This window comes from Gorilla gorilla, chromosome 14, assembly GCF_029281585.2.
Source record: "Gorilla gorilla gorilla isolate KB3781 chromosome 14, NHGRI_mGorGor1-v2.1_pri, whole genome shotgun sequence".
In the NCBI taxonomy this organism is placed as follows: Eukaryota; Metazoa; Chordata; class Mammalia; order Primates; family Hominidae; genus Gorilla; species Gorilla gorilla.
Window position 1 is genome coordinate 56,322,334 of NC_073238.2, and position 288,358 is coordinate 56,610,691.

At 38.0% G+C, this 288,358-nt stretch overlaps 2 protein-coding genes, 1 long non-coding RNA gene and 2 pseudogenes across 20 annotated transcripts; 2 read left to right on the plus strand and 3 right to left on the minus strand.

The window, feature by feature from the left end:
* Positions 1-7,441: 7,441 nt before the first annotated feature.
* DGKH (diacylglycerol kinase eta) lies at positions 7,442-211,771 on the plus strand. 10 transcript variants are annotated; one of them, XM_055360050.2, is made up of 31 exons: positions 7,442-7,609; positions 15,439-15,642; positions 94,390-94,500; positions 96,495-96,575; positions 122,277-122,381; positions 122,653-122,785; positions 128,877-128,983; positions 129,622-129,747; positions 134,799-134,901; positions 135,981-136,140; positions 137,903-138,011; positions 138,142-138,281; positions 143,523-143,607; positions 147,598-147,683; positions 155,931-156,030; positions 157,917-158,190; positions 159,281-159,403; positions 163,765-163,896; positions 167,345-167,462; positions 168,429-168,539; positions 168,676-168,772; positions 174,911-175,018; positions 177,723-177,836; positions 178,095-178,229; positions 179,365-179,528; positions 183,287-183,392; positions 184,357-184,449; positions 188,022-188,141; positions 188,482-188,590; positions 190,061-190,191; positions 197,894-211,771. In XM_055360050.2, the coding sequence occupies exons 1-31, from the start codon at positions 7,550-7,552 to the stop codon at positions 197,981-197,983; spliced, it is 3,735 nt and encodes a 1,244-aa protein (XP_055216025.1). In that variant the 5' UTR covers positions 7,442-7,549; the 3' UTR covers positions 197,984-211,771. The 10 variants fall into 10 exon arrangements, with proteins under 10 accessions (XP_055216025.1, XP_055216026.1, XP_055216028.1 ...); XM_055360051.2 differs by having other exon boundaries at positions 188,025-188,141; XM_055360052.2 differs by lacking the exon at positions 7,442-7,609 and adding an exon at positions 7,627-14,776.
* On the minus strand, positions 35,897-38,836 carry LOC101131298 (mitogen-activated protein kinase 6-like; annotated as a pseudogene).
* On the minus strand, positions 68,377-72,222 carry LOC129526307 (uncharacterized). Of its 2 annotated transcripts, none has more exons than XR_008670950.2 (3): positions 72,038-72,222; positions 69,032-69,100; positions 68,377-68,508 (listed from the first exon to the last, which is right to left on the minus strand). It is a non-coding gene; the product is annotated as an uncharacterized lncRNA (long non-coding RNA). The 2 variants fall into 2 exon arrangements; XR_008670951.2 differs by having other exon boundaries at positions 69,032-69,111; positions 72,038-72,093.
* Positions 150,598-151,058, minus strand: LOC101130207 (coiled-coil-helix-coiled-coil-helix domain-containing protein 2-like; annotated as a pseudogene).
* Positions 211,772-240,003: 28,232 nt separating the features above from the next.
* Positions 240,004-287,898, plus strand: AKAP11 (A-kinase anchoring protein 11). 8 transcript variants are annotated; one of them, XM_063697288.1, is made up of 13 exons: positions 240,708-240,819; positions 253,835-254,366; positions 254,918-255,017; positions 257,043-257,159; positions 260,344-260,391; positions 261,697-261,831; positions 263,188-263,452; positions 264,018-268,518; positions 273,080-273,235; positions 277,686-277,769; positions 278,534-278,580; positions 282,164-282,324; positions 283,716-287,898. In XM_063697288.1, exons 3-13 carry the CDS (start codon positions 254,967-254,969, stop codon positions 283,854-283,856), a joined length of 5,706 nt encoding a protein of 1,901 aa, XP_063553358.1. In that variant the 5' UTR covers positions 240,708-240,819; positions 253,835-254,366; positions 254,918-254,966; the 3' UTR covers positions 283,857-287,898. The 8 variants fall into 8 exon arrangements, with proteins under 8 accessions (XP_018895391.4, XP_055216021.2, XP_055216024.2 ...); XM_019039845.4 differs by lacking the exon at positions 253,835-254,366 and adding an exon at positions 254,628-254,645 and having other exon boundaries at positions 240,738-240,819; XM_019039846.4 differs by lacking the exons at positions 240,708-240,819; positions 253,835-254,366 and adding an exon at positions 240,004-240,339.
* The last annotated feature ends 460 nt before the right edge of the window (positions 287,899-288,358 follow it).

The following is a 288,358-nucleotide window of genomic DNA, read 5'->3' on the forward strand; positions in this document are numbered from 1 at the left end:
TGTGCACGTGTACCCTAAAACTTAAAGTACAATTAAAAAAAAAAAAAAGAAACTGAGCTGCACAGCAGAAGGTGTTGGAGGGGTGCCTGTGCGAGCATTACCACCTGAGCTCCGCCTCCTGTCAGATCAGCCACAGCATTAGATTCTCATAGGAGCGCAAACCCTATTGTGAACTGTGCACGTGAGGGATCTAGTTGCATACTCCTTATGAGAACCTAAGACTTGATGATCTGAGATAGAAGAGTTTCATCCCAAAACCATCCCCCGCCCCATTGCCCGTGGAAAACTTGTGGAAAAACTGTCTTCCATGAAACTGGTCCCTGGTGCCAAAAAGATTGGGGACTGCTGCCCTAGTGGACAGAACCCTATGCCCCTGTTATTTTGCCTTCTCCTCTGCTCCATTGCTACCTCATTCTCAGGCCCCAAATACATTTTTTGCTGTATTTAGGGATTTATATTTTCATAATTGTGTTCTACATTGATTTTTTTCTTAACCTAATTATGAGCAATTATTAATAATTTTCTTCTCTCATAAGCAAAAAATGCTTATTGTGGGAAAACAAAGAATATAAAAAATCCTACCACATGTCAAACAAAAACAAGAAAGGAAAAAACGCATGAGGATTACGGAATCCTACTGTCCATCACTAATCACTAACCACTTTTCCAGGCTGCAGTGTAGTGGCGCCATCAGGGCTCACTGCAGCTTCAACCTGCTGGGCTTAAGTGATCCTCCTGCCTCAGCCTCCCAAGTAGCTGGGACTGAAGCCACCTGCCACCAAGCTTCACTAATTTTTAAACATTTTTAGTAGAGAGGAGGTTTCGCTACACTGCCCAGACTGGTGAACTCCTGGCCTCAAGCAATCCTCTCACCTTGGCCTCCCAAAATGCTGGGATTACAGGTGTGAGCCACTGCCCAGGTGGCCAATATATTTTAAATAATTTTTAAGTTTTTTTGTCTCTTTATATTGTATGGGATGAGGGCAGGAGAGAAAGATAAGATCATCTGTAGAATTTGCACACCGGAGTTGTGGTCTATAAGAAATCGAGAATATCACTGCACACTTGGCTACATGAAGAACCATGAAGGCCATTCTCACTAAAGACAGCAGGGATAATCTAGCCAATGAGACTAGAGAATAGTTTGGTTTGTTATGAATCCTCTTTTTGTGTGTTTCAGATTACTTTCATAAAGTAAAATGGGGGCTGAAATTTCCATCTCTTGCTTCAGGTTCATTATTACTACAATGCCATCTGCTTATGAACCTGCTTCAAGTGTAATCCTCAATAAGAAAGTCTTTATCAGATTATTTCTATGAGAAGGTTTGTTAGACTCCAATGTATGCTCCATAAAAGCTCTGGCTGGGCAGTGGCATGCTGCAGCACTTTGCTTTTCCAGTGTGAGGACTCTATGCCTGTATTTTGGTAGGTTACATTTCCCATTGAAGAGAATCCATGGTCTCCAGGTGTTGTGTCAGAGGGAAGGAATATCCTTCTATGCTTGCAGGCTGTGCTGATAATGGACCTCTGGGTCCCCAGGAGCATCAACACCAAAACCTACTGAGATACACCAATGCTGTATTGGATTATTCCAAAGATGACACCACAAGCATACATAGCTCATTCCACATGTACTTCTTACAATGTTCCTGACTTCTCCCCCTAATAGGTGAGGGTCTATGTTCTATACTCTTCAATCTGGACAAGGTCTTTTTCTTTCTTTTTTTTTTTTTTTACAGTTCCAACCAATTCATTTGGTGGAAGTGATGCTATGTGACTTCTGAGGTGACTTTATAAAAAGGATAGAGCTTTCACCTAGCTCTCACTCTTGACATACACCATAGGAATCCTGATCCTACATGTAAGAAGTCAGTTCAGCTACTTCAAAGCTATGATGCTGGAAGGAGTTGTGGGGAGGGCTCTTGGAGATAGGGAGAAATACCCAAGGATTCCCAGTTATGATAGCCCTCAGCTGTTTTGAGTCTTCCAGCATCAGCTGCCAGAATATGAGTGAGCCAAGTAAACCTATAGATTCCTGGCAGAGTCAAAAGTAAGACCCCTCTAGATAGGTGGCTCCATAAGGCATGCATTACTTCCATGGAGAACAAGTCCTGCTGAAGAGAAGCTCACAGAAAACATAAAGCTTGCAAGGAAACAAGGCACTGCAAATATGAGTCAGCAAAGGCAACAAATGCGAGAATTTACACACCAGCAACTCTAGATAATAGAACAACTTGAAACCCACTTCTAAATAAATGTGTTTAAAATGTTTAAAAAGACAAAGAAAGACTAGACTCTAAGAGAAAGTTAGATATTATGAAAAAAGAATGTAAATTTGAAAAATAATGAACATTCTAGAAATGTAAATAAAAAGTTAATGGACATATTATAGACTGAATATAATTGCAAAGAGAATTAGGGAATCAGATAATAAATTTGAGGAAATTACCCAAGACTAGCAAAGAGAAGTAAAAAGATGGAAAATCCTAAAGAAAAATTAAGACATGGAAGATAAAATGAGAAACTCCAGCCCATAGCTAATAGGAGCTCTAGAAGGATAAAACAGAGGAAAATGCATGGAGTAGGGGGTGGGGTAAGTAATATTTGAATACATAAGGGCTGAAAAATTTCCAGAATTGAAGGATTTGGGTCTTCAGGTTAAAATGCACACCAAGTCCCGAACAAGATATACAAAAACAAAACCCACCTTGAAACAGTGCAATAATGCAAATATCAAGTGATAAAAGAAAATGTTAACTAGAGAGAAAAAAAATCTGTAAGTGATAATGAGACTGACTGCAGACTTCTAATCAACAGCAGCAGATGACAAAAGATAATGGAATAGTCACTTTGAAATGTTAGTGTCAATAATGTCAATTTAGAATTCCCTAGCTGATAAAATTATTACTCAAAAGCATAAGGGAAATGGAGTGAGAGTGATATACAAAGTTGTAGAAAATTTTACCCACAGACCTTTGGTGAAAGAACTCCTAAATAATGTGCTTCCTCAAGACAGAAATTAAGCCCAAAAGGAAAGCATGAGATAAAAAAACAAGCAATAAGAGAAAACATTGGTAAAATATGTTGGTAAATTGAATTAGATAATAACTATAAAAGCAGTAACAATGATGACTAATCAGTAGAGAATTTAAAATAAGAGGGAATTTAAAAATACTAGACAGTAATACATAGTTTATAGGAGGGGAATTTGAGAGTTAAAATGTTTTCTTTTGTTTAAGATCTTGAAAAGAAGGGGGACATATTAACTAACCTTTGATATTCAGTATAAATGTTAACATTTTAAGGGTAATCACTAAGAATTGAAACAGGAGGTATACATTTTAAATCCGTAGAAGTGTTTAGAAAAGTGAGTAAACTAAAGAAAATTCAATCAATTCAATTAATAAAACAGAAGGCAAGAAAGGAGAAAAAAGAAGCAAAGAAAAAGAAAGTGAAATAAATACAAAATGAGAATGTGGTAATAAATCCAAAGATAGTCATCATAATTTAACAGAGAGTGCTAGTTTTCAGCAAAATCTGTTAAGTCTTCGGTAGTAATAGAATTGCGGTTGGGATACAGCTGTCCAGCTAGTGACCTCATTTTCCTGCTCCTTTGCTGCTAGCTACGGTCATGAAACTAAGTTCTGGCCATTGGGATATGAGCAGGTGAGAAGTGGGTCACTCACTTCTGGGTCTGGGCCTTAAGCAGTTGGGTTTGTGCTCCTTTATGCTCTCTTCTTCCTTCCTTAAACAGGGTCTCCCTAATCAGCTTTCACCCTGTAGATAAGGGCAATGCTCTAGAAATTGGAACGGCAATGTGGAACAAAGAAGCCACCCCCAACAACCTGACCACTAATCCTGGCACTGTTCCATGAGAGAAAGCAACACTGTATGTCTGGTGAGGCGGGGGAAGGATCTTTCTTATGACAACTTTTTATTCTAATTAATAGACATGATAAATGAAAACAGATGAAAATAGACTACTAAAAGGCAGACTCTCAGAACGGGTCAGTAATATAAAAATTCAAGTGTTATTTACAAGACACACTTAAAACATAATGACTCAGACTGGTTTAAAATAAAAAGATGGAGAGATATTCTTGGCAACCACTAACAAAAATCTACAAAATAGAATCATACTAAACAGAATTTAAGGGGAAAAACAATGGATAGCTGTCATAGTCTGTTTCGGCTGCTCTAACAACATACCATAGGCTGGGTGGCTAATAACAGAAATGTATTTCTTACACCTCTGGAGGCTGGGAAGTGCAAGATGCAGATGTGTTGTCTGGCGAGGGCCCGTTTCCTCATAGTTAGCCATCTGCTCACTTTAACCTCACATGGCAGAAGGAGTCAGAAGTCTCTTTCTGGACCTCTTTTATAAGGGCACTAATCCCATTTATGAGGGCTCAACCCTCATGACCAAATAGTCGTCCAGAATTCCTACTTCCTAATACCATCACCCTGGGAATGAGGATTTCAACATATGAATCTTGGGGAGACATAAACATTCAGACCATAGAAACAGGCAAACATATAATGAACTGAACTGGGCAAACTGAGTTCAAGTCGTGGCTCTGAAGTATATACAGTAGAACCTTGGGTAGATTGCTTTATTCCTTGGTAGCTTCAGTTTCCATTTCTATAAAAGGTGATAATGATATATCTTTTGCAGAACTGTCAAGAGTGAAATGAGATAACGCATGGGAAAACGATTTTCTATAAGCCACAAAAATATAACTCAAGGTACATCACATAATTAATTCATTCCACAAACACTGAGCACCTACTAATGTCAGGAACTGTACTGGGAACTAAGAAGACGAAAGTAAGTCTGTCATAATACTTGCCATCAGGAAGACTATAAATAAAAACTGAGTTTAATAAAGTCTTCTAAAGCATTATAATTGGGGGAGAGAGGCATTTAGTGTAGAGAAAGCGCAGTGAAATCAGTTCTAACCTGCAGCAGGGTCAGAAATGATTTCATAAGGAATGTGACTCTTAGGGTGAATCTTGAAAGAGCAGGTAAACTTAGGCTGTGTAAGAGAAAGGACACTCCATGTGAGGGCACAGCATAAAAGTAAGTGGCCCAACAGGGAATGGTCGTGCAAGAAACTCACTGTTTAAAGAGAGTGGAGACTTAGGCCCTGGCTAAGATATCGGGACTTTACCCTGCAGGCTATGGGGAGCCATTGGCAGGGCTGATGTGGGGAATGACTTGGTCAAAAATTTGTATTTTAGAAGGCTTACTTCGGTCACAACGTGACATGGCAAGGGTGGAGTTCCAACAAACTTAGAGACAGTGAGTAATGTAGTGTTTCAGGGTCTTGAAACAAGAGACCTGAAACTAGGCAAAAAGCAGTGGAATGGAGGGAAGGTGATAGACAGAAATGATAGGTGCATGGATGGGCAGACAGCAGATGAGAGAAGGAAAAGCCTGGGATAATTTCCAGATTTCTCTTTTGGGTGACTAAGTGGATTGTGGTGACATTTACTGAGAATGAGACTAGAGAGAAAAGCCAGCTGGCAGGAAAGTTGAGTTCTGTTTTAGTCAAGTTGAGTTTAAGGCCGATGGGACATCTGGGTAGAGATTTCTGGTAAAAAGTTCGTTTTATAGAACTGGAGATGTGGGACAGAAATGGAAATTTATGAGTTATCAGCACATGGTTGGTAATTGAAGCCATGTGCCTAGGCAGCATTAGAGACAGACTAAGGGCAAGACCATTTAGACGCTCCAACATGCAAGAGGTGGCTGAGCAAGAAAAGGTTAGGAAACACGGAGACCGAGGTGTCACAGAGCCAATGGAAGGGATGGTTTCAAGAATAAAAATCGGGGCCAGGCGCATTGGCTCACTCCTGTAATCCCAGCATTTTGGGAGGCCCAGACCAAAGGATCGCTTGAGGCCAGCTTGGGTAACATAGTGAGTCCCCCCCCTCGTCTCTACTAACAATAAAACAATTAGTTGGGCTTTGTGGTGCCCGCCTGTAGTCCCAGTACTGGAGAGGCTGAGGCGGGAGGATCGCTTGAGCCCAGGAGGTCGAGGATACAGGGAGCCATGATCGCGCCACTGCACTCCAGCTTGGGCAACAGAGCGAGATCCTGTCTGAAAATAAATAAATACCTGATCAACAGTGCAAACGCTGCAAATAGGTCAAGTAAGACGGGCATTGGAAAATATCCAATGGTTTAGGGGATTTTCAAAACCACGAAGTGACTTTCGTCAGTGCAGTCCCCGTGGAACAGCAGGCACAGAAGTCGGTTTGCAGGATCCTGAAGAATTAGAGGGCTGGGGACGGGCTAGATCAATTATGTATTTTTGACTTGACGATTTGTTTTTAAAATTTGTGAATGCATTTGACATGATGGCATGATTGAGGGCCCTGAAAAGATGCTGAAAGAACGAACCTGAAAGTCCAGTTGGGGGAATAACCTGTGTAAAGCCAGTCACACTTGGAATGGAACTAGATGAAAATCGCTTACAATGCCAAGATGATCCGAAACGCTTTTTCAAAGGGCAGGAGGAGACTTGCTGTTTACTGAGTGCTCACTGAGAGCCAGCCCATGTCCTAATTTGAGTCTAGGGATAAAACTGGAAGACAGATCGACTCCTTAGCCGGTTCTTTCCATGAAAACGTTGATAATGAATTTAAAAAGCACGCCCTCAAGTTTAACCTCTCCTGTAGTTGGTAACCCATCTGCATTCTTTTGAACGTCACAAGGAAGAAACCGTGCCCGGCGCAGCTTGCCCTGGAGCGTAGCTGGAGTGCGGCTGAGTTTTCGCTCCGCTGAAGCCGGTTACTGTCCAGTGGGATTTCGCTCAAGCCTCAGCACCCCCAGGAGGGGAGGCGCCTGCAGCGCGGGCCGCCAGCGTTTGGAGGGAGGCGGGCGCAGGCTGCACCGGGAGACGGCGAGAGCGAGAGACAGGGGCGCTGGGAGGCGTCTCCCGGGACCCGCGTCTGCTCCCGTCGCCAGCGCGGTGGCCAGCCTAGCCCAGCCCAGCCCGGGCTTTCCTCGCCGCTCTCCGCGCGCCCGGCCCCGGGGGAGGCCGCTCCTCTCCGCGCGGCCGCCCGGTGCCCGTGACCACCCGGCGGCCGCTTTCGGTTCCGCGCCTTATAAGGCCTGACAGGGGGGTCACGTGTGTCCCGGGCCACCCGCCGGGAGGAGGGGGCGGCGGGGGGGAGGGGCGGGTAGCGGGGAGGAAAAGGGGAGGGCGCCGGGGGCGGAGGAAGGAGCGAGGGGCGGATTCTGCGCCCGTGGGAGGCGGCGGCGGTGGCGGGGAGCGGACCGCTCGGAGCCGCGCAGGGGAGCGGGACCGTGGAGAAGGAGGAGGCGGCGGAGGAGGAAGGGACCGGCGCGGGGGCGGGAGAGCGCGGCGGAAGCCGGAGACGGCGGGTGGGCCGGTGGCTGGCCCCGGGCGGGGAGCCGGGGCGGCGGCGGCGGCCGAGAGGGACCGCGGCGAGGGAAGCGCATCCAGCAGCCCCGGCGCAGCGGCGGCGGCGGGGACCCGGGTCTGCGCGCCCGGGCGGCCGGCGGGCGCGGGCTGGCGCGATGGAGCCTCAGCACGTGCGCCCCGCGCCCGGCGCCCGCAGCCCAGCGTGGGAGGAACCGGTGGGTACCGCGCCCGCGCCCACCCCCTCCCGCTTCTCCTCTGCTCCCCCCGCCCGGGCCGGGTTCCGTTCAGGAAATGGCCCGGGATGAGGTCCCCAGCTGCTTCCCAGCCGGGGCAGCGCTTCCTCCGCCGCCCGGGCTCCTCCTCACGCGCCGCCTGGAGCGCCTTTGTCCGGCTGATCGAGGCTCTCCCCGAGGAACCGCTGGCAAACCGCTGGCGACGGCCCTGCGAGGACCGTTTCCCGGCTTCACCGACTCCGCAACTTTTCACTTGCTTTGAGACCGTGGAATGTAGGCGGGGGAGAGGAGAAGCCAGGCTGCGCGGTCAGCGTGGGGAGTCGGAGGAGCCCGGTTTTCCCTGTCGAGACCGCGCCCTGGTCGTCACCTGGGCGCGCAGGTTCCCGGGGACACGCGCTTGGAGAGGCTGAGCGCGGCGCGGAGCCCAGAACCACGCCTCCGACTCCTTCCAGCCGCTAAAGCTTGGGCGTCTGGAGAGTGCAACGGGTTTTGCCCGGGACGAAGCAGAAAGCTGACTTCGCTTTCGCCTGGGATTTCGCTGCACACGCAACGCGGAGGTTGAGTAATTTTAGGAACCAAGAGTAGTGTGTGTGCGTGTCTTAAGTGTGCGAGGATAAGGAGGAAGAGACCAGGGGGCTTTAGGATTTGTTCCCTCAAACTCCCTCAACTTCCTTCTCTCTTCCGATTCAAACAGAACCGTCTCACATCCCTCCAGGGATTCTACCCCGGAATCCCCCTCTCACTCAGAGCTCTGGAAGCCTGTGTGGGCTGCCTTTTCCCTGGCGTCGAATTTTGGCCCTCCACGCCCTGCCTCGATATTTGCTACTCCTTCTTGGTTGACATTGTGAGCCAGTCTGAAAAGCCCCGTCCGAAATTTCTGGCCTCACCCATGTTCCGGTCAACGTGTTGGGATGCTGTTTTCCCAGGGACTCTCCTGAGTCTGCTCAGGCCGGCCCTCTGCCTGTTGAGAGCCGCTAGGTCAGGTGCCAGGGTTGGCTGTCCTTTTTCTTTTCTAGTATATACGCTCTCAGCTCCTTTGCCCAGAGTACCTCCTTTGCCCAGAGTACCTCCTTTGCCCAGAGTACGTTTCTCGGCCTGATTCCTGACCTTTCAGAAGCGTCCTTCGACTCTGATCCCTCTGCATCTGCAGCTGTCTTTGCTTTCGTGAATTTGAACATGTCGTCAGGTTGCCCATCTGCTCTTGTTTCTTCCATTGTGGTTATCACGGGGGCTTAAGCTAGTCTCCAAATTAAAAATACAATCCAGTTTTGAAGTTTAAATCAAAGATCATTGAGAACTAAATTCAGTGACTTTACTTTTAAACTTTCCTGTAGGAACCTGGATACTTTAAGCCAACACCAATCACAATGGAAATATACGGGTGTATGTGTTTTGCTTTAGGCTGCTGATGTCAGAACTACTTAACATTTAGAAAATTAGAGAACTTTTTTTTTCTTCTCAAAAGTGACAAGTAAAATGCTCATTTATTTTCCACAGAAAATATTCAGTTTCCAGTCTTAGCACTGGAGCTTTTAAAACTAGAGCCCTAACATAAATGTGTGAATGGACTACAATACTTTATTCAGACTGCAGAGCCATCTTTTAAAAATTAGGTTTATTTTCTTTAAACACTGAAGGCCTTTTCATTTGCTCTGCACCTATTTTCATTCCGCACCTATTATGTTCCGGGACTGTTGGATAGCAGTTACCAACAACAGAGAAACAGATCCTTGACCTCAGAAAGCTAACGTTCTTAACTAAACAGAATGTCTTGTTTCATATATGTTAATGGTTTACAATCAGAAAGTCACAAAAAATACATTCAGAGGTCATGGGTATGTGGCATAAAATAATACTTTTTACAAGCGACTTTATTCTAAACCCTGTGGTCATACAGATATGACCAAGTCCATCGAAGAACTAATGAAGGGAATTTTTATTTAACTTCTTAAAAAAGACAATTTATCCAAATTACTAAAAAGTGGCATATAAAGATAAATGTGGGATACATTAGGGAAAAAAGTAGTGTTTAAATGTTAAACCTTTCAGGCATTTGGAGCAAGGGGAAAAGGGGGTGGAGAGACAGATTAAATATGTTTTGAAGGGACACAAAATCCATCAAAATTGGGGATTTGTGACCTTTTTTGGGGTCAGCAGTCCCTTTAAGAATCTGATCAAAGCTATGGACCCTTTTTCCCTCAAACATGCACTTATGTGACATATATGTTACATACATATGTTTTATATATGTATTGATGTGTGTGTATATATATATGTAAAACATTTTAATACAGTTTCAAGAGTACCACAGATTTCTTTAAGACCAGTCTGTGGATCCTCAAAGACCTCAGGTTAGGAATACCTGCTTTGACTTGGACTCCATTTCAAAGTTTTTTTAAAATTTAAAAACTTTTTTGTTTTGTTTTTTTTGAGACAGGGGCTTGCTGTGTTGCCCAGGCTGGAGTGCAGTGGTGTGATCGTAGCTCACTGCAGCCAGGAGGGATCCTCCCGTCTCAGCCTCCTGAGTAGCTAGGACTACAGGCACATGCCACCATGCTGGGCTCATTTTGGATTTTTTTTGTAGAGGTGGGATCTGCCCAGGCTGGTCTCAAACTTGTGGCCTTAAGAGATCCTCCTGACATGGCATCCCAAAGAGCTAGGATTACAGGTCAGAGTTATGTAAAATTTGCTTTTTAAATTCAAATATAGGCAACTTAATGCTTTACCATAAAAGTATGCTCATCTACATTTATGAAAAGGAATGTTCAATACTGAACAATATTGAATACGCTTAATATTCATTCTGTTCAATAATGAACAGATCCTGTTGCATTATCCCTTACGGGATAACATAAGGGCGTGTACATATAACAATAGCATGCATGTAACCATTTACTCTCCTCATTGTTTGAGGCAGTGTCTCACTGTGTCACCCAGGCTGGAGTGCAGGGGCCTGATTCTCAGCTCACTGCAACCTTTGCCTCCTGGGCTCAAGCAATTCTCCTACCTCAGCCTCCCGAGTAGCTGGGACTATAGGTGCTTGCCACCATGCCGGGCTAATTTTGGCATTTTCTTGTATAAATGGGCGTGGTGGTGCGCACCTATAGTTCTAGATATGTTGCCCAGACTGGTCTTGAACTCCTGGGCTCAAGCGATCTGCCCACCTCAGCCTCCTAACGTGCTGGGATTACTGGCATGAGCCACTGCACCTGGCCTCTCCTCATTCATTTTTGATGGAACCTAAAACATGATGGTGTGATTCTGCGTGGAACTATTCAGGCAGAAGAGTAAACACAGTATCAGGAATTGATGCTGACAAACAGTAAAGAGAACAGCACTTCTTTCTTTTTTTTCTTTTTCTTCTTCTTTTTTTTTTGAGACAGTCTCACTCTGTTGCCCAGGCTGGAGTGCAGTGGCGCCATCTTGGCTCACTGCAACCTCCGCCTCCTGGATTCTCCTGCCTCAGCCTCCCAAGTAGCTGGGATTACAGGCGTGTGCCACCATGCCTGGCTAATTTTTTGTATTTTTAGTAGACACGGGGTTTCACCTTGTTAGCCAGGATGGTCTCGATCTCCTGACCTCGTGATCCGCTCGCCTTGGCCTCCCAAAGTTTTGGGATTACAGGAGTGAGCCACTGCGCCCGGCCCAGCACTTCTTTCTTAAAACGCAGCCATGTTGAGCTGTTGCTGAACTTTACGACACGATTGGGAGATGAACTGAAGTTAGTTAGTTAAGCGAACCATTTAAATAAACGATCAGCCTTATCATTTTGGCTAAGTCATTGGGCCTAAAGAAGATAAATTTTAGCATTCTAAGTTTCTGTGTATTTTCTTTAATGCTAGCTTTGAAATGCAATTAAATTTCAGTGGAAATAGAGGCATAACCTAAATTTCTAATCAATTAAAAAATACTTTAGTGGTGGGCATGGATGGGTAGAAAGATATTTAGCCAAACAAGCCTTACTGGGGGGAAAATAGGTAGTTAGAATTCTAGCCAACACTTCAAAAATGTGGAAGTATTTACAAAGTAGTCCTTAGTTGGGGGATGCTAGAGTACACTTATTAAAATTTGCTTTTGGTGCTGTGGCTTATGCCTGTAATCCCAACACTTTGGGAGGCCGAAGTGGAAGGATCTCTTGAGGCCAGGAGTTTGAGACCATCCTGGGGAAGATGACCAGGGGAAGATGATGTCTAAATAACAACAACAACAACAAAACTAGCCAGGACTGGTGATGCATGTGTGTAGTCCCAGGTATCCTGTGACTACCCTGGGAGGCTGATGCCAGAGGAGCCTTTGAGCCCAGAGTTTAAGGACGCAGTGAGCTGTGATTGGCCATTGCACTCCAGCCTGGGCAAAAGAGCAAGACTTTGTCTCTAAAAAAAGAAAAAAAATTTGCTTTATTTTGAAATGGTTTTATACTAGTTAGCGCTGATAAAACTATCCAGGTCGAAAGGAAAATTAGGAAGGAAAGAGTTTCAAAGGATAGGGCCAAAATGTAAATGAGAGGTTATAAACATCTTTGCATTAGGTCTAGATGATGAAAGGTTTTTGCCTCGGATACAAGGATGACCATATGTATATGCAGTTAATATCACAGTTAATCCCCAAATCTTTTTCATTCAGGTAACAACTAAGGAAATGGTAATAGGTTAAAAGTTTTGAATGTTAAATTCTTAATATGTAGCAAATAGCGTGTTCTTAAGTTTTAATTAAGGCAGCTTCTCAATGCCTGTACTTGGTCAACCTGCAGTATTCTTTGATTGCATGATTCCTTATTGATTAGGAACACAAGTCCTAGAACACTTTGAACTCTTCAGGATATAAAATGTAACATTCTGCATATTTATGGTGTAATATTTAAGATAAAGCCATAGAATATGTGAGATTTGAAAGTTGCCAATGGGTATAAAACCCCTTTTGTTATGAGTAGTGATCAGTAAAAATATAATTCAAAATACCTCTGTAGAAAATAATACATGAATATTCATAAAGTTGACATGAAATTTGGCTGTGACTTACACATCTTCAGTCTAATAGGTGTTCTTTGTTTTAATGGGCCAGGATCTCTATTAAGTAAAAACCTAATTTAGGGGTAGCTACCACCTATTTCCATTTCACCCTAAATGCAGTGTCTACACAGCTTATGTTGAAGTCTTTAATAGTGTGTTTGTCACATGTTCTGAACAGAGATTTCAAAGTAACAATAAAAATGTAAGATGCATCTAAGCAATTATTGAAAAATCTGAAATCACTAAGTAAGGAAAAGATCAAGGAATTCTTATAAATCAAATAAATAATGTAAGATACCACATATTTGAAATTGTTTCAGTTGCTATTTTGAGCTACATGGTTGAAATGGTTGGAAAGATTGAGACCTTGACCTTGTAATACTTTTGAGGAAGGTGAAGTACATTGCAGGTACACAGTGCACAAATTAGATATTCATTCTAAAAACTTCTAATTTACAGATAAGACCGAGAAGAGGCTAGTAAGTCAGGTATCTTAAATAACGGATTCGTTGAAACTGGCTCTTCAGAAGAGGTGATTGCAGAAGTGCAAAGCTGGCTCTGAGGTTAAATCTTTATGAGAAAGGAATACCTTTACTTTGAGGTATTAATGGCTGAGCTCTGGGATATGAAACTTTTTAAGTATCTTTAAGCAATCAGTGTTAGAATCAAAGAGTGAGATGCGTAATCTGACCTGTTAAAATCACAAAATCAGGCTGGGCATTAGATAATGCCTTTCAGTTTAATCACTCGCTGCCTGGATTCTGGAAAATGTTGCTATATAAAACACATAATGTATGAATAGAAGTATATGGTAACTGACAGACTTTTGTTATACAGTGTGATAAAGTGAATAGAACATTAGAATACTAACCGCATGATTTTGACTTTGGTCCCAGTTTGTCAGTTGGGGCCTTAGTTTCTTTACATTAAAGGAGAGGACTAAACTAAGTTTATTCTTTCAAAAGACCCTTTACTAGGTGTCCTTGTCTACATTTCCAAAATATTGGACTTGTCCATGACCAAACAGGTGGGAATGAAGGCCATTATTTTGATTATTTTTCTCTTTTAAGAATTTCCAGAAATATGTTCTTTGTAGATAAAGAATTACATATTTGTAGAGCTCTAAGCGTTCTTAAAATTCATTTTGCCCAACTCCTTCCTTTCCTAAAGGAGACAACAGAAGCTGCAGAAATAGCCTCTCTGTTATTATTACATAGTGGCAGTCTCCTGTCTTTAAATATTTGAACTAAACACATTTTACATTTTAATGAATTTAATTTACAATGTGATGTCCAGTATTGGGATTGCATACTATTTCTTAAAACTTCTTAGAACTGTTAGCTCTAATAAATCAAATTTCTTGTTGGGAGTAAGACTGCAAGTTAAAAAAAAAATAGAACCTTAGTTTGGAGGAACCTTAAAGGTCATGTCAACTGAAAAAATACGAAAGGAATTGGTACTGAAAGGCATGAACATAACAGAGATTGAATGCTTTCTCCAGGTGGAGAGACTCCAGTCTGGCAGGGACTTTTTGTCCTATTTAAAAATATAGCTAACACCAGTTTGGTGTTCTCTTTGGATGACAAGAGGGATCTGTCGTTTTAATGTCTTCTCTCGCAGCTCCCTCACACCTGTGAGGCTTCTTTGACGTTGAGCGTGCACAACCCGCTGCCAGTCCGCGGTTCCCAAGTGCCCGCGCAGCCAGCTTGCAGGGGAGTTGTGCGCGGTGGCTACAGCCTGTTGATCCCATTTCCTCCTGCTCTAGTCCGGGCTAGGGAGTGGCTCTGCCAGGACTTCCAAGGCTTTTTGTCTCGGGTACTGGTGTTCGCATGGCTCGAGTGTATTGTTTTCTTCCAGGCAATCTCGGTTAGCGCTTCAGCTTGGACACTTCTTGTGCGTTCTGTCGTCTTGGGCTGCGTGTAGTCTCTTGTTTCTGCGCTTTCTCCAAGCCCTTCCCAGTTTCCTGTTAGCCGAAGGGGATCGCTCTTTCTGAACGAAAAGTTCTCAGAGCGGAGCTGAACCTCCCGGAAAATGCTCTTCTCTTCCGTGTGCGCCGGATGGGGGTGGGGGTGGGCCAGAAACTGAACGCCGCAGTCAGGAGAGCTGAGAGGACCCGACGGCCCTGGCGGAGGCGGGAGAGGTACGGTCCTCGGAGTGGGGCCGGGGGTCGGGAAACCGACGAGGGGCAGTCCCCGACTGTCTTGGTGGCAGAGGGGACTTTTATTCAGCTGGAACCGCGCGGCGAGGCCCAAGTGTCTCTGTAGAGATTCGGGGTTCAGGGGGTGGCGGGTGCACCCAAGGGTGCTGGGAGGAAGCTCCAGGTTCCCATTCTTCCCCAGGGATCGGCGTTGCCCCTGCTGTCCAGAAATGAGAGGGGGTGTGCGGGCATCGCCACTACTGGGTGGGCTGCAGAGGTTTCCTGCCTCCCCCACCCTCGTGTCCATCCTAGGGACCCCAGACCGTAGAGGGAGTGGAAGAGATGTTGCTCCAAACCCTGTCACCCCATCCTCTCTACCCGTGCTGGTCCTATCCGAGGCTGGGTGCGCAGGGGTCCCAGGCGGGCGGGGGTCCGTTACCCCTGCGCCCCACCGTGGCCGCCGCTCTGGCGGGAACCGAGTGGAGGAGCCGGGTGGACCCCTGCCTGGAGGGCGCCTGCCCCGGGCGACCCTTCCCCCGCGGGGGTAGCTAGGGAAACGGAAGATGGCGGCGGCGGCCGGGCATGGGGTTCCGGGCTCCGCTCGGGCAGAGCCCACCCGCTGACCAACGCCGCCGCCCCCGCCGGGCGGTGCTGTGTCCCCGCAGGAGTCGGAGAGGATGGCAGGAGCCGGAGGCCAGCACCACCCTCCGGGCGCCGCTGGAGGAGCGGCCGCCGCAGCCGGCGCCGCGGTCACCTCCGCCGCTGCCTCGGCGGGGCCGGGAGAGGATTCGTCTGACAGCGAAGCGGAGCAAGAGGGACCCCAGAAACTGATCCGCAAAGTGTCCACCTCGGGGCAGATCCGGACCAAGGTAGGGCGGAGGAGGCGGGCCTGAGGGCCGCTTGGAAAGCGGGAGGTGGAGAGGGCGCGGGGGCGCTGGAACGCGCCGGGCGATCCCGGGAAGGCGGGGAAGGCGGGGATGGTGAGACGGTGAGGCGGGGCGGGGCCTGGGGCGCGGGCGGGGCGGGGAGGGGAGGGGAGGGGAGGGGTGGGGCGGGGCCCGGGGGCGCTGGACCGCGGTGCTGCGGGACGGATTGCTGGCGGCCGCGCGGGAGGCTGCGAGCCTGAGCTCCCAGGGAGTTCGACTGGTAGAGGCGGGTGCAGGGAACCCGCGGCTCGGCGGGAGCGTGGGAAAAAGCTGACGCGCAGTCGCGAGTTCCTACTTAGGGAACTTAAAAGGAGAGTTTCAATTTTTCTTCCCTGCCGTTCGGGGGAGCGTGCGCATGTGCTGGCCAACCAGCCTGCGCTGCAGTGAGCCGTGCTGCTTTCCCACTTAGGCCCACTCAGAGGGTGGGTGGAAGGTGACACCGGTCAGCCTTTCCTGCCCCTCTGCCTCCTGCTGCGGTCTGGAAGGCAGAAGCCCCGAGGCAGGCAAGTGGGACATGGTGTTCGCGGCTTAACCGCACCCTGCATGGCTCCAAGGGCTGGCCAGGCTTTCGTGTCGCAGGTTCCCGCCAAGTGCAGGCAGGGTTCAGAACCATGCGTCCATGGTTCTTTTTAATAATGAGAAGTTACCTCTGTGCTGTGTGGACATTAGGATGGTGTGTTACTCTTGTTAATGAAGCTTGTGCTGTCGACCTGTGAGGTCTCAAAGTTAATTTTTAATTTGATCATGAACATACCGAAGCAAATGCTTATGGATATTAAAGGATTTTTATGTATTCTAATTTTCATTGTAGTTTAAAAATCTTCACAGAGAGAGTCTGTTATCAGTAGGGAGATTTAACGAGGAATTTGAAAACGGAACCAACAAAATCATTGGCTTGGGGTACCGTTTTTAAAAATAAATTTGCAAAAAATTCATTCTACACTTATTTTTATGAAAAATTTTCCTTAAGGTCAATGAACTCCTATTTGGAAACATAATTTTTATTCAGTGCCTGTGGAGGCCGGTAACGGTGGCTCATGCCTGTAATCCCAGCACTTTGGGAGGCCAAGGCAGGCAGATCACCGGAGGCCAGGAGTTCCAGACCAGCCTGGCCAACATGGTGAAACCCCATGTCTATTAAAAATAAAAAAATTAGCTGGGCTTTGAGGCGTGCACCTGAGATCCCAGCTCCTCGGGAGGCTGAGGCAGGAGAATCGTTTGAACCCGGGAGGCGGAGGTTGTGGCGAGCAGAGATTGTGCCACGGCACTCCAGCCTGAGCGACAAAAAAAAGCTAGTGGATTAATGTTTGTAGTAGCCTGCCTCCTTATTTTCTGAAATACATATGTGTAAGAACAACACACAAGAACAACTGTTGACAAGATGCACTTACTAAGGAGTTAGGGATTCAGTCACTTTAGTTAAGAGTACATCTTGTAACTCCTTTTAATAGTGACGTTTTTGAGTTTGTAGTAAATTAAGAATATGGCATTTAATGTGTTTTTTAAGATTAAGGCTTTTAAAAAGTTAGGGACTTTCCTAAAAGTGTTTTTAATATTTCAAATCTTAATTCTGAGAAAAGTTCATAAACTGTGTTAATGATGGGCAAAATGGCAGGTAAAAAAAAAAATTGTATAGAGGCCGGGCATGGTGGCTCACGCCTGTAATCCCTGCACTTTGGGAGAACAAGGTACCTGAGGATCACTTGAGCCCAGGAGTTCAAGGCTGCAGTGAACTGAGATCTTGCCATTGCACTCCAACCTGGGCAATGAAGCGAGACTCTGTCTCTTAAACAAACAAGCAAACAAACAAACGTGTATGTTACATATTTATATGAAATGGTGAAAATTCCATGCATACTTATATCAGGATTAACCAGTAGATTTATACTGTTCGAAAGAAAACTTAGAGATGGCTCTAAATTGAATTGAGTCATGTCAAACAACAAATTTGTTGGGAGTACCACTGTATTTTATAGGTTTCATGCGCTCGTTTTAATAGCTAAGATTATATGCTTATGGAGACTACAAGTAAATTTAAAAAGCACATTATTTGTGATTTTCTATCTGACTTTCTAATAAAAACATTTAGCACATACATTTTGCCATGAGCGATCATTTTTGACTATGAAATCAAATATTGCTTGAATTTCAAAAGTGTATTGAATGTCAGAAATTCAGCATTTTACACTTTCTCGTATGTTAGAGTGCATGTAAGTTCATCAGCATTTTCGTATATGAACACTTGAGATCAGGGTCTAAGATTTCTGAGACCAGTGAGCTTCAACCTCATACCCCACCTCCTGCAACTGGACTGTTCATGTATGTCACAGACTTCATCATTTACGTCTTTTATCACATATACTGATTCTTGGGGAAGAAAGTGAGAGCAATAGGGGGAATTTATAGAATGAGAACTACTAAATTTAACGTTGGTTCCCAGTCTTCAATTATGATTCAGATGAGAATTAAGGGAAGGATCTTTAGAAAAAGACAAATACTTTCTGTGTCTCCGCACAGGTGTGTAAGATGGGAGCACCTGGAGGAGAGGTAGGCCCTAAGATTAGCTCAAAGCCATCTTTTTTTTTTTTTTTTTTTTTTTTTTTTGAGATGGAGTTTCACTCTTGTTGCCCAGGCTGGAGTGCAATGGTGTGATCTCGGCTCACCGCAGCCTCCACCTCCCAGGTTCAAGCGATTCTCCTGCCCCTGCCTCAGCCTTCCGAGTAGCTGGGATTACAGGCATGCGCCACCACACCGAGCTAATTTTTTATTTTTAGTAAAGATGGGGTTTCTCCATGTTGGTCAGGCTGGTCTCGAACTCCTGACCTCAGGTGATCTGCCCGCCTTGGCCTCCCAAAGTGCTAGGATTACAGGGGTGAGCCACGGCCTCAGCCCCAGTCATTTTTAAGACAGCACAAGCAGTTCTTGCTCATCTATCCTGCTTTGTTAGTAGGTCAAAACTGGTCAAATATGGAAGGCTTCATATGGTTCAACCTAATATGTCATCATTTAACCAGTTTTTTGCAGAAGTAAATGTGAGTTGTTTTAGGACAATGCACTAATCTCAGCTTTTTCATAGTGGATTTGATGATTTTTAAGTAAAGAATGGAACTGGTATGCTTTTGAAATCAGTGTGGCTTAATAAAATCCTCGTGTATTTTAGCACCCTCATCATAACTCCATACAGTATACTTTTTGTTCCCCTTTTCATTTTCCATTTATTCCTGGTTTCTTTGTATGTCTATGCTGTCCTCTCTACTATTTTCCTCTTTCTCTGTTTTGAACTTTTTCCTTTCTCTGAATAACCTAAGTGGAATTTCAGGTGGTCTCATCTAGCCACTCAGGTGCTAAACACTAAATGATTTTATGGCTGCCTTTATTTCCCAAAGACAAAAAGTCACTTATGTACAAAAGTGAAAGTGGTGCTGATGTAGGAAAGCCAAAATGGAGTCCTAACACTTGTCATATCTCTTCCTCCTCTTTACCTTCTTGAGTTTTTGGATTTGCATTCAGACATACTGTTGTAGAGAATTTCACAGGTATTTACTGAGAATAAGATATTTTTGAAACAACGCTAATACAGATTCAGACAAATTGGGTTTTGAGGATGAATGTGAAAGAAGCTTTGTGTGTTTTTTGTTGGCCCATGAGTACTGCAACCTTTCATTTTATGGGAATGGCTGGAAGAAACTTGGTCAGGCTTACAGCCTTGGATTGTTCAGCAATCATAAACCAAACAGTATGAACAAATGGGAACCATCTCAATGACTTTTTCTGCCCTTGGGTCATCTCGGCTAAGGTTGTGAAGCTGCATGTGTCAAAAATACTCCTGACGAGGTTTATTGTGTTCTCATTTATTATTTTTTTTGACATTTATGTGTCTTCTTACAGCTAATGGCCACAAATGAGTCTCTAAATTTAGGTAAAACATACCTAAATACTAAAAAGATATTCAGAATTTTGCATCAACATTTTATCTAGGCTGAGGGCGGTGGCTCATGCCTATAATCCTACCACTTTGAGAGGCCAAGGTAGGACAATCAGTTGAACCCAAGAATTCAAGACTAGCTTGGGCAACAGTGAGACTCCATCTCAAAGCAAAAAACAAACCCAAAAGAAGACCAAAAAACACACCAGTATTCTACCTGGATTAAGATATATTTTTGGTGCAGCAAACCACCATGGCACATGTATACCTATGTAACAAACCTGCAGGTTCTGCACATGTAACCCAGAATTTAAAGTAAAATAAAAAAAAATAAATCTTACTACTACTACTAATTATATATATAACTATATATATAACTATATAACTATATATGTAACTGTATATATATAACTATATATGTAACTATATAGCTATATATAACTATATGTATAGAACTGTAACTATACATAACTATATATAACTATATGTGTATATATAACTATATATGTATATATATAACTATATATGTATATATAACTATATATGTATATATATAACTATATATGTATATATATAACTATATATGTATATATATAACTATATATGTATATATAACTATATATGTATATATATAACTATATATGTATATATAACTATATATGTATATATATAACTATATATGTATATATAACTATATATGTATATATATAACTATATATGTATATATAACTATATATGTATATATATAACTATATATGTATATATAACTATATATGTATATATATAACTATATATGTATATATAACTATATATGTATATATATAACTATATATGTGTATATACGTAACTATATATGTGTATATATATAACTATATATATGTGTATATATATATAACTATATATGTGTATATATATATAAAACTATATATATATATGTGTATATATATATATTTTTGAGACGGAGTCTTACTCTTTTGCCAGGCTGGAGTGCAGTGGCACGATCTTGGCTCACTGCAACCTCCGCCTCCTGGGTTCAAGCGATTCCCCTGTCTCAGCCTCCTGAGTCGCTGGGACTACAGGCGCATGCCAAGACGCCCAGCTAATTTTTTTTGAATTTTTAGTAGAGACAGGGGTTTCACCATGTTGGCCAGGGTGGTCTTGATCTCTTGACCTTGTGATCCACCTGCCTTGGCCTCCCAAAGTGCTGGGGTTACAGGCGTGAGCCACCACGCCTGGCCAAAAACGTGTATTTTTAAGCCCAGTAAGGATAATGATCACATTCTTCAATTGATATCTTGGTTTTAATTTAATATGAAGGATGTATAAGTAAACTCTTGTTCCTTTATGGTAAGGCAGTATATGAAAGTATTGATTTGCGTTTTTCACTGCCTTACAAAATACAATTTGTGCCATTAAAACATTATCCTTCATCAGAAACCCTAGGTGAAGTATGCTGGGGAAGACTTGCTCTGTGTTTTTGAAATTGTAGGTGGCAGCCCATTACTGGGTCATATGGTTCATGGCCAGCATTTAAAAGAGAAGCAGAATAAATTAGGAAATATTATTTAAAACTTTTAGCTAGAGTTCTGTGTGGAAACATGGGAATCATAATGATCCAAATAGATGGGAAACAGAAACATGGCCAGAAGAATATTAGGAAATGAGAGTAAAGTGATACTGACAGCCTTATTGCTCTGAAACTCAATATGAAATGAGAAGCAAGTAGGAACTTTTACATTTTGATAGGTGATGAGCAGAAAGATATCTCAAGCAATTAACACACATCCAGGTCAGAAGTTGGCTAACTTTTCCTATAAAGGGCCAGATAGTAAATAGTTTAAATTCTGTGGGCCATAAGGTGTCTGCTGAAATTATTTAACTCAGAGAATGGAGGTTACTAAGAAGGGGAGGGTGCTGGGGAGAACTGGAGAACTCCAGAATAATTCTGGAGAATAAGTTCTTATTCTGGAGAATAGAATAAATTCTTTTGTACAGCAAGGTGACTGTAGTAATAATAAAGCATTGTATACTTGAAAATTGCTAAGAGTAGATCTTAAATGTTCTCACCCACAAAAAATTAAGTATGTGAGGTGATGGATATATTAATTCGCTTGATTTAATCATTTCACAATGAATACATACATGAAAAATCACTCCAAGTACCAGAAATATGTACAATTTTTATTTGTCAATTATACCTTAGTAAAGAAAAAGAAAAAAAATTACTCTACTTTGTCATTGTAGCATAAAACAGCCATAGACAATACTTTAAGTGTTGCTGTGTTCCAACAAAACTTTATTTAAGGACACTGAAATTTGAATTTCATGTAATTTTCGTGTGCTAAGAAATATTATTATTCCTCTTTTTAAGAAATCAATTTGAACATGTGAAAACCTTCTTAGCTCGTCGACTATATGAAATCAGGCAGCCGGCAGGATATGGCCCATGGATATAATCTGTGGGCTGTAGTTTGCTGGCACCTATGTTAGAAAATGGAAGGTAGTATAGTTAGGTTTGCCAAGCATTGCGAAGTTAAGGTGCTGTTAAATATGATCCACATTTAAGGGACCAAATAAAGCTAGATTTCAGTCCATTTAAAAAATCTCATCTTTGTAGAACATTTTATTTTTAGCTTGGTTTGCGTCTTTGCTTCCATTTTAATGTGAACTAAATATAGACTGGAAATTCTGACTCTCAGTACAGTAATATATGGTATAACAGCTTTCTTTCCATTTTGATTACAAGTTAAACATGATATCCCATTATTAAAGATAAGAGACATAATAAATAATTTACTAAACCTTTACATATAACTTAAAGATGCCATATTTTAAAGTATCTAAATTTAGAACTCTTTCACTTAGTTTAAGTTTGCTTGTTTGCTGTTGTGGTAAAGAGGCAAAAGGTTATATGAAACTACCATTATAAAGGACGTGGGGCCCCGTTCTGTTTCCAGGGTACAGTGTTTTTCACTCATATTGGATTTGTTAGGCTTTACTTACTCAGGAAATGTGTTTATAAGCAAAGGTTTTAATTAAAGAGAGTTTGTTTTACATCTAAGAATAGACCTTTGAAAAAGGCCATAACATGTTAGTACATTACAGTTTCCCTTGGCAAATTTGTTTGGTTTTGTTGGATATTGAGTATTTTACTCTATGACTATTTAGTCACTGGAAACACATTTGTAGCTGGGCACCGTGGCTCATGCCTGTAATCCCAGCAATTTGGGAGGCTGAGCTGGTAAGGTTGCTTAATGCCAAGAGTCTGAGACAAACTTTAGCAAAACAAGGAGACCCCATCTCTATAAAAACATTAAAAAATAAGAAAGTTAGCTGGGCGTGGTGGCACCTGTGGTCCCAGCTACTTGGAACCACTGCTCTCCAGCCTGGGTGACAGAGCAAGACCTTGCCTCTAAAACAAAAGAAATAAAGAAACATTTGTATTTTTGAGTTGGTTAAATGATTTTAAAGTGGTCAACAGCTATTGGTGTTAGTATTAAATTAGGAGTTAATGTGCGTCATTCCTATTTTATATAGTTCCTTATTTTTTTTCTCAAATGATCATATATGGTAATAATTCTCTCCCTCCTGCTTTTTGTTATGAGGCTATTTGGGAGACTGTTAGGCTTCTGTTTTATATGAGGAAGTACAGTTAACTTTGTCATGTGTAGAGCTGGAATCTCTGACCTTCTCACTGTGTCATTTGAGTATCAGCACTTTTTCAGACCACCAGAATGTAATTTAGCATAATAGATCTTTTTAAATACAAGCTTGGTGCATTTAATTCAGAAATTTAGAAATGCTTTTCTATTCAGCATTTTATTGGTTACAGAGCAGTTTTCTATACATGATCTTATGGAAGAGTTGTGTACAGTTACCTAAATTTTATAAATGATTATACAAAAGTTTGAATATCTGCTGAGTAACGGACAAAGCTGGAACTCAAAAGCAGTTCCTTCTGATGATTGTACCCATATCCCTTTCACAGTGGATTAAAATGGGTGGGTTCCAGATGCCTTGCTTTCGGTAGCCCTGTAGCTTCTTGGGCAGTGAAACTTTAATCTACAGCATGCAAGCATGTGTGTGTGCAGGCAGGCAGGCTCCTTACTTCTCTTGGCCTCTCTCTCCTTCTCCTTCCCTTCGCTCTTTTCTCTCTCCCTTGAATTCCTCTTTTCCTCTCCCTTATTTCCCCCTTCTTCCTGCTCCTGCCTTTATTCATTTGTTTAATCCATGAGCATATCTCTCATCAATGTTTTAGGTTTCATCATGCCGTTTTGCATTTGGATCCTATGTTTTTAGGGACAGATATATGACTGCACATTTGAAAAGTAAATTTTGAAATAAAAAATTCCAGCTGAAATTTGTATTCATTTGAATTAAACTTAACAAAAATTATTGAGACTTTTTAACATACTTTTAAAAGGATTATTTTAGAAAAAAATGCTTCTAGGTACCTAACTCTTCAAATAGGTTTTCAAAGAAAACTGTTAGTTTCACTTCTATAAGGTAAGATGCCATTTTTGAAAGGTCATGGTATAGTGTTAAAAAGAATCATGTGAAGTAATTTTCCACATGGCCTATTAAAACATATTTGAGGAAAAAATATGAGTAAAATTTATTTTTACCTAGCTAGAGAATGAAAACGACAGGAATTTTTTGGCCTACTTTTCTCCATCTCACTATTTTATGTAGGTAAGAAAAAGTGCAAGAGTTTTATCTGAGCAAGCATGGTGATTTGAGTTGTATTGTTCCTCTACACTCTTGTAGTACTTTAAAATTATGTGATATTATAATATTTGATATTTATAAGAATATATAATATCTCTGTAGTTTGTGAAGCACAGTGGTAAAATGAACACCCATGAATCCAGCTTCAGAATGGGAACATTTTCAATATCATGCATCTTCCTGTGTGCTCCTTCTCAGTTTACTCCTTTGTTGCTCCTCAATTCATGCATTCAAAGAAATATCTATGGTGTTCCAAGTACTGTTGTAGGTACCAGGGATAGAGCAGTAAGCAAAAATATACAAAAACCTCTGCCCTCATGGAACTCACATTTTAATGCAAGGAGAATTTATGAACTTGTAAATACTTGAAACGCATAGTATATGAGAAGGTGATACGTGCTATAGAGAGAAATAGAGCATAGCTGTGAGTGGAGGTGGAGTGGGAAGGGATTTTTAGGCAATGAGCCATGTGGACCTCTGGGTGAAGAGCAGGCTAAGCAGAAGGAACAGCAGCTGCAAAGAGGGAGGTCAGTGGGGCTGAAGGGGGTTGGGGGGAACCAAGTAGAGAGTTGAAAGTGAGTTAACAGTGTCCAAAGTAAGGTACTATAGAGAAAAGTTCTTAGCCTGGGTTCATGCATCCCTGGTTTTGTTGGGTTTTAGAGGGCTCTCCACCAAAGTTTATGTCTATGTGTATGCCCCTCAGAAGGTTAAAACCATTGATTTGTGAAAGGGGACTGCAGGTCAGAAAATAGAGATAGGTGAAAAAAATACATATATATGTAGTAAGTCCTCACTTAACATCATTGATAGATTCATGGAAACTGACTTTTAAGTGAAATGACATATAACAAAACCAATTTTCTTTCTCATTGATGTTATAATGAAATGATGCATGAAAAAGTGTTATTCTAGGACCTACTGTACATCATTTCACTTAACATCACAGTTTCTGAGAACCTATTGATGTTGTTAAGTGAGGACTTACTGGTTACACAATATAATTCCACAGTAATATTGAACTCTTGAATATAAACCAGCTGTTGTCATTTTCATTTGGAGAAATGTTAAATTTGCTGGTGGGTTCAATGAAATGGAGTGAGCCAGCGGCATAGAATAGCAAGGTTCCTGGAGAAGTTAGATAGTGTTGGGTTTGATTCTCAGCTTGTCATGTACTATATTAGATGACCTCAGACATGTTACTTAAGGGGGCAGAGAATGCTGTGCCCACTGATAACTGTGTTTTTCTATTCTTCTTGGCCCACCATTAGACTTCCTTTTCCCCTTGCAGATAGATGGAGCTATGTAACTGACTTCTGGCCAGTGAAATACAGGTGAGAGTGATGTCTGTCACTTGGCCTCTCAAGCTGTGGGACTCTCCATGCCTTGTGTTTTCCCTCACTTGCCAGGTAGATACAGATTATCCAGTGTAAGCAGCCTGGATCCCTGAATGACTTCATGGAGCAGAGCCCTTTGTGCTCCTCCCTGAATCCCATTAGCCACATTGGATTGTGACATGAGGGGGAAATAGAGCTTTATTGTGTTAAGTCCCTGAGATTTGGGCATTGTTTGCTATAGCAGTTAGCATACCCTGAGCAATACACATCATCACTCTGAATTGAGGATTTCTCCATTTCCAAATTGGACGTAGTATTCCTACCTTGTAAGGTAGTAATGGTGATTAAATAAATATAAAATATGTTTTTGTATCTGTAATTATTATAATTATTTTTAAAAATTGGTATTAAAATTCTGATAATTACTCCTATGTGTGTCTTTTACATAATTTAATCTGTGGTGTGTATAGGCCACTGTTTTTGTTAATGATTTTTCAAGTGTCTTTTTTCTTTTTTTTTTTTTAAGACGGAGTCTCGCTCTGTTGCCCAGGCTGGAGTGCAGTGGCGTGATCTCAGCTCACTGCAGCCTCTGCCTCTGGGGTTTAAGCGATTCTCCTGCCTCAGCCTCCCAAGTAGCTGGGATTACAGGTGCGTGCCACTGTGTCCTGCTAATTATTGTATTTTTAGTAGAGACAGGGTTTCTGTATGTTGAGCAGGCTGTTCTTGAACTCCTAACTTCAAGTGATCTGCCCACGTTGGCCTCCCAAAGTGCTAGGATTACAGGCGTGATCCACTGCGCCTGGCCTTCAAGTGTCTTATGAAAAAATATTTTAATAAGAATGAATGACCACTTGGAGGTGGTAGTGGAAATAATTGGCCAGGTTGGCTTTTAGGTGCTTCTATGGCCTGTTCTATTTAATCTTGAAATATCTTTCTAAGAGCCTTCTTATCTGCCCTTCTTCAGCTTCTATTTACTCTTCATTCTACTGCAGCTATTTCACGAAACTTCTTTTGCAAAGGCCCTTAGTAATTTTAATTGCTAAAATCGAGTGGTGTCTAGTTTTCAGTCAACTGTTTCTTGCCAATTTGGGTGCTATTGACCACATCTTCTCACATCTTCTCTTCTTTTGCTTTCAAAGTTTAAGTTCTCTCTCTTTTTTCTTTTCTTTTTTTTTTTTTTATATATATAGAGTCTCACTCTGTCATTCAGGCTGGAGTACAGTGGCACAATCTTGGCTCACTGCAACCTCCGCCTACCAGGTTTAAGTGATTCTCCTGCTTCAGCATTATGAGCAGCTGGGATTACAGGTGCATGCCACCACGCCTGGCTAATTTTTGTATTTTTAGTAGAGATGGGGTTTCACCGTGTTGGCCAGGCTGGTCTTGAACTCCTGACCTCAGGTGATCCACCCGCCTCGGCCTCCCAAAGTGTTGGGATTACAGGCATGAGCCACTGGGCACAGCCAAGTTCTCTTATCTTTCTTACTGTCTTTTCACTGCCTCTTAGCCTCTATCCCTGATTCCTTTATCTATTGTCAAATGTTTTTGTTTCCTAGAAGTCTTAATTCTGTTTGCCCCTTCCTAAGTTAATTTGATCAATTAGATTAGGCTTTGACCACCACCTCTATCGGTCTTTTTCTAGCCTGTACTTCTGAGATCTGGGCCTCTAGTTCCTTTGCCTACCAGACATTTCCTGTAGGGGGTCCCCTAGCCATCTCAGTCTCCATATTCTCAAACTGAACATATTTGTGCAGTCTACTCACTCCCGGCCAAATTTTGCTCCATAGCTTTTATGTCCTGTAGAATAAATTGCCTTGTATAGAAGGGATTGACTTTTTGTCTTGCTAATCACTATCATTAATTCATTTGCTTTCATCAAATACCCATTTAGTGCCTGTTATGGCCAGGCATAGTGTTAGGTGCTGGTGATTTAGAAGTGTATGAAAGAGACACATCCCCACCCACAAGGACCTCACTCATAGTCGAGGTCACCAAATTTGTTCATTTCTGTATATCTTAGATCTTATTTAATCCTCATAGTAAAACTATGAGGTAGGTAAGTACAATTATTCTCTCCTTTTTAGAAATAAGAAAACCAAAGATTAGATAAGTAACATGCCCCAGGTCACACATGTCAAGTGACTTGTTTGATGCCTGATTTAACTGTTTTTGAAGTGGCTATGTTGTCTGGGGTATATACCCTGGGGTTCATTGTCACACTCCAGGAAAACTTAGGACATGGACACACAGGAGGAGTTTAGGAGCGGTGGTTTAATAGGTACAATAGAAGAGAAAGGGAAACAACTTCCTCCATAGAGGAAGGGGTCTCCGAGCAGAAAGGACTGGCTGATGGCAAATGCACCGAGTTTTATAGTCCAGTTTGAGAAGGCGGTGTCTGATTTACATAGGGCTCACAGATTGGTTCAATCAGGTATGATGTTTACATAGCACGTGTGGAAGGCTGGTTGCCCCACCCTAATCTTATGCAACTGGGCTTTCCCGTTGATCTGCGCCATCTTGTCTGCTCCTTACAATACACGTAGCTGGCAGAGAAGGGAAGATGGAACTGCCATCTTGAAAATGTCTAGTCCTTAGTTCCTGCAGGCATTCACCTATGCAAGCTCCCAGCTTGTAGGCTGCTCTTTGTTAGAAAATGATTTGGGGCTGCTTTTTATTAAAAAGAAAAGCCTTACCGAGGACTCCCATACTCTTGCTATCTGTCTAAGTAATTTCTTCTTAACTCCTATATCATTATGATATACTGTCCCTTTGCTGCATGAATCGCTCATGAATTCATTTCTCCCTTTCCATTTGCTGCTTACCCTAACTTCATTTAACCTTTATTATCTGTCATTTGGATTTTTGCCATATATCTCCTCTCTTCTCCATTCTCTACTCCAGTGCCAGAGTTATCTTTGTAAAAGAGAAATATGATACATAATACATTTTGCATAAGCTCTTAGACTTTGCCCATTACTGGTGGGATAAAGTCTAAATTAGTCTTTTCTAATTTGATACTAAACGACCTTTCTATTCATTCAACCAATTTTTATTGAGTTCTATTCTAGGTGCTGAGATGGTGAAAGAACATAAAAGCCCTGCTGTTATAGAGCTTATAGTCTATCAAGGGAGAAGTTAATTAACGTATACACAGACACAGTTCTATCATATAGCTGGTGTTCATAAGCATAATGAAGGAAGATAAAGCAGGGTAAAGGGAGAAAGATGGAGAGGGTGTGTGTGTGTGTGTGTGTGTGTGTGTGTGTAAAATATTTGGGTTCAATTGACCAGGATAGACTCTCTTTGATAAGGTAATATTTGAACAGAGATCTTAGTGAAGTGACAGAAGCTATGTATGCAGATATCTGGGCTCCAAGCACCCTAGGCAGAGCCAATGCCATGGTATTCCAGTTGTGTTTTCTGTCACTGTCATCCTCTGTACAGTCATGCAAACTCTTCTGTTTCCAAAGTAAGGCAGGCATTTTCATCCATCCAAGTGTTACAGGTATCTCCCTTTTCCTATTTCTCTGTTTGACTTTTTATTTATATACCATTATTTCCACACATTTTTCAAAATATTCAAAATGGTTTATATTCCACACTGTGTATTAAGCTTAGGTAAAATAGGGCTAGAGGACTATGAGATTAGGAGGAACGTTAGAAGGCTAATATATAGAGTGAGGTGTCTTGCACAGCTGGAGATGAGTTGTAAATTTGATCCCGGGTAGCCAGAGCAGCAAGACCAGTTATAAAGTTGTATTACCAGCGGGAAAAAAAGCCCTCTAGATTTTAAGGGGGAAAAGCTTTTCTAGCTTTCCTTGGGGGAACCAAAGAAATATGTTCTATCAGTCTTTGATGTGGGTGGGAGTGAGGTCTGCAATATGTTCCCCTCACCTACGTCCACTTGGGAGGTGTCCTTATGATGTCCTCCCTTGTGAGGTCCGGACATAATCCAGACTTCAACTTTGTGTGACAGTGGTTCTGTAGGAGATGTAATTAAGGCAGTTTTAGTTACGGCCAACTTCAGGCATAAAATCCAAATTATTTTTGAAGATTGAATAAACGGCATGTACTTTAAACAGTTCTCGGGTTAAACCAGGTGTCTGCTGAAATACTTTCAAAGTGTAGAATCTCAGGGTATCTGCGTTTTTATTTATCTATTCACGTGTAGTTGATACAAGGGGATGGAGTGATATGTTCTTAGCTATTATGGGAAGAAAAATCTGGTATTTCTTGGTGGCTCTCATAAAAACTGGTAAAATGGTTCTACATTCAGGTTTACAAAATGTTCTTTGGAGCTTTATGAGTGCATTGCAGAATATTAAAAGCTGTGTATATTTTAGGATTATTGTGAAAATAGTGTTGACTTCATGGACCTTTGAAAAAGGTCTTGGGAACACTTGAAAATCCTGCTAGGGCAATGTATCTGGACCTTTTTTTTTGAAGAGAGTGCCATGACAATATCTGGAGGAAGAGCAGAGCAAGCTGAAAGAACAGCAAATGCAAAGGTTTTGAGGAAGAGACACACCTGACACATTCCAGGGATGAGCATTCCCGAACAGCTGACACATTCCAGCTGGTGGGAAGGGAGTGAGGGGAAAGTGAGTAGCGGGAAAAAAAGGCAGACATCAGGGGAGCAGTAGAGAGGTTGCTGTGACAATTTCCTTGACAGTTTAGCACAGTGGTTAGCACATAATTAGCACTTAATAAATGCTAGTTACCATATTAATATTAAAAGAATACTATTGCCGATCCATTAGCAAGTTTGATCTTTAAAATCAGCATCTAAAACAAACCCTTTAAACGAGAGGAGGGAAAAAATGAAGCAGTGGCTGGAGAGGGATGTTGGGGTCAAGCTACAGCTTTTTTAAAAAAGTGAAATGACTTTTTTAGGAGAAAGACTGTGGGCTGGCCAGATGTGGTGGCTCACACCTGTAATCCCAGCACTTTGGGAAGCTGAGGTGGGTGGGTCACCTGAGGTCAGGAGTTCGAGACCAGCCTGATCAACATGGAGAAACCCCGTCTCTATTAAAAATACAAAATTAGCCGGGCTTGTTGGCACATGCATGTAATCCCAGCTAGTCGGGAGGCTGAGGCAAGAGAATCGCTCGAACCTGGAAGGCGGAGGTTGTGGTGAGCTGAGATCGCGCCATTGCACTCCAGCCTGGGCAACAAGAGCAAAACTCCGTCTGAAAAAAACAAACAAACAAACAAACAAAAAAATATATATATGTATATACTGTGGGCTGAGGAGAATAATCTAGCTGAGAGAAAAGATTAAATGATGCAAAAAAAGAGAGGAGAATTACTGGAGCAATGTCCTTATATATGCGAGACGGGGTGGGATGGCGTGAGGAGCTGGGCTTCCCTCAGAGCAGGTCAGTTTATCCATACAAGCCACTTTATCCATAAAATGCAGTAGGGGCAGAGGTTGGCACTTCTAGAAATTATTTTCTGATTATTTTGATTTTGCCAGTGGAATATGAAGTTAGGTCGTCAGCTGAGAATCAAGATGGAGAGGGTATGGAAGTCTGAGGCTAGAGGAAAGGTATGAAATGCTTGAACAGGGGCGTGGGAAAGGGAACAGACTAGAGAAATGCAGCAGTGTGAATATCAAGTTGCATTTAGGGCACACCTGAGCCGGGTGACCAGGACTCTAAGCGCTGTCAGCCTGGTGTGGGATCATGTTCAGCTGCTTGGGTGCAGTAAGTGAAGTGGAGGACAGGGTCAAACCACTGTTTCGGTTTGTCTGTGTGTGCCAGGAAAAGCGTGGGTGGATACAGTAACAAGCTCTGGAAATGATGTTGGATGAAGAGTGAGGGCTTGAGTCAGGTCCTAGGGAGTAACCATGGGACTGAGCAGCTGAGGTAGGAAGGAAGAGAAGACTGATGGCAGAGGTTAAGTCCAAGAATTAAACTTTAATCATTCAAATTTAAAAAAGGAAAGAAAGAAAAGAAAGAGTACTAAAAGAAACTGTATAATTTTAATGATTTTATATATGCATTAGAGATGCGTTAATAACAGGTTTTGCTGGGGAAAATCTCTAGCTCATGTATGCACAGCTGGGGGCCCTCTTTAGTAAAATACAAAGACCGTTTTACTTAGAACACAAAAAGAAAGTATCCTAAAGAAAGAAATAAATCTGATTTGGATTTTTTTTTTAAATTTACAAATGAAACCCTGAAATGCATTGAAGAACACGAGTCCCAGTTTGAGTTCCTATTAGACAAGTTACATAACCTCTTCAAACCTTACTTTTCCTCATATGTAAACGATCGTAAGGATATTCTGAGGATTAAGGAGATAAAGCCTTCAGCCTGGCATACAGTAAGTGCTAGTAAATGCCAACTACGTATTCAGGAATCTTGACGTGAAGGGCACTTTTTCCAATAGGGCACCTCCGAACGTCAGAAGGGTGTGAGTGAATGAGAAGCTAGTGAAATCTTCCAGTCACAGGGAAAGAATTCTCATGCTTGTTCTGCCTTGGACAAGCCAGAAACCAGAACTGTTTGTAAACCTTTTTGTAGATTTTGTAGATTGAGTATCATCTAAGTAGACAGAGCTTTTTATCATAGATCTAGTTAAGATTCCACAGTAGGAAGGGAAGAATGTTGAAGGAAATTCAACCTTCCCTTGGTAATAAACACTTCTACCTTATCATCATTCATGGATGTCACAAAAATTTTAAATTATTACCGTTTGAGTATTTGTGGTCTTACTCTTTCTCCTCTTAGAGGGGCAACACCCTAGCCTGTTGGATCAACTCCTTCATTGTCGTTTGCTATGGAACAAGGGAGTGGATATAATGAAGGGAGAGGAGAGAATCACTTTATGGCATTGCCTTAAGGCCCCAGGGTGTGTGGAGTAATTGAGGGTCTGGAGTGAACAGGTGAGTCACAGGAACTTTACTTTCCTGTACAATGGTGGACTGGGGGTAGTTGAAGGGAGAGGCGAATATGAGCATATGTGAGATATTCTCTAGGAAATATTTGGGTGAGGAAGGAGGCCAGGGTCCCATCGGAGTAAGTAAGGGAAATAGCCAGTAGTAAAATGTGGATTATTGTCATCATTGTAACCCCATGTTTGTCTGTAGGCTGATAAAGCTTGGGGAGCTTGATGTACTCTTTAATTAGCCACAAGCAACGTGATCATATGATATATAAAACATTAAAATTATTATTATTTTTTGAGACAGAGTCTCCTTCTGTGATCCAGGCTGGAGTGCGGTGGTGTGATCTTGGCTCACTGCAACCTCTGCCTCCTGGGTTCAAGCAATTCTCCTGCCTCAGCCTCCTGAGTAGCTGGGATTACAGGCATGTACCACAATGCCTGACTAATTTTCTTGTATTTTTATTGGAGACAGGGTTTCATCATGTTGGCCAGGCTGGTCACTTCTGAGCTCAAGTGATCCGCCCACCTGGGCCTCCCAAAGTGCTGGGATTACAGGTGTGAGCCACCGCGCCCGGCCGAAAACAATAAAATTGTGAAGCAGTTCTACACCATGTTCGTAGCAGTGTTATTCATAGGAGCCAAAAAGTGGAAGCAACCCAAATGTTCGCTGATGGATGAATGGATAAACAAAATGTGGCACACACATATAATAATGGGACATTATTCAGCCTTGAACTGGAGGGAAATTCTGACAGGTCACTGTGAGGTGAAAGGTCGCATTTTCAGGTGTCAGGGAATCTTTACTGCAATTTGCTGACATTATTGAACACCACCACATTTAGCATATTTTCACATAACAAAAAACACTACATGTATGTACTTAACATTTTATTGGGTCGATCTTCCTTATTCATGGTTTCAGTATTTGCTAATTTGCCTACTCACTAACATTTATTTGTGACTCCAAAATCAATACTTGTATGTAATTTTTCACATGTGAAAAATTGGAGTTGCCCAATGTGCACATTTGCAGCTAAGGTTGAACCTGGCTGTGCTCTGTCTTCTTGTTTTAGCTCTCATGCAATAAACAAGCACCCTTTCATGACATGGTTTTGCATTTTTGTGCTTTTTGTTGATGATCTCACTGTTTACAGCGGCCCCCTGTGCGGAAGTGCTGTCTGGTTTTCCTAAAAGTAAAATGTTATGATGTGCATTATTGAAAAAATATGTGTATTAGTCAGGCTTCCTTCAGGCATGAGCTATAGTGCTGTTGGCCGTGAGTTCAGTGTTAATGAATCAAGTATACTTACATTTTGTTTAAAGAATGTATGTATATGTTTTATTAAGAATATAACATATAACATGTGATGTTATATGTGTCATATATATTGTTAATATATATGTATATACACATATTCTTTAAACAGAAGCACACAGAAAATGAAATTATATGTTGATTAATTGACAAAGATGTTGTGACCAGAGGTTTGCAGGAACCTAAACCTAGTATTTCCCATAGGGTCAGTGGTTCAGTATCTGTTAATCTAGAGTTGTAGTGACTTTATTGAACATAACTACTGCAAATAATGAGAATCAAATGCGTGTTAAACTATTTTAAGGGAAAAATAGTATTAATTTCTGTGCTTTTCAAGGAAAACCAATATTTGAGTTGAAATCCATCAGTTTAGAACCTATCAAATGAGAATAGTATATCAAATCAGAATAGTATACCCAAAAATCTCTTCTGTAAAAATAGATACTAGTTTATGGTTTAATTTTCAACACACTTAAAAAAGAATTTGAAGATAGAACACAGAATTACTCATTTCATTTAAGAAGACCATTTTTCTCTCCTCACCAAGCACATATCTGGCTTTGAGATAATTGATTCATGTCATAGAAAAATGTCTTTTATTCTAGAAAGATCATAAAGGCTTGAAATGACAAATAGATACCATTGTTTGTGCTAACGCCAACATTTTATATTACCTCTTAATCTTTAGTTTTAATTATTAATTATTGCCACAACTGATCTAGCAATTAATAGTACATTTCTTGCTTTTATAGTTGATTTAATTAATTAATTAATTTTTTTTTTTGCTGGCCATATTTTATTTGTCCTTTTACTTCAAACAGGATAACCAAAGATATAGACAGTATTCAATAAAATAAAACAGATGAAACAAATTCTAAGAGACTGTGACGCCACATGCTACATTTAACCTAATTTTATTCATGCTTGCCTTGGGATGGGGAATAGATCATTCAGTAAAAACAAACTGTCTTATCATGTACAACTTTTAAACTATAATAATGATGTACCTTAATTACTTCCATGCACACAATTCTAACATTCATTTTTTTTAAAAAAATAAACACAATTAAGACTTCTAGAGCATTTTATAATAAAGTAATTCCTAATTAATTTTTCTTTGTAGCTAGATCAAGCACCTCCAAAATACAAATTCCTATACACAGTGAGCATGTTACTTAAAATGAGTATGTGGACAGCCTTAGGATAAACTGACATAGATTTGGCTAGGTAGGCAACAAACCGTAGTGCCAAATGGAAAAAGTGTATTTGCAAATAAATTTTAAAAACTAAGTTAATTTTTATAATTAAATACAGAAAATATACTGATTTGCTAAAATAAATAAGATGTGATGTATTAACACTTCACTATAAAGAATGAATACCAGAACATTTATAAACAGTGAATGAGTCTTATTAAGAATAGTTTACTACAATACACACTGGCTAAATAGAAGTGCGTTTTGTGACGCACTATGGGTGGTATATGTTTTGCCGCATATTTTTGTTACTTTGAGGTAGATAACACACATATACCAAATTCAGCATTCATTTTCAGTTGCTTCTGGTATCATGTGTTTTGCGAAATGTGTACAGTATGAAAAACTTGAAACTACTCATGAATGAAAAATGTCTTAGGATAAAAATAGATATTTTCATGCAATTATGTACAGTCTCACTGTAAATTTCAAGGCAAAATTTGTTTCCTGTAAAACAGATCATTGTTCTATGAGAGGATGTTCTTTACTTGTCTTAGTGCATTTCTTTTGTCTCCTCCTGCATTGCATTATTTTGCTCTATTCATTGTGCAAATGACATGTCAGGTAAAATGAAAACTGTCTCACAAGTAGAAAAAGAAAGTCTGGATTTTAAAAACCAAGTACTCATAAAATCCTTACTAAATGACACCATCTGATTCAAGTAAAAAATGACTTAAACTCTAGTAATAAAAAAGACAAAATACATTTCATAAGAATACAAAGATAAATGTCTGCTGAGTGTTTTAGTTCAGATGTTCAGAATGTCGCTGTATGTTCGATGAGGAATTTGAGGGGAAGATTTCATAGCAGAAGCTGTTAATGTGGCCTGTATTGACTTAAGTGGTGACCCAACTGGACTGTGAAACTGCGGGATGCCTGTGGGCTCGAGCTGCTTGTTAAAGAGGAACTCCCCACTGTTCAGAAATCCTTCCTCATTTCTCTCTCCCCAAGCTTCCCATCCTCTACTGGCTCAGTTTCTAGCATTTCAGGATCTTCTTTCCTGCTGAAGAACTTGTCTAAGTAACTAGTGTGTTTTCCTTCTTAACTTGTTCATCCTTTCTTACTTCACAAAACTGATTTATGAGAAAACAGTTCTCCCCATCACTCACAAACTGGCTGTCCCAAGAAGATGGGTACAAAGTTTCTAATTGAGCCAGATTTGCCATTCCTTTTTCCTGTTTTTCTTGGCTTACTGACTTTGATATCAAACTTTTCAATTCTAGTTGGGACACTGAGCTATTCAAGTCATTTAATTTATCAACAACATCAGTAGGCTCATGTTGGAAACGAAATTGAATAGTTCCTGCAATAAAGGAATGAAAATCAAATCCTTGATTCTTTTCCCTTTCTTTTCCAGCCAGTTGCCGTGATGCTTCCTCTAGCCCTATCTGGGCTTTAACCAATCCATTCCTTTCACATTTTGATTTGCTTTTCTTATCAGATTTTTCTTTGCTTTGTTCTTTCCAATTGGAAAGATCTGTAATAAGCTTGGGTTCATAGTAACAGTTAACTTCATTCTCTCTCCAAACTAAGTTATCTAAATATGATCATGACTTCGTTTTGTAATTACAAGTATGGCTACACTCCAGATCACAATATTTGTTTTCATGATGATCTGGGTACTGCCAACAAGGCTCAGCAGAGTAATTGGTATCAAAAGCAGGATCCCCCAGATACCTTTCCCGATCTCCATCCAAATAATTTCGGGGATCGACTTGTACTTCTTCATCAGTGACATCAGACAGAGCTCTTGGATTAAGCTGAACTTCATCAATATCAAAGTTGTTATGTATAGGCCAATCATGCTCTGAAAACTGACAGTCATAGTACCTTTCCCAGTTATAAATGTGACTGTGAGTTTCATCCATAAGCAAAATATTATGAGCTTCATCTTCAATATGAAAAGGATGGCTTGAAATTGGCTTATCCATTGGAAAAGAATATATGCTTATGTAAGGATGGGAGAGCGCTTCTTCTGCTATTAACCAATCCATGGGGCTAAATGTCAAAATTTGTTCCAGGAAATTCAGTGCTTCTCGACTAATTCCTGGAAGTAGCTGAGTTAAAGGTTTGTGTGGCTCAGTCATGTGATTCTTAATGTAAACTGGAATTACGCTGAGAAGCTCCTGACGATCTTCCTCATGTGCAACAGGAATAGATTCTAAAGTCAGCTGCATCTGTTCAAGTTCATGTGCACCTGCAAAAAGGGTTTTACAAAACAGTCAGCATTTCAGCAGAGATGCAGCTTGCAGCCCACATGTCAATGGCTTTAGTATAATTATTAGAAGAAAGTAAAAGACATGGAGATCTGTACCATTTAGTAACCAATCCTTCAAAAGATGACTCTTATGAGAATAATGAGGATCCATGATCCGTGCAAGACCAAAGTCGCCTATCTTCAGCACCAAGTCTTCAGTATTAATGAAAAGATTAGTTGGTTTGAGATCTCTGTGCAGTACATTTGCAGAGTGAATATACTTGAGCCCCCGTTAGCAGCTGATACGTGAAAAGCCTGGCATGCTCTTCCAGTAAAGGGCCCTGCTCCAGCACTTTAGACAAGTCTGTCTTCATGTACACCTGAACAATGTAAACACTGTTTACTTCCGTAAGAGAGCCCACATCATCTGTTAATTGGCTCCCACTGGGACTAGGAATTTCAAACACTTTCACAATGTTATCATGGTCAAGTCTTCTAATAATTTTGATTTCACATAGAGCATGTTTGACACTCTGGGGATTGGTAAGGACAGTTTTCTTGATGGCTACTCTTTTGTCACAATCATTGTCTACAGCAGAAAAAAACAAGTAATTGCCTCCACAACCCAGTGGTTTTAAGTCCATATACGTAGAATCCAGATCAAAACCGTGAATGTTCATGAGACTTTCAAATTTCTCTGCCACTTTGAAACCCTTATGATTGCCTTTTCCTTTGGAATTGTTGAACTTGTGTAAACAAGGAAGAAAACTGGCATCAAAAGGAAAGATCTTCAAAAAGGGATAAGAAAAATAATTATGCTTCCACAGCAAGATGGTTTCTTGATGTTCATTGCTTCTGCCAAACAGGCCTGTTGATTTCCCCGTAGGTTTAAAGCTCAAAAAGCTCTACTCATGTTGAGAATTTAAAAGATTGCAGTACTCATAGTTCAAGAAAGGGGCGACAACTCTGCAGACATTTAAAGAAGACACTCAAGAAACTCAAACAGAATGAAATGACATACTATGCACTCAGATTACTCTGCTAAACGATTTAACATTTAACAAAAATGTGAATAAATATGCACACAACAGGCTTCTATGAACATTCTCCTCACAGTGCAGATACATTCAGTGTTGGACTGGTCCTGAGCAGCATCGTTCTAAGGTGCTGGTAAGCACTATTTGCGTTTTGCTTCTTTTCTTCCTTTGTTGCTATATATTTCAACAGGAACCCCTGGCGGCTGTTGGATAACAGAAGATGTCCTTTGTTAATGATCAGGTGGCTCCAGCTCACCACAATTAAAATCAAAGCTACTATCCATCTTACTCTGATACAACGGGACTTCTCTGACTCATCAAGAGAGTGCAGGCCCCGCGGACAGCCCCCAGTGTCAGCTCAGGTCTCCGGCTGTGCTGGTGGCAGTGGTGTCTCTGAGGCCCTCACTTTGCCGCAGTCACTGCCATGTAACACCGACCCGTGAGAGAGGGCCATGTTGGTTTAATTTAAAAGGAACAACCCTGAGACTAGAGACATTCTTAGAGACAGAAGGATGTGGTTTACTTTTATCAGTACATTTTATTTCCTTTTCCCTATCGTAACGACCCCTGGCATCACTACTCAGTGTTTATGTAATAGATTCCCAAGATGGTCTTTAAAAATAGGAGCTGTATTTTGCTCCTATGAGTTCATATTGCTTAATGTTTGAATTAGAAGAAAAAACTTTTGTTAGGAGGTCACTTTCTTATTAAGTTTATATTTGAACAGTTAGTAAGCAGGCATATTGAAGTGCTGTATGACATAACCGCTCTTATCTTTGAGGCAATGCAGTGTTGTGGTTAAGATCATGGACTTTGTGTTTTGAGAAAGGCCTGGTCTTAAATCCCAGTTGTCCTATTTACCCTCTAAGTGACTTCGGGTAAGTTACTTAATCTCTGTAACCGAGCCTTATCTCTGAAATCTGGACAATCAATGTACCTACCTCACAGAGTTGTCGTGATGATTTGCATGAGATAATCTGAGTATTTAGAACTGTGGCTGGAACATATTGGTTCTTAAAAGAGATAAATTATTGTATTGATGTTAAAAGAATATAGATGATGTTCCACAGTAAGTAAATAAAATCAGCATCTAAAACAAACTTGAATTGTGATGATCAAGAAAAAAAATGTTTACCTTGCAAAGAAATACAGATCTGCCCACTGTCATGAGACAGTGGCTTCCCATTAGCTCTGTTTTAGATCATTTCTAAATTTACTAGACTGTGAAATCTCATTATGAAAGCCTAGACAGGGTGATGTATGTGGAGTTCTGTTTATAATTAACACCTTATAGAATGTAATGTTTTTAACCAATGAACTTTTAAACAAAAGAAAAAGGGATTTTCAACTAATAAAAGTCCCTCCCTCACCTCAGAGGTCACCTTCTCAGTGCGACCTGCCCTGGTGATGCTATCCAGCATTGCAGTCCCCACCCCCAACCTGGCATGCCCCAACTTCCTTTCCTTCTTAACTTCTCCCCTTAGCACTGATCACCACCGAATACACTAGATAGTACCATTTTCTCTAAATCCATCTTCTAATATTAGAATATAAACTCCATGGGGGCAGGGATATTTGTCTATTTTTTTCCCTGCCCTGTCTCCTGTGCCCAGAACACTGCCTGTTACATAGTCATTGCTTAAACGATATTTGTTGAATGAAAAAGGGAATGGTTCTAGTTTTGAGAAATTCTTTTATATATTTTAGCTGTTATGATAATGTTCATCCTTCTCTTTGCTATCTATTTGGTAAGAGGAATGAAATTTTAGAGCAGTGTCCTGCTCGATATACCCTCAAGATTTTAGAGCATGGTATGCAGTGTATTAATTCTTTGTTTTCTTTGCCATTTATTAAAATAGTGTGTATTTTGTGCAGGAGATCAACAATTAGTAGAATGCAGTCCTTTCTTACAGTGGGGGAGACAGCTATATGTACAGATATACAGATGGTCTTTGACTTTTGATGGTTTGACTTAAGATTTTTCAAATTTATGGTGGCAAAAGCAATACATATTTAGTGGAAATCATACTTTGAATGCCCATACAACTATTCTGTTTTTCACTTTCAGTACAGTACTCGATAAATTATATGAGATATCCAACACTGTATTATAAAATAGGCTTCATGTTAGATGATTTTGTCCAACTGTAGACAAAATGTGAGTGTTCTGAGCACATGTAAAGTAGGCAAAGCTAAGCCGTGATATTTGGCAGGTTAGGCGTATTAAATGCATTTTCAGCTTATGATATTTTTAGCTTTCTATGGGTTTAAGAGGATGTAATGCCATTGTAAGTTGAGGAGCATCTGTATATGGTATACAACCATGCATGCAAATATATATGGTAATGGATACATGCTGTCACAGAAACAAACATAGCGGGCACTCTTGAGCAGATATGGAAGGCTTCCAGAGAAGGTCACATTGAGCTGAGTCTTGAAATGTGGTTAATGACAGTCGTGCACCAGGAAAAGGATAGCATTCTAGCAGGACTGAACTGCACAATGGCTTTGGCATTTCCTCCTAGTACTCTGCTATGAAGCGTCCACTGAATTCATGGAACTTAGTTCTCATAGAAATTATCTTGATGTTTTTGTTAGACTGTCTACAACAGGAAAGATGAACTAGAAAATTTACTGAGTTGTTTATACTCTTATTATGATCAAATAAGTGTTTTTGAATTAAATATGTATAAAATTAGAGTCATTATTGTCTTAAGGTACATAGTGGAAAACTCAATAATAGTTGAAGGAAGCTGATTTGTTTGCATTGCTGTGTTTTGGACATAGAGAATTATTACTGGGGTAATGTGTGTTTTGTTTTAAAGAGTAATTTGGCTTAGGTATTGTTATTCTTCAGAATATGATTTTTGCCATTTTTAAACCCTATTATTCTTACAGCTTCATGTCTTCTGTCAGGTCTTCACATCATTTATCAAAATTGCCATCCCGAGGATGATAAAAGTTCAGGTATCTCATTCCAAATCGGTTGTGAAAATTACCTAGATTTCATCTTCCTGTTTTCCTTCAAATAAAGGAAATATTTGCAAGCTTTTTATTTATCAGTGACATAGTAAAATAACTATTAAGATATGATTTGAAAGAATCCACATGGAAGGGCAAGAAAGACACCTTTGCCCTACCTTGGCATACAGGCTATAACTTACCTGTTTATTTCCTAACCCAAATGATGTATCAAAACAGGCCACTGTCTGTATTGTATCTATCCGTCCATCCATCCATCCATCCATCCATGCATCCACTCATCCCCTAACAACTTGAATATAGATCCTATTTATGTGCTGGACTTACAAAGACTAATGAAACATGTCTACATTTTAGCTGTTCACTATCTAGTGTGGTTATCTAATGTTGAAGAAAAGCTAGAGACATGCTTCTAATAAATACATAATTTAATTTAGCAAAACAGTTTTTGGAAAAATAGAATTGGAATTTGAAAATGTGTGCCACTCATGAAATAAGGGTTACGTGGGGCTTTGTTTCACATGGAGCATGAGAGTGGCAATGTGTAGTAATGGAGATTAAGTTAGTACAGCAAACAGGCCTTTATGCCTTTTATACTTACTAATTGTGTGATAATAAAGGAGTTATGTAACATATTAAAACCTCAGTTTCCTAATTTTAAAGTTGAGATACATTCATGTGGTTGGATTGTTATACAGATTAAACGAGATAACTGCAAGTGAGCTTTGATTTACTTCTTGTTTTTACATACTTTTTCCTGCGTTAGTCGTGTTTCTGCAGTTTGTTAAATTCATGTGTAAATTTTCTAGTGGTGTTTGAAGGTGTAATAACCCTTCCAATTTGTTAATACATTTAGAATAGTGCTTTTGGGGCTAGAAGATTGGTGGTGACCATGCTGTCACATTGTTTCTCACTGTTCTAAAGTGAAAGAACTTTATAATTAAAATATTTATTTCATCATGAAAGTGTGTCTCTTGGGACCCAGGACATCAATGAATATGAGATCTAAGTGTAAAAGTGCACTAAGGACTTGGCACAACTTCCACTATCATTATTTTTGCACCATTGTTAATCTGTATATAAAATAACTTTTTCTTCCCTTAAATCTTTCAGAAGCCCCTTTGAAACTTAGCCCTTAACAGATTTGTCAACTCATGCCCGTTGCTGCTGCTAGCTTATTTAGTCTACTGAAAGGTTATTTATTAATGTCTACAGGTTGCTGGAGCCACTAACTGAAACTTAAGAAAGGTGCAGGTGGGGACTCTTTTAAGCCTCGTGCCATGATGGATGTTCATCCAGTCATCATGGTTACCATGGCAAGCACTGGCTGCTACCTGTTTCAGCAGCTTCCTCCTACTCTTTCCTATTTTCAGACTGCTATCTACATTTTACAAGCTCATTGTCACCTTGTTTCTGCCAGTGTTACCTAATTCCATCCTTGATTTCTATGCTTCTAATTGAACTTTCCTATTTTTATTTTTAAAGGCACCAAATCTCCATAACAGTCTTAAACAATGTTATAATACCATAAGCTTTAAGTATCATACAATAATAGCCTTTTCCTTTTTAATATAGCCCACTTTCAATGTGATTCTACTTTCCATTTGGGATTGTTGCATGTAATCCTCTTACAGCCTTTTTCTGGAAATTCCAGATGGTGTTTGTAAATATTGTGCAAGTGTATTTTGTAAATAAATTCCTCAAAATTTAGTCTATGATTTTTAAAAAAAAACCGAAGTCTGTAGGCACCAAGACACCAACTTAAGTTTTTAAAAATCACTTAACAAGTAAAATCATTTCTCATGTTGTTTGCAGCCTGTGTAACAGACTGCTGTGTTTGTTGGATAGGAGACAGCTCAATTCTTTATTGGCGTAAAGAATAAAAGAATTATTACATAGAGAGAAATTCCATGTATGCTATATTTGTATGTGCAGCTGATCTAAAGTAGTGATTCATTTTCTATTACCTGTCATATTCTTGTCATGCAAACTTTCTGTACTGGCCTTTTGGATAATGGCCAATTGAAGAGAGAAAAGAAAATCAACCCCCAACATAGAGCTGGAGGGAGAAAGATACGGTATTTATATCAGGAGAGTGTTGTGTAAGAAAACATCGTAACCCTCTTTTTTATTGCCGATTTTCCAGAAATCTTACTGCTATTCAAGTTTAGGTTAACCACTTTTTGTCTGCAGTTGGGTCTATTTTTACTTTGTTTCTATTTCTTGTGACCATAATGTTTTAACATATAATGTTGGGAATGTAATTATTTTATCACAAATAATTTATGGCTCTTTTCCAAGAATATATAAGCAACAGAATATTGGTTTAAAAAAAGTACTGTTTAGATTTTTTTCTTTCTACAGATGTGACAGTGTAATTCATCCAAGGGACGCTGCTTGAATCTGCTAATTAAAATGACTTGTTATAGCTCCAATTTCTGTAGGATGAGAAAGAAGTTATATAAGTTATTGGAAGTTATGGGTTCTTATTTCTTAAACATGCTGTAAAATGTGTCTGTGTGTAATTTTTTTCTTTCAGTAGTTCATAGCTGAGATTTTTATCCTGTTAAATGAAAGCCCTCAAAGATTTTCTTCATCACCTTTTATAGAATATACAATTATGCATCACTTTCTCTTCATAATGTTTACTTACTTTCTTTTGGCAGTTTGGTTTAGATATTCTTCTTGGTACTTTCAAATTGCTCATATTTGTAATAATTCTTCCACGAGACCATTAATAAATTCTGTAACATAGCCCCTGAGAGACTGGATAGTGTATAGAAAGACTAAAAGCTGCTTTATTATTCTGCCCATATTATGAATTTCACAACATTTGTAAAAATAACAGTATGTTTTCCTGATGTGGTTTAAATCTCCACTTTATTAATACGTAAAATACTTAATATATTAATACTTAGAATACTTAAACATGAGTTGCAAACTTCAGAGCAGAAAAACATCATTAGAGAAAGTCTGGTATCAGAACCTTGGAAAGCTTCATGAAGCTTTACTATTGATTATTACTGGTGACACTACCTTAATGTTTCAATAGCAAGAAAGAATAAAGTCATTTATCCAAGATATAAAAAAAGGATCAATAGTATGTTCATACAAGGAATGACAAATACAGTTTTCTGAATATTATCCATCTGAAGCAGAATAGAAATTGGAAAATAACTTTTACTATCCTTGGCCCTGGCCTTGAACTTTTTATCTGGTTAATGGAAAAGTTAGAGTGATTTAGGTCAGCCTATTTAGAAACATCTTAGACTGGTTTGTCTTTGGTTGAAGGCATTCATATTCTCTTCTGTCTAAAGAAAATAAAAGAGACAGCTGACCATCCAGATTTAAAGGCTGTCTACTTCCATTTCAACCAAATAGAATTAGGATAAAAATATCCAGCTATAATGTGAGCTGCAAGGGTAGTTTGGGGTTATTTCATCAGCAATCTAAGTGATTTTTCTGATTCCAGCCCTGCTTCCCCCTAGTTCTTTCTCTACAGTTAAAATGATCTGTTTATTTCTTTAAAAGAGAAATATTTTGGGGAAAATGAATGGAAAAGTAAAAAGAAGATAATAATCTTTCATAGTCCCACCATCCAGAATTAAATAGCATGAACATCTTGTTATATAGTTGCTCCTATTCTTGTTTTTATTTTCTGGAACTAAAATTACTCTGTTCTTTTTGCAAATATAAATATGATACATCAAAGAATCAAAAGAAGTGTAGTAAGTACTGCATCAGTGAGCTTTCAATGTTGGAAGCAAAATATTTTAGGTGTTTTAAGCAGAAAGGGATTTAATTCAGGGAATTGCCTTCTTAAAAAATTCCTGAGAGGTCGGTATGTGTGAAAATCAGAGGCTGCCACTGGACTGTAAGTGTTAAGTTGCCATCTAGAGGTCAGGAGGCTGCTCCTATTACTGGTAGCACTGCTGCCACTGCCATAGCTGTCTCATACCTACAGGGCTGGTGACTAGATGCCGGAATATGGATTCTGGTCACTGCAAACACATACTTCTGTTGGACCTTGTTTTCTGGCTACCTGTTAACAGCTAAAAGATGGCCTTTACTGCACTTTCACCTTCCAGATCTAGTGCATCTGATTGGCAGAACTCAAATCACATCCAGAACCTATGGGAGTCTGGGAAATGGAGTTTTTAGCTTTCCTGCCCATGTGCTCTGAGGGGTTGGGCGGGGGACATGGGGGATGCACATGGATGCCAGATGCCAACAGATAATACCAAACTGAAGCATAAAACTGAAAACTCTAAAAAAATCTTGAAATTCCACTTGCCAGAAATAACTCTAATTAACATTAGGGGTACTTCATTCCGGACATACTTTCTATGCATATAGACAGATAGACAAAAATACCTTAAGAAATAGATTCATACAATAGATATTTTAAAAGTAATTCATTTTACTTTAACATACTGACAGAATGACTGAATTTCAAATACATTACTTTCCTCTCTTAAAGAGGTATATTCTCTTTTTTTTTTTTTTTTTTTTGAGATGGAGTCTGTCTCTGTTGCCCAGAGTGCAGTGGCATGATCTTGGCTCACTGCAACCTCCGCCTTCTGCGTTCAAGCGATTCTCCTGCCTCAGCCTCCTGAGTAGCTGGGATTTACAGGCACCCACCATCACACCCAGCTAATTTTTTATATATTTTTTAGTAGAGACGGGGTTTTGCCATGTTGCCCAGGCTGGTCTTGAACTACTGACCTCAGGTGATCCACCTGCCTCGGTCTCCCAAAGTGCTGGGATTACAGGCGTGAGCCACCACGCCTGGCCCAAGAGGCATATTCTTTAAAAATATATGTACAAAGTTATGGAGTATATGCACAAATTTGTATATTTTTAAAAAATATATACAAAGTTATGGGTATATGTACAAAGTTATGGGGTATATGTGCAATTTCATTACATGCACAGATTGCATAGTGATCAACTCAGGGCTTTTAGGGTATCCATCACCCAGATAATATACAGTGTACCCACTAACCAATTTCTCATCATCCATTCCCCTCCTACCCTCTCGCCCCTCCAAGCCTCCGTTGTCTCATTTCACTAAAAGAGGGATATTCTTAAAGAAACCTCTAGGTTTAAGAAAAGAGTAAAAAAATGATTTCAGTTGCTTTGGTCAGTGGGTTTTTTTGCTCTTCACCCCCATTCCAGTTTAGGTGTGCTCCCTTGACCTACTAGGAAAGATGAACTATTCTCACTCACGGAGTTCATCCCTGTCCCCTCCCACCACCTCCTAACTTTGTATGATCATGTAGACCTTTTGTTTTGTAACCATAATGCTAACTTTAAAAACTATTTTTATTTGAATGCATTCAGCACTCACCATAAGTCATTTTACCACAGTTTGTGCACTTCTGAGTTCTTTATTTTTGACTCTGTTCTTAATTACTTGTATTTCATTGTTAAGTAGTACTTCCAAGAATGGTGCATGGGTGTTTTTTGAGTTCTTTGAGGTTTGAAAATGTCTGCTTGTTGTTTTTAATACACGAATAACTTGGCTAAATATGACACTCTTTGGTCCCATTTTCCTTCCACTTTCTTTTGACTTTTTTATTGTGGAAAAACCTGAGTTCAGCCTGATTTTCTCAAGTTGCTTTTTCGATCAGGATAACCTGAAAAATTCTTTCTTTATCCTTGAAGTTCAATAATTTAATGTCTTTGTTTCACTATACCCGAATACAAAATTAAATTGCTACTTAACATGGTAATTTAGATTTCTTCCTCATCTGTTGGTGCCCTTTTTATTGTATGCTTTTTGATGTGGTGCATTCTACAGAATAGTTAATGTTTGTCAGATCAAATGTAAGAGTGTTACAGAAGGCATTTAACTGCACGATTCCAGATTCACTCTACACTTTATGAGGTGCTGAGTTTCGTACCATATAGGTGGATGAGCACTTGCGATTATGAGATGGATTTCTGCCCCCTGGGAGAGAAGTTCCTTCCCAGCTCTGTTATTCCTTAGTGAGTATATTATGACTTCCAGTATAAGCTCATACCTAGGCAGTATTCTAGTGAAATTTTTTGAGTGGTCATTATGTTTGGTGTAATGAAATGAATGAACTGTTTCCGTTTCTTGGTCATAATCTCTTGAAAACTAACTTCTGAATTCATTTTACAGAAATCTTCCTCTAAGAGTTTTAGATTCGGAAAAGGCTACTAAATATGACAATTGTAAATGAAGGAAAAATCAAGTCTACAATATTATATTAGAGTATAACAAATAATCTTTGTGACTATTTATTTTCCTGTCCTACTTTTTTTTTTCTTGAAATCTGTAAGCTCCAGGTTTCCAGGCATTTTCTGATAAGTATACCAATTTTAACTGTTATTTAAGTTTTCCTCGGAAGATTTTTATCTCATTATTTATCTGAGTTTTGTATATTACAGCTTTTTATAAGATTTTATTTGAAAAAAGAGGCTTTATTGAATTTAATAGTTTAGAACTATGAATCTAAGTTTATATCACTTTACAGGTGAGGAAACTAAGAATCATAGAAGTAAGTGACCTAGCCCAGCCCAGCTAGTAAGTCACAGAGCCTGACTCCTAATTTTTATGCTTCTTTAGCCAAACAATACTGGGAAATGAAAGCTTGGATTATTCTTTGTTCAAAATTTACTATGCTATATACATATTTTTTAATACTAGAGATACATTTTATTTTGAAATAATTACTATCATGGTTGCCAAATGAATTTTCCAATTTTATCGTTCTTTATTTTCATCATTCTTTTCTCTATTTAGGGTGCCATGCTACTAAGAAAAATCTTTCTCTCCTATTTTTTTTTTTTCCTGGAGGTGGGTTCTCGCTCTGTTGCCCAGGCTGGAGTGCAGCGGCACGATGTTGGCTCACTGCAACTTCTACCTCCCGGGTTCAAGCAATTCTCCTACCTCAGCCTCCCAAGTAGCTGGGACTACAGGTGTGCACCACCACGCCTGGCTAACTTTTGTGTTTTTAACAGAGACAGGATTTCACCATGTAGGCCAAGCTGGTCCTGAACTCCTGACCTCAAGTGATCCACCTGCCTTGGTTTCCCAAAGTGCTGAGATTACAGGTGTGAGCTACTGCGCCTGCCTTTTTCTCCTATTTTTAAAATTATCTTTGTATATATCAGTTTGGACTTAAACAGCTCCATGTTTTATTCAATGTATATAAGCCATTAGAATTATTATTTCTTTGGATGCCTGAATTGTCTCAGATTATAACAGTAGGAGCCACCTCAGGCTATTTTCTCAATTCTTCTGATATGTCCCCAGCATTCTTAAGCACTTAATTTTCTGGCATAATGAGATATCCAGAGTTCATCTTGCTCTCTCTTTGACCCAGCTTTGAAATAGCTCTTTCTCCAAGGATTCCTGCTTCCTTTCCGTGAAGAATAGTATTTAGAAACCAAGATCTGAGCCTTAGGTGTGCTCATTGGTATTGAGGTGTCGCTGTTCCCAGGCCCTCTCAGTGGACAGAGTTACATCTTATTTATTTTTGTATCAATTAATATTGAAAACAATGAGTTCACATAGGAACCTTTGATTCCAGTCCACCCCACAAAGTTCATTCACATTTTTTTCCTTAGACAGTGAGAAACGTGGCTCTCATTATCCTCAATATATTTAACCTATCAGATCAATCCTCATTGCTATCCTCATTCCATGTAGTCTCTCACACCTCCTGTTGGGCTGCACACGTATCCTTCTTGCTCTGCTTGGACTCTGACACTGGCACTGGCCCATGAGGAGACCTGCATTACCCTTCTGGGCATTTGACACCCCACACTTGTCTACCTTGCTCAGTCTCACCTAATGGCTTTTGGGTTGAGTTATTAAAGAAGGAAAAACAGCTTACATGTTTATTGATAGCAATAATAGCAAAAGTAAAGCTATTTTAAAAGAATATTTTTCTGGACCTTACAATTGTATTTTTAATGACCTTCTTTATGTTCTTAGGATTTTCATATTCTTTACTTAGTGTTTATTCTCATGTTGTTTGCCTTATTATCCCAAATTATATTCAGCCATCAATTTCTATTATAGGATTTTTCCCTCCCCAGAGTTAATACATTTCCAAGACAAAGACCCATTTTCTTTTGAACTTTAGTTTATGGTACAGTGATTTTGCTTGAGGTCATGGATGATTGGATCTCACTGCTTGTCCTGCAGTAGAAATAATGTTTGTAAAATAATGCTAGGTTGCTCCAAGTAGTCAGTATTTTCAAGTCACCATTTTCACCAGGTTCTAGAATGCTGTCTAAATTTATTAAGAGAAAGGCACTCCATATTGACATTTCTTGTAGAAGGTTAGATGCCTCTTCTGTGGACATCAGTAATACTCTGTATTTCCCTTTCCTTTACATGTACAAATTGCATTGTCAATTTATATTTGTTTCCCCACTAAAGCCTCCAAACCTTGCTTGTTTTGTTTAAGTATCCCTGGGGCTCATCACAGGGCCTGTTGAAGTTCTTTTGAAATGAATTGAAGAATGTGAATAATAGTTCTAGTTCTTCGGGATAATGGAAAGCTAATAACGTTTATTCTAGAGGCTCTTACTGCTGGGACTCTCTTCCTGTTTTTGGTTTTTAGGAAAAAAGCTAGAAAATCCAACTTCAGCTAGAGTAACAGTAGTAACTGACTTGAAAGTATGTCAAAACAAAAACTGTTAAGGTCATGAGGATTTTAAAAGATTAGTGAATATAAATGAAGATGTTTAAAGATGACACTGTTAGTAAATATGCTGCCAGTGGTCAGCATTTTAAAATGTGTGTGAAGCAAAAAACAAAAACACAAACACAAAAAAAGAGGGAGAGAGATTTGCTTCGTGCTTCAAGGAACTTGCAACTTAAATGATGAGAAATCCAGAGGGGTGGTGATGCGATGGTGTGGTGATACTGTAAGTAGTGGTATGACATCGGAAGGTCATTGAAACTCTTTTTTCCGCTTGTAAAATGGTGACATGCTCTCCTCTCTTTCTGTTTTATTCAGCTGCGAGGCTCAAGTGGAGAACTTTTAAAAACCATAGTTATACAAATGCAAGTTTGGGTTATTTTACCGTTTGGTAATGCAGGAAGTTCTGGCGGGGTTCCTGGCACCATTTTATCTAGCGCTGCCGCTATAGGCAGGGAAGTACCTTCCCTGCCCTGGGGTATAGCGGAAGTTTGGATGCGGGCTGAACTGGGTGTCGGGTTGGACTGGGCTTCTGTGGCTTCCCTGAGCAACTCGTTGCTTCTTGAGGACCCATGTCTGGGTCACTAACCCACCCACTAATCTTTTCCCTTTAGGGAGCCCAAGCTACTAGGACAGACAACTTAACCTCTGTCTTTAAAAGCTTTTAAAGAAATATTGAAAAAATGAAACAGGCTAAATAAAAAGAGAGAGAAGAGAAAAAGTACTCCTGGAAACCAACGATATTTTCTCAAGTATTGTACTTTGTAAGAAATAAAAGTGGAATTAGTGTTAAACCCACTTCCAAGAAGCATGAACGACACGGGGATGCGCAGCATTCCTGCCCGTCTCTACCTGGAATGCAGGTAGAGACAGTGACCAAAAGTGACCTTTTACAGGTAGAGACAGCGACCAAAATATGAGAGCAAATTATGGTGAAGCCATAACTAGAAATTGATCACTAACCTTTAATCACAATCTAGACATAATTATTGATATAAAATAACTCCTGGTCATCCATATTCATGTAAATATATTCAATATTTAATATAAAAGACAATAGACATTTATACATATGTGTCTTGCACCATAGTTTGTATACGCTTACAGATGCTTGCTCCATAAAATTATTTTTAAAAATCACTTAAAAAATTTTTTTTTGCCATGTTTATTCACAGGTATCTCTTGGAAGTTCTTTGCTGTTCATTTTATTGCTGTCCAAATAGAAATAGTACAATCTGTTTTCTTTTTCTTTGATACTACATCTTAGGAAATGATCCCATCTGCTATTCAGTGTTGTATATAAGAGTGCTTGTGTGTTTTTAGTTTAGGTGTAAATATTTAAAACTACCAGATTTTTTTAAAGGAAGTTATTCACAATAGCCTCATTCATCTTAAAGAGTTTTATAATTAAAAATTTTAGGTAACTAGATCTATGTTTATATAGAGTTAACCTTAGTTCTATGTATTTCAATGTATTGCGTATTTTTAAACAAATGTTAAAATAACTTTGATGGCTATGTTTTATTTAACCTTTATATTTTTAGAATATAATTTTACAGTTAACAATATTCTTTATAGGTTGCTACAGCTAAGGATTAGACTTTTTTTTTTCCAGGCTAGTAGTATAAACGTGCTACTAGTTTATATACCCTTAATAATTTGGGTTGGTAGTGTCTGGCAAAATGACAAGGACTTTAATGCCACCTAGGTTCTAACCATAACTAAGATGTATAGCAATTTGGAAAACAGATGTTAGTGGTTAATTTAATCTTGCTTTATTAACCTAGTGAAAAGTTTCATAATGATTGTTCTTAGTAAAAAAAAAAAAATTAATCCTATAAATAGATATGTATGCATTCTGGATTTCTGTTTTTGCTCATGATACTTTACATTGCTATTTTTATTCCTACTTTTAAACATGAAGCAGTTGTCCATTTTGAGTTACCCATTTTATGAATTGGCATATGATATAACATAAGAAAAAAATTTAAATTTAGGTTATGTTAATGCAGATGATATAAAAACAGCTGAGACATGCTAGATCATTACCTGAATTAATAGCTGGGGGATACTGACCAACGCAGTCTTTATAGGGCATGCGAAACCTCTTAGAATATAACTGAATATGTAAATCGTAATTAATGTTACATTTCATGCTGGTGAAATGTAGGTGAGCAAAATAGTTTATGGATTCCCTTTCTCCCTTCCCCCTATGCTTCTCTCTCCCCAAAATGGCCATCCTGCCTGTGAACCTCTCTAGAAGCTGCCCAGAAATGCCATGGTTCCATGGAATACACTCTGAGATACATTGCTATAAAGGGAAAAGCACAGTGATTGTGATTTGGAGTTTGTGGCAATAGGTAATTTGAAGGTTCTGACCATTCTCAAAATATGAGCAATAAGGCTGCTATGATATGGCAGACCTACACTGTGAAATGTTTAAAGAAATGATTTAAGATGGTAGGTTTACAGCAGAGTAAGCCTATTATGTGGATGGAAAGGATTGTTTTTGGGGAAAAATGTAAAGTAGAAATAACATTTTCAAAGAGAACAAAAAAACGAGCCAGAGTTTGATTCTAAGACATAATCTTGTGCTTTTTACTTGAAGCTAATATAGCCAGAATATTTAAGTTGAAATAATTGTTTTTAAAAAAATTATTCAACTCTTGGAAAATCCAGGTATGTTTAAAGTCCATAGTCTGAGTGATCTCTTTCCTCTATGAATTTCTGTAACACTTAAGAAATATTTTTCCAAAGATATTTACTACATACTGATATTCGTGCATGATGTCTGTATTTTCATCTAACCTATTAAACTAAGTTTTTTTTTTTTTTTTGAGACACAGTCTTACTCTGTTGCCTAGGCTGGAGTGCAGTGGTACAGTCACGGCTCACTGCAGCCTCTGCCTCTGGGTTCAAGCGATTCTCGTGCCTCAGCCCTTGAGTAGATGGGATTACAGTCATGCACCACTACGCCCACTTAATTTTTGTATTTTTAGTAAAGATGGGGTTTCATCATGTTTTCCAGGCTGGGCTTGAACTCCTGACCTCAAGTAATCCGCCCACCTTTGTTTCCCAAAGTGTTGGGATTACAGATGTGAGCCCCCATGCCCAGCAAACCTTAAATTTCTTATAAGAGCAATAAAAACAGGGATCTTTCACTCATCTTTGTGTCAACCTTGTTGCCTAAAGTGTTGCTTTAGATATAATCAGATTCAGTAAGTGTTTATTATGAGGAAGTGAGCAAATTTCCTTGCCATTTCTCTTACTTTGCTGTCTCTACAATATTGATAAAAGGACAAGCCTGAAAGCTATGATAACTTTATTGTTACAAGGTCAACCTGAAAATTTTATATTTTTATGGTTTTGTATACTGAGGAAAAAATTACTCTAACATATATCTTCCAACTATAATTTTTCTCAAGCAAACAACAAAAATCAGTTATAATATGTTCTTTTAAAATTGATTTTATACAAATGGATTTTTAGAGAAAGGAAACAGTTTTAATTAATAACAAAATAATTTGTCTTTGGCAATGATAGACTAACAGGGACTTTCTGCCTTAAAGAACTATTCTAAACAATGGTCTGTTTTCAGACCACAGGCAGCACATGACAGTGATCACTTAGAGAAAGAGAGAAAAGCAGTGTAAGAAACAAACCTGGGTGTGAGCCCTCTGATTGTCCCAACTTGCTGCCTAGAGAGTTTTCAGACCACAATGCTGGAGGGGAAACCCAAAGAATGCCCTATGGTCTTGTTGAGTTGAAGCAGCAGAGTTCAGAGTTTGAGGAGGCTAGAATTTGTGGGGGAAAATATGAGAGAGTTGGGAACCACACAGAAAGAAAGCTCTAGAGATCTGCTGTGTCGGCCTGAGTCTGTGGCCAAGAACTATTCTGTGTGTTAATGGGAGAAGATTGTTGGAGGAAAGAAATGCCAGAAGGAAACACACACACACACACACACACACACACACACACACACACACACACCAGAACGGAGTAGGCACAACAATCCTTGGAGCTCATACAGAACTAGGAGTAGTTCATATTCCCACTGGACAGAGTGGAAAGGCCTCATAATACACAGAGATCCTGTGGAAGCCTCAGAAGGGCCTTGTCTCAGTAATGGGACAGGTTAGCCTTAGACTAAAGGCTGCTCTGGACATGCCATAACAGAGCTTAAAAAGTAAGCCTGAAATGAATTTAAGTGTATCCCACTACAAAGCCTGACAATATTTAAAGGAATACAACAAAATCCAGATCCCAACAGTGTAACATTAATAATGTTGAATATTCATTAGAGCATCATCACACATACAAAAGCTGGAAAATTCAACCCAGAAATAGGAGAAAATGTAACCAATAGAAAATGGGTTAGAAATGAAAGGGATGATAGAATTGGTTAACAAGTTCATTCAAACAACTACTATAAGTATACTTCGTTTGTTCAAGGAGGTAAAAAAAACAGGAACACAAGAAGAGGATTCATAAAGGACTCAGATTCAACTTCTAGTGATGAAAATGCAATATCTGAAATGAAAGTACTCTGAATGGGATTAACAGATACTACAGAAGTAAAGAAAAGTCAATTTGAAGACACAGAATTTAAAAATAGACAATATAAAACAATAAAAAGTTGATGCACTGCTCATTTTTTTTTGCAATGAGCTGTGGGACAGTATCATGCTTCTTACATATGCGTATTTGGAGTTCCAGTAGGAGAAGAGAGACAGAAAAAGCATTTGAGGAAGTAATGGCCACAATTTCCCTAAATTTGATGAAAATTATAAATTCACAAAATCCAAGAAGCTCCATCAGCTTCAATCAGAAGAATCATGAACAAAACAACCTGATAGCACATCAGAATCAACTTGCAGGAAACCAGGAGTAAGGAGAAAATCCTAAAAGCAGCCAGAGGAACAAAGACAGATTTTATATAGAACAAAGATTAAAAATTAATAGCAGATTTCTCAACAGAAACTATGACAGATAGAAGACAATAGAGCGACAGTTTTAAATGGCTGAAAGAAAAAACCATCAACCTAGAATTATATGCTCAGTGAAAAATATCTTTCAAAAGTGAAGGCAAAATAAAGAATTTTGGACAAACAAAAACTGTGAGAATTTATCATTAGGAGACCTTCACTGGAAGAAATTTTAAAGGAAGCTATCTAGGCCAAATAAAAATAGTACCAGATGAAAATTTGCAAGTTCAGAGAGGAATGAAGAGCACTAGAAATAATTAGAATATGGGTAAATACAAAAGACATTTTCTGATTATTTTCCAAATTAGAGGATAATCAACTTTTTAAAGTAAAACTAATAATGTTTTCTGGGGCTCATAAACTTGTGAAATAACAGTAGAACAAAGGAGGGGAGTTTGAGGAAATGGATGTTTACCATTGTAAGAGTCTCATACTGTAACCAAAGAGAAAATATTATTTGAGTGCACATTGTGATAAGTTAAAGATGGATATAGTAAACCTTAGAGAAACCACTTTAAAAAATAGAAACACTAAAAAAAAGCATGAGTAATAAGCCAAAAATGTTGATAAATTGAATCCCAGAAAATACTGAGTTAATCCAAAAGAAGGCAAGAAAAAAGATAGAAGAGATGAGACCAATATTAAACAGCAAAATTGTAGATTTAAACCTAATTATATTGATAATCACATTAATTGTAAGTTTTCTAAACACTTCCTTTTGAATGCCTTGTTGGGCTGGATAAATCAATACAATCCAATTATTTGCTCTACAAGAATCTCACTTTAAATACAAATATACAGATGTTTTAAAAGTAAAATGATGGGAAAAGATATACCATGCAAATGTAAATCAAAAGGAAAAACTAGAGTTGTTATATTAATATCAGACAAAATAGACTTCAGAACAAGAACAATTATTAGGGATAGTGAGGGATATTACATATGACAAAGGGGTAAATTCATCAAGAAGATCTAATATCCTAAATGTACATGCAGCCGATAACAGCTTTGAAATGCATGAAGCAAAGATTAATGGATCTGAAAGGAGAAATGGACAAATTCCCAATTATATTTGGAAATTTCAGCACCCTTTTTCAATAACTGATAGAACAAGTAGACAAAAATCAGTAAGGATATTGACTGGAACATCATTAACTAACTTGACCTAATTGATATTTGCAGAGCATTCAATCCAACAGCAGCAGACTATACATTCTTTTCAAATATATTTCCTAAGATAGGCCATATTCTAGATAATAAATTTATTGTTTTCATTTTTTATGGCTATGGTGACAAATGACCGCCAACTTATTGGCTTAATACAATACAAATTTATTATCTTACAGTTCTGGAGGTCTGAAGTCCAGAATGGGTCTCAGCTAAAATCAAGGTATTAGCAAAGCTGTGTTCTTTCTGGAGGCTCTGGGAAGAGAATCTATTTCTTTGCCTTCTCCAAGTGCTAGAGACCACTAACATTCTTGGCTTGCAGTTGCATTCCTCTATCTCCAACAGCAGCAATATCTAATTTTTCCTCACACCACCATCTCTGCTTCTCTGCCTTCTGCTGCCTTCTTCTACTTATAAGGATCCTTGTGATTTCATTGGGCCCTCTTGGGTAATCCAGAATAACCTCCATCTCTCAAGATCAGCTGATGAGCAAACTTAACTTCATCTGGAAACTTAATCCCCCTTTGCCACATAAAGTAAAGTATGCCCAGGTTCTGGGGATTAGGACATGGTCTCTTTGTGGAGGGACATTACTCTGCCTACTACATTTTAAATGGTTGAAATCATGTCAAATATATTCTCAGATTACAAAAAAATTAAATTAGAAAAAAAACAAACCCCAGAAAGGTATTTGGAAAATTCTCAAATATTTGGAAACCAAATAATGCACTTCCAAATAACCCATGGATCAAAGAATAAATCACAACCCTAATTATAATATATTTGGAAAAGTTGGGTGAAATCCCAGAGGAGCTGACTGGAAAAAAGGTGAAGATGTGGCTACTGGAGTGGGACACTCTGATTTTGTGGAGCAACAGTCCTGGCATCTGAGGAGGGAAAACTGCACTTAAAGTAGTATCAAAATGAAATATCTATGAATAAATTTTAAAAAACTGTATGCAAAATTGTGAACTAAATATTATAAAACATGCATAAAATAGATATCTTGGGTTTATATATTGGGAGGAATTAATATTGTTAAAATGTCAGTACTCTCCAAAGTGACCTACAGATTCAGTGTAATCCCTATGAAAGTGCCAGTGGCATTTTTTTCATAAACAGAAAAATACGTTCTAAATTTCATATAGAATCTCAAGGGACCCCAAATAGACAAAACAAATCTTGGAAAAGAACAAAGTTGGATGTCTCACACTGCCTGATTTCAAAACTTATAAACTACAGTAATGCAAAGAATGGTACTGGCATAAAGACAGACATATAGACGAGTGGAATAGAATAGAGAGCCTAGAAATCAACCCATACACATATGGTCTAATGATTTTCCATGACGATGCTAAGATCTTTCACTAGGGAAAGGACAATTTTTTAACACATTGTTTTGGGAGAACTAGCTATCTGTATTGCAAAAGCATGAAGTTAGACCCTTACTGCTATGATCTGAATGTTTTCGTCTCCTCCAAAATTCACGTTGAAACTAAATTGCCAGTGTGAAGGTATTAAGAGGTAGGGCTTTAAAGAGGTGATTGAGCCATGGGGACAGAGCCCCCATGGATGGCATTAGGGTGCTTATGATAGGGTTTGAGGGAATGGGTGTGCTTCTCTTCCGCTCTTCTGCTGGTGAGGAGACAGCGTTCCTCCTCTCTGGAGGATGCAGCACAAGGAGCCACCTTGGAAGCAGAGAGAGCAGCCCTCACCAACACTGAACCTGCAGGTGACTTGATCATGGACTTCCCAGCGTTCAGAACTGTGAGAAATACATTTCTGTTGTTTATAAATTACTAATTTCGTGGTATTTTGTTATAGCAGCACAAATAGACTAAGACATTTACGTTACATTATATGCAAAAATTATCTCAAAAGTGATCAAAGACCTAAACATAAGAGCTAAAACTAGAAGAACATAGATATGCTCGTAGAAGAAAACATAGAAGAAAAGCTTCATGAAGAGTTTAGCAATGACTTCTTGGATATGACACCAAAACACAGATAATAAAAGAAAAAATAAATAAATTGAAACACTTTAAAATTAAAAACTTCTGTGCGTCAAAGGACACTATCAAGGTTGAAAAGGTATCCTAAGAATGGGTGAAAATATCTGCAAATCATATATCTGATAAGCAGTTAATATCCAGAAAATGAAAAGAACTCCTACAATTCAACAAAAATACAAACAACCCAATTAAAAAAATGGGCAAAGGACTTGAATAGACATTTCTCCAAAGATATACAAATCATTTTGTGTAAGGCGCAAGCAACAAAAGCATAAATAGATAAATGGTATTACATCGAGCTACAAAGCTCTGCATAGCAAAGGAAACAATGAAGTGAAGAGACAACCTACAGAATGGGAGGAAATATTTGCAAACTGTTCATCTGACAAGGGATGAATAACCAGAATATGGAAGGAACTCAAACTCAATAACAACAACAAAAAATCCGATTTAAAAATGGGCAAAATACTTGAATAGACATTTCTTAAAAGAAGACATACAAATGGCCAACAGGTATATGAAAAAATGCTCAACATCACTAATCATCAGGGAAATGCAAATCAAAACCACAATGAGCTATCATTTTACACCTGTTAGAATGGCTATTATCAAAAAGGCAAAAAATAATAAATGCTGGGATTGTTGGATCATATGGTAGTTCTTTTTTAGTTTTTTGAGGAACCTGCACGCTGTTTTCTGTAATTGGCTGTACTACTTTATAGTCTTACCAGCACTGTATGAGTGTTCGTTTCACTTCAGTCAGAATGGCTATTATCAAAAGACAAAAGATAACAAGTTTTGGCAAGGATGTAAGGGGAACCCTTACACAATATTGGTAGGAATAGAAAGTAGTAAAGTAGTGCAGCCATTATGGAAAGTAGTAGAAGGTTCCTCTACAAACTAAAAATAGATCTACTATATGATCCAGCAATCCCACTGCTGGCTATATATCCAAAAGAAAGGTATCAGTATACTGAAGAAATATCTGTACTCCCATGTTTATTGCCCACTGTTCACAACAGTCAAGATATGGAATCAACCGAAGTATTCATCAATGGATGGGTGGATAAAAAATGTGGTATATATACAAAATAAAATATTATTCAGCCATGAAAAGAATGAAATTCTGTCATTTTCTGCAACATGGATGGAACTGGAGGTCATTATATGAAGGGAAATAAACCAAGCACAGAAAGACAAGTATTGCGTGTTTTCACTCATGTGAGAGCTTAAAAAAAGGTGAATCTTATTGAGATAGAGAGTGGAATGGTGGTTACTAGAGGCTGGGAAGGGAAACGGGGAGGGAGAGGATGAAAGAGGCTGGTTAATGGTACAAAAAATATAGTTAGATAGAAGGAGTAAGTTGTACTGTCTGATAGTATAAAATGGAAATTATAGTTAATAATTTATTGTTTATTTCAAGAAAGTTAGAAAAAAAGAATCGTAATGTTACAAGCACAAAGAAAAGGTAAATGTTTAAGGTGATGGATATCCCAATTAACCTGATTTTATCATTACACATTGTATACGAGTATCAAAAACAGCATGTGTACACCCAAAATGTTACAATTATGATACAACAATGGAAAAGTACAAAAAAATTTAAAAAGAAGGTATACAAATCATCAGCAAGCACACGAAAAGATGCTCAGCATTGGCCGGGCACAGTGGCTCACACCTAAAATCCCAGCACTTTTGGGAGGCCGAGGTGGGCAGATCGCTTGAGTCCAGGAGTTCAAGACCAGCCAGGGCAACATGGTGAAGCCTTATCTCTACTAAAAATGCAAAAATTAGCCAGGCATGGTGGCACGCACTTGTAGTCCCAGCTACTTGGGAGGCTGAGGTGGGAGGATTACCTGAGCCCGGAAGATGGAGGTTGCAGTGAACTGAGATCATGCTACTGCACTCCAGCCTGGGTGTCAGAGCAAGACTCTGTCTCCAAAAAAAAAAAAAAAAAAAAAAAGATGCTCAACATCAGTAATCATTTGGGAAATGCAATCAAAACTACAATGAGATACCACCTTACACCCACTAGGATGGCTGCTCTTAAAAAAAAAGATAAAGAAAAAGAAAATAGCAATGTTGGCAAGAATGTAGAGAAAGTGGGACCCTTCTGCATTGACGTATAATTGTGTAGCCATGGTGGAAAACAGTATGATGGCTCTTCAAAAAAATTAAAATAGAATTACTTTATGATCCAGCGATTTCACTTCTGGTAATATACTCAAAAGAATTGAAAGCAGGGTCTTAAAGTGATATTTATATATCTATGTTCATAGCAGTATTATTCCTAATAGCCAAAAGGTATAAACAACGCAAGTGCCAATAAACGGACGAATGGGTAAAGAAAATGTAGTGTATACATACAGTGGAGTATTTTTCAGCCTTAAACAGGAAGGAAATTCTGACATGTTCTACAGCATGGATGAACCTTGAGGGCATTATGCTAAGTGAAATAAGCCAGTCACAAAGGGATATTTCTGTATGATTCCACTTATATGAGGTACCTCGAGTAGTCGAACTTACAAAGGCAGAAAGTAGGATGGTAGTTGCCAGGGGCTGAGAAGCGGGGGAGTGGGGAGTTGTTCTACGGGTGTAGAGTTTTGGTTTTGCAAGGTGAAGAATTCTGGAGATTGGCTGCACAATACTGTGAATGTACTTAACAGCACTGAACTGTACACTTAAAAATGGTTAAGATGGTAAATTTTGTCATGTGTATCTTCCCTCAATAAAAAAACTTGCAGAAATTGTATAACAATGATGTCAAATTGAACAATGAGAACACATGGACACAGGAAGGGGAATATCACACACTGGGGCCTGTTGTGGGGTGGGGGGAGGGGGGAGGGATAGCATTAGGAGATATACCTAATGTTAAATGATGAGTTAATGGGTGCAGCACACCGACATGGCACATGTATACATGTGTAACAAACCTGCACGTTGTGCACCTGTCCCCTAAAACTTAAAGTATAATAATAAAAAAAAGATGTCAAAATAGTGTTTCTGATCTAACAATTGATCAACTCTGATGATACTTTTAAATTTTAAGCAACTTTAAAAGGCAAACTTTGACTCAAACTTGTTAGTACAGTTTTCATCTTTAAATATACATTTTTTTCAATCATAAATTAGAGTTGGGCTTGGGGGAAATATTAGAATTTAGTGTGAGTCTTTGAGAAGCATCACGAAGTTCAGAGAGGTCTGTCTTGGTATCTCTGTGGTAATGCTTTGTTTGAATGTTGATGTTTCACAAAGGGTTTACATTTTATCTTCCTATTTCTCACAGGCCTAGGTCTGTGTAGTGAATTGAGCGTCCTCAGTTGGATGGAGTTAAGAGCCAAACGTACAACATTGTACCATTTACAAGTTTTATTTCAAAAGGAGATTTAAATTTTTATACAGTCAAATTTCTGCCAAAAGAGAGATTCCAAATTAATTTTTGTTTATGCAAAGCCCATATGTTGTTTTCCACAGTCTCAAAAAGAGTGCAAATTGACAGATTCCTGCATCTGTATCTCACAGGATACATATGTATCATTGCTACCACTCACTTATTTCCTGCCAGATTTTTAGCAATTGTGTTTTAAAAGAAAACCTGTAGAAAGGTAGCAGAAAACAAATGGGTAGTGGGATATGTGTCAGCTAGTTCCCTAACTATAGAAACCCTTGAAATAAGGCAAAAAACTTGTGTTAACCTGTGAAGGAAAGGAAAAATTGGGCAGCAGGATATGAAGGGGCCATGGAAGGAGCAGTGGGCCCTCCTGAGATGCTTTCCTGCTTTATAATTTTTTCCATTTTGACTGTGGGAGATACTACTGTAATACTTTCCTAGATATAGCAGCCGCTCAATAAATGTTGACTCCTTTTTTTTTTTTTTTTTGAGAAAGAGTCTCCCTCTGTTGCCCAGGCTGGAGTGCAGCAGTGCGATCTTGGCTCACTGCAGCCTCTGCCTCCCAGGTTCAAGTGATTCTCCTGCCTCAGCCTCCTGAGTAACTGGGATTACAGGCACCTGCCACCATGCCTGGCTAATTTTTGTATTTTTTGTAGAGATGGGATTTCTCCATGTTGGCCAGGCTGGTCTTGAACACCTGAACTCAAGTGATTCCCCTGCCTCAGCCTCCCCAAGTGCTGGGATTATAGGCATGAGTCACTGCACCCAGCCAAATGTTGACTACTTTTAATGAGTGCTTAATACCTATTGGTAGAAGAAATTACATGTTGGAGTTAGGAGCTGTGTTTTTAGCCTTTTAACTTGAATTAGACACTGATGATTAGTAATTTTTTGTTCCTCCCAATTTTCTTCTATATTCCCTCTCCTTCAAAGAAAAGCAAAAGAAACTTGTTCTTCCTGTTTTTCTTAAAATGAATTAAAAATTTTACCATCTCTATATATCTATGTGAATATATATTTATATGCCCCACTTCTATAAAGCAGTATTTGATTTGGTACCTATGGATAACTATTAGCCTAATACTGCCATAATTACAATTCAATTAAGTTTATAACCTGACTTGTTCACTAGTTTGGAAGTAACTATGCATTTGTTGGCATTCTGGTTTAAAAACTTTACATTTGCTTGAACCAATCTGTCTAAATTTATAGAACAGAGTACTTACAAATGTCTAATTGTTTATTTTAAAGTTATACTGTTTCTATGTCATTGCTTGTTATTTTCTTAATAGAATTGAAAACTTTTTTGATTTTATGAATACTTATATTTTGATTTTTGTAAATTCAGTAGTTTTAGGTCACAACAAGTAATGTTTTGTCTTTCAAATTTAATTTGATTTTCATTTTATTTTAAACTTTTATGTTCAGGGGGGTCCATGTGCAGGTTTGTTACCTGGGTATATTGTGGGATGCTGAGGTTTGGAGTATGAGTGATCCTGTCACCCAGGTACTGAACACAGTACCCAACAGTTAATTTTTTAACCCCTCCCCACCTGGCCATCTAGTAGTCCTTAGTGTCTGTTGTTCCCATCTTTATGTTTATGAGTACCCAGTGTTTAGCTCCCACTTATAAATGAGAACAGGCAGTATTTGGTTTTCTGTTCCTGTGTTAATTTGCCTAGGACAATGGCCTCCAGCTGCATCCATGTTGCTGCAAAGGACATGATTTCATTCTTGTTTATGGCTGCATAGTATTCCGTGGTGTATATGTACCACATTTTCTTTATCTAATTCACCATTGATGGGCACCTGGGATGATTCCATGTTTTTGCCATATGACAAGTAATTTTTGAGAGACTTCAAATTTAATTCAGATCCCATTTATGTGGTAAGCTTTTCAGTCACTCCAGACTTGCCTGTTCTCTCCTGGCAATGAATTTCAATGACTTTTACCCAATAGTGTCATGGATTGCACATTCTGCAAGGTTTAGTGGAATTGGCAAAGATGAATAAAATTGCTACCCTACTGGAAGCTAATGTTCCTGTTACCTGACTGAGGACCCTTTCAAGATGGAGGTATCATCATTTGAGGTGGGGTTGAGGGAACCACATGAGAAAGGAAAATGTACAAAGATTATTCAGGGACCAATGAGTTTGATCATAGGGGAAGAAAAAGTCCTGCACACGTGGGTTTCCGTGTCTGAAGATGGTTCCATTTTTCTTTAACACAAGATTGGTGGTTCATCTGGGTTTAGAATTCTAGGTGAGAAGCCATTTATCTCTCAGACCATTGAAGGCATTGTTCCACTGCGTTCTAGCCTCCAGAACTGGGAAATCCTTTACAAGCTGGATCTTTGTATAATAGCTTTTCCCCAGCCTTTCCCTCCGGGGCTTTCAGGATCTTCTCTTTTCCTTAGGAATCTGAAACTTCACAGTGAAATTCGTGTGGGTTTATTTTCATCCATTGTGTGGGCTTTTTGTATTCCCTTTCAGTTTTCAGTTCTGGGAAATTGTCTTGAATTAGTTCTTCCTTCTGTTTTCTCTGGTCTTTTCTTTTTGGAATCACTATTATTTAGATGTTGGACGTCTTCCACTTATTGTGTAATTTTCCTATCTCCCTATCTCCCCCATTTTTCATCTTTTTGTCTTTTCATTCACACACACAAGAGAACACGAATACCCTTGAAGCCGACTGGAATCTCTGTGTTGGTTCAGTGGGCGGACTTGTCACCTGTGTCCGTCACTGTTTAATCAAACTAGTCATTTTGTTGGTAACCCCTGTTATCAGCATTTTTTAAGTCTTTTCTCCCAACTTTGTTAGATCCCCAAATAAGACTCATCCAGTGGAAAGTTGTAGCCCCAGATGCCGGCAACTGCGAGCCCAATAAACAGGAAATCCAGGGAACTCTCAATATTTAATATATAAAATTTGTGTAACCCTCCTGTTTTCAATAATATATTCTTGCCCTCAGTTATTTTTGGGTCTTCTATTCCAGACATTCTCTGCTGGACCCTCTCCAGAATAAACCTCCAGCCTTACTCCTGGGTGGGGGAGGCAGTTGCAGCTTTCCAGAGGTGAAGAAATAGGGAGTGAGGTGCAGGGGGTGTGTAAGGGGAGGAAGGAGCACTTAGTGATTCTAAAATACATTTTCACCCAATCCTTGTTAGCTTCATCTTATCCTGGCATCCAGAGGTACATGGTACTGCCAGTTTTTGAGACATTTGAGGATTGTTTGTTCAAGTGAGTTGATTTTCAACCCTATATCTGTCTTCTGGTTGTGCTAAGTCAATTCTCAGCCATCCATCTGCTTTATATCTTACAAAATCTTCCAGTTCTTGTCTTCTCTCCCATTTTGTTTTCGTTATAGTTTTACACATTTTTAGAAGTCTCTTTTTTATTGGGAATGAGTAGAGCTAAAAGCCTACACTCATTAAGGTGTTTTTAATTAGGAATTTGAGAAATTAAAACTTTACACAGGTGAAAAAATAATTGATATTATAAATTGAAAATTAGGCCAGGGCACGGTGCCTCATGCCTGTAATCCCAGTACTTTGGGAGGCCAAGGTGGGCAGATCACTGAAGGCCAGAAGTTCAAGACCAGCCTGGCCAACATGGCGAAACCCTGTCTCTACTAAAAATACAAAAATTAGCTGGGCATGGTGGCACATGCCTGTGGTCCCGGCTACTCGGGAGGCTGAGGCATGAGAATTGCTTGAACTCAGGATGCAGAGGTTCCAGCGAGCCAAGATCATGCCACTGCACTTCAGCCTGAGCAACAGAGCGAGACTCTGTCTCAAAAAAAAAAAAAAAATTAATACTTAAAAGTTTGTTAATGTGTAGTGGCATTTGTGTCATATTTTAGGAGCCATTCCTTTTGATGACACTTCCAAAATCAATCAGAAGATTCTTGAGTATATGATTCCTCAAGTTTTTATTTTCTTTACGTTCTTAATGTCATGCTGGTCTCTTTGTGATCTAAATGATGCAGTGATTATTTCATAAATACAAATAATTTAATCTTAAATTTGTTAGTGTGTATTTATAAAGTGAATTTTATTAAAAATCCACTAACAACTGTTTGAGTGCGTCTTTGTGCTAATGCTATGAGGTCATTATATTCTTAAGCTAAAGTCAGCACTTCCGAATTACTCTTAGTTGAGAAAAATAACTTTTAATATGAAAGGACACATTCCAGAAGTACACTGGAGTGCATAAGGAGTTACCAAAGAGTTTTCTTGTTGGAAAAATTACGAATTCATAGGAAACATGATTAAATGCCAAATTCTATATTAGACTTAATTGCAATAGAAGGTCAGAGAGAGACAAATCGGTGTGGGCCAGGATAGCAAGAGGATGCTTCATCCCTGCTTGTGTAGCCTTTTGTCAAAAATGCACCTTTAAAACTGGACTCCTCATCTTCTCGCCCACACTAATTCATAGAGTCAGGTTTGCGAGTAACCTTAAAGGTGCTCAGTTCACTGGCGCTTTCCGGCTGATTTCATCCTGTCCTGCTTGTGTTTCTTTGCCTTATTCCACATTATCAAGGCTTGTTGATTCTTCCTTTGTAACAGGTCTCAGTTTGTCCGTTCAATCTAGTGCCTCAACATGTTTATTTAAGCATCTACTGTGTGTCAGATGTTGTGCAGAGTGCGGGGCTGAATAAGGGCCCTGAAGGAGCCCGCATCCCTTCATGTGTGCAGTGGACACAGAAAATTTCAGGAAAAATGTGGGGTGTGCTAGGAAAGTGTTCACACTGGGTCTGTGGCAGCATGGAGGATTGATGCTGAAGCCACCTGGGGAGAAGACCTGAGAGAGCAGGGGGTATTTGGGCATAGTTCAGTTCAGTGTCTCTGAAGTGTGAATGGCGGGGCTGAGGCCATCTTCACTGCAGGTGAAGCAGCACTGGTAGTAAGCAAGGGTAAAGGCTTGAAAGGTGTGTTACCCATTCAGCAAATATTTATTGTGTGCCAAGTACGAGCTAGGCAACTATTTTGCAACCGAATGCAACAGTGAAGAAAACATGAAAAGCATAAGTATGATAAATAAGATGACTGAGTAGCGCGTGTGAAGATGAAATGTGTTGTTGAAAATGATAAAGCAAGATGATGGAGTTGGGGACTTTGGGCCCTAAGCTGGGGTTGAAGGATGTTTACAGTGTACTCCACAGAACTCTGGGGGCTGCAGAGGTGCTTCTGAGGTCTATAAGAATTGTTCTAAATTTTGTTTTAAAAAATATGCCTTAAAACATTTCAAAAACAGTAATGAAGAACAGCATGAGCAAACAGATACATTATTGTGAAAATTTACACATTAGATCAGGGGTCCCTATCCCCTGGGCCACCAGGCCACACAGTAGGAGGTGAGTGGGGGGCAAGTGAGTGAAGCTTCATCTGTATTTACAGTTGCTCCCCATTGCTGGCGTTACCACCTGAGCTCCACCTCCTGTCAGATCTGCAGCGGCATTAGATTCTCATAGGAGTGCAAACCCTGTTGGGAACAGTGCATGCCAGGGGTCTAGGTTGTGCGCTTCTTATGAGAATCTAACTAATGCCTGATGATCTGTCACTGTCTCCCATCAGCCCCAGATGGGACTGTCTAGTTGCAAGAAAACAAGCTTAGGGCTCCCACTGATTCTACATTATGGTGAGTTGAATTATTTTATTATATATTACAATGTAGTAATAATAAAAATAAAGTGCACAATAAATGTAATGTGCTTGAATCATCCTGAAACCACCCCCTCCACCCCCGATCCATGGAAAAACTGTCTTTCACGAAACCGGTTCCTGGTGCTAAAAAGGCTGGGGGCTGCTGCATTAGATACCACCAGCGCATTAACTGGTGCCACCATGGTAGCTCATGTTTGGAAAAATGCGTGGATTTTAAAACAATTTTTTTTATGAATTGACTTCATAATATATAATTTTGCCCATTTAAACCTAAAGTTGAATTTACATTAATAAAACATCTCATTTACACATTTTGTATAAAGAGAATCTACTGCTGAAATTATTGGACATTCACCTTACAGGAATTCAACCCACCTTACTCTTGGATTATCATAGTTGCCCTCAGCATCTTCAAATTCTCTCCCTTCTAATCTCTTTTGCATACCATTGCTAGAGTTAATTTTCTTAAATCACTAAATCTTTTAATTAAATGCTTGAAACTCAAACTCTGTGGTGGGGGCAAGTGGACTTACTAGTTACAGTTCTGCCACAAAATGCTCTGTGACCTTAAGCAAGTCTTTGTTTTCTCATCTGTAAGAATCTTTTTTGCTCTCAGATTTTACTCCCATAACTGTCCTCACTAGCTGTTGATGATCTTTGTGATCTGTCTCTAGCTTATCCATCCAGCACCCGCTCCCCCACTAATCTCTGCCTTTATCCTCTGCTCTAGCATGGCCATTCTCTTCATTCCTGTCTCTCTCCTTCTGCAGTGCACACACCACTAGCTGATTAATTATGCTCGCATATGTTGATGTTATTTCCCAAGCCCAGACTGGCCTCTTTAGTTCATTGACTTACATTCTGCGTATCCTTTAAAAATAGTCTTCTAGAACTTATGGTTAAAGAAAATTTATTGGAAGAACAATAACAGCACCAAATGATACAGCATTAAGGCAGATTGAGAACTAGGAATAAACCGTTTGATTTGTTGAAAGCTGTGCTGTCTAGTACAGTAGCCACTAGCTACATGTGGCTATTTAAATTAAAATCAATTAAAATTTCACACAATGAAAAACTCAGTTTCTCAGTCTTACCAGTCACAGTTCAATGGTTCCATTTGGCTAGTGGCTACGCTATCAGACAGTGCAGACAGGGAACATTTCCATCATTGCAGAAAGGTTTGTTGGACAGTGCTGGTCATGGGTGGCTTGAAAGTTTCATTTCAGGGACTTCTGGAGGAGAAATAATATATTTACAGATGGTCCAGAAGGAAATGTTTGATAAAGAAATGGAGGTGAGGAGTATTGATTCTAGAGGTCTGACAGTGGCAAGAAAGAGGAACGGGGAACAGGTAACGTCCAAGTTAAAAGAGGTATGTGTGTATGTGTGTGTGTGTGAGAGAGAGAGAGAGAGAGAGAAAGAGAGAGAGATAAGAACATTTTTAAAGGCAAAGAAAGTTGTGGCAATGGAAAGACTGGATCTGTTGTAGACATTGGAAGAAGAGTGTGTAGGAAGAGGTAGGCATATTGGATGTCAGGAAAACAAGTGAAACAGGATGTTGAGATAGGTTTCATTCTGTCTCAGTTTTGGCTGAGGCCCCAAAACATTACCAAGAAAACAATAAGTGGCAATGACATCACATTCCTTAGTGAAGGTTTCTAACCCTCAGCCCAGCATCTTGATGGTGTGATTGAAGTCCAAGAGATCAAGGCCGGGGCTGGGAAGGCAGGAAGGAAAGGGATGATTCCGTCTCACCTCAGGCTGAGTGAGGGAGTTGCAAGGAGACTGCTTGGCTCTGTTGACTTGCTCTGTGTCCTCTGGAGGCTGTGGAGACACTAAACCTACTAACCCTGAACTAGAGAAGTTTAGAGGTCAAACACCTGCTGGAGCTACACCTGCCTGGCTGGCTGCAGAGCAAAGAGGCAGCTGCACTGGGAGCCAGCTGTGCTTTTGCTAATAAAGCAGCAGGATCTGCTGTCCAGGGGCCAGGAGAAGCCTGGTGGCTTTTTAAAAAGTGGCCCCACCCAAGAGTCCTTCCTGCCAATGGACAATGTGGCCTTGGCAGTGGAGGCTGGAGGTGTGCCCAGCAGACGCAGATGTTGGAGTGTAGGCAGCATTCTAAGTGACCACCTGCTTGGACCCTGGGAGCTGCAGAAGGCTCCTTCCAGCAGGAAAACCTCTGCAGAATGAATGAAGAAGCCCCATTTGAGGAGCAGACACTCTGCCTAGTGAATTAAAGAAAGGAGCCAACTGATTCAGGAGAATCCTGCTGTGCCTGGAATAGCCCAGATGGGGGAGAGGAGAGACTTAACTTTGAGTAGAGTTTGGAATTGGGGCCTGGACGTTTTCCCTACTGAAATGTAACATGTTTTCGTGAGTAGAGGTGACCAGAGAACTTCGAATTTTTTATGAAAGACTAGGAAAGCCTTGGAACGGAGTTCATTCAGGACAAGAAATGAATAGGCTTCTGAATGACTTTAGGTGCCTGGAGAAAGCATGGCTTTTTGCTGCTTGCACTCTGTAGGGTCCTACTTACTTGGGACAATGACTATACCGATTTGGTGTTTGATGAGAGTACAGAATGTTTAGAAAAGCTCTGAGAGATGTGTTGAGAATTAAGAAGTAAGTGAATAATAACCTGCAAGAGGCCTGATTGAAGAGAAGCAGCAGGAATTAAGTGGACTGCTCAAATGAGATTTTTTGCCTCCCTTTCCAGAAGAAGTCTGCAGTCTGGGATCAGGAGATTGTTGTATATTTATTTGGGGTTATAGTGTGGGTAATTGGAAGCCTCGTGGTTTTGTGGAGTGTCATTTTGAAGGAAACATAAGGTAAATGGAGAATGCTACTTGAATGTAGCTGGGTTTTCTTCCGCATGTGGTGGTGCAGGAGCCCTTTGATGTTATTAGGGTGGCAGTAATTAAACACATTTCTTCCATATGAAATGATTGGGATAGGGAGTAGTATAATATTTCTGTTTCTAGCATGGTTTAATTATTATCTACATTATATGGGGACTCTTGTTGTATTTTATTTGTTAGGATGCTGCAGTTAACAAAAAACCCCACATCATGTTGGCGAAGCACCTGGAGACAGGGCCGGTTCTGACTCACTTCCCTCTGCGATTCCCGTCTCTGCTCTCCCGCATGAGTGCTATCCTTAGCAAAGTGCCTGAATCAATTCCAGGTGTCACGTCCAGGCAGCAGACAGAAAAAGGGTTCTCTCTTGCTGTGCACCAAATGTAGTCCCCCATGGCACCTCCACTTACCTCTAATTGGCTGGAACTGGGTCACATCTCACCTCTGAACTAATTATTAATGGCAAGAGGAAAGGAATCCTCATAAGCAATTTATTAAACTAATTAGTATGTACTTGCTAAAGCCAGGAATAGAGTCAGCATTCCCTAAGCACATGACTTGGAGAGAAGGAGTGGATACCTAAACCAAATCAGGGTTCGGTTAGGAAGGAGGAAAGGGGAAATGGATGTTGGGTAGTCTTGCACCTCTTCCTAGAATTATATAGAATGACTAATATAACTAATCAAAAATGAGTGATTACAGATTAGATGGTAGGAACATATTAATAGTATATATAGACTAACAAGCTGTGGCAAATGTCAGAAATGCAGTGGCTCAAATAACATCAAAGTTTATTTCTCTCTCATCAGTAACAGTTCAAAGGTATGTGGTCCTAAGCTGGTGGGGTGCCTCTAATATAGCTTAAATATTAGAGTTGTAAAGTTGTAATAACAAATAAGTCCCCCAAATTCAGGAACTTAGGGAACAAAGACATTTCTCTCTTATATCCCAGTCCAAGGAAAGCTGCTGAAGTGAGTATCTCTGTTGCATGGGACCATTCAAGGGCCCAGGTTCCTCCCATGTTGTTGCTCTGCCATTTCTCCCCCCAGGGAATTGTCTTTGCTTGGGCTAAAACTGGGTCACCACTTCCAGGTTCCAGCTAGAAAGTGGAAAAGGAGAACATGAAGGAGATAGACCAGTTTATAAAGGCCTAGGCCAAAGTGGCACCTGTGACTATTGCTCGCATTTCATTGGCAAGATCTTAGTGACATGGGGGCTTCAAACTTCAAATAGCCTGGGATATGTAGTCTCACAGGGCAGTTTTCAGTGTTGCTTGAGTCATCCCTATTTCTGGTCAGTAGAAAGAAATAGGACCAAGTGTCTTTAAGAGGATGAATCTTAAGTTGCATCCCTCATTTCCGCTCATGTCCTGTTGGCCTAAAGTTGTTCACATGGCCAGATGCAAGGGAGATCAGGAAATGGAGTTTGTAGCTGGGTAAGTACTGGGAGAAAGAATGGATTATGGTAGACCATTAGCTGTTTCTCTCACACAAAAATTTCTCTCTGCTCTGCATAGGATCTTTCTATCTGGAGACCTGACTTATTAAATGTTAAAGAAAATTTTACCTAATGCCTAAAGCTGGTAATTCATCATCATTGTTTGGCTGAATTTGGTAACTTGCCATTCTTCTACCATAGGAAAGACTGATATTAATAGTAAAGCAATATTACTTTTTTGTAATAGACATTACAAAAAAAAAGTTCCAAAATGCTTTTTATAAAATATATGAACTTGGCCTTCTAAAACAACTTCTATAGTTGTATCATGTGTTTATGTACATACATATGTATGTATGTATGTATGTGTAGTTTTAAACTTTTATGACTGTCTTAGTCTGTTTAGTGCTGCTGTAATAGAATACCTGAGATTGGATAATTTATAATGAACAGAAATTGACTGGCTCACAGTTCCAGAGGCTGGGAAGTCCAGTATCAAGGGGCTGGCATCTTGTAAGGACCTTCTTGCTGTGACATCCCATGGCTGAAGGCAGAAGGGCAAGAGAGGGCCAGAGAGAGAGAGAGAGAGAGAGAGAGAGGAAATGAGAGCAAGTGCACGAGGGGGTTAAACTCGTCCTTTTATAAGGAACCCCCTCTATGATAACAACACTAATCCATTCATGAGGGCAGAGCCCCTGTGACCCAGACACCTCTCATTAGGCCCCACCTCCCAACACCACCACACTGGGGATCAAGTTTTCAACACATGAACTGTGGGAGATACATTCAAACCATAGGAGTGACCTAAAATTGTATGTTTGATTTTTTTTAAAAGGCATCCTTTTGGAGATGAGTAGTGAATTATCTTCTCAAAGTCTGTTTAGACTTTGATTCTGCTACTTCTATGTGGACTTCTGCTTTCTCATCTGGAAAAGTATTGTCTGAGTTGTCATAGGATGTTGTCCTAAACTTTTGATGTTTATTCTTCCACGTGCTAGCTCAGGTTTTCTTTGGTCATGCCTACAAACTAGTAAGCTTTATAAGTAGATAAGGAGATTAAACAAACCTTTTATATGTAGGTAAATGAAATTAGGTGTCAGAAATGCTTTCTAGATCTTAAATATGGCCTTCGATATATGGTTAGCTCTCTGCAGGCAGGCATTTTTCTTTGTTTTGTTTACTGCTATATCTCCAGCACTCTCAGCACTTCCTGGCATGCAGTAGGCACTCAGTAACTATGTTTAATGAATGAATAGATCTGTGAAAACAATGTATTTCATATGTGAATAATTAAACCTGATTTTTACCTTGGAACTTAAGGAATGTGTTTTTTTTTTTTTAATTTTTTTTATTTTGAGACAGAGTCTTGCTCTGTCACCGAGGCTGGAGTGCAGCGGCACAATCTCGGCTCACTGCAACCTTTGCCTCCTTGGTTCAAGTGATGGTCCTGCCTCAGCCTCCTGAGTAGATGGAATTACAGGCGTGCACCACCATGCCTGGCTAGTTTTTGTATTTTTAGTAGAGATGGGGTTTCACAATGTTGGGCAGGCTGGTCTTCAACTCCTGACCTCAGGTGATCCACCCACCTTGGCCTCCCAAAGTGCTGGGATTACAGGCATGAGCCCCTGTGCCTGGCCTCAGGAATGTGTGTTTCTTAGGCATCTGGATGAAGTCATCTTTATTTGCCATGCCTTCCAAGTGAAAAGCGCAGCAAGCCTTCCAGTCCTGCCTGGCTCTGCATACCCTCAGCAGAGGACGACTGCATGCGTGCAGAGCAGCATAGACAATGAGAGTAACATGTGATATGGCCTCACATCCAGGACGTAGGAAAGGAAATGCTTCACTTCATCCCAACAATGAAAAAAGTCTACTCTTTTCAAGACAGCTATTCTCAAGTAGAGTGGCGTGTGGGTAGGATGAAGAAATAAAGTAATTTGGATGCTGGAATGACTTTTGGGGTTAGGGAGATAAAGTTAGACTATCTTCTAAAGATTGAGTGGATAAACTTGACCTGTTTTATGATTTACCTTCTCCTCATACTGTAATACAGATTTCAGAATTCATATACCACTGAAAATATTGAAAAAAGAGGCTGGGCGCGGTGGCTCACGCCTGTAATCTCAGCGCTTTGGAAGGCCGAGGCGGGTGGATCACAAGTCAGGAGTTCAAGACCAGCGTGGCTAAAATGGTGAAACCCCGTCTCTACTAAAAATACAAAAAAAGTAGCCAGGCACAGTGGCAGGTGCCTGTAATCACAGCTACTCGGAAGGTTGAGGCAGGAGAATCACTTGAACCTGGGCAGCAGAGGTTGCAGTGAGCTGAGATCGCACCACTGCACTCCAGCCTGGGTGACAGAGTGAGACTGTGTCTCAAAAAAAAAGAGAGAAAAGATAATTTTGTGCATCACACTCCTGTGTGAATCTATTGCAATTTACAAATATGGCTCTGTGAGGACTGACAACATAGAATTGCAAATGAGTGAGCTCTGCTTGAGTGACATTTGGAGGAGCGGTTATTTAAGTCCAGCATTTAAGGGTGAGTCACGAGAGGAAAGGTCCAGGGCGGGGGTGTGCATTCTGCACCTGCAGAAAGCCACCCATATGAAGAACCCAAGGTGGGAGGAAGATGAGTGTTTTGTTTGGCCAATGGCAGGTAGACCAGAATGCCAGGAGCAGACACTGCAGGGAGTGGGGAGTGGGGATAGAAGTGATGTTTCAAGAGGGTGAAGCTGTGAAGATGAAACCAGTGGGAGGCCTTCCATGCAGAATTAAAGGGCTTTGCCTTGTTCTGTAGTTGATGAACAACCAATAAAGATTTTGAGCAGGGAAGTGACCAGATGAGATCTGCCTTAAGGAAACAATTCTGGAGGGAGGGAGGATTAATTAGACTGGGGGCTAGTTCAGTGTAAGGAAATACATCTGTTTTTCCTGTTTCTGTCCTTGTGATTGTCTTGTGAACAGTGGGGGACTTTTGTGGGACTGTGGTGTTCAGTTGAGGCCTGCCTGGGTAAGGCAGCCCCGCTGTGAGTACAGGAACAAGAACTGCAAGGACAGATCGTAGACAGGCAAGCAGGAGGGCTCGGCTTCTTAGCTTTGGTGTGGAGACCTTGAGTGTGCTGTCTCTCTGAGCTTGTGCTCCTTGGCCTTTGGGGACCCCTGGTATGCCCCTGATGGGGGAGCTGAGACAGAAGGGTCCTCGAGTCTCTCTTCGGGCTCAGAGGCATGGAGGACAAAAAGGATTTTGTCCTATTGTCTAAAATGGTACTTTCTGTCTACTTCCCTTTTATTAGTGCCAACCTTTAGAAAAGTCTTGTTTGAGTGTTCTGTGTCACCTCTGCTTTATTACGAGTCCTTAAAAGAAGAGTCATTTTTCACACTCGGGCCAAACTTCAAGAGGAATCAAATGAAGAGTTAGTGTTGTGACAGGCAGGTGGTGGTTCTGGCCCTGCTCACCATCAGGAGGTTCTTTCTGATGTGCTGGTCTTGGAAGCATTTCTTCATAAGGGGTCGTTGTTATAGTCTAGGCAAGAATAATAAAATCACAAGCATTAGGTCACTGGGCGCAGGAGCAAAAAGGAAGACCAGTTTTCAGAAACCTTTTGATGGGCAGATTAGTTTAAGGGTGAGGGAAAATAAATTTAAGGATGAGGGAAAATAAAAGATAGGTTGGGAGTTCTGGGGTTGTGTGCTTAGGAAAATACACTGCTGCTAACAGGTGAGGTCATAGGAAGAGGAGCAGAATTGCCATGGGAAGGTGCTGAATTCATTTGGAATTCCGTATAGAGTGACTTTTACCCAGTGCCGTGTAGTTAGCTGCTGGCAATTTTGGAATTAGAATCTAGGTTTTCTGAAGCCAGGCCAGTGTCTTTTCTATTAAACTAAGACATGTGTTACGTGAAATAAAATGTACTTGAGTTTCAGGTGGTGACGGCATCTCTAAGTGGAGATGTCAGGCAGGCAGTTGTAAATGGAGCTGGAGTGAAAATGAGAATAAATACAGAAATTTATTTTAGGAGTTATGTATATATTTAGAGGAGATAATTGGAACTATGGGAAGAAGTTCATTCAGAGAGATTTGGCACATGGGCTGTAATTGGAAATAGCCAAGGGGTAGATTTCCTGAAAAGGAGGGAGTGGAAGCTATAATGCATGCAGTAAGGCTGAAGGAAAGGAAAGGACAGAGGCAGCGAGAGGATTCGAATTTTTTAAAGCTGTTTTGTCGTAATGGAGAGGAAGGCATAGCTTGGAAGCTGGGACATAATCAAGAGGTGGAAAAAGTTGTTATTTTTAAAAATAAGATATGCCAACGGGAAGGAACGGATGGAGAGAGAACGATTAGAGATGAAAGACAGAGGGACTAGTTCAATTTAGTTTAACAAACAAATTGTAAGTACCACTGAGGTGATAGGCATAGTGCTGGGTGCTAAGGAGACAAAGATGAAGTAAACACGAATCTGACTTGGGGACATTTACTGTCTAATAAAGGACAGGAGCGAGAGTAACACAAGACCAGCTGGTATTTACTGAGCACCGTGTGTCAGGAACCATTGCAGATACTTTACATGCATTGACTCACTGAGTCCTCACAACACCCCTATGGCTTAGTTATTGTTATTATCTATAAAGAAGCAGAAACTCAGTCACAGAAACGTTAAGTAATTTGCTCAAAGTCTTTAACAACTAGTCAGCCGTGGAGCCAAGGTTTGAACCCAGGCCGTACCTCTGCACCTCTGTGCATGATGGAGATGGACGATTACACCACAACGCAAAGGTGGAAATAAGAACAATAAACAGAAGTAGCCTAAGGGAGAGAGGGCTTAGATTTTTTTGGCAAATGATAGAGAAATATAGAAAGATCTCAAAGGAGGAATAAATGGAAGACGGGATGGATCCAGGTGAAGGGGCGCAAGAAAATGCTGTCAAGACCAAAGTAGAGAACCCATGTGCAGCTGTGTGTGTGTGCGTGCGTGCATGTGTGTGTGCGTGTGTGTGTGTGCGTGCATGCGTGTGCGTGCGAGTGTGTGCATGTGTGTGTGCGTGTCTGTTGCTGTTTTTTCTAGTAATTTGCACAGCCTTCATCTCTGACCATTTCTTGGTTCCATGCTAATCACAGAGGGCACTCACATTTGATTCTCTTCATTTTTGTGAACAGTTATTAATAATATATTTTTAAAAAATCTACTAGAACTGGGTTATCCTTTTTAGGGGTATCAGTCTGGTCCATCAAAATCATCATTGGAGTGGAGTTTATGATATTAAATATAACATATATATGTGTATCTATCTATATCTATCTATCTATCTATGTATCTAATCTGTCTATCCATCCAGAGAACTGACAGATTTCTAACTGATTTCTGATTTCCCATGTAGTTGGGACTCAGATATTCTTTGGGGAAAGAACTAGAGAATTTCAGAGGCAGATTATTGAAGATGCAGTTGAAATTCCAGAAAATAAGCAGATCTTTTGTGTGAAATGCTGAGTAGCTCTTTCTGAGATAACTGTATGTGGTAGATGTGAGATTCCTGATTGTCTGTGGCTCAGCAGTCAGATGCCTGCACTTCACCCTGTTTCCCATCCCACCCTTGACCTTACCACTGACCCCCAGCTCCTCCTGCAGCCACAAACTGCATTCCAGGATAGGGGACATTGTAAGCGCAGCAGTCCTGTGACACTCAGGTATGGTGTGAGGCTCTCTACTTTGCACATTAGTTATTAGTTAAAAAAACAAACGTGATGTCTAGTGGTTTATTTTAGACAACATCAGAATGTCCCCACATCAAAATAGTTGCATCATTGTGGCCATGGGGGAAAGTGGTTACATCAAAATGTCATGTGTGGGCAAAGGGATTATTCTTGGATGTGAGTAGGGGCATTTGATAAGGAAGAAGTAAATTCAGAATTTGAAGGATAATTATTCATTCATTCATTCATTCATTCATTCATTCATTCATTGTTTTACCCATTTACAACACAGTTACACATACGACATTCAGGCATTCACCAGTTACGGGAAGGATTTGTGCAACTGAAGAAAAGCCCATCTGTGTTCACATTTGAGAAAGAAAATCCTAATCATTAGCATAGCACCACTGCCACCTTGTGGTAATGCATGGTAGTTCATTATATTTTATGAAAAAACTGTATGTCTGGTATTTATACAGCATGTACATTTTGTACCTTCTGCATGCAACGGTACGTTATAAAGCCATATACTTTTACCTAATATTAATTTAAAAATACACTCAGTGGGGGGAGGAAGAGCGTTACGAAAAATAGGTAATACCTGCTGGGCTTAACACCTAGGTGATGGGTTGATAGGTGCAGCAAACCACTATGGCACATGTTTACCTACGTAACAAACCTGCACATCCTGCACATGCACCCCGGAACTTAAAATAAAAATTAAAAAAAGAAAAATACATTCAGAAACTGCTGTAAAGAAGGTACATATTAAAAAAGGAGAGACAGCTTAATTTTAGAAATTAATAAATAAATGTTCACAAAATACAGTCTCAAGGAGGTAATTTCATCATTATAGATATTCTCAAGAAAATTATAAGCCATTGCAAGGGACAAAGTACATTAGCAATCACTAGATGGTTTACTGATACAGAGGGTGATTAGAATATGTTGGATAGGCCAGGCACAGTGGCTCATGCCTGTAATCCCAGTACTTTGGGAGGCGAGGTGAGCAGATCTCTTGAGGTCAGGAGTTCGAGACCAGCCTCGGCAACATGGTGAAACCCCTTCTCTACTAAAAATACAAAAATTAGCCGGGCGTGGTGGCACGTGCCTGTAGTCCCAGCTACTTGGGAGATTAAGGTGCGAGAATCGCTTGAACCTGGGAGGCGGAGGTTGCAGTGAGCTGAGAGTGTGCCACTGCACTCCAGCCTGGGGAAGAGTGAGACTCCATCTCAAAAAAAAAATATGTTGGATAATCTTCATTATTTTTCTTTAGAATGCATAATTTCTATTTAAATGTAAATGTCCCAAATATTAGAGTTTATAGTATTTCAAACAAAATAATAAAGATATTTGAATATATCCAGAGGTGTTGGAATACTTCACTAGACAGGTGGAAGCTTGCTTCTGTGCATTTCTTGGGCATACATTCCCTCAATTAGGTCTCGAGGGGCAGACATAACCACTTCTCAGGTTTGCATAGGCTGCAGCATAACTGGCTTTTGACAGGTTGAATTTCTTCCTTTCCGGACAGGGAAAAGGGCACAGGAATTGTGGTGGAAAGCCATTTTTTTATCCCTGGGTTGAGCATGGCAGGATGGAATACTGCAGACAGACCCATTGAACAGCGAGCGCTTCACTGGGCTTCACCCTGGCATGCCTTGCACAGAGAGTGAATGTTGCCAGCACACACTACACTGTGGCCAGACTACAGCTTTCTGTCACATGGACGTCTCAGACAACCAGAATCAGAACGTGTGTGTGTTTTATATGTAAAAGTAAACAATTACTTCTAGTAAAATTAAAAACAAAAACAAAAGTCGTATATGGTTTTTGTGAATAAAAACAGACTATTGTACAAAGCTCTAGAATATTAAATGTCAAGGTTTTATGTAATGTTAAATGTCATTATAGTCAATGCATACCATCTAGCCTTGTGGCTTCTTTTTTTTTTTTTTTGACTTAGTCTTGTTCTGTTGCCCAGGCTGGAGTGCAGTGGTGCAATCATAGCTCACTGCAGCCTTGACATCCTGGGCTCAAGTGATCCTCTGGCCTTGGCCTCCTGAGTAGGTGGGACTACAAGAGTGAGCCACGATGCCTGGCCCCATGTGGCTTTGAAACTCTGTTTCACAGAGCCATAGAATTCCTCAGAGGCATCCCGGAACGGGGAGGCTGTGCTGCTTAGGTTCTGGATGGCCTGTTCAAAGTGCCTGGTCACATGTATTTGGGAAAAGCTCAGATGATCCTGATACACCAAACTGCTTGAGGACAACTGCTCCTGGTGGCAGTTTATAAAAAGGGAAATGTTTTGTGATATTGTAAATGACAAATCACCCTCATCATCTGATTGCATTATCATTAAATGTTGATCCCAGAAACATCCCTCACCACCATTCTCCTGTAAGCGGGGATATCATTCTCCGAAGCTCCCCTTGTTCCCGCTGTAGTTCTTCCACCAGCATTTGCTTTCCTGGCGAGGTCAGCGTGACAGTGCGGGGATGGACATATCACAAAAGGGGGCATACAGCAGCTGGAGCCATTCTTCTCTGCCTGTGTCCAGAAATTTCCCGGCACACAGGGTTGAGTCCAGTACCCATGCAGCTCTTATTCCCTCGTTGGAGGTCATATTCCAGTCTTCATCTGCAGTTGGATCTGGCTTTTGTTCGGATCATAGTTGAGTGTAGCTTGGTTTCTTGTGGGTGGCTAGCCCTGAAGAGCTACAGTGAGCATGCTCAGTCATTAAACCTAAATTAGCTTCTGCTCCTACTCCTGGGTGGGGGCAGAGCTTCCTAAAAATGTGTTTTAGGAAGACTTTGACACCAGATTTTTAAAATGCACAGAGCCAGGTAAAAGTAAGTGGTTACACTTGATGATATTAGTTAAAGGTGCATGGGAAAAGGAACAAAAGTGCTGAATTATACCTTTTTAAAGGGTTTATGCAAATTATTATATGTACAATAGTCTTTTAAGCCTGATAATTCCAATCACCAAAAGAGATTTTAGTATGTGTAGGTTCCTATGCCCTACTCTAAACCAATTGAATCAAAGTGCATTAATGTTTATAAAGGTCTCCAAGTAATGATCAGCCAGACTTTAGAGCAACTGGCTTATTTAATAGAGCTTAGTGTCATGTGTGTATCCTTATTTAAATACAGAGTCTTACATTTACTTTTAAGAAAGTAGGAAATTCATGGTGGGACAAAATTCACAAGGGGAAAGGAGGATACCAGCACAAAGCCAAGAGTCTGGAGTCAAAAGGAGCTGATGGGAAAGTTTGGAGGCTGATAGGAAAGCCAGGCTTGAAGCCAGTTTCACAGGTGGCCGATGAAGGAGGTTGACAGACGGAATCAGAACAAGATCAAATGACTTCCCTTCCAGACCCATGAGAGGAGGAGCAGTCATTGCTGAGATTCGAGTTCCGGCATGGCTGTGGGGAAAAATAGTTCTTATATGATAATCACATAAAAATATTTAGAAGGGCAAATAAAAGGAAAAAGCAATGTTATGATAGGAGACACAATATATTGAATATATTGAATATATTGTGGTGAAGATAGGCTTTAGGATGGGGTAAAACATGGGTCTGTGTGGTTTGTATTTGGCCACCTTTGAAGCTAAATTATGCTAAGTTTAACTGTTGGATAAAATATGGAAGGATAGAAAATCTACTGTCTTTTAATTTCACTCTCTACAAATAGTAGTTCATTTACACATTTTGTAGGTATATCTCTTCTGTATACCCGTCCTCTCCACGAAGATAATATTAATGTGGACAAGATAGATAGCGTCCCCTAATAACAATGAAATGGTAGTGGATAAAAGCAGAATGGCTTTTAATTTGGGGGAAAAAAGTCCAGAATAGACAACAGCTAATTGCTTATATTTGCCACAGGGACATTTGCAAGTGAGGAGATGACCCGCCACAAAATAGGCACCTCTGGCTAGAGTTCTTACAGTGCTGCTGGGTTCCTGCCAAGGGTCTGCCTGAAGAGCTCCTAAAGATAGGCTTCTGTGCAAGTTTCCCCCAAAAGCCATCTCAGCTACTTTATCGGAATGTCAGTGTTCATTCATTCATTTGTTCAGTATATCATTACTAAGAGCTATTATCTGTGCCAGGAACTCTGGTAAGTGCCAGGGCTCCAGTGGTGACTGAGGTGGACGTGGCCTCTGCTCTCACTGAGCATGCAGGCTACTCGGGGAGACAGACATATTAGTTTGGGGCTTATTGAATTTTGAAGAGCCAGTGGCATCCAAGTGGAGTTATCCAGCAGCAATTCTAATCATTTCCTAATTTTCACTGGTAAACAAGATAAGATCAGTGTTCTAAGAAGTAAAATAATATTACATAGCTTGTTATAAACCATGCTCCATTATTATATTAAATAAGATTTCATGATTGATTTTTGCTTTTATGCTTAAGATTTAGAAAACTTTAGACATTTTATTTATGTGGTTAAATTAGGGTTTTGTGCAATAATTTATCAAAATAGAAGCATTAGGCCCTTGTCCAGGATTGTCTGTTTATGTACTTTGTATCAGTCCCACTAAAAACACCTTTTTCCCCAAGGTGTGACCTACTCAAATAGTACCTTACTTCTGATACTTCATAGCATTTCGGAGTTTACAGGAGATATTTGCTTATCATTTTGTTTCTTCCTGACAAGTCTGAGGAATACAGGGCAGGTGATGTTTATTTATTTACAGATGGGGAAACTTAGGTTCATAGATATGATTACTTATGTGAAGTCACAGAGCTAGTAAATGGTGGGGGCAGAAGTGGAACCCAGCCTGGGGCTCTTTTACAGGAGTCAGGTCTATTTTTGTTTTATGCTTCCTGCCAGTATAGTGACTTGCTGGAAAGAAAAATTGAATTGTCTTTTTCCACTGAATTCCTCCAGTTGTTATCAAAGAAAAAAAGTTTTAATCATTTAATTTCTTACTTTTTGTTTCCTGATTCTTCAACAAATTAGTGAACATGTATTAATTATTTTCTTCATATCAAATACTTGGCTATATGTGGGATAGAAAAATAAATGAGGTACAGTTTTTGTCACTGAGAAACTCAGTCCTATAGGAGAGACCCAGGCATTAAAAAAAATCCCTGTGCAGCATGATTAATGCTATAAATAATGCATGAGCATAGAGCTGTGGGTATACCAAGGATGTGATAGTGGCCAGAGCTTTGAAGGAGGATGGGATGGGGTGGGAGGTTTAGAAGAGGCAGTGGAGGACGATATTGAGTAGAAGGGAGAGCTGGTGAAAAAGCTTGGACACAGGGAAGCATGGTGTATTTGGGGATTACCAAGTACTTCTCTTTTACTTTACTATTAGGGGAACTTAGGAGGATTGCTGAAGATGGGGCTGTTAAGGAAGGTGGGGCACTTGTGGACAAAAGAGTCTTGTATGACCAGCTAAGAGGTCTGGAATTATGCGGGTGATGGGCACACCTTGAACATATTGAACCAGAGTTTGGCAGTTTTTCAGAGATAATTTTGTCCACAGTGGAAGGAATGGACTAGTGGTGGGAAAAATTGATAGCATGGAGAGCACCTAGTAAACTATTGAGTCCAAGAGAATTAGAGGAGCCCAAACTAAGGCAACAGCAAGAGGGGTGGAAAGGGATGGATTTAAGGAACAAAAACTTTTCCATAATAAATAATGCTTAGGATGAGGACTGTTATGATGATAATATGTTGACATGCCATGTTTTTAAAGAATTATATATTATTTTGAATCCATTGCCTCACATATCATCATAGCACATAGTGATATGCAGGCATTATTTCCATTTCAGAGGTGAAAGTCTGTTAACTATAGAGGCTTAGTTTGACCATTAAAGATAGTCAGATAGATTCATGATGTTACAGGTTTTGTACAGACACCCAAGAAAGCCTAACACAGCTTTCCTGGCATTTATATGACAAATGAATAAGGAAATATATAGGCCAAAGAAAAATTGTTTGAGAGGACACAATAGATAGTAGTTAGAAGAGACAGGAAAGAAGTGACACAAATAAAATGTAGAGTATTGAAATCTCCCCTGATCCATCTCTCCCATGATGCCAAATTCCATTCCTTAGATGAGAAGTGGAGGTCATGCTGGGACATGACTGGTAGAAGCTAGAGGTTCTTCTGGAATTCTTGAAGGCATCTGTAAAAGACATGCATCCTCACTGACCTTTGCACTTTGCACACCTGTTTAACACTCCTCTAAAAGCCAGCATCGCATATGAAAGTGTATACCTACTGGATAAATCAGGCAGTGCCTGATTTTTCAAGGATTCTTAGCTTTACAAAAGGCTCATCGAAGGGCTGTTTTTAAAGTTGCATTCTCCTTGGGGCATTAAAGTGGTTTTCCATCTAAGGAGCTTCCACTTGTGACACAGAGGCGTTTCTGAAAATTTAGGTGACATCCTGGAGCATCCATGTGTGTATATAATTTAAAAGAGAAATTACTTTTATTTTCTTTAAGCAAAGAGCATGAAATGAGCAATTCTGCAGCTTTAAGACATTGGACTAAAAACAGTTTCAGAAAGCCAGCTATATAAGAATTTATTCAGCTTGTAATGCTTTTATTTTTGGAAAATGATTTTTCAAAGTCAGGTTCATTGATCTTTTTGCTTTTAATTTTTTTAAACTAGGTTATTTGATTCCAGTTGGAGTCTATATGGCTTTACTGATTTTCCATGAGGGTCAGGTAGTACTAAACCATTAACTGCCAGATTATATGACTAAATGGCAGTTAATACAAATGTTTCTAAGCCCTTTTTGGGAGGAGGGGGGAGTTAATGCCTCATCCTAGAATTTGTGAACGAAGTAAAACTAAAACATACTTGCTTTTAACAGATTCTTAACCATAACTCTGATTATAACTATTTCTTATATTTGTTACTAACTTTGTTATTTTGGTTGAACATTAATATCGAATATAATAGCATGATTTTTAAAAAATGAATCTTTGTTTCTTCACTTGGTATACTCATTATTTTGAAATATTTGGAGCCACTTGCTTTTTTTTTAACCACACTTTGATTATATGATTATATTTGCTAGAGCTGTTACAAATTAATCACTTTTTGCTTATGCTTGTTCTTTTATAAGAAGCGTTTGTTTAGCCGTACATAAACAGAAGTTTATTTTGAGGATTAACTTTCATGTGAATAACTGCCTCCCAGCTAAATCTTTTTAATCACGTCTTTTAGAGGAAGGCAAGAATGTTTTTTCCTTTTCTTTTTTTTCTTCAAGAATTTAAAATTAGCTGTTTGTATATTGTAACATAGAGGGGTTTGTAGCTTCATGAAGACAAGGACTATATTTTATACATCTTTATATATACACCACAGCCTCACACATCACAGGAGATTAATCCATGCTTATGTAAGATTTGAAGAATGTAATAATTCTACAGAAAAAACATAAATTATTTGCTTTGAAAATGACTCTATAAGGAACATCTCTAAATGCACAATATTCTCATAAAAATCAGGATAGACATTTTCTGCCCCTCCAGAGGTATACCTTTGAGCATTGTGTCCATTTTCATACACGTGAAAAGAAACAGCCTCAAATCTGCTGAACCTTGGAAACCATAAAAGCATTTCCGGCCGGGCGCGGTGGCTCACCCCTGTAATCCCAGCACTTTGGGAGGCCGAGGCAGGTGGATCACGAGGTCAGGAGATGGAGACCATCTTGGCTAACATGGTGAAACCCCGTCTCTACTAAAAAGACAAAAAATTAGCCGGGCGTGTTGGCGGGCGCCTGTAGTCCCAGCTACTCGGGAGGCTGAGGCAGGAGAATGGCATGAACCCGGGAGGCGGAGCTTGCAGTGAGCCGAGGTTGCACCACTGCACTCCAGCCTGGGCGAGAGAGAGAGACTCCGTCTCAAAAAAAAAAAGCATTTCCAGCCCGTGTTTCTTGTTTACTCTTTGATACCATTTCCCCTCAATAAGGGGCCCAGGGCTTTCCCGTTTTCTAATTTTTTGTCTTTGTTTTAAAATACACAGTTACCTTACATACCATTGTATACTGTTGGTAAAAGTTGTTTAGGTCAACTCAACCAACATTTATTTATGGAGGCTCTATGATGTGTTACCTAATGCCATGGATGGTGATGTTACAAAAATGGGTAGGTTGCTGTCTTTGCCCTCTTAAAGGCCGCGACCTGGTGGGACCATAAATATGTGGATGGACACTGTTCAGTGTCATAGGTGCTGTTACACAGACAGGATAAGGATGTATTAGATACCCGAAGGTGGGAGTGGTGGCTTCTTCCTACCCCTACGGGGTCAAGGACGCCTTCCCAGGGCTAATGGTGCTAGATGAATGTTGAGATGAATAGATTTCAAGACAGACAAATGGAGCAGAGGATATTTAGGGCAGAGGAAGGAGCTTAGGAGGGGTAGGCCACGCATTTGGAGGGCTGTGTAGGGGCCTTCTATGATACATGTAGGAGCTTGGACTTTATGTGGCAGGCAGAAGAGAACTAATGAAGGGCTTGAAGCGGTGGCGTAATTTAACTAGATTTTCATTTTAGAAAATTACCCGCAAAACCATGGGAGAATGAAGTAGGTTATTTACATTTCCTTAAAACAGTACTTTTAGAACATAAATAGACCAAACATTAACTTTTCTTCCCCATTGCCTTAAACAGAACTTTACAAAAATCCGAATACACCCACTTCTGTCATTTGAATTTCCAAATGATTTATTCTTTGGCCAAGATGTATTTTTATAGCACTTTAATGTTCTGTGTTTGGGTTTAGGAATTATGGGCTGCCTACCTTGGGTGACACCAGATGCTACAGTGATGCAGCTCACCATATAACTCTCCCGAATCCCCCTTGGCGGTGGCTGCAGGCTTCCCGTATTTCTCCTCAAAGCATCTTGAAATAGGACTGTATTGAATGGGCATGACTGGACTGCATATTTTAGGCATTTTCAGGAAAAGAAATAAAGAATTTGTATGTGAATGAATCTGAGCAAGCATCTGAAAGAAGAGGAATGGATTTAGAGTAACAAAAGACTAGCAGGATGTCACATGACAAAGTTCAGAGACGCTCCTCTTAGCCGAGGTGGCTTCCCATGGTGTTACTGGTCATCTGCACTCTGGTCCAAAAAGCAGTCCTGTGGTCAGTGCTAGGCCATAAGTCTTCAGTTCTGAACACGGTGAGATGGCTCTTCCATGACATTCAGTGTAGTTTCTTTCTCCTTCTCTCACTAACTTTGTTAGACTAGAAGCTATATTATCCTCTTAAAAGTTTTTAGCTCTTATCCCAAGGACTTTCTGGGATATTTAAGAGTGTTGTAATCTCTTCTTTTTAAAAAAATTATTTACATTATGGTAAAAATTTTATAACATAAAAATTTTATAACATAAAATTTACCATCTTAATCATTTCTAAATGTGCATTTCAGTAGCTTTAAGTATATTCACATTGTTGTGCCATGTAATCTGTATGTTTTTAAATGAATACTTCGTATTCCTTTCTCATCAAGTTAGTGATTATTTTACATACTATCAAGTCTTGATTTTTATACCTCTTATTTTTTGCACATTCTCTTTTTAATCATAAATGCTGAACCAATGTTATTTTTTTGAAGAATAACTCTCTAAAATACTGATAGTACAAACTTTGATACTTCCTTTCTACTGTGGTTATATTTTCCCCATATTATCTTTTGACCTCTCTCTATGGTAGTGTCCTTTTATGAGTCACAAGTGCACACTTTATGCAGCAGTGAACCATGAAACTGGATAGGACATTAAAGACTCTGAACCGTTGTTTGGTTATTTCAGGTTATTGAGGTATGGGTGCTAATTGAGCTTTCCTAGTCTAAAGTGAAAATAATATGTTACCCAGAGGTTCCACATCTCCAATCTTGGTTTGAAAATAAACTAGGACTGAAAACATGGAATGAAAATATATTCTTTTGTGTTTTGAAGGAATGAATATTTGAATTCAAATTAATTTTTCTTAGGGTAAGCTTTTCATTTTTATAAAATAATGTTTAATCATTTTGGGAAGAACAACTATGTAGTATATCTTCAAAAATAAAATTTTCAAATTGAATAAATAAGTATATTTCAAACTTTCGAATTAGGAAATGCCTGTATATTTTAGGATTTGTTTGGTTATATAATTATTAATTACTGCTGAAAATGCAACAGAAAATTGGAACTCAAAATTTTTCAGTTATTGCTCTCTAACCTCAAGTAATATCAAATTACGCTGTTTCAAATGGTATAGGAGACCATTAAGCTAACTGAAGACAAAGTTTAAAAGAATTAATATTTGTTACCCATAACCATATTAAGGATATGATTTATTTAAAAAACAACAACCAAAAAACTAATCCAATTATTTAAAAAACAACCACCAAAACACTAATCCAATTTACTGTTCTATGGAGGCTGTAATTTTTAGTTATGGTAGATCTCGAAAGTTCATGAACCCTCTAAAATTGCATGTAATTTTTAGTGCGTGTATTGTGTGTGTATGTGCGCACATGCACGCATGTTTCTGGAGAGATAGTATTCACAACTTTCAACAGATTCTGAAAAGGCATCTTGATCCAACCAAAGTTATGAACCACTGTCACAGAGGTTACTTTGCCCATTTTCCTTTTTACTTACAGACCCCAACTCACAACTAGATTTTGTTCCAGAAGTAGTTTGTTTATGAACTGGTTGTTTGGAACTTAGACCACATTTTTCTATGAAAGTAATAATATATATTATACACACACACACACACACACACACGACACGCACACACGCACACACGCACACAAGACATTCCCTGACTTACAGTGGTTCAACTTAATAATTTTCCAATTTTCTGATATGAAAGCAGTATGAATTCAGTACAAAACGTACTTTGAGTTCTCATGCAACCATTCTGTTTTCACTTTCAGTGTGGTATTCAATTACATGAGATATTCAATACTTTATTAGAAAATAGGCTTTGTATTAGATGATTTTGCCCACCTGTAGGCTAACGTAAGTGTTCTGAGCACGTTTAAGGTAGATTAGGCTAAGCTGTGATGTTCAGTAGGCTAGGTATATGAAATGCATTTTTGACTTACAATATTTTCAACTTATGATGAGTTTATTAGTATGTTCATTGTAACTTGAGGAGCATCTGTACTTACATAAATTATAGAACCTTCACAATGGTGATACAAAGACAAATGAGATAGACCTCCCAGACTCCAAGTAGTTTATAATCCAGGCCAGGGCAAAAGGCAAGTAAAACCTATCCTCAGTTGAGATTGACCTCCTAATTTGCCTGTGACCTTCCTGTTCATTTTTCTGCAGCTGTGTCAGGACTCATTCCTTCTCACCACTACACCCATAGAAGTATTAGGCAACTGGTATCCTTGGGATTCAGACACATGAGAGAATAGCATGGGGACTTAAGCGTTAAGGCAGATTTATGACATGGTTTCTATGGAAAGATGTACTCCTAGTTCTAACTTGGAACCCAGGTTCCTGGGACACAGAGAGTCCTTCACTTGGAGCCTCATTAGTGGATACTGTCTGTGTGATGAATGAAGAGTACACCTCACCTCCGCCATGGAGTCTCTCCCTCAAGAGTTCTTTACACAGTTAGCCAGAATAAATACCTCATTACTAATGACCATTTGTGTTTGAAATATTCATAAGTCAGACTTTTCTTTCTGAGGTGCGGCATGAAAAATTTTCCCCACTACCCCAATTAGGTTCTTGATGAGGGACATGATAGTTCTTTGTAGCTAGACTACATAATTCTGGTAGAACTTTTATAATATATGTTAGTTGTTGACCAAAGGGAGAAGCTAAAGGGCGAAAGAGGGCAGAAAGAGAAAGTGGAATGAGAGGGCATGAGTGCTTCATGATGTCATCACAGGATTTAGCTTCTCATTATGCCACATAAAGAGTGGCAGTTTCTTAGTTCATTTTTCTTGCTTAGAACACCTAAGGCTGGGTGATTTATAAGGAAAATAAATTTATTTGTTACAGTTCTGGAGGCTGGGAAGTCCAAGGGCATAGCTGGGCATCTGGTGAGAGCCTTCTTCTGGCAGGGACTCTCTGCAGAGTCCCAAGGTTACACAGAGTATCACATGGCAAGGAGGCTGAGCATGCTAATGTGCTAGCTCAGATCTTTCTTTCTTCTCTTGTAAAGCCATCAGTTCCACTCTCATGTTAGCCCATTCATCCATTAACCATTAATCTATGTATGGATTAATCCATTCATTCAGGCAGAGCCCTCATGACCCAATAGCTTCTTGAAGGCTCTAGGTCTCAACACTGCCATATTGAGGATTGTATTTCATCGTTAAGTTTCAGAGGGGACATCAAATTATAATAGACAGTGTCAGTCTTTCTTTATAATTCTTCATGTTTTCTACAGGTCCTGGGAAAGCTTTTTAGATTAGACTGTTAGCGTATCATGTCATTGCATATGATGTGTGCACATATTTTGAAACATGGATCAAGAAGACATGCTCCACCTATATAGATGAATAGGAGGAAATTTTGTCTTCAGAGAATACAGCAAAGAGTGGGCATGTTTTGGAGTTAAACATGAATTTACACTAAGAATTATAATTACTTTAGCCAAATAATTTTGCAAGATGTTCTTTGATTTGACTAAAAAATCTGTATGATCCAAGACCACAATAATTTTTAGCGTTATAAAAAGATGTGACTAACTTTAGAAAAGTCAGATTGGATTAGCTTGTACATTCACCATTTGCTACCAAAAAGCCAACGTAGAGGACTGTGGTCTATTTCTTAGTTACATATTAGCTACATTAAGTCGCTAATTCCTCAAATATGGAGGTGCCTCTTTATGGATATGCAAAATGTATATTATAAATTTCAAAAGTTATACATTTTATGATGTTCCTCTAATAGTCTATCTACAGGGTAATTGCTACAAACCAGTATTTTAGATAATTATACCTGTTCATATTTTCTAAAAAAAAAAAAAAGCAATGTAGACAGGAAATTAGTAACAGAGCAACTGAAAATTGGAATGACTAGATTCTATGTTGAGATTAATAGTCATGCATGTGCAAATAATGTTTTCCCATAGAAGATAATCTTTGTGACTTTGGGTTAGACAAAGCTGTTTTAGATTTGACGTGATTCATAAAAGAAAAAAATTGATAAATAGGACTTCATCAAATTCAAGATCCTCTGCTCTTCAAAAGATGCCATTAATACAGTGGAAAAAAACAAGTCACAGACTGGGAAGAAATATTTGCAAATCACATGTTAGATAAATATCTTGCATCCAGAATATGTAAAGGGCATTTAAGATGCAAAAATAGGAAAACAGTTCAATTTTAAAAATGGACTAAAGATTCAAACAGACATTTCACCAGTGAAGATGTGCACATGAAAAATAAGCAAAGGAAAATGCTCAGAATCAGTAGTCATTAGGGAAACGCACATTAAAACCACAATGAGATACTATGTACCTATTAGAATGCCTAAAATTAAAGTGACTGACTGAATGTTGGTGAGGATGTGAAGCAACTGTTGGCAGCAGACCAGTGGTTGCCCGGGGACAGGTAGTGATTATAAAGGGATGCAAGGAAAGTTTTGAGTGTGGCAAATATGTTCAGTATCTTGACTATGGTAGTGGTTTCATGGCCATATTTGTATGTCAAAACATATCAAATTGTATACTTTATGTGCAGTTTCTAATATGATCATGATATCTCAATAAAGTTGTAAATTTTTTTCCTGTAATGTTGCTTCCTTTGGTTTGTATTTCTGACTTAATTGGTGATAACATAGATTTTATTTCAGGGGTAAATTCTCAAGATATATAACATTTAAAATATACAAAATAGTTAGATGATTAATATGGATTTTTAGTCTTTCTGGTATAAATGTCACATAATAGATTTGAATATTTTTGATAACTTTGACATGTAGCTAATACTGATATGCACTTACTATAACACTCTCAGCCTCAATAGATTTAAATTATATTAATTTGACTTATTTAGAAATTTATATCATTTATGTTTTTCCCGTTTTTAAAAATACCTTTGTTATGCATGTGTTTTAATTTTTATTGTTACAAGCAAAACTTTAGTGTGATTTATGGAATAAAAAGGTAGTTATAGAATATAACTGTGAATTGCTGGTACATGTTATTTCCTTTCTGTATTGGGATTCCATGTTATGAAATATTGCTAAAAATAAGTAGGCTTTGGGGTGAGACTTGGGGACCTTTTAATTCCTGCTACAGTCAGTGGTGGTAACGGTGTATTTGGTGACGGGATTTGCCCTGTGTTTACATGGGTCCTGAGCTCTGGTGATGGGAGAGATGATAGAAGATAACTTATTCCCATCCCTGTATATTAAGCTGGTACCATGTGGTAGGACATTGAAATGGTGGTTTACACCATAAAAAATGAGTTGCAATTATAAAAACAAAGGCGGAGGAGGGAGGCCTTAGAATGCTGGCATTAAATCTTATTTTTCTTAAGAGTCTGTGCAAAATGGGGCCTGGAGTTTCACTCCAGGAGCACTTATAGCTGCTGCCACATGAAGCTTATTAAGGGCAAGATTTTCTCCTGACACCTGGCCTTTCTCACTGCTTCCTCTCAGGAGGCCTCTCTTACCATTGCTTCTGTGTGGACTCCGACAGCTATAATTGTTTTAGATGTGCAGCTAGACCCTCCCCTAGTCTAAGGCAGTGGTTTTCCACCATGGCTGCCGTTTGAATCGCCACCTCCTTTCTCACCCGTTTCCCCATTGTCGCTTTCCTGCCTTAAACATTTCCCTAGCTTTTTGCACTTAGAAGAAAAAGCACACTCCCTGTTATGTCCAGCATATTCTGACTCTTGTCTCCTATAACCTCCTCTCTTGATAGAGTCCTACTCCAGCTGTTATTTGTCCTGACAGTGGCTGCAAACACTTATTTACTTCTTACAAGAAGCTCTTATAATTTGATGCCTGGCAAACACTCCCTGGACTTAATAGCATAATGATATCATAATAATAACACTTTCTGCCATCTATTGAATGTTTTCTCTAACCCAGACAGTGTGCTAAGTGCTCTACAGGCATTATCTTATAATTAAGTTAGATGCAACAAGCTTGTGAAGTTGGTATTGTTATTTCCGATTTTTAGGAGAGAAAACTGAGGCATAGAGTTGGAGTAATTTGTCCAGGTTCATACTGTTATTGTATGCTGGAGCCTGGCTTGAAATCTGTCTGTCTGACTCTAAATTGGCTCTTTGGTACTGACTTTCAAAAGTGTTTTGTTACGATTAAATTGTAATGATTTCATAACAGTTCCAGGAAGACAGTCTTAGAGCAAGCTGTAGAGTAAAATTCTTATTGAAATTCAAAGTAAATATTAACGCAACTTAACTGTCTTATTGGAGACAACAAACTTTTCTCAATATATTATGTCTTTATGGTAGTAAGAAATAGTGTCATGTAAAAGTTGGAAATGAACTGTGGAATGAAACAGACAGAAATATGATCTCAACACCTGCTATTTATTCATATAGATCTCATTATCATATGTACCAGATAATGTTCTAGGCACTGGAGATATTGCCAGTGTGCAATCCAGTGGGATGATTTAAAATTTTGGTTCTACAAGCTGTTTTTGTCTTGGAGGCTCACTATAGCACTGTAACTCTTTATTGAATGCTGTATAAATGTGATCCATCTTGGACCCTATCCTAAGGGGGTCTATTTGAGCCAGTGTTGTGACATGGCCTCTAAGGTAATCCTATAGAAAGGCTCTAGTGTAGTTTGCTTTCTTTTTTCCTTCCTTTCTTCTTTCCATCCAATTAAAATGAAACATTAAATTTAACTTTTTTAGATATAATAAACTCAGGGACCTTATATTCTAATAGGGGTAGCACAATAAACATAGTAAATTACATTATGTGTCAGAAGATGGAAAGTACTTCGTGGGGTGGGTAATAAGATCAGGATGGGGGAAAATATGGTGAGCAAACACAAGTTTCAGTGTGAAACACGCAGTTACTCAGGTGGGTCTCATTGAGATGGTCAAGACCTGAAGGAGGTGAAGGGGTCAGCCAGAGGGATATCTGAGGGAGGAGAGGGGAGGTAGTGCCAGCCTACAGCAGGAGTATGTAGGCCCACTGCAGAAGAACGCAGCCATTGTGATGGAGGAAATCAAGAGAGGGAAACGCTAGATGAGGTCAGAGAGGTTCAAAGTATTTTGCTGGTGAAAACAAAATGAACTAGCATACCTAAGGCACTTAATCAGAGCCTGGCCCAGGGCCACAGAGTCCCTGCCTACCTCTTACAGCTGCATCTCCCTCTGCTCCCTCTTGCAAACTCTTCACTGCATTTATAGCAGAAAGCTCTTTGAAGATGCCTCAAATATCCATGTTGTTTTAACCTTTCTACTTTTGCACACACCTAAAATGCCCTTCCCCCATCTCTCGTCATAAACTCCTTCAAGACCCACCTTGGGCCCTTGTCTGGGAACATTGCTTTGACTCCCTCTGAGGCGAGTTGATGCTTCCTTCTCTGGACCACCTGCATAGTACTGTGTATATGTTAGAAATAACACCTGGCTGATGGTAACTAACTTTAATGAGCACATACTATACACCATGCACTAAGTCCTTTAACGTGTTTTTCATTTATTTCTCACAACAACCCTATAAGTTATGTCCTATTGTCATCCCCATTTTACAGATGAATAAATAAAGCCATGAAGAAGTTTAGTAACTTGCCTGAGATCATCCAGCTACTAAGTGGTGGCACCAGGAGGTGAACCCAAGGTTTCTGGCTGCAGGACCTCTGCTCTTTCATAATCATATTATACCGCACCTCCACCATACTTACTATATACAGGGCAGTGTGCACATAACACTGTATTGCAAGTATTAGTGTATGTGCACGTGTCTTGCCTATTATTTGTGAATTCTTTGAGGGCAGGGAACCATGTCACATTCACTTTTGCTCTTTGGGGCTTTGCACATATGCAAAGCTGTGGTGAGAGTAAAATATTCTCTTGTAATTTGTAAGACATGAGAAATATTATTCAAAATGTTAATGAAAATGCACCATTGGCTCTGAATTTCATTTGGTTTTGAATTTCATTTTAATCGTGTCATTGTGCTTCTGCTTCTCTCTAGACCAGTATTAAAGAGGGACAGCTATTGAAGCAAACCAGTTCTTTCCAAAGGTGGAAAAAGCGATACTTCAAACTTCGAGGCCGCACCCTTTACTATGCAAAGGACTCAAAGGTAACTCGCGAGAATACTAGTTTCAAGCATTTGAGGCTATGGATGGATGTAAAATTTTGGTTCTGTAAGCTGTTTTTGTCTTGGAAGCGCACTATAGCATTATGCTCTTATATGAATTCAATATAAATGTGATCTATCGGGGACCCCATCCCAAGCGGGTCTATTTGAGTCAGTCCCATAACAGGTCCCTAAGAATAATCTTTTAGGAAGGCTCTAGTGTAGTTTCATTTCTTTCTTCCTTTCTTCTTCCTTTCCAATTAAAATAAAACATTAAATGTAACCTTATTAGATGTAATAAACGCAACATTCTGGGTTTCCACCTTTTACCTTGTAAATCTTTCCCTGACCATGAGAGAGAGAGAGAGAGAGCTGCTGTAGTTGCTAAGAATTCATGCTCTGTGTTCAGACAAGAGCTCATATCCCACTTCCAGCATATTCCAATGGAGTGGCTGTGGACAGCATGGGTTGCTGAGAGGAGGCTTAAAGGAGAAAATACACATCAAGAGCTTCCATAGTACCTGATTTAAAATAATCACTCCAGTATGCTAGCAATTAGGAATACAAATCATATTGAAATCAAATCAAGACTTAAAATATTTTTTATATAACCATTGAATCAAATAATAATAATATAGTTTTGGGAGAAGCAATTTGTAAAAACTCGTATTTTAGTATTCAAAAATAAATTAAGATTTCTGGCTACTGTGCCAGTTGAATAATTAATTATTTTCATTTTTATAAATGTTTGCTCCTGATATAATTGGTAGGGTTGTACACCAGGAGGTAAAAACAAGCAAACAAACCTAATTCTAAGTTTATGTATCTATAGAAGTAATAACCATGTAAAATAATCTTATTTTACAAGTCATTATGTTCAAAATTGTCCCTCATCTGGCTCCATCCTGATTTTTCACATTTATCTCTAGACAGCATTGGCTATTTGACAGCCTCCAGTTTGGGCTCATGCTACCATCACTAGGATGACTTTTCCTTTTCCATCTGCACTTGACAAAGTTCCCTGTTTTCTGCAAGATCCCCTCAAATAGTCCTTATTCCATGATTCACGAGAGAGAGAGAGTTCAGTTTTCTGCTGGATAAATCATCTGTGACCTTCTATAGCATTTCATTGTATATCTTCTCTTTTAATTGTCTATCTTACCTTAAAGTTAGTTGTGTCTGTTTAATCTCCTGTGCTAGACTGTAGGTTCCTTCCAGTCAACGAACAAGTCTTACAGTCACATTGGTTGAATTGAAGTAGACTAGTTCTACAGTCTACTTCAGTTTCAAGTTCCACTGTCAACTACTTCAAGTTCTAGTTTCCGCAGTTCTTGCGGTGCACCGTTATGCCTGCCTTGCTGGAACAACGCTGAATGAGTATGAACAATGAGTGACTAAAAGTGGGAAGCCTCCATTTATTGACTAGGATTTCCTACTTGCTACTTCCTACTTGCTACCTTGGATGTTAAGAGTATACAAAAAAGGTCATCTGCTACTTGCAAAGCAAATTCATTACCTCATTTGAACGCATAGTTATAGATGAGGAAAATAAGGTTCAGAAGGTTCAGTTACTTGTCGTGAGCTAAGCCAGGACTGGTTCTCAGCTCTCACCTTGCAAACCTGGAAACAATGATATTGCCTCTGCCTCCCTGGCAGAGCTGTTACAAGCTTCAGAGAGATTGCATTGTGCATGTGTATGCCACACACTCGGCAGGTTCCCTGTAAGTGGTAGCTGTTATGCTTCCAGAGAGCACAGCACATTTGCATTGAAACAGTGTTCCCAGGGCATCTTTAAAGTCCTTTTCAGTTGGGGATTTATGGATTAGTTGTACTTTATGCTTTTATTTTTCCTTTCTAGGAAGAAATTGCAGAGAGTACCACCAACTTAACTTTTTTTCCCCATTTTCTATTCCTAATTCCTGTATTGAAAAAATGTATTGAAGAGCATTGAGTTAGGTTTTCCTCTAATGTCTTTGTATGTTTTTTTTCATTAACAGTCTCTGATATTTGATGAAGTTGACCTCTCAGATGCTAGTGTAGCTGAAGCAAGCACGAAAAATGCTAACAACAGCTTCACGGTATGGTTATATTCTGCTAACTCCCTTCTCAAAAGTTATAGAATGACCTTTCTTAAGCGTGTACAGAATGCCCTGTTCAATTACAAACTGTTGCTAACTTATGCATGTTGGAGTTCCTACCAACACAATCAACTTTAAATACACTGTATACTCTAACACCCAGTACCAGTTATGACTCAGTTAACCTGAGGTTAAATATACTTTTAAAAAATTTTATAATTTTTCCCTTTTAATTTTAGTGCTTTAAGTTTTTCACCTCCTTTAAATTAATACTTCAATTAATTCCATTGTTCTTGAATATTTAAGAAGTTTATTTACCTTCAGTCTTAAAAATAATATTTTCTCCATGTAGCCTACTTCCACTCCATTTCACCCAGTTGCCATCGTTCAGGCAGTTGCCATAGTTCAGGTCACTTCTCACTTAGGTGATTCATTCGGCAGCTCTGTTCCAGTTTCTTCTTTTCTGATCACAGATCACATTGCTTAAAAAGACCTCACTGGTTCCACATTGCCTGCAAATGGCATCCCCCAACTCAGTCTTCAGATCTTGTAAGATCATGCCTCAGCATTCTAGTATTACCAGACAATTAATTTGTCCTTCTCTGTCCCACCAGTGCAGCAATTCTACCCGTGCCTATGCTTTTCCTGTTCCCTCTGACTTCAGTGATTCCTCCCCCATCTATCACGGTGGGAATCCTACCAATTCTTCAAAGCTTATTTCAGATAACCCATTTTTTTCCAGCTTCTTTCATTCACAAAGTATGGATTGAGTTCCCACCATGTATTAAGCACAAGAAATTCAGAGGTGAATGTGTATGTATATAATTTCCCTCAAGATATTCCTGACGTCGTTCAGCCCAATTTCATGTGGGCTACTTTTTATAACTACATACTCCCTAGGTCTTCAAAGGTGCATTGTTCTTGCTGTGTTGTCACTCCCATCCACACTCCCAGTCCTCCCTGGAAAGCTACCACTCCTGACAGCAGTGTGCAGTGTCCATCCCCTAGGCATGCCAGAGCAGGGGAGACAGACTGCTAAACAGGTGTACAGCAGTGCCATGATAGAGGTGAGCACTGGTAGGGGTTGGGGGAAGAGAGGACACAAATGAATTCAGATGTTGCCTTATTGATTTATGGGCATGTGGGATAATTCATAGTGTAAATATTCCTCCCCATCTCCCCTGATCCCCAGGGAGAGTTTAGTTTGAGAAGAGGAAAGCCAAGAATAGAGTCCTGGGAAAATGTTAAAATTCAAGGTTTAACCAATAAAGACTGAGAGCATTCTTAAGTAAAGGAGAATCAGGAGTCAGTGATGTTATAAAAACCAAGCAGAAGAGAGTTTCAAGACAGATGCTTTGACACGTCCTGTACTGTAGAGAGGTCAAGTCAAAGAAGAATTGAAAAGTGATGGTTCAATTTGTTAACTTGGAGGTCATTTGGTCCCATTGATGTGAGTAGTTTCAGTGTGGGGCAGGCTGGGGGCAGGCATTAGGCTGTACTGTGAATGCAAAGTGAAAGGCAGGCAGAGACAAGGTAGGTAACTGTTTTCTAAAACCTTGGCTGTTAAAAGGAGAACAGAGATAGCTAGTAAAATGTTTCAGCCAGAAGAGAATTTTAGTTTTGTTGTTGTTCTTTTGTTGTGTTTTAAAAATGATTTTGAATGCATTTATATGAAGAGAGGAGGAATAGTTAGAACCAAAAGTTGAAGACTCAGGAGAGAGAGGGAATGACCGATGAAGCATGATTGCTGAGTAAGCTGACGGGTGTAGGAATCAGAGCGCAGGTTAAGAGATCAGCATTGAACGGGAGACAGAAAGCTTACAGAGGCAGGTGTGACCAGGAAGTTTATATATTTCAAAACCAAATACTGTTTTCTCATTGAAATTGAAGGATAAGGTTATTTGCTGTTAGTGAAAGTTGAGGATGGTTAATAGTGGCTCCTGTAGAAAAAGATAATCGAAACTGAACAGGGACCTATAGATGATTACTAAGTAGTGAGTGGTGTCTACCAAAGATTGGAGATCAAGTTTAGTAATGTCGTTACTCGCTGTGCTTATAACATTTTCTTTAAGTGGGAGTAGAGAACAAACAAATGAATTGATCCAGGGTTGGTGGTTTATAGGGCATATCGGACAGAAAGAGAAAGGGAGAGATTGCTAGATATTTGAGGGATTGTTAACTCATCCATCTCCCTGCTTTTCTCAGTTTTTGAGACTACAATACAAAGAGTAGGGGACAGCTTTGGCTGAACAGGATCCAACAACCACTAAATACAGAGCTTCTGATGAATTGTTGGAGACCTAAGGCCAAAACCTTGCTTATTCCTTCTTTCTTCCACTTGAAGGTGGGGTAGGGTGAGATAGAAAGAACTTCACCAGTCCTACTAGTAGGATTAGCCACTTGCTTTTCCCTGGGCAGTGAAGAATAATCGTCTCTCTGCTGGAGCCTCATGGAGGGTGAATAAGGTTTTCCCCCAATCAACATTTATTTGTTTTTTAATGCTTTTTATTTTTTTAATGACACACAATGATTGTACATATTTGTAGGATACATAGTGATGTTTCGATATATGCAATGTACAGTGATCAGATCAAGGTAATTAGGATATCCATCATCTCAAACATCAACCATTTCTTTGTGTTGCACACATTGAATATTTTCCTGTGGCTGTCTGAAGCTATATAATATGTTATTGTTAACTATAGTCATCCTACGGTGCTATAGAACACTAAAAATTATTCTTCCTATTTAGCTAGAATTTTGTATCCTTTAAGAGTTTAATCTGAAAGAGGGTTTCAGAATTTAAGATTTGAAGCATGCATTAATTTCTGGTGAAGACAAGGTCTAGGGTTTTGGAGTAGGAAATTATTCAAATCCTTATACAGGTCTTGCTTGGCCCTTCAACTGGGCATGTGATCTCTCCTGTAGTGTCTTTCTTACAGAATTTAGCATATGCTGCCTTATACTTAGTTAAGTATTTATTTTTGACCAGGCACAGTGGCTCACACCTGTAATCCCAACACTTTGAGAGGCTGAGGCAGGGGGATTACTTGAGGCCAGGAGTTTGAGACCAGCCTGGGGAACATAGATTCCCATCTCTACAACAAATACAAAAATTAGCTGGGTATGGTGGCATGCACCTATAGTCCCAGCCACTCAGGAGGCTGATTGCTTGAGGAGTTCGAGGCTCTAGTGAGCTATGATCCCAGCCTGGGCAACAGAGTGAGACCCTGTCTAAAAAAAATTTTTTTTTGGCCGGGCGTGATGGCTCACGCCTGTAATCCCAGCACTTTGGGAGGCTGAGGTGGGCGGATCATGAGGTCAGGAGATCGAGACCATCCTGGCTAACATGGTGAAACCCCGTCTTTACTAAAAAAAATACAGAAAATTAGTTGGGCATGGTGGCACGTGCCTGTAGTCCCAGCTACTTGGGTGGCTGAGGCAGGAGAATCGCTTGAACCCAGGAGGTGGAGGTTGCAGTGAGTCGAGATTGCGCCACTGCACTCCAGCCTGGGTGACAGAGCAAGACTTTGTCTCAAAAAAAAAAAAAAAAATTTTTTTTTTTTTACTATTTATTTTTATTATAACCTCCTTGAGGATAGGGACTCTGTCATACCTTTTTAATCTTATGGTGCCTTATCCATAAGTATTTGTTGATTTTAACTAATAAGATGAAAGTTTATTTTAGGCATGAGAAGACTTTTTGTTGAAATATTTTGAAGAAATTTCTTCACTCAACCAAATACTATTTTTTTAGTTTACTGGACTAGAAATATAGGGACTGGTTGGGCACAGTGGCTCACGCCTATAATGCCAGCATTTTGGGAGGCTGGTGGTAGGATCTCATGAAGCCAGGAGTTTGAGACCAGCCTGGGGAACATAGTGAGACACCCCTTCTCTACAAAAAAAATCCAAAAATTAGCCAGGTGTAGTGGTGTGTGCCTGTAGTGCCAGCTATTCTGGAGGCTGAGATGGGAGGATCGCTTGAGCTCTGGAGTTTGAGGTTGCAGTGAGCTATGATTGCACCACTGCTCTCCAGCCTGGACAACAAAGTGATTCCGTGTGTCTAAAACAAAACAAAACAAAATAAAAGAACAAAGAACAAAGAAACAAAAACAAATGTAGGGACTAAAAAGTTAGGCAGATTGCTTAGGGTTTTAGAGCAAATGAATTTGGTAGAACTTTCCAGGGTATAAAATGGAGCAAGAGACATGTTTTCAACCAGTAATTGACAAACCTTCCTCTCTTTAAATATTTAAATATCTTACCTTCCTCAATTATTGTGACTGCTACTGATGCTGTTATTGTGGCTGGTTTGTGTCAGAGGCTAATGGTGTAGTTTGGTGTATTATGGCTGGAGGATCCAGGAATGGCCAAATTCTACTTCATTTCAGCCATCCCTCCTCTTGCTGAAGTTTCTAAGGGTGATATATTGACAAAGTACAATAGTGGGTGGAAACTACATAAATGGTAAATGGAAAATGGAAAACCTGTGCTTTGCCTGAAAAACCCAGTGCTTGAACTCTCTGGTAAAATGGGTTCTAGAGATCAGGGCAGTGATTGACCTAGTCTGGGAAGTTCCTCAGTGTCATTTCCGCGACATTCAGTTGGTATTCAATTGGTATGAATGAGTCACTAAGGCCAGCCACGCTTCAAGGGGGGCCACAGACATTAAGACGGTCGTGTCAAAGGATTTGGGACATGATTTAAAACCTACACACAGTATGATTACTCTTCCTTTCTTGTGCAGTCTCTCACTCCCATCTATGGAGTTAATAACTTTGTTTTTTCAGTTATCTAAATTGCCTCAGGTATTCTATTAGTTTTCTATTGCTGTGTAACAACCAACCACAAACTTAGTGGCTTAAAAAAACAATGCCCATTTATCTCAGTTCTTATAGGCCACACAGTATTACTAGATTCTTCTGCTCCAGGTCTTACAATATAAATAAATAGATATGGGTTGGGCAGGGTGGCTCATGTCTGTAATCCCTGCACTTTGGGAGGCTGAGGTGGGTGGGTCACTTGAGGTCAGGAGTTTGAAACCAGCTTGGCCAACATGGTGAAACCCTGTCTCTACTAAATACAAAAATTTGCTGGGCATGGTGGCTCATGCCTGTAATCCCAGCACTTTGGGAGGCCCAGGCAGGTGGATCGCTTGAGGCTAGGCGAACCCCCCTTGTCTACTAAATATACAAAAATTAGCTGGACGTATTGGTGCATGCCAGCTACTTGGGAGGCTGAGGCAGGAGAATTGCTTGAATCCGGGAAGCGGAGGTTGCAGTGAGCCAAGATCGTGCCACTGCACTCCAGCCTGGGCAACAGGAAAAGACTCTGTCTCTAAAAAAAGAAAGAAACAGATATGACAAATTTATATATATACTTGTATTGACTCAAATTAAGCTAATTTTAGCCATAGTTTGAGTTTATGATTTCACAAGTGTCTTCTGCCATAATAAAACTTACTAACAATGAAAGTATTTTTTTGTGATTTTAGGTGGCAGTGATGCAATCAGGGAATGGAAAAGGACAATTTCTGACAGGATTTAGGTTAATGTTTATTAATATATTTGTAGTTCAAGCCAGGCATGGTGGCTCATGCCTGTAATCCCAACACTTTGGGAGGCTGAGGTGGGAGAATCACTTGAGCCCAAGAGTTCAAGACCAGCCTGGGCAACATGGGGAAACCGCTTCTCTACAAAAAATGAAAAAATTAACTGAGCATCGTGGTGCATGCCTGTAGTCAAAGCTACTCAGGAGGCTGAGGTGGGAGGATCTCTTGAGCGGAGGTTGCAGTAAGGCAAGATCGCACCACTGCACTCCAGTCTGGGTGACAGAGAAAGACCCTGTCTCAAAAAGAAAAAAAAAAAAAAAAAAGAGAGAGAAAAAGAAAAAATAATAATTTATTTGTAGTTTAAGTTCTACCATGGCATTTTCTATGATTGTTAAATCAATAAAATGTTCTTTTTTGTTGTTCATTTAAAAAAATTCATTTTAAAAATTTGATTGCTATCTGCATGGTGTTTTGGAAGTTTCATTTTTATCTTTAACATAGCCCTATGCTGTATGTGAATGTATTCCTCCCAGATGAGGCTAGAGAGAATTGATCTCCTTTTGGTCACACTGGTGCCACCCTGGGAAAGGGCTCCCAGACCTCCTGATGTTTAATCCAAGGCTCTTTCCAATCAGACAGAGTCCTTTCTATCTGGGTAGTGTCTGCCTCTACTGTTCTCTTTCTTCCTCAAACACTGCTCTCTTTTCTCACTAATCATGATATGTCTATCCCCAGATTTTTTTTTATTTACCCAATTTGTAGAGGATAGGAGCTTAGACCATGAAAGTCATAAACAGCCTGGGTTTGGGTCCTGACTTGGCTACATCCAGTTATGTGACCTTGGACAAATGGGTTAACCTTTCTAAATCCCAGTTTCCTCAACAGTCATTGAGAATAACAAGAGTACCTGCCTCATAGCATTATAAGGATTAAATTAAATGTGACAATACACCACAATACCTGCAGTTTAATAAAAGTGGCAGTTATTCTCCCGAGTTTATCGTCTCCCTATTTCCAAGTAGCAGTATGTTGCCAATTCCTGAAAGTTTGGGAATTTGGAAGAAGAATGTGGATGAACTTTATCTTGAGAAAACATTCCATGCTGCTTATCTTTCAGAGATATAGCAAAGATTTATTTCCACTTTTATCTCATATTAATAACTATGACTGGGAATAATAAATGAAATTATAATCTGACCATGTTAGGTAAATGTTATTTGCGAAAGAAGAGCTATTTAATGATATGAAAGTCATCACAATCAAATGGTATATGTTAACCTTTCAAAGCATGCTGTTCAAATGACTGTTTTCTTTAAATTTTAATGAAGATTAGGCTAAATCTTAAATGAATCACAATTTAAAGAAATTAGTGTACTGGTATTGTTAAAACTTCTTATGGAAGTTTGCTAGAGAAAGTAGCATGTGTTTTTTATTTGTTTGTTTGAAGTAGAAAGAAATACATAGGTAATTTATTTTGTTTATTTAACCACCTGTAACATTTTCAGGGGGCAGTCTGTAGGTGTGTGTGAAATTTCATGGGTACGGCACACCCACATGGGCTTACTCGGTTGATGAAACACAGGCACCCTCTGGTAACACTTATATTTAGAACTAAATGATCACTGGAAGAAAAAGGGATTTTAGTTCAGGGGTCCCTTGCCACAGCAGATGTGAGTAAAGTTTATTAGCATTAGATTATGATTCTTTCTGCGAGGGTTTAAAAGGTCTACATAAAAAGACACCAATAAACATGAGAACATACTCTTATGGCACATCAAATATCAGAAATTATGCATTCATAATATAATTGAAATGAGCAGAGTGGGTTTTAGTGGTACAGAACAAAATGTTCTTAAGAATTCCTTTAATGTTTCCTTTCTATTTATTCCGCTTTTCCCTTAGCTTCCTCTCAGTTAATATAGTTTACTTCATCTCTCTCTTAGAGGGAGATCACATCCTTTGAACTTAAAAAGCTGTCAGTTTATTTTTCTCCATTAATCTATCAATATTTACTTACAAAGGCAATAACTAAAAGCTACTTTCTTTTCATATCACTTGTGAATGCACACACACAAAAGGTATTTAGATTATCACCTGAATAATCACTGACAAGTAAGTTGCCTACCTTATTTGATATTTGTTGTAACTATTATATTTCTGTTCTGAATGCTTTATGTCTGATAACTCATTCAATTCTTTAGATGAATCCTAGAGTGTAAGAATTATTGTGATTCCCATTTGATAGATGAAGAATCTGAAACAGAGAGGCTAACATCTAATAATATAATGACTAGAATCTGAACCTGTCCACATCATCTGGCTTCAATTTGTATCTTCATGACTTTGCTATGCTGCGTCTTTATTGTGGAGTTTTAAATAAATGTGGTTTAGGTAGTATTCCTCTAACTGGTTATTACATGTTCAGTTGTTTTTTCTACAAGTCAAGCAGAGTCTTATGCTGCATCATCAGATGAATAGCAAGCACTTGCTGGTCAGACTACAAATTTAGAATATTTCATTGTATTTTGGCACTGTACTTTAAAGAGAAATGTTGACTAAAGAGCCCACAGAGGATGGTAACCAATATTATAAAAAAGGTCTGGGAATCCTGGGATTGATTGGCATTTAAGGGCACTCTTTATTTTAAAACTTTGGAAAAATGTGACAGATGTATTTTTAATATTTGAGGCGTTATCATATAGGAGAGGCTGTAGACAGGTTTTGTGTTACTGCAGTGCGCAGGACCCGTGGTTGAATTCGTGGAGGAATAATTCAAGCTCAGTATAACAGAGAACTTTCTAACTTGAGTCATCTGATAGAACAGGCCCCTTGTGAGGTAATAGCTCTTCCGATTATTAGAAATCTTTAGTCATCTCATTCCCTGTGAGCTGAAAGGGGCCTTCAAGAAGAGAGTTCTCAGAGCAGACTCAGCTTCAGGTGCTGAAATGAATTTCTCAAGGTTAGATGGCTAATAGCAGGGCACAGCTAATATGGAATTCAGGGCTCTCAGCTCTTAATATTTGTTGGTAATAGGCAAAGAAGAGTGTTAGAGACTGCTGGGCACTATGCTAGACACTTTACATATGGAGGCCCATTATACCACACAGCAAGAGCTAAATGACCATCTTTCTAGCATGCAGTTGGGGAGATCTTTGCACAGCGTGTGCATGTGAGAGGGGGTGAGGAGAGATGGTGGAAACTGAAATTTCCTTGCAGATGCAAAGACTGTGTCTTCTTTACCACTGAATCCTCAAGGCTAACACAGTGCCTGGCACAGAGGGAAAGCTAATAAATATTTGTTGAATAAATGAAGGGATATATCCTTGTTGGATGAATAAATTAGTGACATTTGTAAACTGTAGTGGGTTTTTTTGGACAAAAAGTATTAGGTCATGTTTTGGCTTAGAGAACAGTTTTCTAATCCCTCCCTATGATATTGTTTTATATATATTATACCCATAAATTCTTGCACCCTCATTGAAATATTTATGTAATGACTTGACTATTTTATACCATGTTTACAAACATGATTCTTGCCTTTCATTAATCATTGCAGTGGTCCCACCTTTGCTTACATAATTGTTAGATGACTGATAGCAGCAAACCTCATATTTTAACATTTATATTAGTTAAAATATTTTATAGCACTCTAAAATGATGCCATATTAATGCAATTTAAGTGGTTGTGTTTTTTGCCTTTTAAAACTGATTTAAGTACAATTTAGATGGCTTTATACTCTGAAAGCTGATAATTTATGTTAAGTTTAAAATTCATATTCCTTTTTCTATATCTTAGAAATTAGGGGCTTTTAGAAATGAAATATCTTATCTTTGTTTCTGTGGATGTTTCGTATTTATCTTTTTATTTAGTGATATAGCATCTTTTCCAAGACTAACCCAGAGAAATAGCTCTTAAGGTTATTATCGGCTTCCTCACACCAAAGTCCTAGGGTGTTAGAAACCATTGGTCGTTTTGTAGCTAGACGAAAATCTTGGGGTGAAGATAAGATGTGGAAGAAGAACAGAACCTGCGTCTCCACCTTCACTAGTAGCCTTCCAGAAATCTTTCAAATGGGCTTTCTAAAGTAAGGCAAGACCCAGTGAGCATGTCCTCGGTTCTTCTGCCAACTCTGGAGCTCTGGGAACCTAGGACTTGCTTGCAAAATCAGACCAGGGGAGTCCCAGGACATAGGTCAGTTTCATCAAAGGGTCCAAGGTGGTTAATAGACACTATCAACAGGTTGGGAGAGGGCACTTGTCATCCAAAGAGCTGTGTCGGACTTTCAGTCAGGGTGTCATGATCATTTGCCGTGCCTGGTGTTACCATGTTCCCCTTGCCCTTACTGAAGATCCATGACTCGGAAAACATAGTGCTCCTGCTCAGTAACCTTCAACCTGCTGCCTCCAGTACTTTTTCTGTCCTAGTCTGTTGCACAGCAGCCCACTCCCCATCTATCTGTCCACTGCCAGGACTGCCCTTAGAATTCATTCATTCATTTATTTAACAAATATTTATCAAAGAGTTCATTATATATAGCAGGCATTTGTGCTAGATTCTGGGTATACAGTGCTAAATAAAAAAATTGGCCACTGAGTACCAAAGTTTTAAAAAGTTTTTGCTTGAATTTAAACAAATTTAAAGGCTATGCTGCCTGCCTTCAGGGATAGGTCCCTGTCTTTAAAGTATGTGGCCTTGTGAATAGGGTTATTTGGATACCAAAAACGAGGAACTCGCCTCCCAACTGGGACTGGAAACTATGCCATCACAGGGGCCCAGGTTATAGGAAGGAGGGGACGGAATTACAATCTTCTTAGAACTTGAGGCCCAGACCATTCAGGATTCCATAAACAAACTTCTGTGACACTAGTTCATCTGCTCTTCTCCACAAACATGCCCCCACCCAGTATTTCTGAGGCCAAACCCTGGCCACTGTGTAGAACTTTTTATCCCTGAGTCTGAATATCCATGTTTTATGAAGCTGATTTCCTAGGTGGCCTTTAGCCTTTGGCATCTTGTGGATTGCCAGTGGCAGACTGCTGTCACATGAAAAGCTTGGCCGGTTATAACCTTGTATCATGGAGGACTGACCTTCCCAGTGTGTGTGCCACGTTGTAGCTCCCAGTGCATGGCCATGTGCTGTGCCGCCTCCTGGTCTTGGGGCTGGTTATAAATCTGCAGTTCACTCATGTGTTCCTATACAAGGCCTTTTACAGACTCCGAATAGATGGTCCTGAGCTGATACTGTCATTGTCACCATGATCCTGGAGACACAGCCTGTAGCTGTGTGGAAGTAAACTTCTAAAACCTGTCTCTTCTGAGAGTTACTGCATGAAAACAGGCAAGGATGGGTCAAGTTTTGGACCAGCAGCCCAAGTTCCACCAACTGCTCTGTTATACAGAGGTTTCTAAGCTATGCAGAGTGCTATGAAGCGGTTATTCTTCTTTTGCCCACCTGACTGATATACCGATGTACTTTTTGAAGAAGGGCAATGGAATTTACCTAGACGTCACTGTGGTCTTGATGTGGCTGAAGTGTTTCGTTGAAGGCTCTTTAGTCCTGTACTCATTTAGATTGACTCTCACTTCTGGTCCCTTTTTGTGGTGCAGACTAAAGCCTCAAACTCTGTAAAAGACAATGGCTTGTCTCATGTAAGTACCTGGAATAGGGGCCTAATACGGGAAAATAAGCTACTGGCAGTAAAAAATTTTAATATTTTTATTTATTTTTTATTTTTTTATTTTTATTTTTATTATACTTTAAGTTTTGGGGTACTTGTGCACAACGTGCAGATTAGTTACATATGTATACATGTGCCATGGTGGTGTGCTGAACCCATTAACTCATCATTTACATTAGGTATATCTCCTAATGCTATCCCTCCCCCCTCCCACCAACCCCACAACAGGCCCCAGTGTGTGATGTTCCCCTTCCTGTGTCCATGTGTTCTCATTGTTCAATTCCCACCTATGAGTGAGAACATGCAGTGTTTGGTTTTTTGTCCCTGAGATAGTTTGCTGAGAATCATGGTTTCCAGCTTCATCCATGTCCCTACAAAGGACATGAACTCATCATTTTATATGGCTGCATAGTATTCCATGGTGTATATGTGCCACATTTTCTTAATCCAGTCTATCATTGTTGGACATTTGGGTTGGTTTCAAGTCTGCTATTGTGAATAGTGCTGCAGCAAACATACATGTGCATGTGTCTGTATAGCAGCATGATTTATAATCCTTTGGGTATATACACAGTAATGGGATGGCTGGGTCAAATGGCATTTCTGGTTCTAGATTCCTGAGGAATCACTACACTGACTTCCACAACGGTTGAACTAGTTTACAGTCCCACCAACAGTGTAAAAGTGTTCCTATTTCTCCACATCCTCTCCAGCACCTGTTGTTTCCTGACTTTTTAATGATCGCCATTGTAACTGGTGTGAGATGGTATCTCATTGTGGTTTTGATTTGCATTTCTCTGATGGCCAGTGATGATGAGCATTTTTTCATGTGTCTTTTGGCTGCATAAATGTCTTCTTTTGAGAAGTGTCTGTTCATATCCTTCGCCTACTTTTTGATGGGGTTGTTTGTTTTTTTCTTGTAAGTTTGTTTGAGTTCATTGTAGATTCTGGATATTAGCCCTTTGTCAGATTAGTAGATTGCAAAAATTTTCTCCCATTCTGTAGGTTGCCTCTTCACTCTGATGGTAGTTTCTATTGCTGTGCAGAAGCTCTTTAGTTTAATTAGATCCCATTTGTCAATTTTGGCTTTTGTTGCCATTGCTTTTGGTGTTTTAGACATGAAGTCCTTGCCCATGCCTATGTCCTGAATGGTAATGCCTAGGTTTTCTTCTAGGGTTTTTCTCGTTTTAGGTCTAACATTTAAGTCTTTAATCCATCTTGAATTAATTTTTGTATAAGGTGTAAGGAAGAGATCCAGTTTCAGCTTTCTACATATGGCTAGCCAGTTTTCCCAGCACCATTTATTAAATAGGGAATCATTTCCCCATTTCTTGTTTTTGTCAGGTTTGTCAAAAATCGAATGGTTGTAGATATGTGGCATTATTTCTGAGGGCTCTGTTCTGTTCCATTGGTCTATATGTCTGTTTTGGTACCAGTACCATGCTGTTTTGGTTACTGTAGCCTTGTAGTATAGTTTGAAGTCAGGTAGCATGATGCCTCCAGCTTTGTTCTTTTGGCTTAGGATTGACTTGGCGATGCGGGCTCTTTTTTGGTTCCATATGAACTTTAAAGTAGTTTTTTCCTATTCTGTGAAGAAAGTCATTGGTAACTTGATGGGGATGGCATTGAATCTATAAATTACCTTGGGCTGTATGGCCATTTTCATGATATTGATTCTTCCTACCCATGAGCATGGAATGTTCTTCCATTTGTTTGTATCCTCTTTTATTTCATTGAGCAGTGATTTGTAGTTCTCCTTGAAGAGGTCCTTCATGTCCCTTGTAAGTTGGATTCCTATGTATTTTATTCTCTTTGAAGCAATTGTGAACGGGAGTTCACTCATGATTTGGCCCTCTGTTTGTCTGTTATTGGTGTATAAGAATGCTTGTGATTTTTGCACATTGATTTTGTATCCTGAGACTTTGCTGAAGTTGCCTATCAGCTTAAGGAGATTTTGGGCTGAGACGATGGGGTTTTCTAGATATGCAATCATGTCATCTGCAAACAGGGACAGTTTGACTTCCTCTTTTCCTAACTGAATACTGTTTATTTCCTTCTCCTGCCTAATTGCCCTGGCCAGAACTTCCAACACTATGTTGAATAGGAGTGGTGAGAGAGGGCATCCCTGTCTTGTGCCAGTTTTCAAAGGGAATGCTTCCAGTTTTTGCCCATTCAGTATGATATTGGCTGTGGGTTTGTCATAAATAGCTCTTATTATTTTGAGATACATCCCATCAATACCTAATTTTTTGAGAGTTGTTAGCATGAAGTGTTGTTGAATTTTGTCAAAGGCCTTTTCTGCATCTGTTGAGATAATCATATGGTTTTTGTTGTCGGTTCTGTTTATATGCTGGATTACATTTATTGATTTGCATATATTGAACCAGCCTTGCATCCCAGGGATGAAGCCCACTTGATCACGGTGGATAAGCTTTTTGATATGCTGCTGGATTTGGTTTGCCAGTATTTTATTGAGGATTTTTGCATTGATGTTCATCAGGGATATTGGTCTAAAATTCTCTTTTTTTGTCTTGTCTCTGCCAGGCTTTGGTATCAGGATGATGCTGGCCTCATAAAATGAGTTAGGGAGGATTCCTTCTTTTTCTATTGATTGGAATAGTTTCAGAAGGAATGGTACCAGCTCCTCCTTGTACTCTGGTAGAATTCAGCTGTGAATCCGTCTGGTCCTGGACTTTTTTTGGTTGGTAAGCTATTAATTATTGCCTCAATTTCAGAGCCTGTTATTGGTCTATTCAGAGATTCAACTTCTTCCTGGTTTCATCTTGGGAGGGTGTATGTGTTGAGGAATTTATCCATTTCTTCTAGATTTTCTAGTTTATTTGCATAGAGGTGTTTATAGTATTCTCTGATGGTAGTTTGTATTTCTGTGGGATTGGTGGTGATATCCCCTTTATCATTTTTTATTGCGTCTATTTGATTCTTCTCTCTTTTTTTCTTTATTAGTCTTGCTAGCGATCTATCAATTTTGTTGATCTTTTGAAAAATCCACCTCCTGGATTCATTGATTTTTTTGAAGGGTTTTTTGTGTCTCTATTTCCTTTAGTTCTGCTCTGATCTTAGTTGTTTCTAACATTACAATTAAAAGAACTAGAGAAGCAAGAGCAAACACATTCAAAAGCTAGCAGAAGGCAAGAAATAACTAAAAAAATTTTTTTAATTCCCACTATAAATATCTGGATATTAGCAAAAGAGAGTCTGATACACAATAACCATCTCATTGATACAGCAGAGCTCTGAAGAGTTTTAATATCTTGACAGTTCTGTCCTGGCTAGCATGATGGAGTTCTGTTTGCTAAGATTTTTTATGTTCCATAACCTCCTTGAAAGCCAGAATCTTTGGTGTTAACTACAGTTTCTTAACTGTACCTGTTAAGATATAAGGTATAGTAGGGAGGCATGGTGCTCAAACTCTCTGGAAAATCCCAGAGATGTTTGCAACCCTATGCCTCGTGAACAACCCAAGCCTGGTGTAGTCCTGAATCACCCTGAAGAGGCCCCCAGTGATGTGCACGAAAATCTTAGGGTGAAGGTAAGGGGTTCAGTGGGCCAGACCTGGTGGCTCATGCCTGTAATCCTAGCATGTTGGAAGGCCGAGGTGGGTGGATCACCTGAGGCCTGGAGTTAGAGACCAGCCTGGCCAACATGGTGAAACCCCTTCTCTACTAAAAATACAAAAATAGGCAGGGCATGGTGGCACATGCCTGTAATTCCAGCTACTCAGGAGGTGGAGACAGGAGAATTGCTTGAACCCTGGAGGCAGAGATTGAGCTGAGATCGTGCCACTGCACTCTTGCTTGGGTGGTAGAGTGAGACTGTGTCTCAAAAAAAAAACAAAAGAAAAAAAGAAAGGGGTTCCATGTCCATCACACGTGATCTTATTGACAACTCCAGAATTGGGCTTTACGTCCTGTATGAAATGCTTTAAAAATATGAACACATTGTTATACCTCACAGATTTTAGTTCCATTAGACAGTAAAATCACAGTAACCAAGTAAAAGCCCACCCTTTTAAATAGGATTTAGTCTAGCCTGGCCATTCCTAGTGAATCCTTATTACCTTCAAGTGAGAAGAAAGCTCACCTAGAACAGTGTTGCAGCTAGCAGTGATTAAAGTGCTTGTGCCATGGCATTGATTCTTGCAGTCACTAGGTTGATTGTCTTTAATGGATGAGAGAGGATTAGCAATTTTGATTCCCCTTTGCATTTTAGTCTTACATAAGGATTTAATTTCCAACAAGAAAATCATGAAATTAGTTTCTGGCAAAAAGAGATTTTCTATTTACTGGTTTCTGCCTTATACATTTTTGTGGTCTCTGGATCCAGTTTAAGCTTCGCTGAGCCCAAATCTCAATTTATGAAGGCAAAGGTAGGTTTGTACTTATGAGAGACAAATGACAATCTAGTCAGCAACAGACAAGGGAAGTCAGAAGCAAGATCTTCCTGTTGACAGCAGATAGGTTGAGTGTTATCTAGTTGGAGATTTTATTTTTTAGTTGTTTATTTTGTTGGTTGCCACAGGTTGAGACTTGCTGGTAGCACATCTAAGGTCTTTGGGACAATCCTGGAACTCAGGGTTGGGGTGGAGGGTTGGCCAGCTGTCAGGATGCTCTCGGAACCTTCTGGTAAGCTGCTCCCACTGAGATGGAACTCAAGGCAGAAGTTAGTCTTTGTATCTTGGAAATAAACAGATTAGTAGTAAGAAACTATTAAAGAGAGCTGACATCTTAGAAGGTGTGGCTACACAACAGCCCTGGCCCTTGACATCAGGACTTGGTAAGGCCAAGACATCAGCGATGTCTTTCCACTGATCCAAACAGCAGGCAATGCCCAGTGATGTAGTTTGTTGGAATCAGTTGGTAGGGTTTCTTGTTGGTAGGGGATGTTTTGACATACTTCGTTAATGCTTTGTAATAATCTAGCATAACACTATTTAGTATGAAATGTCTGACAGTAGTTAGCTACTGGGGGAGTAACTAGCAGCCACATAGGCCTAATATTTCAAGTGGCAAGAGTCACAGCATTTCATGTTTGTAAGAGCAGTAGGCTGAGTGTTTGGCCTTTGTGGTCTGGTTTCTGCACAAATTTTGGTCATTTTATTTTTCAAAATTCTGCCAGTAAAGGGTGCTAATAATAACTAATTTTTCCCAGTTACTCAACAAGATTATTAGAGCTGCCCCATTTGTTGGAACCATAATGTGAGAAAAGCTGTCAGTACAAAGCAGTTAATCCTTCTCCCTTTGGAGCCTTTGTAAGAGTTCAGATTCTGGGGAGGCTTTTTTTTTTTTTGTACAGGTAAAGTATTCATATGAATATACTTTAGATTGCATGGACTTTTTTAGGAAAATGTAGAATCATGTCCACCAGCAAGGACAGATGTGACTATCCTCAAAATGACTGTAGATAAACTTCTAAAAGGCGTTAACATGAAGTTTAACACAATATCAGGACACACACGTTATAGGACAGAGTGTAAAGAAAGGTTTTCAAGTCTTTAGATTCATCAGTGCCTTCACTACTATCATTATCTGGAATCAGCAGGCGTACTGAAGTGTGCCATTTATGTGTACAAAGACAAGTATACAAGGATATGATTGCACATTGTAATAGCAAAAGATTGGAAACAACCCAAATGCACAAGTTAGAGACTGGTTGGAGTAGATTGTGAAATATATCATGCAATGGAATGTTATGCAGCCATTAAAAAGATGAATGAGTTCTGTCTGTAACAATACATACCAAACTTCAAGTTTTATTCAGTAGGAAAAGCCAGATGGGAAACAGTATGAATTGTAAGATGTTACTCTGTGTGTGTTTGTGTGTGTGCACACATGCATGCATTTAAACCTCAACAGAGCATATAGTTGTTGTATGTGGATAGAATATCCCTGGAGAGAAACACAAGAAGATAAATAGTTGCCTTCAGTAAAGGAAATCAGTAGCTGGGGGCAGGCTTAGGAGGGATATGTGCTTTTCATTCTAAATACATTTTGAATTTTGTATCATAAATGTTTATTGCCTATTCAGAATTTTTAAAAATGCTACATGGGACCCACCTTCTGGAATGCATTTGATAGGAGTGATGGATTCAGCAGGAAGACCACCTTAGACACTGTCAGGATGTTCAGGGAAACCAGGATAAGGACACAGATTAGCTTGTCTGCACTGGGAAGGAAGGAAGGGCTAGATGAGAGACTTTGTGCACAAGGACTGGAGAGCTGTGTGGCCGAAGGGAGGGGAGAAGGAGAGGAGGAAGTGAATGTGGAGTTACTGATTTGGGGAGGATTGGTATATAAATGATGCCTTTAATTAAGAGTTGAAAATGGGAATAAAAGCAGGTTGGTAGTGGGGGTTGTGAAAAGAAGACTTCAGGTCCAGACATAGTGAATTTGAAGTGATGTGAGATACCCTGGTGATGTCTTGCAGTCAATTCAGAGAACAGCTTTAAACACTATTAAAATGGCTTAAAGTACTTTTTTGGTATCATTTTCATAGTTCTTTTGAAGTTTTTAGCATACTCAAATATCTTTTCCATTCCTTAAGTATGATTATGGTGTAATGGAAAATTTAGGTTTTAAAAATATTTTAGTTTTGTGGTGATCAATACAAAACAAGATAATTATTTTGTTTTGAAATTTCCCATTACATATGTGTCTTGTACAAAGCCATTTACCGTTATAAACTAAAAGAGCTTGTGCCAAGGGAATGAGACTAATGGATTGTTCCAATCTCTGGTACAGTCGGAAAATATTAAATGAATGGTAAAACATTTAATGTGTCCATTAACTAATACTGCTAATTTACAGTGGGAGTGTGTGTGAAAGCCTACATAAATAATTTCTGAAGTCACTGTGATCCCTGTAATTACAATTAATACTGAAAAAACTTCTCAATTTCCCATGTGCGTTGTAATAGTTCCAAAACAATGCCCTGTGTTAATATATATCTTGTAAATATTTTGTTCTCGGAAGGTGCCTGGCTTACATAGACTTGCCTATGTGAGTGAATGAAGTCATTATTACTATTATTATTACTAGCCAGAACTTTCGCATTTCCTTTCTTGCTCACCATTTAAAAATGCACAGTAAGGTATAAGGCTGAGATGCAACTGTGCAGCAGCCCTCAATATTGTTCTTAAGGGGAGAAAAAGTGAGCAGCACGTGCAGTCTTTTCTGCCTGTCCTTTCAGGATAATGTCAGTAAATTCTTTGCCATTCCTTCATTCTCTCATAGATGGCTAGGGAGGAAGGCAGATATAGTTTCAAATCTTACCTACACATCGTGACCTTGGACAAGTTGCAAACCTTTCTAAGCCTTAAGGTCCTCCCAGCAAAGGACTGCTTGCCACTCTTTGAATTATGTGGATGAAATGAGATGATATACCTGGCCTGTTATAATTACTCCATAAATGGTAAATCTTAGTATTTTGGACTTGTGAAATGATTTCAACTCCAAACACGAATAATGGAGTCATCTAAACCCTCCCTCATGGTCACTCCTCACAATGAGTTAGCAAGTCCCATGAATTCTACCTCCTAAAAATCTGTGGAATCCTTTTTTATCTCTGTCAGCTGCTGAAATCTTCATGGAGTGCTCCTATGCACAGCAGCCTCACTGCACCCCTAACTCATGCCCTGCCACGCCTTTCCTGCCATTTAATAAGAGTCTCCCACCACGGCTTTCCACTACCAAGTGGACCATCTACACTGCTGCCCTGCCAGTTATCTTCCTAAAATGAGTATCTGGTTTGTGTCTCTTCCTGGCTTAAAGCCCTTTAGTAGCCATGCTCTGTCACTTTTAGGATCAAATCTGTACTCTTTAGTGCGGTTAAAAGGTTCCTCATAATTGCCCCTCTGATTTTATTTTCCATTTGCTGCCCATGGTTGTCACATCACACTATTTACAATACCCAGCCCCTGCCTGATCTCTCTTCTTCAATGTGTTCGTGTATCCCTTGGCTTACAGTATCCATGCCTTCTCCTTCTCCCTCCTTGTGGCTTCTTCCCCGCAGACATACACAGGAAACCTTACTTGGCCTTCCCACCCACAACCCCTCCCGCCCCCCTTTTTTGTTTTTTGAGACAAGTCTCACTCTTGCCTGGGCTGGAATGCAGTGGCGTGATCATAGCTCACTGTAGCCTCAATCTCCTGGGCTCAGGTGATCATCCTGCTTCAGCTTTCCCAGGCATATGCCACCATGCCAGGCTAATTTTTGAGTTTTTGTAGAGATGGGGCCTTGTGATATTGCCCAGGCTGGTCTCAAACTTCTGGCCTCAAGTAGTCTTCCCACGTTGGCCTCCTAAATTGCTGGGATTACAGACATGAGGCATCGCTCCTGACCTCTTCCTCCCTTCTTTTTTGAGTATCTTCTTCCCCGACAAAGCATTCTCAGATCCTTTAGTCTTGGTTAGTTTCCCTTTCACTGTGTTCTCATTGCACCCCAGATATTGAAAGCATAGATACAGTTCAGATCACGAAGGGTCTTGTAAGCCATGCCAAGTGGTTTAGAAGATGACAGGAACCTACTCCACTGAAATTAGTTTCACTTATCTGTGTTTCCCCATTGGACTGTGAGCTCTCTGAGTGAAAGGACTGGGTATTTCATTTCTGTTTCCTGGAGGCTGCAACATTGTTTGGCAGAAAATAGGAATACTTTGTATTTTCTAATGAATAAACGGATGGATTCAAATGGAGAGTGTAAGTTTTAAACTATCACAATAGGTGACCTTCCGCACTTTGCTCACAACCTTATAGCTTATCTAACCCTTCACCTTTGACCGTTGCTGAAAACATTAACATACTCTGTTGTTGGATTGTCTTTTAGAATAAAGTCACAAAACAGACATGAAGTGGGTGCAGCAAATCAAATGTTAATAAGTAAGTGGAGAAAAGTGCTATAAAGATAAGAATAGCATGTCGTGATGGAGAATAAAAGGGGAGACCTTCTTAGATAAAGTTATAAGGGAAAACCAGAAAACTCTTATTTTTCAAACACTTGGATATTGAACTCACAGGGAGCTCACAAACTTGCAAACACTAGGCAAACTACATAGAATTATGCTGCAGATTTGTGTGGCTTGCCTATCAGTTTTGAGTTCTTTTATTTACCTTGTAAAATATGCTTGCTTTATATTGGCAGTGTAGTATTAATTGACTTTAGTCTGTTCTTAGAGTACTAAGTACTTTTTAGATTTTTAAAACCAATTTTAGTAATAAGACATAGCTATGTATTATATAGCGAAATGAAATTATGCTTAATTATTTTAAAAATTATGATAGGAAAAATAATTTTGTTATTGGTAATCTGAAACTTTCTTTCCATATCTTAACCCTTTTATTTCTGTTGAACAGTTGTTTTTTATGACCTTTGAAATCTTAGAGCTCCATATAACAAAATATGGCAAAATGGATTGTGCCCTAGACAGGGTTCTATGGACTATGTGAAGGAGCCTGAGAAATAGGCCCTATTTGTCTAGTATAACAGGAGAAAGAGGTTGTGATTTAAAGCTGAAAGACCTGCCTATATCTTCTGCCTCCGTGACTTACCACGTTTGCAATTTTAAAAATGTTACATTTCTTTTTACCTCTTACATACACCAGTTACATGGAAGATTAAATGAGATGGTGAATATGATCATATTGATAGCAAAGCACTTTGAAAATGTAAGATGCTGCAGAAGTAATCCTTCTGTTTATTTATCAAAATCAGAGCCCCATTAAGTGTCCTGTGTTTAATGAGCTTAATTATTAGTTCCTTTGGTTGTTTGTAACCATAGATATTAACTGATATTATTGAAATTACAAATATAAGAGAATAGATTTCAGGTGTTATTGATTTACCAGTTTATTACAATATCAAAATTTATAATTATTTATTTTTTTTATGGGTGTGGTAGGCTGAATAATGGACCCCAAAGATGTTCACATCCTAATCCCTGGAACTTATGGAATGAGTGGCACGTTACCTGGCAAAAGAAACTTTGTAATTGTGATCATGTGATCTTCACATGAGATGATCCTGGATTATCTAGGTGGGCCCAGTGCAATAAGAGGGAAGCAAGAGGAATCAGAGTCAGAGAAGATGTGACTATGAAGGCAAGAGGTTGGAGAGATGCAAGGAAGGGGCTGCAAGCTGAGGAAGGTAGGCAGACCCTAGAAGCTGAGAAAGGCAAAGACATGGATTCTCCTCTAGAGTCGAGAGTCTCTGGAAGGAATGGAGCCCTCCCAACATCTTTATTTTATTTTATTCATTTTTAAAAATAGATTTAGAGGGTACAGGAGCAGGTTTATTACATGGATATATTGCATAGTGGTGAAGTCTGGGTTTTTAGTGTAACCATCACCTGAATAGTGCACATTGTGCAAATTAAGTAATTTATCATCAGTCACCCCCCTTCCACCCTTCAGAGTCTCCAGTGTCCATTATTCCACACTATGTCCATGTGTACACATTATTTAACTCCCACGTATAAGTGAGAACATGTGGTACCTCTGCTTCTGAGTTATTTCACTGAAGATTAATGGCTTCTAGTTCCATCCATTATTCTGCAGAAGACATGATTTTATTCTTTTTTGTGACTGGGTAGTATTCCATGGTGTATGTGTGTGTGTGTGTGTGTGTGTATATATATACATATATATGTAGTTTCACTTATATATGTATGTAGTTTCACTTATATATATGTAGTTTCACTTATATATATATACACACACACATACACCATGGAAAACTACTCAGTCACAAAAAAGAATAAAATATATATATATCACATTTTCTTTATACAATCATCTGTTGATGGATACTGGATACTTAGGTTGATTCCATATCTTTGCTATTGTTAATAGTGTTGTAATAAACATATAAGTGCAGGTATCTTTTTAATATAATGGTTTCTTTTCCTGTAGGTAGATACCCAGTGGTGAGATTCCTGTGTCAAATGGTAGTACAATTGTTAGTTCTTTGAGAAATCTCTATACTGTTTTCCATAGATGTTGTACTAATTTACATTCACACCAACAGTGTACAAGCATTCCCTTTGCTGCACATTCTTGCTAATACCTGTTGTTTTTTGACTTTTTAATGACTGCTCTAAGATGGTGTCTCATTGTGGTTTTAGTTTGCATTTCTCATGATGAGTGATGTTGAGCATTTTTTTCATATGTTTCTTGGCCATTTGTATGTCTTTTGAAAAATGTCTGTTCCTGTCCTTTGCCCACTTTTTAATGGGGTTATTTGTTGTTGTCATTTTGTTCAACATCTTGATTTTAAACTTCTGAAATCTACAACTTTAAGAGAGTACATTTGTGTTGTTTTAAGCCACTAAAATTGTGATAATTTGTTACAATGGCAATAGGAAACTAGTACAATGTGGATTGACTAAACATTAATAACTATAATTTGTTTGAATTCTAAGAAGTTAAATTCTAGGTTTGTCCAATAGTCTTCAAAAGAAATGGTGGTGAAATTGAATTCTAGCCTTGACCAGTAGTCTTCAAAAGAAAGGGTGGTGAAATTAAATTCTAGCTTTGACCAATAGTCTTCAAAAGAAATGGGGGTTTATTATTGAACATATGATTATATATGTGTATATATATATATACATACACACACATATATATACATACACATGTATACACACACAAACACAAACATATATATAATATATATATATATATATAAATCACATAATAAGATACCCCAACAAGTAACACATGAAGCCTTTCATGGTGATTCCTCAAGGCCAAGTCCTTTGTCATGTCCTTTTCCCATGGAAGGCAGGGTAGGAGGGCACAGCTGCACAGGGACCTCTTTATTCTTGATGGTTTCACTATCACCTTCTATTTTTGATGCTCTGGTGAACCAGAGTCTTCTGTGAAGTAACAGTTAGAACCATGATTCTGAAATACAGGCTTAAAGACATTAAGAGGGGACAGTTCCCTGGACTCCTCCACGGGACCTGTGACAGGGGTGGGAGGGGTGGCTTGTTTCGCTGGGCCAAGTTCAAACCCACTGTGGGAGGGGGAGCACATGGGCCAGCAGGTCCTGGGGCAGATGTGAGTGCTTTTGGGCTCCAGCCCCACGGTAGCATCTGGGGGTGTGTTACAATTAATGCTCTTTTAGCAGTTGCTGTCCGTGGACAAATCTAATCAGTAGATTTCTTAATCACAAGGCCTATAAATCAAAATAATTTTTCCAATTTTTTTTGCCTCTGGAAAACATAACTGTATTAAATGTGTTATGATCTTTCCTTGCTCATTACTGTTCACTTTAAAACAAGTTTTTATTGAAAAGGAGAAATTGCAAATGTATACATTTTACTTTATTAGTATATAAGTACACATGGTTTGTATTGCTGAAATCATTTAGAATTGAGGCATTTGTGTAATTCCAAATACACAAAGAAAAATTAGAAGCTATTCTTTATCCTTCTTTCTCCCCTTTTTCTTGAATTCACAATGACTTTACAAGACATTTAATGTAAAGGCACTAAAGACAGTTAAAACCATTAGTCATCATGCTTTACTTAGAATTCAGCAAAGAACAAAGTTAAAGAACAAAATAGCAAGCCTGGTTTATTTGTCTGAATAATGCTTGTCTCATGATACTTTGTCTCATATAAGGGAAGGAGAGGGAATCCTTAGAGTTACATCATATAAGGTAGCAAAAAATAAATACAATAAATGCTAGAGACAATATTTATTCAGAAAATATCAGTGAGTCCAGTGAAACTTGGAGACTCTGAAATGCTGTGCCAGTCATTAGAGCCAGGAGTGTATTATGATTTAATGGTACCTCTCTGCTGCATCTCATGAGCTGTCCTAGAAAAACATTTTGAAGCAATAAAGCATCCATTTGGCTCCTAAGTAATGAGAGGCATTGTTCTTTGCATTAACTATTTATTCAGGAAGAGAAGTGACCAACTGTTAATAAGCTTTATCCAAAGAGGGTCGTGGAAAACAAGAAAATGCAAAAGTGAGGTTCTCTTCAATTTCATATGCAATTAACAAATATCCAGAGCTGACTGATTGGTGCTCCTCTTCCATGTGACTTTTGGCTGGCTGTATTTAAGGGTGAGTGCCTGTTAGATGTATTCAAAGCTTCTGGGTTTAAGGAAGGATTCTGTAACCTAAACCCATGACAAATGAGAGGCGGCAATGACTTGTGAGTAGCTAAGACTGGATTGATCTCTGTTGTTTTGAATATTGGACTTATTTTCTAAGATGAATAGTAATGATTTAGGCTTACTAGTTTATTCCTTTTGGGAAGGATTCTCTTTGTTTGTTTGTTTTAGAAGATTATTGCTTTTTCATTACTTGTGAAATCTGCTCTATAATCCAATGTAATGTTTAGACTTATCACTTGATCAAGAAGCTTTTAACTTGAGAAAAATTCTTATTTGGTATATAAATAGGTATGTGCTTTATTCTTTGGAAATAGTTTCCAGGTAGGAATGCAACATTTTTCTCTTGTTCTGCAAGTAAATAAATGATCTCTTCTTGACAGTAAATGTGTAGGATTTAGTAACTTTGAGATTCCAACCAGAATATTGTATTCACAAATAAATAGGGGCTTCTTTCAAGTCATTTCAGAACCTTACTTTGAAGCACTTTGATCCTATGAGAGTGTGAAGTTTTCATTCCACTTGCTTTAAGGTCCTTAATGTAATTAAGTTGCCTTTTTAATAACATGAAAAAAGATAAAAGTCGCAATTCTTTTCTTCCCTAAAGCCAACAAAAGGATGTTTATGGTAATTCTTTGTCCCTGCTCTCACTAAATACTAGTACAGTGGAGTTCTACACAGTGGGGGAAGAATCTTCATAAATCATTAAAATAGACAGTGGAAGTGATATGTAAACTCAATATTATTTAAATATTAACAGAATATTCTTGATACCATAATAAATCAATTAGGTGGCCGGGCGCAGTGGCTCACGGCTGTAATCCCAGCACTTTGGGAGGCCGAGGTGGGCAGATCATGAGGTCAAGAGATCCAGACCATCCTGGCCAACATGGTGAAACCCTGCCTCTACTAAAAAAATAAAATAAAATTAAGAAATCATTTAATATTGCATTCCTTTGATTTTTAATTTAAAAATATTTTCCATATTGAAAACTGTGCATTCCTGCTAAGCTTACTATGAATTATTTTGAAGTATATTTAAAATCAGTTTGTAAGATGTATTTCGTGGAATAAGAATGCATTGTGTATTTGGGTCCATAGCCTTAGAAAAAAGGGCTAAAGAGCCCCAGTAAGTAGCAAAAGGATCAAAGGTAGTAAAACTCCTTAGGCTTTTTCTTTCCTAGACCACATTATTTTTATCATACAGATTACAAAAACGTAAGAAATAAAGACTCAAGTTAGAAATGGAATTACCTCAGAAGATGTTAGGTTTTGCAACAATCTTTCTCTTTGGGTATTAACAATCATTAGATTGAATTATCCCTTTCAGATCATCACTCCATTCAGAAGGTTAATGCTGTGTGCTGAGAACAGAAAGGAGATGGAGGATTGGATCAGCTCACTGAAGTCTGTACAGACCAGAGAACCCTACGAGGTAAAATAGCATCTTTTCTTTCATCTCGTGTTCTTAGGAAATAAATGTCAACCAAAGGGCTAGAGCTCTGCTGTGAAAACATAAGTATGTGTACACTCATTCAGCAACTTGTTTAAACCAGATTTTGAAATTCTTATCTTAAAGCAAAGTGCTTTGGTTTTAAAAATGATGAATTTGAAAATTTGACCATAACTATATGCATTCCAAACAGTTCAGCATCTGTAGCCTTGTTCACTGGCTTGGCAAATCTGTCCTCACATCTCATTTCTAGGTGGCCCAGTTTAATGTGGAACATTTCTCAGGGATGCACAACTGGTACGCCTGCTCCCACGCCCGACCCACCTTCTGTAACGTGTGCAGAGAGAGTCTTTCTGGAGTCACCTCCCATGGCCTGTCCTGCGAAGGTACTGTAGCACCTAGCATGTGTTTTCTCCCAACAGTGACCATACTATAGACATGCTGCCACTGGTTTTATTGTAGCTTAAAATTGAGCTCTCCACACATAGGACTAGCTTGGAAAATATTTTTGCTCAGGAAAAAAAAACATAGTCATTTAAAGGAAACATAAATCAAAATACAGCATTTCACCCCCAAGAAACTAGGAACTACTGTCTAAAAAAAAAATCTTTGGACTTTGTATAATCATTCTGGTATTCTTTATTCTGGTAGATTATGGAGAGCAAAACTTTTTGTGAGGACAGTATATACTCTTTGGCAGAATTTCTGATTGTTAATTATATTGCATTGTTTTAAATATTGTTTTCTTTCATTTCATTTGTTTAATCTGAATAGGTATTCATCCTTTTTAATTTCCTTAAAATTTTCTAAAAATAAGGCCTATGCTGTTGTTATTTTGTTTTGTTTCGAGAAGGGGTCTCACTCTGTCACCAATCCTGGAATGCAGTGGCATGATCAAGTCTCCCTGCAGCCTCAGCCTCCTGGGCTCAAATGATCCTCCTACCTCAGTCTCCCTAGTAGCTGGGACTACAGTCAAGCACCACCACACCTGGCTAATCTTTTTTTTTTTAAGTTTCTAGAGACAGGGTCTCACTATGTTGCCCAGTCTGGTCTCAAACTCCTGGGCTCAAGCAATCCTCCCACATTGGCCTCCCAAAGAGGCACGAGCAGATTTGTGAGTTATTTTTAATATAAGAGCAGTGACCACCAAAAGCAAATACATTAATAATTGCCAACAGAAAACTCATAACTTCTTTAGATTTATTTTATTTCATACTTCAGTGATTACACTGTTGTATACTACTTTTTGAACTATATATGATAATAATAATACCAGCTTTTTTTCTCTAATCCAAAAATTTCGTAATTTGGAATATCACTTATTTATAATTAAGTAATAAAGTAGTAATAGAATCACAGCCTTAATTGATTTTAAACTATAAAATCTGTGATATGTCATTGTTTCAACTGTTTAATATGATACACCATAGTGGTTAAGAATAGAGCTCTTCAGTCAAACCCTTTTCCACTTCCACCATTACAAACTGTAACCAGGAGAAGTTGTTTAACTCACTTAGGCTTTCCTCTCCTCATCGATAAGATGGGGATAATAGTCATTTATGCCTTATAGAATCACTATAAAAACTAAATGAGAGAATACATACAATAAAACTACTTTTCTAGTTCAATAAATTGGAAGAAGTTTGTAACTGTTTTGTAAGAAACTTATTCCAAATTTGCATCATGGGCTTGATGCATTAAAATTCATGAAGGAGAAAATTTGGAGAAGGCATTAAAGCTTTCTTTTTAGACTTAAAGAATGATTGCAAAAGAGATCTGATTGGCCTTTATTATGACTTTAGTAATCTAAAAGGATTCACGTAGAGCTGAATAACTCCTACCAGGTCTGTAATATGGTATTATTTTAAAGATTTTACTAAATTCTTTATTCCAAAAATGCTGAAAAGACACCACATCTGAGACACTCTGTGGTACCCTTCTGATTTGAGTGTTATACATTATTAAATATTTTTATTTAAAAATTGAGTCAGTAGTGGAATGACTGAGTATTTTTCTAAGCATTTTAAAAGAAAAATGAAAATTACATTATTTGGTGAGAATAAGAAACTTAAAAGTCTTTAAATAAATTTGTTATATTCGGCCGGGCACGGTGGCTCACACCTGAAATCCCAGCACTTCAGGAGGCCAAGGCAGGCGGATCACCTGAGGTTGGGAGTTCGAGAGCAGCCTGACCAACATGGAGAAACCCCGTGTCTACTAAAAATACAAAATTAGCCAGGTGTGGTGGTGCATGCCTGTAATCCCAGCTACTCGGGAGGCTGAGGCAGGAGAAGTGCTTGAACCTGGGAGTTGGAGGTTGCAGTGAGCGGAGATCAGGCCATTGCACTCCAGCCTGGGCAACAAGAGTGAAACTCTGTCTGCAAAAAAACAAAACAAAACAAATAAATTTGTTATATTCTTCTGTAAATAATGTAATTTTCAAGACTTTTAAAAAGTCTCAATTATTGGACTAAATAATTTTTTTAAAGAAAATTATATATTAGTATTAATTTCCTTTGCTGGTAAAAATTTTTTAATCTGCAGTATCTTGCCTATTAGTATTTTTAGAAACATAGCAGAAGATTTTATAAATCCCAAGGGTTTAATAAATATAAAAAGTTGCCTTTTTATATCTTATGAGAATATGGTTATTCTGGATTTCATCATAATCAAAGTCATACTTACACTTTCGAAAACCCCCTAAAATCTGAATAAGCAGCGTGCTTGATAAAACTGAAAACATTAGATACAAGAGGCTTTAAATATTGTAAGAGATGCAAATACAATAATTTGTTCAACAGTGAATATGAATAACTTTGTATTAGCATAGAATTCAGCTTCCAGTGTGTGAAGGCTTCACTACATTTACTAGCCTTTCTACCCTCATCTCCACAATAAAATGAAGCCATACTGATTTGTTTCCTAGATTTATATTGAATAACTAAAGTTATTATTTTAAATCTTTGCATATATAAAATATTATATGAATGAAAAATAGGAGACAGAAAAATAGAATTTATTAAAAATCCCCTAAGTCAATCAAGAATATTAATTATAATTTCAGGGCATAATTGTCCTTTACAGTTATTTAAACAGTAATTTAACCAAAAAAGATAAATGGTAATTTAAAAAAAATCAGCAGCATCAAATATGTCATCATGGGTATTTATGAATTTTGATCTTAAATGATTTTTTTTTTGCAATGGGAGGACTCATTTTGTTGCTCAGGCTGGAGTGCAGTGGCACAGTCATGGCTCATTGCAGCCTTAATTGCCCAGGCGCAAGCAATTCTCCCACCTTGGCCTCCCGAGTAGCTGGCACCACAGGCATGCACCACCCATGCCTGGCTAATTTTTTTTTTTTAATTATTATTTGTAGAGACTAGGTCTCACCATGTTGCCCAGGCTGGTCTCAAACTCCTGGGCTCAAGCTATCCTCCCACCTTGGCCTTCCGAAATGTGGGGATTAAACCACCACACTTAACGATTTTTAACACTCACAAAGATTTAGTATAGTAAATACTGAATATTGTAATAAAAAATCATAATCTTATTACGTCTGCATTTTTTTTTCTTTTTTGAGATGGAATCTTGCTCTGTTGCCAGGCTGGAGTGCAGTGGTACGATCTCAGCTCACTGCAACCTCTGCCTTCCGGGTTCAAGTGATTCTCATGCCTCGGCCTCCCAAGTAGCTGGGACTATAGATGCGTGCCACCATGCCCAGCTAATTTTTGTATTTTTAGTAGAGACAGAGTTTCACCATGTTGGCCAGGATGGTCTCGAACTCCCGACCTCAGGTGGTCCGCCCACCTCGGCCTCCCAAAGTGCTGGGATTACAGGCATGAGCCACCAGGCCTGGCCTATTTTTTAAATTCTGTCATTTTAAACAATAACTTTACAGGTCAGGGGAAAGTGCTTTATTTGAGAATAACTTGTCTGGAGAAATTTGTTAACTAAGAAAATTCGAGTGCCTGCTGATCACTCTCATTTCTTAGTTACCATAATTACAGTCTGATTTGTTTTATTATTAGTGTTACGTTATATTAAGCAACTTGGTAATTTTCAAGGCTCATTACATGAAGCACTTTATTATTATAAAAGTGTGATTTTTTTTATTTTTAGTGGGCTGTTTGATTTTTAATGGCAAAATTTTCAAAAGTTTGATTTTTAATGGCAAAATTTTCAAAAAGCTATGAAATTATACCATTACTCTCTTTTATGTCCTGCTTTTCCCCTTAGAAGCCAGATACTGACTGTGGATATCAAGTACTTATTTGTACTTATAAAGCACCTAGGGGCATCTGTTGCAGATAGTTTTAGGACTCCACTTTTGACAAAGACCATAATAGATGAAAAGGCCTAGAGATGCTAACCAACCAGTTTAAAGTAGTCACTTATCTTAAAGCAAAAGAGAGTAAGTCATTGTAAAAATTTTCACCAAGCTAAGCTTCCTTCTGATGGTGCTGTGTCTTCACACTTAGGATTTATCAGCAACAAAATTCAAGTGAAGTATTATTTTCTTTTTTTTTTTTGAGATGGAGTCTCACTCTGTTACCAGGCTGGAGTGCAGTGGCATGATCTCGGCTCGCTGCAACCTCCGTCTCCCAGGTTCAAGTGATTCTCCTGCCTCAGCCTCCCAAGTAGCTGGGACTACAGGCGCATGCCACCACACCCAGCTAATTTTTGTATTTTTAGTAGAGACGGGTTTCACCATGTTGGCCAGGCTGGTCTCGAACTCTGGACCTCAGTTGATCCACCCGCCTCGGCCTCCCAAAGTGCTGGGATTACAGGTGTAAGCCACCACGCCCAGCCTCAAGTGAAGTATTATTTTCTATATGAAGTCTGTGTTCTAGTTACACACTCATTTGTAACAAAAATGATGGAAGGGAAAGAATTTTTCAAAGTACACAAAAGAGAAGGTAAGCAAAACATTTCCAGTGTGTATACATTATTATCATTATTATTATTGTTATTATTTTTTGAGACAGAGTGTTGATGTGTCTCCCAGGCTGGAGTGCAGTGGCATGATCTTGGCTCACTGCAACCTCTGCCTTCCTGGGCTCAAGCAATTCTTATGTCTCATAAGAATCCCGAGTAGCTGGGATTACAGGCATGCGCCATCACACCTGGCTAATTTTTTTATTTTTAGTAGAGACAAGGTTTCACCTTTGTGACCAGGCTGGTCTCAAACTCCTGACCTCAGGTGATCCACCACCTCAGCGTCCCAGAGTGCTGGGATTACAGGCGTGAGCCACTGTGCCTGGCCTAGACGAATATTTTTCAGGGATAAACTAGCTCAGTTTAACCATCCATTTGTACATAGACTAGTCATGATACCTGAAGCACTTTGAACATTTGGCTAAAGACATCTTAGTTATTTTACCGGAAACTTTTGTTTTTGTGTTATATCAAATTAAGACAGTTTCAAGAGAATGGTGTGTAATGCAAAATTTGTTAATGATTGACTTAGAAATCCAGAAAAATCACATGAAAAGGAGATACCTTTCATTTAAATTTAGCAACACTTACCTTAGTATGTTTCCACTGAAATGCTCTCTACTTTTAACTGTTTAGCTAAAAGTCAGGAGCTGACCTAATATCAGTATCCACTCATACTTGAATAATTTCCTTAGAGAGATAAACATGTTTAATAATAGTCAAGTTCCAATTTTTGTAAGTATGGTTAATTTTTCAAATAACCTATAGTTCATTTGTTTTTCCATATATGTGCTGCTTTTTTTCCCTAGTTATTTCCTCCAATTTCTCTTTTATAAGTTCCTTTTGATAATATGTCTGGGGAGATTTAGTGAAGCCTGTAGTGACAACATCACTTCATCATCCCTTCTTTCTACATTTGTCATTTGGTCATCTCAACATAATACTTTCCAAAGATAGGGCCGTGTTGGTGACCCTCACCAACTTATTTTCCATGATGCCTGGCTGTCTTGTTGGTATACTTGCACTTTACAGCCCCCTGGATCAACTTTATCGTACTGACATTTTCAGACTTATAATCAGTATTTTGTGTGTATAGAAAAATACAATACCAGAAATGTACAGCTTGATGAATTTTCACAAATTAAACACATTCGTATAATCAGCGCCTACATTTAAAAATGGGATGTCACCAGCAGACCTGCTACCAAATTTTATTTGCTTCCCTCTCTCCCTCTCTCCTATGTGTGTGTTGTCTGCCTTCTCAAGCAGTAATTCTTTTGCATTTATTTCTTTTCTGTTCCTCTAAGTAGCAGTCTACTTATAGCTTGATAAAAGTGCTTCATAAATACATAGCCATATTTGTTTTCTAGAATACCATTACTATTGTTGCAGAATAATTTAATCTTTTAAATATATTTGTTTTCTTCTATTTCCTCCCTCCCTTTTAAAATTTTATGCTGTGATTTCCTTTAATCATTGGTCCAAAAGTTCTTGTCCACTTAAAAGCAGTTGCTCTTTTTTTTTTTTTTTTTTTTTTTAGTGTGTAAATTCAAGGCTCACAAAAGATGTGCAGTGAGAGCAACAAATAACTGTAAATGGACTACCCTGGCCTCCATCGGGAAGGACATTATAGAAGATGAAGATGGCGTAAGCTGCTGCTCTGTCTCTGCTCTCTTCCCACTAACTCCTCTTTTATGTTCTGCTCTTGTGGAAGCTGAGAAAGATAAGTAGGAATGCTTATTATTAGGATTTAATAGAAGGTTTGGTTGATTCCGAGGTTTTATTTTTAATTCAATCCTTCATAGCTTCTTTTGCTCTTAGATTTTGAAGGAAATCTGTTGTGAATAGGGCTTAGAAGTGGCCGTTGTGCTGGGCTGTTGTTGTCGACCTCTGATGAACTCTGAGATGTTCTTTAAGGCTTAGCTGAGATGTTCACTCTTCAGACTTTGGGGTTGCCTCTCAACAGTATACCTCCACTTTCAAAACCTCACCTCCGCTGCACCATGCATATGGATTTCTGGGAACGCTTAGTGATCACTTTATTGTAATCCCTTTACATGCCTCAGCTAAATCTACCTGAACCCTGAAGGGAAAAGCTTTTACCTTACTTTTATATTCCTTGAACGTTCATAATAGACGCTCAATAAACGTGGGGTAAATGAGCGAATGCTATGCATGAAACGTACTACTGACCCTGTAGAGTGAGAAATGATTCAAAATCTCCCCTGGGGTAAGGTTGGTGTCCGCCAGTCTTCACCTGGCTGCCTTTTCTTCCTTCTCCACAGGTCGCGATGCCTCACCAGTGGCTTGAGGGCAACCTGCCTGTAAGTGCCAAGTGTGCTGTCTGCGACAAAACGTGTGGCAGTGTTCTCCGTCTACAGGATTGGAAATGCCTTTGGTGTAAGACAATGGTGAGGGTTTTGGAATCAGTTCATCCTTTTTAATTAGCTTCTTTCCCTAACTTTGTCATCCACGTGGTTTAGAGGCAAAGCAAAGAATTTATGACAGAGCTGAGCCTGGTAGCATACGCATCTCATGATGACATTCTTCTTTCCTTACAGTATAGTCCTCCTAGTCTGGTCATTGTTTCAAATGCCCTGTAAAACTTACTCTTGTTCATCCGTGTCCTGTGCCTCAGGATCTCTTACCCATAGTTGTATTGTTTTTTCATTTTGCTTCATCAACAAAGTGATTTGCTATATTCGGGCCTATTTTACTACCTGAAAGCCCTTCTCTGGTATGTCACCAAATTTTGGTTGACATGTGACATGTAAATTTGCTACAACCCTACCAGTGCTCTCTGACAGAGGTGAACAGCACATGCAGCCGAACATGAAGCCAACAGCTGATTATTTATGCCAGATATGGTGAGGACAGGGCCTCCGGACTGTGTGAAGACAGTCAGAGTAGGAAGGAGATCACGCAGACAGTGGCATGGGACTGAAAAACTGCAGGATGAGGAGGTCGTGGGTGTGAGCGTTCATCTCAGCACTGGGCGATGCTGCTCTACAATGATAGTGATTGCCTTGCACTGGGGCTGACTTATTTGGTGGTTTTGAGTCTTGTCTTTTAACATTGCTGGCTGAAATTTGGAAGCCAGCCTCAAATTTTAAAATATGGAAAAACTATTGTTTTTGGTATGTATGGTGTAGATCAGCAAATGTAAGAGATGTGTGATGTATTGCTTTCCTAATCAATGAGATTGTCTGATAGGCTACAAAGGAAAATAAGTCCTACAACTTTTTAGTTAGGCCTGATAGGTAAATTTGTGTTTCTTCTCTTTGTCCTCATGCTTTTGCTATTCTTCATTGATTGCCTCTTTTACTAGCCTTAGATATGTTACTAATACTTTTTCTCTTATCTCATTTAATCTAATATATAGACTGTAACAGGTGTCTCTCTTTACAATCTTAGTGCAAGCCTAGCCCCTAAAACCTTCTCATGCCATTTTTTTATTTTAAAGGAATTCTACCCATAAACAAGATTTTAAATCATCATTCCACCTCAGATTTCTTTTTGAGAGGACAACCACTGATAACAAATTTTCCTGCTATTTTTATTGGCCAGTACATTTACTAAAGTCAATTTCTCTACTTCTAGAGCTTCAACTGTTCACTTCCAATGTATTAGAAAGAAAACACGGCCGGGCGCGGTGGCTCACGCCTGTAATCCCAGCACTTTGGGAGGCTGAGGTGGGCGGATCACGGGGTCAGGAGATCAAGACCATCCTGGCTAACACAGTGAAACCCCATCTCTACTAAAAATACAAAAATTAGCTGGGCGTGGTGGTGGGCGCCTGTAATCCCAGCTACTCGGGAGGCTGAGGCAGGAGAATTGCTTGAACCCAGGAGGCAGAGGTTGCAGTGAGCTGAGATCGTGCCACTGCACTCCAGCCTGGGCGACAGAGCAAGACTCCGCCTCTCAAAAAAAAAAAAAAAAAAACAAAAAAGAAAACACATAATGTGTGATGAATTATTTTAGAAAGGTTTTATGTAAATTTTATTTACCTGCAATTTGTGTATCTTTACTTTAAAAAAAATCAGTAGTTTTTAAACTCTGTTAACTTTAACAGCAGGAGTTAATTAGGTTTATTACTTGCTCATTCTATTCATCCCTAACTTTTAAACATTTCTTAACTAGAATAGCAGTGGTATTACAGATGGTAGAAGGGAGGATGCCTTTTCTCTCTTTTTTCGTGTCAAACTCAAATTTCACCTTGTGACATCATTCCTGCCCCACCCTATGTAAGTTGGACTTGCTGGTTTCTGAGCTACCATCACCTTATGGCACCTCTCTTAGTCTTGCACTTCCTATACACAACCATTTGCCTGTTTACATATTATTTTGCCTTTAAAACATGAGTTTCTGGCCTGGTGCAGTGGCTCATGCCTGTAATCCCAGCACCTTGAGAGGCCAAGGCATGTGAATCACCTGAGGTCAGGAGTTCGAGACCAGCTTGACCAACATGGTGGAACCCCGTCTGTACTAAAAATACAAAAAAATTAGCTGGGCACGGTAGTGCATACCTGTAATCCCAGCTACTTGGGATGCTGAGGCAGGAGAATCGCTTGAACCTGGGAGTTGGAGGTTGCAGTGAGCTGAGATTGCACCATTCCACTCCAGCCTGGGCAACAAGAGCGAAACATCATCTCAAAAAATAAAAAATAAAAAAACATGAACACCTGTAATTCCAGCACTTTGGGAGGCCAAGGCGGGTGGATCATCTGAGGTCAGGAGTTCAAGACCAGCCTGGCTAACATGGTGAAACCCCGTTTTTACTAAAAATACAAAAATTAGCCAGGAGCGGTGGCAGGTGCCTGTAATCCCAGCCACTTGGGAGGCTGAGGCAGTAGAGTCGCTTGAACCCTGGAGGTGGAGGTTGCAGTGAGCTGAGATTGCGCCATTGCACTCCAGCTTGGGCAACAAGAGTGAAACTCCATGTGAAAACACAAACAAAAACATGAGTTTCTTTTTTTTTTTTTTTTTTTCATTTTGCATATGTCTTTTTTTTTAATTATTATTATACTTTTAGTTTTAGGGTACATGTGCACAATGTGCAGTTAGTTACATAGGTATACATGTGCCATGCTAGTGTGCTGCACCCATTAACTCATCATTTAGCATTAGGTATATCTCCTAATGCTGTCCCTCCCCCCTCCACCCACCCCACAACAGTCCCCAGAGTGTGATGTTCCCCTTCCTGTGTCCACGTGTTCTCATTGTTCAATTCCCATCTATAAGTGAGAACATGCGGTGTTTGGTTTTTTGTCCTTGTGATAGTTTACGGAGAATGATGATTTCCAATTTCATCCATGTCCCTACAAAGGACATGAACTCATCATTTTTTATGGCTGCATAGTATTTGTGCCACATTTTCTTAATCCAGTCTATCATTGTTGGACATTTGGGTTGGTTCCAAGTCTTTGCTTTTGTGAATAGTGCCGCAGTAAACATATGTGTGCATGTGTCTTTATAGTAGCATGATTTATAGTCCTTTGGGTATATACCCAGTAATGGGATGGCTGGGTCAAATGGTATTTCTAGTTCTAGATCCCTGAGGAATCGCCACACTGTCTTCCACAATGGTTGAACTAGTTTACACTCCCACCAACAGTGTAAAAGTGTTCCTATTTCTCCACATCCTCTCCAGCACCTGTTGTTTCCTGACTTTTTAATGATCGCCATTGTAACTGGTGTGAGATGGTATCTCATTGTGGTTTTGATTTGCATTTGTCTGATGGCCAGTGATGATGAGCATTTTTTCATGTGTCTTTTGGCTGCATAAATGTCTTCTTTTGAGAAGTGTCTGTTCATATCCTTTGCCCACTTTTTGATGGGGTTGTTTGCTTTTTTCTTGTAAATTTGTTTGGGTTCATTGTAGATTCTGGATATTAGCCCTTTGTCAGATGAGTAGGTTGTGAAAATTTTCTCCCATTTTGTAGGTTGCCTGTTCACTCTGATGGTAGTTTCTTTTGCTGTGCAGAAGCTCTTTAGTTTAATGAGATCCCATTTGTCAATTTTGGCTGTTGTTGCCATTGCTTTTGGTGTTTTAGACATGAAGTCCTTGCCCATGCCTGTGTCCTGAATGGTAATGCCTAGGTTTTCTTCTAGGGTTTTTCTCGTTTTAGGTCTAACGTTTAAGTCTTTAATCCATCTTGAATTAATTTTTTATAAGGTGTAAGGAAGGGATCCAGTTTCAGCTTTATGAGTTTCTAACAGCAGGATATCTAGTGCCTAAAACATAGTCTATGTAGTGAAAAAAGAAAACAAACAAAATAAAAAAGCCCATAGCCCTATAAACCTAATGAATCAACTTATAATTTTTCCTACTGTCATCCAGGTCTGTGGACATAGTTTTACCTTTTCTGCAAAAATTGTGAAGATATAATTTGATCATCTGCTTTTCTTATTTAGCATTATTATAAATACCTTTCTGTTTTGCTCCATGGTTCTTATACATTTTAAAATTACTTTTAAAGCTATTTGTGTGTGCTAGTTTTTCTAAAATGCATTTGGATTGTTAATTATTGTAAAGCATAATAGAAAACTGTCTAAAAACAGGTCATCACCAGAATTAGAATTATTATTGAATTTTAGTTATTCTCCCAAAGGTTTTGATAAATACAGGTTTAATTATGCCAGTTTTCTAAAAGGACTAATAAAATAAAGTCATATTAAATAAGAACTTGATGAAAAGTGTCTGCTTTTACTGGTTAAAACATTTAGAAGGCTCTCCAGACAAGTACACAAACTAAATTGCCTGGGCCCTACTTAATAAGTTATCCTTGTTTTTGTTCTCAGTAGTACCTTGCATGACCATGAAACTCATTTTTACTGAAAGCACATTTACTGGGTGCCTGTGATACGCATCACTTTCCTTTACCTTACAGGGCAGCAGTCCAGCTGAGAAAATAAGCATGAGAGTACTTGTAACTTTAATAATAGGGAAGTGTCGTAAAAGAAATGTGAATAGAAAGTTATGGGATTACTGCAGAAAAAGCAGGCACTTTATAGATTTTATCTTTGTTAAATTTTATAAGAATTTTTATAAGAACAAAATAAATGTTCTGTCATCAGTTTATTTTATGGGCAATGATATTGATACACTGGTTAGTTTCCATCCTTCTTCTTCCTTTTCCCCTTCTTTTTCTCTTCTCTGCCTCCCTTCCTCTGCACTTGGTCTCTTCTCTTCCTCTCTCTTCGCCTTCACCAGTTATTCATTAACTATATATTTTTCTCTGAGATAATTACAAAAATTGGTTGCATGGACCAAAATCAAATTTCCATTTCTAAAATGTTTAGTCATTTCCTGAAGTGTAAATGTTATACCATTTAAAGTAGTTTATGAATTACTGAACATTTTGTGGTACAGTTGATTCTAGATTATCAGTTCCTTAGATGTGATTTATAATGGCAGAACATTATTTTTATGATTCTTGAAGGTATATTTGTTTGTCATTAGGTACACACTGCCTGCAAAGATTTATACCATCCAATATGTCCACTTGGTCAATGTAAAGTATCTATCATACCTCCAATTGCACTAAACAGCACCGATTCCGATGGTATGTAGCAGTAGTGTAAGTACGTATATTTCTGGTATATTTAATATTGATATGTATATTTCTTTTCCTAGAATAACTATGATGGTAATTGACTATTGTAGTCAGTTTTTCTAAAATAATTCCATTTAAATTGCTGAAAGTACATTCCATTTTTAAAAGAATATATTTAAGTGAAAGTTGTAGAATAGCTGTTAACATTGTTGAAGTTACTGTATATAAGACTTTTAGATTTTACGTTTTAGTAAATAAAATAAGATCATTACTCTGTACTGCAATACAATCTGAAAAGGTTAATTTTTATAAGTGTTTTTTTCCTCTGTAATTGAAACTCCCTATTAGCATGGCTGTTATTAAAATCTGTTTTTCTGTAATTTCATTGTAGGAATTTATATTCCTATAAATGCACTTTTCCCAAAATCTTACAACTTAACTCTAAAGTGCTGAGGAACCCCTCTACAACACCAGTTTTGGGATTGCATACTAATTACTTCCTTCTAAGCAAACCGTATTACAAAGGCTTTTTACCATGTATAATGCTATGCTGTTTTATGTAACAGACTTGAGCAACTGTGGATTTTGATATTCATAGGGCTCCTGCAGCCAATTCCCCCAAAATACACACGGAGGACTGTACTATTATTAATGTCTTGCATTGATATCATGCCTTATGCTTTTCAAACTTTTTAATTTATGCCAATAGATATCTTAGATATAAGTTTATAAACCTGAAGATGTAAGTTTATAAATCTCAAAATATGTGACTTTTTTTTAAAACCTATGCTATTAACAGCCCTCTCCCCCAACCTAAGCCCTGATTTTGTTTACTATAAATTTTAAAATATTCTCTCAGACTTCAGAAAAGAGCAGTTAAAATACTTTGAAATATTGAATATGAACATAAGAATTACATAGAAACATATAGGTTTGTATGTAAATAGTTAACCTATCTCTATTTGGAGAGCTAAATTATAACTTAATGCTCCAGTTTTTATAAATTTATTTTCTTTTCTCTGAATGTTTGCTAATAATTTAAAAGAGAAAGCTGTATGTATTGATCTTGTATTGTGTTTTTTTCACAGGTTTCTGTAGAGCAACATTTTCGTTCTGTGTTAGTCCTCTATTGGTTTTTGTCAATTCTAAGAGTGGAGATAATCAGGGAGTAAAGTTCCTTCGTCGCTTTAAACAGTTGCTAAATCCGGCTCAGGTGTTTGATTTAATGAATGGAGGTCCTCATTTAGGGTAACTGATTGTTGATAAATCTTATTTGAATACAATGTAGGACTAGGTGTTAAATGTGTTTGGTTTTTCAGCTTATGAAAATTACGGATTCCTCTAGATCCCTCCCTCGTTTTTAAATCTCTAATTATAAGTTTTAACACAACCTTTTGGATAGTTATACAACTGTCTTGTATAAATTCCTAATTTCTCAATTCCAAAATTTGTTTAGAAAATGTTTTAGAATATATTCTATATCAAACAATACTAACAATTTCTTTAGCTCCAAGAAAGATCAACTTGCGTAAATATAGAAATATAAAGTAATATTAGAAAATGATTTGCATGGAAGGCTGATATTGATTTACATATAATATAGATAATCGATTATTAAACCAAAGTACAGGGACTCTCATGGCTGTCAAGGGCAGTTCTTCAAGGATCTCAGACTCAGTTCACATAAATGACAAAGAAATACTTTGTTGATTCTTTTCAGCTTTCTGGATGTCATATAACTTAAAATCTGTAAGATAAAATGAACTAAGTGGTATTTTCACTGAGGGAAAATATATCTTTTGGCACTTTCAATACATTTTTAGGGTATGCATATGATTTTTCTTAAGAGGCGATATTATGTCTTCTGAACCAGGGGCCTTCAAACCTCCATGTAACATACTTACAGCAACTCAGCTTTTCTCTTGGGTTCCACCATTACCTTAAAGCATGAACACGGAAGTAGAAATGGGAATTTTTGATACCAGTGCCTGAAAAGGCATTTTGTGTTTCGTAATGTGATACTTTCCTCTGTCTTCTCTATTTCTCTCCTTTCTTCTCTCTTGGTGCCTCTGTTCACTTTTGCCCCCTGAGTCTTCCTTCCTGCTTCCATTGCCTTTATCTTGCTAAGTCTCAGGCCCTTCTGGTCCCATGGATGTTGGTCTTCTTCATTTATACCCAGCTTCCTCCTTATCTACGTGTACTGCCCTTCCTTTCCTCTGCTGAGGTCCTAGAGTTTCCTCATCTAGCCTCTCTTCTCACCTTCTTTGTCTCTGCCATGCTAGGGTAGTTTTGTCCCCCTTTCTAACACGTCCATTTTATAATCCTTTATAGTTCCATTATCTTATAGTCTTGATTTATTTTCCCATTTGTCCTCGAAGGCTTCAAGGACCTCTCTTGATGAAACTTCCTGAGATTGTCCCTCTAATATTTTTCAGATTTTCCATAATACTTGAAGTAAGTGTACAAGGGTACATTTAGGAGACGGGATGTGTCAAAAGTTGAGATGAGGGAAAATAGAAGGATGGGCCTGAGAATAGGAGAAGAGGAGGAGAAAAAGCCAGTTGGGAGTCCTGAGAGCAATACAATGATTGGTGTCTTTAGGAACTGCCTGAGCGTCACTCATTAGCATCAGCACCCTAGATTCCTTACCCATGGTTTGTAATTCTTAAGGAAAGAATTTATTCTTGTAATAGAAAGAGAAGAACCACTACTTCCACCATCTTGTATTACTTTACCTTTCCCGGTCTCTGCTTCTTTTTTGTTTTCTCATTTCTCACCCCCATTCCTCCTAATTTTATCTTCATTTCTACTTATCATTCCCTTTCCTCCTTATGATTCAGAAGTTTTCTTGAGTTAAAATTACACTTCAGTGAATGTTTATGGTATAATTAACATGTAAGTAGGAGTTCTTATATTTAATCTGAATATGAATACCGATACAGAATAACAAAGAATTGAGGAAAGTGATTTTTATTTCTTTATACTAAAATAAAATCCTTTTTGCTTTCAGTTTAAGATTATTTCAGAAGTTTGACAATTTCCGGATTCTTGTTTGTGGAGGCGATGGAAGTGTAGGTTGGGTTTTGTCAGAAATCGATAAGCTCAACTTGAATAAACAGGCAAGTGCTAATTCTTTTACTTGCTAATTAACATGAATGCATACTAACATACTTACCAGAGAGGTGCAGAAATGCAGTAGTCCCTATTTCTCAACTTGTCTAAAAGTCACCCTGTTGCACTGTCTTTCAGTGTCAGCTGGGAGTGTTGCCTTTGGGTACAGGAAATGACCTTGCCCGAGTTCTTGGCTGGGGAGGTTCATATGACGATGACACCCAACTTCCTCAGATCCTAGAGAAACTGGAACGAGCCAGTACCAAAATGTTGGACAGGTAAAAGTGAATTCTTTTCTACAACTGGATGGAAAATGGCATAGTGAAATCATTTTTTTGATGATTTCTTAATAAATATTTATTAATAAATTTTACTGACTAGAAGCTCCACGAAGGCAGAGCCTTCCTGATCTTGTCCACTGGTTAATCCCTGAGATGGAGAACAGGGCCTATCACAGAGAAGACACTCAATAAAGATGTTTTATAGTGAATGAATGAATTATAAAAAACTAGTCTGAGGAACTCATTATTTTAAATACAGAAGGCTATGTTACTACTATTTACTTTTAATTGCAGTTCAGGTCAGAAAACGAAAATAGTTCATTTTGTGGGGGGCCTTTTGATGAGTATGGTAGGTAGTCTCCTGTCATTGTATGGTTTCCAAAAAGCTAAAGAGGACATATAAACGTTAGATTTGTTAGAATATCTCCTCTTAAACATACATATTAAGAATGCATTGGTCCAATAAGAACTAGATATGTTAAAATATAAGCAGTCCTTTCCCAGGGGCAGGAAAATATTAGGAAGACAGCTTCAAATGAAGGGACTATCATTGTGTTTATGCTGTTCTTGATCACATCTCTTAATTGCTTTCTCTCTGAATGTCCATGTATAAAAAAGAAGCTACAATGTGTGTACCCTGCGTGTTATGGAGAAGTTGTTTAAAATTTGGGTATAAGGAACAACAGGACTCAGTAACCAGTCACTCCCCAACCCCCAATGTCAGTAGAAGACAGATGTCAAAATATCATGATCAACTTGAGGTAGCATAAATCAAAACAATTTTGATAGAATTAGCCATCTGTGGAACTCTTCCCGAAAATAACAAAATTTCACCAGGGAGCCACCAATCTGAAATGTAATTACTCTAAGATGGGCTATAACTTAATTAATTGTAACCTTACCTGTCATAAGGTAAAATATTTTGCTGACAGAATATTTAAAAAGAGAGCTGGGAAGTAAACATTTGTCTCTGTTTATCCAAAATTACGTGAGAGAGATACTCCAGTAGCTTGGGTGCATAAAAGTTTATAATCTTATGTGCTACTGGGTTCAGCCTCCAGCCTTTAAAATAATCTGGAGGTTAAAAGAAGAAAAGGAATGAAAAAGAGAAATGGTACCTATGGATATGTCAGTTAGCTTGATTGTGTTGTATATATATCCAAACATCAAGTTGTACACCTTAAATATATACAATTTTTTATTTGTCAATTATACCTAACTCTGGAGAAAAAAGATTGGAAATAAATAAATAAAATCACCATTATTTGTAAATGAGCCTGGAGGTGACTTCCCAGACAACTGTTCAATTCTGTGGTTGCCAAACAAAAGGGGTTATTTAAATGCTTTCTTTGTTGCAAATGTAAAGACCACTTCCCCTGCTTTTAGGCATTTCATCTACTCTGGGTATGTGCTTTCCCCTCGTGTGCTATAGAAATTCACTTCTCAGTTGGGGGAGGTGGCTCACGCCTATAATCCCAACACTTTGGAAGGCCGATGTGGGAGATCACTTGAGCCCAGGAGGTGGAGGTGGCAGTGAGCCACAATTGCACCACTGCCCTACAATCTGGGTGACAGAGTGAGACCCTGTCTCAAAAAAAATTAAAAATAAATAAATAAATGAATAAAAAGTCACTTCTCCAGGTGGGTAGCCAAGAAACAGCACCCCCATGGTGAAATTCCTTGAATATCAACTGATATGCAAAATCAAAACAAAACAAAAGAAAATACACACACACACAAATCAAAGTGGATTCAGAAACTTAAGATCTTTGTTAGAAACATAGGAATATTTTATTCCTATATTTCCTTTATTAATTTACTGTTTGTAAAGAACAAGTGGGTTGGTTGCAGTGGCTCACGCCTGTAATCCCAGCACTTTGGGAGGCCCAGGTGGGCAAATTACCTGAGGTCAGGAGTTCGAGACCAGCCTGGCCAACACGGTGAAACCCCGTCTCTACTAAAAATACAAAAATTAACTGGGCATGATGGTGGGCACCTGTAATCCCAGCTACTCGGGAGGCTGAGGCAGGAGAATCGCTTGAACCCGGGAGGCGGAGGTTGCAGTGAGCCAAGATCATGCCAATGCACTGAAGCCTGGCCAACAGAGCGAGACTCTGTCTCAAAAAAAAAAAAATACACCAAGTTAAAAAGTCATTGTTTAATGTTCTAAATTAGATGAGTTTTTCAAATATATTTCTTTGATCCTCAGAACAACACTTTGGGTTGGGTCAGAAAAGCATTATTTTACAAAGATGAAAATGTAGTCTTTTGGATACAGTGGGAATAAAAACAACTAATTTTTTGTCTGCTAGCACTTTCTAGTTGCTTTACTTCGTGTATCATCTCATTTAATTATCTCCCTTCTCCTAGGGATAGCTAATATTGCCATCTCCATTTTACTGGTGAAAAGGTTTAGGAGGCTTTCACATTATCTAAGTTAAATAGCTAATAAGTAATAGAACGGGCACGGTAAACTGCAATCCCTGCTCTGTCTAGTGTCCAGGGTCCTTTCTCAACTCTGCACTCTTTCCCCTTTATGTGTGTAGGCCAGATGGTTCCTTCCTTCTGGCCTGTGCCTCTGCTTAGCTGATACTCATATGCACCTCTTCCTCACTTTTTCATGTCTTGCTGCCACTTTCTCCTTTTTATATTTAGCTCCAACCATTTCCTATCGAGTGGGGAGGTATAGCATGGAAGGTGCAAGGAACTCAGACATTTGGATGGATTTATTTACCATTTATTTAACTGTCTTTGACCAGAAAAGTATTTCCAGCTATAAGGAACTTGACTTTTATGTTTCTACTCGTGGTTTTCCCTGTTTGGATATTTACAAAGTTTAATTGTTTTGTTTGCTTGCATCATACCTATTTTTTGCACTGGAATGTTAGCTTCATTGGGGAAGCCTATTCACCGTTGTGTTTCCAGACCCTGTGACTTTGAGATGCTCAATATAGTATATCTGCTGCATGGATAAATGATGGCTTTTGGTTTTCAAATATAAATTTCTTTCTTTTTTTTTTTTTTTTGAGACGAGTCTCGCTCTGTAGCCCAGGCTGGAGTGCAGTGGTGCGATCTTGCCTCACTGCAAGCTCTGCCTCCCAGGTTCACGCCATTCTCCTGCCTCAGCCTCCCAAGTAGCTGGGACTATAGGTGCCCGCCACCACGCCCGGCTAATTTTTGTATTTTTAGTAGAGACGGGGTTTCACCATGTTAGCCAGGATGGTCTTGATCTCCAGACCTCGTGATCCGCCCGCCTCGGCCTCCCAAAGTGCTGGGATTATAGGCATGAGCCACCACGCCCAGCCTCTTTTCTTTTTGAGACAGAGTTTCGCTCTGTCGCCAGGCTGGAGTTCAGTGGCACAATCTCGGCTCACCGTAACCTCCACATTCTGGGTTCAAGCGATTCTCCTGCCTCAGCCTCCCAAGTAGTTGGGACTACAGGCATGTGCCACCACACCCAGCTGATTTTTGTATTTTTAGTAGAGACGGGGTTTCACCATGTTGGCCAGGATGGTCTTGATCTTTTGACTTCTTGACCTCGTGATCTGCCCGCCTCAGCCTCCCAAAGTAAATTTCTTTTAAAGTATTTTCATGTGAAGAGTTAAATAGTAGCTAAAAGTAACTAGTTTACATATCCCAAAATATAATGTATGTCTATTGGGGGGCTTTCTGGGAATTTGAATTTTTATGCAAATATTTATTCTCATAGGCTGAATGATACACTAGGTTCTGTTTAAATATTGATCTTGGGATTTTCCTCTGGGTTCTATCAGTAGCTTCAGCTGTGTTATGCTTTTCTTAAAATTCATTTGTTAAGGTACTGCTTTTATTATGCTTTGTTTCTGTGTAAAAATCTTTATTTTACATCTTTTTCTTTGAGATGGAGTTTTGCTGTTGTCATCGAGGCTGGAGTGCAGTGGCACGATCTTGGCTCACTGCAACCTCCGCCTCGCAGGTTCAAGTGATTCTCCTGCCTCAGTCTCCTGAGTAGCTGGGATTACAGGTGCCCGCCACCACACCTGGCTAATTTTTTATATTTTTGGTAGAGACGGGGTTTTACCATGTTGGCCAGGCTGATCTTGAACTCCTGACCTCAGGTGATCCACCTGCCATGGCCTCCCAAAGTGCTGGGATTATAGGCATGAGCTACTGCACCTGGCCTTTTTTCTTTTTTTTGAGACAGGGTCTGGCTCTGTCGCCCAGGCTGGAGTGCAGTGGCGTGATCTCAGCTCACTGCAACCTCCACCTCCCAGGCTCAAGTGATCCTCCCTCCTCAGCAATCCAAGTAGCTGGGATTACAGGTGCACAGCACCATGCCAGGCTATTTTTAATTTTTTTGTAGAGACAAGGTTTCACCATGTTGCCAAGGCTGGTCTGGAACTCCTGAGCCCCAGCAATTCATTCACTTCAGTCTCCCAAAGTGCTGGGATTACAGGCATGAGCCACCACACCTGGCCTTTATTTCATATTTTGTTAGTCTACAATAATGTCCTGGCCCAACTCTTCTTCCCAAATTTTGAAATTATTATTTTGGATAGAAAACTGGACTTATCTTGAGTTGATTGCCAAATGATTTTATGTTTGCTTTGAAATTAATACTTGTAGCTAATTGAAATAAATTTACTTCAGTTAAGTATTATTAATATTTTCCCCCTACTCTCATGGTTACATTCATTATTTCTTAATTTAAGAAGAGGTATTTAGCTAATTTTCATTTTATGTATGTATAAGCTGATTTGGCAAGTGTGATTGAGTAACAGTAGGTAGTATAGGTAGTATGTATTTATTTAATTTAAGACATTGTTTTAAAACTTCGGGTTATGACTCATTAGTAATTTATAACCTAGTTAGTAAACTGCAATGAGCATTATTTTTTAAATAGAACAGAAAAGAATAGAAAAGTCAGAATGCATTGCACCTGAGAAGAAGTGGGGGCGTTGTAACATGTGTGGATTTCTTATTGTGGGCTATGGGTCTTAAAACATTTGGAAGCCACTAATTGGAGAAATGGTAAGATGTAGAAATCATAAATTATAAATTCAACATTTTATGAGATTACTGAAATGTGATCTCTTTTCCCATTTTTGGTTGTTTTAAGATAAAATAAAACATAGTTCATGAATGTGTGTGTGTGTGTGCGTGCGCGCGTGTGTGTGTGTGTGCGCGTTTATGAGATGCTAACAGTTAGTTTATCCAATTTTATGGAAATCTTAGACCAAAGAGTTTTTCTCCCTTCAGGTGGAGTATAATGACATATGAACTCAAATTGCCACCAAAAGCTTCCCTACTTCCAGGACCTCCAGAAGCATCTGAAGAATTTTATGTAAGACTTAACCCTTTACCTACATTTGAAATGGGGGTGGATATCTTGAAAAAAAAAAAAAGAAAGAGAGAGAAAATGTACTCCTCATATATGGTGGTAGCATGTTAACTTAATTTTGTTTTTGGGGTATGGTCTCATTGACTACCTCTAGTCCTCTCCCCCAGAGAGAAGAATCCTGAATCTAGGCTAGAGTCCTTCCATGACCACCCACACTGGGAGTGCCCAGTCACTCCTCTTCCTGGGACTCTTCATGTGTAAAGTGAGGCTACAAAGTCGTGGGAGTTAAATGATATAACAGATGTGTAAAGCACTATCTCTTCTCCTGCCCAGATAATTCCTCCCTGCATGTTCTACCTGCCTGTTTCCGTTTTATCAGCAGAACTCTAGGAAGGTCAGCTGGTGTTTCCTGTTAGTGTTTATTCATCTTCTACTTTGGCCATTAGATTGTTTGATTATAAGATGTTAGCTTCTTTAAACAGTATCCAAACACACCAATACTCATGGCCAGAATATTATGCAATTTCTGTCTTACTGCTTGCTTTGCATACTCTTTTCTTGTTCTTTTCTTTTTGAGACAGGGTCTTGCTCTGTGGCCCAGGCTGGCTGGAATGCAATGATGCAAACACAGCTCACTGCAGCCTTGACCTCCTGGTCTCAAGAGATCCTCCTGCCTTAGCCTCCCAAAGTGCTGGGATTACAGGCATGAGACACTGTGGCCGGCCCCTACTCTTTTGAAGGGACAGCAAGACGGGTCTCTGGGTTAAGCCTGTTGATATAGTTAAAGAAAGACCACTTAATTCCATCTCTACTACAGACCATAAATGACTAATGTTTTTAAAGATTCAGCATTCTGATTAAACCTCAAAGCGGTGTAGATTTAAAACAGAACCTGACTTTCAAAGGATTATTCTCTGACTCATTAAGACCATTTGATCTATGCTAGCTTATTTTTCCCTCCAGGAAAATTCATCTGTTTATTTTACAGTTGAAATCTTTGTTTTGTCATTAAGAAAATTATGGTCTTGTCAAAACCAAGGCAAGGAATGATAACTAAAAACACGGGGCCGTTTCTTAGAGAAGCTTATTGTATTTTAAAAACTTTTTCTGACATAAAAACTGCTGATAGCCAAAACTACTTCTAAAAAAATTTGGGAAATACAAAATTATATGAAAAAGAAAATAAAATCACCTGTAGTCCTACCACCCAGAGATAATCACTATTAAAGATTAATATATTTACCATTTTATTTTCAGCAGCATTTTTAGTTATGTGATTCCGTAAACATAACACATTTTTATGGAAACCAGTCCTTTATCTTAACAGTATTTTTGTAAATATTATTAATTTCTTTCCAAAAAAGACAAAAAGGAGAATTTTTTTCTTCCATTTACTTCAGAAATGTCTGTTTTCTAGCATATAAAATAACAGTAAATAATTTACTTTTATCAGTTATGTATAATCACTAAATATGAGGTACAATTCTAAAGATATGAAGGAAATCTCTCTTTTTTTGTACAAAAGAGTTTTAAATGAAACTTTGCTTTTTAAAAATAAACTTATTTTTGTAACAAAGGGATAGCATACTTTAAGATAACAGATTAAATGAGTGTTCTGAATGGCCCTGACTAGGCCCTGAACTAGGCTGGCACCAGGAATGCATTTTACTGTGTGTGGCCTTTTTACCTTGAAAACTGCGATAAAAGTAGACTAAATCTTTCTTCTTAGCTTTTGTATACTTCATTAGCTGTGGGTCTTAGGCAAATTACTCAGTAAGCCTCAGGTTCTTTGGCTATAAAACAGGACAGAGGGGTAAATATATAGAGTGCTTAATTACAGTGCCTGGTACACGATGCAAAATATTAACTCTTATTATTACTTACCTTTCTGACCCTGCTAAGTGACTGCATAGTAGGTTGATAAGTTACATCTATAATTTTATCTTTGAACATAGAGGCTATTTTATTTTCCTCTGAGAGAAGTTGTATTTTTTGATCTTCAAATATTTTTAATGGACAAAAACTTGGATTTTTTTAATGTAAGTTTCAAATGGCATTAATCAAATGTTATTAATTAATACATTAATCAACTGGCATTAATGAATTTATTAATAGCATTAATGATCATGTAAAATATTTTCTACCCTGCAGGGAAGAAAAATAAAACCAATCTCTAGAGAACATTTTCTTTTTTCAAATTTTAAAGTTTATTTTTAGATGATATATTTTCATTTTTCTCATCCTAGCTGTAAAGATGTAATTTTTAGTGTTTAAGAGATCAATAAGGTGGATTTGTGGGTAAATGCAACATCGTGTGTAACTTTGGAGCTCCTGGCCTCACTTCCTTTCTTTGATGTAAAATTGCTTTCCTGTAGTGGTCTGCCTTTGAAGGAGGGAATGTAGAAATTTAAAAGAGTAACATACTTTTGAAAGAGTAACATAACCACTTGTGGAATGAAGGTAAATTAGGAATGTGGTTCTTTTGGGAAGAGGCTAGTCAGGAAAGCTTTGTGGGGAAGGCTTATTCAGACTTAATCGAATCTTCAAATAAGTCTGAATAAACTGAGGCTGATTGGTAGAAGTAATGAAAAGATACCTGAGTCAGGCAGAAGAGCATAGGCGGCCAGCTTGCCTAGAGCAGATCATTTATACTAGAAAATTTTGAGCTGTGTGAAATGGAATATTATTTGAGGCATACATTTGATGTAAGGCTCTGAATATGAGGCTGTTTAAATATTGTGCACATTTTTACATATTAGGAAAATGTATGTGGTCTTTCAACAGGATGTTAAAGTTTGAGTCAAATAGAAAAGGGATTATGGATGCTTTTGGCATTTTGACTATTGTTTAAAAGAAATATTTATTTACATGATTATATGAAAGTGTATTCAGCATTTTTAAAAACTTTTTTATTGAATTATACATACAGAAGAGTGCACAGGTCATAAACGTATAGCTTGGTAAATTTTCACAAACTAAACAAATCTATGCCAGGCCACCCGACAGTGTTCAAGTACCCCATAAGCCCCCTCATGCCCTCTTTCAGTCAAGACCCTCACCTCCTACCCCAATAATCACTGTGCTGACTTCTAATAGCATAGATTGGTTTCTGTTTTGTACTTTATAAAATAGAATCATTTTGTATGCTCTCATTTGTTTCTGGATTCTTTCACTCAGTGTTATGTTTATCAGATTGATCTATACTGTGGCTTGGCTATAAATCATTCATTCTCATTCTCCTATGGTCTTCCATTGCACAAATACACTGCGATTTGTCATCCATTCTACTATTAGATGAATGCTGCTGTGAGCATCCTAGTGCATGTCTTTTGGTGAACACAATTCTGCATTTCTTTTGGGTGTAGATATAGAAGTTGAATTTCTGAGTCCTGTGATATCATTGCATATGTTCAGCTTTAAGAGACACTACCAAATCGTTTGTGAGAGTGTATCAGTTTGCATTCCCATCAGCAGCGTTTGAGAATTCTGTAGCTCCATAGCGTTGCTAGCACTTGCCATTTTCTAGTTGTTTTCATTTTAGCCATTTGGGAGCTGCATGGTGGTACTGCATTGTGGTTTTAGTTTCCATTTGCCTGATGGCTGAGATTGGATATGTTTTCATCGGTTTATGGGCCATTTGGATATTTTTATATTTAAATGTCTAGTCTTTTGCCCAATTTTTATTAGATTTTTTGGCTTTTATTGTACTACTTTGTGGGAATTATTTTTATATTGAGATATTTTTACATTAAAAAATTTTGTAAAGGAGTTTTTATGGATTTCTATAAGAATATAAATTAAAGAATTCCAGAAACTGAAAGCCTTTTGCCAAAAGGAAATATCTATTTTGCATGATGACTCTTTCATATATTTCATTATAGTGATTGCCTTGCCTAAACATATGTCATGAAGGGTTCCATTTCTGGAGCAGCAATAAGTGAGTTGTATAAATGCCAGCAACAATAATACAGTGTAGAGTTTTCTTTTCTTCAGATGACGATTTATGAAGACTCAGTTGCAACGCATCTTACAAAAATCCTCAATTCTGATGAACATGCAGTGGTCATATCTTCTGCCAAGTGAGTTGTGGGTTTTAAGTCTTTAAATATGGTGAAAATGAAATGATAGCTGGCTCCTACCATTTAGGTCATTTCTTTGTGAGTTTTCTTCTCAAAAAATATCTTGGAAGTAGCTTATAAAATTAGATGTACTAAATTTGAATTGATTTTTAAAAATCATGTTAGCATCTTATTTGCAGTGGTGTATACTTAGAAGGTATTTTTTTGATGTTTAATTTGAAACATTTTTATCAAAAAGGTGTAAGAAGCGTTTAGAGTTTAATTAACCTAAATGTCTATTTAAGGAAATGTTTATGATTACTTATAATATGGAAAACACATTTCATTGTAATTCATTATTTCCATAAACACTACTATTTAGGAACTGTTTACATCACATTAGAAAAAGGAAAATGATGAGATTTTTCAAAATGATGTTTCTCAGCATGTTTAAATTGAATAATTACATTTTAATTCAAAGTTATCATATTTTAGTGAAGTTGATTTTGTACATGGAGCCAAAGCTACTTGATGTTATTATCCCAAATGTTGCCTGGCTGGAATTTAGAATTTAGTTTTGAAACATCCTATGCTGATGTCAAGAGACTGGAAAGTCGACTAGAAGAAGGGGTGACACCAACTGAAATTTTCAACTGATAAGCAAAAGAATGCATTCAAATTCTGGCTTAGCAAGCACGGGTTACTGTTACGCAGGAAGAGAGGAGAAAAGGGGAAGAAAGAAAGAAAAGGAGTGGGAAAGTGGTAAAGAAAAAATATACAAATTTTGGTATATTATGTACTTAACTCACAGTAAAGTTGAGGAAAGACGAGATCAATCATTATAAACAAATTTGCTTGTGAAAAAAGTACAATTGCTTTTGACAACATATTCCCCAGAAATAGGAAGCAGGACTGCACAACAGGAAAAGAATTGAATGGCTTACAGTAAGGGAAGCACACTAGTTGGCCCAGGAGAGGTGGGCTGCAGACTGTATTTGGCGGGCAGTGCTGCAGGTTTCTGTTTTGTGCAAATATTGGACTAAAGCATCTTCTGCCATTTTTACTTAATTGAAAACAATTTCCTTACAATCATGTAACTAAAATAAAATACAGAAATAATTGGAGACTGCATTGAATAGAAGACTGTAACTGTCATCTGTAACTTTATTGCTTAATTTTTCTTGTAAAGGAGAAAATTTAATTCTATCTAATTTATTAATGTCAACAAAACAGAGTTTTAGTATTTTAATATTGGAATTCTGTGTAAGATTGTATTTGAACCAGGTACAGTGGCTCATGCCTGTAATTCCAACACTTTGGGAGGCCAAGGTGGGCAGATTACTTGAAGCCCAGGAGTTCAAGACCAGCCTGGGCAATATGACAAAACCTCATCTCTACTCAAAGTATACATACTAAAATTAGCCAGGTGTGGTGGTGCTTGCCTGTAGTCCCAGCTTCTCAGGAGGCTGAGGTGGGAGGATCACTTGAGCCTGGGAGGTGGAGGTTGTACTAGAGCTAAGATGGCACCAGTGCACTCCAGCCTGGGTGACAGAGTGAGATCTTGTCTCAAAAAAAAAAAAAGATTTTATTAGAGAAAAGGTTTCCATTGCCAAAAATGTTGTACTACAAAGGTGTTAAGATTAAGAATGATAGGGAGAAAAAGGGGTGGCTACTCTAATTATCCTGTTTGCATCTGTAGAAATTTCTTAACAAGAATTCCACTTCATTAAAAATATGTGAAATATATGAAAGGTAGTGATCAAACACATGAAAGTAAATATGAAGGTTTTGCTGACATCCAAACTATAAAAAGTGGCCAGTTAAAATATTTACTTAACTATATTAAACAAAAAATAATTCTCTTATGACTTGCTATACCTTAAAAAAGCTTCCATTACAGCTTTCCACCTTTTCTAGCAATGTCCTCTGAAATGTCATATCAAAATACATTTGATTCACAGGGCAAGGGCCAGCCCATCACTTAGGTGTATGAACTGGGCCTGGGATGAGAAAGACAATAGGGAGTGCTAAAGCCTGGGACAAATGGAGATTCGTTCATTTCACCATCAAGCAATACAATTCATTGAAAACCCCAGCAGCACTGCCCACCAAACAAAGAGAGTGTGTAGCCCACCTCTCCTGGGCCAGCCATTGTGCTTCCGTTCAGCGCTTTTTCTAGTGTTCAATCCTGTTTCCTATTTGTGGGGGATATGGAAAGAAGGCCTGTTATTTCTCCCTCATGGAACTGCTAGGATAATTAAGCTGAGTAATATAATAAGTATAGAGCTTATAAATGACAGAGGGCTATATTAAATTATGGTATCATCACCTCACATTTTACCCGATTACATTTCAGATGTTTTCTTTGACCTTGGCCTGACTCTTTGTCTAAGGCTCTGCTCCTAGCCCTAGCTTTGGGTTTCTCCCTAACCAGCTTGCCTGCCCTTAAGCAGATTCCATTCTGATGTAGCATCCCTTTTGTCACTCACTCATCTGTGCTTCCAGGCCTTTACAACGCCAGATACAATTCTAGGGAATTTGCCATAAAGAGGCTGAAGAGAAAAAAGAGGAGACAATATATAATTATTTGGTACTAGTAATACAATATATGTTAAATTTTATTTCTTCTTCTTATTATTTTTGGAAGAAAATCACTTTATTCCAGTTATCTCACAAACAATAAAATCACAACAGCTGGTTTAAGGAGGCCACACAAACATTTACCCAGCCCCAAATTCTATACCATCTTAATGAAATTCTGCACAGTAAGAATATCCTCTTCCACTGCAATTCTGAAGCAAGGAAGCTACGAACGACAGAGGAGAGGCTTAACTGCTGGTTTCTCACTTTATACCTTCACTATCTGTTACATTTTTATGCTAAATTTACTTGGTCATGAAAGCTGATTTTCAATGTCTTCAGTTGAACTTCTTGATTAGGCCAGTCCATGTGCACGTCTGCACTGTTTCAGCATCTCATTGGAACCCTCACTGAGCTTGACATCACCCTAGTTCTGGGAACACTCCAGAAACTGTTCTGTCTTATACAAGCAAGGTGGCTGCTGCTGTGCAGCTAGTCTCCCAGAGGCTCCTGGTAAGTGATGTCAGGCCTTGTGAGCCCAGCATTACTTCCTCTGTTTAAGCCCCGCCATTCCCATGATAGTTGACCCAGTATATGTCCCACAGCAGGGCCCACAGCCACGCCAGCTGCAGTGGTTGCCATCTGGACCATCAGACCTGGCTGCCAGGATGCAGCAGCAGGAGACTCAACTGCAGTGGGTGGGGCCACTGCTGGCAGCTGAGCTGCTGGTGCTGGCCGGGGTGCAGGTCTCATTGGAGGTGGCTGGCTGGCCAGAGGGGCCATGCTGGAGGTGCAGCTTTGACTTCCATGTGCCATCACAAATGGGCAGTGGCTCAGCATCTCTACATTTTATTTTTATGGACATTTTCAAACAAAACTGATATAATTACTTCCCACCATACCCATCATTCAGTTTGAGTATTTACCAACATTTTGCCATCTGCTTCCTACTTTATTTTGCTACAGTATCTCTAAGAACATCCTGAAAATTATTCTACTACACTTTTGGTATATAGTCCTCCCTCTCTATCCATGGGGGATTGGCTCCAGGACCCCCTTGGATACCAATATTCATAGGTACTCAAGTCCCTCATAGAAAATGCCATAGTACTTGCATATAACCTACACACATCCTTCCACATACTTTAATCATCTCTAGATTATTTATAATAACAAATGTATTTGCTATATAAATAGTTGTTATACTGTATTGTTCAGGGAATGATGACAAAAAAAAGTCTGCACATATTCAGTGTAGACAAAACAATCTGTTTTCTTTTTCAAATGTTTTCAATCCATGGTTGGTTGAATCCATGGATGTGGAACCCATGAATACGGAGGGCTAACTGTATGTGTGTGTGCTTGTGCGCACGTGTGCGTGTGCGTACATATAATCTTTTTAAAAATCTAAAAATTAATAATAATTCTCTAACTCTATCAATATTACTTAAACCATATCCCATTTCCCTTAGTTTTCTCAGAGGTTTTTCTGTGAACCTTGTCTGAATTTTGACAAGGTCTTTAAAAAAAAAACAAAAACCACACACACTTTATTTGTTCAAAATTCAGACAATGCTCACACACTACATTTGAGTGATATCTCTTTAAGACTTTAAAAATCTTGACCAGGCATGGTGGTCCATGCCTATAATCTCAACACTTTGGGAGGCCAAGGTGGGAGGATTACTTGAGCCCAGGAGTTCAAGACCAGCCTGGGCAACATAGTGGAATACCATCTCTACAAAAAGTTTTAAAATTAGCTGGGTGTGGTGGTATGTGCCTGTAGTCCTAGCTACTCAGGAGGCTGAGTTGAGAGGATCCCTTGAGCATGAGAGTTCGAGGCTGCAGTGAGCTGTGATCATGCCATTGCACTCCAACCTGGATGACAGAGTGAGATCCCGTCTTAAAAAAAAAAAAAACACTTAAAAATTCTATAATGGTTTCCCTTTAAAAAACAATTCTTACTGAGGCATGACATATACAGTAAAGCACCTAAATCACAAGAGCACAACTCAGTGATTAAAAAAATACTGCATGTACACACAGTCACACACACACACACACACACACACACTTGTAATTACTACCTAGATAAAGAATTCCCTTTTTTTGTGAATGTTATTTATTTATTCAGTGATACAATATTAAGGCAAAATGTTTAAACCCTCTTGGGCGTGTTTGTATTTATTTCATGCAATAATAATTCCCAGTAGCCTTAACTGTTTTCAGATATTTTTAAAATGTTGAAATGCTAATGGAAAAGTTGTATTCCACTAACATAGCTAACATGTAGGTTAACCTAAAACAACATTTCTTTGACCTTAGAACTTCATCAATTTGGTATGGTAATAGGAGTTATCTTCTGAGAATCACAGCTCTAACTAGCAATCATAGATACCATTTATTAGTAAAAATGAAAAACAGTTATTAAATAAGTTGTCTTTAGCTGCAATATATGTCTCTCCTTTTATTTAGTCAGTAGTTTAAAAACTTTTTTAGCTTTAACAGTAGGAGTTAATTAGGTTTTTTACTTACGCACTCTACTCACCCCCCAACTTTTGAAATAAATGCATTTTGTTCTGTGTACAAAAGTTTCAGAAAATGGGATAACTAGCTAGCAGGAATATTGACGCCATTGTCATAGAACCATAGAATTTAGATTTGGAATCTACTTTAGGGATAATTTAGGCCAATCCGCCTCATTTAATTGGTAAAGTGAGGTAGTTGTTAAAAATATTTCCTCAGAGCACAAAGATAGCTAGAGACAAAGATAGCTAGAGACAAAGATAGCTAGAGACAAAGATAGCTAGAGATTTTTATGTATTATGCATTGATACTTCTAAATCATCTTCAGTTTCAAATTGGAACTTTTTATTAGATGAAAAATGAATTTTTCAGATATGATGACCCTGCCTGCCAATCTATGATTCTGTCTGGGTACCATTGCCATATTTATCTTAGTGTAGTATGTGCATATTTTACTGTCATTTGCCCACACTTTAAGAAATTAAGTGGAAAGGTGATAAATGAGGGTACTAATACTAGTGATGAGAAGTATGGGTCTAACATATGTAATATAGTAGAGATGATAGTGGAAATCATCAGGTATGTGAAATGTGGACTGTTGTTAGCCTCAACTGAGTATTTGGTTCACACAGTTGACTATGTTCAATTTTGAAGGAAGAGAACAAAATTAAGGAAATAAAATGTTGGAAATGCCAAAAGTTCTGTCTAGGCCTTATGCAGTGGCTCACCCCTGTAATCTCATTGCTTTGGGAGTGCAAGTCAGGAGGATCGCTTGAGGCCATGAGTTAGAGACCAGCCGGGGCGACACAGAGAGACTACATCTCTACAAAAAAAAAATTTTTTTAAATTAGCTCAGCATGGTGACATGGACCTGTGGTCCTAGCTACTCAGGAGGCTAAGCTGGGAGGATCACTTGAGCCCAGGAGTTCAGGGATGCAGTTACCTATGATCACACCATTGCACTCCAGCCTAGGCAACTGAGCAAGACCCCCATCTCTAAAAATGTTTTTTTTTTTTTTTTAAAGTTCTAACATTGATTAAAGATATAATTAGGAATTTAGAATTTTTTAATCTCTATGGGAAAATCTGTATTCTACTTTCATTTATTTGACTTTTGCACATATTTTCTGGAAGTCTTATGTATAAAGTAGAAAACTGTGTGTATAGTTGGAGAATATCTTTTGTCTTCCTATAGTAGATACATCTTAAGATTGTTTTTTCTCCAATTTGCACGTTTCTGGTTGGTAGGACTTTGCAATCATACTGTTTTTAAGTATATATTTTATTTCTGTTTTAATAACTCTACATTCACTATTTAGGTATAATAAAAGGTTACTTCATTCTCCCAGAATATAAATATCCTATATTCCTTTTAGCGTATGGAACTTAATGAGCAATAAGATAGAGCATGTCTTCTGATTCTTTCCACACTTGTGTGGCGAGCAGTCTCATAACCTTCACATGCCCCTTCCTCAGCTCCTTTGGCCACCACTGCCACAAGATCATAGTGTCTCTGTCAGCCTCTGTTTGCCTCAGTGATATGGCACACTGAGGAGGGGCACCCCTGCTGCCCTTTTCATTCCTAGGCTGATGGACTGAAGGGCTCTGTCTCTAGGAGTGAATAAGATACCAACAAAAGCAGCTATGATAATGATATGACATATGCAGTTTCACAAACCAAGAGAAAATTATGTCAAGATGATGTTATAATAATGGCAAGAAAAACCTCTATTTCAGAGTTACAGGAAGATGCATCAATGCTCCTCTCCCTTAAAGTAGCGCATTTTACAGAAACTTTCAGTAAAATGCCTAGAAGAGATTTCGTGATAGTGTTATATATATTTCAAGAAATCCCATGAAGTATTGTTCATGATCAAAGAAGACAAAACTTGACATGAAGTACATGAATGCATGTCTAGTAAATGATAAGCTAGATTCTCTGTAGAAATTTGAGTTTAAAAAGCCAACAAAGAAGGTTCAGGATTAGAAAATATTACCTTTTGTTCAAATAAAATCTAGAAATGTTTGCTAAAAAATAATAAAACAAAAATTGTTAGGAGGAATACAATTTCCAAGGTGATAAATCTGAAGGTTGGTAGTGTGTGTGTCTGTTGGGGGAGGAGTGGTGGTGGTGGTGGTGGTGGTGGTGTGTGTGTGTGTGTGTATGTCCTGTGTCTATTGAATTGCTCAAGTTCATAATACTGAAGTATATGGAAATTTACCATTTTGCCACTCAACTACCAGAGAAAGTTGTGGGTGTAATAGAAAAAATAACTGCTGGAACCTTTTTTAAATTTAAATTTCTCAATTTATATCAATGATAGAAAGCAATACTATGATTTAAAAAATAGCCTGATTCTATCAGCATAAGCCTTGGCTTTAAAAAAGCTGGTCGTATACCATTCTGTTGATTGTTGTTTTTAATCCAGCACCAGATGCAGATCCAGATCCAAAGCCTTTCAAAAGGCAGATTTTGTTAGTGTTTCAAGTTATTTTGTGTTTTAGCTTATTTCTATTGCAAAGAAGCCAAATGTAATTAAAATAAACAAACAAGTAAACCATATACTGCTGACACTAACAAGACCTAAATTAAATTAGTCTTGTAGTTATTGCATTGATTATCTCAAGGAAAAAATGAATAGATTTACAGAGAATATAACTCAAGTGGCAGATTTGTTTTCAGCATAACGCACAACCTCTTTCTCTTCAGTAATAATATATTGTAACTGTAACAATCAAAATATCCATATGATGAGTCATGGCTTGACAGTGACAAGTGACAATCTTATTTTTGTTCGGCAATGTAATTTCTGTTATGAAAATATGTAAGTTTAGAATTTCAGTGGAGAAAGCAAGATGATGCTTTATCATTTTTAAATGGGATCTAAAAATAATTTAAATATTTGAGGAAAGCTTCTTATAACATTAATTACTATAATTTAAGTAATATACAGCAAGGCTTATTCATGTATGCATTTATCACTTAGAATGTCTTGGACTTATGTGAGACAAACTGCACAGCATATAGAAGCATAGATTTATATACAGATGATCCAGATATTTGACAGTTTGCTTAATTGTGTTTCTTTTTAAATATATTCATAAATCAAGGAAAATTAATTCATGAAGCTTACTAAATTGTACAACTTCTTTTCCTCAAAGGACGCTATGTGAAACTGTAAAGGACTTCGTTGCCAAAGTAGAAAAGACGTATGACAAAACCTTGGAAAATGCCGTTGTAGCTGATGCCGTGGCCAGTAAAGTAAGAGGGGACTCTTCAGGGCATGAGAGTTGTTTACGGACAATGCTCACATTCAACTGTGTTTCAAAGCTAAATTGATTAGGTGGTTTTCCTGCCAAAACATCTGAAATCGAGAGAAAGATTACTTTGGATCAGATCTGAGGATTTTAAAAAATATTCTATTTTATTGTTACCCTTTAATATGTAGGAAAACTGCATTGCTGAAAACCTAACTCAAATCCCTGTCCCAGTGACTGACTGTTTTTGGAGACAGAGTCTTGCTCTGTCACCCAGGCTGGAGTGCAGTGATGCTATCTCTACTCACTGCAACCGTCACCTCCCAGGTTCAAGCGATTCTCCTGTCTCAGCCCCCCAAGTAGCTGGATTACAGGTGCTTGCCACCACACTCAAATAATTTTTGTATTTCTAGTAGAGACAGGGTTTCACCATGTTGGCCAGGTTGGTCTTGAACTCCTGACCTCAGGTGATCCGTCCACCTCAGCCTCCCAAAATGCTGGGATTACAAGTGTGAGCCACCACACCTGGCCATGATTGACTGAAGGGGAGATGCATAGCAGTCAGACCACAGGGGATCCCATGCAGCTGGGCTCCAGTGGAGAAAGCAAGGTTTTCCATTTCCAAGCAGATTTGGGCCAGTTCAACTGTCTTCCAGCATGGTTCTTTGGATTTCCTAGACATTACAATTCTTGGTCTCTTTCAGAGTGCTGCTTCTTGCATTGCTTTTTTCTTTACAGATTTCTTTCCCCCTTTATAAACTAAAATAAAAACAGTTTACTGAATCTTAAAAACTACCATCTTTGCTTTCATTGGTTCACAACAGGACCTTCTTACAAAAGGCTTGAGTTACAAAAGGCAAAGGAATTAACTTCCCCAAATCCATGTTGGAGATGGCAGTTTAATTGAGTGGAAGAAAAAAAAATAGAAATAAATATACATTTGAAGTTTTCTGCCTTTTTCTCTTGTCTTTCTGCTCTGTGGAGAGTTTCAGAAAATAGAAACCCTTTCTGGCTATACTTCTGTCTCTAAACTATTTCTGCTGTAACCTTGTCTCAGCATATCATCAAAGACAAATAGATGAGGAGGAAAGGGACTGGAAATTTTATGGAGATGAAAAGTATATTGGGGGGGGGTAGCATCAACAGCTTCAGTCCTAAATGTTTCTTCACCTCTCGTAATACAAGAAAAGCAGAAAGAAACAAGGGCTTGCCTAGTGCATGCTTTTCTTTCTGTATCCCTCTTCTTTTCCCTCCTTATCTTTGTGCATTTTCCTTCCTGCACTTTCTTTGAGCCAATAATCCCTTAGGCATTGTTCACTCCTTTGCAAAGCAAAGCTTTGAAGGGGAGTTTGCCACAACTCAGCCAGATGTGCCGTTTATGATGCTCAAAATGGTGCATTAAGTCAATTACTTTTTTAAAAAAGTTGATCCAATATTTTGTGTAATGTGTAGCAAATTTTGTGTAATTTTTTTATATAAAGCATCCCTTTGTATAAAGTGTCTGTTGTGTTATTTTGAGAAAAATAGCTGTATAAATATTATAAAGATTTTTTCCCCATGAAATGGAGTCTGAGTGGCTCTGAAATTATGTAATAATTGTGCCAACTTAAAAAATTATAAATTATTTCATGTAGTAAACATCAATAAAGGCATCGTCCCTCTAAATCAAAAGCCATAATTTAAATTATAATTGTCTATCTCTACTAAATGGAGATTTTAAAATTAGCTGCTTCCAGAACCAAAACATCTGCAGAATTAAAGGTGGGAATTTTAGTGTTTTTCTCTCTAGTGATTAAACTTTCAAAACATCTCTATAAAAATTTCTTGTACTTTGTCTGCTGATCTTGATTCTTTTTGAATATTTTTCTCATTGCCATATTTTCCTCTCAGTGTTCAGTCCTAAACGAGAAGCTCGAACAACTGCTGCAGGCTTTGCACACAGATTCCCAGGCTGCGCCTGTTCTCCCTGGCCTCAGCCCTCTCATTGTGGAAGAAGATGCTGTGGAATCGTCCAGTGAAGAGTCCCTGGGTGAAAGCAAAGAGCAGCTTGTGGATGACGTTACAAAACCTTCCTCCCAGAAAGCCGTCAAACCAAGGGAAATCATGTTGCGGGCAAATAGTTTAAAGAAAGCAGTGAGGCAAGTCATTGAGGAAGCCGGAAAAGGTACACATTAACAAATTTAGCTTTGGAAGAAGTTGACAGCATTTTTACTGCAAGCATAACGGAGTTTCCATAGTGGTCAGATTGGACACACTTTTTAAAAATAAAATTTTTAAGGCAAGATAGAAGATACAGTCATAAGAAAACTTGTACATAGTCTTATATATTGTTATGGTAGTGGTAAGAATCAGCATATTAGTGAGGAATAAAATAAAATATCAGAAATAAATGGAAACATTTCTATCTAAAATACAAAACTAGTTTAAATGACATTTAAAAAATTTTAGATATAGTTTACTTACTTGGAATCTGTTGAATTCTTAAAGAAAATAAAACCTATAAACTACTTTGAAAATATAGAAAAAAAATTTTTTTGAGACAGGGTCTCGCTCTGTTGCCCAAGCTGGAGTACAGTGGCGTGATCTCAGCTCACTGCAACGTCCACCTCCCAGGCTCGAGCTATCCTCCTCCCTCAGCCTCCCAAGTAGCTGGGACCACAGATGTGCACCGCCATACCCAGCTAATTTTTTGTAGTTTTGGTGGAGATGGGATTTCACCATGTTGCCCAGGCTGATCTCAAACTCCTGGGCTCAAGTGATTCGCCCACCTCAGCCTCCCGAAGTGCTGGGATTACAGGCGTGAACCACTGCACCCTGCCAGAAAATATTTTCTTAACATTAATTTCCCAAATGTTTATGTTGCTTTATTAAGAGCTTATAAAAGCTCTGCCTTGTTTTAATTAATGTGTATATTAATACTTCTCAGAATTTTAGCTATAGTCTAAATGTTAATTTTAGTATGAATAATTAATGTTCAAAAACCCCTTTATAGATTGTAACTTGTAATTGTATTTCATTCTCTAAAATTCTTATACTTTACTTGTTTATTCTGATAAAAATATAATTTTAGCAACTTTAGTTTTTGATCTTTAGTTCTTCAGACATCAACCCCAAGTTCATTGCTAAATAGTGTTTATTTGTGAATCCGGAATTTCTTTTGGCATATGTTTCAATTTGCCTTTCCTGAGCATATCTTAATATTAATGGGCTTTATTTTCACTTATCCAAACTATTTGTCTTCTTACTACCTGAAGTTACGGATGACCCGACAGTTCACCCCTGTGAACCAGCTAATCAGTCCTCTGATTATGACAGCACAGAAACAGATGAATCTAAGGAGGAAGCTAAAGATGATGGTGCCAAAGAATCAATAACTGGTGAGGAAACTGGGAAAAAATTATTTTGGAATTAAATAAAATGTCATATTGCTTTTAGTTTTCAAAAGGCTGATCAGTTTGAAAAAAACTATTTGTATTTTCATTTTTGAAAAGGCTTTTTGGAAGTTAAAGCTTAGATAAATATTCATGAATAATAAAACAATAAAGATAACACCTAGACTATTGTCCAGTACCCTCACATCCCTCTCTTGTCATGTAATCTAGAGATTATAACAATAAACTAAGGATTATAGGACTAAGGATGATTAAATATGTTGGTTTTCCTGAGGAAAGAGGAAACACCTAAATCATCTGATTTGAACCTATTATAGCTCACAGATTTCTTTGAGAATTGTAAGAAAGCTGCAGCTCTCCTAACGCTCCAAACGCAGAAAATTTGGCATTTAAGTGATTCAGCAGTCCCTTAAGTTCCGTCGATCAACCTTCTGGGTTGATAGTCCTTATTAAACTTCAAAATCATAGGACTTTAAAGCAAGCATTAAAATCACTGGACTTCTAATTACAGCCCTTGCTTTGTCAAAACTATTTTGGTAAGGAAATGAATATGTAATTGCTTGAAGAATGTTAAATATCTTTCTACCTTTTAGATTTTAATTGAAAATGAATTTATACTTTTAATATTGTATATTGCCTAAGGGAAAAGTTTCTAACTTACTGGAATAAAACAAAGCAGAAATTAAACTATTAATGAAGATGAGACAATATGAAAATAAATACATGGCACTTATGAAAAGTCAGCACAATTATATCAGAATTGTTTGCAGTCATTGGGGACAATAGACAATAGACATTGGGGACTACTAGAAGTGGGAGGGTAGGAATGGTAGAAAAGCTAACTATTGGGTCCTATGCTCTGTACCTGGGTGATGATATCAATCATACCCCAAACCTCCACATCACTCAATATACTCAGATAATAAACCTGCACATGTCCCCCTGAATCTAAAATAAAAGTTGAAATTATAAAAAAAGAAATTGTCTTCATACAATGAAAAAAAATCAAATTTTTGGAGAGCTGACCATATCAGATTAACATTTTCTTCTTGAGCTGTGGCATCATGAAGACCTTTCATTCCCCATATTTATGGCCGATTTTTCCACAGGACTAGTAGTAGTGAGTACATTTTAAATTTTACATGTTTGAAACATCTCTTGTTAACTATGAAAAAAATTAGATAGTAGGTTTATTAATATGTTGTTGCTAAATTTATTCTAGCTTTCATATGAAGCTAAATAAGTAAAATGTAAACTCAATAAGTAAAAGAAAGGGTAGTTGATAAAGTTACTTTAAATTTAAAAACCTGTTTTTATCTTATTCTCAAAAAATTTTTAAAAATGTTTGCAATCATTAAATTTTTGCTTTTACTTTCACTACATATAAACTTGGGCAAATTTCTTAACCTCTTTTTGGTTTTCTCATCTCTAATATGAGGATAATAATCTACCTACTTCATTGGGTTGTTGCGAAGGTTGAAAAGTTACTATACGTAAAGTGCCTAGAATAGTGTCTGGTAGATAGTGCTGCCTGAGTGTTCACTGTCATCTTTATTGTTGTTATTTTTATTGCTACTACTGCTGCTGCTGCTGCCACTAATTACATTAACTGTGAGAGAATATTTCATTGTACTTGAGACTCTTAAAAACTTTGAAATCAGACCTCATGGACCTCACATGTTCAGCATACAACCCAATGCAGGCATGTTCTAGGACCCTTGAAGCAGATGGCCACGAGCCTTAGGACCACTCACTTTCAATACATCCCACTCTTATGGTCAGCTCTGATTGTTAGAAAGTCATTCTTTATATTGAGCTTTCTATTTTCTCCCCTAAATTTCTACCCATGATTACAGTAATTATTAGGTTTTATGAATGATAGTTTGACAGTAACAACTACTGGCCTTTATGTAGTGTTTATGGTTAGTTTAAGGAGCAATTTCATGTACATTTCACTGTATCAAAGAGGACTCTGCCTCTGGAGCTATTTCTCCTCTTCCTTCTCCTCCTCCTCCTCCTTCCTCCTCCTCCTTCTTCTTCTTTTTCCTCTTCCTCTTCTTCTTCTTCTTTTCCTTCTTCTTTCTTCTTCTTCTTCTTCCTTCTTCCTTCTTTCTTCTTTCTTCTTCTTGTTCTTCATGTGGCAGCCCTTAAATGATACCGGAAACAGCTTTGGTGGGATCAGATCTTCTCTCACCTTACATCTTCTTTTCCAGATGATCTGCCCTAAGGTTTCTCTACCAGTTTTTAAACTGATGATTTTAAACCTTTTGTTTTCCTGGTTGCACCCATTTGGTCAATGTTTATCTTAAAATGTGATGCCCCATTTTAAACAAAATTCTTCAGATATTTTCTGTGGTGTGTTAGCACATTGGTACCCATACACTACTCATTAAGGACATTTTTGATGTTACAAAGACTACCCAAGACTTCTCTTTTTTAAAACCTAATTATAGTAGTTTACACTCATCCCAATGAACTTTTATCTTTTTTATTTAGATCTATTATTTCATCCTGTGAAGCTCTTTGGAAGCTTGATTCTATCATCTTAAGTTTATTTCATCTGTGAATTTGATAAGCAGGCCTTTGATGTTTTCATCTATTAGAAAGTGTTGATTACAGCAGAGATGACAATGACATCCTTACTATACACTGATAATTCCTCCTAAGATGATGGCTGTTAGGAGGATTGGTTTGTCAAAGCTTATTTAATGGTTTTCCAACCGGCTATCATCCCACCTTGCCATACTCTTAAACTTGACACTTCTGTTGTGGCCTATAAAGGAAACTAAAAAATACAAATATAGTGCTGTAAATGTTGATATTGAAATAGACAGAGATTTAGAAAAGTCTTTAATGGTACAGTATTTGGTCTTTATTTTGGCTAGTAATCTAACTTGTTGGAAATGAATAGCAATAGTGGAAGTAGAAGTATATGAAATACTACTTTTTGAGGCACATTTATTGTATCATCATGTAATAATTCATATGTCTGAGATGTGAGAAATACAGTATATTAATATGATTAATGAGATGATTTATTTAAGAAGAACCAGAAAACATTAATTTAGTTACTTGTAATGGAACATCAGTCTTAGTCATTAGTACGCTCTCTGCTTTTTGTCAGAGTTGAACATCAAAAAGTTGTTTTTATGAGAAATCAGCCCAGGAGTCCTATCTATTTAAAAAAGGGGTGGCTGTTCTGTTACTTTAGTGCAATGGGACTGTTTTTGAATGAGACGATAGAGTGTAAAATTAATATAGTTAGCTTGTAATTAGTTTTAGGGAGAGTGAAGATAATTAAGTTTTAGAGTATTTGAAAATTGAGTTGGAGAATTACTGTTTCTTAAAAATACCTACCAGTAACTCCTAAATTGGTTAAAGGTACCATTTGCTCTGCATTAACTTGCCTCAGTTTAGAGTTAAATCTTTCTTTTTGTTGTGTACTTTGAGAGTAATTATGTTTTAGAATAATTTTTTAAATGTATTGAGCTTTTACAAGAATATGATAGAACTGTTTGGGCAAATCATCATTTTGAATAAATAATTGAGAAGTACAGGAAAAATATGTTCGTTTCACTTGAAGATGGATGCTATTTTTCTTCCATTTATTTGTTTATGTATGAGACAGAGTCTTACTGTGTCACCCAGGCTAGAGTACAGTGATGTGATCATAGCTCACTGCATCCTCAAACTCCTGGGCTCACGTGATCCTCCAGCCTCAGCCTCCCAAGTAGCAGGGACTACAGGTGCATGCCACCATGCCTGGCTAACATTTTTATAGAGACAGGGTCTCGCTGTGTTGCCCAGTCTGGTCTTCAATTCCTGACCTCAAGTGATCCTCCTGCCTTAGCCTCCCAAAGCTCTGGGATTACAGGCATGAGCCACCACACCTGGCCTCTTCCATTTATTGAAGACAATGTTAAATCATGTTTCACATGTTTGCTCTGGGAATTACATTAATTAAATTTGATCATTCACTTGATATTTATGAGACAAGGATTACATGGGTAGTGTGCATTATAACACATGTTTCATTTTCAAAAATAGACTTCAAAAGCTTCATTTATCTTTAAGTGTGCATTGATCATATTCAAATTTTGAGTATTAGTGACCTTTAATTATGGTAGACATCTATTTTCTACTGATATTCATCGATTTGAGATGAGGAATCAAGACTTCTGATTCCCTCCATGTAAGTCTCAAGAAAATGTAAACGATAGCTATGCATAATATTTTCATTTCTACTGATTGATTTAAGCATTATTTTATGTTTTAAATTTATAGGAACGTGCTTATTTTTATAGCTTTATCATTATCTCTTTTTAATCTGGACTTTTTGCCAACAGTTAAAACTGCACCTCGGTCTCCAGATGCCCGGGCAAGTTATGGCCATTCCCAAACTGATTCTGTCCCTGGTCCAGCTGTGGCAGCCAGCAAAGAAAACCTCCCTGTGCTCAATACCAGAATAATCTGCCCAGGTAGTACAGATTCTGAAACATCGTGTATTTTTCAGTATTTCTGTGAAAAGGTGTAAGTATTTATTTCTATTACTGTGGAAACGTGTTCTTAAAGATAAATGTTCTTTTAGTAGAATGTTCTTGTTATACTTTCAGTCAGAATCCAGGCCCTTAGATTCTTCCCTGTGTAACAGTTGCCTAGAAAGTATTAAAACACATGTTTCGGCCAGGTGCAGTGGCTCACACCTGTAATCGCAGCACTTTGGGAGGCCAAGATGGGCAGATCACAAGGTCAGGAGTTCGAGACAAGCCTGGCCAACACGGTGAAACCCTGTCTCTACTAAAAATACAAAAAAATTAGCCAGGTGTAGTGGTACACCCCTGTAATCTTAGCTACTCAGAAGGCTGAGGCCCGAGAATTGCTTGAACTCGGGAGGCGGAGGGTGCGGTAAGCTGAGATCACACCACTGCACTCCAGCCTGGGAGACAGAGTGAGACTCCGTCTCAGAAAACGAACAAACAAACACATGTTTCTGGGCCCTGCCCTGAGAAATTATGAGTCGGTAGTTCTGGAGTGGAGTCCAGGAATCTGCATTTACTAAGTTCCCAAAGTAAGTCTGAACTTACTATGTTCTACTACTTCTTAAGCTTTCCTTTGGTGTTTTTTTAGTCAGCATTCTGCTGAATCCTTTTGGTTTTAAGCCATGAGTCTCTCTGTAGTCATTTTCAGACAACATTGATGTAAATTATTCATTATTTTGGATTAGGCAATGATTTCTTAGACATGACAAGTACACGCCACAAAAGACAAATAAATTGGACTTTACCGAAATGAATAGTTTTGTGATTCAATGGACACTATCGAGAAAGTGAAATGACAATTTAAGAATTTACAAATAATATATCTGATAAAGGACTAGTATCCATAACATATAAAGAACCCTTAAAATTCAACAATAAAAAGGTAAGTATCTCACTTTTAAAATGAGAAAGGAATCTAAATAGACATTTTCCCAAAGAAAATACACAAATAGCCAGTAAATACATGAAAGGATGCTCAACATCATTAGTCACCAGGGGAATGCAAATTAAAACCATAATGAGGTGCCCCTTTATGCCACTAGGTTGACTGTGATCAAAATAGACAGATGATAACAAATATTGTCACAGATGTGAAGAAATTAGAATTTTCATGCATTGGTGGTAGGAATGTAAAATGGTGCAGCCATTTTAAGAATAGTTTCACAGTTCCCCAAAAAGTTAAACATAGAGTTTACATGTGACCCAGCAATTTTACTACTAGGTATACACCCAAGAGAATTGAAAATACATGTCTACACAAAAACTTGTGCATGACTATTTATAGCAGCATTCACAATAGCCCCAAAGTGGAAGCAACCCAAACATCCATCAGTTGAATGGAAGAAACAAAAGTGATATATTCATACAATGGAATATTATCTACCCATTAAAAAGAATGAAGCACTGATACATGCTATATAGAAACACTATGGAAAATGAATATAAAAGCCAAATGTAATATGACTGCATTTATATGAAATGCGCAGAATAGTCATAACCCATAGAGACAGACAGTAGACAGTGGTTCCCAAGGAACTGGAGGTGAGGTGATCGACGGAATGGAAAATGACAGCTAGTGGGTACACCGTTACTTTGCAGGGTAACGAAAAGGTTTTAGAATTAACAGTGATGGTTGCACAACTTTGTGTATATATTACAAACAACTGAATTATCTAAAAACTTTAAAAGGGTTAATTTTATAATATATCGGTTGTATCAGAATAGAAATATTAAAAGAAAAAAAGAAAGATCAATCTGGAACAAACTGGTTCTGGAAAGGCCTTCAGGTTTAGATGCTGTGTTCCTATTCCAACTAGGAACCTTGGGATAACCCCTCTGGAATAAAGCTGAAAGGAATATGGCTAACCCTAAAACATCTTAGAAAATATTAACACTTGGCTGGGCGTGGTGGCTCACGCCTGTAATCTCAGCATTTTGGGAGGCTGAGGCAGGCGGATCACCTGAGGTCAGGAGTTTGAGACCTGGCTAACATGGTGAAACCCCGTCTCTACTAAAAATACAAAAATTAGCCAGGCATGCTGGCTCACCCCTTTAATCCCAGCTACTTGGGAGACTGAGGCAGGATTATCCCTTGAGGCCGGGAGGCAGAGGTTGCAGTGATCTGAGATCATGCTACTATACTCCAGCCTGGGCAACAGAGTGAGACTCTATCTCAACAAAAAAAAAAAAAAAAAAAAGAAAAGAAAGAAAATATTAACACTTCCCTCTAGGGCAGCTGGAGTGTGGCTCTCACCTCTCCAAACTGTTCTTTATGCTTACTAAATTTGTTTTCTTCATTCATTTACTTGTTTAGACATAAAGGAAACTGGCATAAAGAAGTATGCCACAGTATATTCAAAACTATGACATTAAATGAAATAACAAAATTCATTGTATTTGGTAATTGCCTAAACATTAAAATAATGAATAATAATAATTCCCTAAGAAGAGCATAGTGCTGAGGAAAGGAACGTTTGCTAAAGAAAGGAATTGCTGGGTATGGTGGCACATGCCTGTAGTCCCAGCTACTTGGGAGACTGAGGTGGGAGGATCGCTTGAACCCTGGGAGATGGAGGCTGCAGTGAGCTGTGATCACACCATTGCACTCCAGCCTAGGTGAGAGAGTGAGACTCATCTCTAAAAAAAAATAAAAAGAAAGAACTTGTTTTTCTAATTTCCTCGTGTTTCCCTTGTTCTTGTAGGTTCCTATTAGTTTGTCTCCTCTCCAGTCTTTAGTGCTTCTAGCTTTCATATTGGGTTGAGTAGATCATAAAATTCATTAGCTTTGAATACTGTGACAGTTAGAAAACTAGTTGGAAAGCATGTTGAAATAAATTTGAAGTAAGAGGCTTCATTTTTTATATTTAATACTATATTCTTCTAAAATTCACAGATACCTACATTTAATACTTTACTACTTATTCTTAAAATTAACACTGAGTTTTCACCTTAAAACATCTCTTAATATTTTAAATTAAGTATCATTATCTATGATTTGAGAATATGGAAGTGATAATTCCATGACATTTTGGGTAATTCCGCCTTTATTGTAAATTCCTTACAGACTTAATACCATCTTTGCTATAACAAAGGAAGTAAAATGTATTTGTTATAGAATTATTGGGATGGTAAATGAGAAAGTGTCACAAAGCCATTCCTATTTAGGTCCTCCTCTCCTTAATTCTTTATGATAACATATAGATCCTTGGAAGTGTCAAAAGCCTTGTACTCACAAATGTCATTGTTCTTAATTTTCATTAATGAGAAGAGTAGGCACTGAAAACCTTGCTTTTAAAAGTAAGATATTTGATATTAGGCCTGGATGGACTGGTTCTTTCTGTGTTTTTTCTTAACATGCGATCCCATATGTGTTTGCTTTTCTTTCCAGGTTTAAGAGCAGGACTGGCTGCCTCAATTGCTGGGAGTTCGATTATCAACAAAATGTTACTGGCAAACATTGATCCTTTTGGTGCCACGCCGTTTATTGACCCGGATCCAGATTCCGTGTAAGAAAATGCTTTTGCAAATATTTTGTTTGGGTTTTTCTTGTTTTTTTTTTTCAACATGAAGTGTAACATTTTAAATGTATTACAATAAATATGTTCCCATGTAAAAAAAGGATGATCAGAAAATTACAAAAGTTGATAATGCCAAGCACATTGAGTCCTTTAAAATTCAGTGGTCTCCGTGATCTGTCCCTGAGATAGGTCCTTTTCCAGACCGTTCTCTCTGAGAGCAATCCTCTGGCAAAGGAAGTCACCAATAAATAGAACTGATGCTATTCCCTTTACCTCCTTTCTTCTCAGTCTTGCCAGATCTGTCATCTTTCCACGTCAGCTTCTAGGTTTACTTATTTTGGGAATCTTTTGGCCCACACTGATCTCTTCCCTTCTTAAGACTCCTACAATTTTTTGGCAGTTCAAGATATACTTTCTTTTACTTCCTTTTTAAATGTTGCTTTTGTTATATCATTTCTGTAATGACATTCCTCAAGGACAGTACCATATTTTAAATGTTCCAAAACACCTGGAAGAATGGATTGGATCTAGTACTTTTTTGCTCAGTAAATATTTGTCCATTGTTAAGTGTAGAAATGGAGGGGACTTTCTAATGATAAAAAAGAGAGAGAGAGAATTGGCACCTGACTGTAAAGCCTTCCCATAATCACCTGCATTTTTCTGTGTAGTGAGGAACTTAAGTAGAAATAGAACTAAGATTTTGTTACAGTTAGAGAAAATCACACCGTAACTGTGTGTCTTACTCACCATCCCTTTATGTCACATGCACCAGAAATTGTACACATGTCCTGTGGTTGTACACATGGCATAGGAATAGGAAGTGATTAGTGCTAAGTTTTACAATCTGCTATAAAATGGAAGCTTAAATGGTTTTAAGTACTATCTTGTGTACAAATTGTAATTGTTGTAATGAATCTCAAATTGACTTTGATGTACTTTTCCCTGTGATCATAGAGATGGATATTCAGAAAAATGTGTCATGAACAATTACTTTGGGATTGGATTAGATGCAAAAATTTCATTAGAATTTAATAATAAAAGAGAGGAGCACCCTGAAAAATGCAGGTAATTTTAGTAAAAGTAATAATGCTATTACATAAAGGCAATTTTTTCTTCATTTATTGTGTCTTTTTGCTTGCTCTGCCTTTAAGGAGTAAATAAATAAAATTTCCTGAAATTGCCTGCCAATATTTATTTTCAGGAGCCGAACTAAAAACTTGATGTGGTATGGAGTCCTTGGAACCCGGGAGTTATTACAGAGATCATACAAGAATTTAGAACAAAGGGTTCAACTTGAGGTAAGTTCATCTTAAAGTAAAGATATTTCATATTATCTTACTTAAAAAAAAATATCGTTTTGGAGCTAATTTGACCTAAATGCGTTTTGATTAGCAATTAAAGAAATATTCAAGGGGAAAAACGAATGTGATTATCAACTTTGTACTAAAGGAAGTATATACACAGGATATGAATGACACACTTAATTATCATCATCATTATCTCCTGAAATTGGGGCTACTCTGGAGTTGTGGTGCCCCATGTAAAAGTGGAGCCAAGGGAGCACATTTATAGGAGAGGGTTTTTAATGGATTTTCTCATTTAAGCTTCCAAATTCTGACCCAATTCTGTAATAACAAAAGTTTTGCAAATCCCTGAAAATAGCATTTGAAGTAAATAGAATCTTTTAATTTAAATATACGTTTATTTTTTGCTCCAATTATTTCTAACAACAAGTAAGTAAAATTAAAAGAGATTTTGAGCATTTAAATGTTTTACTGTTTTTTACTAATTTAAATAGGAAATTAAGGACAGAAAAAGTTATTTTATTTCTTCCAACAACAGAAACAACAAGGCTGAGGATATAGCTCTGAAAAGACTATTAATTTCTGTGAATTTTATTTTATTTTACCTTTGATCCAGGACTCACTGTTTATGCTGATGGGGCATGTCTTTCCTATCTTGTATCTTTTTATAACTATATATTTCTAATTAAAGCATATCATACATATAGAAAATTATGAAATCTTAAGTCTACAGCTCAACAAAATAAATAGAGCATTATTATTTGGGGTATTATCCAAACACTGGAATGTGGACTAAAGAGGTGTCTAGCTCGTTCTTTAACAACTATATTTCCTAGTAAAGATGAGCCTATTATACTTTCCACTCTAAACATACAACTGTATGATCAGCTGGTTTGATTTATTATTGCTTATAAAATTAAGATAGACTTACTGGATAAAAAGGTACAAAATCAGGAAGGTTCACATTTTGTAAATGCTATCCTTGACACCCCATACCCAGGTCAGCTTAGGTGCTCTCCTAATCATGTAATCATTCCTTTTCTTCTTCATATACCCCGGTTGGCCACATTCTTTTTATTTATTTATTTATTTATTTTTTTGAGATGGAGTCTCACTCTGTCGACCACGCTGCAGTGTAGTGGTGCGATCTCGGCTCACTGCAACCTCCACCTCCTGGGTTCAAGCGATTCTTCTGCCTCAGCCTTCCAAGTAGCTGGAACTACAGGCGCACGCCACCACGCCCAGCTAATTTTTGTATTTTCAGTATACATGGGGTTTCACCATGTTGGCCAGGATGGTTTCCATCTCTTGACCTCATGGTCTGCCTGCCTCGGCCTTCCAAAGTGCTGGGATTACTGGTGTGTGCCACCATGCCCAGTTTGGCCACACCCAAGGACACATAGGAAGTTGTTTTTATCTTTGTTATCCCCAGTGTTTAGCTCAGTACTGGTCCTGTTTTGAGGGTGAAATAGATGGGTAAGTGATCACTTTAGCACAATTTATTAAGTGCTGTGATCAAGCCTAGCCAGCTATCTTTAAGGGTTGAAAAACTGGCTGGATCTGAATGGCTGGATGGTCTTAGTTCCTGGAAGAGCCTCAGCTCTTCAGAAATAGGATTAGTAACCTCTTGTACTGGTGTTCCAGATTTTGAACAAGATATCTTATTTACACAGCTGCTTTGTACTCTCCTTTTTAAAAGGTTCTTAATCTTTTTTGAGTTGTAGGCACCTTTGGCATTCTGGTGAAAATAAAGACCCCTTCTCAGAATATTGTTTTCAAATGCATTATATGAAATACAGACTTACAAAAGAAGACTTACCAATAAGATGAAAATAAATTAACAACATATTTTTATGTTGCTAAAGAATAATATATGTGTTTCATCGTTACCGTATCAAATAAAAATCTAATGGCATGTCTAATAAATACCATAACTTCAAAGTGATGATGAACTTATATACAAGATATCTGAAACATCTATAACGTAATATAAAAAATGTCTCATTTCGATTGATGATGAAATCATGGGTGTTACTAATGCCTTTTTTCCCCTACATTTATAATTGAGGGCAATGCTAAACTTCAGAGGTTAGTGAACATAAAGATACAGATTTTTACCATGAAGTTAACAAATCACCTGAATCTATCCATGGACTCCTGGTTTCTGAACCTTAAGTTAAGAACACTTGATATAGATGTATATGTTAAATGATAAAAAAAGGAAAATAAAATGAGTAAAACAAGATAAATGAAAGCATGTTAATATACATAAAAATAAAGTAGAAAAAGTAGAGCATTCTTTGCCATCATTAACAAAAAATAGTAACAATAAAGTAAACCAAAAAGATACATTCTACTTCTAAAGATGATGGAAGGCCGTTGTCTAAAAATTCATTTATCTGATGATGGTTCACTCGGGATAAAGGTGGAAAAGAGAGACCCACACCTTGGGAGGCTCTTTCCAGAGAGATGCCTTCACCAATGGCCTTCCTTTTTAGCTTTTCACTCTTACCTTTTTCCTCAGATAAGTTTTCCCTCCCCGTTATGTTGTTGGTATGGAACGAGGCTGACTTCATGTCTTAACTTTAAATTTGTGCAGAACAAAGACTTTGACCTTGGTTTCCCTATGTACGAAATTGATAAAATAATAATTTTGTGCAAATCATAAATAAATGAGCCCAAGGTACTGTAAATCACAGTGTAAATGAAAAAGAACTGTACAAATGCAAACTTTGTTTCCCAAGCCACATTATCAGTGATTCTGATATATACTCAACTTTCAGAAACTTGGAGTGAGATTTAGAATCCTTTTTACAATGATGAGAATTCCAGAAATGTAAATAACATCACAGTATCATATTTTGCTACTTTTAGAGTAGAAACACCTTTCACATGTAAATGGAAGAATTGTATTAAAATTTCAAACATTTTTTGTAAGAAGGATGACTTTTTTGCCCATAATATACGTAATTTACATAGGTTAAGCAGCCTGTTCTATTTATTAACTGAAATAATAATTATATATTGTTTCAAGTTCTGTAAGTACTAAGATACATGAAGAAAAACAAATAACTTTAAAAAACAGTCTTCATCTGTAGGCTATAATGAAATATGTGATTGAGAACAAATAGTTGTTTAATTCACATTTTTAGTTATTTCAAATCTTCCCATAATCTGTATCTTTTTAAAAAACAAAATAAATTTAGTTTATTATATTAATAGTAATTTCTGTATTTGTTTAATTCATTTCAGTAATAACTAGTTGTAACTACTTTTTAAATCATTTTGAATGAAGTTTACTGTGTGCCTTCTACATACCACCTTTAATTCTTAACAACTCATGAGGTAGGTATTATTATTCAGTTCAGAAGAGTAAAGGCATTGCTTAAGTTCAAACAGCTGATAAGTGGAAGAGCCAACATTTCAAATCCAGTGTTTTTTCCATAAGACAATTTGTAATTATAACTGAAGAAGGAAATTTACTGACTTCCCACATGTGTTCTAGGTGCTTTTCTTTACCTTATCTCATTGGCCTCACTGTGTGCTAAGAATTGTTAGCCCATTTTACAGATGAGCAAAGTGAAGCTCTGAAAGCTTAAGGGACTTACCCAAATACTAAGTGACAGAATTCAATCCAGCTCCACCATCTTCCCTCCATACCAGATTGTCTGGTGAAAGGAGCAGAGAAAACAAACACTAATGAGAAATATATATACAGCTGCAGTTTTGTAGCATTTTGCAACATCATGAACCACAAATAGAAACATGGGATGGCTAGGGAGCCATCTCTGGTGGTGTGCACCTATAATCCCAGCTACTTGGAAGCCTGAGGCAGGAGGATTTGTTGAGCCCCGGAGTTCAAGACTGCAGTAAGCTGTGATGACACCACTACATTCTATCCTGAGCGACAGAGCAAGACCACATCTCTCAAAAAGAATAAATAAATAAAAATAAAGGATATATGGGGCTACTGGAAATATTTTTTAAAAATTTAACGCTCCTGAAGTTTTTCCTGGGTATGAGAAACTTTTAAATCATGTGAATTTGTTAATTTGTTGAATCTGTATTCCTCATATTTTTCCTATGAGACTCTATGAAATGGACATTAAGCATTTAGATTTAGGTGTGTTGCTTAATATATATATGTTCACTTCAGCACCGCACATGGGACTTCTTTCTGAAAATCTTCATCGTTTTCCATACCATGTTTGCAAATAAAGTGCATCCATTTGGAAAATCTTTTTAAAATATTTCTTTTATATTTACAGAGATAGTATTTTTCCCCATTTCCTTTGTTAGTCATATGATTTAAAGCAGCTTTTTCTAAAGCACATGAAGATATCTGTTTAATGTATTGGGTTGAGAAAAAGTTTATTATTCTGTTAAGTATTTCATATTTATTCATTGAACAAATATACATTGAGCACCAATTATGTGCCAGACACACCCCCAGGTGCATGGACCTTTGAATGTGAAAAGCTAAACCTGCTAATGGTTAACACTGTGTTTTCATGAAAAAGAAAAAAAGGAATTGTGAAACATTCCCGTGAAGGTAAATCAACCAATCCTGTCCTTCATCCATTACACCATTCCAATCAGCCAATAACCCTGAGGTCTTCCCAAGAACTGACTTTGGCTGAATTAGCGAACACAAGCTTCTGTGTGATTCTGATGGTGAACATTTTTTGCAGTACTTGGGGATGAGATTAACCTCCTGTGCATCCTCACTAAGCTCTTATTCTTCCCCGTTCTCAGATTCACAGAGCAGAGAAGTCCCTTATGGGTTGGTCTTGGACCAGCTGTAACAATTTCCAAGTGTTTGCTGGTCTCTGCCCTGGATTTTCACCAGTTTAGCGAGCTAACTTGGAGAATCAGAACCTCACTACTGAATAGACATTAAAGAAAATATTGGTACTCTTGACATTGAGACCTTTTCCTTCCATCTTTGCTAAACCCAAACCATCCTAGACCAGTAGGACTTAATACTCTTTTTAATGAGATGTCCCATTACAGAAACTCTTTCCCTCACCTTGGTTTCTACCCTAGAACAAGTTATTCTCTCACAGTGTCAGAAATGCAGTTTCTTTCTTTCTGTTGGAAATCATTTTTATTGGGCATTAAAATGTAATTTTTAAGAAGCTATGTTAATTATTTTTAATATAAGAATTATTTAACGAAAATATAGCATCCATTTTAGGTGTGACATCTGTAAGCTCTTCTCTTTTAAAATGAAGGCTTAAACATTTCCATTGGATTTAAATGTTCACTTAGAAAAATGTTAAGTGGTTTGGTTTAAATGTTAATTAAAATAATAAGTATGATCATAAAATGTATGTAACATAATTATGCTCATTTTTCTTGAGTAATTTTTAAAAAATTAGTTTCATAACTGATTATCTCCTTAATAGCCAACTAGACTTTATTTAAGAGTTAATAGAATAAACAGCATTAATTGAAATTAAGAAACAACGTTTATGAGAGAAGGTAACAGTTCTGCTTCTACTCAGTAAGAATTTATTCACATCCCTTCACCAGCCATATCCTTTTTTTCCATTTACATGGTAATTTACTTTTCATTTAAGTGCTTAATGAGAAAGTAAGGACTACAAGGAGCTTTCTGAGATGCATGTATTTTTGCTTGACTTTGGTTCTGACTTGTATTTGAAGTACTCAGCTTTGAGCTTCACCAGTCTCCAGGTGGTTATAGAGCCCCAGCAATGTACCAGGGACTGTGAGAGGGGCTAAGTGAGATGGTTAGGATCAACTTTCTCTTACCCAGTCTGCTTTCAAAAAGATGCTTAAAATAAGTACATACAGGACCACAATGCAGGTGAAAGTACATAAAAGGCCTGAAAATGATTCAAGAAAAGGACTCCCTGGTTTTGGAGGAAAGAGGTAAAACATTTCTTTAAAAATCAGTTTTTTGTAATAACTTCTGCTATAGTTATTTATACTTCAAACTTTTTTTAATTAAAAAAATAAGATAAATGATTTGGTAACGTGTAGAGAGCAGACATTACGAACACACTCTGCTCCATTGTCCTTCATCTTTAGTGTTTTAGTATCTTCCATACTAGTGGTTCTGCTCTTTTTATCTAATCTCTACTTTTTTTTTTTTTTTTTACCTTACAGTGCGATGGGCAGTATATTCCTCTTCCCAGCTTGCAAGGCATAGCCGTGTTGAACATTCCCAGCTATGCTGGAGGCACTAACTTTTGGGGTGGAACTAAAGAGGATGATGTAAGTAATGGGAGTAAATAGTTTGTTTCCTCAAAAATAATTATATCACTGGAATAATTTGCTTTTGTAAATGGGCTGTTGAATAGTAGTTTAATTTCATGTTAAATATTTTGCATTGGGAAAGTGAGGCATGGAATAGATTTATTTAAGATTTTATTGTAACAGTCTCTTGTGGATGTACTCTAACTTTTCTCATGTTGAAGATACAGATATTCGTATCTTGGGATGTATGTCACAATTTTCTGGATGAACATTAAATAATGGGTCTGCTTTTGGAAAGTAGATTTATGAAATAAGGAAGGGAAGATTTTACTTTTTAATTTTATACCTGCATCTGTTTTCTATCGCTGCTATAACAAGTTAACACAAATTTAGCCACCTCAAACACATTTATCATCTTACAGTTGTATATGATGGGAGACTGGCACCGTCTTACTGGGCTAAAATCAAGGTGTCAGCTGGGCTGTTGCCTTCCGGAGGCTCTAAGGGAGACTCTATTTCCCTGTCTTTGGAGCGTCTCGAGGCTGCCCACATTCCCCTCCATCTTCAAAGCCAGCAAAGGCAGGTTGAATCCTTCTCACATGGCATCTCTTGATCTCTGCTGCTCCCTCTTCCACTTTTAATGACCACTGTGATTACATTGGGCCCACCTAGGTCACCCAGGATCATCCCCATCTCAAGGCCCTTTATTTAATCACATCTGCAAAGTTCCTTTTGCTGTGTAAGGTAACAGATTCACGGGTTTGGGGGATTAGGACATGGACATTTTAAGGGGCAGAGAGGGGGCATTATTCTGCTTACCACAATACCTTTTGGTACTCTTTCTTTCTTTCTTTCTTTCTTTCTTTCTTTCTTTCTTTCTTTCTTTCTTTCTTTCTTTCTTTTTCTTTCTTTCTTTCCTTCTTTCCTTCTTTCCTTCTTTCTTTCCTTCCTTCCTTCCTTCCTTTCTTTTTTGAGACAGAATCTTACTCTGTCACTCAGACTGGAGTGCAATGGCGTAATCTCGGCTCACTGCAACCTCTGCCTCCCAGGTTCAAGCAGTTCCCCTGCCTCAGCCTCCTGGGTAGCTGGGACTACAGGCACGCACCACCACACCTGGCTAATTTTTGCATTTTTAGTAGAGACGGGGGTTTCACCATGTTGGCCAGGGTGGTCTTGAACTTCTGACCTCAGGTGATCCACTCACCTCGGACTCCCAAAGTCCTAGGATTACAGGGATGAGCCCCTGCATCCAGCCTCAGTACTTTTAATTTTCTAAACTTGTGTGTGTATATATTTTTTATTTTCAGAAATATCAAGAGGGCTCATTTGGCTGGTCGGGTTTAGGGCTATTTTTGTTTTTCTTTTCATACTTTTCTATGTTAAAAAAAGAAGAAAACACAACCTTACAAATGTAATTGTTGTGAAAAGAATGAAAGAGAGGGCACAATTATTAAAGTGTATATATATATATATATATCAGTAAAAATGAGAAGTGTTATCACAGTCTTTATTTGAAGAGTCACATCCATTGATTTGAGTTTATGATATAATGATATAATGGTTCCTACTGATCTGTTATTCTCAAAGATCTTAAATGGACAGATAGGGATTACAGTATAAGATCAATTGGAAAGTATTTGTAATTTTCATGACATAAATATATTCCAGTCCTATTCGAGTATAAACACATCTTTTGTCTGCTTGTCACTATTAAGTATTTTGAAGGGGAGAAATCAGTGAGATTAAGGTAAATAAAGCCAACATTCCTTGAACACCTGCTAGGTAGTCCGACAATGTTCTAAGAGCTTCACATTCATTATTTAATGTCCACATTGCTTATTTGATTTTTACCACTGAAGAATCTAAGACAAAGTTTCCAGTTAGTAATAGCAGAGACAGGGTTTAAATTCAGGCAGTATAATAAAAAAATTACAAATTACAATGTTAGCAACTTTGTGTCCTGATATTTTCAGTGAAAGTTTTAATTAGCTTATTACTTTATACTGAAAATTGTTTCAGATGCATATTATTTATGATATAGTAAAAGAGAGAGTAAGGTAATACAGCCTACATATAAAATTTTAGAGTAAATTAATTTTGTGAAAATGCATCTAATGTAAAGACAAAATAAGTCTGCATAATTTTTATCTTCTGAGGTTTCTATTTGCATACTCTCAAGTTCCCTCAAAAGTTTTGTATTAAAATATAAAGCACATATGTATATTGCTTGTAAAACCTTGAAAGATTTCCCTTAGAATATATCAAGTAAACTGGATTATAATTTGCATCTTCATTAGCTTTAACCTTATGAAACTATATCACCTTTCTATGACACTATATCGCCTTTGTAGTTTTTTTTAGATTTCCAAAACTTACATGTATCATCTTATTAACACGTTTGAATTAGGTATGAACGTGTATTTAACATGTTTTATTCCAAGGTGAATTATTTAGAAATATACTAGCTAACTGGTCCAAAGAGTAGTTTAATGAGAGGTATGAGTAGTATATCCATGTATATTTGAAAACCCTTTTTAAAGTTAGGTTTATTTGAAGTCATCTTCAGAGATTTTTTTTCTTGGATTATTATTTCCTAATAATATTTACTTAAATATATTATTAAATATATTAAATATATATAGATATATATTGCAGTTTACATTGCTTAATGTGCTCTTCACCTAAACATTCAGTAGAAGTGTAATGTAGTTTTTCCTTTCAGATATTTGCTGCACCATCCTTTGATGACAAGATCCTGGAAGTTGTAGCAATATTTGATAGCATGCAAATGGCAGTTTCAAGGGTCATTAAACTGCAGCATCATCGAATAGCCCAGGTTGGTTTCTCTCGTCAAACCTGACTGCACTTCTTAGGCTAAGGAGGGTTGAAGGAATCTATTCTAAACAACTCGTACACTGGATATTCATCTATAATATTCTGACTTTGTTGTCATATCAGTTTTTACCATGTCATTTATAAGTGATAAAGCATAATAGTCTATTCTGTAGAATAGTCTAATACTCAAGCCTTCATAAAGATTGAGTGTCATTTTCTCCGGATGATTTGTACTCTAAAATGATTTGTTTTATTTCAGTGCCGTACAGTGAAAATCACTATATTTGGTGACGAAGGAGTCCCAGTGCAAGTGGATGGTGAAGCGTGGGTTCAGCCTCCAGGGATTATCAAAATTGTGCACAAAAACAGAGCACAAATGCTAACAAGGGACAGAGTATGTAACAAAAACATTCTTCTAGAATATTGTCAGGTTTTTAAAGAATCTGAAATTGTTATAAAAAAATAGAAAATGAAAACATTTAAATTGTCTCTTAAATCTGACATTTAGGTCATGGTGGTTTGAAATATGAACAAATATTTATTTATTTCAGTAGGAGTTTATTTTTTAGAGCCATTTTAGGTTTACAGAAAAATTGGGCAGAAAGTAAAGAGAATTCGAATTATGTTCCTATATACTTCCTCCTCCCCCTTCTTCCCTACACATGTAAATTCCCCTGTTAACATCTTGCATTAGTGTGGCACATTTGTTACAACTGTTGAGTCAATACTGATTGGTTATTATTAACTAAAGTCCATAGTTTCCATTACTCTTTGAGTTGTACATCTGTGGGTTTGGACAAAGATATAATCACTTGTATCCACCACTGCAGTATCATACAAAATTATTTCACTACCCTAAAAATTCCTTGTGGTCTACCTATTCATCCCTCCCTCCCTTACCCTTACTCCTGGCAATCATTGATTTTTTTTTTTTTTACTGTCTCTATTATTTTTCCTTTTGCAGAATGTGTTTTTAATTAAGGTCTATCTTTATCAAAGAAGACTGCTAATATTTGCCCATCTAGTATATATAAAATAGTAAAGATTAAAGAATAAATTGAAGCAATAGTAAAGATTGAAGCATGAAATATTTTTGTTTTTGTTTTTTTGTTTTTGTTTTGAAACAGTCCTGCTTCATTGCACATGCTGGAGTACAGTGGTGTGATCATAGCTCACTGCAACCTTAAACTCCTGGGCTCAAGCAATCCTCCTACCTCAGCCCAGCTAATTAAAAAAAAATCTTTTTTGTAGAGATGAGGTGTCACTATGTTGCCTAGACTGGCCTCAAGTGATTGTCCCGCCTTGACCTAATCTCTTTTTTAACTTCTAAATGATGTATTCATGATCATTGACTGCACTACTTTTCATGTGTTGCAGTACATTGGAAAACTTTGAAATGTCTTTTTTATACTTGTGATTTATTTGAGGAGTCATTAGAGAAAAAGCAATTGTAGTTTTATTAAAGCACACGTTTACATGGACCTCTGAGTTCTAAACTAACAATTCATTACAATATTGACTTTAAATAGGCCTTTGAGAGCACTCTGAAATCTTGGGAAGATAAGCAGAAGTGTGATTCTGGTAAACCAGTTCTCCGAACCCATTTGTACATCCATCACGCCATTGACTTGGCAACAGAAGAGGTGTCGCAGATGCAGCTATGCTCCCAGGCTGCAGAGGAGCTCATTACTAGGTAGGGGGCTCTGCTGACTTTTCAGGCTGTGGGAACTGTGGTCTCAGCCAATTTTTGTTTTTTTAATCTTAATACATTGTTTCAGTAGTGGTATCAAAAAGAGATGCAATTACTCTTCTTCACACAGCACTCTTTCCATTATTGTTTATTTCTCCATTTTATATACATCTTTACACTATACTACCTACTTATATGTTGCCCTCTAATTACTAATTAAATGTTTATGGAATGGAGAGGAAAGTCTAAACATTAATCCTGTTCCAGAGAAGAGTCAGGAGCAAAAAGAATAAAAAGACTTCAAAAACCAATTTCTGACAAGTTATTAGAGAGATTTTGAGACCACACATAACATTAATTTCAATAGACAAAAAGAAAGGAGATAAAAAGCAAGCCTATGAGTGTTAAACAAATAAAAATCACTGTGACCAGGGAAAACTTCAGAGGGGAGGAGGGACCATGGGCCAGTGTCTTACCTCCTCACCTGAGTCTTATCTACCGAATGGGGCTAATAAGAGCTGTTTCAATAGGGTGCGTGAAGATTAAATGAGACTCTAGGGATGAGTCCTATAAGCACATTGTATTAGTCCATTTTCATATGGCTATGAAGAAATACCTGAGACCGGGTAATTTATAAAGAAAAACAGGTTTCAGGCCAGGCACAGTGGCTCATGCCTGTAATCCCAACACTTTGGGAGGCCGAGGCAGGTGGATCAGTTGAGGTCAGGAGTTCGAGACCAGCCTGGCCAACATGGTGAAACCCCGTCTCTACTAAAAATACAAAAATTTGCCGTGTGTGGTGGTGGGCACCTGCAGTCCCAGTTCCTCAGGAGGCTGAGGCAGGAGAATCACTTGAACCTGAGTGGTGGAAGTTGCAGTGAGCCAAGATCACGCCACTGCACTGCAGCCTGGATAACAGAGTGAGACTCCGTCTTCAAAAAAAGAAGAAAAAAAAGAGGTTTAATAGACTCACAGTTCCACATGTCTGGGGAGGCCTCACAATCATGGCAGCAGGCAAAGGAGGAGCAAAGGCATGTCTTACATGGCAGTAGGCAAGAGAGCATGTGCAAGGGAACTGCCGTTTATAAAGCCATCACATCTTGTGAGACTTAGTCACTATCATCAGAACAGTACAGGAAAAACTCACCCCCATGATTCAGTTACCTCCCACTGGTCTCTCTCATGATTCATAGGGATTATGGGAGCTACAATTCAAGATGAGATTTGGGTGGGGACACAGCCAAACGATATGACACATCATGTCTGGCATATTGAGTGCTCTGTGTATAGTAACTTAAGATTCTTCCCACACCTTCATCTGGTCACTGATAAAAATGTTGAAAAAGAAAAGAAGGAAAGCAAAGCTCAGTGGTTTCAGTGGCTAACTCACATCTTTCCTCCTCTCTACTATTTGCCATCTGCTCCCCTCCCATTCCTTACTCTCTTTAAATATTTATTAGATAACTAGACTGTGTGAGATGTTAGAGACAGAAGAGAAAAGGCATACACCCCCTACTGCTGGACCAACATTCAGAATTAGAATCAAGTCTTACAACTGCAAAATACTGGGCAGCTCAGAAGAAAGGGAAGAGAAAATGAATATTTACTCAGCTATACCCACACAGCTGCATTATTGTACATCTCGGCTTCTTATCCATAGGGTTGTTAGTTTCAGACTAAATACATCTCTTTTAGATACTACAGACAACTTCTGTGGCCTCTAATTCACAGTGTTTTTTTGAAACCAAAATATACTTCCCATGTTCTCATCCTGTGAACCAACCAAATAATCTTATTGTAAAAAGGAAGCGAAGATTGACTAGGCTTGCTTCTGGTCAACGTAGTTTGGCTTCCCATCTGTTTTTAAATTTTGCAGATGAAATCAGGCTCACTTGTCTATTTTCAGAATTTATTCATTGACTATGCAAACATATTCAATTTTTGAGCCTCTTCTTAGGCTGGGGATACAAGATGATTATTTGACAGCCCTACTTAATTGGCTCACAGATTAGTAGGAGGGAGAAATGTGGCCAAAGGGTTGACATGAGGCACACAGTGGACTCTGTAGATACACTCTAGAGGAAGTCAGAGGCAGTGAAGGAGGGCTGTCTGGAAGAAGTGACCTTTCATCCGAGTCTTGAGGGAAGAGTAAGAAAAGGAGCAATTTAAGCATGGGAACCAGCTTAGGAAGAGGCCCAGAGGAGTGTGAATGCATGCTGCTTTCAGGAAATCTCAGAGAGTCTGGGGTGACTGAAAGGTTGGCATAGTATATGCAAGAGTGTGTGGAATGTAGATGAAGAGGTGAGGAGGAGCCAGATCTTTACTGGGCTGTTCTAGAAGTGGTGTGGAGGGGTTTTTCTGGAAGACAGCAAAGCTGGGGCAAGGTGAACACTGAGGATGCTGTAGAAGTTGTCCCTATAAAAAATGATAGACTAAAGCAGTAAAGATAGAAAGGACAAGCAAGATTAAAGACAGTTTAGGATTTAAAATTGGTAAATGGGCATGAATTAGGAAACAGGTTGACCTTAATGTTCTAATGAATGGCTGGATGATTGTGGGGTGCCTTTGATGGAGCCATCGGGTTCAGGAAGAGGAGTAGGTATTAGAAGGAAAATGATGGGTTCCATGTTGGACTTTAGAATTTAAATTACATTAAAAATACCTAGGAGATTTCAGTAGGCAATTAGAAATGTTGATCTGAAGTTGATTTACGTCTTTCCCTTTCTCTGAAAATTAGAATAACCTTTATCCATCTCTGTTCTTCTGAAAAATAGCCCATTCTTCATGGTTTCTCAAGGTTGCTGATAATAGTGCTGAGGTGACATTTGCAAGCTTCTTTGTGCCTTAGATATCCATTGTATAATCCTTAAGAATTAAATTCTTTTTCTTTACTCTTGGTTCAGCTATATAGGGCCTCAGTCCCTTTTCTTGTTCTGTCCTTTCCAGATAGAAAATATTTCTCCATGAAGCTGTCAGAAGCAAAAAAACGCTTGAACAGCCCTGCCTTCTTGCTCATCCGCAGGCCTTACATCATTTTCTAGCAATCGGAGGGACTTTTTCTCCTTTCTTGTCCTTGGCCTTAGTGCCTTCCAGAATTTGGTCTTTTCAGGACTATTCTTAGAGGTTTGGATACCAGTGGAGTATGGCACAACAGGCTTTGGAGTTAAATAGACATAGATTCCGATCCTGGCTCTACGATTTACTAGCTCTGTATGCCTACCACGTCTCTCTGAGCCTCAATGTCATCATCAATAATATGGAGATAGTAAATCATAGCTACATTTAAAGGCTGTGAATGTTAACTTATATACTGCTTATGATCACTTTGTGTATTGATGACAAATATGGTAATACTCTTCCCTAATCTGTTGCATTTGCAGTTTCAATGAATGAAAGAGAAGTTTCTAGTCTTTATATTTGTGATCCCTCTCACTTTCCAAGGATACTGCAAAATGAAGTATTACTATATTTCATTCTTCAAAATAGCACTTCAATATGTCTCTCTCTGATTTTTAAGCCTAATTTTTTTTTTAAGCCTAATTTTTTATACAAAGATTTTTTATTTCATATTTTTTGTTGCAGTGGGGTCTGGATTTATAGATCTACCTGTGCCATTCATAATTGAGCAGCCATTAAAAGTGTTCTTCCGTACTGATCTTCATATATTTTTTACTTGTTTTATCCTAACATTTCTATACTTCAAAAAAAATGAGCAATACTCAAAAAAGTTTTTTATTCATTTGTTTCATTTTTGCTTTTAGGATCTGTGACGCAGCCACAATTCACTGTCTTTTGGAGCAAGAACTGGCCCATGCTGTGAATGCCTGCTCCCATGCCCTGAATAAAGCCAACCCAAGGTGCCCGGAGGTGAGGATCTAATGGTAAATTCTCATTCCACAGATTCTTTTGGGTGTTACACATGTATTTTAATACTGTAAAATATGCCACGCCCTGTGAAAGAAAGTTATGTTGTCTATATGAGTCTCTACAAACCTGCAGTAAAATCGTGGACAACTGTTTATTTTCCTTTTCCTGTTATTTTTTCATTCCTGCTCTTAAATTCTCTCATTTTTTATGTTTCACTTTCAATCATTTGTCACCTTCCATCTGTCTTCACTTCTTTCTTTTTTTAACTTTAATCGTCCTTTCTTACTCCTTCTTTTACCTTACCTTCTGCCCTGTACCTTGTTAAAGGGCAATCCTAGATATCATCAGCGTGCATTTTGTTAGAGATGTTCACCCGTTTTCGAAGTTATGCACTGAAATTATTCCTACTTCATTTTGTTTTGCTAAATCGGAAATTGATGCTTCTGTAAAATTTTTAATGTAGAAGTTAATAATAGAATGGATAGAATATAACTCTTAAAATGTGCTACATGGTACAACGCTATAGTGTGGAGAAAACCGATAGCGTTATTTTTTTTAATTATTTGATTGAAGTTACTTAAATTAATATACAGTTAAGTGCTTGTTCTCAAGATGATAGTCTAAAAAGCAATATGGTTAGTGCTACTGAGAGTAAAAGTTTTCTTTGACTTAACTTTTTAATGGGAATATATATATGCTGGTGCTAGCATATACATATTCATTAGGTAGGAGATGTGATCCTGAGTGTATTCACTGTAATCGGTGCATTCTTTTGGTTCTGTAATATAATAATAATGAGATAGTCATACAAACAAATGTATGAAACTTTGCAATTATAGAATTTTGGCAGATTAAAAAATGTGTGCTGTGAATTTAAATTATAAGAATAAAATTTAAAGTGTTTACTGGTAATGAAATCCTATTTTAATACAGATCACATGTCTTTGATATTCTTCTTTTCTAGAGTCTTACAAGAGACACTGCCACTGAAATAGCCATCAATGTGAAGGCGCTGTATAATGAAACAGAATCTTTGCTAGTTGGCAGGGTTCCTTTGGTAAGGAAAAGAATGACTGGTAACATCAGAATGATGAATTAAATATCTGGGTCTTACCTTCATTGGGGAACAGGCATTTGGCAGATTCTAAGGCAGAAGCAGCCTTCTGGCTTCCATCCTGAGAGCTGCCTCTTCACCTGGCTTTTGTCTTCAAGAAAATATATGGCTGAAGTTGGGAGTCATGATTCAGGCTAACAGGAGTGGAGATTTCCCCTCATATATGCCATCCTGTTTTTAGGCAGCCCTGCTCTGCCCCATTCAGCTTCGAGAGACGTGAGCTTTATAAAGTGTAGTAGACATTCCTTAGGTACTTATTATTGCACACAAGTAGAGGAACTCATGGAGTTTGTTCCCTGAATTAGCATTTGAATATGACTGGTATGGTCCTCCAGGTTTGCTTAAAAGAGGACATTTTCTAGACACAGTGTTGCAAGAAGTAAATTTCAAGAACTCTGCCTTGTTTAATTCAGATTGGTCCTGGATATCAAGTTTAGCCCAAGTCTGAATCTTACCACGGTCCATGGATCTCAAGCATAAATGCTGGAAACTTGTGGATGTCCTGTTTTGTTAGCAGCGCGAGTTAGCCTTTCTTTATAAATACCTCACCATTTTCAAGTATTCTAGCATCTTGGCTCTTGCCGCCACCTAGAGTTTGGTTGTGGCTTATTCCCACATGCTGTTATCACTGTGTGGAAGGCCTAATTCATTTGCTGTTTTTTTATTCCTTTTTATAATTCTGATTAATTGGTAGTTGATGATCTTAAAACATTTCTTTTGAAAGTAATTTTCTCACTTGGTTGGGCAAATCTACACCTAAATAAAAGTGATACTAAGAGTCATAGTATCTGGCATGGTGGGTGAATGAATGGGAGGTGCATCCCACAGCCTTGCTATTAAGTGCCTGAGCTTAGGGTTTCTGTTTTCGCCTATGGTCCAGAAAAGTGCCACCTTTGGGGCATCCTTTGCTCTGAGAAGAGAAGCTGAAAGGCTGCATGAAAGCCATCACTCTTACCTACCTCCAAAGGAAACTGAAACACAGCTTCCTTGGGACAAGAGGTGACTGGCTCTACTATGGCCATGAAGAAAACCTTTTACGAAGAAACATTGGTTATCTCTTTTGATAAAACCAGTGGAGCCCCTTCTTGGCTTTTTTTTGGCACTACTGTTTTTAACCAGAATCTTCTGCTGGTCCTATAGGAAATCCAGTGACCTATGACGATCATTTCTTACAACTAAAAGCATAACTTATTCGGTACTTGTTTTCTCTACATGAGAAGTACCTGCTGAGTGCTACCTTGTTAATGTTTATTATCTGTATTATGTTAATATGGATGGACTTTCCTTCTCCACTTCTAATTTTCTCTCATTGTTAAATATGAATTTTGGTTTAAAATGTGTACCAGTGAATTTTACCAAAACCTTTGACAATAGTGATATTACGATAAGGAGTTGATTATATTTGAGAGCAACTAAGGTTTACTCTATATTTTAGTGCCAGAATGAATTTGTAATAACCATTTTATACATTTTATAACACATATTCTTAGACTAAATGAAAATTAATAAGTTTTAAACACAACAGGGTAGAGAATCTCCTTTTTTTTTTTGAGACAGGGATGCACTCTGTCGCAGTAGTGTGATCTCTGCTCACTGCAACCTCAGGCTCTCTGGTTCCAAGTGATTCTCCTGCCTCAGCTGCTGAGTAGCTGGGACTACAGTCTCAAACCACCAAGCCTGGCAATTTTTTTTTTTTCTTTTCAATAGAGGCAGAATTTCACTGTGTTGGCCAGGCTGGTCTCGAACTCCTGACTTCAAGTGATCCACCCATCTCGGCCTCCCAGAGTGCTGGGATTACAGGCATGAGCCACTGCGCCCAGCCAAGAATCTCCATATTTTTAATCACTACTAGAAATGGTAGATACTGTGAATAACAAGGGGAAACAAAAAAAAAAGTTCATAATAACAGTAATATTATCTCTGAACTTTTAGTTCTAAAATTCTATAAACATATGTATAAGAACTCTATAATTTTAAAGTAATTTATAAATATATTGATTAGCTAGAAGAGACCTCAAAAATAATCTAGTCGGCCAGGCTCAGTGGCTCACGCCTGTAATTCTGGCACTTTGGGAGGCTGAGGCAGGCAGCTCATTGTAGACCAGGAGTTTGAGACCAGCCTGGCCAACATGGTGAAACCCCATCTCTACTAAAAATACAAAAATTAGCCAGGCCTGGTGGCATGCGCCTGTAATCCCAGCTACTTTGGTAGCTGAGGCACGAGAATTGCTTGAACCCAGAAGGCCAAGATTACAGTGAGCTGAGATTGCGCCATTGCACTTCCAGCCTGGGCAACAGAACAAGACTCTGTCTCAAATCATCATCATCATCATCATCATCATCATCATCATCACCTTGTGCTATTTCCAGAGGAAGAAATAAAGTCTCCTGAAGTCAATTAACCTTCCTTTGGTTACATAGTTAATTACAAGGCCAGGAGTAGAATCCAATCGACTGCCTTCCAGTTCTGTGCAGAGGAATGTTTATTTAATCTTTATTCATTTATTGAACTTGTAAGTGCATTTTAATACCTGCTTTCAATGAGTTAATGCAGATAATAGGCGAGCAGTTAAATTCTACTTAAAATATCCAAACCTAGTTTCAGATGATAAGCCATTGAGCTTTTTGCTTTGCCCTAATTTTTACAACAGTTTTTCATCACAGATTTTTCTAAGATTCATGATTTTTTACCCTTAAGCTTATTCTTTAAATTTTCAAGGAGATTTTTCTGCAGTTCTTTTTATATGACAAGTTTTTAACCAGTTTAAAAAGTATTATTTGTTCATGTGGTGACTTTTTTTTTTTTTTTTTGAGTCAGAGTTTCTGGCTCTGTCACCCAGGCTGGAGTGCAGTGGCGCTATCTCTGCTCACTGCAATCTCCACTTCCCAGGCTCAAGCAATTCTCCTGCCTCAGCCTCCCAAGGAGCTGGGATTACAGGCGCCCAACACCATGCCTAACTAATTTTTGTATTTTTAGTAGAGGCGGGGTTTCATCATGTTGGCCAGTCTGGTTTCCAACTCCTGACCTCAAATGATCCGCCCACATCGGCCTCCCAAAGTGCTGGGATTATGGGCGTGAGCTATCATGCCCAGCCTGGTGACCTATTTAAATCAGAAGGATTTTTGGCACAAATAAGTAGAATAGTAAGACTGCACACTTATACCATCAGGAAGAATTGGTAGATAAATTCTTGGAAAGCATGAAGGAGGGAGACAGGAAAGAAGACATTTACACAGAAAAAAACACCAAAATAATACTTTTTCTATGAAGTTATTAAAGTTACACTAGCTACTCATATGATCTTTGGGAAGTAATGATTAGATTAAATCTATTCAGATTTTTTGAAATGAAATCAATATAAAAGAATTTATTCTCCTCTTAATATTCCTTAATTTAAAAAATACTACCTTAATAAGGAGTGAGGCTGTTCATTGTCAAAGTACAATGATTTATTCTACGTGAGGCTGGCCACTGAGTCTTGTTTTGTTTTGTCTTTTAATCTGCTGGTAAATAGCAGCTGGAATCGCCACATGAAGAGCGGGTATCCAATGCCTTACACTCTGTGGAGGTGGAATTACAGAAACTGACAGAGATTCCTTGGCTTTATTATATCTTACACCCAAATGAGGATGAGGTATGTAAAATTCAGCCTGTTTCTCTAGAAATGTAGACCATATCGCTATAGAATTTGAACTCATCTTTGAAAAAGAGATATTTAGGGAAAAATGAATTTTGAATACTACTTTCAAATGTTCTGTTCTTGAACAAATGAGAAAAGGCATTTATGTGAACAAAGGCATTTTAGGGGAATTGGGACATTTTCAGTAGTACATTGTGAACTTTTTTTGAAGAAGTTATCACTGTTCTATAATGTTTAGTGTTTATAACTTATTCCTGTGTTATCCCTATTATCAGAGTAGGTTTTTCTCCTTTTCATATCCTGAAAAAATTCTTTTCTTGCTCGATTTGAACAGGAACCTCCTATGGATTGCACCAAAAGAAACAACAGAAGCACCGTATTTCGAATAGTGCCGAAGTTTAAAAAGGAAAAGGTTCAGAAGCAGAAGACAAGTTCACAGCCTGGTAGGTGGTCCATATGGGAAGGGGAAATATAACATTATGAAAAAAGAACTGATTAAAGTGACATCATGGAGGTCATGAAAATGTTCTGGAGCTAGATGGTGGTCAAGCATTGTGCAGTATGATGAACATACTGTCATTGAATTCTATGCTTTAAAATGGTTAAAATGGGGAATTTCATGCTTTATGAATTTTACCATAAAAGAATCCTCTCATACCTAAAACACATCTGAGTATCAGTGGGAATCTCTAGTAAGGAAGCACACAAAAAAATGAAGTGGTTGCTAATTTGCTTCTACTTTGTTTAGTGGATGTCAGCATTTCTGTTCAGATGGTTCTTTCTCAACAGCAAGTCAAAGCATCAGTGTATAATTTGTTTTTCTTCTTTTAAGTACAATTTTTAGATTACTTTGATAAATGGAACATAGAAACTTTCATTTACTCGTTTAACTTGCCGATTATATTTTCCACCTAAAGTTATATATTCCCTTTCTCCTGTTTTGAGGACACTGTTTCAACCCCTCGACAATGACAATATGCTGTGATACTTGCATTCTCAAGCAAAGATTAAGCCCCCTCTTTGCTGCTATTTCTCTCGTTCCTTTTTCACCTTTCCTTAGAGTTTAAATGTACAGGTATGCTAGTACTAAAGCACCTTCAAATTCTGTTTATACAATGGTAGCTGCCTTTCATAACCAAATAATTTTATAAATTCCTCTGAGTGCGCTATCTTTAAAAAAGTGACGTAAAGCCTTATTTGTGATATTCATAAAGCAGCTAATGAAAGCCATTTAAAAACCAAATACAGCAAATACGTAGGCTTTTATTAAGCTAATCAGTGTTGAATAAAATGTATAAGCAAGTGATACACACTAAAAATAACGTAATCCAACTAATGTCAGAGAGCCGTGCTATGGACTTTTTAAATGACATTAAATTGTGATTTAACAGCACATTGATTGCCGTTATTATCAGTAGTAGGAGAATCAATCAACACTACACTTGAAGTCAGCAAGACCTTAAGCAGAAAAGTCTGTGTAAAATTGAATACCCCATATCAGATTTTAAATTGTAATTAGCATTTGTAGCTCATTTCAGTCTATAGCCGTTTTCATGCAGGGTCTGAAGGAAATCATCAGAGCTTATTTAGAGCTTGCACCATTGATCCTAATGATGTGAAATACATTTTGTATGCATATTGTGTAGGTTGGGTGGCTTTAATGAGGAAACTGGACTAAAGCTAAGCATGGGTGCACGGCAGCAAATGGTTTTGTATAGTCGGATCCTTGTGTTGATAGTGTGTAACTTGCATGGGAAAAAGTGGAACTATGGTTTTGTTGAAACAACACCTTTAACCTTTTCTTTTGCTAGCACTGCCGCTGCACTCTGTTTTGCATCTTCTTTGGCCAACCTTTGCTTTGTAATGCATTGAGCATGTAGAAATTAAGGGGGTTTTGCTCTTAACTTTGGTAGTTCAGAAATGGGGCACAGAGGAAGTTGCTGCTTGGCTGGATCTGCTCAATTTGGGAGAGTACAAAGATATCTTCATCCGTCATGACATCAGAGGGGCTGAACTTTTGCATCTGGAAAGGCGAGATCTTAAGGTATTTCCTTTGTGCTCTTCTGTTCTTGAAAATTTTATTGCAAAACAGAATCCTTTCTCCTGTGCCTCTTCTGATACGTGCTTTTAGCTTCGCTTATGTTATGCAAATGTGTAGTAACCTAACATTCACTGTCCTGTGGTCTGAGTTTCTTGTATGCTTTTTAACAAGAATGTCAGCAGTATTTTCTTGTCAGAATCACTCTATTATAGCTAAAGCTTAGCATGAACTTAGTAATTTTTCTCTGCATCTAGTGATATGACTGTTCCTGTGCTAGTATTTCCAAATGGATCGTGTTTCCATCAGCTCATTTTATTGCATCAGCATGGAAGGTGATAATTTGGCTGAAAATGACTAAAATCTAATATATGGTTAACAACTAAAAATTAGTGCAAAATACCAATAACAAAGCCTTTCTAACATATGGAATGAGAAGAGAGACTTACAGCAATGGCTACTTAGAGTCTTACAATTTGTTGTGTTTCCAAGTCAGCCTTTTTTAGGTCACATGAATAGACTGAGAAATTCAAATTTCCTTTCTATGACATATTATTAAAATTCTATTATTCTCAAAAAGAAATTTTTTCTTTAGTAAACGAGGTAAAAATTTTGCCTAGCTTTTGCTAGAAAACAGCTCAGAACCCATTTGTGAATTGACGATAGAGAAAACCATTCCTTCATCACCTGAGGCATTTCCCTTTTATTCTGTGGGTGAAGTCTCAGTAGTAGTAGAAACAGCTGAAGTAGGCTCTCTGGCCAAGGTTTAGGAGTAGGATTTTGTCACGTTGTATTTTCTTACCACATATTGCCATTTTAAATTTCCAATAAGTAGTAACATTTGTTGGAGTGATCCCTTTCATGTAGACCAAGTTCTAAAATGCATTAAATTTTATCATAATACAGAGAATTCCTAACAAATTAATGAACTGTTGCACCTTTATCTACAAATACATTAGCAAAGATCTTTGAATAGATAATTGGTAGTACAAAGATCTTTATTAAACAGATTCACAAAGAGTTTTAGCACATCAAAAGATGAGCACCACTTATACCTAAACAACTTTAGCCATAATAAAATAAAATAATTAATTAATTACCTTAGTTGAGAGTCCTAAATCTGGAACATAGCAAAATATGTAGTATTAGAGTTCATAAAGCAAAAGTTGGCTTCCAAGCTTGAAATGAGTCCACAGAAAAGTAAATGTAGGGGGGATCATGATATCCAACATGTTTGTGTAACTTCTGATATCCTTGGCAGATACCAATATTTATTAATGACTGATTAATATATTATGCTAGCTTCTCTGCATGATACCTGTCCTCTAGAAGCATGCATCGCATTTGCTGTGAATAAGCATACATTCAGGGAAAAGACTGTGTGTGTATGTATAAAAAATATACATACATAAATGCATATATGCATACGTGTTATATATATACATACAAACATAGAAATATACAGGTACACACACAATGAATGTAGGAGAATGAATGTGTAGAATGGAAAAACATACACTAAGGCAAAGTTAGAAAAGAATAGAAAGGAGATGGTTAAGAATTATCTTAGAAAATGTTCTTTTTGCTTTTCATGGGACTTTTTGTTCTGTTTTGTTTTATTTTTAATGCACATTACATTCTCTTAAAACTTGTAGACATTTGTATTGACATGGATTTTAAAAATTGTGTTGGGTCTGAAACGATGTGGGGGGTGGATGAGAAAAGGAACATTTCACAGAAAGAGTCTTCTGTAGCACAAAATCATAAAGCTAGAGAAGAGCTCCCATCGTTCTCTGCGGTTGTAGCTGTCAGCAGCGGCAAGTCCTTCAGACCGATGCCTCTAAATGCTGGTGAGGGATCACTCACTCCTTAGGTACTCCATTGCTTCCGGTACTACTTGTGAATATGTCAGTGGCACACAGGTTCTCTCTCAGCCCTGCCTGACCTGATTGGTGAACTTTTGGATTATAGCACCAACCGGCTACTTGGTACTCAGGTATTATACAGGGATATCAATCTCTGTTTTTGCTTTTTAAAAATTAATTTATTTTTATTTATACAAAAATATATGGGTACAGCTGGGCATGGTGGCTCACTCCTATAATCCCAGCACTTTGGGAGTCCGAGGCGGGCGGATCACGAGGTCAGGAGATTGAGACCATCCTGGCTAACACAATGAAACCCCATCTCTACTAAAACTACAAAAAAAACTAGCCAGGTGTCGTGGCACGCTCCTATAGTTTCAGCTACTCAGGAGGCTGAGGCAGGCGAATTTCTTGAATCCAGAAGGCAGAGGTTGCAGTGAGCCGAGATCACGCCACTGCACTCCAGCTTGGGCGACAGAGCAAGACTCTGTCTCCAAAAATGAATATATATATATATATGGATACAAGTGCAATTTTATTACCTTCATAGTGGTTAAGTCAGGGCTTTTACGGAATCCATTGCCTGAATAACATATATTGTACCCAATAAGCAATTTCTTATCCACTCCCTCCCACTCCCTTACCCCTCCAAGTCTCCATTGTCTATCATTCCACTAGGTCCTTGTATATACCTTATTTAACACCCACTTATGAGTGAGAACATGCAGTGTTTGTCTTCCCGTGTCTTCTTGTTTCATTTAAGATAATGACCTCAAGTTCCATCCAAGTTGCTGCAAAAGACATGTTTTCATTCTTTTTTAAAATTTATTTTCTATGGCTGAATAATATTCCAATGTATATATGTGCCACATTTTCTTTATGCAGTCATCCATTGATGGAAACCTAGGTTAGAGAATTTCAATCTTAACATGTCCAAAAGCAACTCTTGAGCTCCTATTGCACTCCTGTTCTGCCCCTTCTCCAGTGCTCTGCATTTTATAAATCAGATCTCTGGCCCTCCAGGCACTCTAGGCAGAGAAATGAGGCTCATACTTAGCACCTTCCTCTTTTTTGTCCATCTTCCCCTAACCCATCAAGCCCATCACCAAGTCATATTGATTCTAATCTCCATTCACTTCTCTTTATATCCTGTCCACAATCCTGCTCCATGCTACTGTCCAGTTTTGCTTGTGTAAGATCAATAGCTTCCTAACTGGTCTTTCCGCTGCCACTCTTTGTCTTCGCAGTCCATTATCCACATTGCAACCAGAGTGTTATTTTAGCATCATCAATCAGGTGTACACTTTTCTGCTTAAAACTTTTTAGTAGCTTCCCATTTCTAGGGAATAAAAATTCACATCTTTATGCAGGCCTACAAGGTTCTGCCTATGTATTCAACCTCCTGTGAAGTCTCTGGCTCCTCCCTGGGCTATGCCCCATTCATCCTGGCCTTATTTCAGTTGCTTAAAAATTCTATACTTTTTCTCACCTTAGGGATGTACTCTCTTTTGCTGTGCTTCTTCCCCTACCCTTCACCTGGTTAACTCCTGCTCAGAGATTATCTCAAGTGTTACTCCCATATCACCAAAACAACTAGACATAGTAACATGACAGTCTAAAGTTGGGAAAAGGAAAATATATATATATATATATATACACATATATTTGTTGTTGTTGTTGTTTGAGATAGACTCTCATTCTGTCACCCAGGATGGAGTGCAGTAATGCAATCATGGCTCACTGCAGCCTCAGCCTCCTGAGCTCAGGTGACCCTCCCGCCTCAGCCTCCTGAATAGCTAGGACTACATGTGCATGCCGTCACACCCAACTAATATCTTTTATTTTTTGTAGAGACAGGGTCTTGCTGTGTTGTCCAGGCTGGTCTTGAACTCCTGGCCTCAAGTGATCGACCTGCCTTGGCCTCCTACAATGCTGGGATTACTGGTGTGAGCCACCATGCCCAGCCAGGAAAGTATTTCCAATGTGCTTTAGCAGATAAGGAAACAAACTGATTGCATCATTTTCTTTGCTAGAACACAGTAGGAGAAAAAAGAGACACCAAAGAAAATGGTAAACATGGTGAGAGTTTTTTGTTTAGTTTATTTTTTGTTTTTTCTATTTGGAAAGTTGTGTATGTATGGCTGGAAGGATAACTGAATATCTACAAAGCATGCTTTGTCAAAATTTGGATTGTTTATCCAGGGAAAGAGAAAGCTACTCATATGATAAAAATTGGCCAGGCGAGGTGGCTTATCCCTGTAATCCCAGCACTTTGGGAGGCCAAGGCAGGTGGATCATGAGGTCAAGAGTTCAAGACCAGCCTGACCAACATGGTGAAACCACATCTGTACTAAAAATACAAAAATTAGCTGGGCATGGTGGTGCATGCCTGTAGTCCCAGCTACTCGGGAGGCTGAGGCAGGAGGATCGCTTGAACCCGGGAGGTGGAGGTTGCAGTGAGCTGAGATCATGCCACTGCACTCCAGCCTGAGTGACAGATTGAGACTCTGTCTCAAAAAAAAAAAAAAAGAATATGATAAAAATTAATATATAATGATATGTGATAAAAATAAAGATATAACAAATGTCACAGCATAGCTTTATTACAGCCTATACCCTCAAAGGCATAAAAATATTGAACTCAAACTAAAACATCAAAAGCAATTGCAACAAAAGCCAAAATTAACAAATGGGATCTAATTAAACTAAAGAGCTTCTGCACAGCAAAAGAAACTATAGTCAGAGCGAACAGACAACCTACAGAATGGGAGAAAATTTTTGCAATCTGTCCATCTGTACAAAGGTCTAATATCCAGAATCTACAAGGAACTTAAACAAATTTACAAGAAAAAAAAAACCTCATTAAAAAGTGAGCAAAGGACATGAACAGACATTTCTCAAAAGAAGACATGTGGCCAACAAACATGAAAAAAAAGTTCAACATCAGTGATCATTAGAGAAGTGCAAATCAAAACCTCAATGAGATACTATCTCACACTAGTCAGAATGGCAATTATTAAAAAGTCAAGAAGCAACAGGTGCTGGTGAGGCTGTGGAGAAATAGGAAAGCTTTTACACTGTTGGTGGGAATATAAAGTAGTTCAATCATTGTGGAAAACAGTGTGGCAATCCCTCAGAGACCTAGAACCCGAAATATCATTTGACCCAGTAATCCCATTACTGGGTATATACCCACAGGAATATAAATCATTGTATTATAAAGATACATGCACACATATGTTCATTGCAGCACTGTTAACAATAGCAAAGACATGGAATCAACCCAACTGCCCATCAATTGTAGACTGGATAGGCCGGGTGTGGTGGCTCAGGCCTGTAATCCCAGCACTTTGGGAGGCTGAGGCAGGTGGATCACGAGGTCAGGCATTCGAGATCAGCCTGGGCAACGTAGTGAAACCCTGTCTCTACTAAAAATAGAAAAAAAATTAGCTGAGCATGGTGGCAGGTGCCTGTAATCCCAGCTACTTGGGAGGCTGAGGCAGGAGAATCGTTTGAACCTGGGAAGTGGAGGTTGCAGTGAGCCGAGATCACGCCATTGCACTCCAGCCCAGGCGACAGTATGAGACTCTGTCTCAAAAAAAAAAAAAAACAGTAGACTGGATAAAGAAAATGTGGTGTATATATACACCATGGAATACTATGCAGCCATAAAAAGGAACTGGATCATGTCCTTTGCAGGGACATGGATGGAGCTGGAAGTCATTGTCCTCAGTAAACTAACACAGGAACAGAAAACCAAACACCACACGTTCTTATAAGTGGGAGCTAAACAATGAGAACACATAGATACAGGGAGGGGAACAACATACACTGGGTCCTGTTGTGGGGGCAGAAGGAGGGGAGAATATCAGGATAAATAGCTAATGCCTGTGGGGCTTACTACCTAGGTGATGAGTTGATAGGTGCAGCAAACTACCATGGCACACTTTTACCTATGTAACAAACCTGCACATCCTGCACATGTATCCTGGAACTTAAAATTAAATTAATTTTTAAAAAAAGTATAGCTAAGAAGTTAATGTAATTCTATGGAAAACATTCTTCTCATTTTATACCAAAATAGTAATTCTAAACAGATTCTACCTCCCCCAAAGAAGATTTAGTCTTGAGAATACAATGTATTTATGGCCTAAAATAAAATATTTATTATTTAAATATATTTTGTAGTTGCATACCTATGTTTTCACAAAGTGTAAAGATATTTAAATATTCCACTCAAAAAATCTAAATGTGACTGTAAACGCATGTACATTTCGAATTTAGGTAGCAAGCATCGGTATATTCCTCTAGGATTTGGCCTTGCTTTTAAGCTTGATACTTTAGCACGTATTCAGGAAATGTATAGTTGCCTTAGGACTAATTTTGGATGCCCTGTGTCATAGGAGAAAATATTTTTCTGAGTCAGTTAAATATTTATGAAATATCTTGAAATTATCTCAAGTTTGACAATAGCATTGGCTATGGAAAGAGTATTTTCCAGAAGGATTCATTACTGCTAAAGAACTCCAAGAGCTCTTAAAGGGTAAACGGGAGAAAGAGAGAGACAATGACTGAAGACTTAAACCAGTTTGATCTATTTCATTCAAAAGTTGAAAAATAAATAAATTACAAAACAGGGTGGATATTTGGAATCTTTAACTTCTCAGACAAGTTATTTTATAACCCTGTTTTTTAGGCCATTTTGGAAGTCATCTTTTTAATAATTTTCAAATATTTCAATTTTTTTTGAAGAAGTTGTTTGACTTCACATATTAGCAAACTGACTATGCCTTTTACTTAAAGAAACTAGGATTTGGAGGCCTTAACTGTTTCTTTTTTTCAGAGAGTGAATAACTAGCAGTTATTCACCCTCGGATAGGTTTAATTTATTCCTGCAACAAATATTTGCAAAGTACTTGCTGTGTGCACTCTGCAGTCATCATCTATTTCTGAAAGTTAAATATTGAATTCTTGGCACTTATAAGAAGTTTCTTTAAGAAGCAAGAATAATAATTTTGAGAGAAAAGAGCCAATAGTGTTTTGAGGGAAAGCATCAACCAACAGATAATTGTGTTTAAGTAATTTTTTACACACATACATTACAAAGTATAAAGACTAATTAAATTAAATATTCCTCTCAAATTGAAGCCTTGTAATGCAACTGCAAATGTATTTACAGTCCAAATTTATGTAGCAGGTACTGGTATCTTTCTCTAGAAATTAGGTCTCACTTTTAAATTTAATATTTTAGCACAAGAAATGTTGCCTTAGGACTAATTGTGGGTGCCCTGCTGTCCCGCATCATTTTTTTCTCAGAGATCCCAAAAGAGCCTTTGAGAGAGAGAGGGAGGGAGAGAGAGAAGAGAAAGAAAGAAAAGAAAGAAAGAAGAAAGGGAGAGAAAGAAAGAGAAAAGAGAGAGAGATGAAAGAAAGAAAGGAAAGAAAGGAAGGAAGAAAGAAAGAAAGAAAAGAAAGAGAAAGAAAGAAACTAAATTGGTTTTGACTTTTGAAGTCAAAAGCCACTGTGTATAATTATGAGAATGTCACAGTTAAGAGTTTATGTAGAACGTGATTTTTTTTTTTGTACCAGTTGGGAATTCTTTGGTGTCAGGTTATTTTTGTTTTATGAACTTATTTTTCTAGCTTTCACTTCCTGAATCACTGAATATAAACTAAAATGAATGAACTGAATGCTAATTATGTTTCTTGCTGGTTAAATATTTAATCCCCAATTTTCTATTTTCAATAAACTTTTTTCCTTTTCTTTCATTTTTAAAATTTTCTTTCTGTGTTTTTTCTTTCATTTTTAATTCGTTCTACCTTTTTCTGTTCTTTTATTTTAGGATCTGGGGATACCGAAAGTGGGCCATGTGAAGCGAATTCTCCAGGGAATTAAAGAGCTTGGAAGGAGCACTCCACAGTCGGAGGTGTAATCATATTGGTGCTATTCCTTGGAAGAGAAGTTATTGCCACTTAATACAAAGTCCTTGGAAGCAAGTGGCTGTTCTTGTAGTTTTCTGCATAGATAAGTAAGCACCACTGAAGCACCTCTGTGGCTTGATATTTTGCTGTGGGTGAAATTTTGATTTGAGGTATTAGAAAATATTTTTGTGCCAAACAATACATTCCACAAAGCCATTTTCTTTTTGTGCAAACCTGACATGTTCAAATATATTCACAATAGTAATAAGGTAGGAGGAATCTGAGACGATTGCATTGTCTAAACGGTGGAATTGCAAAATGTTTACTTTCCATAGATCTGGTCTGATGGAATGTTCCTACTGTGCAACTGCATAACAAGATGTGGTTAAAACTTCCTGGGTTTCATTACTGGGGGGGCGTTGGCCATTTTCTTAAAATCATAGGTTAGGAGACTAAAATATAAATTAAGTTGTGATTTGAATGTAGATTGGTATCACCTCCAACTCCTAGTGCTTAGTGGTCAAAGAATATGTTGAAAACCTTTCCAATACTATGAATGAATGCAAATCTTAATGCACGATGTTCCTGCCTGAAATGTCTTTCTTTTTCTTGCATGTCACATCTAATACTGTAACACTTTAAATAGCTTTCATGTCAGTTTTAATGTTAATGGGATTTAATTTATTACTAAAGTACATTTTTGTTGGCTAAGGGCACTGCACTTTTCTGTTTTTTAATGTGGGATTTTGCGTAAATATTCTGTACCTAAGACTTTGCGAAAGTGTGTCTATGCCATAGTCAACAAATGATATACATCACATGTAAGTCAATTTTATTTCAATCTATCATAAGCAGTAGGCGTGCATGTTAAGAAAATTCTCTGGATATTTTCATAAAATTACATGCTCCCTTACCTGACAAAACTTGTTACAGCTTTCCAAACCAAAATTTCCACATTTTGTTTCTAATTTTTAATTTCAGTTTAATAATTAATATTCTATTTGAATTTATAATATAGTAAAGTGTTGATATCCAGGAATTCCCCGAGGTCCCAACTGAGATTTATATACTGACAGATAACCCAGACTCACCCGCTCTCTACAGTGACTTCTGACACGATCTTCCGAACAGAAGAGATTTAAATTTTTTCTTAAGGGCTTTATGTTGTTATTATTATTATCTCACTTAATTCTTAATTCTTATCAGGTGGATATTATTTTCCTTTTTCTAAACCACTGTACTTCAGTGTAGCTTATTATTAGAAGTCAACATTACAATGATCAAATCTTTGAAAGCCAAAGGCATACGTATCAAAAAGTCACAAAAATATCCTTAAATAAGCTTTCTTTAGCCATTATATACCAAAACATTAATTATAATATTTTAAAATTTGTATATAAGAGAAATAAACAGGGTACTGACTCAGTGGTGACAATTTTTATGAAGTAGCCTGCTAGGTGCTTAATAGATATATATACACACAGATATATACATATACACATATATGTGTATATATACATACATACACATATACATTTATATGTGTATATATATACCTACATACATATAATCTTGTGATATGGCATCATTGATATTTTCTAGACAATTATTTCCCCAGTGTTTAAAGAGGAATACTATTAGGCGAGCATTTAAAATGAACTATTGTCAGGCATATTATTTAATTATATCAAAGGAGTTTAACTGTTTGACACTTTACTCTTGCTTATAACTTGGGTATTTAACTACTTATTGTCAGGCATATTATTTAATTATATCAAAGGAGTTTAACTGTTTGACACTTTACTCTTGTTTATAACTTGGGTATTTAACTACTAGTAAAAAATCACAAAATTTTAATGTCTCTAAAATAAATGACCCTGAGGGATTCCTGACCAACTATGTCTGACTATATATTTTACCTAAGTTGTAAATAAATGGAAATTTTCCAAAGACAGTTATATCAAGTAGTTTAAAAAGTCATGAGGCAGGGTGCTGTGGCTCACGCCTGTAATCCCAGCACTTTGGGAGGTTGAGGTGGGTAGATCACGTGAGGTCAGGAGTTCGAGACCAGCCTGACCAGTGTATGAAACCCCATCTCTACTAAAAATACAAAAATTAGCCGGGTGTGGTGGTGGGCACCTGTAATCCCAGCTACTCGGGAGGCTGAGGCAGGAGAATTGCTTGAACCCAGGAGATGGAGGTTGCAGTGAGCTGAGATCACACCACTGCACTCTAGCCTGGGTGACAGAGCAAGACTCCCATCTCAAAAAAAAAATAGTCATGAATTATGCAATTATTCTAATTGTATCTGCACTTATGAAGTCAGAGGTCTCCTTTTTCAGTCCCTCTGATAGTCCCACCTAAGTGCTGTCCTGCTCCTGTGAACACTTTCCTGTGCAACCAAACAGGAGGTGCCAGGTTCCCAGAACTCTCTAACATTACACATCTCTGTCCATCTCTACTAAAAAAAGGAAATGTGAGGGAAAGAAGGGGAAGAACTAGCATAAATAATGTATTAATATAAATATCTATATTGATTTTCACCCCCCATTCCCCTTTGCTAATAGAAAAGAGTCTAGCTATGACGTGTCCCAAATTTAAGAGTGTGATATGAAGGACTGAATTTTTGTTTGTTTGTTTGGTGAGCTTTTCACTCGTAGGTGACATCTTTTGTATATGCTGTAAAGTCTCAGTTAATGGAATCCTACAGTGCATTTCTGGCTAGCTCGGTTGGTAGAGCGTGAGTCTCTTAATGGAATCCTTAATTAGCTAGAATTTTCCTGCAAATGGCTTTGGATGAGGGAAATTCTATAAAATGACAATTTGGATATACTTTTTGTTAAATGAGAGCAATTTTCTCTGTGTGCTTTGTCTATGCATGGCTGTGCAGGGCCCAAATGACTTCACTGACACCTGTTTCCAGGAGGGGGTCTTCAGAGCCTCCTTAGGCTCTTGTCAGTATCATAAATAATTCCTCTTCTTATAGCAGATGGGGTTACCAAAAAAAATAAAAAGTAGGGAAGAGCTTCTCCATGGGATCGGATCACAGCTTTGGGGAGTGGGATGGGGCCTCTATGCTTTGATGTATGCATGAGCTGGGGTGAGAAGTTCCCACCTGCACCTGACTGCAATGACTGTAATGGCTGGAATTGTCAGCTCTTCTCCCTGATAGGCTCTTCCTCACCTGGAGGATCGGGGCTGGTGGGAGGGCAGGGAAGGGGAGGCCATCAGCCATAATGTATTTTCTTTCAGTTCCATTTCCTGAGGAAGAACTTGCTTTTAAAGGAGGAAAGGGACAGAATCAGACCTAAATAAAATTCCTGAGTATGCAATATTTCTCTTTAGTGTCTCTTCACCTCCCTTTCTGAGTTTCTTTCCTACATTCTGGCTCTTCATTTTCCCAATGCCCAATATAATCATGGTTGCTGACATTCTCACTGCCTTCTACTTTCCTTTCCCCATCAATTAACCCACTACAAAATGACCCCTTTCATTTCTCGCTTAAGCATACATGGTGGGTCATTTAACTAAGTGTTGGGAAGAAAACAATTTAAAGACACTAATTTTACAGTTTGCGTTCTGTAAAAGGATACTTGCTAGATAATCTAAATGAATTGATGGATTAGGTCATTTGGGATAGTGATATATATTGTTCTTGCTGACAAGAAATGACCCATGAATGTCTAGATCTATCCTGTCCGATATTGTAGCTACATGTGGCTATCTAAATTTAAATGTAATTTAATTAAGCCAGGCATAATGGCACAAGCCTGTAATTCCGGTGACTCAGGAGGCTTAGGAGGGAAGATGGCTTCAGGCCAGGAGTTTGAGACCAGCCTCGGCAACATAGTGAGACCCTGTCTCTGAAAAAAAATTTTTTTTAACTAGCTAGGCATGGTGGCATGCGCCTGTAGTCCCAGCTACTCTGAAGGCTGAGGTGGGAGGATTGCTTGAGACCAGGAGTTCAAGGCTGCAGTGAGCCATGATCATGCTACTGCCCTCCAGCCTGGGCAGCAGAGCAAGACCCCTACTCTTTAAAAAAATTAATTTAATTAGAAATTCCATTTCTCAGTTGCACTAACTACATTTCAAGTGTTCAGTAACCATAGTGGACAGTGCAGTTGTAGAAAATTTCCGTCACTGCAAAAATTCTATTGGACAGCACTGGTGCAGATCATTGCTACTCAAAATGTGATCCATGGGCCAGCAGCATCAATATTACCTGGGAGCTTACAGAAATGCAGAATTTCAGGCCCACTTCAGATCTACTGAATCAAAATCTTCCTTTAGCAAAATTTCTCAAACGATTAGCACTGGCCTACATCCATTTTATCCTTCCTTAGCTATTAGGGATGTGAGGTCCGAGGGCTTCAAAAGGTCCCCAGAATAGCTTGTTCCTTCATCCACTGTGTCCTATTCATTCTTCAGCTAATTCCAGCAATGAGCTGAAACTCATTCATCACCCTTGCTGAGTTTTCTTCTCAATCCTTATTCCTAATTCTGGTTCTAGATGAGCCCTACCTACCCAGTGGTTGTATTTTGGTAGCCAATGTGGGACATAGAAGATTGGCAGACCAACACAGCTGGCCTCTCTCTAGCCCTCCCTCCACCTCTAAGTCACTAACAATCCACGTTTGTTCAGTTTGTTGACATGTGGCATGTTCATTTGTTCACAACTTAATCACGGGGAACATTTCAGAAAAATGTGTACTGAGATAAGTTAAAACCATGTTTAGTCTCCTACAACTTGTACATTTTCATTTTCTCTTATCAGTAGATTGTCCTTGTTGACATAGCTCATGCATGAGGACACATAGCAGTACACACACATTGAGTGAATTGTTAGTCATGCAAAAAAAGAAAAGGAATGAACCAAGATGATTGCAAGTTAATCTCATTTAAGCCCTCTAAAAAGGCATGCTTTGCTAGATTTAGATCTGTTTTCCTTACACTCACTTATCTTGATGTTCACATGGTTAATAATTCCTTAAAATAGTGCCTGAAGAATAATATTTCATATTCTTCACCCCCAAATAACAGTTTACTTAATTCTATAATAAGATTTTTCCCAATGAGACTTATTGTCAGGAATCCTTCTCTTAATAGCTTTTACATATTAATATAATGTATCAAAACACAATTGCCTAGAGATGCTTTAGCTAATTTTTATTAATAAAGAGGACAATATTTTTGTCTTCATGGAACTTATTTTTAACAGGAATCAAGGAAGAAAATATTCGTGCAGAGCTGTGACTTAGAAAGTTATAGGGGCTGCCACTATAGAGCACTTCTAAAGTAAAACATCTTCTATCTCCAACTGGGCTGTCAACATAGTGGACTTTCATGCTCTATGGATATGAATTCTTTAAGGATATAACCCTTAATTAAGCTGTAAAAACGAGGCATCTCTCAACCTTGACATTTAGGATCTCTCCTGTCTGCCCCCTCTGCGCCCCACTCCAATTAACTCATCCTACGTCTCTCAGATGTAAGTTGGATAAGAGTGGGTTTGAAGTTTGGTAATACAAGTGGCAGTTTTAAAACACCAAATTCTTTAGATCAGCCGAAAAGAAGAGTGAGAATTGAAAATTCCTCCACTAGTAATTGTTAGCCAATAGAATAGCCTCCCAGAGCAGTCCCCACAGCACTTGGTTGCCATGGGTTTCTCTCCTCTCACTGCCTGCCCCAGTGCCATGATGTCTGGGGCTTGTCTCTTCTGTGGCATCCCCTGATTGACTTCTGTATAGCAACCTCTGTGTCAAGTCAGTAATATGATGCCATTGTAATAGGAGGCCTTCCTAAAGAAGTAACTGCAACTTTTAAAACGTGATGATTATTGGTTTTTATAATACACAAAGCGTTAATTTTTTCTTATCTTACTTTCTCTTTATTATTTCTTTCCAAGTTTTGTTTGGAGACATTTATGTTAGAAGAAAAACTATAAAGTTTTATCATTGTAGAGAACAGAGAGATCAAAGACAGCTGGACTGTACCTGTTTGTGTAATTATTTCTGATATTTTTAGGAAAAGAAGTTTAACAGAGTAACTCAGACTGAGACTGTTAAACTCTGTTCATGATAAACTCCATATTACATAATATAGGTGAACAGATTAATTCCCTCCATGTAACTAAGATATTCTATTTACATTATTTATATACTCTCTTAGTTTTTTATGCACTTCCAAGTTTTAGTTGGAAAAATGAAAACCAAGCTACTACTTAAAAGTTATTAAAAACTTCACATAAAATATTTCATTTTAGCTACAAGTTATTCATTGCATAGGATTTTATAAATAGTCTGGGTATTTCATAGGAACTGCATTTCAAAAGTGAATTAACCAAAACTAAAAAAAGGGTTACTTTTAAAATGCATTAAAATAAAGAAGTTTCATACTCAGTTGATAAGGCCATTAAGGTAGGATAATGCAGTTATATATACAAACTAAAAAAGGAAAAAGAATATATTTTGTGGTCCTTAATGTTTGATTGCACTATTGTTTCCCACAGCTTAGCCATATCTATTTCTGTATACCAAGTATTAAGCTGATATGTAGCTAAATATTTCTTACAGTTCTGGTAACTGGTAACTAGTGCTGTGAAAGGTTTTGGTATTGTAACATCCCCAGTTTTGTGAGTTATATATTGTATATTGAAGATGACTAGTAAATTCAAGTAATATATTTATCTACAGCTGGGAAAATACAATTATTTTCAAATCTTCAAGTAAGTTGTATCGAATGTTTTTCTTCCTCTTGAGATAAATCTCACTTTTATGTTAAAATGTCTATTTATACAACAGGTTTCTCCTTTTGCTGTTATTAATTTTCATATTAAAATTTTTCTTATCTTTTTATATCAAAATAATTATGCTGGCTATTCAAACTGCCAAGATGTATTTTAGTTTGCAGGATTTTTGGCAGACAAAATATTTAATAACAAATATAAAAGCTTTGTATATTTTGTGGCATTAGGGGCAAGAATTTTACCTTTGGATTTCTCTATGTGAGGCAGTGCTGGTATCAGCAAAGTCAGTAACAGACAGTATTACTTGTAATCATCAAAAGAAGGTTTCCACAAGTTGTATAAATCAGTGCATTTATTTATTATGTTGTGAAACTTAAGCTTTATATGAAATACATATTCTAGCTCTTTTCCTTTTTACTGCTGTTGCTTAGAGTGTATAGTTCTGTTGATGATTTACTTATGTACTTGAAGTACTCATTTCTGTCAAACAGATGCCCAACTATTTTCCTTTTAAAAAACTGTATTCTTTACTGTAATAGATAGTGGAATAGTAATAGACACTTTGTTAAAAAAATAAGTTTCATGTTTAAAATAAATATTTTTTTAAAATATAAAGCCAAAATGAAATCACCAATATTAAGGATTTAATGTAGCCAAGGGATTCAGTGTGTTATATTTTGCCAATATGTATTTTATCTTCATGTCACAACTTATTTTCTGTAGCATTCTCAGTTTTAGTTGAAGAGAGATCTCAGTGATTGTACTGCCAATATGACATTCAAATGAACGTTAGGAATCTTGAACCATGGCTGAGCGCCGTGGCTCAGGCCTGTAATCCCAGCACTTTGGAAAGCCGAGGGAGGTAGATCACCTGAGGTCAGGAGTTTGACACCAGCCTGGCCAACATAATACAAAAATTAGCCAGGCATGGTGGTGGGTGCCTGTAATCCCAGCTACTCAGGAGGCTGAGGCAGGAGAATTGCTTGAACCCAGGAGGTAGAGTTGCAGTGAGCCAAGATCTCACCACTGCACTCCAGCCTGGGCGACAGAGTGAGACTCTGTCTCAGGGGGAAAAAAAAGAATTTTGAACCCCCCAAAATATCACATATCTAGCAGTTCTTGGTTCCAGGGTGGATATTTTTAACATATGTTTGCATTTGGTTCTGGGATAGTAACCGTTATGGATAATTGTTTGTTTCTGTCAAGTCAGTGAGATTTTAATTGTTTGAATTATTTCTATTTAAAATTACTCCCAATTTAACTGTTTAAAAACCTAAAAATCTAAAACATAATGGCACAACATACGACACAGAATAAAACACATGTTTTCAAGGAAGAAGAAAAAACTGTTTTGACTTAATGTGAAGCAGGGGTTTACCAAAGAAAATTGCTTTAATAAGCCCTAACTTTAACTGTTTTCTTCTATGTTACAGTGTTAGCGGTTGATGTATTGTGTACTGTTTAAGAACTCATAAGAGACTAATAATTAATTTACTATAATTTTAAAGGCAAAGAGTTTTATATTAATTTTACTGTTGCACAAGCAGTTATTGGAGGTGGGGGAAAAAAAAGAAAACCGGTGAGAGAAATTACATGGAAATTATAGGAAAAATGAACTTGAATTGGTAATTTGGCAAAGATTTGGGAACAAATAGTTTGAACATAGATTTCTTTCACCTTATATGATAGAAACACAAAGCACACGTGAGCTGTATAGTGTGCTGAGCACACCCCCACAAAACAAAAAATATCACATTGATGAAGTCCGAGACTGTATCTAGATCTTAGCATAACTAGTGAATTCAGGGAGCACATCCTGCTGTTGAAATTGAGAAGTCAGTAAGAAGGTAGTTCAGATGACCTAATCATTCAAGACATTTGATGGAGTCCACACAAGGGTTTATGATGTGGGGCAAATATCTGTGCTTTCTCATCTCAGTGATTGATGTCTGGAGAACTAGTCAGACACAGTTAGCTGGTTCCTATAGAAAAACACCAGTAGATGTGGATCAGACCATACCCTGCAGACCAAGGAGATTTTCTTAAACTTGCTAAGCCTTTCTTAAATTTGCCAAGTATTAGCAATGATAATTGCTAAATGGATTTTTTCCTTTCACTGAAACAACAAAACAATTATTGAAATTCACAATACCTAGAGATGGGAACATGGTTTAGGTTTATCAAGTTCTGTAACTGACTTTGGCATTGGCTCATTGTTTCCTTTCTACAAGTTATGTTTTGGTGACTTGGTGTCCCCAGTTAGAAATGGCACACAATATTATCAGTTGTTAGTACTTGGTAACGTTTCTTTTACTAAAGGAATTATATAAGTATGAATCATACCTAATTTTACAATTTCTTTCCCACGGTCATTTTAGATATAAAGATAGACTTCCCAGGCAGTGAGGTTAGAAATTAGAAGTTCAAATTGATATCCCTGATGTTCAATTTAAAAATGAAAGTAAAGTTAAAATTAGTAGCATTTGTACCAGAGTAGATTATAGGTATTTTCATCTGTTATATTACATGTTCATATTATTCATTTTAGGATAGGCCAAAACTCACTTCTAAAATCTTCAAAAATTTTGAATAGTTTCGTTTTTTCAATACTTAAGCCAAACGACAATTTTATAGATGTGAATATATATTTTTTAAAGTTAAGTCCTTCATATCTTTTCTTAGTTTAACTCCCGAAAGAGGAAAATGTCTCTTTAAACCAGTAGTTAAAAAGATGGAGTATGTGATGTTCCTTTCTCTGTACTGAGTTCTGAATGTTTAATCCAGCATGGATCACTGACTGCGTTCTCTGACTGTGGAATGGTATTCTTTCATGCAAAGTACTTTCAAAACTTCCCATAAAGAAACTAAACTAGAGATTGTATTTATTAATTAATGGAACTCTGGGTATGATTAAGGGAATTAAATTGGAAAGTAGAATAACCTAGTTAAAATCATTATATTAGTTATACATGAGAGTCAGTGAACGATGACTTGATTTTTACATGACGTTTGAATTCTGTCACTATCTGATTCTTGACCTAAAGGTTTCTTTGCTAAATCTGATATTTATTATAGTATAATATGATAATTTGGAGCTCCTGTTGCATCTCACTGCCCCAAAAATGTTGGAATGCCATATGATACAGGGAAAAGATTGGAGTTCATCACCATGGAATTTTGATTTGTCTTAATGACACAACTTAATTTTCATGATGATAGATCTCTGAATGATTAATCCAGAATGATTTGGTACAGTGACTGGAAGAAATTGTTTTTCTGGGAATTTGCTTCCCATAATGACCTGATATACAGGTGACCTTAGTATAATTGAAATTAATTATAATTTTAATTAGAACATGCTGTTTACAGATTATAATTGTGCAGCATTTTAAAAAAATATACATAATTATGAGGATGAGAGAATTGCAAACTTGAACAGTTCTTTTGTTTTCTCTCCTTTCACTTGAAAAGCTTTCAGAAAGCTTTTGAAAGATGACACAGTTTTCATAGCAACAGTATGCAAATTAGGTTTTTCTGCCAAGAAACTCATAAACTAAAGTATGGAATAACACAAATGCTTAATCTTAATCTTGGCTTTGGATTTTGTAAGCAAAAGCATTTTCTGCATCAATTTTTTTCAGTATGCAGTTGCATATTTCATTTTTTGATTATGTCAAAAGTTGAATTCTCATTTTATGCTGTGTTTCTCATTAGTTGCAGTAAAGTGTTGATTTCATTGCTGCCTTTCAGGCCTTCATCATACAAACCCTCACCATTTTTCACTCCTGTGCTTTTGCCATAGGTTTTTTTTTGTTTTTTGTTTGTTTCCAGCAACTAGTTTTTCTACTTTCACTCTTTCCCACCAGAGTGGTCTCTCTAAAACAAATTTGCTAAAGTTCTTAAGTAGGCTCTTTTTTCTCTAAATTACAGAATAGCAAACTAACTCCTAAGCAAGATGAGTCAGTGTCTATGACCTCGCCTCTTTCTTCCTTTTTAGTATCCTCACCAACCTTCCCTCTGTTGACTTTTGTAATCCAAGAATTTGGAGCTACTTATGACTTAGTGCCTTGGCATAATCACATGCCATAGATGAACATGTTCAAGACTCAGTTCAAATTTAACTTTCTGTGAAGCCCTACCTGACTTCCCTAGGCAGGTATTTCCTCCATGCCTATAGTATATTGAAACTTTTTCTGTTAAAATAACATAACATTTCAATTACACACACACAACCTGTCTCTTCCACTGAATTTCTCTCTCCCCCTTTGTATTCTCAGTGTCTAGCTACACATAATAGGACTTTGATAAATATTTTTGAATGAAGGTAATATAAAACTCAAACTTCTCTATATTTGTGTACTTTCACAAACAAAGGCTTAGAATTCCACATGAAAGTCCACATGAGGTAAGTGTGCATTCATGAGCATGTGTGCACTCTGGGCAAACCAACAGAAGATAAACAGCAAGCAAGAGCAGTTGTTTTGTAAAAAATAATCATCTGTTAGCTGTAAATCAGAAATATTGGCCAAATCAGAATTCTTGTTTCTAAAATGAGGCTTCTAAAATTTTCACATAACTGCCAAACTCTTATTTGTAATTCTTAAATATGCCCTAAAGATCATCTTTCTCTTTTATAGACATTTAGTGTATACAGTCCACATAAATACATATACTGATTACCTACAGACAATAATGAGACTTCAGAAAGAATCAAAAGCAATAGTGATGGTGGAATTTTTAAATAATATTCAGCTGGGGGTAAATAGACTGAGTTTGTGTGATTTCAGGTTATTTAGAGTTATTAATGTAAACGTAAGAAGGCTTGTGACTATTATCACCCTCTATAGAATATAAAGACTAAAAATAAAAACTATTACCTATGGGCCTGTTTTTCTTTGGGATTAGATAAAGCCTTTCTACCATATCACCAAATACTCATAAAGGCTAACACAGAAAGCTTTTCCAAGTTAATAATTTCTAAAATTAAATATCAGGGCCAGGCGTGGTGGCTGACACCTGTAATCCCAGCACTTTGGGAGGCTGAAGTGGGTGGATTACCTGAGGTCAGGAGTGCGAGACAAGTCAACATGGTGAAACCTCGTCTCTGCTAAAAATACAAAAACTAGCCAGGCATGGTGATGCACACCTGTAATCCCAGCTACTCGGGAGGCTGAGGCAGGAGAATTGCTTGAACCCAGGAGGCGGAGGTTGCAGTGAGCCGAGATTGCACCACTGCACTCCAGCCTGGGTGACAGAGTGAGACTCTGTCTCAAAAAAAAGAAAAAAAATCAAAATAATTGTAATTAACTGAAATGCCCTGTTCCTTCATTCACTTGATGGACTTTTCTACCTGCTCTATACTTGGCACTCAGTTAGATTCTGGGGATACAGATCAAATAAGACAAAGCTCCCGTCTGGTAGAGTCTAAGTTTGTTTTCACAGTTATTTTTCCACAGTCTGTTTAAGGTATTAGGAGGACTTTTATAAACCGAGTGTTTTTCAGGTTACTTCAGAGAGGAGTCTCCTTCCACCCAAAAAAACTAACCAAATTATTTTATCATAAAGAGGTAATCCCATTTTTATGTCCACAATTTTTACATTTTTGTGTCAGCCACCAATAATTTGGACTGTTTTGTCAAGTACATATTTCATCAATCGTATTTCCACAGCCATGCATGTGATCCCAGTGACTGATAGATCTGTAGAATGTGAACTCAAATTTAAAGTTTATTTTAGGAAGGCATATATGCCTTTTGATGACACACACACCAAAATATATAAGAGCTGTGCGTGGTAAACCCACAGTAGAAGGGAAAAAGTAATGCTTTCTGGTATACTTCAGAGGCTCCATTTGAAGATGTGCGTTGATGTTTCCTTGATTATTTTGAATGAGGAGTAGGCGGTAATAATATTTAACAGGTAGCATACGTATCTAAGCATATAGTAAATATTACTAGTACTTGTGTGCCATGAGGCACTAATACATAGGTGAAACAAAAATATTTTTAGTTCTAAAAAATTCTCTAGATATTTATGGATGGTTAGGCAATAGGGTTCCTTCATGAGAAGGAAAAAACTGTATCTTTATTGTCAGTAAGTATGGAAAAAACCCGACTTGTATGTGTATTCACAGTTTGATAGGCATATTTTGAAGTCATTGTTTTCCATCAATATTAAGTATCATCCATTTCTATGTTCTCTAGCAAAAGAAAATTCTTAGTGTGATACAGCTTTACTCTTCGTTTGACTTTGTACAAGGTCCACAAAAGGAGGAGGCTCAAAAGATTGGACACTTTACCCTGACATTCAGCACATTCATTTTATCTTTCGATAAAGATAACGAGAAATCATTTGCCTCTTGTTTATCATCATGTTGAAAACACAACAGTATAGTTCCTTTTGTCCCTTACATTGGAAAAGGTATTTTAAATTTAGCCTTGCCGTATTATTTATAGTTAGGAATTTACTACGTTTTGGTAGTCTGTTTTGAAACTAAGCACTTGTGTCTGAAAGATGCAGATAATATCTATCTATTACACAGTGGGCTCTGTTTGCTGCAGAAAAGAGTGAACCTTTTAACTGCTTAGCACACTTGCCAGTGAAATATACCTGACAGAGCAGAGGTTATAACTTTGGCTCTAATTACTTTTAGTAATGGTAAGACAACGTGAGTTTTGTTTGTTTACATGCTGTTTACAATGGCATAATTTTTAAAATATATACAATTGAGATATTTATTGCCTACTATTTTAAAGATGTTTTATGTGTTTTCACCTTTGGAATATATTGTTACATTTCCTTGTACAGATAATTTTGGTGGCTTTGTTAATGTAGCTAGTAATTTTTATGACTACTAAGTGACCAGTTTTCGGTGCCTTTTATTGTGGGATGCATGATTATGTATTTATTGTACGGAAGTCACTGATGTGTGTATTTTTGTACTTTGCCGAAAGTGATGGTTGATCCTGATGTACATGATGATGAAAGACATCTTTCCCAAAGGGCACTGCCTTGAGATCATCTTTCTCAAATAAAAAGAATGCATTTGAAGAAAGTGTGAAGTCTACGTTGTTTCTGGTGGGAAATCTTTTTTAAAATTAAACTTTTAATTTTGAGATAATTGTAGATTCACATGCAGTTGTAAAAAATAATATAGAGAGAGCTTGTGTACCCTTTACCCATTTCCCCGCCAAAGGTAACATCTTGCAAAGCTGTAGTACAGTATCACAACCAGGACATTGAGATGCATAAGGTCACAATGCTGAGCAGTTCTATCACCACAAGGACCCGTAATACAGATCCCTCATGTTTCCCTTTTATAGACACACCTACTTCCCTCTTGCCCTCACACACTTCTTAACCCCGGGCAACCACTTCTATACTTTTATCATTTCAAGAATATTACATAAATGGAATCATACAGTATGCGATTTTTTTCACTCTAGAATAATTCCCTGGAGATTCATCTAAATTGTGTGTGTTGATAGTTCATTTCTTCTTATTGCTGAGTAGTCTCGCATCTGGTGAAGGAATTCTTGATTGTAAGAACATAATTTGGTTTACATTTATAGTAATGATTCCTTAAAGTTCACCTCCCCCAAAAAACCACTCGTTAAAAGCCCAGTGCATGACAAGTGTTGTCTCTAGTGGTAATAATCTGTGAATAGCCCTTTAAAATCACTGTCTGGTGAGGAAGAAAGAGTGTTGTAACACAGAGTGTTATGTGCAGTGATAAAAAATATGCCACCAAGTATAGGGGAGGACAAAGGAAGGGCAGAGATAGAGAAAGTTCAGGGGCACCTTCGTGGATAGGGGACATTAAGTCGAATCTTACATCAGTTAGCCAGGTGAAGTACGTGTGTCAGAAAGGCAGAGAGGACAGTGCAAGCAAAGACAGGCAAGCAGCATGGAGGGTAAAACATGCTGTTGCTGAAACATAAGGGAGAGATAGAAGGTGGAACTGGAGTAGGCAAGGTCAGAACTAAGCAATCCGGTTTGAGCCCTGGCCAAATCCGTAACTTCTGTTGGTGGGATTGACGTGAAGAGAGCAGAGGACAAGGAGATCGGTTAGAGGTTATGAAAGAAGTTTGGGTGAGAAATAGCAAGGGACTTCCTTAGTGCAGTTTTTGTGGAAATGGAAAGGAGGGAACAGATCTCAGAAATACTCAGGTGTAAATGGCCTGTACTTGAGATTGGCTGTGGATGGATGAGGGGGAGAGAAGAAACATAACAAATCCCAGGTTTCTGATAACTGAAGAGGGAAGCATGAAATTCAAGTTCAGACTCAGCCATCATGGTTTCAAGGTGACTGTCTATGGGATACATCATGTTGGATAGAGGTACGGGAGGGAAATACAGATCTGAGAGTCATTGCCATATGGGCTGAAACCTTTGGAGAAGATGAAGTTATCCAGAAAGATCCTTAGGAACTTAGAAAAGGAGCCCCACAGAACTGGGATTCAGACCTCTGAGAAGGGGGCGCTCTCCCGATGGTGGTTCTAGGAATGCCAGAGGAAGAAGCCGGAGAATGAATGAAGCCAGCTGCCTCTGCCAGGGTGAGAACCAGTGCCCCTGAGACACTGGCAGCAACAGTGAGCAAAACAGAAAGGGCAAGTCCTCTTTTCTTCTGCAGGAAAGCAGCTGGCAAAGTAGCAGTGCCGATCGCAGAGCCCAATGCCAGCATCACTGAGCAGAGTGTCAGGAGTGTATCTAGCACTGAGAAACAATAATCCAGTAGTTTGCCACTAAGTCTAACAAGGCGCTCTTAAGAACAACATACACAATCTTATCACCTTCAGAGGAAAGTGGGGCAAGAAGCTGACCCAGAAGGAATGCTTGAGGGACTGGAGGATTCTTAGCTTGGAAAAGAGAACATCCAGGGGCAGGGATTGGGGGTAGAGGTGGGAAATGAGGTTGGACGTAAGAACTGCCTTCAGATATCTGAGGGACTGTCATGGAGAAGTGGGCTTGCATTAGTTCTAAATGAGACAAGCAAGTGAAATTGACAGCAAAAACTGATTATCTAAAGATGCAGTGGATTATCTCATAAAATGAGATCTCCTTTGATAGAGAGATTCAAACAGAGGCTACCAACACTTGACGGTTGTTGACCCTTGAGAATGTGAACTCCATGAGGGAAAGGATTTTTTTCATGACGCTGTCTCAATGCACGGAATAGTGGTTAGCATGTGGTATGTGCACATTATCTATTTGTTGAATAAATCAGAAGTAATTTAAGCATCAGATCAGAGGACCAGATCACCTTGAGGTCTCTTTCACCTATAGATTGAATGCAATTGATCATATGTAAAGGCAAAATATGCAGAGTCCTAACTGAATTAGGAAATAAATGAACCAGAATATAAACTCCAAATAAGTTGGCTATCCACACCCTTTAAAAGCAGGTCACTACTAACCAATACTTTTTTTTTTGAAATGGAGTCTCACTCTGTTGCCCAGGCTGGAGTGCAGTGGTGTGATCTTGGCTCACTGCAACCACCGCCTCCCAGGTTCAAGGGATTCTCCTGCCTCAGCCTCCCAAGTAGCTAGGACTACAGGCACGCGCCAACACACCTGGCTAATTTTTTAATTTTAGTAGAGACAAGTTTTCACCATATTGGCCAGGCTGCTTTCGAACCCCTGACCTCGTGATCCGCCTGCCTCAGCCTCCCAAAGTGCTGGGATTACAGGCGTGAGCCATCTACATCATGACCCTGAGGCACCGCCTGATTCTGAAGGGCTAGCTGAATCATCATATTAAACTACTTTTATTTTAAAATGTTAATTTTATTATATATCCTAATTCTTTAAAAAGTAGCAGTGTGTTTACATAGCCATAACTCTTGGCAGCTAATGGGTTATAGTACTAGCAAGTTAGAATTTTCACCAGGAAATCTAAATACAATAGATTTTTCTGATGTGGAAATCAAGAATCATCCAAGCAATCCAAGGATCTGAACCCCATCTTTCCTGTCCTACTGTGGCCTTGGTGTTTGTCTCCATTAGTTCTTGTGCCACCACCAGTACGTTCACAAAATGTAACAATTGGTGGTATGGTTGGCAACATAATGGAGCTTGTCCCAAAGCAAGCCTGGGATGGTGATACCAGCCGCAAGAATGAGAGACTACAAGGCTGGGCGTGGTGGCTCGCACCTGTAATCCCTGCAGTTTGGGAGGCCAAGGGAGGAGGATCGCTTGAGCCCAGGAGTAGTTTGAGACCAGCCCGGGCAACATAGTGAGACCTCATCTCTATTAAAAAAAGAGAGACAGAGAGAGAATACAGGCAAATATATAGTGTCATAGCAGTGTATAACACTTCTTAGTTTGAGGTACTATATCTACATTGAATCCTCATACCAACCCCGTGAGTTTATTATTAGCCCCATTTGAAACACCCTCACACCCTTGGAGTTGGGTCTACTTCTGGCAATGACATTTTGGATGAATGTGGGCATTGGAGCACTACCCTTTCTTAGAGGAGCGATACTGACTTATCGAATAAAAGGCAGCACAAGAATACAGTGAGTCAGGTAAAGTATGCTCTCCACATAGCTTCTCTCCCACGCAGGCCTCCCGCGCACCCTAATCCATGCTGCTGTAGCACCCCCTCAACTGAGAGGAAGGCCACAAATGAAAGTGATCTGAGATCTCGTTTAATTTGTTTCAAGCTTTTTTTGACTGCTCCCCATGGTGAGAAATAAATTTTCCCCAATATACATAAATATATATGAATGTGTGTGTGTATATACACACACACACAGTCATGTGCTTTATAACAGTGTTTCAGGTAACAGTGGACCACATATATGACCATATAGATATCCGTGGTCCCACAAGATTATAATGAAGCTGAAAACTTCCTGTCGCCTAGTTACCTCATAGCCATCACAACACTGTAGTACAACACATTACTCTCATGTTTGTGGTGTAAACAAACCTACTCTGCTGCCAGTCATATTAAAGTACCATATAACCCACACAATTACATACAATACATAATACTTAATGATGACAGTAAATGAATATGTTACTGATTGGTTTATACATTTCCTACACTATGTATACTTTTTTTTTTTTTTTGAGACAGTCTTGCTCTGTTGTCCAGGCTGGAATACAATGGCATGATCTCGACTCACGGCAACCTCTGCCTCCCGGCTTCAAGCAATCCTCCTGCCTCCGCCGCCCAAGTAGCTGGGAGTACAAGTGTGCGCCACCATGCCCTGCTAATTTTTGTATTTTTAGTAGAGATGGGGTTTCACCATGTTTGCCAGGCTGGTCTCGAACTCCTGATCTCAAGCAATCCACCTGTCTTGGCCTCCCAAAGTGCTGGGATTACAGGCGTGAGCCACTGTGCCCGGATCTACACTTTTTGTCATTATATTAGAGGGTACTCCTTCTACTTATTGAAAGAAAAAAAAGTTAACTATAAAACAGCCTCAGGCAGTTCCTTCAGGAGGCATTGTTATCATAGGAGATGACAGCTTCATGCATGTTTTTGTTCTGAAGACCTTCCAGTGGGACAAAATGTGGAGGTGGAAGACAGTGATACTGATGATCCTCAAACTGTGTAGGCCTAAGTTAATGTGTTCTGTGGTTTAGGTTTTTTTAAAAAAAGTTTAAAAAGTAAAAAAGTTAAAAACAAAAACAATTTTAATAGAAAAATGCTTATGGATTAAGGATATAAAGAAAGAAAAAGCTTTTGTATAACTATATGTTTGTGTTTTAATCTAAGTGTTGGTACAAAAGAGTCAAAAAGTTAAAAGAAGTTTACAAAGTAAAAATGTTTCAGTAAGCTAATATTTATTATTGAAGAAAGAAAAATATTTTAATAAATTCAGTGTAGCCTGTGTACAGTGTTTATAAAGTCTACAGTAGTGCAAAGTAATGCCCCAGGCCTTCACATTCACTCGCCATTCACTCACTGACTCACCCAAGGCAACTTCCAGTCCCATAAGCTCCATTCATGAACTAAGTGTCCTATACAGATGTACCTTTAGCCTGTAATCCCAGCACTTCGGGAGGCTCAGGCAGGCCTATCACAGGAGTTCGAGATCAGCCTGGCCAACATAGTGAAACCCTGTCTCTACCAAAAATATAAAAATTAGCTGGACGTGGTGGCACATGCCTGTAATCCCAGCTACTCGGGTGGCTGAGGCAGAAGGATCACCTGAACCCAGGAGGCAGAGGTTGCTTGCAGTGACCTGAGATGGTGCCACTGCACTCCAGCCTGGGTAACAGAGCGAGATGGCATCTCAAAAAATATATATATAATATAGATATACATAAGTATAATATATAATTTATATATAATATTTTATATATAATTTATAATTAAATAATATATATTTATACAAACAATTTAATAATTATTTAAATTATATTGTTTAATATTTAATATAAATATAAAATAATTTATAATTTTAATGTAATAATTTATATAATACATAATATATATTATTTGTAATATATAGTAATATATGATATATATTTATATTATATATTTTATATTTTTACTGTAGATATCTTTTATATCTTTACTGTACCTTTTCTCTGTTTAGATATGTTTAGAGACACAAATACCATTTTATTACAATCGCCTGCAGCATTCAGTACACTAACATGCTATACAGGTTTGTAGCCTAGAAGCAACAGGCTATATCATATAGCTTAGGTGTGTAGCAGGCTATCCCATCTAGGTTTGTGTCAGTACACTGTGATGTTCACACAACGAAAAAAGTCACCTAGCAATGCATATCTGAGAATGTGTCCCCGTTAGGTGATGCGTGACTGTACATACACACACATATATACATGATATATAAGCAGATATGTTTATATATCACAAGTTTAACAAAATAGCACTTATGTATATGCAATATAGTTTAATATTTTCTATTCTATTTTGTTTTTAAAAAATTACTGATTGTGGCGGGCACAGTGGCTCATGCCTGTAATCCCAGCACGTTGAGAGGCCAAGGTAGGTGGATGGCTTGAGCCCAGGAGTTCCAGACCAGCCTGGGCAACTTGCAGAAACTCAGCCTCTACAAAAAATACAAAGATTAGCTCTGCTTGGTGGTGCATGCCTGTAGTCCCAGCTACTAGAGAGGCTAAGGTGGGAGGACCGATTGAGCCCGGGAGGACCGATTGAGCCCGGGAGGACCAATTGAGCCTGGGAGGATGGAGTGAGCCCGGCCCTCTTGGTTGCGGTGAGCCAAGATCATGCCACTGCACTCCTGCCTGGGCACCAGAGCGAGACTCTGTCTCCAAACAAACAAACAAAAATACTGATTGTAAACAAAAATACTGATTGCAAGCTATTAAACTGATTTTGTAACCCACTAATGAGAAGGTCAGCAAACTTTTTACGTAAAGTGCCAGATAGTAATATTTTCAGCTTTGCAGGACACGTGGTCTCTGTCAGGATTATTCTACTCTGCCGATGTGGCAGGAAAGCAGCCACAAACGATATGTAAATGAATGGGCATGGTTGGGTCCCAATAAAACATTATTTACAAAAACAGATGTTGGCACATCCCTACACTAATAGGTCATAGCCCACAGTATTGATTTTTAAAACCACAGAGCTAGTTCAACAGTTTCCAATGATTAGCTGAATGTCTAAGAATCATTTGCAGATTATGTTTAAAAAAAGTTTTCAGGAACCACCCTGGACCTACACAACTAGAATCTCTTGGGAAGGGGTTTGGGACACCAACATTTGAATCACTCTCCTTCGTTGATTCTTACCTGTGGCCAGGATTAGGGATCACTGATTTGATCCAGCCTCCTCATTCACTCCAGCTCCAATTTTTTTTTTTTTTTTTAGATGGAGTCTCACTCTGTTGCCCAGGCTGGAGTGCAGTGGCGCGATCTGGGCTCACTGCAACCTCCGCCTCTCGGGTTCAAGCGATTCTCCTGCCTCAGCCTCCCGAGTAGCTGGGACTACAGGCGCATGCCACCACACCTAGCTAATTTTTGTGTTTCTAGTAGAGATGGGGCTTCACCATGTTAGCCAGGATGGTCTCGATCTCCTGACCTCATGATCCACCCGCCTCGGCCTCCCAAAGTGCTGGGATTATAGGCGTGAGCCACCACGACAGGCCACTCCAGCTCCTATTTAAAAAAAAAAAGTTTATAATTGACACGTAATTGTACATTTATAGGGTACAATGTGATACTTCAATACCTGTATACATTGTATAATGATCAAATCAGGGTGGTTAACATGTCCATCACCTGGAACCTTTATCATTTCTTGATGGTAATAACTTTCAAGATAACTAGAAAAGAGGATCTTGAATGCTATAACCAGCCCCTATTTTACAAATAATAAACTGAAGCCTTGAAAAGCTATGTTCTGGGCTGCAAACAATTGTCAATAATGTTGAAGAACCTGGGTCATACAAACTGGGGACTCTTACTACAGTGCAGTGACATTATAAATTAATAACAAAAAATCTGAAACAGAACATAATACTCACTCTTACAATTTGTTCAATACATATCCCTGCGGCACTTCAGCAGAAAGTGACAACCAATTAAAGGACAGAAGCCAGTGCCCATTAAAGTGATAATAAGAATATTAAGCATCTCATGGCTACTATAAAAGGTTGTTCAGCCTAAAGGCATAAATGTCTAGAAGCTCATTACTGCATGATAACAAATTTTCAACCAACAAAAAACACTAATATGTAGCACTCTAATTAGCTTAATTATGATTTGATGAGCTATGCAATTTCAATGGGAAATGATATTATTAAAGCATATCGGCTGATTTGAAAGTGATTACAGCATGCTGGCAATATGTTTAATGTTGTTTTGGCCTGCAGTAATCTTAATTTTAAAAGTAAAATTTGGTCTCTATTTTCATCAAGATAGAAATTATCTTGATACAGACTTTATATATGAACTTTAATATACTGAAAGAATAAAATGGGTAAAAATAGGCACAAATAAAAATTAAAAGTTAAAAACCGAGATTAGTGAAAAATTTACTGTAAAGCTCTGTGAATTTAAATATTTGTATTGGCCTGGCACAGTGGCTCACACCTGTAATCTCAACACTTCGTGAGGCTGTGGCAGGCATATCGCTTGAGCCCAGGAGTTCAAGACCAGCGTGGGCAACATGGCAAAACACCGTCTGTACTGAAAATACAAAAATTACCTGGGCATGGTGACATGTGCCTGTAGTCCCAGCTACTTGGGAGTCTGAGGTGGGAGGATCAATTGAGTCCCTGTCTGAAAAAATACACATATTTATTTATTTATTTTACATCTGTATTCCTTTTATACCCACTCATGTCTGTTCTGCAGTCTCCGATAACTTCATCCCTTTGGTACTAACTGAAATCACTTCTTCCCTCTGTGTATTGAGTCAAAATGAAAGGAACGCTTCAAGCTCTCCTCTGATTTCTCATCCTTGTCCATTTTTCATCCTCCACACACTACATACAGATATGCACACCTGTGAACACATGCATCACCCTGCATTATATCCCTCCCATCCTCTCCACCTCCACTACCACCTCGTGCTCACCTGTGAACCTTCCGCTCATCCATAAAGTCTCATGGGGACCCTCAACAGAACCTTTCAAAACTCACCAAGAGTGTATAATACTTAGATATTTTCATCTCTATTCCTATTACAGCGTGTTCCCATTACATACCCCCACTAAAGCAATTATGTTGCATCATAATTATTAACACAGTTATCTTTCCACTTAATTAGCTTTTGCTTGAGAACAGAGAGCATATATTATTCATCTTGTCCTCATCAAGCTGCACAAAGCTTGGTTCCTAGCTGGTCTTCAAAAAATGTCCTTCGAATGGGTGAGGAGAGTATTTCACTTGGAATATTGTTTAAAACTCTTAACCTCTGTGGTCACAAGTGATATTACACTGCCTTTGTCTAGTTTGGGAGCCAAGGTTACAGTAGGTCATAAAATGAAAGAGCTTTCCCTTTTTTTTTTTCCCAATCTGTGAAAGAATTTGAGTAAGAATAGAATTACCTGTTCTTTGAATGTATGGTAGAATTATCTGTAAAACTGTCCAGTAATAGTGGCAATCTTTTCTTTGGGTATGTTTTATTTTTCTGACTTCTTGGGTTGGATGTTTAATACCGTGTCTTTACTAATAAAAGCATGTAGAATTGTCTGTTTTTCTGTAAGTACTACTTTAGCTGCATCCCGTAAGCTTTCTTTAAACATTTTTCAAAATAGAATTTTATTTTATTTTTTTAGAGGATGTATATGAGTTCAAGATGGTCACCTGCTTGTCTAGGAATCCAAGGGACAACTTCAGTTCCTTTAGGAGGTAAGTGGCCTGAGACTCCACACAGCCTATATCCCAAGCGAATGAATTGGTACTTAGGAAGTCCAGGCAGAATCTCAGTGAGATATCCTAGACCAGCATGGTGGAAGCAGGAAAGAGCCACAGAATAGGGATCCCATGGATGCTCAGGCTTGAAGGTAAGCTCCCCAGACACTAAACCTGCAATTGCACGCTAATTCTATATGCTAAATGCCACTGCGCAGAGACCTATGGCAACTGAGTGGGTTGGGGAAGGTCTCATGCATCCTACAACTTTTTTTTTTTTTGAGACAGAGTCTTGATCTGTCACCCAGGCTAGAGTGCAGTAGTGCGATCTCAGCTCACTGCAACCTCCACCTCCCGGGTTCAAGCGATTCTTCTGCCTCAGCCTCCCAAGGAGCTGGGATTACAGGTGCCCACCACCATGTCTGGCTAACTTTTGTATTTTTAGTAGGGACAGGGTATCACTATGTTGGCCAGGTTGGTCTTGACCAGCCTCCTACAACTTTTAATAGGTAGTCTCATTATTATCCAATTTCAAGCATTTTGTAATTGACTTTATAATTTCTTTGATTCACAAGATTTTAATAAATGTGTTAAAGGCAGCTTTCTACCCTGAAGGTGAAGGTGTGGCATGGGTTAATTTCTGGTTCACCTTTATGCTGAGCGCTATAGTCTAGTTTGTGTCCCCCTAAAATTCACGTGTTGAAACCTAACCCCCAAGGTAATGGTATTGGCAGGGGGGTCTTTGGGAAGTGATTAGGTCATGAGAATGGAGTCCTCATGAATGGGATTAATGCCCTTATAATAGAGGATTCAGAGAGCTCCCTTAACCCTTCCACCATGTGAGGACACAACAAGAAGAGGCCATCCAGCAACCAGGAAGCAAAACCTCATCAGACACTGAATCAGCCATTGCCTTGATCTTGGACTTCTCAGCTTCCAGAGCTGAAAGTGAAATGAATGTTTCTTATTTATTTTATGGAAGAAATGTTTGTTTATTTTATAAAAGAAATATTTCTTATGTAGAAACTAGCTAGTCTATGGTATTTTGCTATAGCAGCCTAAATGAACTAAGACACTTCAGGTGCTGCCCTTTGGTGTTTTAGCTTAGCGGGGAGATTTCCTGTGAAAGTCCCCACTTAGAGTTGGTACTAGCTTGACTATCTTTCTCCTAAGCTCCTGGGAATAATAAAAATAACGCTTGAATTTAGCCACTGTGGTAAATGCCTTCAGATAAAATCTGATTCTGTCATAAGCTTAACTTTCTAGGTTCTTGCCTTCATTTGGTTTTATCCTGCATTTGCAGTTATTTACAAAGGAAGGGTGGTACAAATCTGCACTGTTCAATATGGTAGCCACTGGCTACATGTGGCTATTGAACATATGAAATGTAGCTCCTCTGAATTTTCTAAATACCTATTGGATTTTGCAACTTAGTACGAAAAAAAGAATGTAAAATGCCCCCATAATAATGTTATATTGTTCACATAGGCAGCCTCAAAACTGGGAGTGGGTTACCAAAAAAAAAAAAAAGTATATTAATTGCTTAAAGCCCAGAATTTATTACCTCTTAAGATGTTTCTGGTGGGAGAGTATATTGGTGTAGCATTTTGGGGAAAGAAATTGGCAACATAAATTAAAATTACCTTTCTACCCTAATAAGATTCAGTAATTCCACTCTTAGAATTTATCCACTGAAAATAAATAGAGGAATGTTCAAAATGTATGCATAAGTATGTTAATCACAGTGTGGCATGAGATAGTGAAATACTGAGAACAATCTAAATGCCAGATGATAGGGACATGTTCATACAAATCATGATGCATTTATTTTGTGGGATACAAAGCAGCTTAAAACAATGGCTATATGGCCAGGTGTGGTGGCTCATGCCTATAATCCCAGCATTTTGGGAGGCTGAGGCAGATCACCTGATCACCTGAGGTCAGGAGTTCAAGACCAGCCTGGCCAACATGGTGATACCCTGTCCCTACTGAAAATACAAAAAATTAGCCAGGCATGGTGGCGGGTGCCTATAATCCCAGCTACTTGGGAGGCTGAGGCAGGAGAATCACTTGAACCTGGGAGGCGGAGGTTACAGTGAGCCAAGATCATGCCATTGCACTCCACTAGGCAACAAAAGCAAAGCTCCATCAGAAAAAAAAAAAAAAAAGAATGTTATATAGTTATACCTTCCTTGTGTTTGGCATGGAAACAATATAACGTATTAAGTAATAAACTAAATTGAAGGCAGTATATATGCTTTATAATCCTATTTTGAATTATACATATGTGTATGTATGTGTGTATATACTAATATAAATTCTGGATGAATGTTCAATGAAATGTTTCATGATGATTTCTACATAGAATTAGAGATCATTTTCAAATGATTTTGCCATCTTTATGCATTTCTTTTTTTAAAATAATGAATGTGATGCTTTCATAGTCAGAAAAAGCAATGATGTTATTTTTGGCATTTTTATTAATAAAAGATTCTTACATTGCTAGACAAAAATTTTTATATTGACTAATTGTTGAAAATATCTTGTATATATTGGGGTAAATAAAATCTATTATTTTTGCGTGTTTCTTTTAGCTTTTTTACTGAGAGTACTAGAAAATTTAATATTATATAATGGCATACATTATATTTCTATTAGACTGTGGTAGTCTAAATAATCTGGTGTGCAGTATTGTTTAGGGAACATATCTTTTAACCATGCTATTAATCTTTTGTACATTATGAATGATCAATATATGTTGCAGAATACTTGACAGATTGTTTATATTTTATGAGAATGAATGGAGATTTTTTTTAATTGAATAAGAATTTTTTTAAAAAACCAACTTAAATGGGGAGACTTTCAGTTCTAGTTATTTCCTAGAATTTTTACTTTAAAAGAGAACATATAATAAACATTTGATTTGCTGTCAGTGCTATCTCTCAGAAGGCAAATGAAACAATGAATTCCAACACAGCCCCTAATCTCTTTGAGTGTTCTGAGATACAGAAATAACAAGGTTTTTGGCTTGTAAAATGTCATTACATTATTGTAGAGGACAAAATGTGAAGGCAGAAAAATTTGGGCAATGTCAGCCATGTTCCTTAGACTTTAAGAAAGTTGATGGTTAAAAATTAAGAAAAGAAAAACGTTATTCAGCAAATGATGTTGGAATAATTAGATGCTCATACGAAAAAAGAAAAAATATTAAGTCCCTTCTTCATATCATATTCTAAATGAGTTCCTAATAAATAAATGACACGTGGGAAGCAAAACTGCGAACTTCTCAGAAGAAAATATAAGGGAATATTTTCTCTGTCACTGGGTTAGGGAAAGATTATTTTAAGTAATATATAAAAAGGGCAGTGCATTTTTACCTTCAAAAAAGAGACTGATAGAGAAGGTTGCTGCAAAATTGGCTGCACGTACAGGCTTGCCTTTTGTCACTGCTCCAAATAAATTTGAAGCTCTGGCTGCTCATGACGCTCTGGTTGAGCTCAGTGGAGCCATGAACACTACTGCCTCTAGTCTGATGACGATAGCAAATAATATTCGTTTTCTGGGTTCTGGCCCTTGGTCAGGTCTGGGAGAACTGATCTTGCCTGAAAATGAACCAGGAAGTAGTATCATGCCAGGCAAGGTGAACCCTACTCAGCGTGAAGCAATGACCATGGTTGCAGCCCAAGTCATGGGGAATCATGTTGCTGTAACAGTTGGAGGCAGCAGTGGACATTTTGAGTTGAATGTTTTCAAGCCAATGATGATTAAAAATGTGTTACACTCAGCCAGGCTGCTGGCGGATGCTTCAGTTTCCTTTACAGAAAACTGCGTGGTGGGAATCCAGGCCAATACAGAAAGGATCAACAAGCTGATGCATGAGTCTCAAATGTTGGTGACAGCTCTCAATCCTCATGTAGGGTATGACAAGGCAGCAAAGATTGCTAAGACAGCACACAAAAATGGATCAACCTTAAAGGAAACTGTTATTGAACTTGGCTATCTCACACCAGAACAGTTTGATGAATGGGTAAAAACTAAGGACATGCTGAGTCCAAAGTGATTTAAGTAAATTTATAATGAAAATAAATGTGTATATAATTTTTTAAAAAACTGATAAATCTGACTAATAAAAATGCAGAAGCTTTATTCAATAATAAACAACACATAAAAGTTAAAAAGACAGGCCGTGGACTGTAAAAATACTTTAAAACATACAAGTGATCAAAGGATTAGCACCCAACACGCATACATAGCTCCTAAAGTCACTTACTTATGTTTTAAGTCAAGCTTATTGAGGTGTAATTTACAAGCAAGAAAACTCATCCTTTTTACAACAGCTGTATGAATTTTAATACATGCATTCAATTTTGCAACCATCACTATAATTAATGCATATAACATTTGTTTTATCTTACAGAAAGGTCTGTAGGGCCTCTAGGTAATCAATCCCTCTCACACCTTAGCCCTTGGCAATCACTGATCTGTTTTCTATTCCTGTATTTTTGCCTTTTCAAAATGCCATTTAAATGGAATCACATATAATGTAGCTTTTATAGTCTGGCTTCTTTAACTTAACATACAAATATTGATTATATCTATAGATTTTCCTCTTTGTTGCTAAGTTGCATTCCATTATATGGATAGACCAGTTTGTTTATCCATTCACCAAGTGAAAGACACTGGAATGTTTCCAATTTGGGGTGATTACAAATAAAACCACAATAAAAATTTGTATACATTTTTGTATGAACATGTATTTTCCTTTCAGGAAAACACCACAGGACTGCTGGGTCATATGGTAGGTAGAAACTGCCAAACTATTTTCCAAAGTGACTGTGCCATTTTCATTACCACCATCGATATGTGAATATTTGTTTTCATTGCTTCCATTCTAGCCAATACTTGGTATTGTCATTTTTATGACAGTTCTAATAGGAGAGTGGTGGTATCTCACATGGTTTTATTTTGCATTTCCTTAATAACTAATGATACTGAGCATCTTTTTTGTGTGCCACTTTGCTATCTGTATATATTCATACAAGTAAATTTTTAGAAAACCAAACAACCCATTTGAAAAATGGACAATTGTATGAACAGGGAATTCCCAGAAAAGAAATTTAGGAATCAGTAAACATCGAACAATATGTTCAGTAGTACTAGCAGTCAGAGAACTGCAGGGAAATGAGATATCATTTTAGGTCCCTTGGACTGGCCAAACTGTGTAATTTTGGCAGGGATGAGTAGAAATGGGAATTTGTACACACTGTAGATAGGAGTTTAAATCAGTACAACTACCTGGAGACCTACTTTGTAATACCTAATAAGTTGAAGATGTGTCTAGTTTGTGACCCAACAGTCCTGCTACTAGTATATACATATGGGCACAAAGAGGCTCTTGAAACAATGCTTATTGTAAGATTGTATTAATGAATATGAGAGGCACTGAATAATAGGAGAATGAATAAAGTCATTTATTAATTCAACTGAGTGAATGAAATCAATATGACCAATCAGCATGAATAAATTCCAAGAACAATGTTGAGTGAAAAAATAAGCAGGCTGCAAAACTATATACTACATTATACCGTTTTTGTAAAAATTGTAAACATTCAAACAACAGTATGTCTTGTTTATGGATTCATATATGTGTAGTAAAAGTATAAAAACATTCATCGTAATGATATGCATCAATTTCAGGATGGTGGGTTTCTATGAAGAGAAAGGAAGAGAAAAGGGACTCTGAGAAAGGGGCTTTAGCTCTCCCTGGAACGTTTTACTTCTTAAAATAAAACACCTGTTTTTATTTATTTATTTATTTATTTATTTATTTATTTATTTATTTATTTAAGATGGAGTCTCTGTGACCCAGGCTGGAGTGCAGTGGCGTGATCTTGGCTCGCTGCAGCCTCTGCCTCCCGGGTTCAAGCAATTCTCCTGCCTCAGTCTCCCAGGTAGCTGGGATTACAGGCACACGCCAACAAGCCTGGCTAATTTTTGTATTTTTAGTAGAGACGGGGTTTCACCATGTTGGCCAGGCTGGTCTCAAACTCCTGACCTCAGGTGATCCGCCTGTCTTGGCCTCCCAAAGTGTTGGAATTACAAGCGTGAGCCACCACGTCTGGCCTATTTTGGATTTATTTTAAATATTTTATAATTTAAAACAATATCCTAACTAGTTCCAACCTCTGCCTTCATTTTCTCCCTGCAAAACAACCTGAGCAAGGCTCTAGGCTGAAAACCTCTTTAGAATACACAAAATATCCTACTGTTGCCTCTAGCGTTAATCTTATGCGCCCGTTCTGAAAACATGGTTTCCTAATTTACTAGACTTGAGTTCTCTCTTTTCATTGAACCTGAGGTCCTTGGTAACTAAGGAGTTGACTGAGTACTGGTCACTGGTACTGATAGATGCAGGAAGCAGGTAAGAGGGAGAATCCCTGGAGAATCTCCAGCCCACCTGCCACTGGGAGAATGGGGTGGATCCACTGAGAAGTTTCTGCCTTGTGCAAGGGGGAGGAGCCTGGGCTCTTAAGCTCCTGTGTGGTGGCCTGGTATTCAATCTGTGAGATGGGAGCCGTTGGCAGGAACCCGTCTCACTTTGCTGAGAGTTTTTTCTTTTTTCCTTTTCACCCAATAAATTCCATTCCCCATCCTTCAATGTGTCTGCATGTCTAAGTTTTCCTGGTTGTGAGATAAACCCGAATTTGGCTGAACTAAGGGGCAAAAATTCTGCAACAGTAGTATATATACCGAGTACTTTTCCTGGCCATCCCTGTTCCCTGTGGTGTCCTGCTTCCACACCCACATGGATAGAGGCCATTTTATTTGTTGATATACTTTCTTAGTGCCTGCCCATTGTCAGGCTGGATTTCTGAGTATCTCCTGATTCTCTAATGCTATATTTTGTTAGCTTTTTGGATCATCTCTTATACTTGGTGTTGGATCCTTTGACACCTGGTGCATTCATGAACTGTCTCTGGAACATGGAACTCTGAGCTCCAGACTGAATTTCCACCTAGCTCTCTTGCCTAAAACCTGTTCCAATCTAGCAGATGAATGTAATAGAGGGCCTAAGCCAAGATGAAAATTTACAGCTTTCAGCACTTGCTAAGCTTCCTTATTTCCTTCCTAACCTGTGTCAGACTGATCAAATTAAGCACTGGAGATCCAGGCTCTTGAAATAGAAAATGTGTTAGGACACAGCTGTCTTTCATTACCTTTCCTTACTCAGACCTAGAGATAAAGTATTTCTTGGAACTATAACCCTCTGTTTTGGAGATGATAGTGGCCTCCGGTGTCTTTTAAGTGAGTGCACAGGAAGTCACGTCCCCAGGCTACTTGCCTTATAAAATGCAACACCTCTTAGCAATCCTTTTGTCTTAGGTTGCCTGAATAGTTCTGCTTTGAACAGCTTGGCCCTCCTGCTAATTTTCCTCCGGTTCTATGCTAGGTTGGCTTCTTGCTTGTTTCTGGGACCCCTCTATTTATTTCCCTACTAGAGACCACAGCTTATGCTTGACTTAGACTCTTTAGTAACTGCATCGCACCCAACCTAAGCACCCCATTGTCTTCAAGGCTACTGACTCCAAGCCAGACCTTCACTGCTATTTTGTCCCCATTCCTCAGGTCAAGCCTCAAGAAACCATATGAAAAGAAAGAATGAAAAGATATTGTGGAACAGCAGAAATGTGCCTGTTGATAGCAACTGATGACAATTATTTGATTTTGTGACAGACCCTTGGGAGTCAATAAGGCACAGTCGCTACCTGCCTTCAAGTGTCACATTGGTCAAGTTGGTTATGAAGAACCAAAGATAATGTGTAAAACAGGAGTAATGTGTATGGCCAGAGTCACAGACTAGGGAAATGTATCCCATGTAGGCTTCCTGACAAATGTCTTTTCAAGAATTCTCAAGGAGAGTCAGATCCTTGGGACAGGAGGTGATGCTACCCCCTTCAACTGGACTAATGAGTTTTCTAGGGACCAAATTGCAGTAGAAATCCCAGCACTATGGGTCTCTGCATCTTCCCTGTAGGGCAGTGGCCAAAGATCCCAATGGCAGGCAGAGATGAGGTGGCAGGCTCTCAGTATTTGTTTTTTTTCTTGTATTCCATTTGTTAAAGTATTGGATTTCTTTCCAGTGGAGTGAGAGTCTGAGGTGACATAAACTACATATTCCCAAATATAAAGTATGAAGAATAGGAGTTGAATTTGGCAGGATGAAGGAGGGACTAATGAAGTACACTCTGGAATTTGAAAGCATTAGGAGTTGTAATTATGTGTTACATACACAATGGTCATGATGAGGAGATGAGAACAGTAACATGTAGATTTGTTAAGAGTTATGTATAGAGAAATTACCAAGATGTCACTGAGACTAGTAACATTCCTTTAGGGTTGTCCCTGGGTACCACTGTTGACGTATCATTTGAAGGTCTTAACATCCTTGAGAAAACTTGTCAGTTATTCTTGGTGGCTTAGAATTCTTCAACATATTCTACAGCTGCAAACACAAGTAGGCCCAAGAAATACCCTGGTTAGAAAATGTACTTAATGCACATTTTGTGTTCCGAGATAACAGTGGATGACATTTAAATAAGCAAGTTAGCTGACAGGAAGAAGAAACGATCAGTTAGTTATCTTGGTAGTGGGAAGGGTGGCACTGAATGTTGCAGATAGTGACTTTCTGAGGCCGATGTTGTGTAAGTGGTAATAAGAATTTACCAAGTGATATGGGTTGGCTCTGTGTCCTCACCCAAATCTCATCTTGTAGCTTCCATAATTCCCACGTGTTATGGGAGGGACTCAGTGGGAGATGTTTGAATCATGCGGGTGGGTCATTCACATGCTGTTCTCATGATAATAATAAGTCTCACGAGATCTGATGGTTTTAAAAATGGGAGTTTCCCTGCACAAATTCTCTCTCTTTGCCTGCCACCATCCATGTAAGATGTGACTTGCTCCTCCTTGCCTTCCACCATGATTGTGAGACCTCCCCAGCCATGTGGAGCTGTAAGTCCATTAAACCTCTTTTTCTTCCCAGTCTTGGGCGTGTCTTTATCAGCAGTGTGAAAATGGACTAATACACCAAGACAATTGTAAGTAAAGAAAGACAGATTTATTAGAGAAAGTATGAAAGTATGTTTCAAGGAAGTAATGGGCAGGTCAGCAAGAGAGGAGCTGACTGCAAGGAGACAAAGGCCTGCTGAAGATTTTATAGGATGGTGCTTCTGTTATGTGAAGAGGGCTTTGTGCAGTACTGATAACACTAAGGTTTCAGTGAGCTAATTTGCATTTTTCTATCAGCCAAGGGTCTGGTGATAGCTGGGCACAGGAAGATTGTGAGTTAAATGTGCAAGAGGGCTATGTGTCCTGGACCATGAAGAAAGGCAGACTTATAACTTGCCTGTTTTTTCTTTTTGCTTTCCTGTGGTCCTGCAGTCTGATTCCTTTTCCCAAATTAGGACTTCACATTGAAAATATATTATAGCCTTAGGGGTTGGCTGATTATTTCTGTCCAGCTAGTAGTCTGGGGGTCGTATCTCAGGACAGGTCCATTTTGACTGACCGGTAGAGAAGAGGTTCTGCCTAAAGCAGGATATAAACAGGGTATCCAAATTCTTTTCTAAACTGAGATATTTTTGAAAAATAAAAGAGGTGCTAATAACAGGCAGCAACTGTGATTGTACCAGTCAAAATAGAATGTAAAATCACCCTAAATAGAAACACAGAAGGGTCCTCAGACCACAGCAATTTTGTTCATGGCTTTGTGGACCAGTATTACCATCCAAGTGACTCCTCTGGGGGTTCCCTGGCATAGGTGGAAGTGAGCCACTGGTTCTTGGAACAGCTCTGAAAGTGGTATTATATTACTGACAGGAAGGGAGCTTAGTGAGGAAATCCATTATCAAGGTGGCCCAGGGGAACTGAATGTTTGGCAGGGATCACAGAAAACCTTTGGCTTTTCCCAGTAGGTGTTTGTTCTTCTGTATATTTTGTATATCATTGTATTCCACTACTTCCATTTTTTGACCTAGAGTTGTTAGAAGTCATGAGTCAAGGAAAGTAGATCCTTGTGTTGGCCAAAATGAATGAATAAACAGAGGGCAGGATTCATGACAATTTTCTATAACATGTAAGTCATTTGAAAGACACTTCTGTCTGAGGGCAAGCAGAGGATTTGCTAGATCTCTTAATATATTATTGCCATTCCTGGGTGAGAAATGAGAAGGTCCAGTAGAAGCTGGATCATAGGAGAAAACACTATAGTATTACAAAACCCAGTCCCCAATGGAGGTGGTAAATTAGGTTACTGAGAACAAGGAGAGGAAGCATTTGCCATGTTCTGGCAGAAGGGGCTGGAATATAGATTCTGTATGGTGTCTAAGAATCAAGCATCATTTCTGTAGAGAGGGCTCTCTGTAGGATGGCATCATCCAGTCATATCTTAATGAGGGGATGCTGTAGCAGACAGCTGCACTGACCATGTAGCTAGAGACCAAGCAGAAATGTGGGTACTTAAGTGGAGGCTGATGTGGAAAGGTAGTAATGATCAAGAAACAGATAGGATAGTATACATTTCAGTGGACTTCAGTGGAGGACTTTATTCCTTCCTGGAACTTAGGTGAGAATTCTTAGAATTACATAAAGAGTAAAATGAGCAAGAAGTGTTCACAATAATTTTTTTAAAGTTACAAAAATATAGACTAATATTAAACTTCGAAGAGCATAGGGTTTGACACTGAAACCCAAGTAGCACCTTATAAATGTTGGCTTCTCTTTCACAGAAAAGAAATGCCATTTCCTCAAACCATACATGAAAATTAGTATGATATTTTATCAGACCTTATTTTACTGCAGATATTACTTTCGTCAGGAGTTTATATGCAATTTCAGAATAGCTACTGACCATCTAAAAAGGATAGAAAAAGTACAGGCCATTATACTATTAAGCTAGAGCTCTGTAGGAATCTTAATATACCCATTATAGTCAGCTTATAGGCATACTGTTTGAAGATAACAAAATCATTGTAAGATTATTACACCAACTGATAAGGATAGTAACCTGCACAATCAAATGTGAGTAAGGACACACTTAAACAGGAAGAATGGTAAAATCAGTTTAGAGATAAAGAGCAGAATATGACAAATTATACATTTATAATATAAATTTATGAATTATAAATTTGGGCTCTACAAAGGGAATTTTCTAAATAAATTACAAAAGTGCCAAGAAATTTGACACCCATTGTTTATAAAGATAACCCATCTATTTGAAAAATAATGGTAATTATTATTTTTCCCCCTCACATTGAACAAAAATCTGTCCTCTTCCTCTGGGAGGACAGAGGAAGCCTCAGATAGTTCTCAGACATTAGCATTTCAACCTCAGTTTACTATATCCCTCTGAGTCTCCCCTTCTTCAGGTTAAATACCAGCAAGATAAATTTCACATATGAGATATTCCCTTAGGCTCCTCACCTCTGGTCGTATTTCACTATGGCTAATGCAGGTGCATACTGACTGGTTAGAGTACAGTAGGACTAGCACCTCTTTTGTCTTGAGCATCACACTAGCATTCATGTAGCCTAAAGTTGCATTTGCCATGTTTTGGTAGCTGCATCCTTCCGATGAAGAAGATTGGACTAAACATAAAGGGTTGCAGGCCAGTAAACCAATAAATCAGAAATGGTTGGCTACTTTGATGTTCATGAAGATTGGCTATCAAGAAATCCTAGTCTATCTTTCAGAAGCTTAGCTGATTTCACATATTCCGTTGTGGTGAAGGGGAACAAATGTGTTCAAGAAGACTTCGGGCAATCCAAAATAAATTGGGATCAAATCTAGTAAGGGGACAGACTGGATATCTCTAACGTAGTTTAGTGGCTTAAAATTGCAAATAGAGCAAGGATTTCCTACAGCCTGGGCTAGGAGGCATTTGGGGGTCTTAAAAGTTCTACCACTTTTCAACCTAGATTTTTACCCCAGTGTTTAATGACTTTCTGTACCATATGTAGGCATGTATTAATAATATTCATGTTTCATATGCATGACTGTTACCTCCTTTAAAGATCTAATCGCGTAAGGATATTTCTGTTAAATTTCATGTGAGCTAACTAATGAATAAGGATGCTCTGATTGACACTTTGAATTAATGTTTCATTTTTCAAGCAAAGCAGCTAAGCAACAGGAATGACAGACCCAGAAATAACTTGTTCTAAGATCTGTTTTATCTTCTCATAAAGTTAGGACAATATTCCAAAAGCTGACCTTGTCCTTTAGATATATAATCCAGGGGAAGTCATCTAATATCTTTTTTAAAGCAGTAAGCATGTATGCTGTTGGCTCACATGAAGAGGAAGTCTATCTCACTTTTTGCAAAAGACATTTTTTAAAAGTTGTGTATAAATTTTATATGGTAAATTAAACTATTATTTACTTATGCTAAATGCTTTTGAAATGCTTGATAACATTCATGCTTCTTTGAACTTGTAATGTCTGTAACATAAGCTTTTTATAATACCTTGCACTTCTAATTTAACTATAAACCAGTCATGTAAAATCAGCAGAGCAATGATATTTAAATAAACTCTTTTATCTTATCAACTAGTTACATTTAGGCATAATTACTTGTTTTTGAACTTTGGACAAGTATATATTACATTTTCTTAAAAGAAGGTACATCTATGTTTTACATATTAGAAGTATTATAATTCAGTAATTAGCTATGATTTAAATCAGAAGAATCATTATATTTGCGTAAAATATATAGTAGGACTCAGATTGATTTTGCTGTTCAAGAAGTGTTCAATTTGGATTGGCACTTCTGAATTATCATTTGTACTATATTTACTAATTAGTATAGTTAGGATTCTATGATTTTAGCATTGAACATTTAATGAGTGCCACTGTGTATTAAAATATCACTAGGTATAATTTTAACAGTGGTTAAGATGTGTCTCTATCCTCATAAAGACACTTGCTACAAAAGAATTAGGTAAGTGCTGTGAAATTAAATCATTTAAACTTAAAGCTGTTGGAACTTTACATTATTCTGTGCCTTGAGAGGAACATGGCTCTGCAGCCTGAGTCACATGGCATGCAGTTGCAACTTCTGCTCTTTTTTTTCTGTAAATAATTAGTAAGATCAAAAGGCACCAGATATAAGACCCTCTCAGATCACTACTCCTCCTCACAGAGTAATAAAGTCATCTTCCTTGGAATGTAGCAATCTATAACCAATCTAATTGCTGTAATACACTGGTCTCCTGTGGAAAATGTGATAATCCTGCTAAAATTTCTCTCTCTGAGACTATATAAGTGAAACCTTAACTTCTCCACTTTGGAATACTAATCCATTCATCTGGAATTGTGTTCCCAGGTTGTCATCCTCAAGCTTTATGCTCAAATAAACTCCATACTGAATCATATTTTCTGAATCTCATTAAGGTTGACAGTATGTACATTATAAAGTATATAGTAGACTGTGATATAATATATATGCATTCAAACCAAAGGCATGAAAGAGGTATTTCACTTCTTGAACTTAAAAAGCACCTTTACATATTTAAACGGCTGACAAAACTGTAATTTCCACATTTTTCCCCTTTCAGAATGTTTTATTAATACATTGGTTTATTAAGTATTAATAAATTTGGCTGGATGCAGTGTCTCACGCCTATAATCCCAGCTCTTTGGGAGGCTTGAGCCCAGGAGTTCAAGACCAGCCTGGGCAACATAGCAAGACTCTGTATCTACAAAAAATTTAAAAAAATAGCCAGATGCAGTAGTGCACACCTGTAGTCCTAGCTACACCAGAGGTAAGTGGGGAGGATCACTTGAGCCTAGGAGCTCAAGACTACACTGAGCTATGATCACTGCACTACAGTTTGGGTGACAGAGACTCTGTCTCCAAACAAACACAAAATAATAATAAGTTAAATAATACCTGTAAAGCAACCACCAAATAACTGGTCTGCTCCATTATTTTTTCTTGTATTTTCTAATGTTCTATATAATGTGTGTATTAATTCATAATCATAAAAAACAAAGTCCTAAAACTGAACAATGTAGAAAAGAAGGACTTGACATCTCACTTTTACAAGTGAGCCACCAGCTGGGACCATCACTCAGGCAGGAAATATCACTCAGGCAGGAATTCAGCAAGTGGGCCAAAGGGAGACTCAAGTTTTCAAACAGGAAGCGATATGGAATCTGCTCTTGGCTGTCAGAGGCTGCTACTGTAAAGCTCCAAAGCTCCTGGGGAAAGATGATGCCTGCCTTTGTAGTCAGAAGGTCACCAAGGGTATTAAGCTGAGAGGCTAGCTTTGTGTATTAGGCTTAGTTTTGTTGAAAGGTAGGACCAGACCGAACTAGCTAATTTTAGTCTGAACTATTCCATTTAGTGCCCCATGTGATCCAGAATAAATCATTCAACCTTGCTGGGTCATAATTCTTTCATGTGCCTATAACCCAAATGTCTTGTTTCTATTACAGTATGTCTAAAAATGAAAGAAATATTTCCATTAACTTACAAAATTACAGTGGAGGAGACACCACCAATTTGATTGCTGGAAATTAGCCCACTAAAATGTCCCTAGGAGACACACAGGGGTTCCCAGGCACCCTCTTGGGTGCCCTTGGACACAGGCTGTGTTCCCTGACTTGCCACCCTGCTGCCCTGGCTCCTTTGTACACCACTGGTCTCTCCTCTCCCCACCCCGTTTCTGTGAGGAGTATGAGCCGGGGACACCTGTTTTCTCCCTGCTGCACCATCCCAAGCATGGGACATGTCTTGACATTCATTTCCCTTAACATAGCACAGATTTGGCTTATAACATTTATCAGGACTTTACTGAGGACTCCTGACAATACAAATTAAAGAGAATAAAGAATAGTCTGGTAAGACACCCTCCTTCCCCGCTTCTTTTTTTCTGAATAGTTATTGAGTACCTACTATGTGCCTTAGGAACTCCTAAGCAAAAACAGAAACAGCCCTTGCTCATGGATCTTACAGTTTAGTGGAGGAGGGAGACAGACATTAACCAGGTAACCACACAAATAAAAATTGTTATAAGTTGATAAATGCGTTGAAGAAAAAGTAGGGAGTCCTAAATAAAGGGGATTTACTTAGTCTGGGGAGTTAGGACGAAAGTTCCTGAGGAAGTGACAGTAGAGTTGAAAGGTGAAGGATTCTTGGGCATTCAGCTGTTAACAGGGATGGACAGAGAAAGAATATTGGATCCTGAAGAAACAGCCTGTGGAAGGTGATGAGGCAGGCAGGGTCTGGTCCTATTTTGAGGAACTGAAAAGGGGACAGTCTGAAAGGGAGAATGATATGAAAGCAAAGGAGAAAAGCAGATTATGAGGAAAACCATGAGAAGCCACTGAAGGATTGTAAGCAGGGGAATGGCATGGTCAGATGCAGTAGAAATGGCAGCCCTCTGGAGATAGAGTGCACATACTTCAACCAGCAGGCAAAAAAGACAAATCCTGGAAGCAAAGGAATGGTGCTAGGAGGAGAAATATGAACTCTGTAAATGGGATAAATAGAACGTCTTCTATTTTTTAGAGTATTAAAAAGAATCAGCAACATCCACACAAAATTTGTATAGGAATATTCAAAGCAGTATTATTCATAATAGCCAAAAAGTAGAAACAACTGAATTGTCTGTCAACTGATAAGTTGGCCAATAAAACTGTGCTATATACATAGAATGGAACTGTTATTTGGCAATAAAAAATAAATGAAGTACTGATACATGCTTCAACATGGATGATCCTTTAACACATGCTAAATGAACGAAGTGAGACACAAGAGACCATGTATTGTATGACTCCATTTATATGAACTGTCCAGAATAGGCAAGTCTTTTTTATTTTTTATTTTATTTTTATTATACTTTAAGTTCTAAGGTACATGTGCACAATGTGCAGGTTTGTTACATAGGTATACATGTGCCATGTTGGTTTGCTGCACCCATCAACTTGTCATTTACATTAGGTATTTCTCCTAATGCTATCCTTCCCCCAGCCCCCCAGCCCCCGACAGGCCCCGGTGTGCGATGTTCCCCGCCTTGTGTCCTATGTCCACGTGTTCTCATTGTTCAACTCCCATCTATGAGTGAGAACATGCGGTGTTTGGTTTTCTGTCTTTGTGATAGTTTGCTTAGAATGATGGTTTCCAGCTTCAGAATAGGCAAGTCTTTATAGACATAAAGTTGATTGGCTGCTACTGAGTATGTGAGTTTCTTTTAGGGAGGAACAAAACTTCTAAAATTAGATTTTCATGACAGTTGCACAACTGTAAATCTACCAGAAGCACTGAATTGTATGGTAAATGGATTACATCTCAGTAAAACTGTTAAAAAACACAGTTTTAAAAAGAATCCAGGAACTGGGGACACAGCAGAACTGGATCTCAATCCTAATTTTTTCTCACTTTGTATTAATGTACTGCAAATAATTGTAGCTAGCACAAGAGACCACAATGACTGTCTTGCTAACGTGAGTTGGGAGGATTTATTTTGGGCTCTGTTAATACATGTTCGATTGGGAGAGTTGGGCCCAGAGTTCATCTAAATTAGTAGTTCCAAGCAGCTGTTTCAGTTAATCATTATGAGGGCTGTAAACACTCAAAAAGTACTCAATTAACATTTTAAAAGAATGGTCCTACTTTGTTAAAATAGTACTTTTTCTCTTTTTGGCGTTTTTCCTTTTAAAAAGTAGCCCTATGTATCTTGAAATCTTGCTTTTGTTAAAATTAAGGTGTTAGCTTAACTTTAGGATATTGCCTCAGACCTTTTAAAAAATGTATTTGCTATCTAGTTCTTAAACTCTGATTAGGAACATATGAATCATTATTTAATACTACACAGGTTCAAAATAGCTTAAGAGAAACGGAATTCGAGGTTGAGCAGGTGGCAGTGTTTCCGTTTTCACACTCTGAGAAGGCCAAGGTTTCTTAGGGAAGCATTCCTGGTATCTGTATCAACCGCTTTCAGAGTTATTCAGCTGGTGTGTGTGTGTCTAATTTCATTTGGGTTGAGCCGCTGACTCTGTTAGGTTTTCATAAAAATCATTTCATTTCCCTTTCCAGCTTCCGTCCTACTGGTATGTGCATGTTAAAGTGTAATTCAGGCTTAACTACTTTAGGTGTAGGCTAGTTACATTGCTTTGTTTTATGTATGAGGAAGCTGAGACTCAGTGGTGATAAGGAACCTTGATTTGGTTGTATCACTAATGACAGAGCTTCGAGTTGGAACTCATCTCCTGATTCGTTTCTTTTGGTGAAACATCCTCTTGATTTCCGAGCTTTCAACCTCTATCTTTTGAAATCTTACACTAAAGAATAAGTATCTGTGTAGAATTTCATTTTCTGTTCCCAGAATTGACTTTAAGAATAGACAGAAGAGGTGGTTGTCAGTGTAGCATAATGGAGGGAAAAAAATTAAAGATGGGCCCTTCCTTTTCAGCCATTTGTTTTCCCCCAGGTAACAAAAGAAAATCCTCCATTTTATTTTTCCTAGTAATTAGGAGAAATCCACGTGTTTCAACAAAGGCAGAAACAGCATCAGGACTCTGACCTAATGGATTTTAGAAATGTTGAGATCATAGGAAATTAAATTAAATTTCATGACTGTCTCTCACCTGGCCTATAAATCTCCTAATCTCCCTTACTTCTGCTTTGGCCTCTTTAAGACCCATTCTTTTCAAGGACGAGACTTTTTTTTAAAAAGAGTAAACTCTGGGTGTCTCTCCCCTATTAAAAACTCTGTAATACCTTATATTGCGTTTAGAATAAACTTTCAATTCCTTTCTTGGCTAACAAAGCCTTACAGGATCTGGCCCATGCTAGTTTCTGACAGAGCAAGAGCATCACCATCTTGGACAAGCACCGCCATTTTAAGTTCCCCTTGATTAAAAACCGCCTAAATCCAGCCCCAGAAACATCAGCCTAATGGCTAATGTCAGCATGACCATAAACCACAAATAACACTTCTGACCAGAAACTTTCCAACCCTGAGATAAACCCCCCTCTGATCAGAAATATGCCTCCCCTCCAACCAGAGACATTACACCCCTGACAATAAAACTCTCCTCCACCCAGAAACATTCCAAGCCTACAATATGCTCTCCCTCCCTAAACCACTAAATACCTTTAGTCTGTAAGAGAGAACACTCCTGATCGAAATCAGCCAGAAGCCCCTCTCAGATTTATTCTCCAAAATAAACCTGTCTCTGTTAAGCTGCTTTTTGTGTTTCTTTCTTTAACTCTTACAGTTTCCATCTCCAGGCTCAAGAAAGTTTACTTTCTCATTTCTTCTTCCCTCAAATGCACTAGAATAGATCCTTACTTAGGGCCTTTGAATTAGTGTTATCCTTTTCCTGGAATGCTCTACGCTCTGATTTTTGCATCTGTTATTCAAATCGCTGCTAAAATATCTCCTCCTTAAAAGGGCATCCCCTTTACTAGCCACTCAGTCACCATCACCATCACGTCACTTATTGTAACTTCTTTGCATACAGCTTAAAACCAACAGATTTTTTTTTTCTTTTCACCCTCAGATAAGTTCCCTAGAATCTACACTACTTGTCTTCATCATTATTCAATCAACAGCCTAGAGTAGTGTTTGTTGAATGAAGAAATGAACAAACGAATGTACCCTTTCTTCCGTGACCCTCTCCTCCGAACAGGGCAAAACTTAACTCATAACGAGGATACACTCAAAAATGTCTTTGTTATTGCCAGGTGGTTCCACTCTTGAGGAACAGATGCCCTTTAGGAGACAGGGCAATTTGACTGGACTGGCCCTTCCAATTTTAGGTGAAAATAATCACCATAACAGCTTTTCATCTCTGGCTAGGCTTCCCAATGACCAAAGCTTTACTTTCCGATTTCCATACCACGTAAAGACATCAGGGTGAGCACTAGGGCCCTGAGAACCCTGGAAGCTACTTCTTGGCTGGGATAGGGCTGGTTGCCCGGTGCGCTGTGAGTGGTCCTCCCTGGAGATGCTGGGAGAAGGGGCGGAGCCATCAGAAAGGATGAGCCTTCTTTGGGCCTTCGGCTCTGGTGGGGCTGCCACTTTGGGAAGGGCCCCGGGCTTCGGAAGAAAGCAAAACTAGCCTTGTGGCGAAGAAGGAGCCCAGCTGGCCCCAGGCTGTTAAGACTAAGGGGTCGAGGGAAAGAGGCAGAGCCTGAAACCAAATCTGCAGAGCAAGCCAAGGCCTGGGGACTTGCCAGAGGAAAGGGTTAAGCCGTTTCCAAGGCAACGGACCAGGAAGCGCGCAAGACGTCCGCCGCAGGTTCGTAGGTCGCCCTCGAATTTAAAGCTCCCAAGGCTGAGTGGGTCCCGGCCAATGGAGAGGCCCCCTTTGAGTCATGTGACCAGTGGGGCTGCCCCGCGGGCTGCTCCGCGGGCTGCACTGGAGCACGTGGGAAGGCTTTTTTTCCTGTTCCTTCTTTCCCTTTTTAAACGCACACCCACTTTTGCGCGGGCTCGGCCGCGGAATTTTTCTCGCGAGAGGCGCGCTGCCCTCTCGCGAGAGAGAGTGGGAGGCGTGGAGAGTAGGCGGTGTTGCGGGCCGGAGCTGCTGCGGCGGCGGCGGCGGCGGCGGCGGCCGCGGCGGAAGCCGAGGGGTGGGCAGGGCGGGGGCGGGCCGCGGGGCTGGGAGGGGGGAGGGTTGGGGGTCAGCGCGGGAGGGGGCCGGCTTGCTTGCCCGGCTAGCTCATGGGTCGTTGAGGCCGGTGACATGTCCGTGAGCTGCGGAGGCTGCGGCCCCCAGGTGAGCCGGGCGCTGACGTGCTCGCCGCGGAGGCTGCGTTTAGATGGGGTGGCGGCGGGTGTGCGGCCGGCATGGATGGAGCGGCCCCGCTCCGGCGCCCCAGCCCCTCCGCCTGCCGCTGGTCCCCCTTCTGGCTTCGGGGCCGCCCGAGAGCTGCGCCTTCGCATGGCGGAGGGAGGAGGGCGGGAGGAGCGCGGCCGAGGGAGGAAACTCACGGCACCGGGCCCAGAGTAGAGGGAGGTGCTGGGTCTCGAGACGCGTCTTCCTGGGGTCCCAAGTGTGGCGGTGGAGCTGCCGCCCCTTTTAATGACAGGCTGTTTCCATCCCCGGGGTGGTCTTCAGAGACGGCCCCCCGGGTGCGTGGTGCGCGTGCTTAGTGTGTGTTCGTGGTGTGCGCACAGGAACATTTGCAGCGCTTGCGAGGACGTTGCACTTTGTTCCCGAACAGCATCCTTCACTGTCAGACCCCCGGAGCCTTGGAAGCAGGCGCTGCTCAGATCTTGTGACAGAAACGGAAGGCGTCAAGCGGCCCCTCAGAGTATTGATATTTGGATTTGCTGTCAAATACTCTCCTAGGCGGTTAATGGCTTAAGGCTGGCCATAAAGTACCCCGAATGGATTGAGTATACTGCTGTTAATCCAGGCATCTAAGCTGCTTTATAAAAAATATGTAGATGTAACCGAAGTATTAAAAAGTGACAATGACAGTAAAAGCTAACATTTTTTCTCTTCCCCATATTACCAGCTTTCATTTTTTTTCTCTGCTTTCTCTGTCTTCTAAAACCATATAAAGTTGGATGTGGTTTAGCTTTAGATGTTAAGGAGTTTCATGGTGAGAAAGACTGCTGAGACACATACCTAATAGGCTTTAGTACAAACTGGAGTTAATTCCTGTTCTCTTTTCAGCTTTTCAATCGCTTGCAAAATGCTCGTTTTGCTTAGCTGCTTCCGACTGTTTTAGAAATGTCATGTCGATTGTTATTTCGTTATGTCTGAAAATACTCAAAATATGGAGTACTAAGAAAAAATGGGGTATCAGTAATGCACAGATATATTTTTTTTAATGTCATGATTTTAGGATGGCAGCCCAGAGCCTGGCATGATTGGTGTCAGTTAAAATAGTGCAATTGAATGATTTTTTTTTTTTGAAAAACGCATTTACTTTTTCAAACGGTACCCTGATTATTCATTTTTTCTTATCGTTGTTCCTCCTGACAAAACTGACCCAGGGGTGGACAGTGAATGTCACTATTGTAGCTGTAACAGTAATTTATGAAAGGTCAAAGAATGTAAGGAAATGAGAAAGAAGTGGGTTCCCAAGCTGATCTAGAGACTAGTGTATGTACCCACGTAACTGCAGTATCGACAATATTGATAAGGGCCTAGCAGTGGACTCCTAGGCCAGTGATATTTTGCAGTTGTTGAGGATATGGGAAGTTGCCTAAGACATGGAACCATAGTGAGAAATTCTCTAGCCTTCTCTAGCCCCCTGAACTCCAGGGATAAGTCTAGAAGCTGAAGAAGTCCTCTTTTGCCTTTAGAGGCTGGAAAAAATACGGTACTTTTAATTTTTTTATTTTTTAATTTTAGGAACTTACTGTCTGGAAAAGGAACTCAAACCAATTTGGACAATATATTAAAGGCCGTTTTAAGAGAAAATGCCAGTTGTAAATAGGTGGAGGAATTCTGTCTATACGTGACAAAAATGTGAAAGACTTAGAAAATATCTCTTTGTGAATGGGCAGAGGAGACCAGTGTTGATTAGAAAAAATTCCTTCTTACTCCATCTTAGCAAACTAATTTTCAGAAATAGAAAAATAAATTTTTTGGCTGGTCTTCATAATCTTTTGGCAAGGGTTTCAAACTTGTAGGGTGTGTGGTGTTTGGTTTTTCAAAAGTAATTGAAGTAACTTTGGATAGGGTAACTGATTTTGTTTTTTTTCCTGTTTTGTGGTCTGCATTTTATTAATCAACTACCTGGAAGGATTGAAGGGTGACGACAGGTCGAGAAAAGCTTTAAGTTAAGCCTGGGCATGAGTTAAGGGTCAATAAGCTGGTAATATGGGGAAGAGAAAGAAAAATGCTTTATCAGTTTAAAAACAGCCTGGAAAGATCCAAATGTGTCGATTCTCCCAGTCATCCTTACATATAAAAGTTTATTAAAAAAATACTTCTGGGCCAGGCTTGGTGCCTTACACTTGTAATCCCAGGACTTTAGGAGGCTGAGGCGGGTAGATCACTTGAGACCAGGAGTTCAAGACCAGCCTGGCCAACATGGAAAAACCCTGTCTTTACTAAAAAATACAAAAATTAGCCACGTGTTATGGCACATGCCTATAATCCCAACTGGTCGAGAGGCTGAGGCACAAGAATCGCTTGAGCCTGGGAGATGGGAGATTGCAGTGAGCCGAGATCATGCCACTGCACTCCACCCTGGGCGACTGAGCGAGACTCTGCCTCAAAAAAACAACAACAAAAAACTTCTGGAGTAAAGTCATTTGAAATTTGTAGATTAGAGACTGGACATGGTAAAAGGAGAAAAGTTATCATTTTTAGAATAATCTGAGAATGTTTCTTGGGAAATAAAATAAATGGGGTAGAGGCCTGGAACAGAGAGGATGTTACTTGACTGAAAATGAGGTATATTGTAAAGAGTTTCGGTTTGGGAGTCAGGTCTATTAATTAAATGAGCCTCATTTTCTTCATACCCACCTCAAAAAGTTAGTGCGAAGCACATAGTAGCTGCTTACTCAGTGTTTTTATTTTTGCCTCCCGTAATGGTTTGAGGATTCTTTGATTGCAAGGAAGAAAAAGCCAATTTAATTAGCCTACTTAAAAAAAAAGCATTTGTCATGCAGTGCTGCTGAAGTCCATTGCATGATTCCAATTCAGCGTTTTGGGAACCAGAAAGTCTTCAGGCAGTTACTCTTCCAGTTTTTCTCTGGAAGCACATGGTCTTATGTCTCTGCTACTCAACGCAGGTCTGTTCCAGTTTCTTTCAGATTGGCCTTCTCTTTAAAGCTCTTGGTTTCCACTTCCCCAAAACTTTGATTTGCATGAGACTTTGGTTTGCCATGATGCCAACATCAGACTCACTGACTGCAACATGGTTCTCAGCAAACATCTCCAAGTCTCAGTTATGTTTCTAGAGAGAGAATCCAATTGGTCAGGTTTCTGCTCTAGCATAGTTGGCTGGGGAGTGAGGAAAGATGGGAATGGGAAAAATGGATGAGGAAGAGACTTAGATTTGTCTCACAGTTTGCAGGGCTGCACCTTTTAAACTGGCCATGCCAACATATTTAACAAAAGGAGAGTGGACAGGGAGGAAGTGATGGATACCTCAGGTGTGCTTTAACATCCTGCAATTTGAGTTCTTCCTCTGGCATTGCATTGAACTTGCTCTCAGCTTGGTAATGTTCTAACCAGATCTAACCAGTAGTCTCTTTACAGGACAGATTCTCCTGGGTGTGGGAGTTCAGGCAAATTACTGAAATGCTTGATGACTCAGTTTTCCTATGCGTAGAATGGGCATAATAGCACCTTCTGTGGTGAGAATTATGAATTCAGTATGTAAAGCAATTAAACAGTGTCTGGCATATGGCAGGCACAATGCAAGGATACAGTATTAGTATTTGTTGAGAGCATACCGTGTGGCAGGTACTGTGATACAGGCTTCTGGTCGTGTTCAGAGAGAAAAGAATTTCTGCCCTCAAGAAGTCTAGAAGTCCAGTGCTGACCACTCATGCTTAAAACCATTTCTTGACTTCAGTGACACTAAATTCTTCTAAATCTCTACCTCACCTACCTTTCTGACTGCCATTTATTTGTGGTTCCTTTTATGCCGGTCCTGGAACCCTTTATCATGGTTGTGTCCATAGATGCTCTCTTGAATTTCTGTTCTTTCCCAGTCGCTGAGACCAGCTTTCAGGTTCTCTATATGTGGATTATTCTTAGAGTAACATCTCCAGCTCTGACCCCAAGTAAATCTCTTAATTTTTAGTTCTTTTTTTGGGTATTATTATTTATATAATTTATATGTTTTGAGACGTGGTCTTGCTCTGTTGCCCAGGCTAGGGTGCAGTGGCGCAATCTTGGCTCACTGCAACCTCCTCCTCCCAGGGCTCAAGCGATTCTCCCTACTCAGCTTGCCGAGTAGCTGGAACCACAGGTGTGTGCCACCACGCCTAGCTAATTTTTATATTTTTTTAGAGGTGGAGTTTCACCATGTTGGCCAGGCTGGTCTCAAACTCCTGGGCTCAAGCCGTCCACCTGCCTTGGCCTACCAATGTGCTGGGATTACAGGTATGCACCCACTGTACCTAGCCTCTTGGATATTCCTATGTTGATATAAAATACTGTCTTCCAGTTACCTTCTAATTTGCAAAGCCTTCTGATTTACCTTCTGATTTGCAAAGAAAAAAATTTTCTTTCAGCATCCCAGGCTTGAAACCTTAAAGTTATTTTTCACATTCTTCTTTTTTTATGCTGTAATATACCCTGTTAGTTAATAGGTTCTGTGTGGGCTTTTGGGTGCTTCCTATGACTGGCCCATCTGCAAAGTAGATCTGTTGACTTATTTCGGCTACTGGCAGCTTAGGATAGATCCTTATATCTGTAAGAGCTACTTAAATGCCTTTTCAGCAATATACTCTTAGAGTCATGGCGTCATAGATGTCACTGATAAAAAGAAATTGTTCCTGGGTTAAAATTCTGAACATATTTTCTGTTAGAAATAATCTTGTGGATAGGGCTACGTACAAGATTAAGAATGTTACTCCATTTTCTAGGGAGCATATTCATGTTGAAAGCACAATCTCAAGATTTTAGTTTTTTGTTGTTGCATTTTTTTGTAGGTATTCAATTACATAGCATTTTAATTATAGCATATCATCCTTATAATATTGCCATACAAGTATACAGAGTTTTATTATAAATCAGTTGTTGAAAATATTTTTGAAAGTCAAATATATTACAGCTGCACACTCAATAGTGAAACTAAGATAATCATTTGAGGGCATATATCCTTTACAGTGATTTCTTAAAACTGTATTCAAATGTAGGTCTAATGAGTTTTTTATTATGAAAATGTTAACTGTTTTATCCTCCTGCCTTCATCTGATTATTCTAATTAACTTCTAACAATGGACCGTTGCATGCTGTTTTTAAAATTTGTGTTTATTGTTGCTGAATAGGTAGTTTTGAAGTCAATAGCCATTCACGCTTAGTACTTTGTCAAGTAGACCCATGTTATTCCTTTCAATAGCAATGGCTAGTTGGGCTCAAACATACCTTATAAGTAGATCTCAATCTGGAATGCAGTTGAAAAATCAATGATTTTTCTCTGTGACTGTTTGGGGAAACAAAAGTGACAGAACAAATATTCTTGGATTAATTTTGTAAAAAGTCGTTAGGTAAGTGGCCCTATTTTCTATTTGGTGATGTTGCTTTTGCCACCAAATGCCTGTCTGCATTCACGTCAGTGATGAAATTTCTCTTCACCGTACAGCTCGTTCACTTCAGTAAATCTATGGTTGCTTACCATGAGTAAGGCCTTTGGGGAATGCAGAGATGAGTAAGGCATGGCGATGGAATGAAATTCACCGTTGTATCCCAATCACTGTTACTTAGACGCTTGGTGAATATATATGTTGAACGTTGGTAGTACTTACAGTCCAATGCAGGGCATAGACATGTAGACATTTAACTGTTACATAAGGCACTGTAGTCTAAAGTGCTAAAATAGGGTAAGTGGTGATTTTGCTCCCCAAGGAAGTGTTTGGTAATATTTGGAGACAGTTTTGGTTACTGCAACTGAGTGAGTGCTACTGGCATCTAGTGGGTAGAGGCCAAGGAAGCTGCTAAGTGTCCTACCACGCATCACAGCCTCCTACAACAAAGACTTATCTGACCCAAAATTAGTAATGCTGAGATTGAGAAACTCTGTAGCGGTAAGAACATGTATATTGTGAATGCAGGAATGAGGTTGAGGATTAAAAAGGAAAAAGGCAGAAACTATAAAGAAGCAAATATCTTAATAGATATTAAGACATACTAAAATCATTTTATACAATTGACTGTTGTTTTGAAAAGCAAAATAGTATCTGATAGCTGTAGTAGTTTTAGATTTTGTAAGTCAAATAACAGGTCTGTACCCAAGAAAGGAACTTAGCTTCCTTATTTGCAAAAAGGGGGATAACATCACTTTTATTCTGCTGTTCACCTATTAGGTATTATTGTGTTTTATTTTTCTAGTGTTTGTGTTAGGGTTTACAAGATAACTTATTACAGGTTTTCTTCAAATAACATCACTTCATGTTTAATGTAGAAATCTATGACAGTCTTTTTTTTATCTCCATCTCCCCTGCCACATTTTTTATCCTATTTTGTCATACATTTTATCAATATGTCTGTCTTAAACCCTCTAATTCATTGTTACTATTTTTAAACAGTTATATTTTAACTGTTTAAAAGGGATTGAAAAATGAAAAATAACTTCTGTTACCCTCATATTTACCATTTCAGATGTTCTTTATTCCTTCGTGTAAGATTCAGATTTCCATCTGGTATTGTTTTACTTTGCCTGAAGAATTTCTTTCCATAGTTACTCTAGTGGTCGTCAACTGGTGGTGAATTTTCACGGCCCTTATTCATCTGAATAAATTTATTTTGCCTTAATTTTTGAAATACATTTTCATTGAGTATATCTAGGTTGATGCTTTTTTTTTTTTCTTCTTAGTACTTTGAAGATAGTGCTCCATTGTCTTGTTTTCCGGTTCATATAGATGTGAAGTCTGTTGTCCTTGGTTCCTCTGTATATAATGTGTACTTTTTTTCTGGTCAATTAATATTTTTTCTTTATCACTGGTTTTCAGCCATTTGGTTATGATTTGCCTTGGCTTTCTTTATGTTTATTCTTAGGATTTGCTGAGCTTCCTTGGTACTGTCAGTTTACGGTTTTCATCAAATTTGGGAAGTTCTCTGCTATTTTGTCTTCAAATATTTTTTTCTTCTGCACCCACTTCCCCAGTGCGCACGTGTGCACACACACACACACACACTCTCTCTCTCTTTCTGTCTTTCTCTCTCTCACTCACTCGCTTACTCACTATCTCTCTCTTCGTGGAACTCCAGTTATTCACCTTTTATGGTGCTTAAAAAGTCACTTACACTCTAGGTTTGTTTTTAAGTTTTGTCTCTCCATGTTTCATTTTGGATAGTTTCTATTACATCGTCTACAAGTTCACTGAGCTTTTCTTCTCTAGTTTAATCTGTTAATTGTATCCAGTATGGTTTTCGTTTCAGTATATTTAATTTTCATCTCTAAAAGTTCAATTTTGGTGTCTTTTGTATCTTCTCCTTCTCTCCTTATGATGATGTTTTCCTCTCACTTCTTGAGTATATGGAACATATTTGTACTATAGTTTTACAATCCTTTTCTGTTCCTGCCATCATGACTGTCATTTCTAGCTCTTCATTTATTGCCTTTTTTTCTCCTGGTTATGGTTCATATTTTTCTCTTTCTTTGCATGCTTGGTAATTTTTATTGTATGCCAGCCATTGAGTTTATACTGTTGCTTGCTTGATTTATTATATTACTGAAGTGTTTTGGATTTAGTTGGGGTGCACAGTTATTTGGAATCTGTTGGATTGTTTCAGGGCTTGCTTTTAGAATTTATTAGTGTGGGTCCAGAACAGTTTTTAATGTAGTGCTGAATTATTGTCTCACTAAGGCTGCTTCTACTAAGGCTGCTACTTCTTCTGAGGAGTCTATCATTACTTGATACATTACAAGGTTTTTCTATTCTGGTGGAATATATTATGGTTTATCTCTAGGGCTCTCACTTACTTTCAGCTCTCCCTGCAGCATAATACCCTGTAAATTCTAGCCATCTTGGTCTCTCCAAACTGATCTGTGTTTAAAACTCAGTGAAACCACCAGACTGCTTGGCTTTCCTGTCCCTGTATTGTGACCTGGAAGTAGCTGGCAGCCAGTGTTTCCCTTCTCTCAGGGATCACAATCCCGTGTTGCCTGTTGTCTGATGTTTAAAACCAATGTTTTATATATATTCTGTTCTGTTTTCTTGTAGTTATATTCAACAGAATATTAATTTTTAACACTTGGCCATTTGGCATTTGTTCAAAATGTGTATTTGGAGCGTTTACTCTAAATGTGATCTCAGATACTATAAAGTAGAAATTATTGGAAACACAAATGTATTTTCACAAACTCATTAAATGTAGACATACTCATTTAAATATTTGAAGGCATACTTTGCTCTTTATTCTGTTTTATGTTTTTCAGCCTACATCATGCTTTGAACTTTGTTCTTTAAATATGTTACTTTTTATTTATTAGTTCAGCAGATGTTTGAATGCCTACTATGTAAAAATACATAAAACACTTTTGTCCTCAGGGAACTTACAACAGGAGGGAAGTATGCAAACAGTGGCACCAGAGGATTAAACTATAAACCACTTAGGGAGCACAAAGGAGGTGGTTACTATTTGGACAAGGAGGGATAAAGGAGAGATATGAGCCAAGCCTATTTTAGGGAGGGAAGTTTTTGAACTGGTGCGTGAATAGTAAGTAGCAGTTCAGCTGATGGAAGAGAGAGGGTAGATTTGAGAGAAGTTTAGGAGAATGACAGGTCAGGATTTGGCAATTTACTAGACGAGGTAGTCTGCAGGAATTGAGGGGAAGACCAGTTTCCAGCTTGGCCTACTGGTTGGGTTTGGTTTAATGGCTCTTACTGAGATAGAGAATACAGGAGGAGATCGTTTAGGGAGAAGGTTTTATTTACCTTTTGAACATACAAATTTTGGAGTAACTGGGATATTTAGTTGGAAGTGTCTAATAGGAAATTAGATATACAGAACTGAAGAATAAATTAGGGAGTTATTTGCATGGTTAAAACCAGAGGTAAGGATAAAATGTCCTTGAAAAACTAAATAAAATGAGACAAGAGGATAAGGATGAAGACTAAGAAATATTAGTATTTGAGTAACAAGTTATGAAATAATTTAGGAAAGGAAACTTATATAGAGAGAGACAAGTTTTTCTCAACCAGAAATTACATGTGGTGCTTGTTAAAAGTACAGATTCCTATGTTCCATGTAGACCTGTCGAATTTGGATCTTCTGGTGGGGGAATTGTGTGTGTTAGAAATAAGCTGATGTGTACAGGTACTGAGGTTTGAGAACTAGTGCAGTAGGAAGAGAGTCAAGATATGGCAATATTGTTGACAGGCGCTTCACAGACTGGCATGGTTAATTCTCCTGATACAAAAAAGGTCAAGTAATAGGTGATGTCAACTTGAACATTTCTTAGGTCAGAGGAGATAAGGAAAGACTTGGAGAATATATATTTTTTAATTATAAAATAATTTATGTTCATTCAGAAAAGTACAAAACTCAACATACATAGACACAAAATGAAACACCGATGATTGTATCTACCCAGATGAAACCAATGTCTGTACTCATCTAGTGTATGTCTTCTTTTATATTACATATATAGATACACACATGTAGTTATACAGATTTTTCACAAAATGGGATAATGCTAATATGCCAGAACCTGTCTTATTTTACTTAATGGTCTACCATCTTGTCATGTTATAGATAGATGACATTTTATAAAATTTAAAAGTCCCAGTTGTCATGGGTGACCACTGGCATCAGTTTAGTGTACCTCCTTCAAGTCATTTCCTGTGGATGCACAAATATTTACATATGTGTGTTAGAGTTGTGTCTGTATATAATTTTTTCTTTCTTTTTTTTTTTTTTGAGACTCTTTGGCCCAGGTTGGAGTGCAGTGGCACAATCTTGGCTCACTGCAACCTCCGTCTCTTGGGTTCAAGCAATTCTTGTGCCTCTGCCTCCCGAGTGGCTGGGATTACAGGCATACACCACCACACCCAGCTAATTTTTGTATTTTTAGTGGAGTCTGGGTTTTGCCATGTTGCCCAGGCTGGTCTTGAACTCCTGGCCTCAAGTGATCTTCCTGCCTTGGCCTCCCAAAGTGCTGGGAGCCACTGTGCTAAGCCAGTCTTTTTGTTTTTTTTTTTTTTAGTTACAAGTGAGAGCATCCTATTTACACCATTCTGCAGCTTGCTCTTTCACGCCAGTATGGATCACTCTAACTCATTATTTCCAATAGCTGAGTAATAATCATATGAATTTATTTGAATTGATGAACTTCTAGATTATTTTCAGTTTTTTCATTTTATTTCAGTGAATAATCTTTCACGTATCTTTGTGAATTTTGTGCAAGTATATATGTAGGATAAATTTTAAGAAGTGAAATAGGAGGACTAAAGGATATGTGTATTTATTTAAAGTGCCCTATGTCTCTGTTCTCTGTATTCTTTATAATTGTTTCTGTAATTGCTTTCATTTGTTTACTTTTGCATTCTGTGATTTTTCTTAAAATCTTCTTGGTTTTCCATTGTTTTTAGCAATGTCTGTTCTGCTTTTTTGTTATTTCTAAGGGGATTTCATTTGTTTAGTGATGGTTTTCTGTGTGTTTCCTGAGCTATAGTGGCTCACTTCGTAGTTGTTTGCCTTGTCTGCCTCTTTCTTGTCTCTCATCTGCTTTTTTCCAGGCCATGTAGGTTCACTTTAATTTCTTTGACTATAGATAACGCACTTAGTTATTCTTTGCTTAGGACTCTTGTTTCTTCATCCAGAATAGGGCACAAAGCAGTAAAGCACTAAATGAAAAGTTTATCATAATACAAATGTATTTTAGGTGAATATACTGTATTTTTGTTCTTCTTGTGAAATCTGTCAAAAACGATGTGCTCTCTAATTATATAAGATGCTAAAGAAATCCTGCTCTAGTAGCTGTTATCCTTTCTTCCCCCATCAATCTTTGCATCATTTCCAAAGATGATTTTTTTCTTTGCTTTACAAAAGTATGTCATATCATCTCATATTGGATTCACTTTTATGTTGCACAGATATTCTCTGATAGATTTCTTTCTTCCTGAGACAGTATTTTATTTATGTTTCAATGAAAAAGTGGTGGAGTAAGGCAGTAAGTTGTTTTTCTTCCATGAGTGAAACAGAGTGTAAATATAGAATTAAACTGTTTCTCTTTCATTAATTTCAAACAATGATTTGAATTCTGAGATAATGTGAGTCGCAGGGGCATGATTATATTTGTCTGGATTTTTTCTTTTTGTGTATATTGTATGTTGTTTGTTTTTCAGTGTTCTTTCGCAGATCCCATACTGAATTGCATTTGCTTTATTATTCAATCTTGAATAAGGGTGTTTTAACTGGATCTGCTATTCAGGAAAATTGTGGGTAAAGTGAACTGGGGTAGCCAGCCCTGTCAAATCCCGGATGTTGTTTCAGAGCACTCCCACCTCTCCCTGCCCAACTTTGAAACTGTTTCTTCTACCTTAGGTGCTTGTTGCACCTGAGGGTGAGCAGCTCATTTAGATAGTTGGTCCCATTTATTTGATGGTGAAGTCTCCTGGGAGTTAATGTTTATCTTTGCTCAGTTGACTTTAGTCAGCAGCTGCAAAGGTAATTGTTGTTTCCTATCTCTTTTCCCTACTTCCCTTTTAGGCAAGGTTAGGAGCAGACTCAGAGAAAGTGATATAAGGCGTGCCATTCCTTTGTCCTGCAGTATTGTTTTTAATGGCTGCCATGGCGTCATTGTGGGAATGAACCTAAGATCATTTAATTACTCTCTTGTTTCTGGCATCTAGATTGCTTCTTCTTTCTATTGTGAGTTGTAATGAACCAGACTATAAAACCTTTATGCACTGTAGAGGAGTGGTGAAGAGCCCCAGTGCTGGAGTTCGAAAATTTGGACTTGAATCCCACCTCTGCCATTTATTTACTGTGTGGGCCTGGGCAAATTGCTAAGCTTCCTCTTGCCTCAGTTTTTCTCATCGTCAAACTGGGGTCCTATTCTGTAGTCTTAAGGACAACATGAGATGTTTACATAAACGTCTTAGCAAAACAGAAAACTTGGTGCATTATGAGCCCTTGTTAATAAACTAGATGCTCTAGGATCATTATTTGCTTTGATGCATTCCCAAAAGCAGAAATGCTGAGTCAAAGAAGTATTTCCAGGGTTTTGACATGCATTACAAAACTGCCCTGCAGGTGCCACTTTACTTAGGAGCCTTCTTTGACGGTCTCTGGTTTCTTGGAACCCTTATATTGGCTTCTATGTTTTATGTTACATTTGAGAAAAGCCCACTTGCCTCTGAGGCTTTCTGGCAGTTGAGGAGAACACTGTGGAGAAGAAAGGAGAGTGAAGTGGCCTGGGACAAATAAAAGGATTATCTTTTTGCTTTGGCCACTATACATTTTTATACTTAAACCTTGTTTTGATAATTTTTGGTCCACTTGATCATTTTGGTCCGTAGGTAAATATTTAAGTCTTCTTTTGCCTGTGTTTTATAGTTTTCAAAGTACCTCCCATAAATTATTTTTCATTTGAGTCTCACAGTAAACTTCTCTGGTAAATACGGTATCATATACATTGAGGAAAAAGTTCCAGAGACATTGCAGTTTACCCAGAGGAAACAAAGCTAATAAGAGGCAGCACAGGGAGACGCATGATCCTCTTCTGGATTCTGGGGTATCACCCTTTACCTTGTGCTGTTGGGAACTCCTTGTGTTAGGCTGAGCCTTTCTCATGATGCTGCTTCAATTTCAGTAATTAATCAGATTTTATTGTTATAGAGACCACCGGGGCTTATCTTAGTTCAGAATAGAATAGAATCGTACTTCTTTGTCTAAAAATTAAAATGTAGAAATCGCTAAAGAAGTGTGTGTGTTTGTGCACTCATGCTATAGTCTTATCTGCATAGCAAAAGAATATACAATTTGAACTTCACTAAAATTTAGTTTTTTAAAAGTTCTGACGGTGGGGGGCTAGATTGAAGTTTGTTTTTGCGTATAAATCTCCTCATAGTATAAATTTATGTTAACCAAATGTCTTGGAAACCTCAGCTAAGCAATTCATTTTTTGTCTTTTTGTTTTTTTCAGAAACTGGGTCTTACTATATTGTCTAGACTGGCTTTGAACTCCTGGGCTCAAGCAGTTCTCCCACATCAGCCTCTCGAGTAGCTGAGACTACAGGCATGCACCACTGTGCCTGGCTTCAACTAGGCAGTTCTTGATAAGACCAGATTGATTTTCTGAAAATACTTGAAACTAAGAATTTCTTAAATCTTTATTTATTTGACTTTTTAAAAAAAGTATTTAGTTCCCCACTTCTACTCTTTATTGTGATAAAACTTTTTCCTTTGAAGGCTTTGAATTCAGGAGGGCCATATCTATCTTGTTTCTCTTGTATCCATAGCATCTAGCACAAGTAGATTTTAAATGAATGGACAAGATACTGTGGTCGAATGCAGATACCGAGTGGTTAATGCCTGGAGTGGATTTAAGTTCTCAAAGATGTTAAAGCATCTTTAAAAAGTTGAGACTTAGTTTTGAGTGTTTCACCTGGCAGGTATTGTGTGTGTTAAGTACTGGTAATCATTTGACTTGGATGTCTTCTGAAATTTTGTCAATGGTATGCTCTTAAGCTTCCTATATAAAGAATGTATCTAATTTGATATATGCAGATTTCTCATTCGTGTATTATCAAACCCTTCTGCCCAAGAAATAAGAATGTCAAGAGCATTCACTGTTGCCATAGAGATAAGAGTGTCTTGGGAGGCGGGGAACTTGGAATTCTTTTTGTAATATTCTCTACTTAAGCTTCTATTTTTAAAATGCTTTTTAAAAAACTTGTTTTTCAAATCTTTCTCTTTGACGCTTTGCAATAAAAAAGGGCAGTGAGATTGAATAGGTAAGGGTGTAAACTATTTTATAATTTTGAACCAAAATATAAGATTTTTATAATAATTTTCTATCTCATTAAGGTACCAATATTCATATATTTTTCAAATATTCTTGCTGGATTGCAAGTAAATTGGGGGGGTGCTCAGATTATTTTTGTTTGTTTTCATTTTTATTTTTCTTTTAATGACTGAGTTAAAATAAATTAATTTAGCACAAAATGCTTGCCTGAATTGTTAAGATCAATAAATAAGTTGTTTTCTTTTAATATGTTTTCTTTAGGTGTTTTGTGGATTAACTCTTCATTGATTATATACAACAAAAAATAGTTATGGCGACTTTCAGAAACAATCACATGAAGACTAAAGCATCTGTCAGAAAAGTAAGTTCACTCTATTAGGTTTCTTTTAGTGAAAGTTTTAATTAAAATGTTTATTTTTGTTTAAGTCCTACAGCTATGATGTTTTGTTTAAATGAATCTTATTATTTGAATTAGAACATTGAACTACTGCAAAGATTGGCATGTATGAAAATAGTGATACAAAATCATGATTACAGTGATTTTATTTCCTAAAGATCACAGTGCTTTCTCCCCATTTTTTCTCTACACATAGATATCCATCTGCTTTTTTGCAGTATAGGCTGTCAGGTGTAAGCTTTCTTATATACCTTTAGCTTTACCATTCATTCATTCCTTCATTCAGCAAATACACACTTGAGTTCTTATAAGCCAGGCCATATGTTAGATGTTGGGTAATCAGTAACAAGCAAACAAAATATGATTCTTAATCCTTTCTTCCTTCTAGTCTAAGGAGGAACCTCCTCGCTTCCTTTCTTAAAACAATTTGGTTAACCTTCCATTTCTTGACATTTTTGTGTTTGCTAAAACTTTGGAGGCACTACCCATGAACAAAGAAGGGAAGAATGGAGCCTGGAAGATAGTTAACAGTCTTTGTTATTTCTTTTTCTGGACTTCATCTTCTACATTATATGACACCATCGACCAATCCTTACATGTTAAGACAATATTTGACTTTCATTATAGTGTTTTTCTTGGTTTCCTTCTCTTTTATGGTAACTCTTGTCTCCTTTGCTAATCTTTCCAAATTCTAATTATCAGTGTTCCTATGAGCTTCTGGGCCTGCCATTCATTTATGTAGAGAGCTAAAAGATGTATAGGTTTGACTGCTAAGTCTAAGAGGATGGCTTCTAAATCTACAAGATGCCTGCAAAATAGAAAGTAAACTTATCCTTAAACAGTATGTTAATTACTTTTTTTTTTTTTTTGGGACAGAGTCTCGCTCTGTTGCCCAGGCTGGAGTGCAGTGGCATGATCTTGGCTTACTGCAAGCTCCGACTCCCGGGTTCAAGCAATTCTTCTGCCTCAGCCTTCCGAGCAGCTGGGATTACAGGCACGTGGCACCATGCCAGGCTAATTTGTGTATTTTTAGTAAAGACGGGCTTTCGCTATGTTGGCCAGGCTGGTCTGGAACTCCTGACCTCAAGTGATTCACCCGCCTCAGCCTCCCAAAGTGCTGGGATTACACACGTGAGCCACTGTGCCAAGCCAATAATTATAATATGTTTTGGTGTGGATTAAATGATCTTAGTGCACAACATACAGCAGGAACTTTGAGAGAGATTTATTAGGACTAAGGAATGGAAAAATCTTCACAGGTCTTGGGATGGGTAGGATTTCTACATGGGAAGACTGGGAAGTAAGGACATTTCTGATTGAAGAGCAGATTGACAAGTCAGTGGAAGGGGGCATAAGGTAGAAGGAAATAAGTGTTCTATTTATGCCTGACTATAATACTCATTATTTTCTTTATATAACTTTTTCGTTGTACTTGTGACAAACATCTCACCCTGAAATTTGGAATCCCCTCTCATTTTCATCAGACAGCTTCCTTAAGATCCATGGAAAACCTTATTTTGGATTATTATCTTATTTTTCTGTCTCCAACTTTGTTAATGGAGTAATCACTGTTGTTAAGGGAGTAGTCACTGTTGTGCACCTTACCATAGCTCCCACATCATCTCATTCAATCATATAAATTGTTGCTTCTATTCTACGCCAGTGACTTGGAAATCAGATATGCAGTTTGTTAGGTTTTAGTGTAAGGTAAGAGTAAGTGAACCTAGTATGAGATCTCACGTGATCTTCTAGTGAGTTGAATGCCCAGGCTCCAGTAGTATGTGTTTTGGGCACGTGAAACTCTGCCTAAACCTTTTCAGCTGAATGGAGCTTTTCTTCTCAGTGGAATTGAGTTCCGCATTCGGTATCAAAAGGTGCCAGTGAATATTAGTTAGAGAATGAGTGACTATCTAAAACATCTCCAGGATCTCTTACCCTTGTCTTAGAATTAAATAAATTTAAAATATCTTTGTTTTCTTTCCCCTGCAGAGCTTCAGTGAAGATGTGTTCCAGTCTGTAAAGTCTTTATTGCAGAGTCAGAAGGAACTATGCAGTGTAACAGCAGAGGACTGTTTACAGCAGGATGAGCATGCCAATTTAACTGAGGTTTAACATACTACTTTCTAAACCCTTTCCTAATAACGCACAGCATATTTTCATGCATCTTTGTAGGACTCTATGATCTATTTTTAAAATGCCTAAAATCTCTATTTGTTGTTACATGTATCAGAAGTACCTGTTCTGTGGGCGGGAGAGGGGAAAAAAAAAGAAGTACCTGTTTTAAATACTGGCTAAAATAATTTTCTTAATTGACAATGAACTCAAACAAATGAGCACATTTATTTTATGCAGAGCACTAGTTGGATATATAGCATTACATTAGATGATGCCTACTATATTCAGCAACTGATACTTTAATATGAATTTTTCTACTCTGAAACATAGAACAAATGCATGATTCTTATGTTGATTTTTTGGGTTATTTTCTTGACTGTTTAAATTCAGTGCTTTGATTAAAAATGAAAAAGTAGTGATAAATTTATCTTTGAAATTAAGATACTTACTCTATTACTTGAGGATAAGATAATATACCTTGCTCACCTATTTCTCTGCTACATCCAGTGTTTCAAATCTTTGTTTGAATTTATTACTATAAAAAGAGTAAGATCTTTTTCTATAATATATCCATACTTCATCATCACATTCGCTACCAAATACGAGATGTATTAGGTCATTGCAGCTCACAACTGATGAATATTTGAAGTTAAAACATTTTATTTTGAAATAAGGGTTCTAATAAAATCGTGGTTATAGATAGATGCTCCTGGACTTATGATCGAGTTACATCCTGATAGATCCATTTTTCATAAAAAATATTCTAAGTTGAAAATGCATTTAAGACCTCATAAATCCATTGTAAAGTTAAAAAGTCACAAGTCCAACCATCATAAGTTGGGGACTGTATGTATTCTCTTTCGGGTGGATGATTTTCTTAATATTCCTTGAGAAATTCTCTATTTGACGTCATTTCATAGGAAGATGAGCATATGTTTTAGGTCTGTAGTGTTCTGCTGCCTCATCCTCTTCTTTTTGTGTCAGCTTAATTTCACTATTATTTTCTTTGCTAACCTTTTTCATTTTACTTTAGCAAAACCAAGCCACTCTTAATCTACTTGGTTGTTTCCAAATAAACAGTGGCAGAACATAACGGGCCTAATACATATGCTCATCTTCTATGAAATGATGTCCTGTGTCCTGTCCTCCAGTGGTTTTCCAGCTCGGATAGGTCGCAGTGCTTTTCCAAGCCCACATTCCTTGGTGAGGCCTTTCTTGACCAATGGGAAATATAGAACTCCCCTGGCATCTTCAAAACCCTATGCCAGCTTATTTTCTCTCTTCTATTCAGTAAAGGAAACTTGAAAGAATAGATGGAATTTCTATTGCATTTTAGGGTGTGCAAATCTCTGAGTATCTTTTCAAATAAAGGAAGGAAATTAGTTATTTGCCTATCAGTTATTGAGTGCCTGTAATGTGCTAGGCACTTTCCTCTACATTATCCAGTTAACCTCACAACTATGAGAGGGAAGTTGTATTGCCTTAAGTTTTACAGATAAGGAGACAGGCTCCTAGAGGTTAGCAATTCACCTAGATGCCTAGAAGTTAACTGTATGTAACACTTACATGAAGTAATAGCCATAATTAATCAGAATAAAGATCTGAGTAATATAAGATTCTGACTTGCTTCTGAATCATCAGAAATAGATCGAAAATATATTCAGTGTTGCTATATATTCTGACTATACTATTGTCCCCACATTCTTGAGAATCGATTATTAATATTGCCATCATTTAAGTATTGCATATTTTTTAGCCACAGTGGTTGCTTAGTGGACAGTTTACTACACTGTCTTCAAATGGAAAAAATGTCTTACTATGATGCCAAATACATAGAGAATATAAATGTAAAAAGTAACACTTTTTCAGGTTATAAAAGTAGTATATATATATTTTTTTCTTTTCTTTTTTTTTGAGACATAGTCTTGCCCTGCTGCCCAGGCTGGAGTGCAGTGGTGTGATTTCAGCTCATTGCAACCTCCACCTCCAGGGTTCAAGTGATTCTCCTGTCTCAGCCTCCCGAGTAACTGGGACTATAGGCATGCACCACCATGCCTGGCTAATTTTTTGTATTTTTAGTAGAGACGAGGTTTCACCATGTTGGCCAGGCTGGTCTTGAACTGGCCTCAAGTGATCCATCCACCTCAGCCTCCCAAAGTGCTGGGATTACAGACATGAGCCACTGCACCTGGCCAGTATATATTCTTTGTAGAAAAATAAGAAATACTCAAAGTAGAACAAAGAAAATGACTATCATTGATCTTATGACTTAGGGAAAAAATGCAGAGGGGAAAAGAGTGGGAAAAAAATAGCTCCATCATCCAGAGTTAATCACTGCTTATAATTGCCTTCCAGTATTGTTTTCCATGCATATGTTTTTAAAAATAAGGTTGAAATTGTATGCAGGCTGTAAGTCATTTTTCTATGACTTGTCCTTTTTACTTAATAATGTGACAGTTCTTCATGCATTAGGTATTCTTTAGAAAGTCTGTTTATATAAAGTTCTGCAGAGTAATCTCTACATGAGGATATTGAAGGAAATAAATGGTGGTATCACAGAGTCAATGAAGAAGTAGCCTCAGGAGTCTACCCAGGGGGAAGTCCTCTCTGAGGAGGTGACACTTGCATCGAAACTTGAAGAATGAGAAGCCAGGCATGTAACCATCCAAGGAAGAGAGATCCAGATTGAGGGCGCAACTGTGAAGTCCTTAGGCAGGAATGTACAGGGCATGTTCCAGACCCAGAAAGGGGGCTCGTGTGTAAGTGAAAATGGTAGAAGGTTGAAAGCATTAGGTAACCTCACTTAGGATTTTGCCATGGGAAGCATGGAGGAGTTTGAATAGGGAGGTGGCATGGTAATAGGACCAGGTGGGAGAGGATTGTACTAGTGTAGGTGAGAAGGGTGGCCGGGGAATGGAGAGAAGTGGATGTATTTGAAATATGTTTTGGGGTTAGAATTGATTGAACTTGCTAGTGAGGGAGAATGGATGAGGTTTAAGAACTGCGTTTTGGAGCCCAATCTTTGGTGAAAAATATTTTTGGGTCATCTTTGAAAAAAATCCTTTTCAAGGCAGACAGCATTTTAATGCTTTGTCTGTTTTTTCCTGTTTGTCAGCTCTGTCACCAGCCTGAAAGATTTAAAAATTCAAATTAATGGAGGTTTATTTGTTCTTAGGTCACATTTCTGGGTTTTAATGAAGAGACAGATGCTGCTCATATACAGGTATGGTGAATTTTAGCATTTTTACTGAGTATTCTTGTCATGGAAATCAGCTTTAGGTTTGACCACAAAAGTCATTTATCTGAGAAGGTTGCAAACCGCAGGCTGACTTTTTCTCCATTCTGTGTATAATATAGAATGTATGACTTGTTTGTTTATTTTGATGGCTTTAATAATTTTGACCTTAACAGTAAAAATTCTTATGTTTTTAGTTAAGATTGAGTTAAATTTAAAAGGTAAGATTTGTAAAAATTAACAATCAGCCAATGCAAAAATTTAGCCTGTTTGATTTAGGCAGTTATTGACAGAGGGACTGATGTTTGAGATTGGGATCAGCAAAGGAAAGCTTCACAGTTACATAAACAGTGGTTGAAGTTCCTGTACATATGATAGGCATACTTTTCTTTTTCCCTCGTGCTGCTTCTTAAAAATTTGTGATTCCTACATATTTCCTTTTGTGGCAGTAAAGTGTCTCCTCATAGAGGAGGAAATAACATTTTTAGGTCTTTCTGAATAATGCATATCAGGTGATTATGGACAAAAACTCTGCTGTATAATTTGATTGTGGCCTTGCTTGAAGGAAATAATTTGGACAGAAGGAACAAGAGAGGATATATTCTTGAGAACATACATAGCTGGAAAGAGAAGTATTCCAAGATATTTCTTTAATGTTCTTCTTCTCCTTTAAGAGTTACTGATAAAACCATGTTTATAAAGGAGAGTACTCTACAAAGGGTCAAAGACTTTAATAATTCTTTAGCTGGGTAAAATATTTGTGTATAAAGGGCAAGCAACAAGAAGAAATAAAAGCGATTTTCTTTTCCTTTAATCTTTATTAAAATTATCAGTTAAAGTCTAATACAATACCTTGGAGAGGAAAGATAGAAAAACGGATTATATTGCACAGAGTTAAAAAAAAAAGTTTTTAGGATGTACATTCTCTAGCAAAAAATTTTGTATGAAAAAAATTTCATAAAGTTAAGTAAGACCTATATGTTGACATTGCTAAAAACTATTAAATGCTTAATTGTCATGGATGTGTTAGGTACCCTGTAAAATTTTTTTATAGCTTGATATCAGTACATTTTAAAGGCTACGGGGATAGCCAGTATTTAATAATTTTAGTATATTTTATTTTTGAATTTTTGAAAAATTATCTGTGAATAATAAACTGTGTATGTTAACTATTATGAACCAGGAAATTTACTAGCCAGTAGACCTTAAAATTTTTGGATAGGGTCCACATTATAGGAACCTTAACAAAAGTGTTACTCTACAGCGTTACTTATTGTTATTATTTTAAATCAGGATTTAGCTGCAGTTTCTTTGGAACTTCCAGATATTCTGAATTCACTCCACTTCTGCAGTCTAAATGAAAATGAAATTATTTGTATGAAGAATATAAATAAACCATCAGATATAAGCAGTGATCCTCTAAATCAGGTAACTTTTGTAGATAATTTCTAATGAGATTTTTAGGGCAAATTTTACTATATTTGATAAAGATGATTAAACTTTTAAGTGCTTGGATGACATTTATTTTTTTTAAATGGTATCTCAAGGAAATATGATTCATAAGAAATATAACTCATGAAGCATTGACATCCCTGAAGGATATAATAATTTTGGTCATATCTTATAAATTATATTTTTAAACTGTGAAGTTCCATAGATGGTATGCAAGTACATGTTAATTTTTTCTGAAAATTTATTATTTCTGGATTTCTTGAACTACTTATACCTTTGTATAGGCTACAGTGACTTTTCCCTATTATGGCCAATTTCAAATTTATATAAATGTTACGCTATATGTTTTAGAGAATGTACTTCAGTTCATTTTCTGGTTTAAGAAAATTCCATGTAAAGTGGACATCTGATGTGTTCTTTATAAATAAAAATGTTAACCATTTCTTATAGGTGGTTAGTTTTATAAAATTCAGCATTTAGTTCTTTACCAAGTATGATTTTGTTGATAATGCATCAGAGAAAATGCTTTGCATTCTAAGAGATAAGACATATACAATTGAACCAGAAAATTTAAAATTTGGATTATTTTAGTTTTAAAAAAACTGCTATGTTGTTCTTTATAAGGTCTGCCAATAAAACTAGAACTGCTTGCTTCATTTCCTTAATTATGTTCTTTATTCGTATTTACTTTGCTTTATTTGCTAGGATATAAGAGGTGATAAGCTATTATATTTGATTTCTAGTTTTTTGAATAAATCATTTCATCAGTATTTACTTGAAAGAAGTAGTATGAGGGGGAAAATCTGGTTAGTTGTATTTTTAAAGCTATAAACATTGTAAGTTGTAATGCTAGGGAAATTTAAGTAAAAGGAGTAGACTTTTAACAATTGTGATAGGAAGGAAGATGGCATCATACTTGAAACTACGGGAAAATGGGATTAAAAATAAAAGAAAATAGAACTTGGTTGCTGCCCCCAAACAATTTATAATAGTTAGTGAGATAGGTGAATGATTAAGGAACATCATAGGGCTGTACAGTAATACAGGAAAACATAATTGCTCAAAGGAATGGATAGTAAGTTTCATAACATTTCAGGAGACTAGGTAGAATTTGAATACCTGGATAAAAGAAGATGGGAGAAAAAAGGACTGGAAAGTGAAAAATGTAGAGAAAGAATAAAGAAGTAAACATTACAAAACCAAGGAGCTTTTCAGAATGCATGAATTTCTTGTTGTTTATTTTCTCTGAGATTGTCTTATATCTGGGCTTTACTTCATGTTGTTTTGTATTTGAAATTAAAATTGTTTTTATTATCTTTTATCTTTCCCAAGAGTCATCCTTCTGGAATGCTTTGTGTCATGAGAGTGTCACCTACATCACCAAGACTTAGGATTGATTTTATCTTTAGTCTCCTAAGTAAATATGCTACTGGTATAAGGTACACCTTGGACACATTCTTGCATCAGAAGCACCGACTTGAGACCACTGATGAAGATGATGATGATACAAACCAGTCTGTGTCATCCATAGAGGATGACTTTGTCACTGCTTTTGAGCACTTAGAAGAGGAAGAGACTTCAAAGCCATACAATGATGGTTTGTTTTTCATTAGACTTTTTCCTAAAATAGGGAATTAAAATTTCTCAGTTTTGAAAATTTTAAGGCAGGCTTGTTCAGTTGAAATTTATGTTGAGATTTGATTCAACTTAAACCTTTTAACGTTTTTTCTGATTACCTGAGGAAGCTCCTTATGATTTTTAAGTTCATTGTAATCTGGTTTTCAGTTTTGCTTATTTCAGGTTTTCATATTTAGTTGGTGCTATTCACACACTGGTTACATCATTAAGTGTCTGGAACATTCCTAGGTTCCAATTTTGGAACAGTTAGCTGGCAGAGTCTCCACGGTAATTTTTCTAACATGCGTGACAGCATGCAAAACATCCCATAGACCAGGTATCCTTAGACATAGAGTAAACTGAAATTATTTTATAAACAGTATATTTACTTTCAAATGTTACTTGGGTGAATCTTTCTGTTAAACATAGTTTAGAAGATACACATAAATATTATATGTTTAAAGTCAGTTTATTCCATGGATTTAAATTAATTTCCAAAAAGTTTTGTTCAAAAATAATTTCACCATTTCATTCTTTTCCTATAGGAATGAACATTACTGTGCTAAGGAGCCAGTGTGATGCTGCTTCCCAGACGGTTACTGGTCATCATTTAGAAACCCATGATTTAAAGATTCTCATTAACTCTGGACAGCAGAAGTCATTGGCTAAACCCTCAACTTCCTCAGTGAATGTCCTGGGACATAAAGAACTATCTTCTGTGAAAACTTCAGTCACAACATCAATTTCAGAGCCTTGGACCCAAAGGAGTTTCTATAGGTCATCTAATGCTTCAGATAAAGATAGTGATTTACAGAAAACATTTTTTTCGTCTTCTCCTGCCTACTCATCTGAATCAGAATGTTCAAGTCCAAGTCCTGTTATTTTCTTGGATGAAGAGGGATATCAAAAAAGCTTAAAAGCAAAACTTGAGCTGCCTAAAATTCCTGTGATGAAAGATGATATAGAGGATTCAGACTCAGAAGTAAGTGAGTTTTTTGATAGTTTTGATCAGTTTGATGAACTAGAACAAACTTTAGAGACTTGCCTGTTTAACAAAGATCCCGTCATAGGGAAGTCATCGCAGAGGAAAGGGCACAAACATGGAAAGTCATGTATGAATCCTCAAAAATTCAAGTTTGATCGTCCAGCTCTCCCAGCTAATGTTAGAAAGCCAACTCCTCGTAAACCAGAATCTCCATATGGTAACCTGTGTGATGCTCCGGATTCTCCTCGCCCAGTGAAGGCATCAAGGGAAGATAGTGGTTTATTTAGTCCTATTCGATCCTCTGCTTTTAGTCCTCTTGGAGGCTGTACTCCAGCTGAATGTTTTTGCCAAACAGATATTGGTGGAGACAGGATTCATGAAAATCATGATTCTGTTTATTACACCTATGAAGACTATGCAAAAAGCATTTCATGTGAAGTACTAGGCTCAGTTCTTCGTACCCACCATACTAATGCCCTATCAAATATTAACAGTATTAAACATGGAGAAAATAAAACTGTAACTTTTAAGCATGGAAACCTTGATCAAAAAAATAAATCTAAAAATAAATCCTTAATGATTAAAGATAGCATTCAAAAATTTGCAGCAGATCTTGTGGAAAAAAGTTTTGGCAGTGCATTTAAAGACTTACAGAAAGGAGTCTCTTCATGTACCAATGCTTTGTGCCACTTAGCCATCAAATTGACATCATCTGTTTTGCAGATGGCATTTGATGAGCTGAGAAGGCAGTGTGCATTTTCACTAAAAGAACGTGCCATTAGTGGCCTGGCTAACTTTTTGGTGAGTGAAGCTTTATCAAATGCCTTAAAAGATTTACAGTATGTAAAGAAGCAGATATTCACAAACACAGTTGCTAGGTTTGCTGCAGATCTTGCTGAAGAGCTTGTTTTTGAAGGCATCATGGAGGTGTGTCAGTTTTCATATCCTCAAACGCCTGCATCTCCACAGTGTGGGTCGTTTGACTTTGAAGACAAAGTAGTGAAGTCGTATGCAAAAGATTTGTCTGAATCTGTAATACAGGAAGCGTTCATTGAGCTATCACAAGTTGATGTGACCTTTACAACAAAGGCAGCAGTTAGTGTCTCTACGGATAATATCAAGTATGTGAGTGCAGAAAGTGTAGTGCCATCGACACAGGCTGTCACGTTTTCCCCTTCTTTTCACAATCAAGCAATTATGGTGACAAAACCAGTGCAGGAATATAAAAAGGAATACACAGTGCAGCAGGCCTTGTTTTGTACTTCTGGAATTGTTACTTCTATACCAGTGCCCTTGGCAGGAAGTGCCCTTCTCCCATATCATATTTCATCTACTGCATGTCAGGCCAAGGCTCATCTGTCATCTGATGATAGTAATTCAAATGGTGATTCTGCCGAAGTGCATATTGCCACAAAAAACAGAGAAGAAAAAGCAGCTTGTCTCAGAAATATTTGTTTACCTTCAGAACACAATCCAGGTAATCAGAATGATTTTAAACCAACTAATGATGATATTGAAATGCAGAGTTCCTCAAAATTACCAAATGATCCTGCAATTATTAGCAACTTTTCTGCAGCAGTGGTGCATACGATAGTAAATGAAACTTTAGAGTCAATGACATCATTGGAAGTTACAAAAATGGTTGATGAACGTACAGATTATTTAACTAAATCTATAAAGGAGAAAACCCCTCCATTTTCCCACTGTGATCAGGCAGTGCTGCAATGCAGTGAAGCTAGTAGCAATAAGGACATGTTTGCTGACCGGTTATCTAAATCGATTATTAAACATTCCATAGATAAGAGCAAATCAGTGATCCCAAATATAGATAAAAATGCAGTATACAAGGAAAGCTTGCCTGTTTCTGGAGAAGAATCACAGTTGACACCAGAAAAGTCTCCCAAATTTCCTGACTCTCAAAATCACTTAACTCACTGCTCACTTTCAGCTGCAAAGGATTGTGTTCCAGAATGTAAAGTTTCTATGGTTCATGGATCCTCCCTAGAGACACTGCCATCTTGTCCAGCTGTGACAGGTCAGAAATCTGACTTGAAGGAATCTGCTAAGGATCAACCACTGAAAAAGCATAACTTGAATAATACATCGCTTGAGGCCTTGTCTTTTGGACAGGAAAACCCCTTTCCTCATTCACATACTTTCTCATCTACAGCACTTACCTGTGTAGATGGGTTGCATGTGGAAGATAAACAGAAAGTCAGAGACGGAAATGTAATACCTGATACTCCTCCATCAACTCCTCTAGTACCATCCAAGGCTAGTTCTGAATGGGATATCAAGAAGTTAACTAAAAAGCTCAAGGGAGAATTAGCCAAAGAGTTTGCACCTGCTACACCACCTTCTACTCCACACAACTCGTCTGTTGGTAGTTTGTCTGAGAATGAACAAAATACTATAGAAAAAGAAGAGTTCATGTTGAAACTCATGCGATCTCTTTCTGAAGAAGTTGAGAGTAGTGAAAGTGGAGAGCTCCCAGAAGTGGATGTGAAGTCGGAGCACTCAGGGAAGAAGGTTCAGTTTGCAGAAGCATTAGCTACACACATCCTTTCTCTTGCAACTGAAATGGCAGCTTCCCATTTAGATAATAAAATAATTCAAGAACCCAAGGTTAAAAACCCTTGCTTAAATGTGCAAAGTCAAAGAAGTGTGTCGCCTACTTTTTTAAACCCCTCAGATGAAAATTTGAAAACATTATGCAATTTTGCAGGTGATCTGGCAGCAGAAGTCATTACAGAAGCTGAGAAAATAGCAAAAGTCCAAAATTGTATGCTTTTCAAGCAAAAGAAGAACAGTTGTTATGTTGATGGTGACCAAGATTATAAAGTAGAAGAGAAGTTGGATATAGAGGCTGTAGTGCACCCAAGAGAAGTGGATCCATTTATTCTTTCATTACCACCAAGTTCTTGTATGTCAGGTCTGATGTATAAGTATCCCAGCTGTGAAAGTGTGACAGATGAATATGCAGGTCACATTATTCAGATACTAAAACAGGAAGGTGGTAATAGTGAGTTGATAATGGATCAATATGCCAATAGGCTTGCCTACCGATCTGTTAAATCAGGATTACAGGAAGCAGCTAAGACAACCAAAGTGCAGTGCAACTCAAGAATGTTCCCTGTGCCAAGTTCACAAGTGAAAACAAACAAGGAACTGTTAATGTTTTCAAACAAAGAGCACCACCAAGAAGCAGACAAAAAGAGACAAAGTAAAAGAAATGAAGGTTACTTTTGTAAAAATCAAACTTGTGAAAGGACCCTGGATCCATATAGAAATGAGGTCTCTGAATTGTATAGTTTTTCAACCTCTCTCGTTCACAGCATAACAAAAGATGCTAAGGAAGAGCTGACAGCCTCTCTAGTTGGCCTACCAAAATCCTTAACAGATTCTTGCTTGTTTGAAAAATCTGGATGTGAAGAAGATAATGAGTGTCACATTACACCAGAATTGCCTAAGTCTCTTCAGCCTTCCTCACAAAATCACAGATTTTACCACAGCACTGGCAGTTTAAATGGATATGGTTGTGGAGACAATGTTGTTCAAGCTGTAGAACAGTATGCCAAAAAAGTAGTGGATGACACTCTAGAGCTAACTCTAGGATCTACAGTGTTGCGAGTGTCTGAGACCACAAAATCAGCAGACAGGGTCACTTATGCAGAAAAGTTGTCACCTCTTACAGGTCAAGCTTGCAGATATTGTGACCTTAAAGAACTCCACAATTGCACTGGAAATTCATCTCAGCACTTTTTCAGACAGGGTTCTCTTGCCAGTAGTAAGCCAGCTTCTAATCCAAAATTTAGCAGCCGCTATCAGAAATCTAGGATTTTTCATCTCAGTGTCCCTCAGATTCATGTTAATCTTGATAAGAAGGCAGTGCTTGCTGAGAAGATAGTTGCTGAAGCCATTGAAAAAGCTGAGCGAGAGCTGAGCAGTACCAGCCTGGCAGCTGACAGTGGGATCGGACAGGAGGGTGCCAGCTTTGCTGAAAGCCTTGCCACAGAAATCATGACAGCAGCTGTCACAAATGTTGGGCATGCTGTTAGCAGGTAAGTTTCACGTTTCTTTTGGTTGTTAATGATAAATGAAAAAGATAAATGTGATCCTATATGTCTTAGGTCCTGTTCATAAAGGAATGATTATTTTTAACCCTACATAAACAAAGGTTTTCCCTGTTGCATTTATGTATTGTTTCATATCCTACACATGACTTTAATATATTTTGGTCTCCTGATCCCTTTTGAGGGAAGGTGTTATCCATTTACAGAGCTGGAAAATGAGGGTTGGAGAAAATAATCACCTTATCCAAGTTCATAGAGCTATGAAGTAGGTAAAGTTGAATTAAATAAATAGCTAGAGAATTTTATATAGTAGTCCCCCCTTATTCTCAATTTTGCTTTCCTCAATCTGAAAATGTTAAATGGAAAATTCCAGAAATAAGCGATTCGTAAGTTTTAAGTTGCATGTTCTGAGTAGCATGATGAAATCTCACACCATCTCACTCAGGATGTGAATTACCCCTTTATCCAGTTTATCCGCACTACATGTGCTGTTCACCTGTTAGTCACTTAGAAGGTATCTCAGTTATCAGTTCCACAAACCTGGTATGTACAGGGCTTGATGCTATCTGCAGTTTCAGACATCCACTGGGTGTCTTAGATCATATCCCCCATGGATAAGGGGGGACTATTCTGTAGTAAATGTAGAATATTACTATATTAATTTACTATTCTGAGATTAAATTTTTGTACATCTTTCTTCATTCACAAGGGTAAGTTTTCTTATAAAGACCATGGTTAAACTACTCTGAAGAAGAAAGTGAAAATTCTTTACATACTTACACCATTTCTCTTGATTGGTTCACAATCTTAAGAGGACAGTTCTTTCTGGTAGTCCTACAGTGTCCTGTTTTTCAGTAGCTATCTCTTGTGCTCAGTGATCCTTTTTTTTTTTTTTTTTGAGATGGAGTCTCGCACTGTTGCCCAGGCTGGAGTGCAGTGGCACAATCTCAGCTCACTGCAACCTTTGCCTCCCGGGTTCAAGCGATTCTTGTGCCTCAGCCTCCCTAGTAGCTGGGATTACAGGCACCCACTACCACGCCCAGCTAATTTTTGTATTTTTAGTAGAGACAGGGTTTCACCAAGTTGGCCAGGCTGGTCTCGAACTCCTGACCTCAGGTGATCTGCCCACCTCAGCTTCCCAAAGTGCTGGGATCACAGGCGTGAGCCACTGCAACCAGCCATGCTCAGTGATTCTTTAATAACAACTTAGTTACAGTTTTTCACTTTAAACCTTCTTTGTCCCTGAGAAGATATCAGGATCAACTTGTGTTATTAGTTGATGGGATGATATTTGTAAGTCCTGCTTGAAAGAGAAAATGCTTTAAGTTGAGGTGGAATTTAATTGAGTCACATGATATTCCAGATTTTTTAGTAGCTTCTGTTAAAGCCATGACATGGTCTGCCTCTTTTCTTATCCATCTTAAAATAGGGAGATATAGCTTGGCCAGGATTCTTGAATCCAATTGCTCCATAGCGTCTACTTGAGATGAGAGATGCTGTAGGTTTCTGGTGAACTAGGAGAGGTCTCTATTTGCCCTAATCAGGCAGCCTTCTTTCTCCTAGACCAGGGGTTGGCAAACTACAGTCTGTGGGCCAATGTGGCCTACTGGTTGTTTTTGTATGGACTGCAAGCTAAGAACAGATTTCATGTTTTTTTTTAATGGTTGAAAAAAATCAAATGATATTTTGTGATGTGGAAATTATATGAAATTCAAATTTCAGTATTTATAAATAAAGTTTTATTGGGACACAACCATGCTCATTCAATTACACATTTCTGTGGCTGCCTTTGTGCTATAATGGCAGAGTTGAGTAGTTGGGACAGAGGCTGTATGACCAGCAGTGCCTATGTACTTCCTGTTTGGCCTGTATTAGTTCATTTTCACACTGCTATAAAGATACCACCTGAGACTAATTTATAAACAAAGGAGGTTTAATTGACTCACAGTTCTGCATGGCTGGGAAAGCCTCAGGAGACTTACAGTCATGGCACAAGGCAAAGGGGAAGCAAGTGTTTTCTTCACAAGGCAGCAGGAGAGAGAGAGAAGGGGGAGCTGCCAGACACTTTTAAAACCATCAGCTCTCATGAGAACTCCCTCACTGTCATGAGAACAGCATGGAGGAAGCCGCCCTCATGATCCAATCACCTCCCACCGGGTCCCTCCCTGGGGGTTACAATTTGAGATGAGATTTGGGTAGGGACATAGAGCCAAACCATATCATGGCCTCTTATAGAAAACAATTGCGAACCTCTGTCCTAGATCCACATTTTCTTTTTCACTACATACCAGTTCCTAGTATGATAATAAACATAATAAATGGTTAATAAATATTCTCATGAATAGGTAATAAATTAGGCCTTTTTACAATTGAAATAATTTTCCTCATACAGGTTGCTTCAGGCTATTTTACTTTTTACTCCTCCTCAGTTCAGTCCTGTCTGCCCTACGGACCCATCCATCCCCCTTTCCTCCCACCCTCGGGAAGAAAAGAGACTGTCCTCTAAAGTTTTTAAGACATCACTCTCAGGGGCTAGCAAATGCCTTTGTTATTGATTTTCTCAGTAATTTCCACTTTTCCTTCTTAGAGTTCGGTGAGTAGATAGCCCCTGAAGTTCTTCCTGTAAGCCAGTGCTGTCCAATTTCAGCTTTTTATTAAGGCTGGAGTAATTCTTTTCCTGCTTCTCTTCTTAATAATTGTGCTAGGGTTCTGTAAATACTGACTAAGGAAAGCTGACTCTAGTGTGTAGAGTTTACGTTTAACGTTTTTTATTTCTAAAGTTAAATTTGTCTTTCAAGCTTGAAAGGAGATTCATTCAGATGGATTATTCTTTAAGGTATTATTTCACCTGATGTCCCTTTTTGTTTGATTCATGAACATGACCATAAATATTTCACAAACTATAATGAACAGAGAGGTGGCATGTGAATGCAATTGGGAAATTATGTGATAGTACAGTTTTATTCATTTTTGTTTGTTGTTGTTTGTTTGTAGAGATGAGATCTCACTATGTTGCTCAGGCTGATCTTGAATTCCTGAGCTCAAGCAATCCTCCTGCCCTAGCCTCCCAAAGTGCTGAGATTGCAAGCATGAGCCACTGTGCCTGGCTGATAGTGCATTTTTAGCCAACAAAACGATTATATTCTGAGCTATCATTCCGAGCCAAAATAACCTCACAGTCATTATAAACTCTTCTCTGGACCTCATCCTTTGGGTCATTTCAGCCAAAAACCATGAGAATGTGGCACATATTAGGAAAAGTATTCAAAAAAACAAAGTAATAATCTATCAATGGTTCAGAACTATAATGTGCCTATGCTTGGAATGCTCAGTATCATTCTGTATCTTACAAAATTAGAATAGCTGAAAAAATGGGGGGCAATTCAGGGGCTATTCTCAGGATAGCACTAGGGATATGGAAGTAAGTAAAACAGGCAAAAATCTGCATTCTCTTGGAGCTTATGTTATAGTGGAATAAGACAGTAGGTAAGTAAAATATATAGTATGTCACATAGTGATAAGTGCTTTGGGGGAAAAATAAAGCAAGGTAGGGAGTTAGGGAGTTAGAGAGTGCTGGTGGTGACAGTGGCGGTGGCCATTAGGGCTGGTTTACAGTTTTGGATAGGTAGCAGGGGAAACAATACTGGCAAAGTGATACTTGAGCCAAAAACCAAAGGTGAAATGAGAATAAGTCATGTGGGAGTCACCGAGAACAGATTTCCAGGCCTAGGGGTGGGACTGTGCGTGTTTGGGAAACAAAAGAGAGGCTTGTGTTGCTGAAGTGGGAGGAGTGGGCCAGGGAGAACAGTGGGAGTTCAGATGGTTGTTATAAGAGGGGACAGGCAGTATGTTTTAAGGATTTGGGCTCTTTGGCTTGGTGGGAAGCCATTGGAAGGTTTTGATCAGAAGACTGACATTTTTTCTTTTTATGAAAACATCACTTTGAACTACTTTGTTGAACATAAAATGTAGTGGGACAATTAAAATAGTTGAGCAGTGAATGGACTTTCTTGTGATGATGGAATAAAAGTATAAATGCCTCTTATTGAGAAAAATGAAAGGGGTTATGATCTATGTTCAAAATCTTGAAGAGATTTGGTTAGTTTGAATACAGGCTTGATCGACAATACTAGAATTTCTTGAATGACTTTTTTGTTCTTAAAGCCAGAAAGCGACTCCTTTAACATAAATAAAAGTACTGTTTTACAAAGCAGATGATAACTTAGGAACTTGTACTGCCCCATGGTATCTCAGTTGAAAAATGAACTGCTTTAAGTAGAATTTAGAGAAATAATGCCCTAGGGATAGATCCATTGTAGATTACAAAGTAAGTTATGGCTGTTGGTGGGTACCTCAGTTAACTTTGAAATTAATACGCTATCCTACAGTCTCTGTTGGCAGACTCAAATAAAGGATTACATGAGCCACTGGTCTGATTCCGAATACCATTTCTTGTTTTTATCATCTTTATCATCAAATTGATAGTCTTGTAAGTTCAGAATCTGGGATGCTTTCAATTTGATTTTTTTTCTTTTTTTCTTCTTTTTAGTTCAAAAGAAATAGAAGACTTTCAGTCAACCGAGTCTGTTGGTAGCCAGCAGATGAACCTCAGTTTTGGTGATGACAGCACTGGTAGCTGGTCCAATTTAAGTTTTGAAGATGAACACCAAGATGAAAGCAGCAGTTTTCATCATCTAAGTGAAAGGTAACTACACTTTTGCGTATAATTGTGTAATTTAGGTCCTCAGATCTTAGAAGTGAGCTATAAATTTACATTATTATTTAAAAATTCTAAATTTGAAAATATGCTATTGCTTTCAAAATGTATTTTATTATTCACAATGTATTTCTAATTGTTTTTAACACTTATTTAATACAGTAAGTAGCCCAGCTAATTTTATTGGGGTGTGCCAATAGTTGATTTGAAAAATATTGCATACATTTAATTTTATGCCTTTTAAGCTTCTCCCAAACTTTTTATGAACTTCTGAGGAAATTTTTTTTTTTTTCACTTTAAAAAGGGTCCTTTTTTTTCTTTAAAGAACAAGAAAAAGGACAGGTATCTGTAAAAGGCATCAAAGTAGCCCTGTACTTTTCCTGACATTAGTTAAAATAGTATCTTTTTGGTGGGGCGAGGGTCCTTGCTTGTCCTGCTGTTAGGAACAAAATGACCTGGAACACTTATGCTTGAATGATTGAAAATACGTAAGTCAAAGCCATTATAAAAACGTGATTTTGTATAGCACAAGGCACTTACCTCATATATAACTTTTCTTAGTTAACTTTGTTCATAACAGTGGTGTTTGAAATATTTTATTAATTATGAGACAGTTGTTTCTTATAGTCTTAACCTCTACCTAAAGGCATTTCTGACTAACCTATAAAATTCTATAAACTCTTTATCCACATTAACTGATAACTGGAAATAATAGATACCATTTGTAGCAGAGTCTTGAGGGAGGAAAGGGTTCTCAGCATATTGCTGGTTTCAGGCATGTGTGGAAAGGACCTGTGAACCATCCGTTGAACTTAGACCCTGGAAATGGCAAACTAGGTGTGGGAGGGAAGGCAACTCTTGGAAAAGGGAATGAGGTAGCATAAGGAAAGGAAATGGCTTTTCACCTGATAGAACACTTCATCTCGGAGAGTTTTGTTTGATGCTTGGATTAACCTGGAAATATTAATATTTTTGTAAAGTATATTTTGTCATAGTTTATTATGGTGCTATATAAACCACCAATATTTCTTAAAATCTAGGTTCAAAAAGACAGTGTTTAAAACTGGTAGAAGCAAGTGGGGGCAATGTCACAAATCATGATTTGGCCCTTTTCTATAACTTTATCTAGAAAAGGATACTAACATTTAGTTTCTTCTCTCATTTTGAGAAACACAGGCTTCTAGGATTTCAGTGGGGTTGACAGTGTTGCCTAGGAAATCCTGGTGTTAAAATGGGAGATTGAGGTGTGGGTAGAGGCTAGCAGCATTAAGAGGACTTGTAGTCAGTTGAACAACTCTGTGCTGAATATTATCTAATTTGATGAGAAAAAGGAGTCGTCTTACCGGTTTCTGTCCTTGGTTCTGTCCTCCTTAGCATTATTTATTAATGATGTGGAATACTCATTTGTGGATGATGATTCAACACAGGCTGAAAAAAGAATCTCATTAACAGAACAAAGGTTAAAAAGACCAAATCAGGCTGAGGTTAAAATAATTATGTTTAACATGGATAAATGCATTTATCCAGAAATTAGGCTCAGAAAATTAATGATTAATATTTGAACTTAAGTGGGGAGCAAACCTGGCTTGATGGCATTTTGTCAGAAAAAGACCTGTGTTTCCATTGACCAAAGTTGTAATGTGACTTAATGTAATGCTGCGTGGCATTAAGGTTCTGGCACAGAGAAAAAGCGGGGCTCATCCAGGATTGGTGGTGTGCTTGTTGCATATACAGTGTCCAGGGTCTCACCTCCAGAGATGAAGATTTATGAAGTCAGTGTAGGGTCCTGAGAATCTGCATGCTTGATAAGCATCACAGATGATTTCAGTGCAGGTGATTCAGAGACCTCACTTGAAAATATATTGATTTACAAGATATGTTGCATCTGTTGATGACAATTGCTATCTATACTGTTCTTTTCTGCTACAGAGATCAAGGTAGGAGATAAAGACTTCGGCGATTTGGGCTGGGCGCGGTGATTCATGCCTGTAATCCCGGAACTCTGGGAAGCCAATGGTGGGGGGGGTGGATCACTTGAGGTCAGGAGTTCAAGACCAGCCTGGGCAACATGGTGAAACCCCGTCTCTACCAAAAATACAAAAATTAGCCAGGCATGGTGGCAGGCACCTGTAATCCCAGCTACTTGGAACGCTAAGGCAGGAGAATTGCTTGAACCCGGGAGGCGGAGATTGCAGCGAGCTGAGATTGTGCCACTGTACTCCATCCTGGGCGACAGAGACAGACTCCGTCAAAAAAAAAAAAAAAAAGACTTTGGCAATTTGAAAACACCTTGCAGTTTCATTATAAGCAGGAAGTTCAGTGGAGGGCAACAACTAAAAAACACACTAATTTCAGATTTTCAAAAGTGTTTAGGAGGATTATATAATTATTTGATGAGAAAAGAACTGGACTCTGTCTGTGACTGTCTTAAATATTTAGGTAGTTTGTTATTCTCTTAGGAATTATGAATTAGATTAGGTTAAGGGATGGGGCCAGATTTGCAGAATGTTTCAGATAATTTTTGTGAGATGTATCACAATCGAGACCAGTCTTGATATGGCTAAAAGCTGCAATAAAGCATTGCAGTACTGGACCACTGTAGTACTTATACCAACTGGTTGGAGTACTCCTGTGCTAGACATAGGAAATATGAAAAGACATAAAAGAAAGTGATGGAAGCAGGGTAGTGTTTCAAGAGTGAAGTAGGAAAACTCTTAAGTGAAGAAATTAAGTTTTTTAAATGTTGGGTTAATACAGGGTGATCATACTTCCCACTTAGGATAGTTTGGCTTATTTCTGCTGTTCTGTTGTAATTATTAACGGTGAGGTCTTTAAAAAAGTGTCCTGGTTAGATGAAAAATGTATACAGTCACCTAGTTAGAAGTGGCATTTGATGAAGAATGACTTCAAATACCCATTTGGAGGCACAAAGAGGGAGGAGGGATAAGGTTAGAGGGAATTTGAATTTTTAGTCTTTACTTCGTTTAGCTGTTTTTTTTAATGTTTATGTAATAGGTAGGTGATGGATTTTTATTATTAAGTGGAAGAATCTGTGTGATGGGTAGAAAAATTTTATATTTTTTTTGTTATAATCATTCTATTAATAGAAGTAAATAGAGTGTTTGAGATGATTTTCTTTTTCTCCTTTGCTCACAGCTGTCTGTCCATTCTTTATTTGTATATTTTCTTATTTTTAGTTTATCTGACAATGAACTACATGGGTTGTAACAGTTTTATAATAGAGCTATATTTGTTTGAACATGTTAAAAAGACCCTGCTCAGTTTTAACTTTTACTCTCTAATACATTATGATTTGTGACAGTTTGATCATGTTAGAGTGAATATAACTATGCAAATTATTTGAGATTGCTTGGAAGTTTTTTAGAACTTGAAGTAATCACCTTTTTTTGGTAACCATACCAACATTTACTGATGTACATAAAATGATTTTATGTTTACTTTTTTAGAACCAAAATTTTGGTTTGTATAAATATTACTTTTTATAATTGCCTAGCCTAATATTGGGAAAAATAGCTGCTTATCACTGCAAACTAATTTGCTTACTAATGTTTAATAATTAGAAATGATTAGAATTTTTAAATTGCATGCTGATGGTTTTAATCTGAAAATTTGAATGTAATTTTATTTCTGAACATGGTTGCTTTTTTAAAAAATTGCTTTGCTGCAGTTTTAGAAAGTAGTTGCTTTCTTCTTCAGTTGATTAGGTAGTGTAAGACATTATCTGTATGTGGCATTTGTGACTGGCCAACTAGACAAGTGTAATGCTTGATTAAGCCTTGGCTATTCTAGCTGTATTCTGAAGAAAATGTTTGTTATTTGCCATCTACTGAATTATACATAATATATGAAATGAAGATAATTGACATAATAGTATTTTAAAATCTGAGAACATGTTTTGCCCAAATAGTTAGAAAAGGTCTGTTTGGGACTATGTCTTTACAGAGTCTTCCATCCCATCTCCCCCCAACATCCCCTCACCCATACCTGTCACTGTTTTGCACTATCTAAAGACCTGAGAGAATGTTAACCTGTTTTTTTTAACTTTATCCAAATTGAAAGGTATTGGCATTTCACAAATTATAGTTCAAGATTGGTCCTAAGACATTAATTTTTCTGTGAAACTTATTACTTCATGCATTCATTTGCTGTCCTAAAAGTCATTCTGTTAATCTGTAAAATATAAGTTTAGATAATTTTCATGATTATTGAGAAGAAGGAAAAAACTCCCAAATCTCTGAACTTGTCAGGCACCTTTTAGCATAGGAGTGATGGCCAATCTCCTCTCTGGATGTTCCCCTTCATTGTGGCAGCTTCAGAACATCTGCCGTTATCAAGGACAGAAGCTGTTCCAAGGAAACAAAGGTCTTTTCTACTATTCATTTTCTAGTTCAGCTCTGTTCTTTTCTTCCTCTGGCAGTAATGGTAACAGCAGTAGCTGGAGCAGTCTTGGTTTAGAAGGAGATTTGTATGAGGACAATTTATCCTTTCCAACATCAGACAGGTTGGTCCAGTCTAGAAACTTAAAAACTGATGAGTCTGTCACCACTAATGCATGATGTCATATTCTTCAAAGAATGTGGGTTACAGTGCCAGTATGTATCAACCTGCTTTTCTCCTATATTTTGACATGATTCTGCTTGATGAATTCACATCTAATGAAAAACTTCAACTATGCTAAGATATGACTGACATCTAATTGCAAAATGTGTCACTGTTATGCATGTGTTGCTCTGCTTGCTATTTTTCATTCTACCAATTATTTCATTCAAAAGAGCTTGCTTCCTACAGGATTTCTGTTGGGTTTTTTTGTTATGTTTTATTTTTGTATGTGATTTTATTTTATATATAAGAAAAGTATAGGTAAAAAGTGTTTTTACTGTATTAAAAATATATATAAATTGCATCAGCTAAACCATTAACAAATTATTCCTGGCATTTTGTAATATTCAAATGCTACATTAAATTAGTAGACTATTTCAACTTTAAATGATTTTAAATTGAATATTATGAAATTACATGGCACGATATATCATGGTAAGGTAGGATTTCTTGGTTTTGATAACTTTAGGGATCATTTGCAATTCAGATTTTAACATGAAATGATGTGAGAAGCAAAGCTTCCTTTTTTAATTGTCATTTCTCCCCTTTCTAAATGTCATAAGTCATATTGTAACATTCATTCATTACCACATTTTTAAGAATTTGTTTTGATACCATTATTAATTAAATTTTTTTTGTAACTGCTTCTGCTATTTTATTCATAAGTGATGGACCAGATGATAAAGATGAAGAGCATGAGGACGAAGTAGAAGGTAATTTGATTTGTTTTTCAAAGTGTTGGCATGTCTTTTGTATAAGGTTTCCTAGAAGAGTCTTTATGCATTTTCATCAGATAGGCTCTAGGTTATCAGTGTAAAACATTATAAATCAGGGTATTCTTGAACTAATTTTGTTTGTCCACTTTTAGATCCTTCGTTGAGTAGTTTTATTTGATTGCTACACTAATGAAATTGTCATTGGTGTAAAGAAATACTGGGCAGGCACGGTGGCTTACGCCTATAATCCCAGCATTTTGGGTGGCTGAGGTGGGTGGATCGCATGAGGCCAGGAATTCGAGACCAGCCTGGCCAACATGGTGAAACCCCATCTCTACTGAAAATGCAAAAATTAGCTGGGCATGGTGGCGGGCACCTGTAATCCCAGCTATTTGAGAGGCTGAGGCGCAGGATTTGCTTGAACCTGGGAGGCAGAGGTTGCAGTGAGCCGAGATCATGCCACTGCACTCCAGCCTGGGTAACAGAGCCAGAGACTCTGACTCAAAAAAAAAAAAAAAAAAAAAGGAATACTTTATGAGAATTATTTGACTATTTGAGAGAAATTAATTACAGTCTCTCTACCTAATTATTTTCAAAATACAAAAGCTAAAATTCTTACTCATGTTATAAGACAATTTATTATAACTATGGCATATTATTTTCATAATATTTTCCTTCCAAACTGGTAACTTGTAGAACCAGGGTTTCATGTCAAACTTACGTGAGTCAGTAAGTAATATTTTTACTTACCTTGTTTTCTAAAAGATATTTCTAAATTAATTCTTCTTCCCTCCCCCAGTTCCAGTGCTTCACTCACGCATACACATATTTGAAGAAAATACTCAGATCCTTCCTTAATGAACATAGTTCCAAGTATGTCAATACTAGATGTCATTGGCCACAGAGTTTTGGACCATAGTTTGTAATCCTTAATTCATGTTAGAGTATCTGAGTTTACTCATCTGAGTGAATTTAGAAACTTTACTTTGAAGCTGAGTTTTCATTATATTCAGGTGGTGGTTGAATTTTTTTCTGAAAGTCTAATTTTTTTCTTAATTTTGAAAATACCAATAATGTCTTCCATAAAGTGCACTTATAAAAGTATTTGTACTCTTTGAGATATTTGTTTTTGGACTAGTGATGTTTTAAAAATTGCTTCTCTAGAAGCAGGCAAACAGAAAATAGCTAAAAAGAATTTCTCGAAATTTACTTTATGACACCTGAATTTTCAGTTAGTTTAACACCTTGTTTAGGGAAGTCACATCCCAGTTTTTAAGCTGTAATCTTCAGACTTAAGATTATTATTTTTTAGTTTTAATGCCTCTGTAAGTAGACATTCTTTATATAAGGCTTCTAGAAGTCAGTTTTTCTCATCAGATATAAAGTCGAGATGGGGCAATATTTTTAGTGTTATTGATATTTGATATTGATATTCCCCACTGCAATATTTGTTTCATTCTTCTTCACTAAAAAAGTGTTGACTTTGTTTATAAAAGTTATGCCTTTTCTCAAGTAACATCTGTGAACAGTTATTCTAAAGGCTATACATCGTATAAATGCATGTGGTTAAGTATTCTCTAATGAACTAGCGATTGTTTAACTAGCTTTACTGAGGAATGATTAAGAAAAAAGAAGATACAAGTTAATGTAAATATGAAATTTATCTTGAAAAAGATTACTTTTGGCACTAACCAGGCTGTTAAGGATTTCTTTTGTAGTTGGTAGAAATCAGGAGATTAATTATATGTTGATATGTCATTACTGAGTTTTTGAGATTATAGGTATTTCTCATTATATAGAAAGTTACAGCCAACTTTAAATTTGTTAGAGATTGGTAAATTAGGAGCTAGATTGGTCTGGATTTATAGAAAGATTCAAAATTATGGAAATCCCAAGGCAACAAACTTATTTTTAAAAAAAAAAATTTTGTAGTTGCAGGATGTCAGTCCCTCCCCTTTTCACTAATGGTTAGAGACTTCTCTAAAGAGAGAGCCGTTTGGAGGTTCTTGTAGGCAAGGCAACCAGGAGTCCTGAACTGAGAAAACACCAGCAGTGCAAAGAAGCAGTGGGGTGATTAGCTTCTAGCCCCCTGAACTCCTCAGGATTGCAGAAAGGCCCAGAGACCATGCCTTGTACCCTGGTATGCCAAACCTATTTTTGATTGAGAGTGTTGGAGAGAGGGGAGGGAAAAGACAATACATTTATTTTTAGAGAGTAATGTGGACCAAATCTTTTTAATTAAAAATTAGGGACCAACACAACTCCTAAAAATAATTAATAGTGGTCTAGAATGGCCTGCAAGCTGTAGCAGAGAATCAGAGACATCTGTCAACAACCTTCCATTACTGGTACATATTGGCATGATGTCTGCCAGCATGCCCTGGTGCTCACCTCTTGTGGTGTGTGTTAAGGGGTGGAGGGGTCCTGGTCTCAGCACTCCTTGTTGCTCAGGTATCATTAAGCAGCAGGAATGTTAAACGCATGATATTGGCCCATAAGTCATTATTTCCATCAAGAGAGATGGATCCCTCTTTGTGATGAAAACATAATTATCATAAAAAAAGAAAATAAATTTGAGATAATCTTGAGACTAGAAGTATACTAGAAAATTCCCTGATCTGGCTTTTGGGTGTAAGTGGTTGCATAGGGCATTTCCCCCCACTTTTGTCTGAAGAATGAGAGATTAAGAGCATGGAGCCAGACTGCCTGTGTAAATGTCCTGGCTCAGCCACCTCCCCACTGGAAGACTCTGGGGCTCTCTTTGCCTCAGATCTCTCACCTGTAGAATGGAGACAATAATAGTTTCTACCTCATAGAGTGGTTGTGAGGATTAAAGGAGTTTGTACATATAAAGAGCTTAGAACAATACTTAGGATGGAATATGTGCTGCACAAATGTTGCTGCTCTTCTTTATTTGAGATTTCTGTTTTTTTGTGGGGTTTTGTTTGTTTTTTGGGACAGAGTCTTGCTCTGTTGCCCAGGCTGGGTGGTGCAATCTCGGATCACTGCAACCCCTGCCTCCTGGGTTCCAGCGATTCTTGTGTCACAGCCTCCTGAGTAGCTGGGACTACAGGCATGTGCCACCATGCCTGGCCGGATTTTGTATTTTTAGTAGTGCTCGGGTTTCACCATGTTGGGCAGGTTGGTCTCGAACTCTTGGCCTCAAGCGATCTGCCCACGTCGGCCTCCCAGGGTGCTGGGATTACAGGCCTGAGCCACCATGCCCAGCCTCATTTTTATTTTTATTGTAATGATAGCTTTATAGTTTTATTTTCTCTCTAACCCACTGGTCATAATTTATATCAAATTATGGCATTTATAGAACTTGAATTCAGTATGTTAAAATGGTGTTTTATATTTTCGCAATCAATAAATGATCAAAGTTATTCCTTTGTTTTACATTATTTTGCCCTTTAAAAGTTTTAGTTGAGGTTATGGCGTGGTTAGAAAAAGATGGATATTTTTTTCACCATTCATTAGAATCCTAAGAACCAGAAAATATTTGTATCTACTTGACAACCAGAGTATTGAGAGTTAAATTGATGAGTTTTACTTTATATTGTTTACATTTAAATATTAGGTTTGGGGCAAGATGGAAAGACACTGCTAATTACGAATATTGACATGGAGCCATGCACGGTAGACCCCCAGCTAAGGATTATTCTTCAATGGCTCATTGCCTCTGAGGCTGAAGTTGCAGAACTTTATTTTCATGACTCTGCAAATAAGGAGTTTATGCTAGTAAGTACCTACCTTACACAGTGTGAGGATACATTTAACAGTATATGATGTTCTTGTCATGTGGTTGGTCTAACAAGATGCCTGGTGATGGTTAAATTCTTAGGCTGTAGTGTCCAACAGTTTGGGTTCAGACATCAGCTCTGCCACTTTCTAGCAGTATAACCAGAGGCAGGTTCACCAGTCTGTCTCATTGCCCCTAACTGCACTATGCAAATGAATATAGAATCTACCTTACAGGGGTTTATGAGGATTAAATATAATGTTAAAAAAATGCTTGGTCTAATGCCTGGCATAACACTAAGCTCTCAAAGGTAGATGCTATTAATAAGCATTGTGTGTGTTCCTATGAAAAAATTGAATTATTCTCTGTATTTGATTCGTAATTGTACCTAATGATTAATATATGTTTCTCTGATAATCCAGTTTCATTTGTATGAGCAGCTGTCATAATTAAAAGCCAATAAAAGTTTAAACAAGATGCTTACTATGTGCCAAGTACCTTATTAGTCAAGATTTTCAGTTTACAGTCTTAAGGTTTTTGTTCCATAATTTTCTTTATCAGAACTTTCCTTTTGGTGTGGTAGAAATATTCTAATTGTGGTGTTGGTTGCATTCAGCTTGGAGAACATACTAAAAACCATTGACTAGGACACTTTGGGTGAATTGTATGTTATGTGAATTTTATCTCAATAAAGCTGTTTTTAAAAAGGTTAAGCATATATATGTTACACAAAATTAAAGTAGTTTTTCAGAATTTAACTTACAGATCTTTCAAAACTTAAGAGCTTTTACAGAACTTAGTAGAAAAAGAAATGAACAAAGGCATGTCGTGAGTGGTGACAACAGGATTTATTTAAACCTGTATTTATTTATTTATTTATTTGTTGTTTTGTTGTTGAAACATTAACATTCTTTAACTTAGAAAGCCATGTTTCCATTGAGGCTAGAGTGTGTATTCCAGAAAAATGCCACACTACATGTTGTGGAAGGAAAATCCACATCCTTTTATTGAATTTGACGTTGTCTTTATTATTTTATGTCCCAATTGAGGGTGTGGCAGTTGTATTTAGTTAGGTGAAGAATTTCCTGTAGAAACTCAGCCTCTGCATGTCCACGCAGACTATTTGCTTGGTGAGGTTTGTGGAGCTCTGTCTCCAGCGATCCCAAAGTGTCATTCTCTGGAGGAGATGTGTTTATAAAGGGGAAGAAGGGAAAATGTTTAATTTGGGTAAAGGGGTAGCGGTTTAGAGGGGAAGACCTTGTTATAACTAGGAACGGTATTTAATTGTAAACAGCAGGATTCTTAAGTTTCAGCTAATATTGAAAATAAAAATAAAAGCTTTGTTATAAAATTGTTTTTGGTTAATGTTTGACACATCTTTCTTTCTTAGCTTTCAAAACAATTACAAGAGAAAGGATGGAAAGTGGGAGACCTCCTGCAGGCTGTGCTTCAATACTATGAAGTGATGGAAAAAGCTTCCAGTGAGGAGAGATGCAAGTCGCTGTTTGATTGGCTCTTGGAAAATGCATAGAGCAAACCCCAAACCAGTATATTTTAGTATTTGTTTGGGGAGGGGAACAAGCCAATAAAGATGTTTAGGATAAAATTTGAATAGTGAATATTAACATCGTAAGTCAGTTGGGAGGCAAGTAAATATAGCTTTCTGAGCGCTTTGTGTTATCACTCGGTGTATATAGTTCATACTTTTGTAATCTGTCAAAATACTACCTTCATTTATTCTTCTATACACATGTGTAGTGTGTCAAGACCCTAAGAACATGTATTTGAAGGAAGGTCTAACCAGGGGGTTTTCAGGGGCATTGTCTGACTACATTCTTTTTGTATCCAAATAGTGCTGCTAGAAACTGCACTGAAGTGGCTGAGGATAGGTTCCAGTGATAGAGTTATAATTTTGCTCCTTTGCAAACAAATGGTATCTAATTAATAACTAGTCTGACATCAGAAAATAAAATTGAGGCTGATTTTTAAAAATTTCTAGTAGATTTTTGGCCTTTCTTTCCTGTTTTTAAAAATCAGTTTCATTTTCATATTTCATAGATCAGCTATTGGTAGCTTTTTGATTTCCCCAAACTATTTAATTTCTTAGCAGAAACATTAGTATTTTAGGTTTCTATAAACACTATAAGTGATAGTTTCCCCCATCCTTTCATTGACATTATTTGCCAATGCTGCCAGTCATTCTGGCATGAAAGGTGTGTGTGTGTGTGTGTGTGTGTGTGTGTGTGTGTGTGTGTGTGTAAGGGAGTACTTTAACCTTGCCAGTTTGTTCCCTCTTTTATTTTACTGTTTTCTTTTGAGAAACCCACTGTTAAAATTTGAAAAGGTGCTTTAAAATAAAACGCCTATAAAGATTGTGCAGTAAGAATTTTTATTGACAATTAAAATTTTTTTTGACAATTTTGGGTTCCCAACTTATCTTACAAGTGAAAACTTAAGTTGTAAAACATGTTGAAATTTTAAAAATTAATGTTAATATGGAAATGCATTTAGAGAAGCCCAATAGTTTTTACTGTTGGGTTTTTGAAAAAAACTCTACCAAGAATATGGTGTTTGTTTGTTTATTTGTTTGTTTTTTTTTTTTAGAAAAATTGGGATTTCCCCCCACCCCACCCCACCCAGATAAACTGTATCTACACTGTCTCGTCAAGTTCTCTGACATGATCTTTCTGGGCTCTGCATTTCCTACCAGTTTGTGTCCAGAAACTGCAAGTTGACATGAATAGAGGACCAAGGTTGTGTCTTGCTTTTGTCTCTCTCTTCCCTCCCTGCAACTCTCTCTCCCCTCCTCCCACTCTCTTCCCCCTCCCCCTCCTCCCACTGTCTCTCACCTCCCCCACCCCCCACTCTCTCTCATCTCTCGCTGTGTCTTGTGTATGTGTGGTTGTGTGTGTATTTGGGTGTGTAAATGTTGGTTCTTCCACTACTGGATTTTGTAATCTAGGATAAATCACTTTTTTTGGGGACTTTGATTTTGCTCCATTACATTTTCATTTTTTCTGAGCACTGACTGTTCTGAAAGCTGCACAAAACGGAGAAAGAAGACATAGCGCCTGCCAGGGAATAGGAAATAAGGGCACTTACACATTAATGTGAATTAGTAATTGTGGTATAGAAATGTTTTATAGTGAAAGATTCAAATTTGCTTTTCAAGAAAAATGCCAAAAGCTATTTAAATAATTCGAAGTTACATCGTAGGTTTTGATTTTCCTCAATTTAAGATACAGAAATACAGCAAGCCATAATATAAAGTTTCCTAAAGTTTCTTCAAGTATTTTTTAAGGTAGAGAAATGCAGGAATTGTATAACCAGAATTGTTTCTGCATTTAGCTTTTCAGAACTTGAGATGTGGCAGCACTGGACTGGGTTTTTTTAAATGTTAGGACTAGGAATGTTTGCTCTTGTTAATTATGAATTAATTGATTGTTAAGTTTAGAATGCATTTTTACAAGTATCTATCAAATTGTGTTTAGTAACTTGAGTGTATGCACAAGTTTGATCAACAGCAAAATAGAGTTCTGAATTTCTTTTAAAGTGATGATATATTATTTTGTGAAACTTTGTGTTTGAAAATGTTTATTTCTGTTTATGGTGTAATCATTCTGAGGTGAGGCTTTTCTTATTCTTATTTCATTTGCATTTTGCTAGAGCTGTGCTGAGTTCAGCATTTGCTTATTTAACCACTACATAATGACAGACCAGTTATTAGGTATTAGCATGTGTGGTAATAATAATAGTGGAACTTCACACTTACATCAATTCAGTGCAGGGGCATACAATAAAATATTAAATATTGGCAGATGTGTGAAAAGAAGTGTGAGTTAAAAACATTGAATATTGGCAGGTGTGAAAAGAAGTGTCAAAATTCATATAGAGAAAAGAATTTTGAGTTTAGAGCATTATCTTTTAATTAAGTGTAATCTAAACTTAACTTTCTTTAAAGGCACTTTGTGGTTTTTCCAAAGATGTTCTAGATCTATTTGGTTGCTCTATAGTCAAACAGCTCTTTTGAAGACAACTGTCTTATTTTATTACAAATTGGCCTGACATATTTATACTGTAACATTGTAATATTGCTGTGCTGTACATTTTGGCCCTTACGAAATATGTCTTTTTCAGAACTGTTAAAGTTTTGATGTACATCGAGCTGAATTCTGTTTTTACCAGTTTCAAAACCTTCAAGTGATATGTGGAAAAAAGTGAATGAGACCTCTGATAGGGGGTTTTCAGAACCTTGTTCACACCAAAATGTGACAGTTCTTTCATGTTTTCCTAAACCAAGTTAAAATTACATGTATATTTTGGTGTTAAGGTTGATTTTTAAGATACTTCTGATTTATACAAAAGGAATGTTCCCTTTATAAATCACAGAAGAAAATGACAATATCTGTTGGATATTTGATATAATTTAATGGTGTTATAAAACCTTTAAGAGGATTCATGGTGAATATATGTGATAACATCTTTATACTTTGAAAAATGTTCCACTTACCCTTCAGATATTTGTTGTAAGTTAATTCAATTCTTAATACTTTAATTTTGCTCCAACAAGGGCTTTATGTTGCTGGTAAGAGAATTTATTTACTAAATGCACTATGTATAAAGTGAAAGATAGTTTACTTATCTGACTTTGATATTAGATGGCTGACATTAGTGCACATAATGCAGAGTTTAACCTTGATCCTTCAACAGAGTCCAGATTTAAATGTCTACTTAGTTAATTAGTTAGCTGATATTCTTCCACAATTAATATATTCAATTTCCCATCAGTATATCACTTTAAATTTTATGTTTTTCTAAGGAAACTTTCCACAGAATTTTAAACAACTGATGCATCCATACTCAGGGTGTAGGGAGAATACTTTGCATTTAAAAACCCTGTCCACCTGTCACCAGCACAAGAGAATTAGAGCTTCAGTGAGAATTTAGAAAAATTATACTAAAGTGAGATGCATTTTTTCTCATTTTCAGCAAAACTCCTCTAAGCATTTCCTCATTTACTGTATTCCTGCTCTGAAGATGTGGATACAGAATTAGTCACTCTTGTCACTTTATTTATTTATTGGGTTTTTTTTAACCATCTGTGTACATCCCTTTCATAGGGTAGAGTTCTAGTTCTAGAGGTTCTTATTTTGTTTTTGTTGTAATGTTTGAATACTATTTAATATCCGGTTTTAGTATTGCTGGATTTGCTACCTTTGGTTACTTGTGCAGTGTTAAAAGTAATCCACTTTCTTGTTTAATATACCAGATACATAGCAAAAGCAGCTTGGAATAATTATAGCTGTTTATTTGGCTGTGCTCAGTTACTATATTAAGATCTTGTACTGTGTAACAGTAACTCTTTTTTGCTTTTCAGTAATTTAATATGTTCACTTAACAAAATACGAACTTTGAGATGCACTAAAATTTTGTTTTAGCAGTGGCTCAAAAAATTTCAGAAATTACTTTTGTAATTATTTGCAATTAATTGTTCTTTTATCTTACAATTGTTTAAGCCTGTGATCTTTCTTCTCCCAGCTAACAGTTCTTCAATAAATTTAAGAAATACCTGGTCTTGGTATTCATTCTATAATATCTCATTAACTGCTCTGTACTGAGTGGGACTGCTGTGACAGAAGACCACATAAGAGGACCGAAGTGCTAGATCATGGTTTTGAGAACAAGAGAAGTTAGAAATATTTCCAACTGGACACTAGATTCTACCTACTTATAGATACCCCGAATGCAGACATAGTGACTTAAAAGGCTGGTTGCCCAACCTGTTTTTGCAAAGTAGAATATTATGGTTGCCTTGAATATGAACATGGCTATGAAATTCTTCTGGCCTGGTTTGAACACTCTTTCCATAGTAAGACCATACCTCTGTTAAACCATGTACACAAGATACTTAAAAGCTGCTGGGGTTTTTTTTTTTTTTAATTACTAATGGATCTGACTTTGTCTTAAGAATTTTTTTTCCTTTTAAATAGACCATTTTTAGAGCACTTTTAGGTGCACAGCAAAATTGAGCAG

Excerpts from the sequence above, each read along its gene's own strand:
- DGKH (XM_055360050.2), top strand. The coding sequence starts at position 7,550 with ATGGAGCCTCAGCACGTGCGCCCCGCGCCCGGCGCCCGCAGCCCAGCG. Across the intron at positions 94,501-96,494 it reads ACTATGCAAAGGACTCAAAG|TCTCTGATATTTGATGAAGT; the intron begins GTAACTCGCGAG and ends TTTCATTAACAG. Across the intron at positions 136,141-137,902 it reads AATGGAGGTCCTCATTTAGG|TTTAAGATTATTTCAGAAGT; the intron begins GTAACTGATTGT and ends TTTTGCTTTCAG.
- AKAP11 (XM_019039846.4), top strand. The coding sequence starts at position 254,967 with ATGGCGACTTTCAGAAACAATCACATGAAGACTAAAGCATCTGTCAGA. Across the intron at positions 263,453-264,017 it reads TTCAAAGCCATACAATGATG|GAATGAACATTACTGTGCTA; the intron begins GTTTGTTTTTCA and ends CTTTTCCTATAG. Across the intron at positions 282,325-283,715 it reads CAAATAAGGAGTTTATGCTA|CTTTCAAAACAATTACAAGA; the intron begins GTAAGTACCTAC and ends TTTCTTTCTTAG.